Source organism: Ctenopharyngodon idella, chromosome 6 (assembly GCF_019924925.1).
Source record: "Ctenopharyngodon idella isolate HZGC_01 chromosome 6, HZGC01, whole genome shotgun sequence".
In the NCBI taxonomy this organism is placed as follows: Eukaryota; Metazoa; Chordata; class Actinopteri; order Cypriniformes; family Xenocyprididae; genus Ctenopharyngodon; species Ctenopharyngodon idella.
This window is the reverse complement of record NC_067225.1, coordinates 15,514,056-15,749,470: the sequence shown is the minus strand read 5'-3', so window position 1 is coordinate 15,749,470 and position 235,415 is coordinate 15,514,056. Positions and strand designations below refer to the sequence as shown.

At 38.0% G+C, this 235,415-nt stretch overlaps 9 protein-coding genes and 1 pseudogene across 15 annotated transcripts; 7 read left to right on the top strand and 3 right to left on the bottom strand.

Moving 5' to 3' along the window:
* The first annotated feature begins 5,966 nt into the window (after positions 1 to 5,966).
* Positions 5,967 to 10,569, top strand: si:ch73-389b16.1 (uncharacterized). Its single transcript, XM_051898290.1, has 2 exons — positions 5,967 to 6,517; positions 9,574 to 10,569. Exons 1-2 carry the CDS (start codon positions 6,337 to 6,339, stop codon positions 9,789 to 9,791), a joined length of 399 nt encoding a protein of 132 aa, XP_051754250.1. The 5' UTR covers positions 5,967 to 6,336; the 3' UTR covers positions 9,792 to 10,569.
* A 13,096-nt stretch (positions 10,570 to 23,665) lies between these two features.
* Positions 23,666 to 33,653, top strand: scinla (scinderin like a). The gene is made up of 17 exons (XM_051897718.1): positions 23,666 to 23,888; positions 25,510 to 25,695; positions 25,836 to 25,990; positions 26,767 to 26,928; positions 27,032 to 27,187; positions 27,834 to 27,923; positions 28,039 to 28,171; positions 28,293 to 28,381; positions 28,463 to 28,678; positions 29,662 to 29,795; positions 29,908 to 29,998; positions 31,222 to 31,392; positions 31,491 to 31,665; positions 31,801 to 31,916; positions 32,009 to 32,086; positions 32,638 to 32,698; positions 32,919 to 33,653. The coding sequence occupies exons 2-17, from the start codon at positions 25,515 to 25,517 to the stop codon at positions 33,077 to 33,079; spliced, it is 2,169 nt and encodes a 722-aa protein (XP_051753678.1). The 5' UTR covers positions 23,666 to 23,888; positions 25,510 to 25,514; the 3' UTR covers positions 33,080 to 33,653.
* A 4,729-nt stretch (positions 33,654 to 38,382) lies between these two features.
* On the top strand, positions 38,383 to 38,499 carry LOC127515027 (uncharacterized; annotated as a pseudogene).
* A 3,188-nt stretch (positions 38,500 to 41,687) lies between these two features.
* Positions 41,688 to 47,393, top strand: zgc:109982 (uncharacterized protein LOC553564 homolog). Its single transcript, XM_051898124.1, has 6 exons — positions 41,688 to 42,426; positions 43,439 to 43,594; positions 45,287 to 45,466; positions 45,672 to 45,765; positions 46,862 to 47,045; positions 47,169 to 47,393. Exons 1-6 carry the CDS (start codon positions 42,330 to 42,332, stop codon positions 47,391 to 47,393), a joined length of 936 nt encoding a protein of 311 aa, XP_051754084.1. The 5' UTR covers positions 41,688 to 42,329.
* Positions 47,394 to 58,304: 10,911 nt separating this feature from the next.
* On the top strand, positions 58,305 to 61,961 carry dr1 (down-regulator of transcription 1). Its single transcript, XM_051898327.1, has 4 exons — positions 58,305 to 58,571; positions 58,657 to 59,035; positions 60,469 to 60,632; positions 60,766 to 61,961. Exons 2-4 carry the CDS (start codon positions 58,816 to 58,818, stop codon positions 60,910 to 60,912), a joined length of 531 nt encoding a protein of 176 aa, XP_051754287.1. The 5' UTR covers positions 58,305 to 58,571; positions 58,657 to 58,815; the 3' UTR covers positions 60,913 to 61,961.
* Positions 61,962 to 62,093: 132 nt separating this feature from the next.
* gng12b (guanine nucleotide binding protein (G protein), gamma 12b) lies at positions 62,094 to 122,943 on the top strand. 2 transcript variants are annotated; one of them, XM_051898330.1, is made up of 3 exons: positions 62,094 to 63,401; positions 121,963 to 122,075; positions 122,735 to 122,943. In XM_051898330.1, exons 2-3 carry the CDS (start codon positions 121,983 to 121,985, stop codon positions 122,858 to 122,860), a joined length of 219 nt encoding a protein of 72 aa, XP_051754290.1. In that variant the 5' UTR covers positions 62,094 to 63,401; positions 121,963 to 121,982; the 3' UTR covers positions 122,861 to 122,943. The 2 variants fall into 2 exon arrangements, with proteins under 2 accessions (XP_051754290.1, XP_051754291.1); XM_051898331.1 differs by lacking the exon at positions 62,094 to 63,401 and adding an exon at positions 85,706 to 85,817.
* Positions 122,944 to 132,142: 9,199 nt separating this feature from the next.
* gadd45ab (growth arrest and DNA-damage-inducible, alpha, b) lies at positions 132,143 to 134,505 on the bottom strand. Of its 2 annotated transcripts, XM_051898328.1 has the most exons (4): positions 134,331 to 134,505; positions 133,869 to 133,970; positions 133,455 to 133,668; positions 132,143 to 132,914 (listed from the first exon to the last, which is right to left on the bottom strand). In XM_051898328.1, exons 1-4 carry the CDS (start codon positions 134,378 to 134,380, stop codon positions 132,801 to 132,803), a joined length of 480 nt encoding a protein of 159 aa, XP_051754288.1. In that variant the 5' UTR covers positions 134,381 to 134,505; the 3' UTR covers positions 132,143 to 132,800. The 2 variants fall into 2 exon arrangements, with proteins under 2 accessions (XP_051754288.1, XP_051754289.1); XM_051898329.1 differs by lacking the exon at positions 133,869 to 133,970 and having other exon boundaries at positions 134,331 to 134,476.
* Positions 134,506 to 135,387: 882 nt separating this feature from the next.
* Positions 135,388 to 173,276, top strand: sec16b (SEC16 homolog B, endoplasmic reticulum export factor). Of its 5 annotated transcripts, none has more exons than XM_051898321.1 (26): positions 135,438 to 135,529; positions 135,887 to 135,943; positions 136,650 to 136,939; positions 138,239 to 138,339; positions 138,422 to 138,515; positions 138,611 to 138,695; positions 140,131 to 140,251; positions 140,424 to 140,569; positions 140,653 to 140,714; positions 142,347 to 142,485; positions 142,633 to 142,869; positions 150,685 to 150,782; positions 154,925 to 155,006; positions 155,513 to 155,630; positions 155,746 to 155,857; positions 155,949 to 156,054; positions 160,698 to 160,835; positions 160,951 to 161,064; positions 163,105 to 163,186; positions 163,392 to 163,736; positions 164,921 to 164,949; positions 165,173 to 165,274; positions 165,358 to 165,450; positions 169,577 to 169,676; positions 172,447 to 172,496; positions 172,574 to 173,276. In XM_051898321.1, the coding sequence occupies exons 3-26, from the start codon at positions 136,674 to 136,676 to the stop codon at positions 172,580 to 172,582; spliced, it is 2,829 nt and encodes a 942-aa protein (XP_051754281.1). In that variant the 5' UTR covers positions 135,438 to 135,529; positions 135,887 to 135,943; positions 136,650 to 136,673; the 3' UTR covers positions 172,583 to 173,276. The 5 variants fall into 5 exon arrangements, with proteins under 5 accessions (XP_051754282.1, XP_051754281.1, XP_051754283.1 ...); XM_051898323.1 differs by having other exon boundaries at positions 135,472 to 135,529; positions 135,776 to 135,943; positions 165,176 to 165,274; XM_051898320.1 differs by having other exon boundaries at positions 135,472 to 135,529; positions 135,776 to 135,943.
* Positions 173,277 to 173,589: 313 nt separating this feature from the next.
* On the bottom strand, positions 173,590 to 176,732 carry znf648 (zinc finger protein 648). The gene is made up of 2 exons (XM_051898326.1): positions 176,576 to 176,732; positions 173,590 to 176,161 (listed from the first exon to the last, which is right to left on the bottom strand). The coding sequence occupies exon 2, from the start codon at positions 176,076 to 176,078 to the stop codon at positions 174,624 to 174,626; it is 1,455 nt and encodes a 484-aa protein (XP_051754286.1). The 5' UTR covers positions 176,079 to 176,161; positions 176,576 to 176,732; the 3' UTR covers positions 173,590 to 174,623.
* A 53,262-nt stretch (positions 176,733 to 229,994) lies between these two features.
* On the bottom strand, positions 229,995 to 233,331 carry glulb (glutamate-ammonia ligase (glutamine synthase) b). The gene is made up of 7 exons (XM_051897455.1): positions 233,102 to 233,331; positions 232,334 to 232,517; positions 232,050 to 232,211; positions 231,806 to 231,952; positions 231,310 to 231,437; positions 231,008 to 231,207; positions 229,995 to 230,908 (listed from the first exon to the last, which is right to left on the bottom strand). The coding sequence occupies exons 2-7, from the start codon at positions 232,497 to 232,499 to the stop codon at positions 230,593 to 230,595; spliced, it is 1,119 nt and encodes a 372-aa protein (XP_051753415.1). The 5' UTR covers positions 232,500 to 232,517; positions 233,102 to 233,331; the 3' UTR covers positions 229,995 to 230,592.
* Between the last annotated feature and the right edge of the window lie 2,084 nt (positions 233,332 to 235,415).

Below are 235,415 nucleotides of genomic sequence, written 5' to 3'. Positions count from 1 at the left end.
AGTGATATATATCTGTATTATATAATATATGTTGCCTTAATAAAAAAATGTTCATGAACTTAAGCATTGCGTGATACTATTTCAAAGTGATTTCCATCATTTTTACAAATAATAAATTGTATTTACCTGTGAAAACAAACCTGGAAAGAGACGTGAGGCTTTGAGGAGAAAAACGAGAGATTCTTCGTGCATTCCAGTGAACTATTAATGGGATATATCGTAAATTATATCGGGAGAACAGACCACAAATGTGCAGTATATGTTGTCCTTTTTCATACTATTACAGTGGTATGCAAAGGGACAAAAGAAAATAATCACGATAGAAGTCTTACGTTATTCTCATGATGTCTGAAAATAAAGCATGAGAGAAAAAATTGACAGCTCATTCAGTCAAACTGACGGATAAGCTTTATTTGTAGGGCAACCTTATGATTTGAAACGATTCGTTTCAGTCTTTTTAAAAGGAAGTTCCCCAAACCGGAAGTTCAACCCATAATTCGAAACGCAGGAGGCTAGTCAGGAATAAGGTGGATAGAGGGTATGCACATAACGTCACTGTCGACCGTTATGACTGCGGTTACGCCCACTGAGTGGCAGCATTGGTTTTCAGCGTGACTGCCGCGAAAAACACACAAAACACATCCAAAACGGGAAAGAGCTTTGTAACTGACTGTACAAATAGCTTTGACACAAAATCTGAGGTATATTTTTACAGACTGCTGAAAGCTACAGAAAAAAAGAAGCAAATAGGTCGCTACAATTCAGAGAAACAGCTGGACTCCAGGCGAAGAAACATGTTTTGCAGTTATCATTTCGTGTGAAAATGTTGGATTTTGGGGTAAAGTCATACCCTACCCTATATTGTATTGTTATATATTGTGTTGACAAGTCATCAATTAAATATTTACCATCTTATATTCTGCATAATTGGGTGTTTTTAAATAAACACTGACAAAAACTATACAAGTTTTAGGACTGGACGATATGACGAAATATATAACATTGATATAAGTGATCACTCCGATTTAGACCTACCTATATTGTATTTATATAAAGCGTTCACAGGCCGATTTGCTTTGTATTTCCCCGGCGTCGAAATCAGGCACATATAAATGTCAGGAAAAACGATTTCTGGCTGCATGTCAATATCCATGGATTAGGTTTCCTTGACATGTCATAAGGAAAACTTTCGAGCCCAACCTTTAGTGTAATCGTTTGTTTTACTCGCGTTTTCGCAGTTTCCCCTATTAAATCCAGTCATGCAGCAGGTTCTTTTGCCACTCAGTCCAGCTGAGGGAGAGCGTTCCGGCGGGAAAGTGACGTCTATGCATACGTTGCTAAGAATGGTTGCTAAGACACTCAGTGGCGCAGCGATACATGTAATCATGTAATGCGGTCAGCTGTATGTTTTCGGGAATTTTACAACGGCTTCGAACGCGGCTTAACCAATCAGAAACAAGGGCCGGAACTATCTGTTTTATAATGTATTAACCCATTTTATATATATATATATATAATTATTATTATTATTATTAGCCTACACAATTTATTAAATCAAAAATAAATTGTACCAACTTTATTTGAAATAGTTGGAAGTCTGCAGTTTCATTATTCTGTGACATCAAATAAAAGCAGGACTTAAAACAGCCTACCTAGATGATTTGGATTTGACTAACAAAAGTAGGCTAACTGACATTTCAGTTGTGCTACACTTACATTACCCTTACTACAGAGACCTTCATCCAACAATGTTTCAAAACCATACCTTATCACTTCAAGCATGAAAATAGCATTCAAGGCCTGTGTATTTCTGTCTCTCTTCAGGACACTGTGGACTTGGAGGACAAAAAAGTTACCCATGCTATAAATGTTCTCCACTGCTTAGATTAGCTGAGTGTGATAGATGAAGCGCTGAAGGGAAAATCATTGTGTTCTTGCAGAGGAAAAGGAAAAGTGTCTTTAGGAAAATACAATAAGCAAGCACTTAAGAGCAGAGCAGGCCATCCATAAAAATGCTGCTGCTCCAAGAGGTGTACAGTATTATAAGCTTTTCCCCCCTATCAACAGCTCCAAAGCTTTTTGAATAGATATCATTTTTACAGGCTAATCTTTAAGTTCACTGAAATGAGTGTGGGAAAGCGTGCAATTCTTATTCACTTCATTTGTAACAGAAAGGAGGACCACGTCAGCTAAAAATCTGGGCCAGGGTGACAATAAACGAAACATCAAACAGGTTCTGCGACTACACAAACTAATTACTCACAACATAATCAGGTCAGCGTGACAAGGAGAGTGAGAGTTTCTGGAATGTCTCCTAACGAATTTGTGTTAATGTGCTTTTGTCTGGATGTGCATACATTTGATTCAAAGCCAAACACTGCTGGAGAAACTGGACCAGGTTCAGGCAGATCCTGACTGTGCACCGCAAATAGACACAAACTAAGAAGGTCTATGCCTGCAGAAAACTATAATGTTAGCATTCTTATTTATTTCTTATTCACTGTTTCAACTGGCGGAGGATATTATATTTATTATATTATAGTATAGTATAGTATAATTTCAAACATTTAATGTTTTAAACGGGTTCATTTTATAATTAACATTAAAATTACCCTGTGATATGCTTGTGGTGGTCTTATCTATCTTTGTCTCCACCTAGTGGAGGTATACACTACTGACAGTTCAAGAGGAAGACCACAATAATGGCAGCCTGTGACAGATAGTTTGAGAAAAATGCTCTGATAATGGAAAAAATCCATGTGCTTAACCAAAATCTGTAATGACTCAAAACAAAGTTATTACATGGATCCATGGAGACCTTCCCATGTAATTTTGCAAGGTACTTTTTAGAAGAATATCCCATGTTAAAAATGCTTTTGATGGGAAAAGCATAGATTATTAACAGTGGACTGAGTGTAAAAACTGGGTGTTCATACCACTGATTGTATAACAATAGAATTAGAAGTGTCACTCAAACTTTTTATGTATTATTTTCCCCTGAAAGAACTTACACTTATGATGTAATGTAATGTAATGACACCTCCCTAATATGATAATGAGACACAGCTCATTAGCAACCGCAACCACAAGCAACTGAGGAGGCTGATAGTGCAAGTTACTTAATCTCCATCTCATCCGTTCTCTTATAAAGCACAGTAATCCTCTTTAGGACTGTGACACCCGCTGCCGTTCGGCTAAACTCATCTGTCTTTTTAATTGCAAGTGAAGTTTCTAAAGTCCGCATTGTTTCGCTGTCAGGAGGAATTTAGTCTGAAGCAGATGGAATGAAGATGTAGCGAAGGTCGGGCCTGCAGCAGCTGCAGTCTAGAGCTGAAGAAGAATAAAGTGGACATCCTTATTTATTCCTCATTTCCTGTGAGAGAAATAGTCACTTTCCTTTAGAAAGTTCAGAAAATGCCATAATAATAAACCAGCCCATAAAGCATTCAAGTTCTTTCAAAGAGTCATTTCACTTTTCAGCTGTGATGTTGGCAAGAATGAGAAATTACCAAGTGTGTTAGGTGCAATGGAGAGACTTTCATATTTCGGACAGTTTAGATTGGTCAGTGTAAATGTAAAACTCCAAGATGATATATTTGCCTTGAACTTTTTTTTTTCACCTTTTTTTTTTCTATGAGTTTACAACACCTTAAAATGTTTTGCCTTGTATGTCAAGCTACTTTTAACTAGAACTTGATATAACAATATCAAAGCAAATAAAGGCAGCTTTTTACACTAAAGCACACGCCTGAGGCCCTGAGTCTAAATTTGCCTATTTTTCTTTAATCAGTAGATCTTATTTGTGATAGCACAATACTCCCAGTGTTCAGATGTAAAGTCAAGTGTGGGATCAGTGGGTGTGACAAAGCACACATACACAATTGTAGTTCATATTAGAAACAGAAACCCAGAATAACCCACAGTTCTGGCAGGCCTGAAATAATTTGACTATTTTATATGCGCATATTTTAAATACACACACACACACACACACACACACACACACATATATATATATATATATATATATATATATATATACAGTCAAACCAAAATGTATTCAGACACCTTGAACATTTTATTCATTAATACAGTTTATTCACTATAGTTAAAAATAATAAAAAGGTAATAAAATATGACAAGATCTCAGAGTTAAACTGTCAGAAAAAAAATTAATGTTAATAATGTCAGATAACTCATAATCAAAACATGGTCAGGTCAAATTTTTGGTTCCAAATTTTTATCAATTTTACTGGTAGTCCACTGTATGAAGAATTTTTGGGTATAATATGTCACAGTTTATTTTGCTATCCTCACTTAAAAATATATCAAAAATATCTGGATAATTTTTGGTTTTACAGTATATACTGTATATTGTGTGTGTGTGTGTGTGTGTGTGTGTGTGTGTGTTTTAATAAGAGTATTAAATATCAAATGTTTAATAAAATTACTTTTTAATTATTTTTTTCATTCATTTATTTGTATATAAATAATTTATTTTAAATTATTTTGGATACAAATATAGTTTTTAAATGAATGAGGTCACAGGTAAAACCCAACATTGTTTACATTTTGTTGGATTTATATTTTCAGTTTTTATTTGAATTTTAGTGTAAGTTTTAGTAATTTTGATTTCTGCTTTTTGTCATTTATATTGTTTCTATATAGCTTTAATTAATTTTAGTTTCAGTATTAGTACTTCATCTTATTTATTTCAGTTAGTTGGCAACATGTCTAATTTTCATTCAAGTTTTCAACTAATATTTGTATTTTATTTTATTTTATTTCAGCTTTATTTCAATTACTGAAAATTGTTTAAGTTTCAGCTAACAATAACAACGCTGACTACTTGACACCTCAGTAAGTAAACACAACTTTTACATTCACATTACCAAAAGTATGGCAGAACTCCATAATCTAAAGATCCCTGAATCATATACTTATTAAACTGTAATATTCACCAGTTACTTAACATAATTAAGCCTGTAAAGTGCTCATGCTGTCCCAGATACTGAAACTCCTGTCCCAGCATGTGAGGAGGACACCCATCCTTTGTCTCCTGCTGACCATAGCAACAGTGTTCGTGATTCATCACAAGACTGTTTTATTACTAAGTGACTACACTGTCCTCAATAAGAACTAGAACATGGAAGGAAGCACTCTTGACAGAGCCAGGGCTTCTTTGATAAATAGCCCATGGTAACTTAAGACCATTTATTTTTTGTACTTATTGACATGAAAAGCTGCTGTGCTCTGTGCTGTGGTACTATCGGGTAGAAGAGAGTCTTAAAGTCCTTAAGTGTGTTCAGATTTTCATAAATTATGTGAGAGACACACCTGCACTGTAAACATTTTAAAATCCTCATATGATTATCTTTGGGAACCTATATGTGAGAGATTTAAAAACAGACAAAGGGCCTGATTTTGTTGATCCTGGAACAACATTCCTGTCTGAAAATTTATTCCCAACCTTTAAACCTATGTAACCCTACCCATAAGTTCTCCCTACAATCAGAAGCAAATGATGACACTGATGTAGAAGCACCTAACACTGGTTGTAAGCCTAAACTTGACATAAACTGTAAACTTGTCCCTTAAATCTAATTGGTTGATTGGAATTTTGTTCCAAGATCAACAAAGATGTTGATCCAGGAACATGTTGCACTTGGTGAAATCAGGTTCTGCATCTGACAGCACTTACCTAGAGTTTATGATCAATAAACTGTAGAAGAAGAAATGTGTTCGAAAGTAGATGGAGAAGTGCAGTGCAAGTGAGTCTCTCACATCACATGTCAATCATTGCCTCCTGGTATTGTATAAAAATGATATTTAACAGGAGCATTTATTGACCAAAAGTGTTTTTAAAGTTGAGTTCCCCAGAATACCTAGCTGTGTTGTCCATCGGTGCGTGAAGTGTAAAAGGCCGTGTTGCTGAAGGCTGTGAATCAGGCTGGTCTCATGACTGCCACGACTCTCTATTCACTCTTTGTTTGTTTGCCTGCAGGCTAAATTTGCTCTCGATAACAAGTATAAAAGAACACCATCTTCTCATTCTTATCAAAAAGAATACTTACAGTTACAGAACTGCTGCGGATGATACAGAAGACTTGGGAAAATAGGCAAGCATTAGAAAAAAATGCCATGGGAAACTATCACAGGAAACAAAATGACAGGGTGTTTGGTTGAACACCATTGTCTTTCTTGAATTATTTTGTGCAAAGTAGCAGGGAAATCAGGCTTAGTATAGGTAAAAAATTATTCCATCTGGAGTCTTTATACTAGCATTCTAGAGTTTGACTGTGTGCTGCTTTTGTACACTGGCCACTAACAGAGAGGATGAGTAAGTGTAAGAAAGAGCTGAGTGAGAGAGAGAAAGAACGGTTGCTCATCCGCAGGGCCAGCGGAGCCAACGCCTCTCAGCTGGCTCATATGGAGAAGATGCTACAAGAAACCAAAGGCCTGCTGGAGAAGAAGACAGAAACGGATTCAGAAAGCAAAGCCTGTGGTGACACTATGGGTATGTATATTTTAACTATCTGTAACATTTTACAATAAGGTTCATTAGTTAACTACATTAGTTAACATGAACTAATGCAAGTGAGTCTCTCACATCACATGTCAATCATTGCCTCCTGCACTTCTACAGCATTTATTAATCTTTGTTAAAGGGTTAGTTCACCCAAAAATGAAAATAATGTCATTTATTACTCACCCTCATAAGACCTTCGTTCATCTTCGGAACGCAAATTAAGATATTTTTGTTGAAATCCGATGGCTCAGTGAGGCCTGCATAGCCAGCAATGACATTTCCTTTCTCAAGATCCATTAATGTACTAAAAACATATTTAAATCAGTTCATGTGAGTACAGTGGTTCAAAATTAATATTATAAAGAAAAAAAAAACCCAAAATAACGACTTATATAGTGATGGCCGATTTCAAAACATGAAGCTTCGGAGCGTTATGGAATCAGCGTGTCGAATCAGCGGTTCGGAGCGCCAAAGTCACATGATTTCAGTAGTTTGGCGAATCATGATTCGACATGCTGATTCATAACGCTCCGAAGCTTCATTAAGCAGTGCCTTACGGGTGTGGAACAGCATGAGGGTGAGTAATAAATGACATTATTTTCATTTTTGGGTGAACTAACCCTTTAATGTTAATTTCAATTTTTCCTAATACAATTATTAAAATCAAAAGTTGTATTTGTTAACATTAGCTAATGGGCTGTGAACTAACATGAACAAAATAATGAACTGCTGTATTTTTATTAACGAACTTTAACAAAGATTAACAAATACAGTTACAAATCTATTGTGGTTAGTTCATGTTAGTTAATACATTAACTAATGTTAACAAATGAACCTTATTGTTAAGTGTTACTGAACTATCTTCAAATGTAATGCCTGTGAATGTGAGCCTTGCATTACTAAGTCAAAATAATGTAACTGCAAAAAGTACTTTGCACTTTGTTTTTTCTTGTTTTACAGTATAAATATCTAGACATCCTTAAAACAAGATACATTTTCTTGGTATATATGTATAAGCAATTAATTAAAAATATAGCCTATATATCAAAATAATACACTACATACAAAAATCATTTTCCACTAGAAATATCTAAACATTCTTAAAGGTGCAATGTGTAAATTTTAGGAGGATCTATTGACAGAAATGCATTATAATATACATAACTATGTTTTCAGTGGTGTATAAAGACGTTACATAATGAACTGTTATGTTTTTGTTACCTTAGAATGAGCCATTTCTGTCTACATACACCGCGGGTCCCCTTACATGTTAAATCGCCATTTTGCGGCAGCATGTTTCTACAGTAACCCTAAACGCGATTGCTTGACTAGCTTCTCTCTGCTGTCTCAGACAACAACATTTTTGTCCTGTGTTGGCCACCGTAGCTTCTCTACATTGCAATTCGCAACCTCACCGCTAGATGCCGCTAAAATTTACACACTGCACCTTTAAAACAAGATTTGCCCTGCTTTCCATTCGGAAGGGCTCATCCCTATGCCCTAATCCCTTCAAAGGGTTTACCCTCCGGAGTGAGAGCTTTGAAGGGATGAAAAGTGTAGGGGTCAAAAAAACTCTTTTTTTGGAATGCACTTCTGCGTCATCTTAACGAGACAGTAAGGGAGGCGCCTTCGTCTTTTTCCCCTGGTTTACTCTTTGTATTAGTATGCATTCATTTACTGTAGTAACATTATAAGCTACTGCCAGTCTTTTACGTTAAATATAATGTATATTATGTCTATGAATTTTAAACATTTGAATTGACTGTTAAAGGTACCTGTAAAGCATTTTTGTTGAAGTACAATGTCATTTTGACCATAATAATGTACCAAATCTAACTCGTATAAATATTAAAGTAGTATAGAAAAATACTATACATGCATTTCTAGGTAAAATCGAACTCCGAGCCTCCTGTACCTTTTCTGTGACGTCAAACAACTTCCCAAAGGATCATGGGGGCCCGAAGTGTCCATCAGTTGTTCCCTTCGAAATCCTTCATTCCGAAGGGCCCTTTGAAGTGGCCAGTTTTGAGCACTTCGGTTTGGAACGACCCTTCAATATGGCGGCCATGATTGTTTTCACTCCGAAGTGCTCTTCGGAGGGCGATATATCCCGTTTGGAACGCACCGAAAATTTCAACATTGTAAAATAATCAGACTTACTTTCAGAAAATATATCTTGAATTCATTGTTCTTACCCAAGTGAATTTTTTTCCTCTCTTTTTAAACATAAAACTTTTAAACACAATGTGTTTTAAACATTTTTTTTAAATACAATTTTTAATACCCAGCTAACAGGGAACATTCTCACAAGGTTCTCTCAAAGTTATAAACAAACATTCTTCCAGTAATGTAAATAGAATGTTTGTTAAAACTTATTTTTTTTTATTGTTCTTAAAACATTAGCACAAAAACATTGTTCATGAAACTTTTTCTCCTAAAACGTTGTATCTGGATGGACATTTAACATTTTTAAAATGGTACTACTTGTTTCAAAATGTTCTGAGATCGTGTAAACGATCCTCCTTAATGTTTGCAAAATGATAAAATGGAATGTTACATTAATTTCTGTATAACCAAGAAAAAACTTTTTAAATTTTAAAGTCATGAAACAGAAGTTGCAATAGTCTTTTCTTCTCTATTAATGACGTGTATATGAAATGTATGGAATTGTTTGGATTGTTGTTGCTTGCTATTGCTGCAATCTCATTTGAGTGACAGGTTGTCCCGCCCTTGCTCCAGTAAACACGTCATCAGAGAAGAGATGTTGTTGCAAGTGGGAGGGATAGTTATTACGAGGATTAAAAGGACACATGAACTAAAAAAAATAAATAAATAATGATGTGCACGAATAAATCATTTATAATAAATACTGTAATATTACATTAAAAAAGATTTGTCCATTTTGATTTCGTGGTGACTTTAATAAACTGGACATTTTGAATGTTTAGAGACCATAAAATGTTATAGGAAAACGCTCTCAGAACTCTTATAAAGGCTATATTTCATGATTTTCAGTCTGACTTGTGTTTTTGCTCTGGTCTTAGTGTCTGATCTGGAGCAGAAGGTCCAGCGCAGCAAGCGAGACCGTCGTAACTCCCTCCATCGCACACAGCTGCTGGAGAGTCAGATGAAGACGGTTCGCGGTGAGCTTGTGGGCACGCTGGACCACCTGGAGGAACTGCGCAACATATTGCGACGCTCACAGCAGAAATCAGAAGAGCGAGAAGCAGCCATGCAAAAACTTGCTGCAGGCCTGAGGTGAGGCAACAGCTGTCCACCTTCAGTTCATGGGTTACCACAACTCTCATCGTGAAGACTTGAGACACCACTGTTCATCTGAAATATTTGTTTGACTGCACATCCAGAATGTCATCATTTTTCACATTGGCTCACACATTCCTGTGCAACCAGATGCTGTTGTAATATCTCTGGTAAATAATTAAAGCATGCCACAGTTATTTAAAGGGCATGTGTTTACCCTCCAAAGATAGACAGTTTCTGAAGTGTGTGTCTGGTAGCATCCTGTTTTTATTTCCTGTTTTCACTGAAATGCAACCTTAAACCACAATTTACAATTTAAGTATATAGACATCCACTTAATGCCCTGTTAACTTGTGAAATAAAATTCACACCCTGTCATATTTGACATGTTGTGGTGCCAATTTACCATGTGTGTGATGGCTTCAGGCAAGTGTTTTTTTTTTTTTTTTTTTTTTTTTTTTACATCTTCACAGGATTTGTTTTGTAAAACAAAACAGATTGTGTACAATGTCTTAGCTTTGAGTTGCTTTATATGTGGTATAAGGAAAGTGTCAAATGAGTCCAGCATTTCTTGATATATATAGTCACCTATATTCATAGCTGCTTTTGCCTTTTTATTTTTTATAAGGTTTATTTCTGTGAACTTTTACATGATCTGCAATATTACAGTAGCCTACGTGCTTTTTCAACATTATTTTTAATCACCAATTCAGTAATGTAGGTACACTTTAAAGATTGTGTGTGTTTATGATTTTATTCATTAAAATATTGATATGTCCTCTAGGTTGTACTTTATGAAAAGAAAACAGAAACTTTATATCCATTTCAGTTGTGGATTTCCTCCCCTTATATCCTAAAGATCACTTTTTCATGTTGCTTTGAGGAGGTTTAGTATAAGATTCAATCCTAAATCTACTTTTCAGATCCTCTGCTTTGACTGAAGTTCTCTCATACTTCGTGACCTCATTCCCCTCTTGGTAGCGAGATATAACACCACCGACTGACCTGTCCTCACTTCACCTTGTGTTGAAAGGTTAATGGTACCTTTCCACATAGGGAAATGTACTTTTTGTAAAATATGTTTAAAATCTAGTACACTCATGTGTAATGAAGTTGCCAGTCATTGCTTTAGACATCAGTGGCTTAATACATTTTGCATAGAGCAGGCAACCTCATGGGGGTTGACATGTTGAGACCAGCAGAATACCAATTATGCCACGTTCCAGGCAACCCGTAACCCGTATTTTTCCAACCTTCTACCCATGAAAGTGCACTAGAATGGCAGTCAAACCCATGACTTCCCACCCATGAACTCGTACTAGAACGATGTACTCCCAGTTCCGCGCTCTGACGTCACATAGCCCGCGAAACAACAGTGGCAGCCCCTACAGATGTGTTGTTTATGCAAGTGCACAGTAAAATAACATAAAATAAAAGGTATAACAGCTTCTCTTGCCTTATGCGCCGTTTTTCCTCCTCCGTTTCCCTCAAATAAGCAAGGAGTAAGCACCTTTGGCGATAGAAATAATTGTGATTGAGCATAAGCCCCGTACGGTCCGTCATGCTGGTTTGTTTACACTCAGGCAGTTTGGCGTGACTTGCCTGGAATGCTACAAGTCGTGAATCGTGGTTTGAAGTTGTGACTTACGGGCTCAAAAACCTGCCTGGAACGCAATATTAATCTCAGAGGTTTCTTGTGACTAAACACCTTTGCTCGTGGACTGAATTACTCTTGGTTGACTTTGAAAAGTGCATTTCGACAATGGTGTTATTTGAAAACTGCTGCTTTTGCATGATACATCCACACCACTAGGTGTCAGTATACATACAAGTAGATTGCCATATCTCTCCGGGCAATGAAAACAAAAAAATTGCTGAGTGTACCATTAAGGCAAGATTACTTTATCACATATGGCCCGGTTTTACAGACAGGGCGTAGCCTAAACCAGGATTAGGGCATTTAAGTAGCTTTTAAAAACGTTTAAAAACATTATTGATGTGCATCTTGAGACAATGGCACTGATATATTTTAACATATGTCAGTGCAAGTTACATTCAGTTAAAACAGCTCAAACATGCATTTTAGTCTAGGACTAGCTTAAGCCTTGTCTGTGAAACCGGGCGATGGGACAGGATTTACAGACAGGGCTTAGACAAAGACTACAGATATAGAAAGACGGTTCGCTCCTATTAGCTATGAATAGCAGAAACTGCAATGCGCAATATGGGGAAATAAGTCCCGCCTTCTAAGTAAAAGAGCCAATCGCTGATTGATAAAGTCGTTGCGTCACTGCAGCTGCCGTTTGAAGCTCCGGTTCCCATAGAAACCTGAGAATCGCGATTATGACTGCACATGAATATTGGCTTGTCTAGCCTGAAAAATAAGCTTTTTTTAACGCTATCTGAGCAAAAGAAAAAAAAAAAATTATGGGACAGTTTTTTTTTGTACCTACAGAAAACATTTTCTTGTAGTGTATTAACTCTTTCCCACCAGCGAAATAATAAAAAAAAAAGTTGTCAGCCACCGCCAACATTTTTATAATTTTCAGAAAAATTTAATGGCCCCCAGAATATTTTGTTGTACGAATATCTTCACATGCAATATATCAAAAGAAAGAACAGATTTTTATTTCATAAAAAAAGCAACATTTTGAACAAAAAGCTGAGAAAATCGTGTTTTCCCAAAGCATAAACAATGCTTTTATCGCTTGTTTCTGCTCCTTTTTTGCCTGTTTTGATCGGGAGATTATTTACTCTTTTAGAAAATGCGTAATAGCATCCCCTACCGTATAACAGTGGAGGAACTGTTGTCTCATAAATGACGGAAAATTATGTCAAACAGATACCAAACAGATCTCGCCCCCCTTTTACTACCATACTAGGAAAAACAAATACTATGGTAGTCAATGGGGGGCGAGATCTGTTTGGTTACTAACATATCTTCCAAATATCTTCTTTTGTGTTGAGCAGAAGAAAGAAATTCATACAGGTTTGGAAGTACTTGAGGGTGAGTAAATGATGACAGAATTTTCATTTTTGGGTGAACTATCCCTTTAAGTATTGATGTCATTACAAGACATTTTCTTGTAGAGACATCAATAAAGCCCTATGAAATACTGAACACTCTCTTATGACACGAGAATTATTAATTAATGGAGTTTTTGAGCTGGAGCTGGCAAAACTGTACCCAGAAAGTGAGCTTTTAAATCAAATAAGAAAAATGGGTACAAAAATAAGAGCAATTCAAGGCATCAAGAGAGCAAGACTCAACAGTTCTAAGTTATGTTTATTTATTTAGTTTTTTAAATTGTTGAAAATTTGCATACAGTTAGACAGGGTCTAAGTAATCTATATCTAATCTAATCTAAGTAATACTATAATCTTCTGGGCTATATAAATTGAATCTTTAGTATTACATAAATTGCATTATGCCTATTTCAGGTTTCTTCCCTCTCTGGCAGGTCATTATGAATCTCAGAATATCAATTTATCTGTTAGCTGATAAGCATCAACAGTACAGAACTCTGGATGGCCTGTGAGTGAATATCATCAATAATATTCTTAATATATACTAAAATCTCAGGTGCTTTATCCAAACCAAACTCTCTAATTACATTATAAACCCTCTCAGGTCACTGCTCAGAGAATGGAATATTACAATACTGGAGACTGTAGAACTTGGGTCATTCTCAGGTAACGTGCCACTTGTGCCCATTTATTTTATTTTTATTATTTTGTAATTAAAATGGTGATGAAAGCAAATAGTCTGATACAACAAACATTTAAAAAAATATTTATTAGTGTGTGATCCATTCACACCTTTATTAAATGTGTGAATGGATCCTTACAGAAGAGTCTCAATTGCAAATCTGTCTACAGTATATGTTTTTAAACCAACTTCAAAGAAGAAAAAAAAAATGTATGGGTTTAATAATTTATTTTAATGTGCTACTCATACCACGGTCTCCCTAAAATGTTTTATGGTCATCATTGTCATAATAATGTTATGAGTACTTGTTTTTCATGTGGTATAATGTGTCTTATAGTGTGGATTAAGATCAAGAGTTGGATCTATTGCTAAAAACAGAGGATGAAAAAAATGTGTAAATCACCTTGTCTTGTAGATTTAAGAGTGAGATGAAACATTTGAAAGAGACCTGCAAACAATGAATGCAAAAAATGAGAGATAAAAAAAAAGACTATTTAGAAACACACTCATCCAAAACCACCACACTATCAACAGCATCAGACACCACTATTCATGCTGATACATGTTCAAAACTATGCAGGAAACTTTCAGGGATTTTTTACCTATATTGTAAAAGAATTTTCAGTGGAAGTGTAAATATATCTGATATGCAACACTGTAGTGCACGTATGAGATGTGTGTATTTTTATTTGCTGTATTTAATGTGAATGTGCTGAAGGACTCAGATTGAGTGTATATGGTCTAAGTGTCCATTTTTTATTGTGTTATAAGTTTGTTAAGAAACATAGTCCTATCTTTAAGCACAATTAAGTAGCATTTTATTTTATTGTTATATTATGTGCAAGTACACTTTTAAGATTTGAAGTACAAGTGTACATTCAAAACATATTTTAGTGCACTTGTTTTTCACAAGGGTGGCCCTAATCCAATCTACATACATAAAGGGTATCAGACTCATTAAAGGTAGGGTAGGCAATATTTTTTACTTTTTGTTATACTGGTTGAAACTGTCTTAACATCCTGATAGCAATCAATAATAGAAGTGGTCTTAATATAAAAAAAAGTGCATATATCTTCTGTGGAAGTCTCATGACCAAAAAATGTTCATCCAATCATTGCATTCAGTCCGAATACAACGATAGGATGTCCTACCTGCCTGTCAACCTGTATTTCCATACCTCCGCACACCCTGCTTGCGCGATCATCAGCAAACAGCACCATCTTTTACAGTTCCTCCTGAACCAAAACAACAAGCTTATGCTGCGTTCTTTGCGTGTCTTTGGAGAGTGCTCTGAAGGGAGCGGTTGGGATCTTATGTTTTCAAAGCTAGCTTGCTATTGCTAGCCTCTCCAAAGTTGCCTACTCTACCTTTAAAAGGATAGTTCACCCAAAAATGAAAATTGTCCCATGATTTACTCACCCTAAAGCCATCCTAGGTGTATATGACTATCTTCTTTCAGACGAACACAATCGGAGATATATTTAAAAATATCCTTAGTCTTTCAAGGTTTATAATGGTTGTGAATGGGAACCCAAATTTAAAAAAAAAAAAAAATCCATCCATCCATAAAAAAATTAATCCATACGACTCCAGAGGGTTACTAAAGGCCTTTTGAAGTGAAGGGATGCGTTCTTGTAAGAAAAATATCCATATTTAAAACTTTATAAATTCAAATAACTAGCTTCCAGCGGAAGACCATACGCAGAATGCGCAAGTTGACTTGCGGCAAATGAGTAATCACGATGTATGATGCATGGTGTAGGAGTATTGTAAGCTTAGACGCCTATTTGTTCAAACAAATAGGGCTGTGCAACAAACTCAAGCTCCTCTTCTCTTATATCGAAATCCTCCAATATTTCTCTTTAAAATTTCCCATTTTAGACTTCTAATTCGTGATCGGTGTTTTGTTTTGCTCTCTCCTCTGCGCCTGCGCGTGCGTCATTGTGTCATTGCGCAGGGTCATAGGGTGCTCTTCCACCCAAATCGACACGCGTACGGTGTCGAGTATGCGTACGGTCGTTCGCCGGAAGCTAGTTATTTGAATTTATAAAGTTTTAAATATGGATATTTTTTATATGGATTCATTTTTTATGGATGGATGCATTTTTTGTTTTTGTTTTAAAATTTGGGTTCCCATTCACAACCATTATAAACCTTGGAGGACTAAGGATATTTTTAAATATATCTCCGATTGTGTTCGTCTGAAAGAAGATAGTCATATACACCTAGGATGGTTTGAGGGTGAGTAAATCATGGCATCATTTTCATTTTTGGGTGAACTATCCTTTTAACTTCTCTGAAAAAGCAAAAATACACAGATGACTATTTTTTGGACATATGATTCTTTATAAATATAGGCATATAGTATATCCAAAACATATTAAGCCACACTTAAAAATGTATCTCCCAGTTTCACAGACAAGGCTTAAGCCTAGTCCCAGACTAAAATACATGTCTGAGCTGTTTTAACTGAAAGCAACTTGCACTGGCATATCTTAAAATATGTCAGTGCCATTGTTTTGTCTCAAGATGCACAGCAGTAACATTTTTTTTTCAAAGGCACTTTTATAAAAGATACTTAAATGCCCTAATTGAAAAAAGGCCTAATTCTGGCTTAATCTAAGCCCTGTCTGTGAAACCGGGCCTATGAATGCCATGCATTAGATAACAACCTTTCCAAGTATAATATTTTAAAAAAGATAGCACAAGCACACATTTCAAGCAAATAAAAATTATAGCTATATTATTCAAACATCTTTTAAGTTAACAACACTTCTGCTATAGGCCACATGTGTCCTACTTCATACATCCACTAAAATGACTTTAGGCCAGTTAGGTAAATGTTGCAAAAAATGGCTAAGAATGGTTAGATCTGATCATATCTTTGCAAATACCACTTGGTTATATATTTTGCATTCATATACAGTACGTAAGTGGGGGCTTAAGTGTCTAAATGTTTTTTGGAGCCAGTGTATGAGCATGTTTATTGTTTGACTTTGTAATTTCTACTTATAGTCAGGACACAGAATGACTGTGAAGAGGTTCTAAATGACCAAGACAACTTTAAATTTTAGATCTAAGACATTTTGGTTATGTGACTTCATATGATCACAATCAGGCCATTGTTGCATGTTTTCTTCAAATTAGACATACAATTGTTTTTTAGCAGTCCAAGAAAAGAGATGTAGTGCTCTCCTAGGAACACAGGACTATAAGTAGCCTTTTGCCAGCCCTGTTGATAACTGTTTACATTAAGTTAGGATGGTTTGCTTTGTCATAAACAGACTGCAATGCATTATAATAGTTAAATTCTTCACAGATGTTTTATGAAATATCTTGGTCAAAGAGTGAGTACATTCTTGTTTTGTTGACAGAAAACCTGATAAATAACCAATTAGGCTTCCTGTACTAGTGAACAAAAATATTATTTTACTGTCACAGAAGTTTTCCGTTTCTAGTCAGAGCTGACTGAAGTGTATTATCTGTTCACACATGTTCGAATGGTGGTCATGTGGGTAAGATGTGGCATAGCGCTACCCTCCTGCCATGAAGTCTGGTGGAATTAGTATGGCTGTTCCGTAAGATCCGAGAAGTCAGCAACAGGAAATGAAAGTGCTGGAGCATCTGTTGGCCATTCCACACACGTGTTGCTCCCAAATCTCTTTGATATCCACATTCACAAGGGCACAGAGCACTTGAATACTGTACAGGTTAACCGTTATTTATTTGGCCCGATATAGGGAGGGTCATTGCTGTCTCGTATTTGAGTTAAACTTTTCTTTTACATTACATCAAATCCCGCAGTGGCAGTTTGAAATATTTGTGGGGTTTTTTTTTTTTTCTTTTTTTTTGGAAGAAGGTTTGGGAAAGGGAGCCAGGGTAAATTTCCATTGGCCCAGGAACAAATCTAGAGCTGCAGAGAGAATAAACGTTCTCTTCGGGGATTCACATCCAATCCTTCAATGAAATTGGACATTTAGTCACAGGCCAGTTTGTGAAATATTGATCTGAAACTGGTACAACTACCAAGATTTTAGATTATTTTGAAATAGCATCCATTAGACTTTGTTTGGAATTGTTGGATAATCGTATAAAACCTGATTCATCCACATTCCTGATGGCACACTCTGCTCACACTCCTCTGGTCTGAAGACAATAGCATTACATCCCTGTCTTTTGTTGCATGTAGGCACTGAAGCACAGTTTTGTATTTGTGAATATGCGCGTGAAATCGGTTTGTGTATGTTTCGATAACTGGAGTGTGTTACTGATCACTTCAGGAGATGTGTGTGTGTGTCAGTGTCTGAGAGTGTATACATACACATGTGTGCAAGCATGTGTACAGGTATGTATTTCTGTGTGTGCGTGATGTAAGGGCGTGTGTGTTTAAAGGGCAGACAATAGCAGAAAATGCTGAGGTTGCAGTGAGGGGCTTAGGGATTCTGCAGCCCTCCCGCCAGTGGTTAGTCATGAGAGGGTCCATGCAGGTGCACTCATTCCTCTGCCAAACAGCCATGTGAAAAGTGCCGAAAAAACAGGACAGATGCAGATACACCAAATCAGTTATTGCCATAGAGTGGGATCCACAAGTCCAAAAGTCTGAAGCCACATTAAAAATCTGGGATTCAATATCAAATTTAGATCTGGAAATAAAAAGAATGGGTTTGATTCACTAATAACTGTGTAGATTATTCATATTTACTGTATACAAAAAGGAGAGCTTCTAATGAAAACTGCCTAATACATGATACGTTAACAACATTAGTGTTGTCACTATACTGGAGTTTCTAACTTTGATACAATACCTTGATAAACATATTTTTCAATACCACAGTGGAAAAGTACAGCAACATTAGGGACAATCGCGAAAATGTTCATACAGAGATATCACACACAAATTTGTTTGTATGTGTGGTTAGTGAATGTTTCTACTGTACAGTTATTATTAAGAGATATTAATAATAATATTCTGCATTGGTTATATATATATATATATATATATATATAATTAAAATATGAGGTAACACTTTACAGCAGGGTTCCTCAAATCCAGCCCTGGAGGGCCACTTTCCTACAGAGTTTAGTTCAAACCATGATCGAACTCACTTACCTGCAATTTTTTTGTAACTCTGAAGACCTTGACTTGCTTGTTCATGTGTGTTTGATTAGGGTTGGAACTAAAATCTGCAGGGCAGTGGCCCTCCAGGACCGGATTTGAGGAACCCTGCTTTACTGTGTCCTTTATGTACAATACTTAATGTATAATGACAGTAAATCATGCATAATGTGCAACTAACCTTAAACCAAACCATAACCCTAATTATATAGTAAGGATATGTTGTTAAAGTTAAAGGGTCAGTTCACCCAGAAATGAAAATTCTGTAATTAATTGCTCACCCTCATGTCGTTCCAAACCTGTAAGACCTTCGTTCATCTTCGGAACACAAATTAAGATATTTTTGATGAAATCCGAGAGGTATATGACTTGTCCATAGACAGCAATATAATCAACACTTTCAAAGTCCGGAAAAGTACTAAAGACATCGTTAAAACAGTCGACGTGACTGCAGTAGTTCAACCTTAATTTTATGAAGCGACGAGAATAATTTATGTGCGCAAAAACAAAACAAAAATAACAACTTTATTCAACAATCTCTTCTCTTTCCTGTCATTATCCTTACGCAGGTGATGCAGTGAAGGCTTCCGTGTTAACGTCCGAATGCCAGCTCTGTATTGGCCAAAGCTGATCACCTGTGCAGCACGACACATGTGTGTGATGCTGACGCAAGAGCTGTCCAATAATGAGTCGGCGTTCTGACATAGAACCTGGAAGCGCTGGACGTAAACAACATATGAGAATGACAGAAAAGAAGATATTGTTGAATAAAGTCGTTATTTTTTTGTTTTTGCGCACAAAAAGTATTCTCGTCACTTCATAAAATTAAGGTTCAACCACTGCAGTCACGTCAATGGTTTTAAAGATGTCTTTAGTACCTTTCTGGACCTTGAAAGTGGTGATTATATTGCTGTCTATGGACGAGTCATATACCCCTTGGATTTTATTAAAAATATCTTAATTTGTGTTCCGAAGATGAATGAAGGTCTTATGGGTGTGGAACGACATGAGGGTGAGTAATTAATGACAGAATTTTCATTTTTGGGTGAACTAACCCTTTAAGTAAGTATATGTAATTAAAATTCTCAGTACTTAAATGTATAGTTACACTGTAACTGTAACATGTATGTTCTGTTCTTTTTAGTTTCATTGGTTTTCCCTGTTCCTATTTCCTAGTGCTAGTTTGTTCCCTTAGTTACTGATTACATTCACCTATTGTTTATTTACTTTCCTCATTACCTCTCCTTGTGTATTTAAGCCCTTATAGTTCTCCTCAGTGTTTTGTCTTGTGTTAACGTTGCATGTTAAGTTAGTGTCTATCATTCCTGTTCCTGTATTCTCCTGAGTGTCAGTTAATTAATGTCTACATATTGAAATTTCTATCATCGTGTTTACTGTTTACTGACCAGAAAAATGTAACAGTAACAATGACATCCTGAATTAAAGTGTAGCCAAATATAATTACAAAACATAAAAGCCTGCTATTCATTGATGCAATGTGCTAAAAAGTGTATTAAACAATGAATTATAAAATGCAGTTATACCTGTAGGGTTACTTTTATTTATGCAGCAACAGCTCTGTTGACACCCACTATTGTAGTCATTGGAAACATTTGTTTGTGCCTGTGGTTAGAGGAAAGACTTTGTATCATTGCAGTACCAGCTTCAAGAGACACTTGTTACAGCTTCCTTAAACAGGAAGTTATAAGGATAAGTTATAAAAACTGGTCTTGATACACATTAAACACTTCAGAGTTGTGGTTTTGTTTTGTAGTTCTGCATACTCTAGCTGTATTTCAACATTTAAATATTAAGAAATAAGGAATACAAAGTGCAAAGTACAAAATTTCTGTAAAGTTGGCTGCACTTTATTTTAAGGTGATGTTGTTACAGTAATTACACAAATAGGTACTGAGTAATTTTAATTAACTACATGTACTTACTATAGGGCTAAGTTTATGGTCTGGTTTAGGGTTAGTTACTTGTGATTATGCAAAATGTACTGTTATTACTACAGTAAAACATGTAACTAGCTCACCTTACCTCTGTATTTAATAGTACTGTTTTAAAACTTTGATAATCTTAACAAAGACAAAGTATAAAGTAAATAGAAAACCATTTTAATATTAATTGTGTGAAAAAAAAACAAAAAACAAAAAAACATTCCATACATTAAACATAAATAATGACTCAGTTGTTGTCACAGTCTCACTTGGTTTGGACTTTGTTTCAGTTTGCACTGTTCCCCTGTTGAGTTTGTTGCCATGGTTGTTCATATGATTCATCAGTCAGTTTAGATGTGTGTCATTAATTATCCTTGTTTGCCTGTGTACTTAAGTTCCTCTGTTTCTGTTCATTGCTGTCAAGTGTCGTCTATGGTTAAGTTGCAGGGAGAATACAGTTCTCTGTTTGTGGATATACCTGTGGATTTATTAAAGACTTCCTGTTTATCTTCATCTTCGTGTTCATAATGCATTCACAACACAGCGGTGTGACAGTTGGGGTGTCATTTCCACCAGCAACATTTATGTCACTAATGCCTTTTTTAGTGTACTTTACTAAGGCTGTTTCAAGAGCATTCTTGATTAAATATTATATGATTAAATACTATATGTTTGAGGAAAATATGGAAAACTTGCAAAAACAGTGAAAATATAATTTACTTGTATATTTAGGACACTAATGCTAGCTAATAGGTTAGCCTTCACAAAACAAAGGAGCCGTTTTAATCAAATATTTTAATCAAATATATTTAAAAATGTGCATGTTTAAAGTAATTTCCTCCACCATCATTTCCACCACAGTATATGATCAAACCAAAAGCATAGTGGAAATGATATTGTATTTGTTCAGAATGACAACAATAGCAAAATGTCTATGATACATGTAATGTTAGATGTTGTTAGTGGACAAATTGCATGAGTATGAAAAGGTTACGGTAACACTTTATTTCAAAAGTCGGTAACACTTTAGAATACTGATCCTTCATTAATGAATAACTACACAGGAACAAATGAGTAATGCATTGTTAACACTCTAGTAACTACTATTAACTAAAGAGAAACTTTAGTTAAAAGTCCATTTTAGACATTCTGCTAACTAACTAACTACTATGTCAACTAACTCTCATTAGAGACAGTAGTAGACTGTAAAGTGTTAGGGTTAGTGTTAGTTGCAAAGTTACTTATAGTCAGCAGAATGTCTGTTGGGGGACCATCAAAATAAAGTTTTAGCAGATATTAGTCTACTATAGCCTACTCTAATGAGTTAGTTGACATGTAGTTGCAAAGTTACTGATGTCTATGTGCTACATTACTATATTTAGTAATGTCTATGTCTAACTATGTGCCCATAATTTTGGCCCTGTGGACAAAAATCTGTTTTATGCATAATTGTGAGCACTGTGTTTCTGCAATGGAAAACAGCCATAGACAGTTGAGGAAACACCACTACAAGACTAACTTTAGCACGGAGAGCCTGTGACTCTGACTCACTCTGACTCACTCACTCCACTCCAGGTCATGCCACTCCTCCTGTTATTCTCTCATTTTACAGTCCTCATGTCAGACTTTAATGTTTTAAATCCACAGGCCTACTTTTGAGCAAATCTTTAGGCAGATTTCACCTTGAGCTTTCCGAACCTCAAGAGATGCACCTATGATTTCTTTACCCTTCACTTTATGGAATGCCTGAGAAATCCTACTTGGTAGCTTCATAACCCAAAAGCATATTCAGACAAAGCACAGGGCATTACATGGTGGATCTGATGAGAATATTAAATAGAAAGCTTGGGCGCTCAATGGTGTCTTGATGGAATATTTCAGATTCTCTAGTATATTACATTAAACCTTACATGCTTTTTGTTGCCAAAGGTTTCTGCCAGCTGCTATGAGGTAGATTCACAGGTCTGCAGGTGTAGCAGAGCTCTGAGAAGGCCTTAAGATTGTAATGACATTGGAGAGCTATGAGGGTTGGGTGGAGAAGTGTAGAAAAATACAAGAGCAGGGTAGCCGCCCACATATTGTCAGAGAGCGTTATGGAGGGAATGACTGACATGGGGAAGAGTGAATTGTTAGCTGTACTGTGAATTTAAATGTGCATTAAGCACAAACAAATAGACCTGACTGGAGCTATAATTACATGAAAGGTGTGGTCATATTTTCACTGAGGACAGAATGCCACCTCACTGGAAATATGTGTTGTGTGCTTAACCTTAAATGTGGGAACAATTCAACTACCAACTGCAAAAATAATGTTGAATGATTACTGTACATTGAACGCATAATGCATATTATGTCAATAAATCAAGGGAAAATAGAAGAGTTGAACACCTTTCTTTGTCCTTTGCATGCACTAAAATGCGTTTATAATATGTTTTTACACAGTCTTTGAGATATTTACAATTCTGTTCCTCAAAATAGATGACATGAATCACACATTTAAATTACATTATTACATTTCTTTTGTATTGTGCATTATGAATAATGTATTTGACATTGACATGGAATGCACAAGAAAATAAACACTGAACTTTATCTATGCTTATATGTGATGAGCCTTTTAAAGTGTGCAACACCACATTTGAGCATTGTGTGCCTACATATACCTAAATTTGTAAATAGGCTATTGTGTAGCTGTGCATCATGCAAATGGGAATGATGAAATACACTGAATACGAAATCATTTTTGGGAAGTTGGCATGTCCTGCAGTCTTACAGTTTTTCAAGCAGCATTTTGCAATTTTTTAATAGGCTATTTACTAATATTATAAATAAAAAATGCACAATATACAAATATATATTCCCTTTCACATTCACATCAGTTTTAACCTAAAATCTAAAATAAAAAAAATGCTATGCATCAAGTGCGTATATTGTCGTTTTTAATTGCCTGCTGCAACCACCATATAGTTTTATAATGCATTTAATTGTATCATGTATGCAATGTATGTTCCACTGTTCTGTGTCTATGTAAGAAAAAAGAATAAGGCGTAATGCTGCTTTATGGTGTGATTTGGTTTGGGGGAGTGAGATGACTTCGTGCCATAAAGTTGCATAATGTGGATTTTAGAGATCAGCCTCAGGGGGAAGAGAAACAGAGAGTGTCATTGGCTGAGGACTCGCATCTGCCTCACCCCTGAAAATACGGCAGATCATTTAAAGTCGGCTTGCATCCATTGAAACTTGTGAAACTGAATCTGGACTAAACCAGGAGCAGCTTCTCAAACCAGATCTGTCTTCATCGCCTTCTGTGCATTTCTCTGACCAGTAAGGTAAGGAAACTAAACAACCATCACTTTTAGTTCCGTAGGCTACTTCATTGAGTCTCCGAAAGACAGCTGCGTTCAGAATAAACTATGTTAGCATTTCTCTGGGTCATCACTTTATATATATGTAACTTTCTGGAGTCTTTATATGGTCTTTCACGGTAGCGAATTTTATTTCTTTGTTTGCATTTTATAGGCTACGCAGATCCCCGCTTTATGACGTAAAGTGGAGCACAGGAAATAACAGTTTCTCTATAAACGTAGACGTGGAGTCCTGCAGTCCATTTTCATACTGCTTTGTCTATATTTAGCCTACAACAAATTTATAGTTGCCATTATTGTTTTGTACTTTGCAGACATCTGTATCATGCGCGGCACTTTTACAAACTTAAAGCTAATACATAACAAATAAAAATACATGCTAAATGTGCATGTAGACTTTTATAATTTTTTTTTATTATTATTATTATTAAAAAAGCCTAATAGTTCTTATTTAATTGATTTGTTTTAATTCAAAATCCCGGCTAGAACTTTAATATGTGGGCGTGTCCATTCAAACACGGACTTAAAGCCGTTACAATAATAGGTAACAATACTTTCCATTAAAAAGTTAGGCATGCAACTCTTGTAAACAAAATTATTTAAATAAACGCATAAACGTCACTAATTAATCAAATGATGTAACTAATTTAGTCTACTTTTTATGTGTTTTAAGGGTTTATCTAACTAAATTTAAAGTGGTTGAAAAAGTACAATGAATTTATGACTGCAGGGTTTACATTTGCACTATGTGGCTTTGTTCATGTCACCTCTTATAGTAAATCATACTGTCAGATATCTCTTTTGATACCATGAATCTTTAGCTGGCAGATCTCATGCAAAATGTATGCTTTGCATAAAACTTTTCCCTGGTAAACTCAAAGGAACGGGGCATGCATGTCTGCCCACAGCTGTAATCATGCAGCATGACTCATTTGTTGACTGCCTCACCCTGCACACAACTTCAACTGAGTACATCCAGCCTACAGCTGATCAAATCTTCATGATTTTTTGCATGTAATTGAAAATATAAGCACATTCTCATGTAGTCCTCTGAGAATAAATGTGCCCGATGCTCCATGTGATGTTTTACTATGTGCATGCACACATTTGCCTCATATTTAAATAAAAAAGGTCTTTTGAATGAAATGGATGTTTACTTTCTTATAGATTATGTTTTGTTATAGAGTAGTAGTAGATGAAACCTTAGAGCTTAGCCTGTCATTTTTAATATGAGTAGTAAATAATGACACTTGGTATTCCAGTTTTTTTTTTTTTTTTTTTTTTTTTTTTAATCAGCCTATCTGACCGCACACTCACTTGCAAATACTTTATTATCCAACATCCATAACACTGGATAATAAAGTATTTGCAAGTTAGTGTGCGGTCAAATCTCATTCATACAGATTTATTTTCTGACCTGCACCTCTGATGGTGTGCGTTTGTCTGAGTTTTTTGAATTAATTAATTTATTTATTTTTATCACCCTCCCAGTAGTTACCAACTTCAGACCATTAGGTCTTAGAATTGTTTGGATTTTCCAAAAAAAAGTTTCATAGTTCAGCCCCAGCATTCTTGTATGTTCCAGGAATCATGGTTTTCCACAAGGAGTTCCAGAATGCAGGTAAAGAGCCTGGTCTGCAGATTTGGAGAATAGAGAAGATGGACCTGAAACCGGTCCCCAAACAGCTCCATGGAAACTTCTTCACTGGAGATGCCTATGTTGTCCTTAACACCACTTCTGCTCCATCCTACAGTCTCCACATGTGGTTGGGTGAGTAGAAGTAACTACATTTAATAATTTAAACCTTTGCCAAATTTCTAATATGCCAACCCCCCCCCAGGGTGTGTACAGAAACACACCCTGACGCTGTTTTTATTTAGGATATTTGTCTGTGTCTGTTTGAACGACAGGTAATGAGTGCTCTCAGGATGAGGGTGGAGCTGCCGCCATCTTTGCTATGCAGCTGGACGATCATCTGGGTGGAGCACCAGTCCAATACCGTGAGGTTCAAAACAATGAATCTGTCACCTTCCTTGGCTACTTTAAAACTGGAATTAAGTACAAGGTAATAATAACCCTTACAGATATCTGACTGAAAAAACAAACCCAGATCTGTCATACTTGTTGCTAAATCTGACAAATGGGTCATTTTAGTAACATGCTTAATTTTACATTCAGTGCTCCATTATAACCCACACTTTTTCTCACTGGAGATGTATTATTGTGTTTTAGTCAAAAATATGCTGTCAGAAGAATATAATTTAATCTCTGCTGGTGCTACTGTATGTTACATTTCAGTCATTTCTATAAAATAAAGCTTCTTTGACTGAAAGTTAATTAAGGTCAATGGGTAACAGCAAGGACCAAAAATTTAAGAATTTGTCACTGAAATCCTATATTGATGGACCACTATTGCAAAAAAATAATGTGGATGCATCAACATCAATGTTTATGGTGGTTAATGTTTTTTTTTTTTTTTTTCTACAGATAACAAATTTGTTTATGTAAGAGGATCTCACAAACCACATTCAAATCAGTAGTGAAATCTGAATGTTTTTCCCTTGCAAATATCTGCCATATTGTGGCAGGTTTGATGTACTTTTTCTCTGAGATAGTTTTAATAATTTAGAAATAAGAATGGATCCAGCATAAAATTTCATAGTGTATTGCTTTGATAAATATTCCTTTGCTCCCTTTTACAAATGTGAAATTTTCCCTTTCAGATTAAGTGCATTTTACTTTTTGCTATAATGCCATTTACAATTAATTTTCTGTGTATCAGGAGAATTTTTTTTAATTGTAATGTGAGAGCCTTAAGACATTTCTTTTCCCACTTCACAGCAAGGTGGTGTGGCCTCTGGGTTCCAGCATGTGGTGACCAATGACATGAACGTGAAGCGTCTGCTTCACATTAAAGGACGACGTGCCATTCGCGCCACTGAGGTCAATATGTCTTGGGCCAGCTTCAATCATGGAGACTGCTTCATCATTGATCTTGGCAAGGTTAGAAATACATGGGGTGAAGTGATTAATCAGTCTCTTTAGTGCTGTCCTTTTGAGAAATCCAAAATTCCCAACCTCACAACTCATATTATGATTTTCCTAGGACATCTACCAATGGTGTGGGAGTGAATGCAACCGTTTTGAGCGGTTGAAAGCCTCTGAGGTGGCAATCAGCATTCGTGATAATGAGAGAAATGGGCGCGCCAGTCTGCAAATTGTTGAGGATGGTTTTGAGCCAAAGGATGTCCTGAGTACTTCGGTCAGTGCTGGCATGTTTCAGAGTCTTTATTTGATGGAACACAAATAAAACATGGGTTAGAGTGAGATCAGTAACAGCACTGACCTTCTTGATCAGTTTGTTCTGGCTTTTTGAATTGTAAACTAAGGATACTGGTGACCATGAACTGTTCTACTGCACACCTTGAAAGAGTTTATAATTTTCTCCAATTATCATAGACCATCTTTTTAGCTAATGAAACAGGTTTCAGTAATACAAAAAAAGACATCAACACAACAAAGAAACAGAGACACTAGATAAATTAAAACAGAAAGAATCGGTAAACATTCACAGGCACATTTATTCAAGGGAATTTACAGTGTATTCAAGTTCATGCATTCTCTGGGAATTGAACTCATGGCCTTAGCATTGTTAGCACCATGCTCTAGTGTTTAAGGTACAGAAACACTCAAAGAAAGCTGGAATAAGTTTGTCACGGTAAATATTAGTAAACGGTAAATATTTAAGGGAACTAGTGTTGCAGTCAGCATAGAATGCCAGTTCATCTGGTTTTAATTTTTACTTTTTGCTTGAGGTTCTGCATAATATTTTTTTTTTTTGTATCCTGAGTTGACCGCTGCCATGGAGAAAACTGGTGGAAACTCTTATTGTGTTTGTTTATTTTTAGGGTCTTGGGCCCAAGCCCAACATCCCAGCAGGAAGTCCTGATGATGAGACGACCGACAGAAGCAATCAGAAAAAGGGCTCACTCTACATGGTACATTTATGTATTATGCACATATCAAAGTTACCACGAGCACTGTATTATGCAAACTGTGTAGTATTCATGACATTTTATAAATGTATGCATTTGTGCGTTTTGAATGGGTTAGGTATCAGATGCTGCAGGCTCAATGAAGACATCTCTGGTGTCCCAGAGCAGCCCTTTCAAACAGGCGATGCTTTCTCCCTCCGAATGCTACATCCTGGACAATGGAGTGGACAGCAAGATCTTTCTTTGGAAAGGTATGGTCAAATTTTATTTTGAAGTCCTTATATTACATATATATTAATTAAAGCTGCAAAGTGAAATATATACCTTAAATGGCTGCTTACTGACAATTTCATTGCCATTTTAACATCTCAGGACCGAGTGCAAACACTGAAGAACGTAAGTCAGCCATGAAGGTCGCAGAGCAGTTTATCAAAGACAAGAACTACCCCAAAAACACACAGGTATGAGATTCTAGCCTGTTCATGGAAGTAGATTAAGTAGAAGACAAATTCTAACCAGTCTATCTAACTTTTTGTCATCAGATCCAGGTTATGCCAGCTGGAAGTGAGACCACACTGTTCAAACAGTTCTTTAGTAACTGGAAGGATAAGGATCAAACCACAGGTCCAGGCCAGGCCTACAGCATTGGCCGCATTGCCCGTGTTTCGCAGGTTCCCTTTGACGCCTCCAGTCTGCACTCCAACAAAACAATGGCTGCTCAGCACGGTATGGTGGATGATGGCTCTGGCAAGGTTCAGGTAAAAATACTGATGCTCATCACCCCAAGGTGATCATCATAAACCCAGAGAAGAATTAAGGCCTGTTCACACCACGAACGATAACTATATTGATAACGATAACTATATTAGCGTCTACACCAATGCACGATAACATTGTTTATTATAAGTATGCGCTGCAGTTATGTCATCTGCCGCTTTTAAATGCTTAAGCTCTTCAAAGTCAGGTGGATTCTGATTGGCTGTTTTTATTGTTCATCAGCTAGGAAAAAATCATTACGAAAGTGATTCCAACAATGTTTCTTTGTGACATTATTGTTATAATTGTGATCTGGATTCTGCTATTCTTTTATATTTAGTACAATTATTTGGTGTGAATGGGCCTTTAGTGTTTTTGAGCCAGGAATTGTCTCAGGAATTGCTTATGGGTTTTTAGAATTACGTTTTCAATTTAAAGGTGCAGTCACATTACAGAAATTTTGTTGAAATTTTGTGGGCAAAAATGTTTATTGTTCATTGTCAACAGTGTAGCAATGTATGAAGCACAGTTCACACAGAAGTCACTTTCAAAACAAGCAGCTTTCTGTTGGTGAACGCAATAAATTCACGTGGGGAAATCTTTCGCCCTCGGGCGTATTTCCAGATACCACAGATTTCTATTGAAATGACTCGATTTCCTTCATGAAAATCTTTGGTTAACATTGCTTGAAGAGACTTTAAAGTAATTTGTTCTACAACATGTCAAACCTGATTTTGAAGTTGCTAAATAAATATTGATGAATAAGACAGGTTCTAAAACTTATGTATCAAGCTGTTAGCATAAATTGCTAATGCTAGTATAACATTTATTTAAAGTTAACTACAAACTCATAAATGAAGCACTATTCTAAAGACCCATTCAAAATGGCTTAACTATAGTTGCTTAAAATTCAAGATTACTGTTGATTTTATTGTTAACTACAACACTGCACATGTATGAAGTCCATTGCTCTGGACCTCGGCAGATATGGCGCGTCGAGGGTGGGGATAAAGTTCCTGTGGACCCTTCTAGCTATGGGCAGTTTTATGGTGGAGACTGTTATCTGATTCTCTACACCTATCGCCAAGGAAGCAGAGAGCAACACATTATCTACACCTGGTAAGTCAAGACAGTCACAGGATGACATGCCGGTAACCACCTGATTAGCCAATATTTACACAATCAAGTCAATGTTTAATATTCTAATTAGATTTATTGATTTTCTTATCAGGCAAGGACTGAAGTGTACACAAGATGAGCTGGCTGCCTCAGCTTTTCTAACTGTCAAGCTGGATGATTCCATGGGCGGTTCCCCTGTCCAGGTACTACCAAACACAGGCCTAATTTCTTGAGTCTGGTCATTATTCCATGTTTAAATGTAGGGCTGCTCAAATATTATAAAAATCAAAATTGTCCATTATTATATTAATATAGATGTCAAGTAATTGTCATTTTTTTATTTACCTTATTGATTATAATGGGAGTTTTCTAGTTTGGTCATACTGCTCACTTGTAGTATATATTGGGTATTATGCTGTCTACTTTTCAATTGAGCGGAGCAAAATAGTCTGATGCTTTTCACTTTGATTCTAAAATGTCTTTGTTTCTAGGCATACACAATATATCTGTACCATGCTGCTATCATTTGCAGCACTTCCCTTCAAAAGTTTAGAGTTGTTAAGATTTTTTTATTTTTTTGAAATAAGTCTCTTATGCTGAACAATGCTATTTGATCTAACAAACAGTAAATCAGTAATATTTAAAATATTACATTTTCATAAATTGTAATTATAGAAGTGTTTTCTATTTTAATATATTTTAAAATGTAATTTGTAACTGTGATGGCAAAGAGGAATTTTTAGCATCATTACTCCGGTCTTCAGTGTCACATGATCCTTCAGTAATCATTTTAATGTGGTGATTTGATGCTCAAGAAACATTTCTTATTATCACTGTTGAAAACATTTATGCTGCTTAATATTTTTGAGAAAACCGTGATACATTTCAACTCATTCAGCTTTGATAAGTTAAAAGTTCAAAAGAACAGCATTTATTTGAAATATAAATATTTTGTATTATGAAAGTCTTTACCATCACTTTTGTTCAATTTAATATATCCTTGCTGAATAAAAGTATTAATTTTCTTAAAAACAAAAACAAAAAAACAAAACAAAAAAAAACAAACAAACCTTTAAACAGCAGTGCATATTGGTTGAAATTAAATATATATATATATATATATTTTTTTTTTTAATAATAATTCATTTTTAAATTAATTTGCCATCATCTAATGCTCACTTAAAGGTAATCTTTAAAAAGAATTAACTAATAATATAAAATAATTACTTACATTGGTCAAACTAAAAAAAAATGTAAATGAAATGCTGCAATCTTAAATATTTGTAAATAATTTTACAATCTTAAATATTTTTCAGAGAAATGATGCATCTCTAGTTTCCATTTTTATAAAGGATTTCTTGTTTTTTTATAAAATTAAATAACAAGGTCTACTTGATTTAGAATTCACTGTTATATCACCCTGCAGGTACGTGTCACTCAGGGCCAGGAACCGGCCCATTTGATGAGTCTGTTCAAGGGGAAACCCATGGTCATCCACATGGGTGGGACTTCACGTAAAGGTGGTCAGAGTCAGGCTGGCAGCACACGCCTCTTCCACATCCGCCAGAGCTCCACCCGTGCATCACGCGCTGTGGAGGTCGGTGATGGCGAAAAACACATATGTGGACACAGTCAGGAATGACCATCAGGCAATAATCTTCCTCTCTGACACTTTCTGTTTCTCTTCTCACCCAGGTGGAACCTTCTGCATCTAAACTGAACACTAATGATGTGTTTGTGCTGAAGTTTCCTGACGGCCTGTTTCTGTGGAAAGGAGTGGCCGCTTCAGAGGAAGAAATGGCTGCTGCAAAATACGTCTGCAGCTTCCTTGGAGGCAGTGTTACGGAAATTTCAGAGGGCAAAGAGCCGGGTGGGTGTCTGCCTTTTATAAATGTTCAGACACTGTAATGTATACAGTTAAAAGGCATTCCTAACCTAATCACGTTTCCTGTTACTTTGAACTGATTGGTCAGTTTTATCTCTTTTGTCTCTTTGCTCCTTTTAGCTGCGTTTTGGTCTGCTTTGGGTGGAAAGAAGGACTATCAGACCTCTAAAAGTCTGCAGAAGAGTGTTAAACCTCCTCGTCTGTTTGGCTGCTCCAACAAGACTGGACGTCTAATTGTGAGTTAACATAGATGGAATTTGCAACTAGTTCAATTTTCTTTGTTAAATGGCTGCATTCACTTTACTATACCTCTCCTATTCAATTTCAGGCTGAGGAAGTTCCTGGAGAGTTCACCCAGTCTGATTTGGCCACTGATGATGTCATGCTTCTGGATACCTGGGATCAGGTTAGCATTTGAAGTACTGATGACTTAAGTTTAAGTCAACATGAAATTGCAGTATGTTTAGAACACACATTAATTCTGTAATCTGATAAACTTCTGAGTGAAACAGTAAAAAGCAGGATGAGATGTTATCCATAATTATATGATTGGTTCTTGAAAAGTGGGTGTTACAAACCAGAATGGAGCACAGAATAAAGTTCAGTTATAGACCTTAATCAGGGTAGTGCCATATTTTAAAAACAGGAATGAAAACAAGGCTACAGTGCTTTCAGTGACTTGTACTGTTGTATACTAACATACATAGATTGTTAAAAAACTGTCAACAGACAAAAACTCCATAAAGCAGTTTTGAAAGTTGAATTGTGAAAATTACGTATACAGTGGAAAGTAATTATACAGTGGGTGCCATTGTAAAGACTGTATCTATCTATAGACAGTCTATCTCTCACAGCCTTGTTTTCATCTGTGTTAAATTTAATATGGCGTCTAATGTGACTAAGGTCTATTGCTGAACTATAAATGTAAGCTTCAATTTTTGAATCTTCTTCCCTTAGATCTTTCTTTGGATTGGTAATGACGCCAACGAGGTAGAGAAGACTGGATCAGCTAACATAGGTATGTTAAGATGCTGAAGCACTTAAACAACATAATATTCCCTCATACCTATAAAAATTACAATTATATTTTTAGGAAAACTCAGTTAAGGCACCAAAAACCAAAATCTCAATTGGAACCGTACATATGTACCAATAATGGAGGATTAAGTTTGATTTAGCATTGGCACTGAATGTAATTCCTGATTGTTAAATGTCATAAAATGTTTCTTTGCCATCAGCTAAAGAATATGTGGACTCTGACCCCTCTGGTCGCCGTGGCACCCCAGTCATCACTATAAAGCAAGGCTTTGAGCCCCCAACCTTCACTGGCTGGTTCCAGGCTTGGGACTCAAAGATGTGGGACACAGACCCAATGGATCGCATCCGTGCTCGTTTCTAAAACACACAAACTACTATATACTTTTGCATAGCTTCCAGAATACTCACCTTGTGTGTTTCATGCATTGGTGGTCTGAAAGGGATGCGGAAGGAACACAAGATGCAAAAATACTGCATGATAAGCCACTATGTACCGTATTTTGCTACTATTAACGACTTTTTGCCTTGTTGTTTCTGTGCCTTTGCCTTGTTATACCTTTAAACTCTTTTATATATCTTTTTTTTGTATAATTCTGTATTCCAGTGATGTTTTCAACCACATGGTCATTATGATTTTTTTTTAAAAATGGCTATTAAAAGGAATGGAAAAGGAAAATGTAGATTTTTATATGCAAGACAACTTTTATTTGCAATTGACAATTCAACAGACTTAGTGCATTTGGATTATTAAAAACTGTACAAGTGAAACTGTACAAACTGTACAAGTGTATGGATAATGCATAAACATCACAAATATGCTAAATGAAATGTTATCTGAGAATATATTGTAGTTGCTAAAAGATTTTAATGTACCTCTACAATTATTCTGATTCACAGTATATAATAAAAAAACCTTCAAAAAACTATTGAGTTATGTGTTTGCTGATGTTGGAATTGTTTGAAGGGTCAATTATACACTACCGTTCAAAAGTTTGGGGCTAGTAAGATTGTTGGTTGCAGCAAGGAAAAGTAGTTGATGTAGGCTCTATACGCAGCAGTCACTTTTTTTTAACAATTTACATTTTTTAAATTTTAACAAACTAAAACAATAAACACGCAAAGAGAAAAACGAACTCAGGAGAATAACAACCAACTAAAAATAAATGAGAATGGACAAAGAATGACTCAAACTAAAGAAACTAAAGGGTTCAAAGGAACAGGTTTTGAGTCAATGTGTCATTATGGCAACAAATGAGAACATTCTAGAAACTATTATAAAAGTGTTACAAACTAAAAGTTCATTAAAAAAAAACACAAACCAAACTGAAAGTTACATAAATCCGCCTCCCAAAAGGCGCATACTCGCAGCATAAATATCCAAAACAGAGGAGGGAGTGGGTTTTGGAGGAGGATGAGGAACTGGAGACAGACCAGACCCTGGTGGAACTGATGGAGGAAGGAGCTAGAGAATAGATGATGGGAGGAGCCAGGGCGGAGATGATGGAGGGAGAACATGACTGAGGCAGGAGCCAGGAAACAACCTACAGCAGAGCCATCAGGACAAAGGTCCATGTCAGAACAAGTTGCCAGGGTGGAGTCATGAGCCCAACCGAGTGAGGTGAAGCCGAGAGAGATGAGACCCAGGCGAAATCCGATGGATGGAGGGACCGGGCGACACCGCAGGAATAGGAGGCTGTGGTGAAGTCAGTCAACGACTTACCAAGGCAGAGCAGGAGGGACGAGGGACCCCGGAGCAGGAAGGACGATGGTCCCAGGTGGAGACAAGGTGGAGCAGTCTGGTTGACGGGCAGAGCCGGAGGATCAACACTCCAAGGTGTAGCTGGGGATCTGGAAGCCCAAGGTGGATCCGAACAGCTGGGCGGAGCCACTGAAGAAAGAGCCGAGTGGCTGAAGGGAGCCAGTGGAGACAGACCAAGGAACTGGAAGGAGTTGATAGAATAGGAGGGAGTGGGAGGCTGGGCAGAACCATCAGTGACAAAGGAGACTTGGAGATGGGCAGAACCATCAGCAATGGGCTTGTTTGAATTAGTGCAGCGCTGCCCAGACCGATCGGCGGCTTACTTGAAGCAGTGCTTCCTGGTTAGAAATTATAGTCGAGTCCCAAAATAGATAAATAGCCCTGGATAAGATGCAGTAGGCATTTTTGAGGAAAAGTACTTCAAGTGTTGTTTCTATATGATTTTTAGGTGCTGAATCCATTTCTGCCGTATAACAAGTTGTAAACATCACTGTTTTGGCATAAACAATAAAAACAAAATGGCTGCCAAAAAAAATATTTTAATGCATTTATTGCAGTTTAAACATTAAACATTAGAATTAAACTGTGCATTCTCAGAATATTTAAACATGTAAACAATGAAAAAACAACATTAACATGAAAGGGACAGTTTTTAATGTTTAAATGGCTGCTGTAACTTTGAAATTTCAACAAAATCAAGCAACAATACTGTGATCACAAATATTCCAAAAGTTATTTGTTCATACAAGTATCATTGGACTTTCTGCATTTGCAAGATGCAGTGCATGGTTTAGGCTTGCAGCCGCATCGGGCTGTCTTGCACCCAGTGGTGCAGGCACAGGTGATTAACTCCTCACAGGCATCTGGAACTGGGGGTAGTGACATGAGTTGAGGAATAAGGGAATTCCCCTCTGTCTTCCATCCCATGGTTTCAGGGGGTGGCAGAACTGGCTGCTGCAAGTGGGCCTGCCGCCAGACCAAAGCCTGGAAGTGAGAGCGCTGAATGTGGAAGTAGAGAGCGTCTCTGGTTGGGGGCAGTCTTTCTATTGTCATGCCCTTGACAAACATGCTTGCTCGAACTTCATTGATATTATCAGCATCCTTTACACCATAGAGTTTGCAGAAAAACTGTTCTGCATTCTGAATGGTGTGGTCACTCAGTTCAGGACCTTCGCCAAGCCCTGTTAGTAGATGTGAATACTCTATGAAAACTTCCCAGCATGTCTTTTTGAATGTCCTGCAATGTATGAAGTTGAGTCACTCCCAGTGAGAGCATGGAAACCAGGAAGTAGCTCGAGGACCTGTGGCTCCATCTGCAGTTGTTCCACTACAGCATGAACTGGGACGTACTTTCTCTCCTTTGCTGTACCTGTCTTCATCCAGATCTTTTGGCATTGCATCATGTGGAAGTGGGCAATCAGCAGTACCAAGATGTCAGTGTCTCTTGCAGAGACAACAATTTTTGATGCTTTGCTTCTGATGCAGTGAAGAATAATTCTTGTGTCTGCTTCTTCATGTTTAGCTTCCAAGCTGTCAGTGTTAAGGGTTGTATTAGATGCTTCAACCCTCTCTTCACCACTGAAGCCACCTGCAGCAACTATAATCTTGGTGTCTGGTGCTCTCACAATCAGCTGTTGTGATAGAAAGCGAGCAAGGTCTGCCTTGTTGTCCTCGTGAGCGATAAAGTTCTCCCATTTTGTGGGAAGAGGTAAGTCTCTGCCCTCAACTGGTCTTCTGATTGCCACCAAGCCTCTTCCACGCCTTTTACGTGTTCCACTCTTGATTGAGTGTGTGTGGTAATGATCAAACAGAACATCAATTCGCTGGAACTGTGCTCCACTTCGGAGAACAGTTTCCACAAAGATGTCTGCCAGGTCTTCAAAAGTCTTTGCTTCTTGTGGCTTCCCAATAGCAATGACCAAAGCTTGACCATTAACGATAAGCATTGATTCGTCTTGTAGGTCTGTGGCACCAAGGTGGTTGGGACATGGAATGTCAGCAGTCAAGACCTTAGCAAATATCGCCTTTGAACCTGAACGAAGCTGCCCATTAACTTCTGCCAAGGACAGAGGTACAACGAATAGTTCATGCATCATAATACTTTTGAGGTTGACTGGGCATCCTGCCTCATATGCAGCAATGAGGTGCTGTAGAATGTTTGTCTACCTTGACAGTTTTTGCCTTCCCAGTGATTGGGTCTGACTGTTGAACTTCAAACAGGGAAGCAAAAGTCAAATACTTGTTCTTTTTCAGTTTGTCCCTGAAAGTGACTCTTCTCCCCTCAGATGGCAACAGCCTCTCCTCTACAAATGTATCCAGTTGACTTTGCCCTTTCTGTGTAGCTGTCAACAGCTCATCTTCAATATCCTGGGTGGCAAAGTCTTTGTTTGCAATGTTTTGCAGTGTCTGGGGCAGGTTAGCCGAAAAGAGATCAAATCTCTGCAATACTGCAAGCAAAGCATCTTCATCTATTGAGTCCTGCCTTTTGTGGTTTCATTGTGGATGTAGTCATCATCTGTATCCAGACCAAAGGCAACTTTTGTGTCATGGGCAAGATGGGATCAGAAGTTGAAAGACAGAGCCCATCTGCCAAGAGCTAAAGATGTCTTTGTGATACCAACAATTCCTCCTCCCTTTTTTCCAATACAGCCTAGCCACTCCTGACTATGATCGGGATCCACTTGGTTGAAGCGATGTAAAGAGCGCTTGACTACAAAGTTTCCAGCCTCAAACTCCTTCTTCACAGGCTGTGGAAGTTGGTGCATCTCGTTCAGGTAGATGGTCCCCCACTGAGCATAGTTGATGTGGTTATACCGCATGAAATAGGGCAACATTTGCTGAAATGCACAAAGGTGCAGGTCCCAGATTCCGTCCCTCTGTGCGCAAATGAAAAATAGAAGAATGTGAACCATCTTCATGTAGCCCCACCAAAACATGAAGTTTGGGTTGTTGTTGGCTTTAATGTAGGCCTCTGTGACTGCTTTTCCTTTCTTGACAGATGAGACATTCTTCTAAATTTGGGGACTGGTGAATCCGCTTGAGACTGCAAACAGCTTCCATGATCAGGCGAATCAGAAATGCAAACTGGAAGAAATTATATGTCTTATTTATAATGCTAAAGAGACTTCACTGACATATCCAAACGCTGTTGTCCCTGTTTTGGTGGCACTGCATCAAATTTGTTACAAAAAGGGCTAGACATTTGATCCCTGCATAATGCTCATGGCACTATTTAACTTGAAGTACAACCAAAAACACTGTTGGTTTTTTTTTTATGCAGTGGTCAATTGTGATTTTGTGTTATTTTGCTTCCTTAACTTGTATTCCTTCAGATCAGTGCAAAGAAAATACACAACAATACAAAGCACAACTGTTAATTTCACTACACTTTGTCTATTCGAGTCTGTGGATTTCAATTCCGATATAAAAATTTAGATGATGCAAATTAGCACATATTTAAATAGATAATGCCTCATTTGCATATGTAAACATGACATTTCAGAAAACTTGTAATACAAAAAATTTTGTCTCTATGTAAGTGAAAAACTGGAAAAGTTTTATGGTGATATCTATAACTTAAAAATTTTACCCTATCCACATGTAGTGTTTTGGCTGTGAATAATGCACCTATTGTTTCGATAACAATTACAAGAAAATGGGACCCTTATTTCAATGTTATACGGTGGATCCTTATTCAGGAGACATTCAACTTTCTAAAAATGTGGTATAACAACTTTTCCTCAAAAAGGGTTACACAATCTTGAAGATTCTGACCTGACTATTACATTTAACAGATAAAAAACATAGACCTCACTTTATTGGTGTTTAAATAGTATATGTTAAACTTTATTCTTGTACAAACAGACGCTGTATTAAGCAGTACATTAAGTATTTAATGAAAACTGTCCAGCAGCCATATCACCCTGTAGCCCAAGACTGGTTGCCCACTGAAGCTAAGCAGGGTTGAGCCTGGTTAGTACCTGGATGGGAGACCTCCTGGGAAAACTAGGTTGCTGCTAGAAGAGGTGTTAGTGAGGCCAGAAGGGGGTGCTCACCCTGTGATCTGTGTGGGTCTTAACACCCCAATATAGTGACAGGGACACTATACTGTAACAAGCACTGTCCTTCGGATGAGACATTAAACCAAGGTCCTGACTCTCTGTGGTCATTAAAAATCCCATGGCACTTCTCGTAAAGAGAAGGGGTGTAACCCTGGTGTCCTGGACAAATTTTTCCTCCTTTGGCCCTTACCAATCATGGCCTCCTAATAATTCCTATCCATTAAATTGGCTCTATCACTCTCTCTCCTCTCCACATACAGTGGGTACGGAAAGATTCTCATCAGACCAGAGAATCTTATTTCTCACCATCTTGGAGTCCTTCAGGTGTTTTTTTTAACAAACTCCATGCTGTTTTTATGTGTCTTGCACTGAGGAGAGGCTTCCGTCGGGCCACTCTGCCGTAAAGCCCCGACTGGTGGAGGGCTGCAGTGATGGTTGACTTTCTACAACTTTCTCCCATCTCCCGACTGCATCTCTGGAGCTCAGCCACAGTGATCTTTGGGTTCTTCTTTACCTCTCTCACCAAGGCTCTTCTCCCCCGATAGCTCAGTTTGGCCGGACGGCCAGCTCTAGGAAGGGTTCTGGTCGTCCCAAACGTCTTCCATTTAAGGATTATGGAGGCCACTGTGCTCTTAGGAACCTTAAGTGCAGCAGAATTTTTTTTGTAACCTTGGCCGGATCTGTGCCTTGCCACAATTCTGTCTCTGAGCTCTCCAGGCAGTTCCTTTGACCTCATGATTCACATTTGCTCTGACATGCACTGTGAGCTGTAAGGTCTTATATAGACAGGTGTGTGGCTTTCCTAATCAAGTCCAATCAGTATAATCAAATACAGCTGGACTCAAATGAAGGTGTAGAACCATCTCAAGGATGATCAGAAGAAATGGACAGCACCTGAGTTAAATATATGAGTGTCACAGCAAAGGGTCTGAATACTTAGGACCATGTGATATTTCAGTTTTTCTTTTTTAATAAATCTGCAAAAATGTCAACAATTCTGTGTTTTTCTGTCAATATGGGGTGCTGTGTGTACATTAATGAGGAAAAAAAAATGAACTTAAATGATTTTAGCAAATGGCTGCAATATAACAAAGAGTGAAAAATTTAAGGGGGTCTGAATACTTTCCGTACCCACTGTATAGCTGGTATGTAGTGAGCGCACTGGCGCCGTTGTACTGTGGCTGCTGTCGCATCATCCAAGTGGACGCTGCACACTGGTGGTGGTGGAGGAGAGACCCCTGATAAAATTGTAAAGCGCTTTGGGCGTACAGTAGTATATATATTAAAAAAGTGCTATATAAATGCCTCATTCATTCATTTATTCAAACTCTAAAACTCCTGTGTATTTGACAAATGTTGCATTTTAATTCACTTCATCTGTGATAAAGTTTGCAAACACAGTGGCAGCGTAACAACGGGAAGTAGAAAGTCTCCGTTTTCAGCTCCTCCATGACTGCAAGCGGCAGCTCTCGCTGACTGGTTACATCCAGCCCCAGCCGAAGTCGAACAAGCCTTACAAAGAAGACTTGAAAATGGGCGGAACCATTGGCGATGAAGGAGACTTGGATTTGGATGGAGCCATCAGCGACAAAGGAGGCTTGGAGATGGGCGGAACCATCAGCAATGAAGAAGACTTGGATATGGGCAGAACCAGCAGCGACGAAGGAGAATTGGAGATGAGCAGAATCATCAGCAATGAAGACGACTTGTAAATAGGTGGAACCAGTGGCGACGAAGGAGACTTGGATTTGGATGGAGCCATCAGCGACGAAGGAGACATGGAGATGGGCGGAACCAGTGGCGACGAAGGAGACTTGGGGCTCGGCGAAGCCAGCAGCAACTGGAGACTTTTAGAATATGCCATAATCCAGATCATCACACCAGCTAGTGTAGACTGGGCTCAGCTCACCCTCAGTTGTAAGAGTATAGGCTGGACTGCAGTCCATGCCCTAAAAGTTCACTAACACACCCTCTGGGATGGACATTGGTGCCAGCTCTCACACCTGGTCAGAATCTGCAATCGTTTTGGGCTTAGGCTGCTGCGGTGGGCTCAGGCTTATAGTCCATGACAGGCTTGGTAAATGGCTGCATGGGCTATGGGCTTATTTTCCCTCCTCAACTACTGTCCAGGAGGAACCACAATGAAACACCCCCCACTCGACGTATTCACAAAAAAACCCCAGAGGACCATGACAGTGCAGGCGTGCTTTGGTTTGAGCATTTAGTTCAGGTCTAAAAATACACAGAGGGAGGAATCAGGACAATATACCAAGGGCACTAGTTTTAAAAAGTCTCTCATGTGGTCCTCAAAGTTGTGGTCTTTTTGGCTGAGGAGGAGAATCTGGACTGCTGGTAGATCCATCTTTGTTGGTTTAGGTCCATTCTTCTGTCACAGTTGGTTGCAGCAAGGAAGATGAGGCAGGATCTATATGCAGCAATCATTTTATTTAACAAAAACCCAAATAAATAAAAACAAGAGCACAGGAGAAAAACTGGAATACAAGACAATAACAACCAAATAAAAATAAATGAGATTGGACAAAGAATGACTCAAACTAAGGGCTGTAAATACACAGACAGTGTGTCTCATTTCATTGTTTGACTGATTTGATTCACCTGTCCCTTGTTTAGCCCTTTATTTTCTCTGACTGTGTCTTATTTCGAGGGCTGCATCCTCCAGAGGTCGCATTTGTCGGCCACATACGTCATTAAGGCTGCTTCATTTTAATAAACTGACCACTACATTCCAAAGTCATAAATACAAGAATTTACACGTCACTAGGAATAACGGTCAATTTTATAATGGTTACTTTTCTAAAATAGTACATCTTTTATGATGTATGCAGCTGACAAATGCGACCTCCGAAGGGAGCCTTGGAAATGAGACAGTCAGAGAAACTAATGGGCTAAACAAGGAACAGGTACATCAAATCAATCAAGCAATGAGTCACTATGAAAGCAAATGAGAACATTATAGAAACCATGGAAACAAAAAGGAAGCCCAAGAAAAATAAAATATTTACAAACTAAAAGTTCATGAAAATGAAACTGAACCAAACTGAACGTAACAGAATGAAAGAAAAAATAAATGAATACATTTATTTAGCAAGGATGCATCAAATTGATCAAAACTTTTACATTACAATGCTATTTTATTTTAACTTTCTATTCATTAAAGAATCCTAGAAAAAAAAAAAATGTAGCACGGTTTCCACAAAAATATTAAGCAGCACAACCATTATGTGATAATAATAATAAATGTTACTTGAGAATCACAGGAATAAATTACATTTAAAAATATATTAAAACAGAAAACAGTTACTTTAAATTGTAACCGTATTTTACAATATTAGTTTTTACTGTATTTTCGATCAAATTAAAACAGCCTTGGTAAGCATAAAGAATTCTTTCAAAACCGTTTAAAAAAATCTTAGCGCCCCCCAAACATTTAAACAGTAGTGTATGCATATATGATTTTATGTTTTACAAAATCACAGTGATATTGTGTTTTATCAGATATTTCTTTTAGACCACACTGGTGCATAGAACTTTTGTCCCATGCAGCAGTCGTATTGTTATGTATTGTCCACCACATGTCTAGGCTGGAGTTACACGTGGGTCATTCTGCTGAGTCTTTATGCACTGGATTAGCAAGAGTAAGTTTTAGCTCATCTCTCAAGCTCCCACTCATTCTGTCTCTTTATCTCGTTTCCAGTTCTTCTTAGCCGTCTTTTACTTTCTAGTCTCTGTCTCACTGTATAGTCAGAGAAAGCAAGATTTTTGTTGCAGCCATGAATCAAAAGGTTGTACTGATCACTGGTTGTTCTTCTGGCATTGGATTGGCACTTGCTGTTCGTATTGCCAGAGATGAGAAGAAGAGGTTTATGGGTAAGACCAGTAAATAAAATACATACAAATATTGTGAATATAGGTTATAGTAGTATAATAGTGGTGTAGACCAATTACAGTTGTAAAATTTTGCTTTTGTATTGCACAAATACTGTTCAGAGTAAACAGAAATCTTATGGGGGAAAAATGTGTAAAAAATTTATACTCAGTATAAGATGTGTAAAAATGTTTAAATCAGTGTAATGTGTGCATATGTATCAGTATGTTCAGTATTTTTGTGAATTTTATGCTCTTAATAATTTTCAGTGTTGAAAAAACTGTTAAAACTCTTCTCACTGATCACCTTGGAAGTTTGCCTGATTTTCAAAGCAACTTTGCACGCTAACATGTACCAAAAATGCTACCCTGTTACAACTGTAATCGGTCTACCCAATATTCTGAATAATTGCAGTAAAAAATAAAATAAAAAAATGATTCTCATAATGTTTCTTTATGTGTAACTTTTTTAAAATTTCTTCTAAATAAATTGACTTTGCATGTTGAATTCTTCCAAGTAAGCAGCTGAGTAGCATTAATTAACTAGTCATTAAATTATGACTGTTCACCATGTTACATGCAAATGTTAACATTTTAGTTCAAATGAACATTAGACTATATGTTTTAGCCTTGGAATTGTATGCCACCATGAGGAAACTTTTTAAAGGAGAAGCTTTGGAAGAGTCATTATATCATTCTAATGTGAAAGTGCACATGGATTAGCCTATCAGTTTGAAGAAGGGAAATATTCACATAGTTACAACAACTGTGCTCTGTTCGCTTGATATGCTGAGAAACTTTCTCATAATATTTCTTAATGTGTAACATGTGGATTGTTCTCAATAAATTGACTTTGCTTGAAGATTGTCTCAACGTAAGTAGCTGAGAAGCTTTAATCTATTAGTCATTAAACGATGACTGTGTTCCCCATCTGTTACCTGAATCACTGGTCACTGCAAATGTCAGCAGACTTTAGTTTAAGTGGAATTTAAGCTAAATATTTTGACCTTGGCAGTGTATGCCACCATGAGGAACCTGGCTAAAAAAGATGCTTTGGTGGAGGCAGCAGGTTGTGCTTTGGGACACACACTGGAGATCAAGCAGCTCGACGTGTGTGATGAGAACTCTATCAAAGCCTGTGTGAAGAGCCTGCCCAGAGTCGACATTCTCAGTAAGATTATTAGTTGTACTTCTTACAAACGCAAATGCTTCATTGCCATTTTCCATTGTCAAACAATATTATCTCAATAAATAAAATGCTACAGTATGTTTATAGTATATTAATATAAACACTATATACAGTTAGTGGCCATTGCATTTGGTAGCTCTATTACTACTACTGATATTAGTAGTAGTAAGTAGTAACAATACTAATATTTATAATACTAGGTAGGATCAGAGATATAATATGGAGCCCTGCAAATGACATTTAGTTTGTGGCCACAAATTAAGAATTAGTTCCCACAGATTATTAATCTGTTTTCTCGTTTTACGGTCTATTTACACGACACCGTTTTCAACTAAAAACTGAAAACTTTTTATGCATTTTTGCCATTCATTTACAAGGCAATGGCGTTTTGGGGGCCTTAAAATGCAAGCTTTTGAAAACGGGTTTCAAAGTGCACATTTTTAGAATAATGTTAGCATTGATAACGTTATCGTCTCTGTGTAAACTGTGTAAACGTGAATTTGTGAAAACCATGATGTCATGCATATGTGTATTGAGTGTTCAGTCTATAGACATGCAGTGTTTTTTTTACAAAGTGACATCACCAACTACTGGCCTGGCATGCATAACACAGCGTTCTTAGTCATTTTCGCGGATCCATGTGAACAGGTTTTGACAACATTTTCATCTGTACGCGAAAAACACTTACGTTTTTAGTACATCGTTGTAATCTAAACGTACCCTTAGATAAATCGTGGCCATGTTGTACTAATTTGTTCCCACATTTTAATTAAATCAAGTTAAGTCACAATTTAACTAGATTAAAATGAGTGAACATATTAGTTCAACATGGTCATGAAAAAAAGGAACGAATTAAACAGCTGTGACCATGATTTAACTAAACTGAGGGAATTAATTAATAAAACATGGCCACTAATTAATAAGTTGTGGGAATATATCGCATATATACAGCATATAGCGTAAAATAGCTTGGATTCTTTGTGGCATGGATATAAGAATCTGAGGACATTCCTTAGAGATTCTGGTTCATGTTGACTTTATAACACCATACATTTGCTGTAAATTTGGCCATTAGAGTGCAGTGAATTTAGTGTCATGTTTATTCCAACAAGAGTAGAAGACAATTTGGGCTTCACCCAGTTTAAGGTTCAACAATTTGCATTCAACATTGCTCTTCTACATTGCACTGTTGTAACACTCAGTTACTGTAACCTTCCTGTCACCTTTAATCTTTCTTGCCATTCAGCTCTGACATTTCTCACAAGGTATTTTCACTCACTCAATTGCTGCTTAGGATTACTTTTGAACTGTGCATGAAAATCCCAGCAGTTTATGAGATCAGATTTACATCACTTAGATCAGATTTCTTTGCCATTCTGATGTTTGAACAACAAAACCGCTTAACCCTATTCGCATGACTTTATGCATTGAGTTGCTGCCACATGATTAACTGATTACACATTTGCATCCGGGGTTAGTGATTTACCAAATAAAGTGTGTTTTAAGAGCACTGATCATACAGTAATGAACTTGCACAATCAGGTTATTTATAAATTGCTTTTGAAATTGTAGATATTTGTTAAAAAAAAAAAGAAAAAAAAAAAAAGCCAATATTCAAGGCTTATGAATACTTAATGATTTGTTGTTCCTACCCTTCTGTTCTCTGTGTTTCAGTTAGTAATGCTGGAATGGGAATGGTTGGCCCCATTGAGTGTCGGACCATTGATGAGATGAAAACTGTCATGGACACCAACTTCTTTGGGCTTGTGCGACTCATAAAGGAGGTTTTGCCTGATATGAAGAAAAGAAAAAGTGGCCACATAGTGGTCATTAGCAGTGTCATGGGGATTCAGGGTGAGCCATACACAAAAAAAGTAAAAAAAAAAGAAAAAAAAAAGAAACAACAACCACTTGATATTTGCGTTTGAGCTCTTTACCCCAGTATGTGCGAGATCAAACTTTGGATACTTAAAGGATTAACAACAATGACTTAAAGAAGATCTGAGAGGATTCAACAGGATATTACCATCTCTAATCACTGTTGTGTTCATGTACACAGGTATTTTGTTTAATGATATTTACGCTGCTTCCAAGTTTGCTGTTGAAGGGTTCTGTGAGAGTCTGGCAGTTCAAGCCCTGAGATTCAATCTAAAGTAAGTGATCCTAAGCCCTGGGTATACTTCAGCACAGTCGAACGCACAGCCTCACAAAGTATACTTCACTTGACTCGTACGCTTTCGACACGTGCAGTTTTGAGCAATCTCTTGCCATGAGTTACAACCAATGTAAATATATTTGTATTCTTTCATGCGAGAGTTGTACAAATTAGGGTTCTTTTTAACCTCTTTGCTCAATCTTTCATCTATATAGGCCTCCATTGTCGCTGTAGCTTGCATGTGTTCCGGTGTGTTCTGTTTATGCAGGTTTTCTTCGACTGCGCACTGTACGCCGCCCCTCGCATACGCATAAAAAGTGAAGTATACTTTGTGCTATAGTCATATGTAGAGGTCCCCCCCTCCCCCCACTGAGTACATTTATTCATTTAGAAGATGCTTTTATCCAAAACAAGCAATGTTCATAGTATACAATACCAGGTTTAATATAAGACTAGTAAACACTAAAACAGAGGTGCAGTGAGTAGCCTACATTTACACATCCATCCAAAACTATGTAATGAATTTACATTTATAATAATAACTCTGAAATGTGTGAGCTAGAATCAACTTAATAATTCATTCAGATCTCCAAAATCTCATCAAATTTGGAACTGGCAAAGGATGTCTACTGTAATTTTGTGAAAACTGGCCTGTATTACAAATTTGGGCTGTAATAAAATAATTGATATATAATTGTCATATGAGCATCAGGGAACAGTGTACCTGTAGGGCACCTGTACTGAATGGAACTCTCACTGTGGGCAAAAACTCTGACACTTCTGTTCTACAAATGCTCAGTATAAAAGTCAAACCCTGAAAACACAAGCTGGCTGATGGTGAAAACTAAAACACTTTGAGCACAAATCTAGACAGAATGACCATGAAACACATTACCTCAGTTTTTTTATGCCAGTATTGTGTGACAGGAACTACTCAAATTTTCTAAATTTAAAGAAGCTCAGTTCTAGTGCATGATAATATATTGATGCAGTAATTTAGAAACTTCTGTTCTGATGTGTTTTGAAAGCATTGAATGCCTTGGCCCTCACATTTAAGATGTCATTTTAGGTCTATTTTATTTGCATCTGTGCAGTATCAGCCTCATTGAACCAGGACCTGTCATCACAGAGTTTGAGCGTAAGTCGTATGAAGAAAGCTTGAAGATAGACCTCTCCAAAGCTGATAAAGTGACTGCAGATATGTTCCACAACATCTACTTGAAGAATTACAAGCAGATATTTGAGAGTCTTGGACAAACACCAGAAGAAGTTGCAGAGGTACTTGCACAGCCCATTAAAACACTTCCAAAATGTTTCATGCAGCAATCTACCATTCCAGTGGATGTTTTGTTTAGTCTCTGAATTACTAATAGTATGTCATATGTCATTTCTTATAATCAGCACACATTCGAAATGATTACCATGAAGAACCCACCATTTCGCCATCAGACTAACACTCTGTACACACCCATGACCACCCTGAAATATGCAGATCCAAATGGTGACCTTCCCATTGGAACCTTCTACAAGATGGTGTTTGAACATGACAAGGTGTTCACTGCAAGTCTCAATTTCCTCAAGCTCTTGCGCTGGAGAAGCCGTAAGAGTGTCACTTTGGGAAAGTAAAGACTACCTCTTAAAGAATATTCTGCTGGAGAGGGGGGTGGAGGCAGGTTAAGCTATTTACCTGGGTATGTTTACTTAGAGTAAATGGATAACTTTCGGTTCCAAAAGCTAAGGTAACTTTCAGGGTATGTAGCCACATAGAAACTTACTGTCTGAACATAACTTTCTCCAGAGCAGTTTAGATTCCAGGCAGTATCACCAAAGTGTAAGTAAAAGGGCTAAATCAAAAAGATCTATACATATACAGCAGGGTTGTCTAATCTTGCTCCTGGAGGGCCACTTTCCTGTAGAGCAGAGGTCTTCAGCCCTGCTCCCGGGGACCCTGTACTGTAGAGTTTAGCTTCAACCCTAATCAAGCACACCTGAACCAGCTAATTAAGCTCTTCATAATCGCTGGAAAATCACAGGCAGGCGTGCTGAAGCAGTTTGGAAATAAACTTTGCCAGACAGTTGGTCACTTGGAGCAGATTTGAAGACCTCTGCTGTAGAGTTTAGCTTCAACACACCTGCCAAGAAGTTTCCAGTGATCCTAATGACTTTGATTAGAATGATTAGCTGGTTCAGGTGTGTTTAATTGGAGCTGGAGATAAACCAGAGCAGCTTTAAGATGAGCCTCTAAGGTTCAGAGTTCAAGGCTATAATAGGATTGTAATTGCCAATAGTAGAGCAGTGTTAGTATTTCCCCATAATGAGAATATCTCTGGATAAACCCTGCTGGATTGTGTCCTTCCAGGAACTGGATGGGACACCCCTGTTATACAACCATATTATCTTTGCAAGCAAAGACTGTTTTCATACTGTCATTATAAACTTATCAACCTCATAAATGGTTACAGAGATAAACTGGGCATCATACACTTGGCAAGAGTATCACACACTACAAGACTTTCAAGTAGTTTTGAACACAATAAACTCTCACAGAAATGTGTGCCTCGTTACTAGGAAACAAATAACAAAACAATATGTGTTGTACAATGTAATATATGAAACATGTTTGATATCCTCCAACTGGATGGAATCGAAGTCTGAGGCTAAAAAAAACTGTGCCCATCATACACTATGTGATTTTCTGGAAAATCTGTCAACTCTGACTGCTGAAAATCTGGATTTCACTTCATTTTAAGGTGTCTTTGTTACATTTAAGTACTGAGTAATATTAGGGTTTGGTTTAGGGTTAGCTGTATGTAATTAAGCATAATTTAGAGTTATTACTATAGAAACTACATGTACTGTACACTAACAATGACACTGTAAAATAAAGTGTTACCAAAATCTGTTTAGCCTACTAGCTCTGACTTTCAGCATCTAGCATCCATCCTAGTCAACAATTTGATCTCACAATGATCTCACCATGAGCTCCCAGGATACTGTTTTAAACTCTCATTCTGTTAGTCTAGTGTGAGTTCACTGCAATCTAAAATTTCTCTAATATTGGTCAGTTATATCACAAACCTCATGTAGAAGTTCATATTTTATTTCCATAATGTATTTCAAAAATTCAGTTTCCTTGTTTATTTTGTATTCTTTTCAGCCTGGTGTTGGCATTTGACACAAATATTTCTATTTGACAGATGCATTCAGATTCTGGTGTTGTTTTGGTGACTCCTTTTCACTTCTAAACCTCTATTTCTTTTTCCCCTTGACACATCCTGAAACACAGAGAGCAATATGTCAATGGAATCAGTTTGATAACCGATGTGATTACTGAAGCCAGGTGATTCTACACCTGAGCTAGCAAGATGGCTGGTTCACATGTACCTGGCCATGTGCCAGTACTCTGCTAGCCAAGGCAAGTTTATTTATTAAGCACATTTCATACACAATGGTAATTCAAAGTGCTTTACATGAAAAGGAAACAAATACATAAGAAAAAAAACTGAATGCATAAGAAATAAAAATAACAATAAAAGCAGAGAATACCCCTAGTCTGGATGGAAGAGTCATAGAGTTTCAGTCAGAATATTTGTCAGGTAGCTGTGCATTTAAACAGTACCCTTGCAGACTGGAATCACCAGGGCTAACTAAACTGTCCGTCAGAGCAGATCTAAATGGATCTATCCATCAGAGCGGATCTAAACAGATCTTCCTCAAGCCGGAGGGATAACTGTAAAAATATTTATATTTGTCAAGTAGCTGTGCATTTAAACAGTACCCTTACAGACAAATCTTGGACTAACTCCGTCCAGAGCTCCATCCAGGGATAACTATGCCTATTATGAGCTAACTCAACTTTGTTTTCCATCAGAGCGGATCTAAAGAGATCTTCCTGGAACACCAGGGCCCGTGTGTATAAAGCCGCTCAGAGTAAAATTTTAGTCTTAAGTGTGTCAATATTCTAAGAATGACGTAATTTTACTCTTATTCTTAGACTTAAGAATAAGTGTGATTCATAAAGGTTCCTAAGTGTCAAGACTAGGTCTTAGCTCTTAAATTATTTAAGAGAGCTGGAGAGGTGTCTTAACCTAGTTAAGAGTAACAAGATGGCAGCAAAGAAGAGGAGACACACGCTTTCCAATGAAGATATGCTGTATTGGAGTTATATGATGACATGGAGTTGATAAAATGATATAAACTTGATTGTCAATTCTTTTTGTAACTGACCTAATAAGAAATGTAATAACTTTAAATAAATGTAACAAATATTACTTAAACAATAATTAATATGTTTAATGCATTTTAATACATTTAAAGGTGCTGTATGCGATTTCTCAAATTCGTTGTTGAACACTGTTGATATTTGAAATCAACCCAAACAAACACACTCCTCTCTTCATTGCGGCGCCACAAAAACTCACACTCCAATCCTAACCTCTGAGTCGCCACCCTGCTCTGAGTCGGTCTAGAATCCCGGCCCGATCGCTGCTGGCATGTGAGGCGAATGCACTACCAATGATGTTAAACACCTCATTCTCTAGCGGGCGTCAGTGTGCAGTAGTTTACCTGCAAAACTCTCAGAGTCTGGCCACTGTTACACACGTAATGAGAGTGCATGTCTGTTTATCACAGCTGACACGAAACAAAATGCTTCACGAAAAATAAAGTGCAGATGATGAACGAATGACAAGGAAGCACAAAAGATGAACATACAGTACACAAGAATAAATACAAACAAGATTTCTTGTTAATCGCAAACAATTTTGCTTAAACCATCAAAATATGAGAAAAAATATTTTTATTTTTATATTATTTAAATGTTTTAAAATATGACATTGAATACAACATAATCAGTTTTTAATATTTAATCGGTTCTCTCTTGTTTTTGCATGTGTTCATAATTTCTTTGTATGACAGTGTAATGATGGGTCGAATGCGTGAGGATCCATTTGCAGCTTGTTTATTAAAAGTACTTACAGAGTAGACAGGGCAAAGGCAGAGACACAAACAGGGACAGGCAATGGTCGAGGCAGGCGGCAGACAAGCAGAGTAAAGTCACAGGCAATGGTCAGGGCAGGCGGCAAACAAACACAGTCCAATAAACAGTCCAATGGCAACAGAAATACAATCCACAAGAAAACGCTCAGAAGTGATCACCGGGCAAATCAAGACTTCGCAAAGGGTGTGTGTGTGTGTGTGTCTTTTATAGTCCAGGTAATGATTTGCAGGTGTGTGTGGCACTTGGTGATTGGTGTGGAGTGTGCAGGTGATTGGAAGGGAGGATTATGGGAAATGGAGTCCAGGAACAGACAGTGATCGTGACATAACGCCCCCTTCCGGAAGGCGCGTCCTCGCGGCGTAAATGGCCCAGATAGGGAGGGGGGGTGGGTGCATTGGAGACCTGTTGGCAGACGGGAACGGGGTCTCCAATGCAGGTCCAGGAACTCGGGCAGCCACGGGGGGTCAGGTGCCACGGGCAGCCACGGCGGGTCAGGTGCCACGGGCAGCCACGGCGGGTCAGGTGGCTTGGGCGACCACGGCAGGTCAGGGTCCGTAGCTGGCCACAGCAGTTCACAGGCGGTTGAAGGCCGTGGGCGTGTAAGGTCCCCACCCGCAAGCTCAAGCAATTCGGAGGCCGCTGATGATCGCGGCCGTGCAGGGTCCCCACCCACAAGCTCCCCACCCTCAGGTATATGGCCCCCCCCCAAAAAGTTCTTGGGGAATTCAACGGAGGCCGTGGCGGTTTCGTGGGTAAGGATCTCGGGTGGCGCCGGCAGGGCGAGGAGCTCGGGTGGCGCCGGCAGGGCGAGGAGCTCGGGTGGCGCCGGCAGGGCGAGGAGCTCGGGTGGCGCCGGCAGGGCGAGGAGCTCGGGTGGCGCCGGCAGGGCGAGGAGCTCGGGTGGCGCCGGCAGGGCGAGGAGCTCGGGTGGCGCCGGCAGGGCGAGGAGCTCGGGTGGCGCCGGCAGGGCGAGGAGCTCGGTGCCGGCCTCCGTGGCTGTATCTGGGACGGCAGCGGGCTGCTCTGGGACGGCAGCGGGCTGCTCTGGGACGGCAGAGGGCTGCTCTGGGACGGCCTCCGGGCCTACAGCGGGCTCTGGGAAGGCCTCCGGGCCTTGAGGGCTGGAGGAAGCCTTCTTCCTCCTCCTCCTCCGTTTGCATAGTTGAGGCGGTGGCTCTGTGCCTACCTCCTCGGTGGGCGCTGCAGCGGGCTCACGGGTTGGAGCGGACTCGCGGACTGGAGCTGGTTCTGGAGTGGACTCACTGGCTGGAACGACCCCTATGTTCCCAGACACTGGCGGGGCGGCCATCTTGCCCGTGGGCACTGGCAAAGCGGCCATCTTGTCCATAGCATCCAGAGAATTTGAGTGCGTCGCAACCGGCGAGCTTGAGTGCGTCGCAACCGGCGAGCTTGAGTGCGTCGCAACCGGCGAGCTTGAGTGCGTCGCAACCGGCGAGCTTGAGTGCGTCGCAACCGGCGAGCTTGAGTGCGTCGCAACCGGCGAGCTTGAGTGCGTCGCAACCGGCGAGCTTGAGTGCGTCGCAACCGGCGAGCTTGAGTGCGTAGCAACCGGCGGAGGCTTAGGAATGCCAGCCGCTCGTACTGAAGTCAGCGCTGGATCAGCCACACTGGAACGCAACCCACTCCGCTCCCAAACAGATCCAGAGACGTGATGTAATTCTAGAGGATCAACGGAGACTTGACTTGGCTCTGGAAGATCAGCGGAGACATGATGTGATGATGTTGTGGCCGCCATTTTGTGCAGGCTCTCTTTAGAGGCAGCCATTACATGGGGGGACGAGGTGTCGCGTTCCTCCGCGACACCCACAGTAAAAAGTGAACCAACAGTAAGCAGGGCAAAGTCCAGAAATTCCACGAACGACCCTCGGGGACCATTAATAAGTAAGTAGTCCTTCAATGGTTCGTTTAATCCATAGCCAAAGAAGTCAATGAGGGCACAGTCAGGCAGGTCAGAGAAATAGGCAATGTCTAAAAACTTCTGAATGTGGTCCTCGAGTGTACAATTACCTTGCCGAAGGCGGACGAGGCGTATTGCTGGGTCCATGCTAAGGCTGGAAGCGCTTGTAGAAGCTGCTGGATCGTTTGATGGCGAAGTCTTCTGTAATGATGGGTCGAATGCGTGAGGATCCATTTGCAGCTTGTTTATTAAAAGTACTTACAGAGTAGACAGGGCAAAGGCAGAGACACAAACAGGGACAGGCAATGGTCGAGGCAGGCGGCAGACAAGCAGAGTAAAGTCACAGGCAATGGTCAGGGCAGGCGGCAAACAAACACAGTCCAATAAACAGTCCAATGGCAACAGAAATACAATCCACAAGAAAACGCTCAGAAGTGATCACCGGGCAAATCAAGACTTCGCAAAGGGGGTGTGTGTGTGTGTCTTTTATAGTCCAGGTAATGATTTGCAGGTGTGTGTGGCACTTGGTGATTGGTGTGGAGTGTGCAGGTGATTGGAAGGGAGGATTATGGGAAATGGAGTCCAGGAACAGACAGTGATCGTGACAGACAGACTGGCCAAACATAATTTGAAATAATTTGAAATTTGAAATGAAAACAATTGACTCCAAGCACAGCTACACGATATGCTTACATCTTTTAACACATTTTTTAAAATATTTGAATTAAAGTTGAAGATGTCAGTTTTCATATGGCTGGACATCACATTTGGCCACTACTCTATGGCAGTTCAAAGTAGCAAAAAAAAAGCTACTTTTATGTTGATAGTGGACTTCCCTGCAGTTGTTGGAGCCATTGATGAACTCATAACATAAATCATAAATCATAAATCATTGCTCTAACTGTAAATGAGGAGACATATATCAATAGAAAAAGATTCCACACCATCAGTGCTAATTTGTGATAATTTTGCACAATGGAAAGCTATTGCTTTTAAATCCATTTTTTAATATTAAAACGTTTGTGTTTTTTTAATTATTGTTATTATTGTTTTTTATAATAAATGACTGGTATTGTGCTGCTGTGACTTCACCCTTCCAGGCTCGCTATTGGCTGATTCAGAGGTTGAGGGCAGCCATTTTGAGTTGACATCATTGTAGTCCTTACTTCACAACACTTAAGTCAGCACTTAAGAATCCGTCTTACACTTTATTAAAAGTTGCTTTTAGCTTCTTTATAAAAGTCTCCTACTCTTAGAAAACTCTTACTCTTTACTAAGAATTTTTTGACACTTAAGTCAAAACTTAAGACTATTCTTAAGAGCATTTCTGAGAAGTTTATACACATACAGGCCCAGGGCTAGCAGCACAAAGGCTTACTTTTTAATTCTCCCAGCTCTTCCAAACAGACAGCAAGATTTAAAATGCATTAAAACAGTCAGAAATAAAAAGAGGATGCATAAGAAATTGATTTAAAATGCATTAAAACAAAATAAAAGCAAGAAAAAGAATTAAAAGAATAAAAAGATGATACATATAAAAATAAAGTGCAATCAGTTCGGACGTAGCACAGTGCTCAATCAGTAAATGCACAGCTAAACAGATATGTTTTGAGTCTGGATTTGAATTGTGACTACTGTTGGAGCACATCTGGGGCCGTATGTATAAAGCCACTCAGAGTAATATTTTAGTCTTAAGTGTGTCAATATTCTAAGAATTATGTAATTTTACTCTTATTCCTAGACTTAAGAATAAGTATGATTCATAAAGGTTCCTAAGTGTCAAGACTAGGTCTTAGCTCCTAAATTATGTAGGACGAAGAGCTGGAGAGGTCTCCTAACCTAGTTAGGAGTAACAAGATGGCAGCAAGACACATGCTTTCCGATGACGATATGATGTATTGGAGTTATATGATAAAATGATATAAACTTGATTGACAATTCTTTTTGTAACTGACCTACTAAGAAATGTAATAACTTTAAATAAATATAATAAATTTATTATATATTACTTAAACAATAATTAATATGTTTAATGCATTTTAATACATTTAATGACTTTGAATAAACTTTTTATAATTTTAAATGTAACAACTTCTCCCACTCTACAAATCAATGCTCTGACTGTAGAAATGAAATAGTAATTATCTTTTTTGGTAACTGTAAAAATGCAGCAGTGCACCGGTGATGACTTGAGCCCATCAGTCCACAGTAAGCAGGCTCTTAAATAGTACTATTGCTAAACTTACCACACCAAACATAGTGGCCAAAATTGATGTGCAAAGGTTTTTTTTTTTAATGACCCTACAATTTTGCTTAAAGGGATAGTTCACCCAAAAATGAAAATTCTGTCATCATTTACTCCCCCTCAGTTTGTTCTAAACCTGTACAAATTTATTTGTTCTGTTGAACAAAAAGGAAGATATTTTGAAGAATGTGAGAAACTGAACAGTTCTGGGGCACCATTGACTTCCATAGTATTTTTTTTTTCCCTACTATGGAAGTCAATGGTGCCCCAAAGCAGCCTGGTTACAAACTTTCTTCAAAATTGCCAAATTAGGTGTTATTAACAGGGATTTTAAGGTATGGTTGTTATGTGATTTTGTTTTGGAACCCTCAGAAAACTCGATTTTTCTCAAAATTGACTTTGCTAACTCTATCGACTGAGTCATTTTTTTTGTCGGATTCCAACAAATCATACATCATTTTGAAGTTAAAGGGTTAGTTCACCCAAAAATGAAAATTCTGTCATTAATTACTCACCCTCATGTCGTTCCACACCCGTAAGATCTTCGTTCATCTTCAGAACACAAATTAAGATATTTTTGATAAAATCCGATGGCTCAGTGATGCCTGCATTGCCAGCAAGACAATAAACACTTTCAATGCCCAGAAAGCTACTAAAGACATATTTAAAACAGTTCATGTGACTACAGTGGTTCAACCTTAATTCTATGAAGCGACGAGAATACTTTTTGTGTGCCAAAAAAAAAAAACGAGCAAAATAACTTTATTCAACAATATTCAGTGATGGCTGATTTCAAAACACCGCTTCATGAAGCTTCGAAGCTTTACGAATCTTTTGTTTCGAATCAGTGGTTTGAAGCACATATCAAACTGCCAAAGTGATTTCAGTACATGAGGCTTCATTACGTCATAAGTGTTTCAAAATTAAAATGGTTCACCACTGGGGGGCGTGACTTTGACAGTTTGATAGTGCATGACAGTGAGTGCTTTCCAGGATGTAATAATCACTGGATTCGTCAAAGTGTGCCAGATTAGTGGCATCAAATTTGTTTCAAAGCTAAGTTTGAAACAAAGAGTTTTGTGAGCACTTAAAAGCAATTAAACTAGGTGAGCACAACTGTATGTTCTGCTCTGTTTACTGAATATATGTACAAAAGTCTGTATACTAAGAGTTTCTACACATTTTGAATGTTCTCTGCACAACTGTTTGGGAAGACTGCCATGCCATCACCTTTTCCATGCTAGTCTATGCACCTTATTTATAACGTGAGAGTTTTACAGTTTGCACTGTGTTATTCTTCTAGTTTTTTACCTATAGCGACTAATGAATCGAAAGTCTCACACATTCATAGAAAATAGTTTACTTCTGTGTTGCAAAATAAGGTGGATACCTCGAAAGTTAACACACTGTGATTGTGCAATTTACATGTCAGTCATACTTCCTGTCTAAGTAGCCAGTTCTTATAGAATAAGCTGCAATATGGAGAGGGCCATATGGGTGAAGTCAGCAAAATTGGGACACTTTTTGGTAAACTGTGTATTAAATACAAATAAATCTATTCTACCTACACTATTAATGTTTTAAACAAATGCTCAAGGCCTCTTGTATCTCCATCTATGGTTTTTGAAGGAATATGAGTGGTATATAAAAAATATACAGAGATTCAAAGATTATGAGAACCCATTTTTATTCAGAAGCTGTTTTCAGGTAAATTGGGACACACATTTTCATGTTGTTTGTGCTTGGATAATACAGTTGCATACAACAGGATATTGTACAATTATATATATATATATATATATATATATAATGTAAATGTTAAAAAAAATAATTTTATAAAAACAGACACACTAGTGTGTTGATGATGATGCTTAGCTCTAGGTTCATTTTTAAAAAAAAAAAAAAAGTTTATAGTAATAGTCTGCTGTGTTTTTGGTTTCAGAAAATTCTTTAATTCCATTAGATTTTGCATTTTTTTTTTTTTTTTTTTTTTTGCTGCACATCTCTGCGAAAGAAGCTTTAACATTTTTGCCAGTTCCTTCTCAGATGATTCTGACAAAAATGGATTTCTCCCAGAGGCATGACTATCCTCACAGCACCTTTCACTCGTTTCACTCACACAACAGACCATGCCCTGGCCAAAAAACAAAGTCTAGGTTCCTGGCCTGCCTGGCCTTACCCTGTACTCATTGATTGCTCCATTCATTCATTCTTCACTCCACAGAATTATACCTTTCTCAGCTTTCTCAGACATTTCAGCACTTGTAACCATGCCCACGATTTATATTTGACACATTAATTGTTCATATTCAAATGAAGTACTGTTATTACAATATTTCAAGACCACACACAATTATCTATAAAAATGTTTTTAAAGTGCACTACACCAAAAAGCTCATTTGTCCCATTTTATTAGATGTCCCATTTTGTTGACTTTCACCCCTACCTTTTGATGTGAATTCAGAGGTCTGGCTATACGAGGTTAAAACCTGACTATCCAGCTCTAGTGTGTATGGGCCACTCCCAAAAATTCAATTTTGCATTTTTCTGCATAATGGCTTGACATGAGGGCCCCCTGAATACTACAATTTGAATTTAATGCAAATCGCCTGACTGCTGTGGTCAATTATTTTTTTTCCCAATTGAAAAGAGTTCGAAAATGATGCAAAGCTTTATAGGCTGAAATGAAATACCATGTTGATATTAGCAAGCACTCAAGGATTCAGAAGGGGAAAAGGATGGTACAGAGCTTCTAAAATATAATCAAAAATCTCAAATTACTTGTTACAGTACCACCTTGTGGCCAGGTCTCTCAAAAAGTGCCAAATATTATGACGATCATCAAAGAGCATTTGAAACGATAATCTGGATTAGAATTTGACTGGTTGTTCACTAACTTTTCTAAATTGTTCTGTTTATATTTTAAGGCATAAAATTCTACAAAAGAAAAACATCAACATTTACGAGGAGCATTATGTTTTAGTGCCCTTCGTGACCTAAACTTTATGAAATTTTGGGTTCCTTTTTGTCTATGTGTGCCAATAGGCTACACTGTTATAGGCCTAAAATAATGTAAAATTATAAATGTATAGTATTATATACACAATATATGCATATAGCCTAAACAAAGACCATAACAAACACAACAGAGCTCCTACAACTACGCTGATTGGACCCAAATATGCAACCACATGACTTTCCTAAATCCTGAGCTCGCCATTTAAGTTTTAATTCAATACAAACATACCAGTAGGGTACACAATAAAATATTTTAATGGTTTTAGAGATTTCTAAGGTCGAGATGAAACTCCTTTATTTCCGTTTCTTGCAGTAGGCGGCAGTGTCGAGCAATCTCACGAAACAATAACAAGCAGAAGAATCACCGGATATCCGGAAGTGTTGCATTGTGGGGCTCATTTCGTTGATCGCTAACCGAATGGTTGAAGTAATGAATTAAGAGCTTTGGGTGCTAAAAAATTTCCGCTCCGTGCTTTTAGCCGAACAAGCGCGGCGTCTATTGGTTTATCCAGGCAGCTTGAGAATGAGTGATCGGAGTTGAATCATGAATATAAAGGCGCACAGGAACAGCAGCAGCACTGATGTGTGGATGTGGAGAGTCAGCGTAAACTGATCATCCAAAAGGTACTGACTCCTCTCATCCTCCAAACACTTACACTCTCTCCCTGAATTTGAATTCAAAACTATATTCAAAATTGCACTCTCTCAGACAGTATTTTAGCCATCTGCTATAAGAAAGCCGACTACATCGCCTGAATCTCCACACAAAGCCCTCGCTGTGGGTGTATCATCATTAACAACCTACTGAACCCCCTCGCCTGGTTTCGATTCCCTTTAAACTCTGAAGCGTCACGGCAGCTCATCCCTCATGGCCTCTTCATCGGGGAACGACGATGACCTGACGATCCCGAGGGCGGCGATCAATAAAATGATTAAAGAAACGCTTCCCAATGTGCGAGTAGCGAACGATGCCAGAGAGCTGGTGGTGAACTGCTGCACAGAGTTCATTCACCTCGTCTCATCAGAAGCCAACGAGATCTGCAATAAATCAGAGAAGAAGACTATATCCCCTGAACATGTTATAAACGGTGAGGATGGCGCTTCTTGATGATTGTGAGATCACGAACAGCTAATTTTTCATTTTGGAAGAGGGTTTTATTAACTTGTTGTGCAGTAAACTGGAGTTAAAGAGGTAGTTCACTCAAAAATGAACATTCTGTCATGTACTCGCTCTCATACGCCTTCACTTGTATTTCTAGCTTGCTTCTGTTGAACACAAAATGAGATGATATGAGATAATGAGATTTGAATGATAGTGACTGGCAGTCTCGGTCACCATTCACTTTCAGTGCCTCATTTACCATACAATTATTGTTGAAAACAGCCTAAACTGGTCTAAGATGCTCTCCTAATGTTGTCAGGCTGGTCAGATGACTGGTTTTTAAGGGGTTTCGGACACTTCAGCTGTTCAGTTTGGGAGACTTCTTTCTGAAGGACCATCTTAAACCATATTAGATTGGATTAAATGGAAGTATACCTAAACATGAAAATTGTTCGACAAACTCCAAACCTGTATGTGTTTCATTCTTCTGTGGAACACAAAAGAAGATATTTTGAAAAATGTTGGCCGTTTTGTTTATAAAATGAAAGTCAATTAGTTCTAATGTTGTTTTGGACCCTAGTGACTTAAATTGTATGAACAAAAACAGTTCTTCAGTTTATTTTTATTTTTTTTTTAAACATTTCTTCAAAACCTGTTGTTCTAAATAATAGTAGTAGCAAGTAAGTCATACCCTCATGTTGTTCCAAACCTGTAAATAAAGCGATCTCTCTTTAAATGTTTTAAACAAAAGCACAATGGTGGGTCTGAAACTACTACCTTTTACTCAGATCTTGAACCAGGCTGCTTTAAAGGGATAGTTCACACAAAAATGAAATTTCTGTCATTAATTACTCACCCTCATGTCGTTTCACATCCATAAGACCTTCGTTCATCTTTGGAACACAAATTAAGATATTTTTGATAAAATCCGAGGTATATGACTCGTCCGTAGATGACAATATAAAGTATTCTCGTCGCTTCATAAAATTAAGGTTGAACCACTGCAGTCACGTCAACTGTTTTAACAATGTCTTTAGTACCTTTCTGGACCTTTAAAGTATTGATTTTATATTACTGTCTATGGATGAGTTATATACCTCTCGGATATCATCAAAAATATCTTAATTTGTGTTCCGAAGATGAACGAAGGTCTTACGGGTGTGGAACGACATGAGGGTGAGTAATTAATGACAGAAATTTTATTTTTGGGTGAACTAACCCATTAATATACACAAGATTCAGTATTAAATTCACATTTACACAACACATGGATGGGTATGATTGTATTACAGTCATGTAAAAGATTTACAGTGTTAAGATTATAGTTTCTTGTTCACTGGCAGTTGTGCATTTTACTTTAAACTTGTACATCTCTCCGAAAACTAATGTAACAGTGAATGATTTTTTGTTTTTCTTCAGCACTTGAAAGTCTAGGTTTTGGGTCATACATTGCAGAAGTAAAAGACGTTCTGCAGGAGTGTAAAACTGTAGCACTTAAACGGAGAAAGGCCAGCTCCCGACTAGAGAACCTTGGCATTCCTGAGGAAGAGCTACTTCGTCAACAGCAGGAATTATTTGCCAAGGTAAAGATCCTGGAAGCGTGTTAAATAATTCATGAAACAGATATGAACTTTTTACTCTGTAGGTTTCCAGTTTGTTTCCAGCCTTGTAACAAGATTTCAAGTGGCTGTTCTGATGAGTTGTGCTGTCTTGCAGGCACGACAGCAGCAGGCTGAATTAGCACAGCAGGAGTGGTTACAGATGCAGCAGGCCGCCCAGCAGGCACAGTTAGCGGCGGCTTCAGCCAGTTCCGCTCAGCAGGCCGGATCTTCCCAGGATGAAGATGAAGAGGACGACATGTGAATCCCGGCAGGCTTTCTCCGAAGCACACAGATAGATTGACAAATATATATATATTTACAGACATGTATGGTCTCCCACACACAAGCTGTCCTCTGTAAACCTTAGCAGAGAAGGACCTCTGCAGTGTTGTCTTCTATATAAACTTTTAAATCCCAGATCACCAGTATAAATTCATACTGACGGTTCAGGGGCAGTCATGGCTCCTCTCCTGTGATTTGTTGCTATGTTTGCCTCGATTCACTTGTTAACTAGAATTATTAGCTCTTGAAAATCCCTCTTTTCTTTCTTGTTTGTTCCTGATTTAATTGAAGGCAGTTGTCATAAGTTTCACCGTATGTGTGTGGGAAGGATGTTAAAATTCATGTAATGTGGTTGTGGCGTAAGACGCACCATGTTAATTGTCATTGGTTAAATTCAGGAGCTGCTGTTTGAATCGCTGCATCCTGTTTTAGGCGATTTGCGTATTTCTCTTATATTTGTCTTTGTAATATAGTTTGAAGAGACACAATTGGGGAACATTTTTGGAAAGTGATTTTTACAGCCGTTCATCCCTGCTTCCGTATTTCTCTTTGTTCTGCTGAGTGAGATCAGAGAACGTGATTTGTAATGTAGGATGTTGCTTTTTGGTTCATTTTAGTTCAAGTCAGGATAAAGATTGTGTAGATAGGCTTTTACCTGCCCTGTGTTCACATCAGTATTCCAAGGAAAAGATTTACATGTGCAGAATAATATCTGTCTTATAGTACCAAAGATAGAAGAAAATATGAAAAATTCAGTCACCAGATAGGCTTTGGAAATCTGCTCATGGTATTTGCTCTCTGTATGACACGAGTGCTTTGGTGCAGAATGCGCTAAACGCTCTAACTCACACTTTGTACAATGTTTTGATAGCAGATTTTTTTACAGGTGCAATGTGTAAAAGTGGAGTTGTGAATGTGCGGTTAATTCATATCTTGTGATGACTGGTAAGATGTAGTTGAGAAGCGTATTCACATGCCTTTGCAAAAGCTGTATTCTCTAAGCAATAAAGTCAACCCGTTTTATAGACAGCCTGTGTTCTTTCTTTTTCTTTCTTTTTTTTTTTTTCTTTTTTTTTTTTTGGTTAATGAAAAGTTTTAAAGTTGGCATGAAATGGGAGTTACGTTTGTCTTTTCTTGTGACGCATATCATAGTGAAGGTGGGACTTGATTTTGTCCATCGGGAATTGATTGGATAGTTGTTATTGCTGCGATCTTGTGAGTGACAGGTTGGAAAATTTGAGGTTTAAAGGGTTAGTTCACCCAAAAATGAAAATTCTGTCATTAATTACTCACCCTCATGTCGTTCCACACCCGCAAGACCTTCATTCATCTTCGGAACACAAATTACGATTTTTTTGACAAAATCTCAGTGAGGCCTCCGTTGACGGCAAGATGATTAACACTTTCAGATGCCCAGAAAGCGATTAAAGACATATTTAAAACTGTTCATGTGACTACAGTGGTTCAACCTTAATGTTATGAAGCAACGAGAATACTTGTTGTGACTGTATTCAACAATATCTAGTGATGGGCGGTTACAAAACACTGCTTCGTGAAGCTTCGAAGCTTTACGAATCTTTTGTTTTGAATCAGTGATTCGGAGCGTGTATAAACTGCCAAAGTCATAGTGGTGAACCATTGAAATTTCGAAACTCTTATGACATAACGAAGACTCGTTTCCTGAAATCACGTGACTTTGGCATTTTTGATTAAAGTATTAATTTAATTTTCATTAAATAAAAGTGAAAAAAAAAAAAAAAAAAAAAAAAAATCTTCCGGCCAACATCCAATGCAAAATAAATGATCGTGACTACGTATAACTCCCCCAAAAAGTCTAGAAAATTGTGAACGTTTCTATGTAGTCTTCTGACTGAACGTGGAAATACTGCCCTGTAGTCTTTGAACTGTGTGGTGGTGGTTGTATTATGGTGCATCTGACAGATGGCGCTCCTGTAGCCGTAATAAAGACGAGAGTCTTACTATGGCGAAGGCTCGAAACATTAATATTAATTACGTTAGGTGACGTTCTCTCAGTAGCCAAGAGTGATTTGCTAAATCACTCCTGAATTACGTGATTGGACGCTACCGGAAGGTTACCAGGCAACGTCGTTATGACCTAATTAATATTTATAAGCTCTGCCTCTGTCATAGTAGAATTCGTAAATTCCCGCTGTGGACGTGTAGAGAAACTGTTGCGCTCCAGTCCTCCACCGTTCCCACCATTCCGCTTTATGTTCGCGTACAGAAGTGAAAGGTCGATCGGTGTCTGAGTTTAGCTGTATTACATAATCAGAGGCAGTTTTGCAGAGCGTTCAAATAGAATAAAAGAGTTTATTAGGTGACAGTTGTTAGAAGGAGAACTTTATATACTTGTGAAGAATTGCTATCGACAGATCGTTCTGGGTCGGCAGAAATACAACAAGGCTGTTTTTCTATTCCCGTTTTTTTCTCCCACTGAGCCGAGATACGGTAAGTGTCAAACATGTATACTGTATGTATATGTGTTTATACTGCATCACTCTCATAAAGTGTTATTCTGTCCAGAGGTAAATAATCATGTAAATGTTTATAAACACCGTTGCACGGTTTGGTTTGTGTACAATAGTACATTTTGATCTGGCTTTAGTCAATATTTATCTGTTTCGTGTTTGATAGTTGCTCTAATTTTCTATTGCTTAATATTATAGTGCTACAGTATGTAAATGATCTTATTGCTTCATGTTCAACAATAAGAATATTATTGCTAAGATATGTGGTGCATTTATTTGACATGGATGTGTTGCTAAATTGAATGTTATACATTATGAACGATACGATTTTTGTCAGTTTAATATCAGCTAAAATGTGTCTTCAATGGCATATAGCTGACATCTTTAGACAGAGCTAGTAATATTCTGTTCTTTATGCTATGGCATGAATGAGTGATTGATAATATCACAGGAAATTCAACAACATGCTGTTAATGTTATCCAGAGGAAATGTTATCATTCTGACTGACATGAACCAGATCTGTGAACTTGCTGTAAAGGACTTTGTACATTGATCTATTAAATGCAGGCAGTACATTTCAGGTTAGACATGAATCTGTGTTCTGGGTATTCTCATAACAAGAAAAAAAAAGAAAAAAAAAAAAAGAAAGGAATTAATGTGGACATCTTAACCTGTTCTCTGAGTTATTTTTTTGGAAACTTTGATATAAGATATTTTTATATTATTGTATTTACATACCATTTGTAACAGTGACGGATGTTTATAGTAGTCTGTTGTTCCTGTGAAGTTTTTTTTTTCTTTTTTTTTCCTTCTGTTTTTGGGGGCAGTGGCTCTTAAATCTTTACCAGTATTGCCTGCTTAATTCATTTATTGCACTTTCAGGTTGAATTTATTTAATGAAAATAAAATGTACAGTTATAGTTCATCCAATTTTTTTTGTCATTATTTATTAACTCTTATGTCTTTTTAAACCTGAATGACTTTCTGTCTAATGTGGAACACAAAAGAAGATATTTTAAAAAACTATTTAGGGCTTTTCACATTTGGGAAAGTTAACCTTGGGTCATATTAAACCCTGGGTAAACAAAATCCTGGGTTATCTTGTTTCATGTTTCACACTGCTCATAATTTACCCGGGGATAACAATTAATCCTGAGTATTCTGACATTTCACTGTACTGTTCCTGTATTTGCAGTGCACTCTTAGAAGAAAAGGGTTCTTTCAGGCGCTTCATATATATATATATATATATATCCTTTTAGGGGTTCTCATCATTGGATCATTTGCCCCCGGTTTCACAGACAAGGCTTAAGCTAGTCCTAGACTAAAATGCATGTTTGAGTTGTTTTAACTGAAAGCAACTTGCACTGGCATATCTTAAAATATATCAGTGGCATTGTTTTGTCTCAAGATGCACACTGGTAATGTTTTTTTCTAGGGTACGTTGTTAAAAGCTACTTAAATGCCCTAATTGAACTAAGGCCTAATCCTGGCTTAATCTAAGCCCTGTCTGTGAAACCGGACCTTGATGGATTTAGTTTTAATTAATTTGTTTTAAAACCATTTTTAATTTTAATTACATTTTATAAACTGAACAGCTTGTAAACATACTTTATCACTGGAAAAAAAAAAAAATGAAATAACCTCAAACATGAAAGAATTATGCAATCATTTAAGACATTTCTTCTTATATATTATATAGAATCTTTTTGGCATAAATCATTCTTTAAAACTCAAGTCATGAACCCTGTAGGATGTCTATAGAAGAATTGACTGATCTATGAATGCAGCACACAACATGTTTACATAAAGACTCTAGCATTGCGCATCCTCATATTGCCGGCGACTGCTACCAAGTTTTTCCTGAATGGACTTTTCAGAATATAAAGGTAAGAATGAAAAAGTCTCTCCTTCACAGAAATTGACACTCAAATGTTTTTTTATTGATTACACAATTACTTAATATTCACAAAATGGCAGTAAATTATTCAGAATTCAATGATTCTCCCTAATTCTTTTTCATCTTTTAAATTTTCCTTTCCCAAAAGTTTTGTGGAATTGCACACACAGATCGGCCACTAGTCAGGCGACTATAATTACAAATTGAGAGGCTGCAGAGCATAAACAAATAAAATATTTGATCTTTTATTAGTTAGTGTTTTATTTATTTATTTTTTAATAATTGAACTTGATTTAATTAATTAAACTTTTTATAAATTTATGAACCCCCTGCAGTTCCTTCCCAAACCCAGGGATTCATAACCCTGGGTAAAAAGCGCAGCTAAGAACTTATATATTTTATATGAAAGATTCCTCTAACTGGGGTTAAATGTGGGGTTTAGAACGACTATAACCCGAGGTTAAGTGCGGTGTGAAAAGCCCTTTTTGTCCATACAATGAGTCAGTGGTTTTCAAAACAACATTGGACCCCATAGACTTTCATTGTATGTACAAAAAAAAAAAATAAAACCTTTCAGAATAGTTCTTTTGTGTTCCACATAAGACAGAAAGTCATAAAGGTTTGGAACACCATGAGGTTGAGTAAATGATGACCAAATCTATTGCTTTGAAGGAGGGTGCCACAAGCAGTTCCAATATAGATTTTCAAAAATATTCACCTCAAACAGGTTTCATGAGCACTCCCCTCTATCTGTCATTGATTGGACAAACATATAGTTCCACCCCAAATTCATGCCATTGCTTGAGTCTGTGTTGCTTAGTTGTGCCCTAGGGGTCAAGGTTTGGCTGGTCACAGATATGCAATTTGAAAAGCTATTTTAACGGATACCTTTCTCCAGGTAGAACTCCTTGATTGGGAAACTCAAATAGCACCACAGAGACAGTCGATAAACACTTTTCTGAGAAATCAGCCTAAATGGCTTACTCATAGTTATCACACCACCTTTAATTGCCCTACTTTGCAGCATGTTTGTAATATATTCTTTTTATCTATCATGTAGAATCGCATGGCATAACATTCGGTTGGATTATTTCTTGTAAATATTTAGTGTTCATTTCATAAAGTCATACTGAACATTAAGTCAGATAATTACAGTTCGATCACTAGATGTTATCAGGCCAGTTAATCAATGAATGTGGATTTACCAGTTTGGTCCAGCTTTAGCTCAACACAAGTCGCAAGGTTAGCCATTGGCTTTCCCTTTGAACGTAATCTGATTGCTCTGCAATGGGTATTAATTTTAGGATTTGCTAAAGCTTTAACAATGTTATTAAATTGTGTTTTTAAAAATTAATTGATTTTAAGTGATTTTAGAACAGGTTTGAGAAGCACTTCACTAGACACTGCTGTTATGTTGGCTTGACAAACTGATGCACGTTTTAACAGCAAAATATTAAACATGCTACCAACATATAAAATATGCTATATATGATGGACCGTCTCTGTTCTACCCTTTGCGTCTGTCTTCATTATGTGTGCGGTCTCTGGCCTGTGTTAACGTCCTATTTACAGACTTTGTAATTTCCACACAAATGACATTTTGGGAAATTATTGCAATGCAGTTTGTGTGCAAGTCCGGAACAGAGATTGGCCAAAATAAAACTAAAAACCAGTCCGGACCAAAAAAGAAAATTATACATTTAGTCCTGGTTCACTTAACGTTCACACATTTTTAAGACTGAACCTAAAGATACAAAACAACAACAAAAAAATGACTTTAATGACGTTAATTTTGTGACGGAACTTACTGAACATCCAATACAATTGTGAAGAGCTTATAAAATGTGTAGGCGAGTCAAAACAGTACCAGGAATTCTTCCATTGCACACAAACAAAGATATGCTGCAAGGAGACTGCGTTTCTGATGCCTGTTCCAAACTGTAATGGGCAACGTAGCACCTATGATGAGAAGAATCAGGTGCTTGACCATTCAGTTCTTTTAGGGTCCCATCTTGTGACATCATTTCCTGTTTTTGGTTTTTTAGATGTCTTTGGTCCGTGTTGCGTTCATATTTTAGTTGAACCGCAACAGAGAACATTTGGAAATGGACAGTGACCCACCTTCTCAGGGGTCTTGGTCCGCTAGTTTGATGTGCACCAAGGTTTAGATGGCAGTATTTACACTTATTCAAATGAACCGCACTAACAGAGCAATTGCACCAGAGCTTGTTTTAATCAGACCAAACCTGCCAAGTGTTTGGTTGAAATTGCGATGGCACAGAGAATCGTCACCACCTTTTTCCCCTCTAGCAATGGCCCTGTTCTCAAGGACAACTGTCAGTCAAAGTTTAGTGCTTATTTTATCCTGTTGCCATTGAATCTCAGGCCCTGTTTACACCTGGTATTAAGATCAGTTTTGCTCGATCGGATTACAAGTAGACAAGGGAGACATTTCCCCGTTTACACCTGCTGTCTCTTTTGTCCACTTTCAACCACTTGCGTCCTGATTTCTTCGAGGGGAGGGTCTATGGGCAGGTAAATTTATAGGTTTTTTTCAGATCTTTCGATGTAATGGACGAAATAAGCTTGCTCAATTTACATATGAACGCGATCATTACAACAGAAAAACATGCAGAAAGCAGCAGCTTTCGTTTCTGCTCTGACAGCCGCAAAGGCATGCCAAACACTGTGAGTATGTGTTAGAAATCAGAAATGGTGATATAACATCGTGCTTGGAAAGTTTTTTTGTCTTTAAACCAAACTTGTGTTTTTAATCGACAAAGTTTAAATCCCGTCTGGCTAGCGCGCTTTTCATAATGTTTACGCATAGTAGGCGGAGAGTAGGCGGTCTTTTGTTGCTGTTCAAATGCATTCGACCACATGAGCATCTACACTACAAAAGCAATTCAATCGAATGTGTTTTTGACTCCCTCTGGAAGTGATCAAAAGTGGACAAGCTTAAAATGTTTTAGACCCCATTTACACCTGTATTTAGCGTCATTGACTTGTGATCCGAATCGTCCAAACGCATCTTAATACCAGATGTAAACAGGGCCTCAGTTTCAGCATATATTTATGGTAAGTTTTCTTTTAATTTATGATTAACCCACACAAGGCAATAAATGTGTTATAACAGACATGAAGAAACACTTTCTTTCTCTATTACAAACACACCCTGTACACACACACACACACACACACACACACACACACACACAAGGATGACACATTCTACCACTGGCCTGTGGAGACTTGGTTTGATCTGTAAGAGTTTGAAACAGGACTGTTTATCCAAAGAATGAGTATCAGACGAATGGCCATACATTACACACATCAACTTTAAAGTTTTTAGTCCGTATGTGTTTGCTTTGAGGTCATTTGCTTATCTCCCCCTAAACAGAGGTGTACAGTATTAACACAAATTATATTTTGATATCTTCTGGAATTTTGTTGATAACGATAATTAGATGACTTGCTGAGTGTGTTGCTGGTACCTTGGCTGGTTTGAGACCATGACACACCAAGCCGACGGTCTGCTGTTGGCCAGTATCGGGCCATTGTTGAGCGTCTGTCGGCTCAGTTTTTGGGGTGTGATGTGCATTTAAAATATGTCATCAACAACTAATTGTTCAGTTTAGTTCTGTACACACTGCGTAGAATTTGTGTAAATGCGGTTGTCACTAGCTGCATTTTTAGGGAGTTAATTTTTTTGTAGAATGAGGTTGTCACTCCCGTAAATGACTGAACTCTCTGAACTCCTACATAACAGGATTAAAGGATTAGTTCACTTTCATATTAAAATTTCCTGATAATTTACTCACCTCCATGTCATCCAAGATGTCCATGTCCTTCTTTCTTCAGTCAAAAAGAAATTAAGGTTTTTGATGAAAACATTCCAGGATTATTCTCCTTATAGTGGACTTCAATTGACCCCAAATGGTTGAAGGTTAAAATTACAGTTTCAGTGCAGCTTCAAAGGGCTTTAAACGATACCAGATGAGGAATAAGGGTCTTATCTAGTGAAACGATCGGTCATTTTCTAAAAATAAAATAAAAATGTATATGCTTTATAAACCAGCCAGACCGCCTTCCGTATTTTTCCGAAAGCTTACGCTGTATGTCCTACACCTTTCCTATTCAACTTACGGAAAAAACGCGTTCGTTCTGTAATTTGAATAGGGAAGGTGTAGGACATACAGCGAAAGCTTTCTGAAGAATACGGAAGGCGGTCTGGCGGAAGCACTTGCGATTCGATCATTTGTGTTTATAAAGCATATACATTTTTATTTTTTTTTTAGAAAATGACTGATCGTTTTGCTTGATAAGACCCTTATTCCTCGTCTGTTATCGTTTAAAGCCCTTTGAAGCTGCACTGAAACTGTAATTTTGACCTTCAACCGTTTGGGGTCAATTAAAGTCCACTATAAGGAGAATAATCCTGGAATTTTTCATCAAAAACATGGACATGGACATCTTGGATGACATGGGGGTGAGTAAATTATTAGGACATTTTAATACAAAAGTAAACTAATCCTTTAAGCACTGAAAGGTGAATTGACAACCAAATTTTGCTTCAGCATGTATGTGGCTATATATGAGTAAGCAATGAGGTTTTGGTTGCCACAAGTTCTGTGTGAAGTTAACTCATGTTTACTGGAAGTCTGTTTGTTACTAACAGTAAGTTATGTGTGACTCATGATTAGTTCACAGTGTTTAGGAAAGATGGAAACAAAGTTACGCTTGGCTCATGCAAATAGTTAATTTACCTTATCTTTATTGTAATGTCTGCAGATAAATACACATAAGGCTACATCTTAGTTAATAACATAATATGTAGGTTTATTCTTAGATGGTGTGATGCTATCACTTCCTTAGACTAACCTGTCCTTAGACATTTTTCCCTCGTCTTGTGAGTATAAGAATGCTAACCTGCTAATCGTTAGCAGACTCTTTTAATAGCATCTGATTTCATACTTTGGTAGCAGAAACATGATTAGACATTGTAAGTTTAGTTCAGTTACGCAAATAACAGTTAACAGTAGGTAAAACCCAGAAGATGTTGCTCATTTTTAATCCCCCAGAATGGTATAGGGGTTATTCCTCAGTGAGCAGATTGGAAGCAGGTCTGGAGGGGGTGGGGGTTCGGAGTTCGGACTCTTATTATTTATCTTATTCTTACTTATTTTTGGAAGCAGGCATAAGCAGTGTTAGTTGTCTCTAGTGATGCTTGTGATTGCTGTATGGAGACATTTTTTTTTTGCTGTTTGAACTTAATTCATTGAATTATTTTAATCCTAGAGGCATAGCAGAAGAAAATTGGAATTACATTGGAATTAGGCTACATTAAGAACAATGTATCAGTATACAGGGACAAGACACAGTAATGGATATATTCTAAACTGTCTGTTTACATAGGCAGCTAACTTCTAATTTACAATCTCAGTTAAAGGTATAGTTCACTCAGATATGAAAATTATGTCCTCATTTACTCACCCTCATGTTGTTCCAAACCCATAAGACTTGCGTTTATGTGAATGAAAGCCAAAATGAAATCTGTTCAGCATGTAAAGCGATCATGTGTCTTAAGGAAATTTGGACTAAACCACTCAATTCATATGGATTAGTTTTACGATCTTTTATAAACTTTTTTGAAGTGTCAAAGTGTTGAAATCACTCTGATTTCATTAGAAATATCTTTATTTGTGTTCAGAAGATTAATGAAAGTCTTATGGGTTTGGAACGACATGAGGTGAGTAATTAATGATAGAATTTTCATTTTTGGATGAACTAACCCTTTAATAGTTACTCAGAGACTTGATTCTTCAATAATAAGGATGTGTAGCACATATAGGAATATTGAGTGAAAGTTTAGGGGATTTTTTTATTTAAATTAATTTAGTTTTATCGATACAGTTTATTTAGACATGCACTGGTATTCTGTAATATGGTTCATTGTGATAATTAATATCCACAATATTGTTACCATGGACATTTCAAAATATGGTAATAGTTAATTATTATGCTTTTAAATATTAATAGTTATCTATTATGCTAAAGATGTTTATTATTCCCCTATTCATTTATACTTTAATTAGTTAATTTTCTGTCACATGAAATGCAATTATTTGTATATTCAGCTGTCTATTAATCATCATTTATTTGATGCTAATTTCTTCCCCCTTTTATTTCATTTTTAATTTTTTAAAGTCAAAATATGTTAAAAAACTGCATTCTTTCAAGGACATGCATTTAGTGCATGAACTGAGTAACGTAAGTGAAACTTAGCCTACGTGTACAGTTCAGTTGACTGATAAAATTTACCCTTGTTAAAATAAATGAACGAAGCATACTGTTAGCTCAGATATCCACAAAATTAAAAACTGAAATAAGAGTGGACGGTTTATCTGTCACAGTCAGATGCATGTGAAAGTTGTGTTCACTTCTACAGCAACAGTGGACTCCCGGACACACTTCCTTTCAGAATCATCACTGGTTCTTGAAAATAAAGTGATGTACAGCATAATGAAGAGCCCCGTGGTTCTGCTTTTATGTCCCCACCAATGTCAAAATGAAACCTACACCCCTGTTTGAAAACATGAAATAGTTCAATTTTACACCATAGCCGCTGTTAGCATTGAGAGATCATTTGTAAAGGTACAAAAATATTAAACTAGGTAAGCTGAATAGTTCAGAGCAGCAGCAAAATCCATTATTCTGTAATTACGAACTGTAAAAGGTGGCTGCTGTTTGTCTGACATTCTTGCTCTGTGACTCTAGCAATGGATTGAAAACAATGATTGGACAAAAGTTGTATGGTCCTGAGACTTCCACAGACGATATATATATATATATATATATAGTCTTTACAATTTTTGACCATGCTGATTGTTGCTTGCTATCAGTATTAAATGTTTATGAAAAAATGTGGAATGTGGAAAAAAATAATCCAATTAATGTGGATTAATCATACGCCTGACATGTTTTCAAATGGCCTTGGGTGTGGTTCTTCATCCCACCAACTAAACTAACCAATTCTGATATAAAATGATTCATGTCCTTGCTGCAAACTCTAGTAAGAAAGCCCTTTTGAGATTTTATAAAGCTCAGTCAAAGCCTGCAATTGTCAGGGAATGAACACAGACAGAGGATCCAAGTGCAAGAATAACAATATTTATTGACAGGAAAAATGCTGTACAATAACTTCACTCCAAGGGTCAGTCGAGGCAGAGGCTGTGGCGTGCAGAGTGGCGAGGCACTGGGTGGCGCAGGGCTACAGCGGGTATCAGAGAACAAGGATAATCCAACCCAGAAAACAGGGCACACGACGAAAGTCCAGAATCCAAAAACCAGGAAGAAACACACAGAGAACACGACACCGGGAACAGCCTGCAACGAACTGACAAAGACACATAAAGACATGCACAATATATAACAACCACTAACAAGACACGGCTGGCAACAGATCGCAATCAGACCATAATGGGAAACGCCCACACAATCATTCACTCACACCCAACACACACACACACACACACACACACACACACACACACACACAACAACACACGAGGGTGAGTAAGTGAATCCATGAACCGTGACAGTACCCCCTCTCCTATGAGCGCCTCCTGGCGCTCCCAGGAGAGCCTACCTGTTGATAGTAATCATCAATAAGAGAGTGATCCAGGATGTCCCTGGCAGGAACCCAACTCCTCTCCTCCGGACCGTAACCCTCCCAGTCCACCAAGTACTGGAATCCGCGTCCCCTTCGCCTAGCGTCCAAAATACGACGAACCGAATAAACGGGTTCCCCATCTACGAGACGCGGCGGGGGGGGAACCGGAACCGGCGGATTAATGTTAGCATGAAAAACAGGTTTGATTTTAGATACGTGGAATACGGGGTGAATTCTACGGTACGCTGGGGGGAATTTGAGGCGGACTGTCACCGGACTAAGAATCTTGGTGACAGTAAACGGGCCAATGAATTTAGGTGCCAACTTATTACATACGGAGCGGAGCGGAATGTTCCTGGAAGAAAGCCACACTTTTTGTCCGACGACGTATACGGGAGGCTTCAGCCGGTGGCGATCGGCCTGGGCCTTGGTGCGCGCTCCCACCTGAATAAGAGTCTCTCGGGCTCTTCTCCACGTGTGACGACACCTCTGGACGAAGGCGTGAGCGGAGGGGACCGCGACTTCGGATTCCAGACTAGGAAAGATAGGTGGCTGGTAACCTAGACTACACTGGAAAGGCGACAGGCCCGTAGCCGACACTGGTAACGAGTTGTGCGCGTACTCCACCCAAGGAAGCTGCTGACTCCAGGATGAAGGATTCTGAGCTACCCGACATCGCAACGTTCTCCCCAAATCCTGGTTGGCTCTCTCAGCTTGCCCGTTACTCTGGGGATGGAACCCAGATGACAAACTAACAGTCGCTCCCAGTAATCTGCAAAACTCCTTCCAGAATCTGGAGGTAAACTGGGATCCCCTGTCAGAAACCACGTCTACCGGGAGGCCATGAATACGAAAGACGTGATTAATGACAGTAACCGCTGTCTCCTTGGCAGAGGGTAATTTGGGCAAGGGGATGAAATGTGCCGCCTTCGAGAACCGGTCCACTACGGTCAAAATCACCGTATTGCCCTGTGAAGGAGGGAGGCCTGTTACGAAATCTAGCGCTATGTGGGACCAGGGTCTTGAAGGGACAGACAGCGGTTGAAGAAGCCCATCTGGGGAACGATTAGAAATCTTACCACGAGCGCAGACAGAGCAAGCCAAAACAAAATTGCGAACATCGCGAGCCATGCAGGGCCACCAGAATCGTTGCTTAACCAAAAACATGGTACGACTAACCCCTGGATGACAAGCCAGATTGGAATCATGGCCCCATCGGATAACGTCTGGACGTAACCTCTTAGGTACAAATAATCGACTCGGTGGGCACCCGGGCGGAGGCGTTACCCCTTCTAAGGCCGTGTGGACCTTCGACTCGACCTCCCATGTGAGTGAAGAGACAATGAGTCTCTCAGGTAAAATACACTCGGGAGTGGACGGGCGCTCGGAACGATCAAAAATACGAGATAAAGCATCGGGCTTGATGTTCTTAGACCCGGGACGATAAGATAGAGAAAAATCGAAACGACCGAAAAACAGAGCCCACCGAGCCTGCCTAGAGTTTAGTCTTTTAGCGGATCTGATGTATTCTAAATTCTTATGATCGGTCCAGACGATGAAAGGTACCCCCGACCCCTCCAACCAGTGACGCCATTCTTCCAAAGCTAATTTGACCGCCAGCAGCTCCCTGTTACCAATGTCGTAATTCCGTTCGGCGGCGGATAAGCGATGAGAAAAAAACGCGCAAGGATGCATCTTATCGTCCGTGGCGGCGCGCTGGGAAAGAACTGCCCCTACCCCCACCTCTGAAGCATCAACCTCCACCACAAACTGACGTGAAGGATCAGGGGCGACAAGAATGGGAGCCGAAACAAAGCGGCTCTTCAGATTGGAAAATGCAGCCTCAGCTGTATTAGACCACCTGAACGCCGTTGCGGTGGAGGTTAAGGCGGTCAGAGGAGCGGCTAGTTGGCTGAAGTTGCGAATAAAACGCCGGTAAAAATTGGCGAATCCCAAAAACCTCTGCAGGGCCTTACGGGAATCTGGGATTGGCCAATCCACCACAGCCTTAACCTTGTCAGGATCCATGCGCACCCCCTCAGACGACACGATATACCCTAAAAATGGAACTGACTGTGCATGAAAAACGCACTTCTCCGCCTTGACAAAAAGCCCATTCTCTAGCAGCCTCTGGAGCACTCGTCTGACGTGTTGCACATGTTCCTGGAGAGAAGAAGAAAATATCAATATGTCGTCCAGGTAGACATAAATGAACTGATCGATCATGTCTCTCAACACGTCATTAACGAGTGCTTGAAACACGGCGGGCGAGTTGGAAAGGCCGAAAGGCATAACCAAGTATTCAAAGTGCCCTCTAGGGGTGTTAAATGCCGTCTTCCACTCATCCCCCTCCCTAATGCGAACCAAATGATAAGCGTTGCGCAGGTCCAATTTCGTGAAAAGAGACGCGCCCTGCAGCCGTTCAAAGGCAGAAGACATCAACGGCAAAGGATAAGTATTCTTTACCGTGATGTTGTTCAGTCCTCTGTAATCAATGCACGGCCGCAGCGACCCGTCCTTCTTACCCACGAAAAAAAAACCCGCCCCCGCGGGAGACGAGGAAGGGCGGATGATCCCAGCTGCCAGAGAATCAGAAATGTATTTCTCCATGACCTCCCTTTCAGGATTAGAAAGTGAATATAACTTGCCTTTAGGCGGAGAAGACCCTGGTACTAAGTCTATGGCACAGTCGTAGGGACGATGCGGAGGAAGAGAAGCAGCCCGGGACTTACTGAACACTTCCTTCAGGTCAAGGTACTCCTCTGGCACGTTTGACAGATTCACCGACGACTCCTGTAACACAGAACGAGACACAGAAGAACAGGCAGACAACAAACAAGACGCATGACACTGGTTGCTCCATTCTGCCACGGACCCCTGACCCCACTCGATCCTGGGCTTGTGTTTGAGCAACCACGGATGACCCAAGACGACCGGATGAGTAGTAGATCTAGAAATAAAAAATGGCAACTGTTCAGTGTGATTACCGGAAGTGATGACGGTTAAGGGCTCCGTGGCGTGTGTGATGGTGGGTAGCTTCTGTCCATTAAGGGCGATGACAGTTATGGCATGTTCCAAAGGGTGAATGGGTATGTGCAAACGCGTGACCAGATCATAGTCCATGATGCTGCCCTCCGCCCCCGAGTCGACCAGAGCCTGGCAGGTGTGATGCCCCGATACCCACTGTAGTCTCACCGGGAGGAGTGTCGCAGATGAGGATTTATCCAAGGAAAGACCACCCGACAATAACCTCGGTACTACTGTCGGGCTCTGCCTTTTACGGGACACTCCCTAAGAAAATGCCCCGCCCCTCCACAGTACAAACACAGTCCCATCTCTCTCCGGTGTAATCTCTCCTCCCGGGAGAGCCGAGCTCTACCCACCTGCATGGGTTCAGGATCGAACGGGGGACCGACCGTGTTAACTCCGCTGGCACCGCTCTCCTCCATTTCCTCGAAGCGCGCTACGGGCCTCTTACGCGCCGCGCGTTCTTGCAAGCGAGCGTCCACCCGCAGCGCGAGCTCAATGAGACCGTCGAGACTGGTGGGTAGATCCAGCTGGTAAATCTCCTGCTGAACACGGTCGGCCAACCCATGCAGGAACATATCCCACTGCGCCTCCTCGTTCCACTTGCATTCCGCTGCCAGGGTGCGGAATTTGATGGCGTAATCAGACACTGGTTGGATTCCCTGCCGCAGATCCGCGAGTTTGCGCGCGGCCTCCCGTCCCGCCACCGAACGGTCGAAGACCCGTCTCATCTCCTGCGACAGGGTGTGGAATGAGGAGCAGCACTGATGCTTGTTCTCCCACACCGCTGTTCCCCACAACGCTGCGCGTCCCGTCAGAAGCGTCATGACCAACGCGACTTTAGATTCCTCAGAAGAAAACGTGTTAGGTTGCAAAGAGAAATAAATAGAGCACTTCGTTAGAAAGGCTCTACAAACATCTGGTTCTCCAGCATACCTCTCTGGTGCAGGAATACGCGGCTCTTGTTGACTGCTGACGTTGGCGGATGGGTGGGGAACAGACGGTGGAGCTGGCGCAGTGGGAGATGAAAGATGTTGAACCTGGGTAGATAACTCAGCCACCTGCGCCACCAACGCCTGAACGGCACGAGCAGTGGCCACCACTTGCTCGTCCTGATGATCCATCCGTTGAGCACTCCTGCTCAAATACTCCTGAAGATCCGACGACCTTGCTGGATCCATAAGTGGTCAGTTCGTTCTGTCAGGGAATGAACACAGACAGAGGATCCAAGTGCAAGAATAACAATATTTATTGACAGGAAAAATGCTGTACAATAACTTCACTCCAAGGGTCAGTCGAGGCAGAGGCTGTGGCGTGCAGAGTGGCGAGGCACTGGGTGGCGCAGGGCTACAGCGGGTATCAGAGAACAAGGATAATCCAACCCAGAAAACAGGGCACACGACGAAAGTCCAGAATCCAAAAACCAGGAAGAAACACACAGAGAACACGACACCGGGAACAGCCTGCAACGAACTGACAAAGACACATAAAGACATGCACAATATATAACAACCACTAACAAGACACGGCTGGCAACAGATCGCAATCAGACCATAATGGGAAACGCCCACACAATCATTCACTCACACCCAACACACACACACACACACACACACACACACACACACACAACAACACACGAGGGTGAGTAAGTGAATCCATGAACCGTGACAGCAATTTCCTGTACTGTCTGTCATGTACATGAATGAATAAATGAATGAATGAAGATGCTACATATTACAGTCAATGCAATTAAAAGCTTATTTTTCTTAGTGGAATTGTAAATCTTAACTCAACTCCTGGCTTTCTGCAGCCGGTCAGATACCAGTGCGCATTGGCTTAGGGGATTGAAGGTAAAACTCATTAGTCTAACCATCAGAGAGTACTTTACCTCACTCATTGACTCACTTCATTTCATTAATCTCCCAGAAGACTTTGCTGTACTCAGTCTGAGGCACTGGTAATTGCACCCTGTAAGGCACTTAAAGGATCACACCTATTTAAAAGCTCCAACTCCCTATACCAATTTGCAACTAGATTTCAAAACATTTTCTAAAAGCTGCTTTCCCGTCCTGCCTCCATATTTGTCACAGTGGACTTTATTTTATTGGTCATTGTATTGACCTCATAACAACGATTACATAACCACACCCCCTATGTGGGTACTCTGTCTATGTCCATTAAACAAAATTATGTCATGAGTCGGTTCGCTCTCTGATGTACCTATGATTTTGGAATAAATTACTTCAAATGCAGTTCGTAATAACACACACACACACAAAATCACAAGCTTTAGTATCAGCCTGTAGAAACACTACATAGAAACATGGTAGAACACAAAAAAAACAAACAAAAAAAAAACACGTTCTGTAGATGGGTAAATTATGTTTTTTTTTCTTTTTTTTTTGAGATTACCGGCTTTGGGAACTCTCTGGATACCAAGTATCAGAATTACATGTACAATAACAACACCACTTTATCATAATATTGGAAATTTGGCAAAAAAGGAGGTTTGTATGTTACAGACAGTTCAGAAAGTTTGACGGATAATGATAACAACAACGCTTATCAGAGTAGCAATTTGGTTGGCTTGTAAGTCTTTTATCTATCGAAGGTCAATTGTGTTTACAAATGCTGATTACCAAATTAATCCTAAATGTCTAAACCCCATAAAATCCCTTACAAGACATGGAGCCTCAGAAGATGGTAAATGCAGTATGTATTGAGGTCACAAACTGATGTACCAGATGCTCTTGTCATCTGAGATGTCAAGTTGAGGACCTCCGAGCTGCTTGCGGGGAAGCTTATTGACAAGGATGTAAATGGACTGCAGGGATCACTCGTATAATGATGCACAGGGTCACTTGCCAAGAGCTGGTTAATTAGGTGTCGGCAGATGAATGCCGTCGTCATGTTATTGCCTTCATGGAAAGGCAGAAAAAGGAGAACCCTGTACAAACTCACCGACAAGGGCAGTAACTGGTTGCCTAGAAACTGTAAAACACAGTAGGTAATAAAGAAACAGAATAGGTTCAGCACCTAAACCAAAACAGCACACACCATGATGTTTGGGCGTAGATGAGCGTCTTTTGTTTTTGAGACAAATATGATCAAGTAGATGATTGAAGTGTTGAAGTATGAGAGACTGTGGATGTGATTTGAAAACAGAGATAGGACACACTAACTCCTTCATGTCTATTAATAGATTTTATACTTCTGTTTATACTCACGCCTTGATTTCCCTCAAAACGAATACAGAGATCTGAGCTTGTGTTTTGTGTAAGCGTGACTGTGAATGACCTCAGCACTCAGTTCTCACCATCTACAATGCCTTATCTCCTGTCACAGTGTTGTGTTGTGACAACTAGATTACTCAAATTGCAGACACATAGAGGGAAAATGAGTCCTGAATAAATTTGAATGGATTTTAAGCTGACAAAAAAAGCATGATAGTGATTTATACTCACATTAAATCAGCAGTGAGACATAGTATTTGGACTTTGCCTCTACTTTATGACTTCTTGTTTTATTAAGCCTTTTCATGTGGAGTGCTTTCTGTCCCTCATCTCCTGTCTCCATGACGAGTTTCCTGCTTTGTTGCCTAGCGATCTATAAACCTAGAATTGGCCGCAGCCCCTGTCTAAAGTTTCTCTGTAGAGCCGCACTCTCAGTTTTATGTTGCTGTTGTAGTACTTACAATTAGTGCATTTACTGCCAGCTTTCACAAGCTTGCACATCTTGGCAGTGAAATGATAACAGATTTACTGCAAAGATATCATATTTAATTGAGCCAGTAAGATTGTTTTTTTCTTTGATGAACATTTTTTGAATTTATGAATTAAAATTCATTTTGATATTTTTGAGAGTATAAGCCAAAGTTAATATTAATTATTAGAAATATATAAGCAGCAAAGCAGTTCTGTAAAAAAATTAAATAAATAAATAAAACTTTTGTATGCCAAATCCAAGGCATCTGGGTGCAATGTGCTGGAACATGCATGGTAAAAATAAAATAAAACAAAATTTATATAATAGAGAGAACCACTGAGGAAATGACATTTCTTAAAAATAGCAGATAATTTGACCTTTTTATGGCAAGGCAAGGTTAAGGTTGCGAAATGTAGATTAAGCCAAGATTAGGCCTTAGTTTAATTAGGACATTTAAGTAGCTTTTATAAACGTGCCTCAAAAACATTACTGTTGTGCATCTTGAGACAAAACATTGGCACTGAAATATTTTAAGATATGCCAGTGCAAGTTGCTTTCACTTAAAACAGCTCAAACATGAGTTTTCATATGGGACTAGGCTTAAGCCTTGTCTATGAAACTGGGGGTAATGTAATACAATGCCCCAAAAAACTTTATATTTGTATTTTAAAATAATATTTATAAATTAATAATTCATGATATTTGTTAAAAAAAAAAAAAAAAAAAAAACAAACTTAAAAATATATACAAAGTTCTGTGATGAAACTCTAGATGGCACAGGCTAATAGGTCCTTAACTCAATCTGCTTGCAATCACATAATTCTCTATAGGGCATAGCTGATTGGTTCTTGCTGTATCAGTAGCCAATGAGCTCGCTGCTCAACCTTCAAATACTGGTCAGCATTTGCTGTAGAATTTGCAGCACATTTACTTGCTCACAGCAGTGTGTCTGTATATTGGCGTTAGCAAGTCCCGTACTTTGCAGCAGCAGCAATAACAGCAGTAGAAACAGCAGCGATCTTCCAAAGTCGATTATCGATTAGACCAAACATATCAACATTGTCATATCCATTACCATGCCAAACACTCAAGAGAGTTGTCATGGCAGAAATATATTTTAAAACAGTTTTGAAAATAATGATTTAGATGTACACTCACACTCATTTAAAGGTGCTCTATGTAAGAATGACAGCTAATGGTTGAAATGTACAGAGCCCTGCACATGACATGCAAGAAAAAAAAATAAATTGTGCGCACAATTTACTAATTTGTTAGCTCGATTTACTAATTTGTTAGCTCGATTTACTAAATTGTGCGCACAATTTACTAAAACGTGCGCACGATTTACTATTTCGTTCCCTCGATTTATAAATCGAGGGAACGAAATAGTAAATCGTGCGCACGTTTTAGTAAATCGAGGGAACGAATTAGTAAATCGTGCGCACGATTTAGCCTACTACTTATTTCCTGCATGTCATGTCTGGGGCTCCGTAGAAACTGCTGTCCAAATTCAAAATATTGTTTGTCCCGCCCCCTCCTCCTCAGACTCTACTCTCTCACGGGTTGCCAGTTTGAAGACACGCAACAGGAGCGAACTCAATTGACATTGGAAGGCGAGGAGACTTGCACACTGTAAGATAATTAGTTGATTTATTGATTTATGATGAGTTGATATCGCGTTTTAATATGCTCCCGTTCATAGAGATTTTTAGATAGATGCTGAGGCTTTTTAGGTCGGGTAGAATCTGCGATCTCTGACCAAGTCTGTTCGCTGGCTTCCATGGATACAATTCGCTGCATGTGTTTCCCACCAACTGGCAACCCGGGGTGGCGAAATACTATTGGGTAAATTGGCAACGTGCCGTCTTGCACAGACCGAGACAAAAACAGAAATTCCGACACGGAACACAAATTTCAAAGTAAAATAACTGGCTGTAGCAATGGTTTTCAGAGAAACGAATATGTGAACTGAGCATGTTTAATAAATATCTGCAAACATATGGTATTTTTATGCTTTAGTACAGTCAAAAACTTACATAGAGCACCTTTAAAGTGTGAGAAAAATATGCTATTAGTTTTTTCTTGATAGTAATATCACATTTGATCAAATAAAATTTGATTTTTTTTTCATTAAAATGGTAAAATGTTTTTCAAAACCATGTAAATAATGTCTGTATTTGTATCAGAGATTAACTTGTCTACTGTAAAGCAGCCCTTATATAGGGATAAAACTGCACCTTTGGCCATCGCTGATTTCCAATGAAATCATGCCAAATATAAACAAGTAAGACAGCCTGTACAGAAACATTAGAGGAAATAAAGGACAGGGATTTCACAAAAAAAAAAAAAAAAAATTCTCAGGTTTTGTCACGCTTCTGTATTTATGGCAACCATTTATGGCAACCAGCATCTGTTGGCCTTAGAGGTTAAACTGGTTTCACTAGAATGTGGTCAGATCATCTTTCTGATAATATCCAATCTGATGACCAATCAGAGCCAAATAATCAGGGTTTCCATCTCTTTCCGAGTGTTATATCCCCCTGGAATATTTTTGTTGTTAGAAGTAGAACTACCATTCACATTGTCTCTCTGTTCGTTATGGACATTCAGAGACATCCGTTTTAAATCCTTCAATGAGCACACATTTCATAGTAATAATCATGATAATATATTTACACTACTGTTCAACAGTTTGGGGTCGGTAAGATTTTTAATGTTTTTGAAAGAAGTTTCTTATGCTCACCAAGGCTGCATTTATTTGACTGAAAATAGAGTAACACTAATTTAAAATAACTATTTGATATTTTAATATATTTAAAAAAAAGTAAGGTAAATGTAAAATGTCCTTTATTCTTTTAATGGGAAAACTGAATTACTCCAATCTTCAGTGTCGCATGATCCTTCAGAAATGTCTTTCCTGTCACTTTTGTCCAATATGCATCCTTGATGCTAAATAAAAGTATTAATTTCTTATAAAAAAAATTGTTTTCTTTTTTTAAACGGTAGTGTATATACAGACAAGGGGTCATCTTTATATTGTATTTAACATTTACTATTAAAATGTATTACTCACATTCTGTTAGAACACTTTTCCCCCTGCAGTGTGTATAGAAATCTCCCACTGGGGAACACTGACCCCTAATGGGATAAAGACAGCACTGCAATTACACAGTGATAGAGGATATTAATTTCGTCAAGCTCTTTCTAAGCAACAGTTTTTTTGTTGTTTTTTTTTTTGCCAGGCTGTCACTAAAAAAAGAGCCTGGGACAAAATTTTATTGAGTGGGCCCCTTTTATGCAGGCCCCAAGGCTGCTTTTTCTGTGGAAATTATACAGAAAACAGTCTAAATAAAGTTAATATTTTAAAAATGTCCTTTCTGAAGATTGGTAAAAAAAAATCATGAAATTAATATTTTTAACTAGTTTATTTTTTACTGAACAACAACAACAAAAAATTACTGAACAACAACAACATTTATTTCCAGGTGTTTATCTCTTGTATCCAGCCCTGTTTACTTTAGCTTATACTCACTGCAAGTTGTAGAGTAATATTCTCTGTAAAGCTGCTTTAAATAGGGGCAGTTGTGGCCTAATGGTTAGAGAGTCAGACAGGTAACCTGAAAGTTGTGGGTTTGATTCTCAATATGGACAGGAAATGACTGAGGTGCCCTTGAGCAAGGCACCCAACCCCCAATTGCTCCCCTGGTGCCACAGCAAAAATGGCTGCCCACTGCTCCAGGTGTGTGTGTGTGTCCACAATTTGCAGCGTGTGTGTTCACTACTCACTACTCTTAATGTGTGTGCAATAACTGGATAGGTTAAATGCAATTTCTGAGGAATTCAGAGTAGGGGAGCGCAGGGCACAAACTAACGCGGGGTTAGTTGTAACACGCATGGTTTAAATATGGTTTAACCACACACGCTAGCATGAAGAAACTTATCATATTTACTAGTTTCCATATCGACAATATATAGAGAAAAAATTGTGCCAAAATTCAGAAATATTTGGAAGATATCACTGAACATTTATTTAACAATAGCAAAAGTAAATTTCTTACTTAAGATAATTTTTCATCTATATTTTTTGTGTTTATTTAAAATTAGACAAATCTGATATTATTTTAATCTCCAATCTCTTGTTTAGCAGTTTGGGTAGTTCTTTAATGATTCACTAACTATCAGTAGACACTAACCAGGTTTAAATTCCAGTTGCGCAGATAGGGTTCGTTGTAACACTGCGTTACAATGTGCTCCGCTATTAGAACTATAATATTCTATACAGTTACGATACAACTAGCATAATCAACTTTTATGAATTTCTGTTAAGAAACCATGGGAAAAAAGGTGAATAAAGACTGAGAGGAAGAACCTGAACATTCAGAAAATATTATTTCAAGAAATTTACAGCATTTGTACTTGCTCGTCTATTTATCTTGTGTTCTGTGAGAGTGTTCACTATCAAACTACAAATTTGAATTTCTAAAAAAAATGCCATTATTTTATATGAAAAAAAAAAAAAATTGTCTTTTATTGACAAAATATTTTAGTTTGTCATGTATATTTTTTTAATTAAATCAGATAACATTTTTAGCTGCCATATGGTCATGTTACAACGTGCCCCATCACATGTTACAATGTGCCCCACCTATGGGGCATGTTGTCACACTTCCCTTCCCTTCTTTCGGGGTAAATAAAGAAAAAAAGTATACACTGTATTAATGAAACAAAGCCACATATTTGTACCAGACATGTGTGAAATTAATGTGGAACAAAAGAAATTCTCTGAACCCTAAGTACATTTACACAAACTGAGAAAGTCAAAAAGCGTTAGGTTGTGCCCCGCTCTTCCCTACACTGTAAAAACACTCTTCACTTTCACTATGAAAATCACTATATAATGAATTTAGAATTGAAATAAAGTGTTTCTTTTCAAGTTGATGCATCAAACATTTATCAAACATCAAATATATATTTATAAACTTACTAGAAAAATATTTTCCAAGTAATGTTTTAATCACTTTTTTGGCCTTTAGTACAATGTTAATATAAAACAATTAGCATATTTAATTAAGCTACCTTTATATTTAAGGAAAGGAAATTTAATGTCCTCTTGCAAAGGGATCGTGAGGATCCGTGCTGTGGCATCAAAAAAAATTTAGTCAATTCGTCAGGGACACAGTTTCTAGTGTGTTTCCAGTTCCTGTGACAGATTGCTTTAGCTATAGTTGTTGGTTAAAGGAATTTTATTTCACTGATTAAATAAATTAAGATTTCGTTAAGCTATGGACTTGTCTCGCCCCTTTCTCCACTAGGGGGAGCCACTGAACTATAGAAGAGTTTTATGCTCCTTCAACAACACTGTTTCCATCAACAAATTAGACTGGACTTTATTAATACTGTGCACCAGGTCCATATATTTACAATAGGTATAAATAGTACTGATTATCACAATTGTATTGATTCTACAATTAATAGGCTACCATTATAGGCAGCATTATACTGGACTATGTGCATGTTGATTACGGCACAGGTGCGAACACATATTCTCTCCTCCAGCTGTCCTCCACTTCTCACAGTGGAATAGTGTTTTTCAGACTAAAGGCCCTGTTTGTGGGCACCTTAATAAAGGTTTTTGTGAAAATCTGAAGTTTCACTGTTAAAACTAGCCTAGTGTTGTAATAACATACTCAGCATAAAGGCAGGTCAGGTGCTTATAGTTACTCAGAACACAGCCATAGTTGATGTGTATAAAAGTGTATTTGTTAAATGCTTATACAGAGAGCAGCCTGGAATGCATAAAGTGTAATACAATCTGTGATGGAGTGTCATATTGAGCTACTTTGGAAGAGGGTGGCTCTTGGCCGAGAAAGGTTGTTTTCACCCCTGCTGGAAGAAGTGTGGGAAAAATTCCTTCCTCTTGCAGGAAAACAAGAGCAGCAGGTTTTAGTTTCAGTCTTTCTTTTGTGCGGATCAATGGCTCACTCTCTCAGAACTCATAACCATGCGCTCTTGGCTGGTGGGCTTGCATTAATGATACGCTATATCTAACAGGCATGGTGGATGTCAGTATCCGTCGGTGGGAAATAATGTAAGTGTAAGAGAACTGGCATGAACGCTGGGTGTCCTGCGGCTGTTTTTAAGCAGAATGAGAGTGCATTTGTGCGCCTGCAGAAGACACATATGCACATCATGCATTTGCACAAGTTCATATGTGTTTTTTTGTCTTCTAGGATCATACAAGTTGCCTTCTAGCAAGATGTGAACAGTGCTGTTACTGTTGTCTAAAACTATTAAGTAATGTGATAAAAATATGATAAATAATAATAAAAATGTGATTAAAATTAAGTTGAAAAAAAAACTACAAAGCTAAATTACAGAAGCATAAACTAAAATTAAAATTAAAATGAAAACTGAAAATATAAAAATAAAAACTAATACTATGAAATGACGCTGGATGTCAAAGTGTAAAATGACACATCACCTCGTGATTGCTTCATTATAGGCCATTCCCATTCAAGGCATCTCTGCCTTCCTGTTTCGCAAACACCTGCACATATATGGGCATGGCATTAAATGGATGTGGTTGAGTTCCGTCTGCCATTCTTTAAGCTCCTCCCTCACAAGCACATAGACTCGCACTCTCCCACATCCTCCACACAGACACACTCACTCAACATCCGCACAAACCGGCCCAAAGTACAGACAGGCGTAGCCTGGCAGGAAGTGATGTTACTTGGCTTTGTAGGACTGGTGTTTTTGATCATGTGTGTTGTAGTGCGCCCCACAGGAAAATGAGGAAGTGCTTCATTTAGGATTTGTTGTTCTCTCTGTCTGTTAGTGCGGGTGCTGACCACAGATAACTTTGTAGTTGCTTGTTAACAGAATATGTATGAAGTTCCTTGTTTCTGTGTGTGTGTGTGTGTGTGGGGGGGGGGGGGGGGGGGGGGGGGTCATGTTTTGCCTACATTAGGGAGACAAAATGTACCACAGAAGTAGTAAAACCTGTTAATGTTTTTTCTATTTTTTTTTTATATATATTGTATTTTTACAATTAGTTTAATACAAGATAATTTTCAGTATTTTTTTTTTTACACATTTAATTAATATCTTCAGTCAAAACATTGACTTTAACATTTCATAATTACATTATACTTATTTTTTTTCTCTCTCTCAAATTTGCATTGATCCCTTTGCTGCCCCATGTGGTTCTCTGAAAACCTCTGGCTTAAGTGACATCAGCAAAAAAGAACATTGTTTAGTTAGAAAAAGTGCAAGACAAACAATTTTTCACTGATGAGTAATTCACTATAAGACCAAAAAGGTGCATTAAGTTTTGTTTTTACTTAACTGAAAATCTAAAAATGCAGAACAGTTCAGGATTAGGTTTAGGGGATAGAAAATATCACAAGCTCATTAAAAAACAAAAGCAATAGACAGTCTTCTTCATGATAGTGAATCATATGTGTTGGTTTATGCTTCCGTAACATGCCAACTGGTGACTTGTAGAGCAGGTTCCTGCTTATGACTTCATTTGCGGGGAAATAGGGAGAAACCTTCCTAGAAGAGTCAGTGAAAAGCAAAGGAACTGAGTGTTACAGCGGAGATACCTGTGTGTCTGCCGGATGAATTAGTCATATGTTGTGCACACCGTAGCTATATTCCGAAACCTGGTGAGCTACCTAGGCAGCATTTTAAAGCATTTTAGACATGCTCCTGATGTAATTGTTGTTTCAAAAGAAAAATAATTGTGCCGACTTTAAAGATACATTGTAAGTCAGCAGAGCATTTCCTGAATGCATTGTGCTTACAAGCTCAGTGGAAAATTTCAAGATGTTGTGAGAAGAGCTGTTTATAAATATATTTCTATGGCCACGTTCACACAGCAGCAGAATACGGTTGTCAGTCCTGTATTTGAGTCCTTAATACGGTTATGTTCACACACAGTACGGTTATTTACGGGTGTGACAACCGCATTTTATAACCGAACTCACACCCGTAAATTTTCGGGACTCAAAACCGCATTCTCGGAATATTCGCGCTGTGTGAACGGAACAGGACTGGACAACTAGTTGTCTGTCACGTCATACAGTGTGAGAGAGACGCTCTGCTAAGGTGTTTTGTGTGTGGTTTCGCTTTCGGTAACTTAAAGCGACAGAGATATGAGCTGTGCGTCATCTTAAGGTGTTAGGTCCAATCAGTTTTCCACCGGAGAGGCTCCCATCAGTTTTGTGTTTCTTTTCCAAATTCAAATGCCGTGTCATGCGCGAGACGTCGCAAAGGACATGACACGCGTGTGCAACAGACTTTTCAGTTTTATGAATGTCGCCATCTTTAATCTTACTTTGGTCACTGTCGTTATGGTTACTAGTAAGAGAATACAGGCTTGACTCTTGTTGCACGTTCATACAGACAGTGTTCGAGACGCTACTGTAAGTTGCTGTGTGAACGAGACATTTCGAGACTCACACCTGTAAGTAAATCCAGTTGTAAATCCCAAAAACTGACAGTGTGAACATGGCCTATCATGGCAACTCTCTGAAGATTGTTAGCATGGTCATGGATATGACAATGTTAATGTATTTGATCTTGGCGGAATAGATCTGCTACGCTGCTGCTGAATTGCTGCTGCTGTAGATTATTGTTGTTGTAGATTATTGCTGCTGCTGATTTTTGCTGCTGCTGCAGAGCAAGTACAGGAACTTGCTACTGCCAATACATATGCTGATACAGTGCTGCAAGTAAGACATAGTGCTGCTGCACAAATAGCATATATCAATAACCCATAGCAGATCTATACAGGTGGAACTGGGGAAGGTGGAGGGTTTTAGAGGAACTCTGAAGCGTGCTGCAAACTGCTATAGTGAATGTAACCAGCCATTTAAATGTGTGAGCAGCAAGCTCATTGGCTGCAGATGTGACATGGACCAATCAGCTTGTGCCAGTAGTTAACGCTGTAATTATCATCAGCTAGCATTAAGACCCATCAGTCTGCGCCATCTAGAGTTTCATGACAGAGCTATGTATTTCATGCAACACCAAAAAATGAAATGAGCTTGAAAGCTTGTTAGAGTTTTTTGTTGTAATTACCATAATTACGAGATGACAACCCGTGATGTTCTTCTCTGAGCTGTTCACATCCTCAGATCAAAAATTAATCTGTAGTGGTCAGGTGGTACAGAGGTCAAGTCGGAAGTTGTTTTGAGTTCTATGAGGATGTCATCTCTTTTTTATAAGTTTTATAAGTCTTCTTTAGAAGTGATTAGCTTAGCAACATGCTAAGGTCATAGTAAATAGTTTTTGTTGATAATGTTTTGAAGATTGTATGTGATTGTGTTTTGTTATTTGTTCTAGAGGTCGACCGATTCATCAGTTTTGCTGATTAATCGGCACCGATGGTTGATTGGTGGAACAATCGGTTATCTGCAAAAATCCATACCGATAGTTTTTCCGGGTTGCGTCCGTTGCTGGAGCGGTTGAGAAGGGTGCGCTGTCATTATTACACAGTATGAGAGTGCTGAGGAAGGGTCTGCTGGCATTATACAGAATGAGAGCGGCCTCTAGAGGTGAAATAAAAATTATCACTGGCGCCTCGTGTTGTTTATAATGACACGCGATGTTGCGCGCTGCACGAGAGAACACGAAATCCACTATCGGTCGACCTCTAATTTCAGGGCTCCAGACAAAAAAATGAATTAAGCAGCCACTGGCTCCTATAGGGGGAAAAAACAGGCGGCAAATAATTTTTTTAAGAGCCACACAACAATGAACTTAAAATTTTAAATCACTTACTTTTAATCATCCTGTTGTGTTTATATCTCCCCTTTTACAGTTTTAGCATTTTCATCTTGTGATTTTTCTGGGAAATGAATGTCACTATTTTCACTTAATACTATTATAGTTTTTGTTAATATTTTGAATCCATTATTTTTTGATATTTTGATTTTTATATTTTCTGCTTTCATTTTTCGTTGTTTTAATATTTTTTCTTTGTTTTTATTTTTATTTTTTGTTGTTTTTAAACATGTCTGTTTAGTTTGTAAAAAATTATTACAGTATTAACATTTATTTCAAGCAAATGTTTTTTAATGGTTTTAGTTAACTATAATAACCCTGATGCTAGTAAAATCTTTATATTGAATAATATGTGTCAAATAATGTTCTTAGTCTTTCCTTCCTGAAGCTACAACAGTTTACTTTGAATCAAATGAAAATAAATATAAATATATGGAAATAAATATATAAATATATTAAATTTGGTTTGTGTAACAAATAACAAACAGGGGAAATTGATATACATACTACTTGACTTTGATTAATGAACAGGCTGAAAATACAATGGGACTCTTATTTTGAAATGTCTGTGCTTTACTTTTGCTGCTCATTCAAGCTCAGATGAGGAAGATAAAAAAATTACGTTGTTACAACTGTTTACAATACATTATAATATAATATAATATGATATAAAGTAAACTTTGTCATAATTGATCAGCATTAGTTCATAAGGAATTGGTTGACAAATGTGCGCTAATCGTTGATTGTGAGCTGCTCTGAAGCTCTGTTGCGAGAGCCTGAAGAACGTGAACAGAACATTATATATATACTTTTCATATATATATATATATATATATATATATACTTTTTTATTCTACTGGAACAAAGCTTTGCTGTGATAATACAGACAAATATTATGAACACACACAGTAACACTGAGACACTTGGAACATAAGGCGTTCACAGATCTCCCTCGTGGCTGAATCTGTCGGATGTCTTGTGCAGTTATGGTCTCCTGACAGCAGTCAGATTTGTTTAACAGTAATAGGGTTGATAAGAGTGTCTGAATCCTGTGTTGTTGTGTACCCTCTGCAGCTCTCTCCTCTGGGAAAAGGGCCAATTCAAATCTTACAGTCACTAATTGACTAGCAGGAGACAGGAAGTGCTCTTCATGAGTGTAATGTCCACCCTTGGAATCAAAATCAGGGCTTGGACATCTGACTATGGATGGGCTTTTTTTTTTTTTTTTTTCCTTTGTAGAAGCATGTGGTAAGATTATCTGGGGAGTATCAGAGCACTGTGTGTGGGTTACCTGGCCCCTGTCACACTGGCCTATTTCACCTCTTTTAAGTGGGTCATCTCAGATCACATTCCTGGCTTTCTTTCTCACACTGACAATGTATGTCAATTGTGGGATCCAGTGCATCATTTTTGTTCTGTTTATGTGTGTTTTTTAAGAGTATGCATGTGTTTATTTGAAGAAGGATTGTCATAAATATTCTTTTATACTTTAACTTTATTTATTTATGTTGTCTATTTGTAAAATGCCAAACAGCGGTGTCACGATATAGGCCTACCGGTATTGATGATAATCGTGATATTTAAAATGAACAGTACATAGGGGTGGGCGGTATATCGAGTTTGTAAAAGCACGTCGTCGGATATGACAGATGAGACATTCTACCCACATTCCAAGAAAGTTAGCTTGCCCGTGTGGAAGTTTTTTGGATTCCGTGAAACAGTCTGCAGGATACCACCAACCTGTTCACCCACAAGTGAGACTCACAAGAGTGATAAAACTTATAACATTCCAAGAAATCCATAATTTGGACAAAGACGTCGCTGTAGCTGAGTGAAATGCATTTTATAAAAGACATTTTGACAGAAATGAACACACCATACTGTCGCCCTATACCCTATACTGTCGCAATGAACACACCATTGCGACAGTATAGGGTTAATATGTGTTCTTCAAGCTTTCTCAGGTATTTTCATAAGAATAATTTTTATTTATAAGGCAATAACAATGGACATAGCCTTTATCACTGAATAGAATTCTATAAAATACTATAATTTCTGCCTCATTCTGTGATAAGAAGCCACATCAGTTCACAGAAAGAAGTTATTTCAAACTGGTTGCCATTAAGTGTAATTGCTCCTTTTGGATGCAATGGTGTGATTCTTAAATAAATAAATAAAAGGAAGGAAAATTCTACCATATTCTATAAATAAATAAAAATAAACAAAGTAAAAATGAATTTGATTGCATTATTATTATTTTTTTCAAGATTTCCATAGATATCGCGAAATGTCGTTATCGTGAATTATTTTAGCCACGATAATCGTGTAGTGAAAAATGTAATATTGTGACAGCCCTGATGCAGAATGTTACACTAGCTGTATCTACGTGTCAGAAAACTGGTACGGGGCTGTAGAGACATTTTTATTATATTTTATATACTGTGCTAATGGGAACTGTTTGTCTTTTCATAAAGCTTAAGTATGTACATTTTCCACTAAAATACTTTCTTATATTCCAGATTTATGTGCAGAGACAGTTATAAGTAATCTATTTTTAGGTAAAACAAAACTCAGGAGTAAAACAAAACATTGTTTTTGGCAGTTTAGTGGTATATTTAGGAGTTTACTTATCTTTTTAAGAGTTTTTTTTATATAGATTTTTTTGATGGCTGATGCCGATATCAGAAAGTAAAGGTGGCCGATAGTCGATATAAAGTTGATATGATATCACAGTATTTAATCTGAAGGTACTGAATAACACATAATGCAATGAAATTTATATTTATTTTACATAATATTTACTAAATTAAGAATAGTTTGAAAAAAAAATAAAACTTGATAAAAAATTTACAAAAAACCCCCCTGCAAAATAAATAGAAAAAATAAAAAATAAAATTATCACTTGTGTGTGTCCACTGAGAGGTGAACTCTCCTGTCCATATTCGATTCACACAGAGGAGTACATGCGTTTTTATGCAGGCTTCAATTGCACTCCAGAGGATCTAACAGCTGGGTTTGTTAAAGTTTACAAGGTTTGTGGAATTTACTGACGGTATAATAGCGAATAATAGTGCCTTTTTGTTATTAATAATTAGAAAGAGCTGTTAAACAAGACAGTAAACTAATACACATGGAGAATTGGACTTTCTGTGCGTTTGCACTCAGGTGCTGGTTTTCTAAGTGATGTCAAATTAAAAGTCCTACTTCGACACTTATTGGCCGAATAGAAAAAGCTAGTTGATAGTGGCAATTAAAAACTGTAAAAAAAAAAAAAAAAAAAAAACCTGTTATATTGTCTTTGCCGATATATTGATTGACCAATACATATCAAAATGTGAAAAAGAATATCATAGAGATTTGATCCAGACTAGTTAGCAACGACTTTGCAACACTCTTGTGACCACCCTTAAGACCAATGCAATCAAATAGAATCATATTAAAAACTGACTAGTTCCTTCACACACACACACACACACACACACACACACACACACAAAAGGAATGATTTCCAGCAACCTCAGCTTCAGTCTGCAGGATGTGAGGTGATATGTTCAGTGATGATCACAGGACAGTGGCATGTGACCAATCCCTCTGTGGCCTCACAGGAAAAATCTCTACATGCCTGAAATACTGTTCGCAGTCTGCCTTTCATGCCGTTTTTGTCCCCTCTTTTTTGTTTTGTTCTTGAGGTTCATTTGAAGCCATGTCTCTTGGCAGACAGAGGAAAAGGAAATATTTGCCTGGCCATAAATAAGTAGAGTTTAATTGCAGCGGTAGTGGCTGTCGGTGGGCAAAGATTATTGATGTGTTGGAAAGTAGAGGGAGGCAGTTTTACCGGCCCTCTCACCCCCACAGTCTAATGACTGTTAAATATTCTGGTTTCATACAAGTTAAGCTCTCTCTCCTTTCTGCTTTCATCATTTCTTACATCTGCACTCTTAAAGAATATTACATCATTATTATTTGTAAGCTTGTATTGCACACGCTGCCTAAGTCAATCAGGTCCATCTACATAAGGGTTTACCAAACAGGGGTTTGTGAGGGAACTGCAGGGTGTTTGTGAGTTGATGAAAAGCTAATATTTAATTAAAGCAAATGTAACATTAAAATAAAAGAAAAGGCTGTACAATAAATGTAAATCAAATTGCGAGTATCAAATCAAAGGCTTTTTAATTGAAGAAGTAGTCTGTTGTGCTGCATGTTTCAGAGTGAAGAGTGGCATTGTGTTCATTAACACAACAAATTGTATAAATATTGCACTTTAATTTAAAAAAAGAAAATTCTTAATTTTTGCAAGTTCTCAGCAATTTTGGTATTATAGCACTATTTGTATGTTGTCTCTTGCTTTAGTTTGTATTATTCTTATATTAAGTTACTTTTGTTAAATGCATAAATAAATGAATAAATGTAATGCAAATGGTTGGCTTAACTGTATACTTGAGCCACTTTAAATTATGAGTACTTTGAAGCTTAACAATCTGCAATTTCAAAGGAGCTTCCCATCAGTGCTGAGAATGGTCATGTGTCTGTAGATGTGGGAGTAATGTGCTGTTGCATGTGCAGTTGTGTATATTTAGTCTGTGTGAATCACAGGCAGTTTAGAAACTGCTTTTCCTGTCAGATAAACCTCGTCTCCCAACATGCACATCAAGATCATTAAGACACAGACCTCTGGGTGTTTCTCTTCATTAAAAAAGCAACAAAGCTTATGAACAACTTACAGTCGACTTGGTTCAAATGTTCGTGCTATTTGTTTGCTTCCAACGCATTGTCTGCCCGTGTGTGTTTCTCTGTGTTGGATGAGTACATTCTCTTGACAAAACTTTTCTTAGAATTCCCTCAGTGTTTATGTGAATCATATCTGCCATTGATAGGAATCGTTATCTTATCAGACCCATTAATATTTATGAGTGCACATGATGTACTCATTCTCAGGGTCTGTCAGAGCAGGTGAGTGACATATCATTTTACCTCATTCAAAATGCAGTTAAAGGAATATTCTGGATTCAAGTTAAGCTCAAGTGTAAGCATTTCTGGCAAACTGAATTTCCACTTCAGCAAAAATCTGGGTCACTATGGAGCCTGTAATGTGGAAGGGAAAAAATAGATATCATGGCCACATATTAAGGATTCTCTCTCATGATTTGTTAATTTATGGTCATGTTTTAGTAATTTGTTCTCTCATTTTAGTTAAATCATAGTAACAATGTACAAATTTGTTTCCTCATTTTAATTAGTTTAATCATGGTAATGAAACAGAAAATGCCTTTGTGGTAGTTTTTGTGCAGTTTTTGTGGTACATTATCCTACAAATGCATGTTTGAGCTTAAAGGGTTAGTTCACCCAAAAATGAAATTTCTGTCATTAATTACTCACCCTCATGTCGTCTCAAACCCGTAAAACCTTCGTTCATCTTTGGAACACAAATGAAGATATTTTTGATGAAATCCAGAAACGTCATTGCACCTATTGAGGTCCAGAAAGGTAGTAAAGACTTTGTTAAAATAGTCAACATGACTACAGTGGTTCAACCTTAATATTATGAAGCGACGAGAATACTTTTTGTGCGCAAAAACAAAACAAAAATAACTTTATTTAACAATTTGAACTGTTGTCATACGCAGTTGACGTAGTGAACGCAGGGCAGGCTTCCGTGTTTACGTCAGAACGGCGACTCAAAGTATTTTTGTCGCTTCATAACATTAAGGTTGAACCACTGTAGTCACATGGACTATTTTAACAAAGACTTTAATACCTTTCTGGACCTCAAAAGGTGCAATGACGTTAATTTATGTTCCGAAGATGAACGAAGGTCTTACAGGTTTGAGACGACATGAGGGTGAAATTTCATTTTTTTGTGAACTAAGCCTTTAATATTCCTTGATATTCCTCTAACCAGGTTTAGTGTTCTGACATGATGCCAAATGCACATTTGTGTCTTGTAGCTTTTGTTATTGGCAAAAACCTTTAAGCCTCGTTCAGACTGTCAGTCCAAATCCAATTATTTGTGTATCCAATTGGAATCTGATCTAAAAATTTTTATGTCCACACTGTGTATCGCAAGTGTTCAGATCCGATTTGTGTGTCCATGGAGCTTTTTCGTTTTCCAGAATATCTGCATTGGTTTCTATGGCAATGACGTTGCGTTCATAGGTATATGCCAAAAACAGCAACAACAACCGCAACATGGCGGGGTTTGCAATACAGATGTTGTCTTATTTACATCATGACAATGTGTAGCTGCCAGCGCTGGACTACTGCGCTATGATGAGGCAACAGCAGAAACATAGGAGGCAGGTATGAACGGCTTTATTCCGTGCTGTCGTCTCCCCAGGTCTCAAAACATGTCTCAGTTATAGCCTATTGCTAATTTCTGCTCGTCCGGCACTTTGCAACAACACAGCCTTGTTTCTGCAGCAACTTTCAGCATGTTTCCTATAACAACGTCTGACGTTTACATTTACGTTGTGTGAGAAAGTCACATAAACCACGTGAAATCCGATCAGAGCGGTCATTCTGAAACGGATTTCCAGAAATGCGATTTGAATAGGATTCCAAACCACATATGAATGTAGCTCGAAACGGATTTGTAAAAATCGCATTTCATGTGGTCTTTGGCCGTTCAGACTTGCTAAATCTGATTGGATTTCAATCGGATATGCACAAAAATCGGATTTGGACTGACAGTCTGAACGAGGCATGAGATTCTAGAGCTGTAAAAATAAAAGTTGAAACCAACTGTGCTGGTTTGCTCTTTCTAAACCAGCACAGACTGATTGATAAGGCGCCTCACCTTGTTTTTCCCAAGGTTTTCAATTCATCCTCCTTGTACAGAGGAGGGAGGGAGGAACGTTAAAAATGACAAGAAAGAGAGAGGAGGGACCTTCCCATGAGCCGTCTGACTCCGTGCTGTCTCTCTAGGGGTCATATTAGCACTAACCCCCCACTGAGATTGCACCCAGTACACATTCCACCTGCAGGTCAAGAGAACGGCCTCCAGACCACTGCAGGACCCGTGGTCCGTCACACACATTTACAAACAGACACTCACTCCTACCTTGTCCTGTCCTCCCACCAGAGCAAGGCGGATGACCCCATGTGCATGGCTCTAATGAAAAAAAGATTGAGTAGTGAGTAAAGGACGTGTGTGAGTACAGAATAAGATTTTATATTGTTTGTATTTGATTTTCATGCACATGGCCATGGATTTAAACATTTGAACCTGCTGCGCTGGCCCTATCTTAACAGAGTCATCTGTTTCAGGGTTTTCAGTTCAGTTATATTTTCTTTTGCTAAGCCTGAATGCAAGACAATCACATCCTCTTTATAGACAACCGTTTCTCTGAAATGTGCCCTTTGCCTTTCCTCCCTTTAACGGACATGTTATTGCTCAACAACACCACAAGCAGCTCCTCTCTTGTCCTTGGCCCTGCAGGCCCTGCAGGCGCTGTTTTTTTTTCAGGTAGGCTAATCCTTTTCCACCTGTTCAGAGAAATCTTTCAATTTCAGTTCGCTAGAAATGGTGCTATCACTTCCAAGAATCAAGGGAGGAACTGAACTGAACTGAACTGAACTGAACTGAACTGAACTGACGCCCAGCGCATGGATTCCAGTTAAGCATTAACTCTGACTTTTCTGCACCCCTCTCAAGATTGCAGCTGTGCAGAGAGGCCAGAGATTCACAGTGTGTAGAGCATTAGTGTGTGAGAAACAAACAATATTGCAAAACAATATGTAAGAAACAACATGAAAGAAGTCTATATAATTAGGGTTGCACAATATACATCTATATCGGGGTGTATATATTATCAGCATATATTGGATATTTTTTAATGCAATTGCTAGCAGATTTTCATTTTTCATACTGTAATGTTGTGATGCCTTTTCACTTTTAGAATTTGCAACAGTTGGCTGTATTGTTGTTTTTATTGTTGTTTTTAAAATGTAGTAATTTATTTGGAAAAATTGCATAGAAATCAATATGAGCCATTTATCCGTTATCAGCCATAACATATATAAAAAATGATTAGCGGACATAATTTTAATAAATGTGTTATTAACTGGGTTGTGTTATTCCCAGCTGCAACTAACTAATTTGATAATTGATTATTTCTTTAACAAATCAGATATTCTGAAACTCTCCTTCAAATAGTTTGCCATTTTAAATCTATATTATGTTTTAAATGATTTTGCATTTTTAAACCAAATCTATATATGTTATTTTGTGTGCAAAATTGTTTAAAACATATATATATATATATATATATATGTATGTATATACACAAATTTGCATAATGACATGGGTATTACACTGGTATTGCAACGTAAACATGAAATATGAGGGCATTTCATGAGTCCTCATATTTAAAATAGCTTTAAAAACATACTAAACAATGTTTTATTAAAAATGTAAAAATGCAGAATGTTTTCTGTGATGGGTAGGTTTAGGGGTAGGGTAGGGGGATAGAATGTACAATTTGTACAGTATAAAAACCATTATGCCTATGGAATGTCCTCACTTTGAAAGCAAAACAAACCTGTGTGTGTGGGGGGTGTGTGTGTGTGTGTGTGTGTGTGTATTAAATATTTTTGTTTTAAATGATTTTGCATGCTTTAAACCATCACTTTAAAAATACACTTATATAAATGACACTTAGAGAAAGCAATAACATGAAATTTATTGTTCATGTGAAATATGTTTTGCACATATAGGACTTCAAATGTTAATTAAGGTTCATTTAAAACCTAGTTTGATGACCACAATTACTAATAACTCGCTTGCTGTTAAGATGCATATTAGTGCAAATTGCTGGCTTTATATAAATATAATAGTCAATTGTAAAAGCAAATGCACTCTGCAAGTTCATGTGCATTAGGTTTTCTCATACATAACCTTACGTATGCAAGTGTTTGTGTAAGTGTGTGTTCTTTGTACTGTACTGAGGAGGTGACTAACTGTGCAGGAATGTGTTCTCTGGTCAGGTGTCTTCTCATCAACCATTGAAATGCTTGAGAATACAGCTTGATTTCCCCGTGCTACCTCTTCCTACCCACTGAGGTCAGCCTGACCCTGGCACACACACACACACACATGCATTGAAATTTCTTCTTTGTACACACTCTGTGTCCTCTCTCTTTCTCTATTTCTGGCCAGCAGGGACAGTGTGCATTCATTTGGGCAAGAGCTTAATGTCTGTGAACACACAGCATAATTGAAGGACAATCTTGATTATGCCATGATGAGGTCATCCTTATCTTTTTCTCTCTGTTTTCCTCTAGAAAAACAAAGAGGCAGTTTTCACCTGCATCAGGGACTTTTTCTTATTGAGTCATGTTGAAATATCTTAAAAATGCAGTACAGGGTGATTCAATTTGTTGTGCAAGTTTCCCACAGATATTTGTTATTACTTAAATGGAATTGAATGGAGGTAATAAACTTGCTCACTCGATCTTTTTCTCACAATACTCTTCTACATAATACAGTAAGCTTCAATGAACAATATCAATTGAGAACATACAGTTTACGTTGCTAAGAGTGGTTGCTAAGGGTGTTGTGTAGTGATACACAGAACCGTTGTGTGAAGCGGTCATAGCCATGTTTTATCGTGAATAAAACACAGCTATTGATCAATCAGAATCAAGGACAGGAACTAACCGTTTTATAAAATACATAAATCACAAAAATTATCATTTTCAGTTAAAAACTGTGAAGTTTGTTGTAGCATTAGGCTTGCAGGCAGCTCTCTGACGTGTTGCAGCTGTGACCCGAGTTCGAGTCCCTGCTCGAGATCCTTTGCCTCTCCCACTCCCTTTTCTCTCCTATCTGTTGCTTCCTGCCTCATTTACGCTGTCCTATCTAATAAAGGCATAAAAGGCCAAAAATAATACTTAAAAAAAAAAAAAAAAAAACGTAATTGGATCACTGGATATTAATGTTGGTTGTTTACCATTTCTATTGCTAAATGTTTGTCAAATATTAAATGTTTACTTCTTCCCTAACATACCGTTAAAAACTTAAGTGTACTCCTGTAATTTGCCCATATTCTTTAATTTGATTGGCCACCTCAATCATTTTAACATTGATGGGTGCTTTCAGACTGCTAGGGCAGACCCTAAAAATGTAACTTTTTAAACTTTTTGTCATCCTAACAACACAAGAGAGTGGTATGTAATGGAGTGCATCAATAAGCAACTTTTCCACTGTCGGGTCAAGCAGTTCTAAGAATGGAAGGGAACTGTCCAGTTGTATTGCCACTTGAGCCTCGATAGAATGTCGTAGAATGTGTGTAGTGACATCGCAACTCAGGATTGGTCACTTGTCTGTTGCCTGGCCTCCAGTTTATCTTAATGAAATTAAAAGAAATATCCAACCATTCTTCATAACACGGTCACTATTTACATCTCATATCATATGTAAACTCTTGCGTTACCAAGGTAATGACTGACACATTTGTATTACATTCCAAAAAGCTCCGTTATCAGTCCCACAGTGGAAAATGAAACCATATCCATGCTGGCTGGCATGTATGGGCACATAATGGAACAGTTAAGCAAAGAGAATGGTTTGGCTAAATAATATCAGATATTGAGGGCCAGTTTTGGTCAGTTTGGCCAATTTGGATATTTGGAGGGGACTTGTCCCCTCACCTCCCTAGAAGAGACATGTTACTGTACTTACTCTTATTTCCTTGTGTGCACATACAGTAATATGTAGACAGTGCAGATAATAACTGCTTGTTAGTGCGTAACATATGAAATAGATTGATTGTTACTGCGGTGATTTCTGCACGGAAAGTTTGCTTGTGTCAAAAGCCATGCCCAAAAGAAAATATATTACTCCGAAGTCAGGAGATATAATGCAGCGCTCAATGATAAGGATGGTCAGGGGCTAGCGTGAGAGAGTTTTGGGCTAATCACCTGAACTGTCACTTGCTCTTTCGGGCCAGTGCTGCATTGTCACTGTCTTGCATTCATTGGTGATATGCCTTGAACTTAAATGTTTAATTTTATGTTATTGAATATTGTTGTTGTGAATTCTGCTTATTTAAATGTCACAAACTTGACATTATCTAGCTGACTCAGGCCCCGTTTACACTAGTGCGTTTTTGTTTTAAAATGGCATTTTAAAATGAAAATGATCCTCGTCTACACTGGCCTTTTCACAGCGTTTCAGAAACAATCTCTGTCTACACTACACAGCCTAAAACGCATGTCACATGACTGTTCATGCACACTGGGCATGCGCGTACAAGTGTAAACAGTTGCCTCTTGCATATGTATACAGCTGCAGTATTAAAAAAATGCTGCACAATGGCTGCTAAAAATTACAACAAAGCCAGCAAAGATTGCAGTTTAGTCTCCATGTTATTGTTTACACGGTCGTCAAGGATACGCAGAGAGAACGTGGGCAGCCACACTATCATTTCCAAAAGTCTCCGTTTTGGTCCGTTTATACTGAAATGCAACCCCGGTGTTTTCAAACTAAAACGGGGTCTGCAGCGTTTTCAAAAGTCTCTGTTTTCGAGGTTCGAAAACGCCGGCGTAGTGTTAACCATTGCAAAACTTAGGCATTTTAAAATGAAAACGCACTAGTGTAAACAGGCCTTCACATAGTTGACTTCTTTTTGAAATTACAAGATTGACTTATAATAGTACTGAAAGCATCATTTAAAACATATTGAACGAATCATCATATGCCATTGCTTTCCAAAAGTATAGGCCTATTGTAGTTTGAATTTATAGTTTAATGGATTCAATTTCCAGCTGTTTTGCCAGTTACACATTTTTTGCTATTTGTTATATGTCTTGTTTTTGTCAAGAAATATGAGAAAATTACTGACGTACATGACAGTTACAGAGTTATAAAATAAAAAATGAATGCTACATAGCAGGGATGGGTCCTGGAAGGCCACTGTTCTGCAGAGTTTAGCTCCAACCCTTTTCAAGGACACCTGAACAAGCTAATCAATGTCTTCAGGAGGCTTGGCCCCCATATAACATCATTGCTGTCTAGGATACCTGATTGAGATATAAACATTAAATATTTGTGATTTTTCTTTCTTTACGGGTGTGTAAGAGACTGTCGCCATCTAAAAGATAACAAGAGCATATAACCTCACACAGTGCACATGTGACACCATGTTTCAGAGATAAGAATGTACTCTTTTACTGTAAAAATCAGTGTGTGTGTGGAGCTGCACCTCACATTCCTGGCTCATGCCATCACTTTTCTTTTTCTGCAGTCTGTCTCATGCCTGCTGTCCATCAAAGTCTCATCTGAAATTTCTCTCGTAATTTCTGCACTGTTTGGTTGTCATGATAATGTTTTCCTGAGAAACAGCAGGTTGACTGAAATAGATCAAAGAAGTAAATCAGGGTTATTTTAGGAGATTTAAATATTACTTTGCTTTATTGCATCAGTAATGTCTTTGATGTTCTTGGCACGTAGCCGGAGAATAAACATAGATTTGCATGGAAATGTGATGTCATAGCATACAAGTCACTGACGCACAGATTGGAATACTAAGCAGACTGATGCATGATTCCTTTTTTTAACGCAGTTTGGCTTAGAAGGTCATGCTTGCAGCATGCACAAATCAGTATATGTTGTTAGCAGAAACTTCTAAATCTAAATCTCAGAGACTGGAATGACTGTGCACATCTGTTATTGTGGTGTTTTTTTTTTTTCTCATGAATGTAAGCTGACTATTCGAAACACAACAGAAAAGATTTTTAAATAGAAAGAAGGTAAAAGGTCACTGAACAAACTTGCCATGCATCCTTGATGGGGCAGTTTCAGGAACACACCCAAAGCTTTACTGTACAATTTCTTGATTCCGGGCTGCTTTCGCTTACGTTATAAGGCATTGTGCTTTCGTATATACGCACACATTGCCTGCGCACTTACAAATCTTTACTTTGCTCTTTTACTGTGAATGTTTGCTGAGGGATTTATGTGTTTGCATAGCGATACTGAGAGTAAATAAAGTTTACATGCAAAGATGGATGGCAACATATGCACTTTTGTTTCTAACTGGCCTGGGAGCATTTGATATTTTTTTCTTTTAGGAAATAAAAGCATTGTAAGGCATGTGATTGAAAGGCAGGGCTTAGAGACTGGTCATGTACAATGACTCCAAAAAGTATTTGAACACTTAAGACACATTCATAGAAGAAAAAGTATCAGTAACATTGAATTACATTACAGCAAGTGTTACAAGTGGCATGTATTTTAAAGTGGCATTTATGTTTTTAGAAAAGCAGTGTAGCAGGTTTGTTTAAATGGTGTTAATATTTGAAAAACTTTTGTGTACAAAAATAAAATAAAATTAATGTGATGTAACCAACATGCAGTAAAAAAAAAAAAAAGAAACAAAACAGGAAAAACATATTGTAGAAATTTCTGAATTAATAATGCATTATAATTGTTAAATATACATATTACCTTGTGGAAATGTGGAAAATAATGATTGATGAAGATGTTTACACTTCTATGTATATACAAGTTTCAAGGAAAATGTATTAATTACTTACACTTAAATACATCACATGACATTTTTAAATTTTTTTTTTTTTCCTAAAAAATGGCATAAAGGTTTACCATTACATTTCTTGGAGTGTGCATTTTAAACTAAGTTTTTTTTTTCTTTTCTTTAACTTGGGCACTCATAATTGTCTTTGACCCAATTGCAAAAAATGCATTTATACATTTCAAGTGTGCCTTATGTGTCTAAATACTTACTGTTGTCACAGTATGCGTTAATGTAAGGAACCGTGAGTTTGAACCCTGATTCTTTTGAAATGAGCTCATTCTGGCCTGGACCCAATATACATGGAATGGATTCGTTGGCAGGGCCTAAATGTATTTGCTCAAGCAGCACAAAAATAGCCTAACTCAGTGCTCAGGGCTCCAGGAAGTGGTGTGTGAAGTAAAAAAAAATGGGATTGAGCTTTTGTCAGCACCAGCCCCTCCTCTGTTGACCCTAGGGAGGGTACTGTGGCCAAACCGCTCCTCTCGAGCGTAAGATACACGCTCTTCCTGTTGCAGCTTTCCTGTGTGGAGGCTTGCCGGGGAGCCTCTGTTATTCTATCCCTCATTTTTACTCTGCTGAGAAATGATGACATCCCCTCCTGCTCTCTTGGAGCGTTGCACGACTGATGGACGTCATAGTTGTGCGTCTGCACTGTTGCGCAGCAGGAAACTCAGGGTTGAGCAGCTTAACATGAAATACTCCAGATACTCAGTGTCTTTTCCACAGTCTTTACGCAACTATCTAGTAGCATGTTCCAGTAAATGACAGCAGTGATGAGGTTTTGTTTTAAAGCTTGAATTAAAGGGATAGTTCACCCTAAAATAAAGTTTTCATCATGTACTAATGTCATGTCATTCCAGATCTTTCTTTCATGCAACACAAAAACAGATATCAAGGGTGCTCTTTTCCATGAAAGTGAATAAGGGACAGGAACAGTTGAGATCCAAAAATGACATTTGCATAAACATTATGATAAAAATAGTCCATACAACACATGCACTGTATTCCAAGTCTTCTGAAGTCACAAATTATGCAATGAGTTCAAGTTGTTCACATGGATTTGCCAAGAAAGCTGCTTGGTTTGAAAGCTTCGTACATCACTACACTATTCACAATAGACGGTAGACCTTTTTACCTGCAAAATTTGGCAGAAATTTTGCTAGTGTCATGCCCTTAATTCAGCCTTCACGCCGTGTCATCATAATTACTGTAATTACTAGATGACAACCCAGAACACTCTGCTTAGAGCTGTTCACTTCCACGAATCAATATACAAAACAAAATACAACAAGTACCAGTCGTTATGCGAATGCCTTTTTAATAAATGTGTAGTTTGTTGCAGGACATTAGATGAAGCTAGCTACATTAAACTGTATTTTAAGATGTTTATTTTTAGATTATTCTTGCATTAATAAAAGTTAGTTCACCCAAAAATGAAAATTCTGTCATTAATTACTCGTTCCACACCCGTAAGACCTTCGCTCATCTTCAGAACAGAAATTAAGATATTTTTTGATGAAATCCGACAGGTATATGACTCGTCCATAGACAGAAATATAATCACCACTTTCAAGGTTCAGAAAGGTACTAAAGACATCGTTAAAACCATCAAAGTGACTGCAGTGGTTCAACCTTAATTTTATGAAGCGTCGAGAATACTTTTTGTGCGCAAAAACAAAACAAAAATAACGACTTTATTCAACAATCTCTTCTCTTCCCTGTCATTATCCTTACGCAGTTGTCGCAGTAAGCACAATGAAGGCTTCTGTGTTTATGTCCGAATGCCGGCTCAGTATTGGCCAAAGCTGATCACGTGAGCAGCACGATGCATGCGTGTGATGCTGACGCAGGAGCCGGCCAATAATGAGTCAGCATTCTGACGTAGAACCTGGAAGGGCTGGATGTAAACAACGTATGAGAATGACACAGAAGAGAAGATATTGTTGAATAAAGTTGTTATTTTTGTTTTGTTTTTGAGCACAAAAAGTATTCTCGACTCTTCATAAAATGAAAGTTGAACCACTGCAGTCACGTCAATAGTTTTAACGATGTCTTTAGTACCTTTCTGGACCTTGAAAGTGGTGGTTGTATTGCTGTCTATGGACGAGTCATATACCTCTCGGATATCATCAAAAATATCTTAATTTGTTTTCTGAAGATGAACGAAGGTCTTACGGGTGTGGAACAACATGAGGGTGAGTAATTAATGACAGAATTTTCATTTTTGGGTGAACTAACCCTTTAACAATAGTCAATTATAGGAATTTTTAAACAGAAACATTACAAAATAAAAGCTTACCTATATTTTACCGCTAAAACTGCTGTCATTTTGTTACAGGGGACAGGTGGTACATGTTAGAGCTGTCCGAAAATTGAGATTACAAGTTAAACCATGTCATGTGACCAATCTTAAATTGGTGCATTTGAATGTTTTGAAATGAATGCAAGTGCAAACGAGGGTAACGTAAACGTAAACTTTTTTCTTTCATTTTCATGTTCTATATAGTTTTTCTTTTTTTCCCTAGGTTTGCATTTTTTCCATACTTGTTTAACATGCAGCATGCTTGAGTGTTATTTCTCAGCAGTGTCTGTGATTCCGAGATTCTTCTGCTTGAACTAAATGTAGACCTCACAAGCAGAGTTCATCATTGCAACATTTTCTGAGCAGGTCAATGAGTCTTTGAGATTTTGAGGAACTGGAATACTTATATTTGCTGCAATCATTTCTGGTAATCTTAACACAATTTTTCTCGTATTTTCAATACAGAAGCACACATGCAACCACAACTTCCTTATTGTCTATATGCAGAGATCACAGAAAATAAGGATTCGCTTTGATAGCATGAACCATGAAATGACTTTGAAAATTGAAAGTGTCTGTTGCGCATCATTGAAGAACAAACAGAGCCCAGACAGACTTCTCGTCTTCATGTCTGGTATGTTATCAGGTTTATAAAGGTGAGTCAATGCTGCACAGTGCACATTCTGTTTGTACAGAGACAGAAGGAAGCCTTTCTACTTTCTCGCCACACACAGAGCCCCTATCACACGCCACGATAAAACACCTTGAGAGAGACCAAAACAAAAGCTGTTCTCCATCGTGATCTGCTCATACAGGCTTTAAGCGAAGATGAGCATGCATACGGTCATAAAAGATGACCTCCACATGACTCACTCTTCTTCTTTCATCTCCTCAAAGATGTACTTATACAATACATGACAGTAGGGTGAAGAAAAGGTGATAGGCCACCAGCAGCTCTGAGAATACTAAGTGATTCAAAGTGTTTATCTCTTTGTCAGTGCACTTAACAGAGCAACAGTGAGGATAAAAGCTGCTGATCCCACGAAAGAACACAAAGAAACTCAGAGTCCATTTTGTGTTCCTGGATTTGTTTTCCTGTTCCCTTTGTGGTACATACCAAAATGATTCATGTGGAGATAAGCTTTAATAAAGTTATGGGGTAAATATTCTACAGGACTTGCAAAACAGCTAATCATTTCCACTGTGTTTACTCTTTAGAATAGAGCCATCCAATCTAGTTCTTGTAGACTTTAGATCCAACCTTAATTAAACACAGCTGAACCTAATAATTGTCTTCAGGATACTTAAGGTGAGCTAGTAATGAAATTCGGACGTACTACATCTGCCATGTTGTCACTGTCATGTGACCTACCAGCGTCAGTTGTGTTGATTCACTGCCATTCACAACTTCTCTCCTGTGACCTCATGGTATGGTAAATGGTGTTCATCAGATGTCAAGTCAAGTCAACTTTATTTATATAGCGCTTTATACATTACAGATTGTTTCAAAGCTAGCTTTACAGTGATAACAGGTAAAATGAAGCATTACGGCTAGAGTTCAGCTGAAGTCATTTCAGTGTTGATTCAGTTCTGTTGTAAAGATCATCAATTATTAAATTAGGTCATTTCATCTGTGAAGCAGTTTCTGTCAACGAACAAACAAAAAAAAACCTGTCATCATCCAGCTCAGATCAGTTCTCATACAACAGCGTCAGTACTGTCAGATCAATAATATTGTTGTATATTACGTGTCCTCAACGAAGCAAGCCACTTAGGCGACAGTGGCAAACCTAAACTCCATCAGTGACAGAATGGGGGAAAAAAACCTTGGGAGAAACCATGCTCAATCTGGGGGCCAGTTCTTCTCTGGCCAACAAACGAAAACTGTATGATTCAGGGGGCATCACAAGTCAGAATTCAGATCGGGATCAGTAGCATTCAAATATTCTCCTGTTACTTTTACTTAAAGATGGGATTCATCAGGCCCATATGGAGCCAAAGCTGGCCATAGGGGTCTGTGCGGAGGATCTGTCTGGTTCTTGTGGTCTTAGATGTGCACTATAGAGATGTACACTACAGAAACTCGCTGGAAGTATTAGGTTGTCTGAGTACTTTTTCCCTACCGTTTTATGAATACTATAAAATACATGCTACTCATTTCACATACTGTTTTTTGGCCACTATATAGTAGGGAAGTACTCACATTTAGATGCAGGGCTAGACAGTTGTATCGGAGCAGGTTGGAACTAAACTCTGTAGGAAGTGGCCCATCAGGAGTGTATTACCTTAAAACGTTTCTGGAAAGGTTGATTTTCCCAGCTAAAGGAGCCAACTAAAAAGTTTGTTGTATAGAATCACCAAAGTCTGTTTATATCTGTTTTTTTTAACGCTGTTTGAGCATAAGAAACAACACTTATGGGACAGTTAATGTCAGGTTTTGTTGCTGATTTAAAATTTTATTTAAATGTGATTTAAACCCATTCAAGCAGGTTTTGAGATTTCAGTATTTCCTCAAGTAGATAGGACTTGGTCTTGCATGCCAGAAAAATAGCAGCCGGGAGGCATTGCAAATATGGCCGCCAAGTAAACTGCTTAAAAAGAGACTTTGGGCGTACTCTCACACCATGTCTTAAAGGAGTAGTTCACCCGAAAAATGAAAATTGTCCCATAATTTACTCACCCTCAAGCCATCCTATAGGTGTATATGACTTTCTTCTTTCAGCCGACCACAATTGGAGTTATATTAAATAATATCCTGGCTCTTCCCAGCTTTGTAATGTCATTGAATAGTGTCTTAGTTTAGTTATAGTTTAGTTTAGTAATAGTTTTTGAAGCTCCAACAAGCGCAAATGCAACGCCAGTGGGTTGAAGGCTGAAGAAACTCAGTTCTCATTTTTCCTTTCAGTTCAATAAAACAAACTAACACTTGGCCTCTTGATAGCCAGCACACTTCGGTATGAAGGAGGAGCATCTGGTGCACCTCATCTTCACACAGCTCTGTTAACATTCATTTATTCACCAGAAGGGCTTTAATAAAGTTGACGTGTTTTACAACCGTCTTGTGCATTTCATTCAGCTCATCAGACAGGTGTTTGCTGGCCAGGGCTTGACGGTGTGTCATACAGTGAAACACAAGACAGGTGGGAGTCTTTTTCTTCAAACATGTATTGAAGCCCTTATTTTTTACCATCATTAAAGCAGCTCCATCTGTGTAGCATGCAACTAAATTATTAAAGAAAATGTTTTGCTTGGTGAAGTATGTGTCAATCGCGTGGAAAATATCTTCTCTTCATGTCGTTGTGGACAAATTAGTAGACAAAAGTAGGTCTTGATTGATTTTGCCGTCTTCAATGTACTGCACATATGCAGTGAGTGCTTTATCAGTGGAAGATTCTTCAAGTTGGATAAAAAATGGGTGCATCTTTAACTTTTCAACCAACGTGTTCTCAACATCATTTGCCATTCTGTCGATTCTGTCTTTTACTGTATTATTGGATAGAGGTACAGTTTTAAGTTTGAAAGCCACCTGTGTCCCGCACGTTATTTCTGCCATTTTTACACATGCAGGTTTAAATGTTTCCCCGATGGCGTGTGGCTTTTTTGTTAATAAAAAAAAAAAAAAAAAAAAAAGCAACATGCATGGATTAATCGTTCATACATTTAGAAAATAAATATGGTGAATTTTCATTTCATGCTGACTTTACGGATCATGGAAAGGGTGGAGTGTCTGTTTTTGGTGCAAACTTACTAACAGTACAAGTGGAAAAAGGCTACAAAAGGGTATTTGAGGCCACTTCAACATGCACGAACTCTCTCAACCCATTTTACCAGCATTTCATGCCAGATTGTCTCGCTCAATAGTCAAGGTCTAAAAGCAAACAGACTTCTGGAGCAGGTCTGCGTCCTCTCCCCCACCCATCTCTCTTTATGCCATGCTGGTGTATTAATAGAAGCAGATGGTGGGTTCATTCATTGATGTTGCATCTGGTTGTTCCTGACTGAACTCTCCCTACTGTGCTGCCCCATTTCCTGTCCCACCATACCTCAGAAAGGGCCGCCTATCCCAAATGCAAACATCTTTCCTTGCCGCTCAGTTAATGGCGATTCTCTTTTTTGGCCCTCGTTCTGCTGTGCAGATGTGGCGAGATGCTCATACACTTGAAAGTGAAGCCGGTGTTTCTGAAGTCTCTCACCTGGCCCGTCTGCATTGCATTGGGCAGAGTTGTGTGCGGACCAGCTCAAGGAATGTGTAAGGAGGGAGAGATCTAATGTCTTTGTGTTTGGTGACTGAGAGTCAACAAATGCATTGTAGTGCTGCATTTTTACTTGCTCCAGCACTGCCTGGCCTGCTCACATTGGATCCTGAGAATGACTCTGCCAGTTCTGTTCACACATAGTTCAGTTAATAAAGGAACATTCTAGCTTCAGTACAAGATAAACTCGATGTTACAGGGTGTTAAAATAGTCAATGTTTCAATTGTATTGTCTCAAGACAATATGCATAAAATATGCATATTACCATGAATTTAGTCTGAAAATAAACACTTATTAACCTTTTGTGTTAAGGCCAATGTTACAGCTTCTTTAAAATGACAACACAAAAACATAAACATTAAAACCCTAAAAATGACGTGTTAAAAAGAATTATTGAAGCATTATTTAAGGTCAAATGATAACACAAGTTTTAACAGAAGAATTAATGTGCTTTGGTAAAAAAAAGCTTCACATTTCTGCTTTCTTCCAAAAAATTGGCCCCATTTATTTTCATTGTAAGTGCCTCATCGTAACCTCCATTTTTTTGCTTCTTTTCTTTTTAAAGAAAAGAATGGATGAGTTGTTTTTTTGTGGCCACACATATTTTTATGCCACAAATGTCATTCAGTTGTGCTTCAGCAACGCTCTTCTTCACAGATGAATTTGATGGTTTGAATTAGTATAGCCTTGATTGCCTGTGGACCATATAAAATCATATCATATGTGATTTTTGCTATATATTTTAATCACAGTTACTCTATGTAGTGGCGTTATTCACAGCTATATCGTGAGCAATAAGAAGCGCCTTGACTTGACAAGTTATCTGTTAATATGTATAGTATTCAAGCCACTCCTGTAAGTTGTTTTATGAACAGGACAATTTGAGAGTCAAACCAGTTAGTAAATGTGGTAGTCAATCCAAAACACTGACTGTGTAAACATATGCCACGTTCACACTGCAGCAGAATGCGGTTGTCATTTCTGTATTGGAGTGCTTAAAGGGTTAGTTCACCCAAAAATGAAAATAATGTCATTTATTACTCACCCTCATGTCGTTCCACACCCGTAAGACCTTCGTTAATCTTCAGAACGCAAATTAGGATATTTTTGTTGAAATCGATGGCTCAGTGAGGCCTGCATAGCCAGCAATGACATTTCCTCTCTCAAGATCCATTAATGTACTAAAAGCATATTTAAATCAGTTCATGTGAGTTCAGTGGTTCAATATTAATATTATAAAGCGACAAGAATATTTTTGGTGCACCAAAAAAAACAAAATAATGAATTATATAGTGATGGCCGATTTCAAAACACTGCTTCATGCAGCTTCGGAGCGTTATGAATCTTTTGTGTCGAATCAGCGGTTCGGAGCGCAAAAGTCACGTGATTTCAGCACTTTGGTGGTTTGACACGCAACCCGAATCATGATTCATAATGCTCCGAAGCTTCAAATGACATTTATAAATTACATTATTTTCATTTTTGGGTGAACTAACCCTTTAATAAGGTTGTGTTTGCACACATAGTTCGGTTATTTACATTTTCAGGACTCACAACCGTTTTTTAAGCGAACTCCTGCTGTGTGAACAGAACCATAGTTATCTGTCACATCATAAAGTGCGAGTGAGCCACTCTGTGCTGCACTTACGTGTGTCTAGCATGTTGCAGGTAACCACTGGAGATGCTCCCATCAGTTTTGTAGACTCTGGTAAAACTCTCATGTGCATGTGCAAAACACGTGCAGCAGACACACAAGAAAAAATGAAGCGAGTGCATTAATGTATTATTAGTGTATTAATGTAACTAATGTATTATCAATGTCTTCAAGCCATGCAATGGATTAGGTAGGCTAGCCATTTATTTCGAAGCATAATAAACCAAGCGTCCAAAATGCCCTCCAAACAAGTGAATTTATCAAACATAAGAACTACTTTTGTAACATTTGTTACACTTGTGTAAACGACACAATAAAACAAGTAATAAGAGCCTGGTTGACGAGTGATGATCTTCCAGCGCTCCTAACCAACCCAAGCACGTTTCAGCTGTGAAACAGCTCACCATACTCAAGATCTAGTTTCCATTAGTTGAACTATCAAATCACGTTGGAAAACACTGTGTCATGATTACGATGTGATCGGATCCTGGAAGTCCTATAGCTTTAGCCAAGCAGCATGTCATGTCACTCCGTGATCTACACATTGTCTTATGTTTTGTTTGGGCTTGTTCGAGACCACCTCCTTTAAATAAAGATATGCGATCTACTGTAGCTTACTAATGTTTTGCGAAGTTAAACCAAACCAAATCGTGGCGCAAAAGCATCATGTGTATTACATGTGCATCGGCTGCATTTTTATACATTTGGTATAGTTTGGTCTCTGAGACCTTTTCAATGATATATGACACAAGTCTATGTACTATGAGATCACATTCTCATGTAAAGCAGTTATTTTTTCACACTATGAAAATAGAGCACTTCTAATATGTAATAATTTAAAAGCCCTTGTTGAGTAATGGTCATATTCCCTATATTCACTGTAAAGCCAAGCTTCTAAGCTTTAAAAGACACATATTTTGTGTTGCTTAAAGATACAGTAAGCGATTTCTGAGAAACTCTGTTGAAAATGGATTGGACCAGCACCAAAACACTTGTTGCCAATCAGCAGTAAGAGGCGTGTACACTCATTAGGGGGGAGGTGCCTGTGTCGCATAGCGTGTTCATGAATTTTGGGGTGGCGCTATCAAGAGAGGGGGTGCGATCCTTTTGGGTAGGGGCACGTTTGTATTGGTGATTTCAAATTTCAACAGCATTTTTCCAGCCCAGGCTCATTAGAAAAACATACCTGTGGGAACATTTTTGCAAAATGAAAATACGTAGCGCCATGTACATTTTGTGACAGTTTCAATGTGAAATGTCTACTGAGTGGTGCTAAAAGCGTGTTCATTTTTTTTCCGAAACAGATGAACGTGAATATGGTACATTTTTATTACATTGGTTTTATACGTATCACCGCAGTTCTGATTTGAAATGTACAGTGATTAGCGCTAAGCTTAAAGCTCCATTACGTTTTAAAATATCAAACCACTAACACTACACCTAAACCTACTCGATAGTGGTTTGGCTTTGGTTTAACAGCTGATTCACAAAGTTTTTTATATTCTTCATATTCTGTGCAATAGTTATTTCAGTAGTGACAGCAATTAACTTTCCTATTAAGGGGTGATATTTGCCCTCTTAAATGAATTTCCACAGGATGTATACCTTTATAATGGCAATTGTTTATAACCTTATTGGATGTATGCATCATCTTTTGTCCAATTCTTAAATGTAATCTACAAATTAAACTAGAATATTAAGACACTATAAAGCTGTTACCAATCAACTGAAATCAGTATCAACAAAATCCATCTTTGCACTGCAGAAGTGGCACAGAAGCTTCATCTGAAATGACATTTAGATACAAAGACTGTTTAATGCAGCTCAGAGGTGACTAAATGGTTCTAGATAGATTGCATTTACAATTTATTTATTTATTTTTTCTGTGTGAACAGGACATTTCGAGACTCATACCTGTACGTAAATTCAGTTCCCAAACACTGAGAATGTAAACACAGCCATAGCCAAAAAAAAAAAAAAAACAGCCAAATATTGTCTGAATTAGACATGATGACATTGCTATACTGTATATGAGCCGTTAGAGCCTTACTGTCCCGGATGTGTCAGGGATGTAGGTGTGCTCTTGCATTTCACCTCTTTTCTTCATTCCCTCAGTCCGAGACACTCTGGAGACATGGGAGAAACTATCAGCCTGTGACTCACAGGCTAAATGTCCCGAGTACACACTGTAAATAAAACAACCTCTGTTGAGCACCTATACCTGACACCTCTAAGGCATTCACTCAGCAATCTGTCATCTTTTGTCTGTCATAATCAAGTATCTTAATGTGCTCTTATCTATAGAATTACCTTCATAGTCAGCGCTAAAGTGTTTGCCGCAGTTTGCCAATTTTATGTGGGTGGGGATTTTTTTTTGTGACTCCCAGCTCTCCATTTAAACAAACACATGCACGTACACCTCTGTCAACACTCCTCACCCCCTTCTTTTTCTTTCCAAAGCCCTGCCTCACTGTGAGAGAGACTATCTCCCTTCTTCCCCATGCTTCATGGCTGCAGCCTGTCTGTCTGATAACATCAGGCTCTCTGAGATTAGCTCCCATGAGGGTGCTGTTAAACTGGTTACCTCGGCCTACCATGTTTAGCTGTAGCCGTAAGCTATCACCTACTTTACAAGCTGGAGTGCAGTGGTTCTCTGATAGCACAGTCTTCATTGTCCTTTCTGTGCACTGTGCGTCCAGGACTCAACGGCCTTATTGTATTACGGCAGCACAAGGCACAATTTTAGGCACAACCGTCGCTTAGCAATCAGGCTGTGTGAAGGAGAGATAATAGACCTGCCAAAAGAACATAGTGGGACAGGGGATAAAAAATAGCTTGTTCTTCTTAGAACTTTGTAGCTCATGCCTCCACCCAGTCATTAAGGAGCACAGTGCTCAATTCATGTACATCTTAAGACGTTATGTTCAGAATGCTGAAGACTTAATGTGCATACTTGCTGGATTCTGTCCCAGCGATGGTGGTCCAGTCAGACTTGGGCTGTCACTGTGGTCAAGGGCTCTCGTGAGGTACGACCAGCCGACAAATTCCTGTCTGAGCATTGGAAACGCAGCTGTATACATATTTCTCCTCAAGTCGTGTAAAAAAAAAAAAAACTTCTAGTACTGCATGTGAATTTGAATAACGTTAATGTGAAAGGCGTACTGTAGTGTACTTACCAACAAATATTCTTGCGGCAGAGAGCACATAGTAGTACTGAGAAATGCATTTTTAACATTTTTTTTTCATGCTTAAAATAAGGAGGTTATTTGAGGCAAGCAACATTAAATCATTTATGTTGCTCATAACAGTTTTTCTAAAGAATTTATATACCCTTCTCGTACTCTATATGTATATATATATATATATCTGTGTAATAAAATTTGCATGTAAAGATTTTTGGGTGAACTATACCTTTAATATTGGTTCAGTAAGCAACTTCATTCAGTGCTGACCTATTCAGGCCAATATTTCCTGAGTTTCTAAGTCTTACAATTAATTAATCAACGAAGTCTAGCAATTAATTAACAGAACTGGCTCAAACGAGTCTTTTGCTTGTGAATCAGACTATATTAGATCCATTGTATGTGTTTTTGCATGCTGTCCTAAAGGTTTTTTCTTAGAAATGTGTTTTCTTGCCTTTGCTTGCCATAAAATCTTTTTATTTAATTACATTCGGTTCCTTAAATCATGCAGCTTGTTGAGAAGATTTGAACAAACCGTTAAATTGACGGAGGGACCCAAGCCATTTTTGAAACTTTGGTTTTTTTGTTTTTTTTTCTTCCCCGACAGAAGCCAGTTAGCAACCACCCAGAGCACCCTAGCAACCACCTTGCAAAGCCCTAGCAACCACCCATAATACCTTAGTAACCACATCAACCCTTATTAAACATCCACCCTAGCATTGCAGCGACTTGTATTCTTCAGAAAATGTACAAATTTAATTTACAATTTGTAAAACAGATTTGAAAGGCATTTCCCACTCTCTGTGCTGCCACTGTGGTGGTCTCAGTGTGCCAGCGCACTGTTATTCCTGGAGTGCTACATCAGAGGCTGGGCCGATGGCTGGAGCCGTCTGGTTCTGGCTGAGATCCAGCAGGCAACAGCAGTGCCAGAGTGGGAGGGAGGAGTGGGCCTGTCTGCAGAGGTGTGGGTGGCCCAGTGGGCAGCTCAGTCAGCAGCAGTATTGCTCTGGGACCCAAGGTGGTCTGTACCCTGCCTTTTGGTGGTCTTACTTAGTTTCCTCCTCTTGTTGTTTGTTAGTGATTTCAGCTTGAGTCACACACTTCAAAGCCGGTTACAGTCCCCTCTCTTTTTCTCCTCTCACTCGCTGTCTCTCACACTCTTTCTACACGTTTGCAAGACAAACCCCTCCTGACCTCCACATCTGTCCATAGATGAACACCAGCAATAAAATATCTGCTTTTCATTCAGTCTTTATTGCGTCTTTTCATCCAACCTCATTATGAATGTTCAGTGTGAAAATTCAGTGCAACAAACATTTTAATATGAATTGAAAGCTGTTAAAGGATTAGTTCATTTCTGAATGAAAATTTCCTGATAATTTACTCACCCCCATGTCATCCAAGATGTTCATGTCTTTCTTTCTTCAGTCAAAAAGAAATGAAGGTTTTTGAGGAAAACATTCCAGGATTATTCTCCATATAGTGGACTTCAATGGGGTTCACCAGGTGGAAGGTCCAATTTGCAGCTTCAATGCAGCTTTAAAGTGCTCTATGCAATCCCAGACAAGGAATAAGGGTCTTATCTAGCGAAACGATCGGCCATTTTCTAAAAAAAATACAAATATATATACTTTTTAACCACAAATGCTCATCTTGCACTAGCTCTGCGATCCGCATGCATGACGTAATCATGTTACAAAGGTCATGCGTGACGTAGGCGAAAGCACCGGTCCAGTGTCTACAAAGTGAACGTGCAAAGATTAAGCCAAACGCCCTTTACAAAAAAAAAAAAAAAAAGGTAAAACAACGATGTCGGACGATTTTTTTCACCCTACCGTGGTACTTCCGCTTACGTCACGCGTGACCTTTCAATGTAATGCGTGGCGCATCGCAGAGCAATGCAAGACGAGCATTTGTGGTTAAAAAGTATATACATTTTTATTTTTTTAGAAAATGGCCGATCGTTTCACTAGATAAGACCCTTATTCCTCGTCTGGGATCGCGTAGAGAGCTTTGAAGCTGCACTGAAACTGTAATTTGGACCTTCCACCCGGTGAACCCCACTAAAGTCCACTATATATGGAGAAGAATCCTGTAATGTTTTCCTCAAAAACCTTAATTTGTTTTCGACTGAAGAAAGAAAGACATGAACATCTTGGAAGGCCTTGGGGGTGAGTAAATTCAGGAAATTTTCATTCAGAAGTGAACTAATCCTTTAATGCACCTGTTCAGACAGAAGGATTTTTTACGGAGAGTTGTTCTAATAGGGCTGCATGATTCAGGAAAAAAATCTGAAAAAGAAAAAAACAGGTTTACATTGCTTGCTTAGGGCTGCGCAATTTGGCCCAAATTTTGTGATTATATATCAATATGGCTATATAATAAGAGAGTGAATTTGTACTTTCATTCAACCCATCTTGCGTTTTTTTTTTTTTTTTTTTTTTTTCCGTATTGGTCTGAACAAACAGAATTGCCAAAACATGCCAAACATTTGTGTTGGTGAGAACAGGCCTTTACTCTTGAAATGTCACAGTTGTTTTTGGGGGCAGGGTCACAGTGAGGGCAGAGGGGAGAGATTTAACAAAAGACTGAAGGGTGCGGCGTCAGCCCGAGCTTTTGGAGTGTGCTTGACTCTTGGGTCTCTCTCTCTAAAGCTGTAATTACAGTCGAGACATCCAGATGAGCCGTGCGGCACAGCTCAGTGCACTTCGAGTGTCCTCTCTCCTCAGCGGCCAGCTATACTGGCCAGTATCCTGTGTCCACTCCACATTTAAGCCAGCGGTTTGCCTGCTGGATGATTCAAAGTCACCGTTGCGTAGACAGCAGAGGACATACGCTAACAGCACTATAGAGGTGGAAATGTCACACACTGACTTCCCAGCACAGAAAGGACAACTTCTAGAGCAACGTGAGAGGGATAAATGAAATCCCGTGGGTCAGGATATGCAGTTATTAGCGAGCCTTTTCTCTGCTGAGTCCAGGCATACAGACGCCCCCTCTTCCTGTTCCTTTGCTATTTATACATTCATACACATCTTTAATCATTTATACTGCAGGGAGAGGAGTGAGTGGGTTAATGAAACGGATGTGGGCTCTTGAAGGCTCGCTTGGCGCTAGTTTTGGTGGTTAATCATATTGTAATCTTGATTCTGTCTCTATACGTGAACCTCTGCTTAGCTGGTGTGAGTGGATAACAACAATCGACCTGAAAGGTCAGAGGTCACCAGTGTGTGAATGGTGAATGGAGTTTGATTGGCACAGCTCTTGAGCCATGTCTGTCTGCATAACAGTTCTACTCTCTATGCTGCGTACGCAGAAAATTGACTCGTTGTCCCTAAGAAGCCACTCTGAGCAAATGAACCGTTACCTCACAGGAACACTGTGTCCTTTTGCAGAGCTGCATTACTCAACCTTGACTGAGATCAACTGAACAAAATCTGTCCTTGGACAAATCAAATTGTCTAGGTTTGTTATACTTTGCAAAACTCAGACTAGTATGATTTCAGACTAATGCTGGGTACACACTAAAAGATTTTTGAAAACTTATTTTCAAAATGTGAGAGACCACAAAAATGAGGACAAAAAAATCCTAGATTTAACCGTTTTGCTCCTATAGTGTGTGGTGTGCCGTGATGTGACAAACACAGCACAGCACAGCACACCACACACAAACAGAATTTCAACCAGAGTCCCGACTGTGAACACAGGAAATCTCGCAAAATCTCTCAAAACTTCATAATAAACATGACGGACAATAGGCAGGAAGAAATTGCGTTGATAGTGTTTGGAATGATTTTGGTATGTTTTACAGGACACGTTGTATAAACACTCGTGCTGTTGCCACAAATCAACAAGCTGATCCTCCATCTCTGCTGTCCAAATCTATTTAACTTTGTGCTGCGCCATATGACTGTGTTTGTTATGCTTCTGTCTTCTGTCAGCTCACTTTCTGATTGGATATTGTTTCGTTTCACGTGATAATCTCCAGAGCGTGCGCACGTTTGTCCTCGGGGTTCCCCCCACACATCAGGATTTCCGATCATAAATATTCAACATGTTGAATATTTACGATTCGCGATCGGGGCGCCTCCGACGTTCTTCCGAGCAGATTCAGTCACTCTTAACACACCTCACACCACAGGAAAATCTGATAAGATAATCTGTAGAACCATCAAGATAATTGGGACATAATCTAGGATTGTCGGAAGGGGAGAAATCGGCCCAAAATCAGCCCGATTATCTTGTGGTGTGTACCCAGCATTAATCAGACATTAAAAAGAAGAATTATTGTTTTAGTCCAACTGAAATATTTTAAAGCGCATACAAACATATTAAATACTTATTACAGTTCATCCCAACCACAATTATCAGCATTGTGTATTTAATTTTTTAGTGTTGTTTCTTTCGATTACAAATTGTATACGTTGACAGAGACATGAAGACAGAGACATACACAAAATGTACTTGTAGCTCAATTGTAAATGTGCATATAAACACATGCATTGTTAATCAATTTTGTCATTTTGTGCCTTTAAACAAAAGATGCCAAGAGTTTAACCTGTTTGATTTGAACAAATCTTCATTAAACTAAAATTAGCAACCTGGGATGCTTTATTGTCCGGAAAATGTAATTGTTAGTAAACTGCTGTCGTCAGAGGCGTCATGTTTTGTCTGTGCTTGTTAAGCTGCAGCTAAGCAGTGTGTTCTCTGGACCGTAATGTATGGATGGCCCCTTGACCTCAGGGCTTGTGGGAGCAACTATGGCCTCTGTCTCACACTAATTATGTCACTACATTAACAACTAGTTGTTATCCAAACCTCTTAACCCCTTCTAAGTATGTCTGGTGTGCGACTAGATAAGGTCACCCCCCAATACAGACCTCCGTGTAGAGATACCAGACCTGTGCCTGTGGGATGGGAGACAACTATACACTCTTCCTCTGAATTCTTGATAAAGCTGTGTCTGGGCTTCTCAGGAAGTAGGATATAAGGGTTTGTTGTGCTAGAGATTATGCAGCTGACCATGTAGCAATATGGAAGTCACTCTAACAAACATTTCCCCTGTTGTCAAAACTGACATTTACACCAGACATGAACAATGAAAACAAAACCACTTCCAAAATTATCAATGGCACTGTTTACAGCGGAAGCTAAAAGACCTGCTGCTGTCTGTTATTTCATTCACGTTAATGAAACAATGATATTGACAAATAGACAACAATGCAATGCTCTTTTTATTTCTCTGATCTTTTTTTTTTTTTGACTGTTTTCTTGAATATTTACGATAAAGTTTACTTAAAGGGATAGTTCACCCAAAAATGAAAATTTGATGTTTATCTGCTTACCCCCAGGGCATCCAAGATGTAGGTGACTTTGTTTCTTTAGTAGAACACAAATGATGATTTTTAACTCCAACCGTTGCAGTCTGTCAGTCGTATAATGCATGTCAATGGTAACAAAATCTATGAGAGTAAAAAAAAACATGCACAGACAAATACAAATTAAACCCTGCGGCTCGTGACGACACATTGATGTCCTAAGACACGAAACAATCGGTTTGTGCGAGAAACCGAACAGTATTTATATAATTTTTTACCTCTAATACACCACTATGTCCAACTGCCTTGAGCGTTCGCATGGCATCCGGTGCGTGAGGTGTGTATGCGCCCTGGCGTAGTTTAAACATGGTGCCTGTAGTACAACAGTTGTTATACAAATGGAAGTAAACCACTAAAAAACATGGTTTTATTACATCAAAACTTCATTTTATTTTGTTACTTTTTGTAAGCGCAGCTTTACAAATAAAAAGGACAAATACAAAGATCTTGTTCACATACCTCAGTTGGATGAAGAAAAACCATAGGCACAGCTGATGGATTAAGTCGTACGTGATCCTCTCCTGGGTATGTAAAATCATCAGGGGAAAAATGATCGCTGCAGACCCTCAACCATCAACCATAACTTCAGGCGAGCAGGCTCAGAAGTTGGGAATACGTGGAAAGCCAACACTCCCGAATGATTTTGCACGAGAGAACGTAATCTTTTAGTTTTAAGTCGGTTTGAACAATCTGGATAGGCGCAAGTAAGTGCCATTTTGATTAGCTGTCGTACCTACAAGGTTTGTGCTCTGTGTAAACAATGAGTGTACGCTACGCCAGAGCGCGTACACACCTCACGCACCGGGTGCCGTGCGCGCGCTCAAGGCAGTTGGACATAGTGGTGTATTAATTTGAAGTAAAAAATGATATAAAAGATATAAATAAATAATATAAATGATATAAATAAATAAATAAATAAATAAATAAATATATAAATAAATACGACTCCAGAGGGTTAATAAAGACCTTCTGAAGTGAATCGATGTGTTTGTGTAAGACAAGTATCCTTATTTAAAACTTTATATGCGTATGGCTGTCACCAAACTGACACTTACACCTGCTGCAGCTTAACAACCTTTATAAACCTTGGAGGACTAAGGATATTTTTAAATATACTCCAACTGTGTTTGTCTGAAAGAAGATAGTCATATACAACTGGGATGGCTTGAGCGTGAATAAATCATGGAATAATTTTCATTTTTGGGTGAACTATCCCTTTATGTGTGTAATTATACTGTAACAATGACAACTTGTGACAAAAAGTGTAACCTTTATATAATATTTATATTATTTGTATATTTTTTATTTTATATTTATATTATGAATTATTAATATAAATAAAAATTTTCTTTATATTATTAAATTAATTATTAAGTTATTTGATTTATATGTAAATTCCTTTTTATTATTTTATTTCCATATTATTAATTTATTTATTTATTGCTGTGCAATTGTGAAGTTTTACTAATATTGGTATCTACTACCAATTTTTTTTGTATTGATTTATGAAAACCTTGCTTTATTTCTCACTAATGTTAGGAAGTGAGAAATCTTACCATCCTCTCTTTATCTCCTGATCAATAAGAGACCACCTGCCTCACTCAAACCATTTCCTCTTCTACCATTTGTATTGCACAACTCCTTCTGTTTGAGCAACTGCACCACTGACTCTGTCTCTCTGTGCCTGTGCACATGTGTGTATTGTGCATGATGAGTTGGCAGAGTAACTGGTGACGATGGTTAAACGGAAAGAGTGCTCTGCAGGAACAGTCAGTAGCTGCAGAGACTGATCTTCTGTTAAAACACACACAGCTTGCTTTGGTTCTCCCTCCTGCAGTCGTAAAGCAATACAGAGGCTGCAGACCCAGTGAAAAAGCCCCTCACTGGGGATTTGACACACTAAACACCCCCACCCACTGTAAGAGTCAAAGAGGCCCTCAGTACCTCATCAGAGAGCTTTTGCTGTCTCACTATGTACATACAGACAAATATCCTGTCTTGCACATGTTTTGCATGAGAATTCTGCTGTATGTAGTTCATGAATCATGGGATAGAGTGAAATGTAACTCTGCTGTTGGCTGCTCATAAGAAACAAAGCAGAGTGCATGTCAACTTTTTTTTTATTTGTTTTCAATCCAGGTCTGTGAAGATAATCAAAGATGTCATCTAAGATGCAAAGCTCTAATAATATAGCCCAGGCCAGAAGGACTGTTCAACAGCTACGGATAGAAGCTAACATAGAGAGAATAAAGGTAAATGAATTGTTCATTATCATTGCAAAAATGTACTGTGACATACCATGGTATTGGTAGAAATAATTTAGTATAAAAAATATATTTTTTAATATATATTTATGTTTTTTGTTGTTGTTGTTTTAGCTAGGACATTGGAGAACCCCTTGTTCCCTACCCATAATTTGACTAAATGTAATAATTTGATGAAAATTTTGAAATAATTGGCAGTGCTAGTTATTTAATACTTTTGATGACTTTTATTTTGAAATGTGGTACTGTAGTGGTTAGAGACCTGAGCTGGTTAACCAAAGGCTCACACTTTTTTTTGGGGTGTTTTGCGCAGATTTATTATTATTTTTTTTAAATAAACTACCCCTTTAATGACTAATTAATTGTTAATTTATACACTTGTTTGTTCTGTGGAATGGGGAAAAAAATGTATTTTGTAAAAAGGTCTTAGTGTTTTTTGTCATACAATAAAAGTCGATGGGATTCAGTATTGTTTTGGACACCACTAATGTTTATTTTTATCTTCTTTCGCATTTTGCATAAGAACAAAAGTCATAGAATTGACAGAATTTTCATGTTTGAATGAACTATCACTTTAATGACTAAGTAATAGTTCATTTACTTGTACACAAAACTCGCAAAATTCACATTGTGTCTCTTCTCTGCAGGTGTCTAAAGCTTCTGCAGACCTCATGCATTACTGCAGCGAACATGCCAAGTATGATCCTCTGCTTATGGGCATCCCAGCTTCAGAAAACCCTTTTAAAGATAAAAAGCCCTGCACTATATTGTAGTGGGATACTTGAACTCTTGATGTGTGTTTTGATGTTCCTTTTATTGTTATTTTTTTTTAATAGAGAGAATATGATTCCCTATTCGACTTAAAGTGAACTAAACCCCAAGCCATTATTTGATTGTATCCACAAATCTCCTGACTAGAAATGTTCATGTTTTCCATGAAAAGGAGCGTCAAAGCACCTAGTAAACAAACCATTTGTGGTGCAAAGACAAAACCAACACATGAATGAAGTTTAGTTTTAGGGCACAGCACAGATGAGTTGTTTGCTTTGTGATGGTGTCCATTGATGTGGTTGTGTCTCCTGCACATAAAGGGTGAGGTCAGAGTGGGCGGTTCTCAGCCGCGCTAGTATCAGAAGCACAGGAAATGATCATTTAATGACTGCACTCTGTAATAATTATCTGCAGATAAGCAGAGCCTCATCGGTGGTGCTTTTGACCCCATCTGATGCTTTTAAAGGCATTCAGTTGCAGAGAGTGTGGGGGATTGCTGTGAGGGGTGAAATGTCAGCATCACGAATGTGTGAAGGGTGCTTGTGCTCACTGGAGGAGGAAACAGGTGTCTTTGGAGGCGTCACATTGACGCAATGCTGCTCCGTCCCTCCCTCATTAACTCACTCTTTGAACAATGGACTGATACAAAGCTAACTGCTCCTGTCAAATCACTACACGCAACACCGTGCCCTTTTCTTTTTCTCTCAGTAAACCAAGAGAGCTGTGTTTCAAAAGTTCAACAACTGCCAAAACTTGAAGATTAGCATTTTAAGAGTAATACAAGTAATACAAGATTTTTTCCTTGTTTATTCCTCCCTTTTTTTCCTAACTAACCAGACAAAATGTGGATGACACTTTACAATAAGGTTCAATTCGTTGATATTAGTGCATTAGGAATCATGAACTAGTAGTAATAATTGTTTATTACTACTAGTTCATGATTCCTACATTTATTTATTTTATTTTTATTTTTTTTTTACAGCATTTAATAATTTAATGTTAATTTATAAATGTACTTCACTATTGCTAGTTGTTAATTCATTCTCACTGATACTATATGAACTAATGTTAATTACGTCAATTTGAAATGTTAAAAATATAGAAGTATACACTACAGTTCGAAGGATCAGTAAGATTAAAAAAAAAAAATACAAAAAAATCTATTTCTAATAAACTTTCTATTCATAAAAAGTCCTGAAAAATGGTTTCCACTGTCTTCAACTGTGATAATAAGAAATCTTACTTAGGGATAGTTCACCCAAAAATGAAAATTCTGTCATCATTTACTTACCCTCAAGTTGTTCCAAACCTGTATAAATTTCTTTGTTTTGTTGAACACAAAGGAAGATATTTTGAAGAATGTGGGAAACTGAACAGTTTTGGGGCACCATTGACTTCCATTGTAATTTTTTTTCCTACTATGGAAGTCAATGGTGCCCCAAAGCGGCCTGATTACAAACATTCTTCAAAATATCTTCCTTTGTGTTTAACAGAACAGAGAAATTTATACAGATTTGGAACAACTTGAGGGTGAGTAAATGATGATAGAATTTTCATTTTTGGGTGAACTATCCCTTTAAAGGGTTAGTTCACCAAAAAAATGAAAATTCTGTCATTAATTACTCACCCTCATGATGTTCCTCACCGGTAAGACTTTCGTTCATCTTCGGAACACAAATTAAGATATTTTTGATAAAATCCGACAGCTCAGTGAGGCCTCCATTGCCAGCAAGACAATTAACACTTTCAGATGCCCAGAAAGCTATAAGACATATTTAAAACAGTTCATGTGACTACAGTGGTTCAACCTTAATGTAATGAAGCAACGAGAATACATTTTGTGCGGCAAAAAAAAACAAATTAACGACTTTATTCAACAATATCTAGTGATGGACGATTTCAAAACACTGCTTCGAAGCGTTACAGATTTTTTTTCTCGTCGCTTCATAACATTAAGTTTGAACCACTGTAGTCACATGAACTGTTTTAAATACGTCTTTAGTAGCTTTCTGGGCATCTGAAAGTGTTAATTATCTTGCTGGCAATAGAGGTCTCACTGAGCCATCATATTTTATTAAACATATCTTAATTTGTGTTCCGAAGATGAACAAAGGTCTTACAGGCTTGGAACGACATGAGGGTGAGTAATTAATGACAGAATTTTCATTTTTTTTTGGTGAACTAACCCTTTAAGCACCAAATCAGAACTGATTTTTGACATAACAACTGCTATATATATATATATATATATATGTGTGAAAGACGAAAAAGGGTTTTCAAGGGATCAGGAAATTAATATCATTGTTAGTTCATGATACTCGCATTAACTAATGTTAACACATTCAACCTTATTGTAAAGTGTTACCAAAATATAATGCATTAACTAATTTTAACACATTAAGCCTTATTGTAAAGAGTACACCCATTTCACAGAACCTCCATTCTTTAAATGCCCACTTTCAGTAAATGGGATCATATTTTACATTAAAAAACCTCAAAATTTGCATTAGATACACTGAATTGTGTTATTGCCCGGTGTATGATAGATACAATACTTTATTGCAGATCATGGTACATAATATATTGTAACCCTTTAATGATTATTTACAAGATGCCTTATACGTTAATGTACGCATTTCTTCTGATTGTTTTGTTATCATTGTCTCTTTTTTATAACAAACATTAATGTCATTGTGCCATCTCATTCTGGGATCTAACCAGCAATAGAAACTCACGAAGGGTCACATATGATTTTTCTGTAGCTGCACACTGAGCACATAATGATTTCTCTGATTGTAGTGATTTTTGTGACTGTTATAATCATGCATTTTAATGTCATTCCATGTTTACAACTCCTGTTCTTTTTTTGTGCGTGTGTGTGTGTGTGTGTGTGTGTGTGTGTGTGTGTGTAATACTCTTGTGAATTGCCATGCATTTAATGAAAGTGAGTGTGGAATGCCTTTATGACACAGCTGGCAGAAAACAACTTCACCAGACCAGCTGAACCAGCCTTAATGAAATATTCCTGACACGTCCACTGCCACGCTCCTGTCTCGAGACGTCAGCCAGAGTTAAACTACTGTGAACTAGTGGTGCTGCTGTCCCACAGACAACTTCACTGTGTCTTCTTCACTACACATCTGTGTCATCAGTCTGGATATATACCCAGCCAGACATCTGATCCTCGCCTGTGCATCAATAATGATTTCTCATGCAACTGAACTTCAACTGTGCTATACCACAATCTTATCTGAACAACAGTATGCTTTGAATGGCAGTTTCAGCCATGCTTTCTTGTTGAGTGATGCTTTTAAAGTGACATTTTTGTAATGTTTCCCAAAAGTAGTATTAAGTTGTCACAGTGGCCTGTTGTTATTTGGACAAATGTGTTTTTCTTGATGCAGTGGTCATTTCTGAAGGTGCTTTTGTATTGTGAATATGACATGCACAAGCTCTTCGTTCTGCCTTATCTCTTTTTGCATTTAATTTAATTTCTTTTTTTTTTTTTCTTTATTATGAAGAGCATTCAGTGTCACCATTTTTGAGTGAATTTTCCATCTTGCTTTCCTTGTGCAGAAGAGCTGGGTCCCAATATATTGGGTTGTAGATGTTTTCTTTTTCCAACAAAATATAGTTTTATTCTCAGTCTTGTTGTCTTGTTTATGTATGTTTAAGTCCAAGTTTATTTGTATAGCACTTTTCAAAATACGTATTGTTTCAAAACAGCTTCACATAAAATGCATGTTTCAATGTTACAATCATATTTAGCATATGCTAATACAAGCAGAAGCAATTAGCAATTATGAGTCTGGGGTCAATAAGATACTTTTACTAACTGATACTATGATAACTGATACTTTTTATCCGGCAAGTATATATACATACTACATATTACACATTTATATATTTTTACATACATACAGTATTACACATTTACAAGTACATATTTATCTGGCAAGTATATATATATATATATATACATATATATATACACAGTGCCCTCCACAAATATTGGCACCCTTAGTAAATATGAGCAAAGGTGGCTGTGAAAATAAATCTGCATTGTTTATCCTTTTGATCTTTCATTCAAAAAATTCACAAAATTCTAACCTTTCATTTAAGTGAAATGTTGGTGCAGTTTGTGCTCAGTGACACATTTTTGTGTTGGTTTTGATGTTTGTTTTGGATCATTGTCCTGATGGAAGATCCAACCACGGCCCATTATTGGATTTCTAGCAGAAGCGGTCAGGTTTTGTTTTTTATCTGTTGGTACTTGATAGAATCCATGATACCATGTATCTGAACAAGATGTCCAGGACCTCCAGCAGAAAAATAGGCCCACAACATTAAAGACCCAGCAGTATATTTAACCGTGGGCATGGGGTACTTTTTATCCATGTGTGCACCAAACCCATCTGGTGGGTTTGCTGCCAAAAAGCTCTTTTTAGTTTCATCTGACCATAGAAGCCAGTCTCGTTTGAAGTTCCAGTTGTGTCTGACAACTGAATATGCTGGAGTTTGTTTTTGGATGAGAGCAGAGGATTTGTCTTGAAACCCTCCCAAACAACTTTTGGTGATGTAGGTGCTGACTGATTTTTTTTATTTTTAGGCTTTCTGACCCCAAGACTCAACTAATCTCTGCAATTCTCCAGCTGTGATCCTTGGAGAGTCTTTGGCCACTTAAATGTTCCTCCTCACCGTGCATTAGGACGATTTAGACACACGTCCTCTTCCAGGCAGATTTGTAACATCTTTACTTGATTGGAACTTCTTAATTATTGCCCTGATGGTGGAAATGGGGATTTTCAATGCTTTAGCTATTTTCTTACAGCCAGTTTCTATTTTGTGAAGCTCAACAATCTTTTGCTGCACATCAGAACTGTATTCTTTGGTTTTACTCATTGTGATGAATGATTATGGGAATTTTGGCCTTTGTGTTTCCTCATATTTATACTCCTGTGGAGTATAAACATGAGGAAACCCACTTTTAATTCTTTTCCTTCAATGAAAGGTTAGATTTTTGTGATTTTTTTGAATGAAAGATCAATATATAGATGTATATAGATATAAGATATATATATATATATTACAGTTTTACAGTAACAGTCACACTCAAAAAATATTTATACTAAATTGTTTTGCCATATTATCAAGGTTTTTTATTTATGTCACTATCAGGAAGTGTGTATGTTCTATCATATAATGTGTATGTAATAACTGCCTTATGCTTTCCAACATAGCCAGGTGTTCATGGTCTCACTTTTCCCACTTGTTCTAATTTCTCTGATATTGTTTTATTTGGAGCTCCAGGTCAAAGCCTTGTTGTTATGATCTCAGTAGATCTTCCCTCGCTACACTCAGAAACAGGTCAGGCTGTATTTACTGCCCTATATTGATGTAATCAGTGGAGCTTCTTGCGGTTGATTGATGAACTACTTTGTGCTCGTGTCAGTTTTAGTGATAGAGTTACATGTCATCTCGGTGGAAAAGCTTCAGGATAAACCCTGTAATCCTGTATAAGGAAAACAAGGAGCCATTTATTTGTTATTATTCAGCTATACCCGAGCTTTCCAAGACGACAGGTGTCCATTAAATGAGTAGGATGTTAATATTTGGATTGGTATTTTTTAGGATTTATGCCTGTGTAGTACTGTAGTATTGCTCTCCTGAGGTTAAAAGAGTTAATCTCACCACTGCAGAACCTAGTATTTTTAATATTTGGCACTATGAGGCAATAGAGGATCTGTTAGCTGCAGTCTTTCTTTATTAAACTAAATAAAACAAAACACTCTAGCACAGGAGGGCACTGGAGAACTACACAAGAGAAACAAAAAACAACCTTTAACATAGAGTACTATATAACACCAGATGAAGAACTGAACAAACCAAGGGCACTAAATAACGAGGCACTCAACAAGAAACAGGTGAACAACATAATCAGCAACTATGGAAACAAACTAGAACAAAAGGAAACAGGAATGTAACACTACTGTTCAAAAGTTTAGGGTCAGTAAGATTTTTTAAGTCTCTTATGCTCACCAAAGCCGCTTTTCCACCGAATTTACCTGGAACAATTTGTCCCAGGAACTTTTTTCCCCCCAGACCTGTTGGTGTCTCTGTTTCCATCGCGGTCTAAAGTACCGTGAAGAAGAGTCCGGTGATGTTGTACTGCGCACGACTTTCCAGTTCCAGCTGGATTTCGTCCTCCGCATATAAGTTTAATAAAGCCTGAACGTCGTCTGCGGTCCATTGGCCATATTTTTAAACTCTGCTGTTGATTCGAATAGCAAACAACTCTTACTGCATGCACCGAATCAGGTGGTGGTTGAAATAAAATGCTGCGTGAAGTCAACCAATCAAAATGCTGTGTGAGCTCAACCAATCAGCATGTTCAGTCTCACCCCCGAAACTTCCTGAACTTTGAAAAAGTACTACCTCTTGCGCAGGGACGTGTTGAGGGGAGAATTTTTACCCTGGTTCCTGTGGTGGAAACACACCGAGTACCACCACAAAGTCCCTATAGTTCCTGGGAAAACGTTCCTACGGTGGAAATGCGGCTCAAGCCTGCATTTATTTGATCAAAAATACAGAAAAACAGAGTAAAAATATTGCTACATTTTAATATAACTTTTCTATATATTTAAAAATGTAATTTATTCCTGTGATGGAAAAGATTACTTTTTTTCTTCTTCAGTATCACATGGTTCTTCAGAAATCAAATATAATGCTGATTTGGTCCTCAAGAAACATTTCTTATTAATGTCAATGTTGAAAACACTTGTGGTGCTTAATTTTTTTTCAAGATGCTTTGATTAATAGAAAGATTCATTTATTTGAAATAGATTATTTTTAATAACAATGTAAAAGTATTTACTGTCACTTTTGATCAGTTTAATGCATCCTTATTGAGTAAAATAATTTCTTATATATATATATATATAGTGCAAGTATAGTGTAATCATACACGATTTTGCAAGTAAAGGATTAATTACAATAGCTTTTTACTCCTCTGAGAAGATGAACATTAAATTGTTTGATCTGTGGCACTGCAGTCAGTCCCTTCAGAAACATTTGTATTCCTCATGCGTGGGAACAGCCGACATCTCACTTCCACCTATAAAATCATGGCCCCAAACGCATAAAGCTGGAGTTTCCCAGCTCTAGGCACTTTTAGAGAGAAAGTACCACTGTGTCACTCCATTTACCTGCATACCTGTATTTAGCAGGATGAGGTTAATGGCAGGCCGGGTGGTAGAAACTCCAAAGGTCACTGCAGCAGGGGCATAATGTCGGCCCTATTTACTTCAGTCTAGTACAGAAATATCCCTCCCTAAATGGCCAAGCCTGGCTCTCAGATAGGGCTTTTGCACCACAGTTGTGTGTGTAGTCAAATATAGTAAAGATCCAAGTGTATAGGTACAAATTTATTTCTTAACTAAAACACTTAATCCCGTCCTTCTTTTTTAATGCCAAAGACTCTCCTTGCCAGGAACCCTAAGGTATAAAGACTAAGGTATAATGGGGAAATGAACACGCACAATTAAATATCCAGTAAATTACAAAATTTTTTTAATATCAATGTATGACTGATATGTTCCCATGTCATGCATGGACACATATCGAACACTGAGGATTAGTTTCCCTTTTGAAAATATGGCCTAATGACCCAGTTCCTTTGTGGAAAAAAAAAAAAAAAAAAGTCTGAATTCTGCTTGCCATCATCAGCTGCTTGAGCAATGCAGCAAAGCTTTAACTGGAAATGAAACAACAGTTACAGTGGTATTCAGTGTATAGTAGGGTCTTTCCAGTCTTCTCTCTCTTTGTCCTGTCTCACTCTTGCAGTGAACTCAGCAAAGGGAACAGGGGGCTATTTTTAGTTGCTGCAGCCTTGAATAGCCTTGCCTCATTCTATCTTTTTTTGTTTTCTTTGTGCACATTTTGAACTCAGCCATCGTTTTGCATGTTCCCCACCCCGCCTGTATGCTGATGCTTTCAGGTATGATTCACTCTCACAGCGCTGTTTCTATTTCTGGCATGGTCAGGGCCCGGATTATCTTCTGTTTTGTGTAAAGACACAAGGCCACGATGACCCGACGTCATGCGTCTCCCAGCTGCCGTAGTGAACGTAATGGAATTCTCTGTCCCGTCTACTTGTGGAAAAAGCTTTTTTTAGGAAAACAAGAGAGGAAAGCTGTTAGACGGTTTTCAAAATGCTGTTGACAAAACAAAGCCCAATGACACTTCAAAACTGCCCTCTACAACATCAAAATGTACCTGCTTTGTGAAACATTTACCACATGGTGCATTTATATTATCAGATTATATAAAGTTTAGTGCAAATAAATATCCTTTTTTACATGTTCATTGACCCTGTTTAAAGTACTGTAGGAATGCATTTTTATTAAAATTCAGCCTGATTCCGAAGCCAAATTTTATTTTTATGACCAATGATGATAAAAAAAAAAAAATGGCCTTAAATATATTCAAATTCTACAGTTTCTTCCTGAAGTAACGAAGTAACTTATTTTTAAACTTCAATAAAGACAGTTTTATATTCTATATTAAATGTTTATATATTTTTAATTAAAAAATCCAAAACCACTATTTCGTGCACTAGTTTATGGAAAGATCTTGTGACCCATTTGTACTGAAATTCTGACTGATTCTGATAAGCCAATAATATTATTTTAGTTTTATGGCCAATATATAATTATTATATATATATATATATATATATATATATATAATAAACTATTCAAATTGCAAATTCTACCTTTTTTTCCTGAAAGAAATAAAACATTAACAACTTAAAACCAGTCCTTTCAAATGCTATAAAAGCGGTTTATGCATCTGAACATTTTAATATACAGTATGGAAAAGGAATTTTCATTTTAAGATTTGCTAAAGATTACTTTACGGTTTTGTTAAATGATTAAAGATTGGTGTCGAGTGTGTGTTATGTGATCTCAAAACTAATCTACCTGTAAAATAGTGGAATTGAGCATGCACAATTAAATATCCAGATTAATTTGATGCAGATAAATATCTAATATCGGCCGATAACTGATAAGGTACTAATATTTTGTGCATAACTACAATAGTCAACATTTGAAGTGGATCAAAAAAGTTCAAAGTTGTCCTAAGAAGAAGGTTTTAGGACAACTTTGATGAAAGGTTTTGATCCACTTTAAATGTTGACTACTATAGTTTAATGCACTATATTTTCAGACACTAAAACATATGCATGAACTCACAGACCATAGAAACACTGCCAAATACATATATGTGGGTCAGAAATTTTATTTTTTTAACAATTTCTGAGGATGAAAGCAACAATATAAATACAATGAATAAATTAACAGTTTAAAATACAGAGAACATATTCCAGAATAGTTAAAATTAAAACAAGTAACTCATTTCCATCTAAAATCAATAAAGACAGTTGTATATTCCCTTTTAAATAATTATAATACAGGACAGCATTAATATCATAAATTATGTCTTTAAATTGCAGTGTGTCTGCAAAAGGGTCATGCCCAACATTTAACAGTCCATCAGATCACATTTCATTGAGTAGATTCCAGTTGGACTCACTCCAGTCTCTCAGCTCACTCTTAGTACTCTAATCCAGCATGTGTGATTCAGTTTCCTGTACAGTCTCGTTTCCCGGCAAACGGCGGGACTTGTCGTTCCCTGGCAGCACTGCGAACATAGTGCTGAGTCATTCTTCCTGCTCTGGGGTGAAACCATGAATCGACTGTCCAGCAGGACAAATAAAATCCACACTTCTGATCACTGGGTTTGCTGGAATACATTTAATCCATTGCATTTCGTTAATCCCCCTCATGTCTCCTTCTCACTGGCATTAAGCTTCATCCAGAGTAGAACACAAATCTAGTGCAGTAGCCCGTGAAAGCCGTTACATAGTTTGTCCACTTTTGTTCATCGTTCGGGCAGATTGATCACCGGCACCCACTGGTCCAAACCCCGGCTGTCTCTGCAGAATCTATTTAGTTTGCTGAGGGCTGGATCCTTCCACGTGGATGACTCTGGATTCTGTGAGAGAAAAGAGTAATGTTGTAAATGTGAAGTGCACTTGTATATTGCATGTATTCTAGATCAATTCAGAAGGTCCAAAGCAAGAGTCTGGCAGTAAGTGGTTTTAACAGCTGCTGTTAACGGACAAGCACTTGTTTTCAAAGGGCCTCTCTCTAATTTGTTAAAGATGGTCACTTCACAGAGCTTTTCTTCCAGGAAACGGTGTTTGCAGAAATGCACCACTGTTGCACAGGAAGTTCTGTGAATACTAAAGGCAGCCACAGAAGTTCAGCACTGCTATTAGATCGCTCTGAAGAGCTGCCAGTTTACTGCAGCTCCAGACTGGCTGGAATTCCACATCACAGACACTCTGATGGATCACTGAACTTTAAACTACTTCAGGCGTGCCGCCCTCAAAGCGTTTAACTAAACCTTCCTGGCAGTTAATATGAATATGAATGAACAATTCTGCAGCTGTGATCGAATTGTGCGTTAAAGCTCGAGGCTACCTCGCGTGTGAGCAATAAACTGATACAAGGAGAATGAAAGGACACTTACGGTGACTAATACACAATGTAGGTCCATGGACTCTCCTCCCGGTTTCACGCCCTCCAGGATCTCTGCCAGACGTCTCATGTTGTTCACTCGCAAGATATTGATGTCATTCTCACAACAGAATGCTTGAATCAAGGTGAAATGAATCTGGAGCGCGACATCTTTCACATCCTCCTCATCGGTGGCCAACAGACATAAGACCACGTTGTCTGGGTCCCTGCGAAAATGTCAATAAAAGTACATTTAAAAATGTGCAAAAGCAGAAAAGTATCCAATGAAACTATAAGGTGCCATCACATTAGCAAAATTTCGTGGACAAAAAAGGGCCATTGTCTATTGTCAGTAGTGAAGCACAGATTTTGAAAATGTGAAATGACCCAGGTATGGTTTGGAAAAGATCTTCCAATGACCACTTACACATTAAGTGACTTGGCTGCCTCATAAACTCCCACAGTGATGCATCCCTGAGGTAATGCTGCAGTCAGAACCTCTTCCAGTGCCTTTTCAACCGTGTCCATTCTAAAAGACGATTAAAAAACACATTAGCTTTAACTTAAAGGCAATCCCTCATACAAAACGAGCAATACAAATTACATAAATGGCTAAATGTAGGGAATAGAGGAAATCTGATCATGTCACACAATTGTTGTTTGATCAAACTTCTGCAGGAGTTGCAAAGAAAGTAACAAGACACAAATGTGCAATGAAAGAAACGTTCGTTAAAAAACGAGCACAAGCAGATCACCAAGAGGAAAACTGCATTAAACATTTCGCGAAATGATTTGAGACCCTCGTGATTTTTCAACGGCACAAACGGACAACATGCGCGTGATGTTCGGACAAATATGCAACAATTTTGAGTTTTATATGAAAACATACCTTTCCGTTGCGTTGTCTCCACACGGTTCTTCAAAAGTCATATTGCACATTAGAACCGGGTATCTTTAAAGTATGTGCTCTCTTTTAGCATGTAATCCTGTGCGATCCAGACAGGAATATGCAGCTCGTGCAAAGTGGAGTGATAAAATGACGCTCGTATCATGAGACAGTGGAGTACTCGCTCCGGTCTCATTTACATATCTTCCCTGATTGGTCAGCTCACATGGACGCGCACACATGAACACGGAGAGCGACAACTCATTTTACAAATAGTCAAATTAAGTAGTTAAATACAGTTACATTTAAAATAGATGAATATATTTTCTAAATATTTTATATGCATGCACCATGATTTGTAGTCAGTCACTCAAGAATATACTAACAAAACAAAACAAATAATGTTGCTTCAGGCCAACATAATATTTCTAAAACGACGGAATTTGAGGGATCAATGTGATTAAAGTGACATCTGGTGGTGAAGTAGTGAAGTCTTCGAATTTATTGTTTAACTTCAATTAGTGAAACGTTCTTGCTTATTGAAATTATATTATATAAATGAGACGAATAAGGGTTAAATAAGCTAAAATAATAATATGGACATTTTTGGACATCATTTTGCTAGTTTAGTAGTCTGCATAAAACTTCCCTGCTAAGAAAGAAACATGCTATGTAGCCATGCCCATACATTTCTGGCTTTAATTAGTTAAGGCATTGTATTATTTTACTATTTAACACATATCTACATTTTTTTTTTTTTTTTTTTTTGCGGTGAAGAAAATCTGTGGTACTTCACTTAGTACTTGAATTCTTCACGAGAACCATAACAAATGCAGTTAAATTTGTTAAAATGATTAATGACCAAAGCTTGATCAGTAGGCTACATTACTTAATTTCAGTACAAACATAACTTATTTATTTAAATCAAGTTTCTAAATCACTTGTAAGAACCGCTTGAAAAATTTCACAATCACTTTTCTTTATTGATCTGAATGCATAACTGTTGTGAAATTTTGCGCAATTCCCTTCACAACATGGCAGCGATCTCCTCCCTTGAGTAATACTGTGTTTCTCCGAAATGTGTCCGAACAGCTCCAGCGTCTGTGCGCGATGGTTCCGCACGACGTGGCAACTTCAAATATTCCAATTATGGGAGTGAGTACAGAAATCTCAGGCGCCTGTCAAACCTATGCAAACACACTGTAAGTCCAGCTTTGATTTATTTCAAATTTACTGTTATTTTATCTGTATTTATATAAAAACATTTTTTTTTTTTGTTTAAGCGCATATTAGTGCTTTTTACACAAATGTCTTAAGTGACGTTTTTAGGGTAATAAAATAATAAAAAGCCGATATCCAGCTGTTGGCTGACAACAGCTGTTCAGAATAGCCACAAAGACATGCATCAGATATAAGGTGTATTTTGACTCCCTTGATTTCCCTTTTAGGGGTTAAAGGGCAGAGAAGATATACTTTGAGATAGGGTAAGGCAGGTCCATGAGTCAGCTTTGTGTTATGCTTTGAAATGATGTGGCATGTGCACTTTGAAACTGTGACAGGACACAGTACACAGTGAACTGCGAATGTCTATTTGGAAACATCTCAAATAGAAATCTGTGAGTTATTTAAAATTTGATTTTTAAGAGAAATGCTTATGTAATACTATTGTGAATTATGTTACATTATTATATATTAAAGATAAAACATTAAACAAACAGTACGTTCCTTTATATATGCATAGTTACAGTTTTTGGACCCACTTTATATTGTCTTTAATTGCTATTTACTAACATTTAAATTACTCATTTGATACAATGCACTTGTTGTGCACATACATGTTTTTATATAGTACTTATATTTCAAAAATACCTGCATGTAATTACACCCATAATTAATTTCTGTACTTACATCTATAATTACACTGTTGTGTTGACCTTTCCCTTACACCTTAACCCTGACTTAAAACTAACCACTAAACCTGTTCTTAACTCTACCCGTATTCCATCTTAATAGCAGCAAAAGTGTTTTGCAATACAACATGAACTCAATAAGTACATTGTACCAAACAAACAAATTTTTTGCCGTTGCATAGTAGTTAAAGACACCTTATTAGTGGGACCAGTTTTTCATATGCCCTTGTAAAATACAAAATGTAATATACATAATGTTTTTGATTTGCTGCTCCCTTCCTGATAAACAGCCTCTGTATCTATGCTCATTGATAGCATTTGCAATGTGCATACAGCAGACAAAATCCTCCTCAGTTCTCACTAATAACTGACTTTTGTCTTTGTACTGTGACTTTTTGTCTTTTTTTTTTAGGTTTATCCTACACTGTTTCTTGTGATGGAGTCCAGAGGGCAAGGCTGGCATATGCCAGGCCATCAGTACCAGTCTAGTGACAGAGACGACCAATACAGATCCTCCCACCAATCGCCGTATTACTACCCACATACAGACCCAAGAGGGAGAGAAAGACAGTGGCCCCATGTGGATCCTCGGTATGGAAGCTACATGGCCAGTCCTCCTCCTAAACCAGAGTATACAGAGTATACTGGATATAGCAGCAGTTATGCATCAAACCAACCATTGCACTTCAGACCTCACTCCAGGTAATAGAAAGATTATCAATCATGCAACAAATTGTTTTTCTAAATATATATATATTTTTCCCCCCAGTAAACATATCTGAATGTCTATAAAACAAAATTAAATGTACTTGAGAAGCAAGACTTGTTTTTAGAGAATATATCTGAATTATTTTATTTACCCAGTTAGGCTAATCATTTTATTGGCATAAACCTTAATGCACTTTGTTAGATTTTAAGCTCATTTTACGGATTCGAAAAATAAGACTAAGTTAACTGTGAGATTGTGAGTATATGAGAAAAGCAACATTGTGTGATATGAAGTTGCACTTATTGGCATATGAAATAAACACTAAATAATTAATAATAATTTATGTAATTTTGCTTCTCAGTTACATTTCTTCAGTACATTTAACTTATTTTAAAAAAGTTAACTTAGAGATATTTTTTTTACCTGAAATCAAGACAAAAATACTGAATAAGAAATCTTTTCAGTACCTCTTATTTTGAATATACATTACCATTCAAAGGTTTGTGGTCAAGGAGAAAAATGGCGTGTAAAAGTGGGAGTGGGGGGGAGGGGGAGAACAACCAATAAAACACAGACCTACAACACACTCATTATACAGAATAATGAATATTAATATATAAGCACAGAGAAAAATGACAACTCCCAAGCACAAGTGAGAAATGCGGAAGAACATTTAACGCAGCAGTAGTGAGTAAGACTCGCAAACATGGCTTTCAATGCGATCGACACGGGTTTGAATTCGCCTTTTGCCAAGTTCGCATTTATTTTCAATAAAAATGAAAATAATGTTCTAAAAGTGGAAACAAACTGTGAACAAGTGTTTAATAATATTAAAAGTGTTTATTGGGTAGAGTTGGGGCAAGGTGTAGGGAGGGTTTTTATTGCATCCTGTTAATGTACAAAAATCCTGAGGTGCAAATAGTATCTGCCAATATAAAGTATAGATAGCATCTAATTACTATTTACTCTTATTGCAAAAAAACCTGATATTTTTACATGGTGTAAATAGCATATCACTAAGAAAATGCTGCTATTTGCACTTAGTGTAAATAGCATGTATCACTAAGAAAATGTGCTATTTTCACTTAGTGTAAATAGCATCTATTGTAATAATATTTCACAATACTATTTTATTTTTACTGTATTTGTGAATGTTATAAAAAATATTACTGACTGGAATCTTTTGAATGGTATTTAACAGTAATATATTGAAAAACCCAGCACCTTGTTATTATTTGTCCGTGAATGAGCACAGTCTAAAATCCCAGGTGTAACTGCTAATATCTGTTCAGGCAGGAATATGACTACACCACTCCCAGCTACTGGCCCTACAGAGAAGACTACGGGTATTATGATTATCATGGTTATCACAGACCACAGTACAGCTCCCCAGGTACATAATATTCAATCAGAGGCCCTCAGTTTTTAATTCTCAGCAAAATTCAATCTCATGTTTACACATTGCTGTTTTTTAGATGGTGGTGGCTGGAGCCAAACAGATGATTGGAGAACAGAGGGCAGAGGACTGCAGCAACAGTCTGCAAGAGCTTCATACATAGATCACCAGGGGTCTGTTGATGGCTTATAGTCATGTACTACTTCTTTGTCATGCCTAAGACATGTTTTCAGAACAATTAAGTGATTTTGTACATTTTATTTAACAGCTATAGCCTTAGAACAGACACTCAATATGGTGTCTCAGAGAGACAGCACAGAGAAAGTATGGAAAATGGAGATGGAACTGGAGAGGTTTGTTTCCAGAAATTACTTTTCATAAGACTTCAGTATAAAATCTTTATACACATAAGACAGCTTTAATATATACATTACCGTTCAAAAGTCTGGGGTCAGTACAATTTTTTTAAAAGAAACAAATATTTTTTATTCTGCAAGGACATAAAATTAATAAAAGAGATTTATATATATATATATTTATTTATTTTCTATTCATCAAAAAATACATAAATAAATAAAATCATGTTAAAATCATGAAAAATGTATCATGGTTGCCACAAAAATATTAAGCAGAACAACTGTTTTCAACACTGATAATAAGAAATGTTTCCTAAGCACCAAATTATCATATTAGAATGATTTCAGAAGGATCATGTGACACTGAAGTCTGAAGTAATGACTGCTGAAAATATAGCATTAAAAAAAAAAAAAAAACATTTGAATATATTTTTAAATAGATATAGTTTTTTTTTTTTTATAAACATTCTTTCACAATCGTTAAAGGTAAACTTTTTTTTTTTTTTTTCAAAATTTACAAAATTTATATAATGAGCGAGCACATCATGAATCCATCTTCCAAACTGTGTTTTGTCTTATCCTGAATCACTATGGTGATTAGGAATAAGTGTTTATATTGTAGACCGGGGGGACGACAATTGCTGCGGAGTAGCCCAGTACCTGCGTGACTTGTCATGTACATAAATGGAGAGAAGTAGCTCCGGCTATGATGTTCTTCAACAAGATGCATGCAGTTTTGTTTAGTAACCACTAGAGCGCCAGTTCTGTACTTTTAAAAGAACTGAGATTTTTTTTTTTTTTTTTTTTTACCTTTTTAGGGGTACAACAGGTTGTCACTGGGGCAGTACCCTTAAAGAGACAACTTAAGCCTCATTCAGACTGTCAGTCCAAATCCTATCTTTGTGCATACCCGACTGAAATCTGATCAGATTTAGCAAGTGTGAACGGCAAAAAAAATCACATGATATGCATTTTTTACCAATCTGTTTCGAGCTACATTCATATGTGGTTTGAAATCCTTTTCAAATCGCATTTCTGGAACTCCGTTTCAGTCTGACCACTCTGATCAGATTTTGTGTGTTTTATGTAACTTTCTCACCCATGTAAAACGTAAACGTCAGACGTTGTTATTGGAAACATGCTGTAAGTCACTGCAGAAACAGGGTTGTGTTGTTGCAAAGTGCCACACAAGCAGAAAATGACAATAAAACAGACAAATATTTTGAAACCGGCGGAGACGACAACACAGAATAAAGCCATGCATACAGTCAGTCTCCTACGTTTCTGCTGCTGCCTCAAGATGCAGTAGTCCAGCGCTGCGGCTACACATTGTCATGTTGTAAATAAGACAACATTTAAGGTTACTGCCCCTTAAACTTTTAAACGGTAATGTATGATGGCTCTCAGGCTGTTTTGTTTTTTTCTTCTTTAGGCGTATGATAGTGGAGCTCTTGCCAATTCTAAAGCATCAGGCCTGTCCTCAAGCAGCTATGAGCTCAGCCAGTACATTAATGGAGCGGAACAAAGTGAACCAGAGCTCATATCTCACACAGGTTTGTCAGAACCATAGTTTAGACACAAGATCTGTCCAGTCTTTCTTTAATGCTTTGTGTTGCACTGCAAATGTGTGGTTAAGTTTCCTTTATACAGCAGTTAGTTTCTAATCCTTGAATCTGATTGGTCACTGACTGAACTCAGAATAATTTATTTGGTCATTTGATTTAGATGCTGTACCCATAGAGGTAGTCCCACTAAAGTTCTGCATCCCTCATGTGGCAGTGAGTTTTGGCCCTGCAGGTCAGCTGGTAAGGGTCAGTCCAGTCCTTGCCTCTGAGGGTGAGCCTGCTCAAGTGGAACTCCACAGCTTGGAGGTTAGAAAGACACAGTAGAAACATCTTTTAAGTTATTATTTGAAAAATTATTGTGGATTAAATATGTTTTTTAATGATTTCAGGTAATTCTCTGTGACACACAAGAACAGCAGAATATGAGAGACTTTCCTGGACCATTGGCTAGGTAATTTTCAAAATATCCCTCTCACAGTAATACTTAAAGACCTCCTGTGGTGAAAATCAAGTTTTTAATGTTGTTTATATGTCTGTGTTTTTTTTTAATATGCTTTAAGATAAACCACGTGCAAATTCAAATGTCAACACCATTGCTGAGTATTTTTTCCTTAAAACTGCAGTGAAAAAAGACTTAAAACCCCCGGTTTGAAATCGCTGGTGTCTGTGACGTCACAAACTACCTTGTAACCAATCACGTCAACATGCTGGCGGGCTTCAGCATATCATTAACATCGAACTTGCAGGGGAGTCTCGAGAGAAGCCAGGTTATCCTGGTATATTTTTCTGTTGATATAAAAAATCGGGTAGATTTAGCAAAATGGCTGGAGTATGATGTATATTACGATGTTATGATGAACTATATGCCTTTCTCCACTGACGGTCTGGATACTAATTGTTAGAAGGCAGCTGTCTGACTCTGACATGGTGAATGGGAACATGGTTTGTGTAACATTAGCAACACATTATTAGTTGTTTGATAACGTAGTTAAGCAAAAGGCTAATCAAGGTAATTACTGTTATGTGTCCGATGTTGTAAAGAGTGATACTATTGTGCAGCGTTTACCTCAGTAAGTTGACTGAGTAGATCTCTGAGCTGGCGTGAGTGAGTGGAGGCGGGGCTAATTTGCGTATTCACTGATTCATGTATATTAAATGAGGCAAGAGTGTAGAGTTACATTTAAGCTATTTTAAGGCATGAAGAAATATTTTTCTCAGGAAAAAATGTTTAAATATGTGATTTTGGTGATCAAAGATAAGTTTTAAGGGATAAAATTATTCTCTACAGTGGGACTTTAAAGTTGCAAGATGTTAATCCAGTCTGAAAACATTGTATAAATGCCAAAACTTTGTATAAGTGCAAAATCTGAAAACTTATAACTTGTAAGTATAAATCTTTTTTCCTCAAAAGATTCTGCCAGGAACCATCATTAAACAGCATAATTTACTAAAGGGTTAGTTCACACAAAAATGAAAATTTTGTCATTAATTACTCACCCTCATGTCGTTCCACACCCGTAAGACCTTCGTTCATCTTCAGGACACAAATTAAGATATTTTTGATAAAATCCGATGTCTCAGTGAGGCCTCCATTGTCAGCAAGATAATTAACACTTTCAGATGCCCAGAAAGCTACTAAAGACATATTTAAAACAGTTCATGTGACTAAAGTGCTTAATGTTATGAAGCGACGAGAATACACTTTGTGTGCCAAAAAAACAAAATAACGACTTTATTCAACAATTTCTAGTGATTGCCGATTTTAAAACACTGCTTCACGAAGCTTCGAAGCTTTACGAATCTTTTGTTTCGAATCAGTGGATCGGAGCGTGTATCAAACTGCCGAAGTCATGCCCCCCAGTGGTGAACCATTGATATTTCGAAACACTTATGACGTAACAAAGCCTCATTTACTGAAATCACGTGACTTTCACGCTCCGAACCACTGATTCGAAACAAAAGATTTGTAAAGCTTCCAAGCTTCATGAAGCACTGTTTTGAAATCGCCAACATCCTGAGTGTACATCCCAAATGAATAGCTAATAAGGGTTAAACAGATTGCTGCTTTTCTTCTTTTGTGAAGGGAGGATTTGCATAAGGTTGATGCCATTAACTTTGCCCTGCAAATGTCAGAAGAATGTCTGAAGGATGAGAAATTAGAAGATGCCACTTCTGCTGCCCTCTTGTGGCATCTCCTAATACTGCTGTGCAGACAGAATGGAGTAAGTCCCATTACTCATTACAGTATATTAATGTTACTATTACTAAGACACTAGAATAATTCTGAAGCCCATTCTTTTCAGCTTTGTTTGTGAGGTCTGACTCCCCATTTTACACTGTTAATATGAGTATGTATTGGTGTTATGTAGAGAATTATGGGTTCAGATGTTGCAGAACTGGTGATGAGGGACTCCATGGGTACATGTGGGGTCTCTGGTGAGCTTGGAGATGGAGAAAGCCTCATTGATCTTAATGAAACACCCACATCAGGAAATGAGACCCTCAATATTGCTGACCTTCTGACTGGATACCCCCCAACTGACAAAGAGGCCACAGAGCAAAACCTTCAGAAATACACAAAACTATTGCTATCTGGCAGGAAGAAGGTTCGTTTTATTGAACAATGTTTTTCTTATTCTATTTTTCTGTTAATGACCCTGTGAAATGGTATTTTGACCAATGCATTTTTTTTCTTTGTTGACATTTTCTACTGAAATGGACATTAGGGTGGGACATAATGAATGACCTCTTCATATTTTTTTAAAGCCAATATCCACATTATAAATGTTATTGGACAAAATATTTCCATGCCACTGTTAAGATAAATAATCAATATATATTTTAATCCATTTTCCTATAAGAAAAAGTCTATACATTGTAAATGTGTACACAACCATTCAAAAGTTTTGCGGTCAGTAAGTATGTTTTTGATAGAATTCTCTTATGCTTGCCAAGGCTGTATTTATTTGATTTTTCAGCAGATGTTGCTCAAGCACTCTAAAAAATAGATGTAAAAAAATGAAATGTAAAAAGACACAGTAAAATACTCTTCCCTTTCAAGGGAACTCGCGCTGCGTCGAGAATGACGCTGTGAGAACATCATGCATCATGCATCAGTAGCGCTCTATGTGACTCGTTTGTCTTATTTGGTATTGTATTGTCTTGTTGCACAAGCATTATATACATATGGCAGACAAACAGCAGTTTAGATTGTGTGTTCCTCCCTGCCCACGTTACATCACGGGTGGGGATACACACAGTCTATGTGTAGTTTGTTTTGGAGTGAAGCATGCATGGTCAGCAATCGAGGGTGCTGGCTGTGAGCAATGTGAGTTGCTTCCTTTACGGACACTCCGCTCCCGCCTGGCGCTCTTTGAAGAGGGCACTCAGGCTCGCGTTCCCCTTGGTACGGGTCCTGCTGCTGCTGAGGCCCAGCCTTACCTCTGCCCTCACCTGCTAGGCGCCGGTGCTCCACGTATCCAGCTCTGAGGAGTTGGATGTCGAGAGCATCGATATGGGAGAAAGTGAGGACTTGCCATCCCACTCTCCCACATATGAGGAGCTGGTGGAGGTTGTCACTTGCGCTGTTGCCAGATTAAATCTTGAATGGCCAGAAGAGAGGCAGGATGTTCATCCCAAAAGCAAGTTAGACGAACGCTTCCTGCCCTTGCGAACACAACCTCCACGTCGGGGCCTTCCGGGGCACACCTTGGTGTGGAGATCGTGGAAGAAACCACCCTCCTATCGTGTGCATAGTGCTCAAACCACGCATTATTCCTCGATAGTGGGGCTTAAAGAGCACAATCGAAGAGGCAATGCCGAAGGTAGAAGAGACGCTAGCCAGCTATCTCTCTCCTCAGTTGGCATTAACCCTAAATGCCCCGACACTGCCGATCAAGCCAGTAAGAACGACATCGGCTTTAGTGGAAAAGGCTTACCAAGCATCTGGTCAGGCTGCAGCATGTCTACAGACTATGCTGCAAGCCTACCAGGCGGAATTGTTAGGAGTCCTGGATGAGGGTGGGGGCATTGGCCCAGACGCAGTGAACGAGTTGCGTCGGGCCACAGACCTGTCTCTCCGTGCCACCAAGGAGACGGACAGATCTATTGGCCATGCTATGGCCCTGAAGCCACTTTGTGTGCTTCAGGGCGCAGCAGTCCCCAGCGAGCAAATATACCAGTGTCTGCCCGGAAACGTAGTGACGCTAGGATGCTTGCTTCCTCTGAGGAGGGTCTCAGAGCGATCAGTTCGGTTGTTCCCTGCCGGTTCGCCGCTTCAGAGCACCGAATTGATTGTTCGAAAAACACCAGAGGCCAGTCTCTAGAGACTGGTTCCCTTAGTAGAATATCTGACAGCGTGGAAGCTACTGCCAAATATTTCTCATTGGGTCCTGCGTACAATCGAAAAGGGTTATGCCATTTTGTTCGGGTCTCGCCCGCCCAGGTTTATGGGGGTCCTACCCACAGTGGTGGGCCCTGAGCAGGCTCTGGTCATGGAACAGGAGGTAAAAACTTTGTTGGAGAAGGAAGCCATAGAACATGGTCTTCCTCCCGACAGAGAAACCGGTTTCTACAGCCGTTATTTTATCGTTCCAAAGATGGATGGGGGGTTGCGTCCCATTTTGGATTTGCGTCTTAATTGTGTTTGCAGTACAATTTTAGATGATGTCGCTCCATCGAGGACTAAACATCAATAGTCAACTCCCGAGCCATGGGTGAATAATACCACTCGGACACTGAGACAGGCCTGTAGGAGGGCTGAGAGGAAATGGAAAAAGGACAAACTACAGATCTCTTATGAGATGCTTAAGGATTCCCTTTTTAAGTATCAGAATGTGGTGAGAGTGGCCAAATCAGATTATTTTTCTACTCTTATAGACAAGAATCACAATAATCCAAGAATTCTTTTCAATATTATTAATGCTGTACTAAACCCTGTGTGTATCTACTCGAGTCAGTGGCTATGTGTGAGCGGTTCTGCCAGTTTTTTATAGATAATATATCTGGAATTAGACATAACATCAAATCGGCTGTTGGTGATCCTGCAGGTCAGTTAAAATACAGGGGTGTGCTTAGTCAGTTTACAACTATCTCGATGCCTTTTCTAAATGACATTGTGAAGCAGCTCAAACCAACAGGTTCACCTTTAGACATAATCCCTGCATGGTTATTTAAAAAAGTGTTTAATGCAATGGGTCCGACGATCTTAAACTTTATAAACAAATGCCTTGAGTTAGGAGTCGTTCCTGAGTATCTGAAACATGCCTCTGTTCAACCCAGACTTAAGAGGCCTAACTTAGATTCCTCTGATCTATCAAATTTCAGACCCATTTCTAATCTTCCATTCTTAACAAAAATCTTAGATAAAGTAGTTTTGTGTCAGCTCCAAAGTTTCTTGGCCGATTACAAAATTTTGGAAATATTTCAATCAGACTTCAGAAAATATCACTCCACTGAAACATCTTTTAGCCACTGACTCTGGAGATTCGGTAGCATTGGTACTCTTAGATTTAAGTGCTGCATTTGACATGGTAGACCATAATGTTCTGCTGTCCCGTTTAGAACAGATAGTGGGCATCAGAGGTTCAGCCTTACATTGGTTTCAGTCTTATCTGACAAACAGGAGTTTTTCTGTTAATATTGGTAACTTTCGATCTTCTTCTGTACCGTTGACCTGTGGGATTCCTCAAGGCTACACACTAGCTCCTATGTTATTTTCTTTATACATTCTCCCTATTGGTACTATCTTTGAAAAGTATGGCTTAAATTATCATTGTTATGCAGACGACACACATATATTTTCCTCTTAAACATAAGAATGGTCTAGAACAGGTGGCCGCTTGCCTTTTGGATGTTAAAGCATGGATGTCTCTGAATTTTCTAAGTTTGAATAAGGGTAAAATTGAGGTTATGGTGTTTACCCCTTCTGACGTATATGGTACAGCAAATGTAAATCTTGGTGTTCTGGCACCTTATATTAAGCCACAACCTGGGCGTGGTGTTGGATAGTGCCCTAAAGCTTGATAGACAGGTTAACCAAGTTGTGAAGTCAAGCTTTTACCAGTTGCGAACCCTGGTAAAAATGAAGTCATTCCTTTCATTCACAAATTTTGAAAGAGTAATACATGGTTTTATCACCACAAGGCTTGATTATTGCAATTCTCTTTATTTGGGGATTAGTCAATCCCCAATGCTGCTACCAGAGCTCTGACAGGAGTTCATAAACGGAAACATATAATTCCTGTCCTTCAGTCACTTCATTGGCTACATGTGCATTATAGGATACATTTTAAAGTTTTTTTTATTAGTTTTTAAGTCGTTAAATGGGTTAGCACTGTCTTACCTTTCTGATCTGCTGACAGTCCATCAACCTGCAAGAGCTCTTAGGTCTGCTAATTTGAAGCTCTTAGTGGCTCCTAGATCTAGGCTCAAGACTAGGGGAGATCGAGCATTTTCTATAGCTGCTTGCAGACTCTGGAACAGTCTGCCTACGGAAATTAGAACTGCTCCTACTCTGTCCATTTTTAAATCTAGGTTAAAAACTTTATTATTTGATCTGTCTTATAACATATGACTGTTGATGCAGTTGTCCTGGTTTGATGTCTTGTAGTTTTTATTTGTGACTTTGTTGTTGTTTTCATTTTGTTATGGTTTTTACTTTGTACAGCACATTGGTCAACGGTAGTTGTGTTTAATTGTGCTTTATAAATAAATTGAAATTGAAATTGAAAATTGAAATTGCGTCATCTGAACCAGTCAGTTATGAAGCTCAAATTCAAAATGTTATCCTTGAGACAAATCGTGTCACAGATCAGGTCAGAGGACTGGTTTGTCGCGATAGATCTCAAGGACGCATACTTCCATATACCCATCCTTCCACAACACAGGAAGTTCCTGAGGTTTGCTTTTGGGGGCGAAGCATACCAATATCGGGTCCTTCCATTCGGCCTAGCATTATCACCCCGCACTTTCACCAAATGCGTGGATGCAGCATTGGCACCGCTGTGTCAAGTCAAGTCACCTTTATTTATATAGCGCTTTTTACAATGTAGATTGTGTCAAAGCAGCTTTACATTGATAACTGGTATATTATTTGGCTGCACAGCAGCTCTTAAAAGAATAGTGTCAATGCAGGCAGATCAAAGCACTGTTGAATATCAAATGTCAAGTCAAATGTCAAGTGTCCCCAACTAAGCAAGCCAAAGGCGACAGCGGCAAGGAACCCAAACTCCATCTGGTGACATCAGGTGGCATCAGTGTGTCTACAGGGCATCTGCATTCTGAACTACATCAACGATTGGTTGATTTTAGCTCAGTTGTGTCAGTTAGTGGTTCGGCATCGAGATGTCATTCTCGCCCACATGAGAAAGTTGGGGTTAAGATTAAACGCCAAGAAGAGTGTGCTTTCTCCAGCTCAGAGGACCACTTTTCTGGGCATGGTATGTGACTGTTGCGATGCAGGCGCGTCTCACTTTCTACCGTAAACCGAATAAAACTGGGCCAGTCACTCACTGTGAAACAGTTTCCCAAGGGCCCGTGCTGGGAGCTCCTTGTCGTCGCAAGATGCTAATGGCGGATGCTTCCCTCACGGGTTGGGGGGGAATCTTAGATGGTCTCTCAACTCAGGGTCTGTGGAGGGGACACCACCTTTCCTGGCATATCAATCGCCTGGAAATGCTGGCTGTCTTTCTTGCTCTCAAAAATTTCCTCTAAGACCTCAGGGGCCATCATGTTCTTGTCCGGTCAGACAACACATCGGTGGTCGTCTACATAAATCACCAGGGGGGTTGCGCTCACATCCACTCTGCAAACTGCCGCACCAAATCCTCCTGTGGTCCCAGGGGAAGCTGCTTTCACTCAGGGCAGCTTATATCCTCTGGGCCCAGAACCTATGAGCAGACGTCCTGTCGAGGCAGGGACTGAGGCCCAGGGAATGGAGGCTCCACCCTTAGGTGGAGGAGCAGATATGGAGGGTGTTCGGCTGGGCACAAGTGGATCTGTTTGCATCTCTAGAGACGTCTCACTGTCCACTCTGGTTTTCCCTCACGCATCCAGCTCCTCTCGGACTGGATGCTATGGTGCAGACGTGGCCGAGGCTTTGTCTGTACGCATTTCCCCCGATTGCTCTGCTCCCGGGAGTTCTGGAGAGAGTTCGCCAGGACCAGGTCCGGCTCACCTTGGTTGCCCCGCGATGGCCGGGCAGAGTGTGGTTTGCGGATCTAGTATCTCTCCTAGACGACTCTCCTTGGAAGATTCTGATCAGGAGGGATCTTCTGTCCCAGGCAGGGGGCTCGATATTTCACCCCCGCCCAGAGCTATGGAACCTGTGGGCTTGGCCTCTGAGGGGGCACAGCTTATAGACTCTGGTCTCTCAACTGAGGTTGTTGGGACCATCCTTCACTCCAGAGCTCCCTCCACGAGGAAATTATATGCCCTGAAGTGGAGAGTCTTCACTTCTTGGTGCAGTGGTCGTCAGCTGGACGCAGTTAACTGCCCTGTTGGTACAGTGCTGGAGTTTCTGCAGGAGCGATTCACTGCAGGGCTATCCACATCCACCCTGAAGGTTTATGTGGCGGCCATAGCTGCTTACCACATTCCTTTAGGTGGTATGTCTTAAGGGAAGAGACCCTTTGGTAACACGTTTCCTCTGTGGCACCTTGAGGCTGAGGCCTGCAGTACGCACTAGGGTACCGGCATGGGATTTGGTCGTGGTACTCCAAGGCCTTTCCCTAGCTCCATTTGAGCCTATTGAGGAGGATGCAGTCAAGTTTCTGACTCTGAAGATGTTGTTCCTCCTGGCTATCACTTCTCTTAAAAGGATAGGAGATCTGCAAGCTTTGTCGGTTGCCCCTTCATGCTTGGAATTTGCGCCTGGTATGGTGAAAGCCTTTCTTTATCCCAGACCAGGATACATCCTTAAGGTCCCCACTAATGTGGCTAGATCTATTGTACTGCAAGCCTTTTGTCCTCCTCCCTTCGGGAATTCAGACCAGAAATGAAATAATCTGCTGTGTCCAGTTCGGGCGTTGGATGCTTATGTCCACAGAGCTGTCCTGTGGCGTAAGACAAAACAGTTGTTCATTTGTTTTGGATCTCCTACCAAGGGGTCCCCAGCATCTAAGCAAAGGATGAGTAAGTGGATAGTTGAGGCTATATCACTTGCTTAAATCGGACGGACATCCTTCCCCTATGTCATTTTGAGCCCACTCTACTAGAAGTATGGCTGCCTCTAAAGCTCTTCTCTCCGGAGTATCTTTACAAGGTGTTTGTGATGCGGCAGGCTGGTCCTCACTGCACACATTCATGAGGTTCTATGACCTGGACCTGAGCTCCACTCCTGGGGCCCGGGTACTTTCGTCCTAGTGCTGTACGAGTCACACTAGACAGACATTGGTCACTATGGCTGCGTGGGTATTAACGTTCCCACAGCGTCATTCTCGACGCAGCGTGAGTTCCCTTGAAAGGGAATGTCTCGGTTACAACCGTAACCTTAGTTTTCTGAAGAGGGAACGAGACGCTGCGTCGCCCTGCCATACTTCCGGCATGCCTGTCAGTGACTACTTCAGACTTTTTGAAGCTAGCGTTTCACTGTTTGAGCGTGATTTATAGTTTCCTGGTTGTGACGTCACCCGCTTCTGATGTCTCGTCACACCATTGGACTGATTTCACATGTGCGTTCCCAGCGTCATTCTCGACGCAGCATCTCATCCTTCTTCAGGGAACTAATGTTACAGTCGTAACTGAGACATTTTTCATTGAAACAGTAATATACAGTAAAACAATGCATTCTGGATAATATTTGTCATTTTCAAGAGAGTAGCCTATAGGTTACTTTGTCAAACAACAAATAAAATTACCCAAAATGCATTGTTTTTACATTATATTACTGTATCAATAGAAAACTGTATTTTACTGTTTAATTTGTTTAGCTTTTTACAGCTATTTTTTTAGAGTAAGTCTTCAGTGTCACATGATCCTTCAGAAATCATTTTAATATACTGATTTGGTATTCAAGAAACATCTTTATTATTATTATTATTATTTAAGGTCGAAAACAGTTGTTATGCATACTATTTTTGTGGGAACCATGATGCATTTTTTTCAGGATTCATTGTTAATAAAAAGTTAAAAAGTACAGCATTAATTTTAAATAGAAATGTTTTGTAACATTATAAGTGCCTTTATTGTGACTGTGTTATTGTGATTGTTTGATCAATTTAATACATCCTTGATAAATATAAGTATTAATTTCTTTCAGAAAAAAAAAAAAATCTTATTGACCCTAAACTCCCTTTGTGTGTGTGTGTGTGTGTGTGTGTGTGTGTGTGTGTGTGTGTGTGTGCACGCGCCTTGACATTTGTAAATATGTTTTCAGATCTCAAATATCTGATCTTTTCTCCCCAATGCTCGCCTCACTGCAGGAGGCACTGGAGTCAGCCATGCAGAGTGGACTTTGGGGTCATGCCTTATTTCTGGCCAGCAAAATGGACAGCAGATCCTACAACACGGTGCTGAGCAGGTTTGTAAAAGATGACTGACACATCTATCCTTGCATTTTAGCAGCAAACACTACCCATAAATAACTGGCATGGACAGTTTTCAAATAGAATGAATTCCAGAATAATCATGATCCCTTAATCACAGTTGAATGTCTCTATAAAATCCAGTTTAATTGTAATTATACATTTTACAGTCTATAAACATCATGGTATGAGGTCTGATCAAATACACATCACGTGAAGACAGTTGCAGAGCTAAGCCACATAAAGGTCAAGTTTATATATATACAATCTGGAGGTTGCCAGTTCTGAGAAGCCTGATATCTGTTTCATTTATTAGCATGGGTTTATCTTGATATAAGCCTCATGAAGAAGACCCCTTAACTTGAACAGATAGCAATCCCAGTGTTGTTCCATAGTGAAATATGCAAAATATGATTTACAGGTACTCACCCTGCACCATCTGAGAAACAGGGACATGGCTATTCCCTCTTCCTTTCTCAAGACACCTTTCTCCATCTTGGTTGAGTTTAGAGCGTCTCTGGGTAATCAAATTGGCACCCTCCCTTCCTTGATGTTTCATCAGTTTAAGCCCCTGACACTTTGGGCCCCTCTCTCCACCTTCAAACTCAAAATGTTCTTAGCCCTTCACCATGTTAGGTCTGCCACTGCTCGTTCCATTTTATCCATATCCACTAGGGTGCAAACTCTGTCTGTTTGGTGATGTTTGCTACCAGCCGCTTCCTAGCCTGGCCTTCCATCCTAGGTAGGTCCTCTAAAGTGACTGCCCTGCAAAACCCATGCAGCCAACCCCTCCATCCTTTCCGTTGGCACTCAATCAAAGCCTGATATTTCACAGGTTTACACTCATGTGCCTCTTCCATCCTCTCTTCCCAGGGTACTGTTAGCTTAGTAAGTACCATCTGCTCTATACCATTCGACCAGAGCAGAATATCAGGTCTGAGATGGTACTTGAACTAGGGTCTCTGGTGTGAGAGTCAGACTCTCAATCCTTGAGCCACTGGAGGGTGGTGAACCCAATAGAAAGATGCACTTAAGAGAAGTTGAGATGCAGAATTATTTCAATAAAAGTTCAAGCAACAAAAAATCCACAGCTGGAGCAAAAACATCAAAAAGTAATTATCAAGTAACAAAACCAGTCCAAAAAGGGCATTCCACAAAATATTCAAAAATTCAAAAAAACTTCAAGCAAAAACCTCCAGAGGAGAAAGTCCACAAAAAATAAAGCAAAGAAAGGTATAATCCAAAGGCAAGAGAAATAAAAATGTCTCAGAGTTAGAGAACACTTACTTAGGCAACTGGCTTCAGAACAACTAAACACCAAGCAAAGAAACTAGGAGAGAGACCCTACTTCTCAATCAGCTCCCTAGCTTCCTAGGTCGTGAATCAGTATATCGTGTAAATGAATGTGGCCGACTCCCTGATCAGTGCCCTGACTACTGAACTAGGGAGCTGATTGAGACGACCACATAGTCACTTAATACACACAGCTGAACAAGACGCATGTGAACATAATAACACTAATTACGTAAGTAAGCTAGGCATGAGAACACCATGAGGACCTCTTGAGGCCAAAACACAACACAAGCAAAATACTAACAGATTATTTCCTCTGAGAATTTGAGTTGCTTCTTAAGGTCTGCCCGCATCTCCCAGTTGTTTGCCGTGGCCAGGACTCCTTTATTCATCATCTCTGTTGCCATGCTCTCCCCAGACCTAAGGAAATCTGAATGAAACAAGGCCTCTTAAAACATTGTTTTGGCTTCTTTCTTGCCTGCTTCACCCCAGCAGCCAGCTGAGTTAAAATTTGGTCATGTCGCCACCGAAATTTCACATTCACCAAACTTGACCTGCATGAGGAGAGGACGTGCTCATGATTAGCTGGCCTTTCGCAGAGCATGCAGCTGTGACTCTCTGATAAACCCCATGTATGGAGGTTTGATGGAGTAGATAGGACACTGAATATGGAAAACAACAGAAACTTAATCTAATGCTCTTCCATGTTCCAGATGTCCTGCCAGGTCAGAACCCTCTCCCACACACTCTCCCACCTCATCCAGCTGCCCTGCTTATTCATGCCGACTTAACATGCAGACTTAAAATGTTGACTTTCCTCTTCTGCCTTGCAAACCTCCCTCTGCACCATGCCAAGCCGGTCCCTCGGATTTCCCCATTTCCAGCTTGCCCTGGTCGTGCAACCTAGCCCTTGCCTTCCCTGGGCCGCTGTCCCGACTATGTCAGCATGATGCAGGAGCTCCTCCGCCTACACCTCCTGGCCAGCCAACCACTTGCGACCCGTTCTCAGACCGTTGGAATGGTGTCCTCTTTGATCTCAAAGTGAAACTGTTCCTGGACGACACCCTCCTCAACACCAAACTTCTGGACTTTGTAGGTGTGAACTCTATCCTTGTCAGTTGGCAAGTTCAACCAAGTCCTCCAAATGTCCATTTCCCTTTGGGTACTGATCTTACCGTAATGGTCAAGTCCATGAAAACCTGTTGGGTGCCATCTGCCAGTACTGCACCCCAATGTAACTTCTCGGCTGCCATAACATGGAGGTTCATTGCTGCTGAGAACAGAATGACCGAGATTGTACACCCGGTAACAATGCTCACCTCTAGCCTCTGCCAGTCAGTGGTAAATTTCCCGCAGGTGAAACACGTTAACCTTACTGATTTGGCTCTGCAGGAGCTTCTGGAAGTGCTCTGGGGCTTCAGTGTTAGTTCCACTAACTTGTGAAGTTTTGTTTTATAGACGCTGGTCAGATCAAGCCACAGAACTATCGGGTTGCTATGGTTTCTTATTGCATCTTTAATAATTTTTATGTTCTATGCTCAAGACAACCAGGAACCCCAGGACCCCCCTTTTTGAAAGGATGTGTTCATATACTCATTGTCTAACAGGAAAGCCCTCCACATTGAGGAGTGATATGGTACGAAATTGATTGATATCTGTGGAATTCTCCTCCTTAGGGATGAAACACCCCTTAGCAAGCAATCGTCAGCTAGGAACTTCTTCTTCCATGCCCCATTCAGTAACCTCCAGAGTCATCTCCTGAGCCTTTCATAATGATTGTACACCTTGTATGGTCTTTCCGTGCTTCATGGAAAGCTTTATTAGCCTCCGCAGATCTCCTTAAGTTGTTTGGTTTAACCTTCAGATCCTTCTTTCCAAAGCGATCAGCCTCTATTTTCCAGATGATTGATGTTACGGCACTAAGTTTCCTTCCCACATCTCCTGCAATCACTGCTTCCAGCACCTAGTCCACATTGTAATCAGACATCTCACACTTCTTCTTTGCTGCTGCAGTGGGTCAGTTCACTGGCTCTTTCTGGGCATCTACTATGCTAGTGTTCTGTTTTGCTTGTGCATCCAAAGTGTTTTAACTTTCCTATCCCCTTAGATACTTTGACAATGCCATCGGTGCCCCCTACTTCATCACGTGCCTGGAGATTAAGGGGACTGGGGTTTGCCTCCTGCACCAGGGTCTCTCCCTTCTAACCAGGTTGCCCTGTGCATTGCACAATACTGGAAGGTTGCGAGCACTTCATCTTTGCCTGGTGTATCATCATATCTCTCTTGTTTTTGCATATCTTCCCACATCTAAAGACCCAAAATACATCGGCTCTTCCATCATCGATTGTCTATCCTGGCATCCTCCCCAGCTCTCACCCAACCCCGGTGGATATCTTATAATATAACTTTCCATAGCGATCATTGATGGTTCATTCTCACGGACAATGCGCTTCAGCCTGCCAAGCCTCCGCACCTCTGCTCTGGTCTTTCCTAAGGTCCGTGGTCTTTCCCAGCTGTCACTGGGTCTGCCAGAAAGAAGTATGCAAAATATCATAGAGTTTATCACAACCAGCTCTCCTTTACAGGTGAGCCAGTGAAATCACTATCCCCTCTTCCTCTCTCAAGAAACCTTCCTCCAACTTGAATTTAGGGCTTCTGCGGGTTATCAAATGAAAGGAAATAGTAACTACAGAAAACAGTACAGTACATGCCTTATAGTTATACATGCTCATGAGGATACCAGCGAAAGGGTCTGGTTTCAGTTCTGAGTGGATTGCCTTGAAGATTGCATGCTTTGTACATAGATGTCACAGTGTTACAGACTGAATATTTATGTGTTTGACAGATTTACAGGCAGTCTGGCTCCTAGTGACCCTCTGCAAACTATCTTCCAGCTGCTCTCTGGGAGGATTCCAGCTGTTTCCATGGTAACATTCTGTGCTGACTTAGTTTATAGTTTTTAAATGTTTTTTACATTTTATTATTATTTTTTTATTTCATTTTTAGTTTTAGTTATGCAAGTACATCAAGTTAAACTAAATGCAAATAAGTTTTACCATAAAAAACACTAAATCAGCATATTAAAAGGATTTCTGAAGGATCATGTGACAGCTTTGCCATCACAGGAATAAATTACATTTGAAATATTTCACAATATTGTGTTTTTACTGTATTTTGCATTAAATAATTGTAGCCTTGCTGAGCATAAGAGTCTTCTTTCAGAAACATTAAATAATCTTACTGACCTAAAACTGTACTTATTACTTATATATATAATTTTGACAAATGTACTGAATTAATTATTCCTTTATGCAGAAGTGTAAAACAGAAACCTCCAGTCACACCTCATGTAAAACATTTTCTTTTCCTCTAAATCCTCCTCTTGACCTTCTCTTCTAAATGTTTTCTTTATGTTCTCCTCTCCTTTTTGCAGTCCTGGAGTTGTGAAAAGTGGGGAGACTGGCGACCACACTTGGCTGTTATGCTGTCCAATGAGACAGGAGACCCAATTATACATCACAGGTCCATCATCGCCATGGGCGATACCCTAGGTAATGTCCTGTACAGTTTCTAGAAATAACCATTCTTGTATGTTCTTTCATATTTTGGTTTAATATAAAATGATTCTTAAAGTAGATCTTGACTTTAAACATGTGTTCTTCTCAGCCTCCAGGGATATGCTGTATGCCTCCCAAATCTGCTACCTTACAGCTCAATGTCCCTTTGGCTGGTACAAAAACAGATCAGAGCGCCTGGTGCTTCTGGGAAGCAAGCAAAGGTGAAGATTCAATGTGAATGCTAACGTATCTGAATGACTCTGTTCCTGACTTAAATTCAAATGACTCTTATATTTAATTTTTTGATTGCAGTGTACAGTTTTCCAAGTTCTGTCACAACTCTGCCATTCGCTGTACTGAACTGTTTGAGTACTGTCAAAGGCTTGGGAATGCTGAATTTATCATTCCTGCTTTTCAGGTACAATTCACACATTATCTACAGCAGTGGTTCCCAAACTTTTTAGAGTGGTGGACCCCCTGAGCCATTTAACATCCTTCTGTGTTCCCCCTCTCTTCCACTTAGATTACAGTCACAATTTTTTTATGCAGGGACAATATTTTCCCCCTTAAGTTGATTTTTAGGTGCAAACCTTTATAAAGGCAAAGTTATTCTAACCCTATTAAATGTGTCATTTTTTTCTATGTCAAATTCTTAAAATACCATTAATTTAATTATTAATAAAGCAATAAATTAAATTAAATCAGTAATTTCAATCAAATGAAATCCATATCAACAAAAGCTATCTTTGCACTGCAGTGGCACAAGTCTAGATGTATTTACACACTGTTTAATCCTGCTCAGAGGTGGTATGAATTCAATTACAATGGCACAGATAGACTAATATTATGAGATGTTTTAAATAAATAAAAAAGTTCAATAGAGAAATATGAAATGGTGTTAAAAATTAAGTGATACTTTTAAATATTAAACTAAACCCGCCAGTAGGTGGCGGTCTTAACGAGTGAGTCACCAAGTCATTCATTCAGTAAGGAAGCAAGTGGCTGTATTTATGAATGGGCCATTGAATCATTGACTCTCTAGACCTAATCATTAAAAGTACATATTACAACATTATATTTATATTTTTGGATATACTTTAATATAAGGTGACGTAGTTACATTGTACTTACTCAAAAAAATACTGAGTAATATTAATTAACTACATATGTACTTACTATAGAGATGTTAGGGTTTGGTTTAGGGTTAGTTACTTGTAATTTTGCATAATTTACTGTTATTAATATAGTACATGTAGTCTGTCGTGTATTGTTTGTAGAATTTACTTATAGTTCTTCCTATAATTTTAGTCGTGTCTTGATCTGCCTTGTTTCTGAGTATCCTATTATTTAGTATTTATCCCTTTTGTGTTTTCAGTTTTTACTTTTGTTCTTAGTTTACTTTAGTAGTTGTTTTTTCTTTATCTTACTTAACTAGTCTCTGTTTATTTTTTTACTAGTTATTTTTGCCTAGTTTTAGTTTTCTGTTTTCTCTGTATTTAGCCTATTACTTTTGTAGTAGTTTCTCTAGTTAAAGCTTAACTTTTGTTTTCGCCATCTGCCGTGTCTTGTCTTGTTTGCTGTGTCTCTGGTCTCTCTTAGTCTTGCCCTTCAAGCTGAGCTTCTTTGGCCACTTACTCTATCTGCCAAGCAGCAAGACCGGTGCAGTGCCTGTTTGTGCCCAGAGAGTCAATCCTCTTGTGCCGTGTGATCCTGCCTGGTTCTCTCTATTCTCCTCCAGTCTTGCGCTGCTGTTCTTTTACTGCTCCCTACTTTCATCCTGGGTTGGACTCAGCGGTGACTGTCTCAGCCTGCCTGTCATTGTGCCTCATCCTTGCCTACTGTTTGGACTGTGCTTACCTCCTCACAACATCTTATCTGCTGCTTTGTTAATAAACCCCTGAACACTCATTCTGCATTTGAGCCCTTCCTCATAGATCTGTGACAGAATGGACTGGCCAAAATTGGACTCAGCAGAATGAGTTTCAGAATCCTGCCACCTGCTAATGCCCAGGAGAGACAGGCCCGCCATCGAGGTCTGACTGACCTTCACCAACAGGGCTGCATTTACCCAGTTTTTCTGGACAACGTCAAGGGAGTTAGATTATGATGACGCCACCCTCAAGGACATCTTCTATGCCTGCTTAGATGACCCATTGCTCCATTTTCAAGCTCCAAGTCCATTGGTCCAAGAATACCCAAGTCTGAGTGCCCAGAACCCTGAGGTCCTGGAGGACCCGATTCTGATGGTCCCAAGTCAAGTGGTTGCTGAAGTATCAAGTCCAGTGAAATCATTTTCAAAGCCACTTGCTAGTCATGTCATACCCTCAAAGACAGGTTCTGCCAGACCTGTCATGTCCACAAAGGCCTTTTCTTGTTGGTCAGTGCCTGTTGTTATGGCCAAGGAGGCCATTGCCAAGCTGCTTGTTGTCAGTTCTGTGGAGGCCTTTTCTGAATGTCTTGTCATGTCCACAGTAAAGTTTACTGTCAGTCCTGATGTGTTGACAGAGTATAAAATTCCTGGAAGTAGAATTTCACAGCCCGCTCCAGAGAGAGCAGTCCCAGAGCCCGCTCCAGAGAAAGCAGTTCCCGAGCCTGCTTCAGAGGAAGTTATTCCTAAGCCCGCTCCAGAGAGAGCAGTCCCAGACCCTGTTTCAGGTGAAGTTGTTCCTGAGCCTGCTGCAGAGAGAGTTGTTCCCAAGCCCGTTGCAGAGAAGGCTGTTCCTGAGTCCGCTTCAGTGGGAGATGCAGTCCCAGAGCTCGCTACAGAGAGCAGTCCCAGAGCCTACTCCAGTGAGAGCAGTTCCCGAGTCTGCTTCAGAGGAAGTTGTTTCTGAGCCTGCTGCAGAGAGAGTTGTTCCGAAGCCCGTTGCTGAGAAGGCTGTTCCTGAGCCCGCTTCAGTGGGAGATGGAGTCCAAGAGCTCGCTCCAGAAAGAGCAGTCCCAGAGCCCGCTCCAGTGAGAGCAGTTCCCGAGTCTGCTTCAGAGGAAGTTGTTCCTGAGCTTGCTGCAGAGAGAGCTGTTTCCAAGCCAGCGCTAGGGGAGGTTGCTCCTGAGCCTACTCCAGAGGAAGATATAGTGCTCAAGCCCACTGTAGAGAGAGCAGTCACAGAGCCCACTCAAGCTCCAGAGAGATGAGTCACAAAGCCCGATCCAGAGAGAGCAGTCACAGAGCTCACTCTAGCTCTAGAAAGAGCAGTCCCAGTGTCAGCTCCAGCCCCTGAGTACAGCCCAGTGTCGGCTCCAGCCCCTGAGTACAGCCCAGTGTCGGCTCAAGCTCCTGAGTGCAGCCCAGTGTCGGCTCCAGCCCCTGAGGACAATTTTGAGTTTGTTCCGAAGTCTGATCCTGCTACCCTAAAGGGTGCCCCAAAGTCTGTCTCTGAACCTGTTTCCAAGACATTGTCCTTTCCTGCCAGTTCAGTCATCACACCTGAATCTGCCCCATCACTAAGTTCGTTAAACATTGTGCCACTGTGTTCCTCTGTGCTACCTAGCACTTTTCTTGTTGCTTAAGTCTGTAGTGTATTACATGTAGAAGTTACTTATAGTTCTTCCTGTAATTCTAGTCGTGTCTTGATCTGCCTTGTTTCTGAGTATCTTGCTATTATTTAGTAGTTTTCCCTTTTGTGTTTTCAGTTTTTACTTTAGTTCTTAGTTTACTTTAGTTGTTTTTTTCTTTATCTTACTTAACTAGTCTCTGTTTATTCTTTTACTAGTTCTTTTTGCCTAACTATAGTTTTCTGTTTTCTCTTTATTTAGCTTATTACTTTTGTAGTAGTTTCTCTAGTTAAAGCTTAACTTTTGTTTTTCCATCTGCCTTGTCTTGTCGTGTCTTGTTTGCTGTGTCTCTGGTCTCTCCTAGTCTTGTCATGCAAGCTGAGCTTCCCTGGCTGCTTACTCTATCTGCCAAGCAGCAAGACCGGTGCAGTGCCTGTTTGTGCCCAGAGAGTCGATCCCCTTGTGATGGTGATCGTGCCTGGTCCTCTCTGTTCTCCTAAAATCTTGCTCTGCTGTTCTTTTACTGCTCTCCAATCTACTGTCAACCTGGGTTGGACTCAGCGGCCGCTGTCTCAGCCTGCCTGTCACTGTGTCTCATCCTTGCCTACTATTTGGATCCTCACAATATCTTGTCTTGTCTGCTGTTTCGTTAAAAAAAAACCTGAACACTAATTCTGCATTTGAGTCCTCCCTCATAGATCCGTGACATTAACTACATCATCTTAAAATAAAGTTTTACCATATTTTCTCCATTTGCGCAAGCTCACTGAGTTCTACACTTTCGCAATCCTGTCATTTTAGCAAATAAACTGTAGATGCAAATAAGAGATTTGCTGCAATGTTTTTGATATTCTTGATGCTTCTCTGTTGCACTTCACAGGATGACTAGAAGTTCAGCGGTCTAACACAGCACTTGTTAATGTCAAAATTATTGTGATGGCCAATCAGATAAAAGAAGGCGGGGCTTACAGTTCACAGAAAGCTCAGAATATCCACTGACCCTAGAAACACCCCTAAAACTATTATTTCGTTTCAATAGAGCAAACTATACTGACAATACTGTGTTGTATGTGCTTATGTACATCACTTAATATTACCTTTTTGTTTTTTGAACTTTTGTATAAAGTGTCACATTTGAAATGTGGATATTCAGGAAAAACTGCATTCTTGCTCATATAATAGCACTGTGTTTTAGCACTTATTATCATGACAAACAAATAAAGACACAGACTGTGCACAGAGATCGATTTAAGACTCAAACTCTCTTTGATACAAAAGCAGCCTGTGAGAGTTTGTTTTTAATGTTGATTCATAGAGGGTATGCACTGACGTAGAGGCAAAACATCCTGACAGAATTTTCACTTTTGGGTAAACTAACCCTTTAAGCTGTCAAATGCACACAAGGTTCACATAAACAGAGTCGTCATTTTATATGTCATAAATGCTCCTTAATTTTCAAACATTCAGATTATATGACTGTTTCACATTTATATATTGTTGTACTATGGCTCAGTTGGTGATTATGTGATTTATCTATTGCATAATATTGTGTTGTGTTCTATGTAGGTGTATAAATTCCTGTATGCATGCCGGCTGCTGGACTGTGGTCTGTTTTCTCAAGCCTTCCACTACTGTGAGGTGGTGGCAAAAGCTCTGCTCAGGATAGAGGAACCCCATGTAGTGCTGCTTGGAGAGCTTATTAAAGTAATGCACACCTGTACATACAGTACTAAAAAAAAGAATCCTGTAGTTTTGTTCATTTTGTGTATGCATCAAAATGTGTATGCCTTTTTTGTGATCTGTCTGTTTGCTAACATAGTTGGTGGACAGACTGAAGTTCTCTGAGGCACAGCTCAATGACACAGGTGTCAGTCAGCCTTTCCTGGACCCTGACTGGCTGGTGCAGATTCGCTGCAGACACCAGACCTTGCTGGTAAACCCAATGTTTATACACTATGTATGATAGTCATTAGTCCACTTAGTAACACTTTATTTTAGGGTCTTTTAGCTAGTTGCTTATTAGCATGCATATTACTAGAGTATTGGCTATTTATTAGTACTTATTAAGCACAAAGTAATGCCTTATTCTGCATGACCTTATTCTACATTCTTAATCCTACCCAATACCTAAACTTAACAACTACCTTACTAACTATTAATAAACAGTAAATTAGGAGTTTATTGAGGAAAAGTCGTAGTTAATAGTTTATATGTGTTCCCTATACTAAAGTGTTACCATCCACTTTAAAGGGGGCCTATTGTGCCCCTTTTCACAAGATGAAATATAAGTGTCCGGTGTCCCCAGAATGTGTCTGTGAAGTTTCAGCTTAGAATACCCCACAGATCATTATAGCTTGTCAAATTTGCCCCTATTTGGGTGTGAGCAAAAACACACCATTTTTGTGTGTGTCCTTTTAAATGCAAATGAGCTGCTGCTCCCAGCCCCCTATCCAGAAGAGGACAGAGCTTTAACAGCTCGTGCTTCCGTTGCTCAACAACAAAAAACCTGGAGAATCTCACACAGCCAAAATGATGATTGTCAGTAACGGTGTTCAGCCTTACATTGTTCAAACCAGAATCAGACACTGATGGAGAAGAAATTACAACTTTAAGAACGCAACTGGACATTTCTAAATGGTTAGTGGATAAATGTATGTAATTGCTGTGGAGTTCAATTTATCGACTAGCTTGTGTCGTCATGTTAATCTTTTGTGCAAATCCAGCATTGAATTGACCCTCGTTTGTGAAGCATGGCAACAACACTCTACTACAACATCTCTTCCTCTTCTCTAAAGCAGCCCGACATGGCCTCACCCCCCTTTGTTTCATGTTCCCAGGGGCAGTGTTTATGTAAATTTTGGGGTTTGTGATGTCACCAACCCGGGACGAAGTTCTTTGTAGTCTCTACCCGCTGTTTGTTGTAGTCCTTAAAAAGTGATTTCTGTAGAGGAAAATATCTCCCTTTCCATTGAACTTTCAAATGTGTCCTAATGTGCCCTGGACAACTGTGAAAGACAGCCAACTGTATGTGAAGTTCAGTTAATATGGTTATATTTTACAAAAAATTGTATTAATCTATGTATATCATATATAATTATTAATATATACATTAAAATTGTATTATTTTTTGTGATATACATTTTTTGTCTTTCACAGTTGTTGTTTATACTCAAACAGCAACATTACACACTAACTAAAGTTAAAAAAGTGAAATTATAATCAAGGACCCCTTTAAGATTTTCAGGATTGTCTATAAGACCATATGGAACTTAATGCACAGACCACAATAACAATTTACCTTGCATAACCTATGGTGCTCACTGACCGCTAATGACCTGGTATTGACATTTGTCTCGGGTAATACGGTCAACAAGTTGTCAGCAAAGACAGATACCTATTTTTAATGTGTGCCCTGTGACCTCTTTTTATTGAATTTAAAGGAGACCATGATTTTGTGTCCTTATACATTAGTAAGTATTACTGCATGTTGATAACATGCAAAGAAGCTCCCAAATGTACTTTCCCTAAATGTATGCATTAATGTCATTATATATATATATATATATAAAATGTATATCACAAGAATATTAATATATTAATGTATATATTAATAATTATATATTATATACATATATTAATACAATTTTATGTAAAATATAACCATATTAACTGAACCTCACATACAGTTGGCTGTCTTTCACAGTTGTCTAGGGCACATTAGGACACATTTGAATTTATACTGCAAATGCTATGTGGTGTCATCTGTTTATGCTTAACTCTGAACTTGGACTGAGTGATGTTTTGGACCCTGATCACAGCTGTGTTTAGAGCTAACTCCTGATCATTTGATATTGATGTAATACCTGGTATAAATAGGGCTTTAGACATTCTGTAGAACTGCCCACTTTCCTTAATGATTCATATGATGACCTTTCCACTGGTTCCACTATCAGTGACCTGTTTATTTGCTTAGGTGGGGAACTACTGTAGTGAGACATACCAGTCACCAGATGGGGAAACTACTTGGACGCATGAGGACAGCAACAATTGTTCAGGTTAAAAACATATTCCAGAGTTGTTGTTTTTTTGTTTGTTTGTTTGTTTTTAAGTATGTGCCCATGATTTTGCCCTTTGAGCCACTAGGTCACAATAAAACTAAAAAAAATCCATTAGTGTTTCCTGTAATTTCAGTTTTTTACAATGCTGCAAAAATACTTTCAGTTTTTTACTATGCTGTTTTGTCTTTTGTTTTCTCTGTAGATTTTACAGAAGGTTCCCAGACAGAGGCAGCTAACCATGCTAGCACTGAAAATGAACCACCAAACCCATCTCAATCAATGATACCGAACACTGATGCCCAGTTTCAGGAGTCACCAGCGAGCCTCTCTTCCGAAGAACAGGCTCCTATGACTGTTGCCCCAGTGCCACTGTACCCGACTCAGCAACCAATGACACTGCCCCCAGTCTTCCCTATGGAAACGTTTGGGCCTCCACCAGTTTCAATAGACCAAAGCCACGCTAATCTTGATAGCAGCAGTAAACATGATAACTTTCATAGTCACACTGCTGCTTCCACTTTGCCTCCAAAAAGCTACAGTAATACAGGTTAAGATGACTATGGAATCAGTATATGTTTTAGGGTCTGTTTACACAACACCATTTTCAACTAAAAACAGAAAAACTTTTTATGCATTTGAAAACTTTTGCCTCAAAACAGCCTGAAAATGCAAACTTTTGAAAACGGGTTTCAAAGTGCACGTTTCTTAAAACAATACCTTTATCATCTTTGTGTAAACTTCAAAAATGTGAATTTGTGAAAACTTTGACATTATATGCATCCGTATTACATGTTCAGTCTATTGGTGTGTAGCATTTCTTTACATAGTGGCATCACCAGGTAATGGCCTGACATGCATAATACAGCTTTATTAGTCATTTTCGTGGTTCCATGTGAATGGGGATCGTTTTGATTATGTTGTCGTCTGTATGCGTAAAAATGCAAAGGAAAAACTTTTCTGTTTTTAGTACATTGTTGTCGTGTAAATGTACCCTAAAGGCCAATTCACACCTCACAGACAAATGGCAACAAACACCAACAAACAAATTAGCCATTGGATTTAGAATTTTATGAAAAATAACTGTCATGTTCACACTGCCCCAACAGATACCAACAAACGTTGACTGAACATGTTCACTCGTGTCAAAACAAACCACGACCAACGGCAACAGATGCTGACAGGGGTGACACACTGATCCAACAAAACCCAACAAACGTGTTTGTTGGCGTTTGTCTGTGCAGTGTGAATTGGCCTTAATATACCATTATTTAATGATCTCTTGAAACTAATGTATATGTACTGTACGCTACCGTTTAAAAGTTTGGGGTCAGATTTTTAATTAATAATTAATTAATTAATTAATTTAATTAATAATTAATAATTAATTAATAATTTTATTCTGCAAGAATGTATTACATTGATCAAAATTGACAGTAAAGAATGTACAAAATTTTTCTGACTCAAATAAATGCTGTTCTTTTGAATTTTCTATTAATCATAGAATCCAGAAAAAATATATCACAGTTTTCACAAAAATATTAAAGAGCACAACTGTTTTCAACATTGATGATAATAAGGAATGTTTCTTGAGTACCAAATAATCATATTAAAAATTATTTGAATTTTTAAAATTCTTACCGACCCCAAACTTTTGAACAGTAGTGTACATATTTGCAACACCAATTTATAATATTTATTTTATTAAAATAATTAAAAAAATTCTTTTCTAAGGTGGTGACTTTTCTGCTGATGCAATAATGGTGAGAAAAACAAATAGATCCATTTCAGTTCCTTTTTATTTTTTATTTGAAAGTCTGATAAACCTTGGGGAAGATGTCTCTGCGTGTTAAACAGAGATAATAGAAATATTTTAACACAAAAATTTAGACACATTACCTCTATGCAGTTTAATTGTATATGTGTGTGTGTGTGTGTTTCATACGTTGGTCTGTGATTGTCAATATATTTTATTTTAAATTCAAGCAGGGTGCTGCTGAAATTGATGCTGTAGTTGGGAGTGTTAATCAGTCCAGGACAATTCAAAGTGAGGATAACAACAGAGAGGCCAACACACAATCAGCTAAGGTATATATTACATCAAATTCTCACATGATTCCCTCTTTACTTTTTGTTTATTATTGCTGTTGTATTGTTTCATCTCTGAACAGAGCTCTAGGCCTGGATGGTTCAGTGGCTGGTTCAAGTCCAAGCCTAAAGAAGACCCAAAAGAACAAATCCCAGAACCCAATCCTACCACGCAGGTAGACACCCTTACATTTCCCATAAAGTGATTTTATCTTGCATGAAATAAGTATCCTTTTTACATTCATTATGTTGGCTTGACAAAGCCAACTACCGATCTACTATTTAATTTTCTGAGACTAAATGTAAACAGTATATCCTCTTAAGGCTTTCAAATACAACAACTAAAGTTGGGTCAGACCTTCAGACTGTTCTGACTCAGGTTGCTATATCTTTTCTAATTGATCTGACTTAAAGATTTTCATTAAACAGACAATTAAAACTATAAAGTCCCACAGACTTTCATTGAGGGCTTAAAGACTTTTGTACAATAAGACGTATAGGGTATTTAAGCTGTCTATCATTACATGTAAATTTACATTTACATTTATTTGTTTAGCAGACGCTTTTCTTCAAAGCGACTTACAAATGAGAACAATAGAAGCAATCAAATCGACATGAGTGTAACAGTATGCAAGTGCTGTGTCAAGTCCCAGTTATTCCAGCAAAGTGCTTGTAGCAAGGATTTTTTTTTTTATTAAATAGATGGAGAGAGAGAATAGAAATAGAAAAAAGAAAAAGTAAGTGCTAATATTACTGGGTCAAGTGTTGACGAAAAAGATATGTCTTTAGCAGTTTTTTGAAAATGGCTAAAGACTTAGCTGCTTTGATAGAGCTAGGCAAGTCATTCCACCAGCAGGGAACAGACAAGGAGAAGGTCCGTGAGAGTGATTTCGTGCCTCTTTTGGGTGGCACCACAAGGCGCCGTTCACTTGCAGAACACAAGCTTCTGGAGAGCGCCTAAGTCTGAAGTAGTGAGTTTAGGTATAGTGGTGCAGAGCCAGTGGTTGTCTTGTAGACCTTGAACTCTGCATTTGTTTAGTGTGTGGATTCCCCTTTTCTACTTATCTTGCTTATTGACTGAATCGACACACCCAAGTATATATTTTTGTATTTATAATTTGGCAGAGAGAGATATCTTTTTGCTCTGTCTTGTAGGCAAACATTAGAGCCTTGAATTTGATGTGAGTAGCTATTGGCAGCCAGTGCAAACTGATGAAGAGAGGTGTGATGTGCACTCTCTTCAGCATGTTAAAGACCACTCTTGCTGTGGCATTCTGGATCAGTTGCAGAGGCTTGACAGTGCATGCTGGAAGGCATGCCAAGAGAGCATTACAATAGTCCAGTCTGGATAGAACAAGAGCTTGTGTGGAATGCTCCGATAGGAAGGGTCTAATCTTCCTAATGTTGTACAAGGCAAATCTGCAGGACCGGGCCGTTGTAGCAATATGATCTGTGAAGCTTAAATGATCATCCATCACCACTCCAAGGTTCCTGGCTGTCCTGGAAGGAGTTATGGTTGACAAACCAAGTTGAATGGAGAGGTTATGATGAAGTGTTTGGTTTCATACCGATCACAAGCAGTTCCATCTTTGCGAGGTCGAGTTGAAGGTGGTGGTCCTTTATCCAGGCAGAAATGGGATGCGATGCGAGCAGCTACCGTCGGATCATCTGGTTGGAATGAGAGGTAGAGTTGTGTGTCATAAGTATAGCAGTGATAGGAAAAACCATGTTCCTGAATGAGAGATCCTAGTGATGACATGTAGATGGAGAAGAGAAGTGGTCCAAGCACTGAGCCCTGAGGTACCCCAGTAGCAAGGTGATGCGACTTAGACACCTCACCCCTCCAAGATACCCTGAAGGACCTACCTGAGAGGTACTGTAAGACTTGAACCACTGGAGTGCGGTTCCTGAGATGCCCTTTGTCTTGAGGGTTGTCAGGAGGATCTGGTGGTTAACTGTGTCAAAAGCAGCAGACAGATCCAGCAAGCTGAGCACTGATGATTTGAAAGTTGCTCGTGCCAGGGCTTCAGTAACTGAGAGCAGGGCAGTCTCAGTTGAGTGGCCACTCTTGAAGCCAGACTGGTTGTTTTCCAGGAGGTTGTTCTGTGTTAGATAAGTAGACAGAGGGTTGACACAACTCTCTCAAGTGTCTTTACAATGAATAGAAGAAGGCATACCAGTCTGTAGTTTTCTAAAAGTGCTGGATTTAGAGTGGGTTTCTTAAGCAGTGGGGTTATCTTAGCCTGCTTAAATGCTGTGGGATATGTACCAATGTGAAGAGAAGTGTTAATAATCTGAGTGAGTGCAGGTACAATTAAAGAGGGGATGGCCTGAAGAAGATGAGTGGGGATAGGGTCAAGTGGACAGGTAGTAGGGTGACTAGAAAGGATGAGTTCGAAGTGTGAGCATAGGTTATGCCGAAAAGTAACCTGTGGGGGAGTGTGTGTTGAGGTAGGAGTCAGGTTAAGGTTAAGAGTGATGAGAAAGTGGTCTGAGGTGTGTAGTAAAACGTAATGCCTATCCTACCTAGGACATGTTAAAACACGGTAGTAACATGTTAATTCATGCTAGCAATGTGTTAACCATGTTAGCAATATGCTAAATATGCTAGCAGTGTGCTAATTATGTCAGAAACATGCTACAATATGCTTGCAATATATTAAATCATGTTAGCAAACATGTTAAGTCATGCTAGCAACATGCTAAAAAAAATGCTATTAATGTGTTAATTCATGCTAATAACATGTTAACAACATGCTCATCATGTCAACAACTTATAGCGATATGGCAAAAAAAATAAAATCTAGATTTTTTTCAGAACGATAGACCGATTCACGATTTCGTTTTTTTTTTTTTTTTTTTTTTTTTTTACTGTTTAACTAGTCAACTTAAAAAGTACAATATGATTCAAGTAAAATTTTCTTTATTAACAATCTGGTTTAAAAAAAAAAAAAAAAAAGTTCCATTCAAGTGCACCACAATTGAAGTGATCAACATGGTGTAAATGTAAAACTATTTGTTAAATATCTTTGCAGAAAATCTGCCTGAAATATGAAGGCAAATGTTGTAAGACACATTACAAACTTATCTTAAACACATCCTATATAATCAGAAATAATATAAAATAAGAAAAATCCTATATATTTCTTAACCAAAAAGTAATAGCAATAAATAACAACAGTAAAAGGCTATTATTAACAGCAAATGCTTTGTAAAAACAGAAAACAACAGCAGCTTTTAGCCTGTCGCCATCATGTAAACATGAAATATCAAACATACAGTAGTAGTCCTTTACAGGTTTTTGCATTCCATTGTGCTTTTTGTCCTATTGTTTTTATGTTTGGCGGACATGTTTGGGTGTTGCACTCGTGTCTCGCATCTTTTGGATGGTCTCACCCATGAAACGGCATTCTAAAAACACGGCAGTCAAGTTAAAAAAAGTTCAACTCGCGTTTTCTCATTCCACTGCCTGCGTCTCATTTTTATAACGCAATAACGCATTTCTGAATGAACAGCCACTTAAGAATAGTGATGTGTTGTGCGTTCATAGAGCGTCACATGAGAGCGGTTAATCAGGCGCGCCGGCGCCATCATGAGGTCAGATCATTTTCTTCTCCTAACGAGGCAAAACATTTAATTCAAATTAATCGAAAAAATCTGAAAAATCGCCTAGCCCTAGCTAGCAACATGCTAATTCATGCTAACATGTTAATTAATGCTAACATTGAGTAAAAACGTAACCATCATGCCAATTCATGTTAACAATGTGCTAAAACATGCTAACAACATGCTAAAACATGCTAACAACATGCTAATTCATGTTAGCAGTGTGTTAAAACATGCTAATGACATGTTAATTCATGATAAAAGTTAAAACATGTTAACATCATGCTAATTTATGCTAACAATGTGCTGAAACATGTTAGTAACATGCTAATAATGTTATCAATGTGCTAAAACATGTTAGCAACATGTTATAATCTGCTACAAATATCTAACAAAATGTAAAATAAAGATGCACCTAAGACAGGCTAACAACATAATAAAACATGCTAGGAAGCTTATAAATTTTCAAACTTTCAGACAAACCAACATAAGTTTTTACCAAATGAACTTTACTTTCTGGTTACAATTATTAAAGTTACTTAAACCTGACAAAACTGAATCCTTTCTAAGTTGTAAATATCCTTCTGCTGTTCATCTTTACAATGGCCCCAAAAAGCATTTGCACAGTAACAGTATTAATGATCACAGAGCCTTGTTTGCAGTCAAGTAACAAAATTTTGGTCTGTTTCCTGCAAGGAGTCAACAGCCAACTTTTCTTTCCCTTCTCCTCCTCCACCGATCCCAAAGGCTTCACAGACTCAATTCAGTGGGATTAATCCCTATTCTAGGAGTGCTGGTGAGTGAAGATCATCTGTACATCTGCCTGGTACAGAGCTTTGAGACTGTTGTACATTGTGTGAGCATGAGCTAACAGAATCAAAATTTCCTAAATCACCGCACTTGTTCTGTTTGACAGCTGTTTTAGCTCTTCCTTTCTTTCACCCTTTCTGGTAACACTTTATAGTATTGTTCAGTTATAAGTCATTTGTAATTTATTAGTTAATAAAGAAATAATCACTTACAAAACATGACTATATGTTCATTAATAATTAATGAGTGATATGCTAACATTTTTCTAATTATGTCATTTATAAGTTATTAGGTAATTATGATCAAATCATTTACAAAAAAATCTAAAGTGTAAACTACTTATCACACATAAACATGTTACATATTTGTAGATCTTCCTTATGAATATGTACAAACTGCAGTTTTTAAATGTATCATTTATTTGCCCTATGCAAAGCTTCTGGTATACCTTTCAGTTATGGGATATAAAAATCTATACAAATCCCTTATTTGATATTTAAATTATAAATATACCTAAATGTATTTTACTATATGCAGTAGATATCTTTGAGCCCCTAACTCACCCCATACCTAAACATAACCACTTTTCAGCCACTTCACAAAAACAAAAACGTAATATAGATTTATTTACAGTGGCAATTATCTTAGTTACAATATACTATTGTATGGATCATTTTAATCACCCTACCCCACCCTATAACCCTAAACATAACCATTTTGACAAAATATACAAAACCTAACAGGCAGATAAATGTACAGTCACAATCATTTATTTAAAACTTGACAAAAAGCAGTATAAAGAATAGACAAGCTACATTACCAGTGCTCTGACAGCAAAACTTAATTTTGTGTGTTTTACAGAATGAAATTAAAGTTGTTAATCACTGCAAACGTTCCCCTGATCTGCATGTCCATCCTCCAAAGTTTCAAGCTGCATCTCACTCAAACTGTTACCACTTTGTAGTTTGTACTGCAATGTAAGTGCTGACTGGTGAGGGTATAGACAGCTGTCTTCTCTGACACACATGGAGTCTTTAAACACTGTGCACCTGCATGTGAGCTTCAGTGGAAGGTAAAACTGGTTCTGAGGTTCACTTTATCGCTAGATCCACACACTTCACACAGAACCCAAGTCTGTGCTGATGAGTGAAAGGATTTAACATAACCCACTGGAATCCCCAGACTGTGAGTTATTTAAAAGTGTTTATCCACTTGAAAACAAAGAAATTACTTTGGTAACACTTTACAATAAGGTTCATTAGTTAACATGAACTAATAATTGACTGCACTTATACCACATTTATTAATATTTGTTAATGTTAATTAAAATTAAAAATCTTGTTAACATTAGTTAAGCACTGTGAACTAACATGAACAAACAATGAACAACTATTTTCATTAACTAATGTTAATGAAGATTAGTAAATACAGTAACAAATGTATTGCTCATGGTTAGTTCATGTTAGTTAATACATTAACTAATGTTTAACTAATTAACCTTATTGTGAAGTGTTACCATTACTTTTCTTAAAAATACTGCTGTAGCATACCTGCATGCTTGTGCTTTTGAACAAAGACCAGCTTATACATCAATAAATAAAATACTGATCATTTACTAAAGGTTTGGTCATCATTAGTTCATCATTAACCATTATTTATTGAGATACTAAATGATACTAAACAATTTGACAAATATTTAAGCGATTTATAAGTGATTAATAGTGTATCAACTAAAAACTTATTAACCATGTACTAATGATCTGATTATTTCATGATTTACTATTTTTTAAGATTATTATTTTTTAATTTACAACACATTTGTAAATCGTTAGCATAGCATAGTTCATTTATGAATGTAGTCCTGTTTTGTAAATGATTAGTTCATTATTAACTAACAGCTTATAAATGACATAACTGAATTAACAAAACCTTCATATCATTTGTTAATCATTTATGAATGTATAGTCATCTTTTGTAAATGATTAGTTCATCATGTACTAATAACTTACAAATGACTTATAACTGAAAAATATTTTTTATTATTAACATTAATATTAAGTTTTTCTTTCTTTCTTTCTTTCTTTCTTTCTTTCTTTCTAACATTTTTGCAGATTCTGCAACGGGTATTTAAAGTTATGACGGTAACACTTTAATATAGGGAACACATATAAACTATTAACTATGACTTTTCCCTCAATAAACTCTTAATTTACTGCTTATTTATAGTTAGTAAGGTAGTTGTTAAGTTTAGGTATTGGGTAGGATTATGAATGTAGAATTAGGCCATGCAGAATAAGGCATTAATATGTGCTAATAATGTACTAATAAATAGCCAATATTCTAGTAATATGCATGCTAATAAGCAACTAGTTTAAAAGACCCTAAAATAAAGTGTTACCGTCATGACCTCTCCTGCTTATGAATATGGGGGCTTTTACTTGCCGAGAATTATCTCATTATCTCAAGGGTAGCATACTATTTTACAGTCCTGTTCCCCATATACATTATATGCATTTATTATAGTAATTACAATAACTGGTAATAACTAATTAATAAACTTGAACCTACCCCTAAACCTAACCTTAACCCATGTAGTTACCTTATATTACTAAGTACTTTCTTAGGTAAGTACACTGTAAGTATACTTAAGTGCACATACTGTAAAATAAAGTGCAACCAATTAAAGGTTTCAAAGTTTTCAAAGCTCAAACAAGAGCTTTAACAAGTCTAATAAAAATTTTGTCTTTTTGTTACAGGACAAAAATTGTCTGGGACAATGAGTCATAATCAAGGGAATATGTCACAGGTAAAAATCCTGATAAATGTAAATATACGCACCATAGTTGTCATGAAAGTATTCAGGTTTTATTGTTTTGTTCATAGGGTCCCTAATGAAGGTCTGCACTGAAGAATAATCATCATCTGTGGAACTCAAGGATAGGCTTTTGGGTTGCAGCCCGGTGTTTACATGACTAAGGGATTTCTCAGGCAAACCCCTGCAGTTCCGCTAGAGAAGGTCAGATGAGCGTCTGTATCTTCATATACAGTAGCATCTGTGGTTACAAAAATACATTGAGGACATAGAGTTCTTGAAATAATCTGTAAAGGGTTTGGTGTCCACTCGTCTTTGAATGAAGACATTGAACAGCTGAAGCACAGCTCCCCATGCTGACTCTAGGGATTTGTGTTATGCCCTGTGGGGCTGGGAACATGATGGAATGAGTGCTGAGCAAAGGTGCTGTGACCCATGGAAACACGAACTTAAAATGTGACACAGCTGGCAGTGTCAGTAAACTGTACAACATGTAACACCTCCACCACTATCCCACCTCCGTACACGCAAAATTACTTTAATAATTTAAATGGCTTTTCACATACTATATCTTTGGGATAGGGAGTTGGACAGTAGTGAAGATGTGGGAAATGTTGTAATTTGGAAAATGAACAGGTGGTCCCTTTGGGCCACAGCCTTGATTTATCCCAGAGGGAGAGATATTGATGTTTTAAGCTGTTTTACTCAATATCTCTTCCAAACATGTATACAAAGGTGTTGTATAAATTCTAATAAAAATCATTTGTATTTGTATATGTCAGTGTATTTTATTAATGACTAAAATATACTTAGTCTTATAATTTACAACTAAAAATATGGAAATATGAGCCAACTTCTCTTGTTACAAAGCAGGACAGTGGAATTTGACAAGTTGAATGCCATCTTCTTTTACCATGAGTGAGCAGGTCTGGCAGCAAAGGGACAAATGTTACAGAAGTGGCACTCTGGGAATTAGGTCTCATGTCCTCAAGAGAGACATACACAGCCAACAACAGTAATCAATCAATATTCCAACACCCTCCCATGTCTTCAAAACCACATTTCACACATAAAAAATGACATGAACCCTAAATAATACTGGATTTTATTTGTCTGTCTATGTGATATTTTTTTGATGAAGAAAAAAAAAAAACATTTTTATTTGTAATGGTAATGACATGATCATATTCAGTATTATGCAATATATAATCTCTTGTAAGTCAGTGATTTTAGCTGCATAAAAGAAGAGGTAACAGTTTTTAATTAATTTGATTCATCATATAATATGCACCACTAGCCCCATCCCTTCAACCTCAAAATACACATTTTTTCCTGCTGAATACATTTCATACCAAAAAAATAGTAATAGTAATATCATATAGCTTTTAACAACATATCTTGAAACTTGAAATAGCACCACGCATGTGAAACCACTAAAAGAATTCACAATATTCCTCCTCACTTTCTCTGTTTCACTCACACACACACAGTCTGCCTTGGTCGGCAAGAGGCCATCAAGTGGCATTAACATGTTACAAATGGGTCACCAGTGTGTTTACAGTGTGTTTTTTGCTAGGAATATACACAGTGATTTATTTGAAATTCAAACCTTTTAACAGTGGTCCCCACCATTCCCTGCATTTAACACTAGTAAAAATAGATACATCTTCAATGGTTTTTAAACTCTAGCTAAATATAACTATGTTGTTATGGCTGAATTGTGATAGCTAGTTATTAGCTAGTTAATTGTGATAGATAGATAGATAGATAGATAGATAGATAGATAGATAGATAGATAGATAGATGATAGATAGATAGATAGATAGATAGATAGATAGATAGATAGATAGATAGATAGATAGATAGACAACACAAAAAGACAGACAGATGCTGTCCGATTATTAGATAGATAGACAGATAGACAAATAGATGCTGTCAGATTATTAGATAAATAGACAGATGCTGTCCGATTATTAGATAGAGAGACAGAAAGAAAGAAAGAAAGAAAGAAAGAAAGAAAGAAAGAAAGAAAGAAAGAAAGAAAGAAAGAAAGAAAGAAAGAAAGAAAGAACCCATGCTTACTTACAATCTTCCAGTTACTTCAATGCATAATGGGCAGGTTTAGGGAACGCGAGTTTTAGCATTAACATGGCTGTGCATGTGTTCTGTGAGCAGGGAATCCTGAGGGAAAGATTTACTGCACTGCCCACATACAAAGATCATGCCCTCACCATGCTGCTTCTCATGTCTCTTGAGTGCTGCAAGGTGGCCAAATGACATATCGCACCCCTGGCAGCGGTAAGACCGCACAGCTACATGAATACGCTGGTGCCGCACCAGTCGGGACGCCATGGCGAATGCCACCCCACATTCTGAGCACTTGTGTGGCCGCACTCCACTGTGAACTGTGAGATGTTCAGCGAGATTTGAGGACTTAGTGAAAGCTTTGGAGCAAATAGAGCAGGTGTAGGGACGCACACCGCTGTGAATTTTTCTGTGTTCTGTCATGCGACTGGCCAGGGCAAACGCCTTTCCGCATTCTGGACAAATAAAAGGCCTCTCGCCCAAATGTGTACGCTCGTGGCGGAGAAGAGACAGGGGTTTGTTGAAGGTTTTGCCACATTGCTTGCAGAGGAACGGCTTGTTGTTGGTGTGCATGTTGCGTTCATGTTTCCGCAGGTCAGAGGAGCGCACAAAATTCTTTCCACATTCCTCACAGATGTACGGCTTCTCTCCGGTGTGCGTTCGGATGTGTTTGCGGAAGTCAGAGGACCAAATGTAGCTTTTCTCACAAAAAGGGCATTGGTAAGGTCTTTCGCCTGTGTGCAGCCGCTTGTGCTGCTGAAGAGTCCCCTGGTGCGAGTAGGCCTTCCCGCACATGTCACAAACGTGTGGTTTAAGACCGCGGTGAGTATCGATGTGGCTCAACAGGTTGCTGGACTTTTTGAAAGCCCAGTTGCAGTAAGTGCACTTGTACGGACGGTTTTCAGTGTCTCCCTCTATTCCTCGCTTCCTAATGGTTGCAAACATCTGATTTTTTAAAACCTGCTTCTGTGAAGATTTCGGGCTGTCCGCTACATTTCCTTCCACCTCACATTCGGCCGCCATAGCCTCTGGCTGAGCTCTTGGAATCGCTGCCAGTTCACATGAAGTAGTGATATCCACCTCCTGTTTCACCTTGATGCTGGTCACGTCCAAGCGCTCATAATTGAGTTGGGAATCAGGATTAGATCCAGACACAGCCTCCATGTCAGCTTCATCCACTCTTCTTTCCTTTCCAGAGAATTGTTCAGAACTTCTCTCATGAAGGTGGCATGTAGATTCATTCATTGAATTCTTAGAAATCATCTCTTGGATTCTTGTTTTATTGTTTTTTCTTTCATCGCAACTGGTAGAAGCACTAATATCCTCTTCACTATGTATATTAAGACTCATTTTCATGGTGTCAGTAATGTTACTCTCCTCAGGCAGATAATGCCTTTTGTTGATGAGAATCTTTCTAATACTTCGTTTTGATATGTAGGCATTATCTGTGAAAAAAGCTGCTGAATTCCATAGGTCATTCATTTTAGCCATTGTAGATGATTCCCAGTTTAGAGTTTAGAGTATTGACCTTTATTAGCAATTTGCAATGTCTGTGTAATCTATGTTTGAAATGCCTGAAAAAATAGTTCATAAGTTTAGTTGTCAGATTTATATATAATATCATTAAAAATACAGTTGATCTCAATTTTATAAAATGGATGACATGTAGAGGCTAATACTTTAAACATCAAATAACAAAAATAATTGAAATATAATATAAACTGCATTGTACAGCAGATAAATTCAATTCTAGGAGGCTCTTGTTTGCCTTATTTTAGCCTAAGAATTAACTCTGGATTTGAGAGTAATGATGGTGTAAATGAAGCTTCTAAGATATCCAGTATAAATTATACTAACTGGGAGACCATCCAGCAGATTACACAATCCTGAGCCAGCAAAGAACAACACTTTATTCACAGCTGTCATAGTGCATAGTATGCACTCCAAAGAAACATTCAACTCTACTACACATGCAAAGAGTCTCTTACCTTGGCAGCACCAAGTCCACCAATGATGATTTCAAAGAGAGCAATTAATGCACTTCCTCTTTATGGTGGATTTTAGGCAGACGTTAAAGATACCATAGGAGGAGCCAGAGCAGAGTTACACTTACTTCACATGGGGGAGTGCAACACTTTCTGGCAGTGGTCAGCACTTTAGCAAAACCATTTGCTGCCTGGAAAGATCAGTTCATTGACCCTTTTACCCATGACAGGCGAGAGGTACACAAGATATTTCCCAGCAAACAGCACATAACATGCATACAAAGATGTAGTTACAATCCTCCAGGATTATGTTTACCCATTATAATATAAGTATATAGCTTTTTGTTTGTTTGTTCTTTTTTACAAGCCATTTCATCCAGCCTATATCTAAGTAATAGCAGTTTCTATGTTTGATGTTCACAGGACAATTTTGACTTCAGCATTATTTTATTTTATTTATTTATTTATTTATTTATTTATTTATTTATTTATTTATTTTATTTTTATATTTTCTCAGTATACATGAATGGCTGTTTTTATCTGACTGAGGAAATGTGTCAATCTTCTACATTCTTTAGTTAATTTAATTAGCATCTAAATATTTCTACTTATTCACTTGGAGATTTGGAGAATTAGGAACAGGAATAACCTGCTGATGCCAGACATAACTAACAACCTGATACCTGTCCAGCAGGAATGCATACAGATCAAAAAATTAAGAGTCAGAGGAAATATGAGAGGAAGAGAACATACTTTAGATCAGCTAGTACAAGACACCTGTTTGCTGCTTAAGGTTCAATCCTCCCCACAGTGCAAATGCTGATGACAGGGGTATCCTGACATTGAGGCTTAGTCTCTAGCAGTGTTTCCCAACCCCCACTAGAGGTCACTAAAGATTTACAAGAGGTCGCCTAACTCACCTCGGTCCTGGAGGGCCACTGTCCTGCAGAGTTTAGCTCCAGCCCCAATAAAACACACCTGAACCAGTTAATCAAGGTCTAACTAGGCATAGTAGAAACTTACAGGCAGGTATTTTGGAGCTGGTTGGAGCGAAACTCTGCAGGACAGCGGCCCTTCAGGACTGAGTCTGGACACCCCTGCCCTACATGAGGACACAGGAAGTGTCCTCATAAATCATGTTTACGTTGTAATACCCATGTCATTATACACATTTGTGTCCTCATAAACCATGTATACAAGAACACGCGCACACACACACATCACTGATTCTTGAGATAAGGGACAAAACGTCCTACACAAAAGCCCTCTTTATGTTAAAAATAAATAGTTTAATAAAAATAAAAATACTTAAAATGATACATCTAAAGGAAATCTGGATACTTATGACATTCATTGCTTCTATTTTTTAATAATTTTGTTAGTATTATTTTAAATAGATGCTCTATACTTGGAAAATACAGGTAATTTAACCTGTCCTCAGCATGAGGTCACAATGTAATTATTTTTTTTTATTATTATTATTTTTTTTATCATTTTTGATATGTTTATTAAGGCAGCTGCAGTTGAGAAAGACATCAAAATTGCTCCACTGTACAACATGTGGTTAAGGTGGAAAACTATTCAGTTTTGTCAACTCCATCAGATGTAAACTCCATCAGGTTTTATGTCTGGCGGAGTTGACTTATAAGCTGATGGAGTTGACAAATGCTCACAAAAAATCTTTATATAGTGATATAGTGATTTTATTTACATTTGGCCTGATTTACATGCCTTATGTATGGCATCTACTGTCACCATGAAATCAAAATGGATGATTCTTATTTATGGAATATTACAGTTATTATAAATAAATAATTTGTACAGATTTTTTTTTTTTTTCTACAACCTGTCACTCACATTAGAACACAGCAATAGCAAACCCTGATGTAATTGACTTCACAGAGAGCGAACATGCCAGTATCCCACTGCTTAAGTCATGCAGGTCTGGCACAATTAAAATGTACGTAATTGATATGGTTTAAAAAAAAAGGCACAGATCCTTTGGAATCACATTGAGAACATTTCTGTTGCTGCTACAGGGCAGCACATAATAATGCTTACCATTACACTCAACCTAACATACGCTTCTTGTATTCTGTGAGCTACTGGAGACCCAGAATGAGAAGTAATGTACTGCTAAAAGGAGAAAAACAAACCACTAGAAAGGATTGTTGTAATAAATTAAATATTAGTTTAAAAATTAGTTAGTTGTCTTAATTTGTTGTCTTGTCAATCAGTTGTTGTAACCTCAGTTGGACCTTTGTCAACTCCAGTTTTTGTCAACTCTCTCAGTATTTAACACCATTGTCGCAGTCATGTTCAGTTCGTCTTAGTTATCATGGACTTTCAGTTTGTTTTCATTGATCACATGTGCTCCTTTGTTCTTTGTTCTTTGTCACCATGGACACTAATCCTGTCATCACAGCTGTTTGTCATTTGAATTAATTGTCTTGTGTATTTAAGTTCCTGTTTTTCCTCTGTTCAGTGTCGGGACTTGTTAATGTCTGCGTGTTGTGCTGTGTTCCTGCCTTCATGTGTGTTTTTCCTTGTGGATTATCTAAGGACTTGATTTGTGATTCATCTTTATCATTTTGTGAGTTACTACACACAGCCTGCCCGTTACAACTGTCAGATGAAGGTTTCTGTTAATTTTGAAATAAATATTTTATTCTTTTTTTCTATTTATTGTGTTAAAATATTAAAACATCAACTGAACTACATGATATCATGTCTGATTTACCTAGAACAAGAACATTGGTTATGCTTAATATTAAAAAGGAGGGTAGAGAATTAAGGAATTTAGGAACTGGATTATTCATCATAACCCTTTATTTGTGATATTGTGCAGGTATAATTTTTGACCAGGCTATTATACAAAGAAAATATGAACACATGCAAAAACAAGAGAGAACCAATCAAATATTAATAACTGATTATATTGTAATCAATGTATGCTTTTTCTTGTCAGCTTTTTTTTTTTTTTTTTTGTTTATGATTTTTTTTTTTTTTTCTTATAAAAATAAGAGTTATAAAGTTAGAATTGCAGGATATAAATTTGCAATTGCATGTTGTAAAGTCAGGATTGCGAGATATAAACTCACAATTTTAAGAATAAAAGCCAGCTTATATCTCAATTCTGACTTTATAACATGCAATTGCAAGTTATAAAGTCAGAATTGTGAGATATAAACTCACAATTTGTATGAAAATGTCAGAATTGTGAGCTGACTTTTTTCCCCTAAGAATTAAACTTATAACTTGCAATTGCGAGTTTATATCGCACAATTCTGAGAAAAAATGTTGGAATTGTGAGATGGAAACTCGCAATTGGACCCAGTGTGTCATTTGGTGCTCTGGGTGAGGAACAGATGCAGGATGTTGATAGGTGCATCGGAGAGTGGGCTATCGTCCTCTGGAGAGGAAGATGAAGCTGAGCTCACTTTGAATCGGATTCAGAGTTGATGACCATGCTTGCCCGCGTTGCTGCGGGCACCAGATTCGAGTGGAACCCTCCACCTTGTCCCAAGCACTCGCAGTTGGACAATTGGTTCCTGGGTGTTCGCTGCCATGTCCCGCCCCAGTGCCTTTCTACCCGGAAGTGCACAAGGAGGCTCAGAACTTGTGGAGGGCACCTTTCACTGCCCAAAGCTTCGCAGCCTCCTTCACTCTCACTTCTCTTGATGGTGGGGCCACCAGGGGATATATGTAGATCCCTATAGGTGGAGCATGCAATTGTGGTGCACTTGTGCCCGTAAAGTGCCTCCACCTGGAGGAAGGTCCAAGGCCTGTCAGAAAGACATCGCTGACTGCTAAGGCTTACAGTGCCGCTGTACAGGCCACCTCTGCCTTGCATGCAATGACCATCCTACAAGTCTATCAGGCCAAAGCACTAATAGAGCTGCAAGAGGGTAGTTCTAGGCAGGGGTTGATGCAGGAACTGCACACGGCAACTGACTCTGCCTACAGTTCGGTCTGGGTTCGGTACAGCAGGGGGAGAAAACTAAACATTTTTTTTTCTTTTTTATTAAACAGCGGTTTACATGTATTTACATGTATTTTGCAGACACTTTTATCCAAAGCGACAAGTGAGGAATACAACAGGCATCATGAAGAGGCAAATAGACAAAAGAAGTGCTCACAATAGAAATTTCAGACATTGCTTAGAGTAGTATACGTGAGCATAGGGAGTGAATAAAGGAAGTGAAAGCATAGATTTTTTATTTTTTTTATGATGAGGTTAAGTGCTCACGAAAAAGAAAAGAGTTTTCAGCTGTCTTTTGAATATTGCCAAGGATTCTGCATTCCGGATGAAGGCGGGGAGATCATTCCACCAGCAAGGAACAGTGAATGAAAATGTTCTGGAGAGTGATTTTGTGCCTCTCGTTTACCACTCATTTACTGATTGCAGGCTCCTGGTAGGGATGTAGACTTGTAAGAGTGAGTGGAAGTAGGAGGGTGCTGAGCCTGTGGAAGATCTGTAAGCAAGTGTCAGTGCTTTGAAAGCACATCAAAGTGCACCCCCTTCTGGTTTACTGAACAAATTGTGTCTCTTTCTTTAAATTCATTCAATCATAATTATTGTTAGTAAATGCTGGTTAAAATTGGTTAGGCTACAATGCATTACCGCACACGCCCCCTTCTAGATTGGAGTGTAGATCACCTGACTGACTTCGACTGAGTATTCGTTGACTGACTGCATGCACCGAACTGTGACGTCCATACCATACGGTTTGGGACGAATACATGTACAAGAGACAGGGCAGAGCAGAATCCTAGACTCTGTGCAAGGTCAGGGAGAACTAGAAGCAGGTCTTCATGGTTGTGCTTTACTGGCCCACCCGGACCTGGTTCGCAGACCTGATGGATCTGTCAGGGAGACAGCCCCTCCCTGACAGATTCCCCTGAGAAAGGACCTTCTTTCTCAGGGACAGGAGCACTATATAGCACCCACATCCAGACCTCTGGAACCTCTACGTGTGGCTTCTGGATGGGACGCAGAGGACTTAAGTGGCCTAACACCAGCGGTGGTAGATACTATCACTCAAACAGACCTCCCTCTACTAGGCAAGCTTATGCTTTAAAGTGGAGTCTTTTCGCTGGGATCTCTCTGTGGTCCTCTCTGGACTGCTCACTTCCATTAACAGGGTGAGGAACCTGCAGGAATTTTCGGTCAGTGAATCATGCCTTAAGTTCGGGCTGGCCTTTTCTCACATGCTTCTGAGACCCTGGCCCGGAGACATGGCCAAAGTTCCCACCACTCCTTTTCGGGACCAGATGGATAACTTGCAAGCACTGTATTTACTAAAATGTTGGGCTTACGTAGAGCGCTGGGTAGGTTACTACTCAACGAGAGCAGTTGCCAAAAGGGCACGTTCATCTTGCCAGCATCTGCATCTCCAACACTCGTAACACAATTCAATGGTTGTGGTGCTTTCCTTAGGGACAATATTTGTCAGTTGACATACCGTAGTGATTGGCAAATATGGAACGTCTTGGTTACTGTCGTAACCCTCATTCCCTGATGGAGGGAACAGAGATGTTATGTCCCTCCTGCCACAATCCTGAACCACCCTGCTGAATGGCCGGGACCGCCATCTAATATATCTGTATGTATGGGGGAGTGGCATGCAAATTCCACTCACCAATTCCATTGTCCATTTTTCTAAAACTCAGAGCTCCCAAGTGTACGGTGTACATTTTAGGACATTCTCAGGCCTCAGTCGTACAACAAAACGGCATCGCGCCTCAGACTGAAAGGCTTCAGGTCTCAGGAAAAACAATGTCAGGTGTCAGGTCTCGTACGGAACAGCCTCAGACCAAAAGGCTTCAGACGAAAAGGCATCGGATGAAACGGACTTAGACAAAAAGGCATCAGGTTTTTTTTTTTTTTGTATAGCCTAACTTTCTATTGGCTTTTATCCCATTATAATGCCGTCCTTCAGTTGTCTTTTTCTTTAGGCTACTGTTACTACTCCCAAGTTGATGTAAGGTGTGTGTGCGTGCATGTTAATTATGTAGAATCTATCTGTTGATGGTATTCATGTAGGCTATTTATGTAATCCCTTGGCAAATAAGAAAAGGAAAAAAAAAGCCGATTTTCACATTGGTCTGCAGAAAAACAGCAACGGGCTGAATGAAAATGTAAAATGTGACTCTTCCATCCAGATAGTGGTATTCTGTTTTTATTGTTATTTTTATTTTTTATGCATTCCATTTTTATTCTTATGTATTTGTTTCATTTTTATGTAAAGCACTAAATAAATAAAATTGCCTTGCCTTGCCTAATCGACTCTCTGACAGTAGGTGGCGCTGGAACAGCAGAAATAAAGCCGTTTCCTTGGTAACCTCTATACACAAAGCAGCTATGCTTATAACAATGCATTCAAATAGCTTGAAAGATTTTTTTACCTCTCTTATAAAAATGAACCATGGTTTTACTACAAATAAAACAAAATGGTTTTTGTAGTTAACCATGGTAACCACAAATTAACCATGGTTTTGCTACACTATAGTTTATGGTATTTGTAGTAAAATTATTGTCATACAAATAGTAGTCTATCAATCCGACAAAAAAAAAAAAATCATAGTTAACACACTTTTAACCATGGTTATTTTTTGTATGTGTTCACGATAGTTTGCAATGTAAGCTAGTTGCAATGTGTTATTTTGCTAACTTTTTATACATGCAAATAAAACTAGTGAATACAGATTTACAAAATAATCTCAGTAGGATATGTTTTATACAACTTAGTGTAACATTTAACATCCGTTTTGTCTGATGCCTTTTAGTCTGAGGCTTTTCTGTCTGATGCCTTTTTATCTGAGTCTGTTTCGTCTGAAGCCTTTTAGTCTGAGGGTGTTTCGTCCAATCACTAATTGTACGAGACCTGACACCTGACGTTGTTTTTCCTGAGACCTGAAGCCTTTCAGTCTGAGGCGCGATGCCGTTTTGTCCGATGACTGAAGCCTTTTTGTTGTATGACTGGAGGTGTGAGGAAGTCCTAAAATGTACACCGTAAAGTGAGACCCCATTTGACAGTTGACATAACGTCTTCGTTCCCTCCATCAGGGAAGGGTTACAAAAGTAACCAAAACATTCTGACTTTATAACATGCAATTGCGAGTTTACAGATGGTACTCAACCAGAATGCGTTTTTTGTTGCAGTGGGTACTGTCGTGGTTGCGGTGGAAAATTAATTTCTGCTCTTGACTGCTAAGTGGTGCCATAATCACGAGTAGCAGTCAAATGCAGCATGTGGAGATTAAAAAAAAATACTATCAATAAGATTTTTAAAAAATAATTTCACATAATCACATGTAGTAAATGTAAACAATTGTGTAAACATTTGCTGTTTAGAATGAATTCAAACAATACAATGTCAAAATAGTGTTTACTTTTTCATGGACTGCCCTTTAATGCAGTACTAATACCTCGTATTTCATTTAAAAATTAAAAAATAGAAATGTGAATTATATAGGCTAAACATTTGCATTGGAGTATTAAGAATGATAGTTTTCCCTAATAGGCTACGAATGAGTAGTCTTGGCATGGGAGTAACAGTGCCGAGACAATAGCATAGTGGACAGTGCTACAACATATAGCACATGTAACGAAGGGAACTGGATGACTGAGGAAAGACTCTAGAAGGTCAAGATGTGGTTCTGGAAGATCTGGCAAGACGAGATGTGGCTCTGGAAGATCTGACGAGACGTGACGTGGCTCTGGAAGATCTGACGAGGCAAGACGTGGCTCTGGAAGATCTGACGAGGCAGGGCTCTGGAAGATCTAGTGAGAACAGGCTCTGGAAGATCTGCTGAGACAGGGGCTTAGGAAAGCCCTCCAGGACGCTGACTGGAACGTCCTTTTTGGTCATGTTAAGGCTGACAAGAAAACTCTGGGATGACCTCCGTGGTTGTGTCAAGACAGACAGGAAACTCAGGGACGACCACAAGGCTGGATTCTAGGAGTGGGCTCAGGCGCGGCGGCCATCTCGGCTGAGGGCTCAGGCGCGGCGGCCATCTCGGCTGAGGGCTCAGGCGCGGCGGCCATCTCGGCTGAGGGCTCAGGCGCGGCGGCCATCTCGGCTGAGGGCTCAGGCGAGGCTCTGGGAGGCCTGCTGAGACGTGGCGAGGCTCTGGGAGGCCTGCTGAGACGTGGCGAGGCTCTGGGAGGCCTGCTGAGACGTGGCGAGGCTCTGGGAGATCAACTGTGACTTGACTTGGCTCAGGGAGATCAACTGTGACTTGACTTGGCTCAGGGAGATCAACTGTGACTTGACTTGGTGTTGTTGTGGCCGCCATTTTGAGAGTGTTTTCTAGCGCGACAGCCATTATATGAGTAGACGAGGTGTCACATTCCTCCGCGACACCCACAGTGAATAGAGAGCCAACAGTCAATAAGGCAAAATCCAAAAAACAACTCAAAGATGAACGTGGACCCTCTTGTCTAAGCTTGGTCTGTAGAGGTTGGTTAATGCCATCACAAAAAAAGTCTATCAAGAGACAGTCCGGCAGATCAGCAAAGTTCGCGATGGCCAAAAACCCGCGAACATAGCTCTCCAGTGATCGTGGGCCCTGTTTAAGGGCTAACAAAATTCTTGCTGTGTCCATACCTGGCCAGTGTTCCTCAGAAAAGCTGCTGGATCCTTTGTGTGGCTGAGTATTCTGTAACAAAGGGAACTGGACGACGGAGTTGGGAATCCACGTGCAGGCTTTATTAAAATGAGCGTAGTCGTACAGGCAGAGGTCAAACATCAGCAAACAGATACAGGAGGGCAAGGCAAAAGAGTAATCCAAGACACAGGCAATGGTCAAGACAGGCAGCAAACGATCATAAAACAAGGAAAACTGTCCAGGGTCAAAAACAAAGGCAAGGCTAGGCAAGGACAAAGAAACACGGAGACAAGGTCGGATAAAGGCTAAACAATACAACAATAGTGTGTGTGTGTGTGAGTGCAGCTTATAAAGGGTCATTGATGGGAAACAGGTGTGATGCATGATTGGTTCCTAGGTGAGGTATTGTGGGAAATGTAGTCTAGAGTGAAGTGACTGCGTGTGTGCACTGAAAAAGTCTTAATGTAGAAACAGAGACCTCTGGTGGGGAGTGAAAGGAGACAGCAGTGGGCGGAAACGTGACAGCACAACTGTGTTTTAAGAGATCCGAGTTCGAGTCCTGTCTCTGGGTTTAGCCTTCTCAAGCCAGCATAGTTCGTTTGAAATGTACATTTATTGATACTAAATGATAACAACATTGTAAATATTTACTCTTAACTGATGTTGGCTGAAAGTCTTTGTTTTACAGTTCTTGATGCTTAAGAAACAGATTGGTCAAGCATTTTGTTTTGTGAATCACTAATGAAATTAAGATGACTGACAGTGATAACCAATGGATAAATGATAAAGCAACAGAAGAAAAACAGCAAATTTCAAAACAGATCCATATTTTAACAAATCAGATTTGGCTGAATATGTTTTTATTACAGCTTTTAAAAGACTTGAAACATTTTTGTTGACTAATGAAATAAAATAATAATATTTAGTAGACTAAAGAGTATTGCTGTATTTAGTATGTAAGGTTTACATACAGTCTCGGAACAGTATTTATTTATTAAAGGTGTTTATTACCTGTGCAATTTTATGTAAAATGAGGAATACAGAATCTTATTCTTGCGACATTTTACATTTGTACTGCCAAATAATTTGCAGCGTTGCTGTGTACAGTTAAAACAGTGCAAAATGAAAATAGAACAGAAGTTTTTCTTTTCCTCTCTCGTCGATGTGCTGGATCTCTTTCAGCAAGTTTCTTTGTCTCCCTTGCTGACGCACGCTGTATGAAAGAGTGGCGAGTTACACCTTTAGCTAGTCCTGCACCCCCACCGTGAAGCTACTGAACTGTCCCTCCCAACCCCTATATCTGCTAGGATAGGAACATCTGAGGCTGACTAAAAACAAGAGAAGTCGCAAAAGAACAATTCAGACTCAAATCGCTATTCTAGACATTAGCCTAATATTTTTTAAAGTGTATTCTGACGCTGCATCATCTTAATTTTACATCCCAGACACATGGAATACAAACACTGATCTCTCTATTCAAACCTGCATTAATTAGTAAGTTTAACTGTATAAGGACCGGTGTTGGGGGTAACACATGAGTTATGAACTTGAGTTATGTAATCAGATTACTTTTTTCAAGTAACTAGTAAAGTAATGCATTACTTTTAAATTTAAAACAAAATATGTTACTTTTTCAAAAAAGTAATGCAAATTACTTTATTTTCCCATTTATTGACTGAAAGTTAGCCTGTCCCCATGTTGAGAGAAATCAGGAGTTAGTGCAAAGTAGAGATTGACCAATATATCGATTTACCGATATTTTCCCCGATATTTAAGCAATTTACCATAATCAGATATCGGTTTTGTAATATCGGATTTACCGATAAATGCTGCCATCTTGTGGGTGTTTTGAGAATTTCGCACAGGATCGCCATTACAGCGCATCCGAGGGGAGACGAGACAACGCGTCCATAGGCAAAGTATACTTACCTGCTTTGCTGTAATTAGTAAACTTTATTTAAGAAACAGAGACAAGCTCACGGAGTCACGTAAGATAATCCATCAAATTATTTATTACCTCCACGAGCGATCGCAGTTTGAGTATAGCTCTGTGTAAATGCATAGATAAACAGCGCTTTGTCAGCAGATATTTCATAATCTAGAACGACAAAAACATTATTAATAATTTTTATTAATAAAAATAACATACCAGTTGAGAAATGCAATAAAATGTGATGTTTTGTTTGTTATATTTCAGTATTCCAGAGAATATTATTCAGTTATTTAACATTATCCAGTGAATTATTCTTCACTCTTTAGCCTATTAAACAGCTTATAAATCTACTAAAACTGTAGTTTAAAATGAAGTATTACATTTCTGCAAAGTTGATATGACTCCTGTCTTTAATTTATTTTTTCCATTTGAAAACATTAGACATTCTACATTTATTTTGCTTATTGTTAACATTAGTGTTGCTGCTGATGCTTTTTATAAATAAAATTATTTTTGTAATATGAACATTAAAATTAACAAAATTTATTGGTGTATAAATACGATTTGTTTTGTTTTCTATGCAAGGAGGGAGTGATTGTTATAAATAAAATGGTTTGTTCAGTTCAGTGGTGTTGTAATCATGTCAAAAACAGAAGTATAGCAGTAAATAAATATTGGTTCTGCATAACGGTTATCGGGCACATAAACAAATTATCGGTATCGGTATCGGTTCTAAAAAATCGATATCGGTCAATCACTAGTGCAAAGGCATTGTGTTTACTGTGTAAACATGATGGTTATTCTAGACTAGACTAAATGTGAGCATATATTTTTTCATTTACTTCTTCTTCTGCATCCTATTCTTCTGTATTCCAGAATGGCAGCACAGCTAAAGGCTTGTCTGTTTGAACTGTGCCCTCTACTGTACAGGTGTGAATTTGCATTTACTTCAGCCTGAGGCTTATTTATTTAACTTTTGGTGTGAAAGGGCCTTTACATTTGCCAAAAAAATAGTACATTTTTGTTGTTATAAAAACAAACAAACAAACAAAAAAAGCCCAGCCCAGTTGAGAAAAAGTAATGCAAAAGTAACGTAACGCATTACTTTCCATAAAGAGTAACTAAGTAATGCAATTAGTTTTTTTAGGGAGTAACACAATATTGTAATGCATTACTTTTAAAAGTAACTATCCCCAACACTGCCCAGGACTTTATAGGCCCGTGTTGATAATGTTTAGGCCAATTTATGGAACCCCGCGCTGACATGCTGGGAGAAAAAATAAGCTCACAAGCACATTTTATTAATCATTCACTTTAGTTGAAACATGAGGACGTTTTATTGGGGTATTTCATCCCTGCGTTTTAATTCCAGTTGTAGTTAAATTGTGGCTACCTTTTAGCCTATTTATTTGTTTCTTTGTTTTTCAAATCATAAGAACGATTTAATACAATGTTTTCACATTTTAAGTAGTAGGCTACAATGAAACATTTTAATAAAAAGTGACCAACAATTTCTAAATTCATTTACAAAGAAACGATTTAATGAAAAGTGATCAACAATTTCTTAATTCATGGTCACTTTATTTTTCTGCATGTTATGCGCGGAGCGTATGGGAATAAATGTTTCAATGTGCATGCCTGAACTGTTGAAATACATCAGTGAATGAATTATTAAATGTACTGTAGTTTCAAATGTTTTGTCTGCTATCACTGTAATATTTCACTGTAACAGTAGTCAAATAGCTGTAACATTAAGCAGCTTAAATGATAAATAATTAGCCAAGATTAAATGTTATATTATTATTATTATTATTACCAGTAATTTATTTCGTTATTTTATCTTCATTTAAAAGTACAAATGTCACAGCAGCCTCACAGCAAACCGTCCCTTTGTGCCACCTGGTGGTGATTTCGTGAACAAGTGTCACATATCACTGTGTTGTATTTAACGCTGCGGCCTCTCAGCAGCGTTACACGTGATGATAATAGGCATTTTGGTTGACTACCTACTGTATATCTTGCAATTCTGAGGGGAAAAAAAATTAATTCTCGCAATTGCGAGAAAAAAAGTCACAATTGTGAGATAAAAAGTCGCAATTGTAAGAAAATGTCCAACTTGTGAACAACTTTTTTTCCTCAGAATTGAACTCTATAGCTCGCAATTGCGAGTTTATATCTCACAATTCTGAGAAAAATGTCAGAATTCTTATAAGTTTACAGTAGATCTTGTAATTCAGACTTTTTTCTCACAATTGTGAGTTTATATCTTGCAATTGTGGGTTTACATCTTGCAATTCTGACTTTTTTTCTCGCAATTACAAGTTTATAACCCCCAATTCTGACTTATTTTCTCAGAATTGTAAGATATAAACTCACAATTAATACGCAATTCATATATTCTTCGCAACTATCAAGCCCATGGGTGCATACTTTTTTTTTCAATCATGGGTCTCAAAGAGAGCGGCTATGGGATGATGCCCAGGGCTGAAGAGACATTGGCAGCTTATCTCTCCCATGTTGCTGTGTTATCCTTTAAAGCCTCGACATTGCCCACCAAGCCATGCTGTACCACATCTTCGCTGGTGGGCAAGGCGTATATGGCGGCAGGTCATGCGGGTGTTTGCTACATACACTGGGCATCTTGCAAGCGTACCATTCCAACCTGCTTAGGGACTTGGACAAGGGTGAAGGTGTGGGGCTCAACGGCATTAAAGACCTGCATAGAGTCACTGATTTATGTCTCCATGCCACCAAGGAGATGGCCCACACCATCGGCCACTCCATGGCGGCTATGGTGGCTACGGAGAGGTGCCTCCGGCTGAACCTCTCTGGCATCAGGGAGAAAGACAAAGCCTTCCTTCTTGATGCTCTGCTGTCTCCTCTTGGTCTCTTTGGCGATGCTGTAAGCTCAGTCGTTGAGAGATTTCAGAGACAAAGAAACAATCTGCAGCATTTCAGAGGTTCATCCCTCATCACCACAAGTCCCCGAGGCTTCTGCCAGGGTGCAGCCCCAGCCATCTACTTCCGGCTCCTCATATCAGCAAGAACAAAAGGAGAGTGTTGTTGCTTGAGCCCACCCTCAATGATCTTAGAGGTTGAAGCAACACTCTTGCCCGAATCCAGCGTAGGAGAAAACGGATCTGAGGACCGTTATTCTCTCTAAGCGGGCTTAGGGAAAGAAGTCCTGATGGTCAGTTCAGGCCTCTGAGGGTGCCCCCTCCCAGGGAGGAGCCCTCAGGAAATCGATATGTTAAACCCGCTGCCCATGGCACTTCGAGGCACATTGGTTTCTATTGAACCAAAGCCTCAATGTCCGCCCGACAACACCGCAGCCATGAGGGGTTTGCTCTCCCTAGAAAGGTCTGTAGAAACATCGATTTGATCAAACCCTGCCATAAACTCACTTCAGGGCACCGAATTTTTTTATTCCAAACATACCCATACCCAATATACCACAAATATATCACAGTTTGGGTCTTGTCTACCAAAGTTCAACGGTGTTTTACCTACAGTAGTGGGCCCCGAACAATGTTTCTGGAACAAATTGCCTACCCTGCCTTTAATATTTATTATTTTTTAATTACTTATTTGTACACTAAGTACACTAAAATAATTTTAATAATTTAAATATTTTGAGCACGCATAACGACTACGAAGAGGGCACTCGCGAGCACCCTTCTGAAACCTTAAAATGATAAATGGGATACCCTATATGGTCTCATGGACTAAACAGATACACGCACACGACAGCCATTGTAAGTCCACAACACCGAAATTGCATATGAAGTGTGCCATTTGGGACAGAGTTACTCTAAACTCTCAACATAACTGTGTTGTCATAAAGTGTTTTGATGACAAACTAATTTAATGTTGCATGGCAGAGTATTAAGGATAACATATAGGGGAGACTGGGGTTAGTTGGCACTGGGTTAATTTCTGGCTCATGATTAAATGTCACACAAGTTAACATATATCCTGGAACAAAATATGTTACAGCAGTGTATGTAAAATTAACTAGCACACTAATAGTGGCCAACAGCCACCCTAGCTCCTACATCGACACAAAACCCTTTAAAATGCACTTGTTGCACATGCATGTCATCGTGTTAATATAATACTTGAACTACTTGCGTACTTGCCTTTTCAGCAGCCCATTAAAAGCACCAGATGCTTCAACAACAGCTGCAATTTGTTGTCGCTCATGCTGAGCTGAGAGGATATGCACAGTTAAAATAGGTGTTATCAATTATAGAACCTGGCCAACCAAAAGCATGTCACTGCTTTCATATTTTCCAGAAAATAAACAATTAGTCTAAGAGCAATTTCGGCTAATTGCTTTTAACTCTCCAAGCCACTTTAAAATGTCATTCTGCTTTAAATAGAAGAAAGCAACATGCCAGTCTTGCACATTCCCATTACATTAATGATTATGTAAAACATGATCTAGTTAAGAATACTAATTGAAAATATAATTATATTAATTATTAAAATAAATAATTTGTAAGCATTAAAACATTTGTGTATTAATTAAATCAACATATTTCAGATTTTTATAGATTTAGCATAGGTTTAAAATTCTGAAGAACGCAAAGGGCAGTGGAATGTCACTGGTGGAAAAAAAAAAAAAAAAAAGATGAACTGAGCTTCCAACACCTCAACATAGAAAGAAAACTTGTTTGGATAGAATGATATTGATAAAGACATATGGACTGGTTGTGAGAGTGGAGAGAAAGGAGTCAGTTAGGTGAACTGCAGTTCAGAGCGTGAGAGTGAAGCTGAAATAGGCCCTTGGTGTTGCATTTCCCAGTGTTTCTGCAAGCTTCTTATTGAATCCATGATGTCTGGGGGTGTTTCAATTAGCTCACTAGCTCATGAATCAGTATATTGTGTACATGAATTTGGGCACTAGTAAGGGCCCTGCCTCACTACACATTGAAACACTGATGACTCTATTTCAAGCAACATGACAGCTGTCATTTGTTCCCTGTGTTGGATTCTTAGTTTATATTTTTGCCCTACTTTGCTCTTGTTTCTGGTTCCTTTTGCCATGTTTATAGTCCTTCGTTGTTTTCTTGTTAATCATTCCTGATGTTCCCTTGTTCCCTGGTTTGTCTTATTTGCCTATTACCCCCTGTGTATGTATAGCCCTTGTGTATGTGTGTAGATGGTTCCTGTTCCGTTTAATTTAATAAACTTCCCTTTGCATTTAGAAACATGTCTATGCCTCTATCTTATCTGCTCCTGCAGATTACAACGACTTCGGTGTACAACATCACTACTGTTATTTATGAACAACTGTCAGAACTAATGTTTTTATGAAATTAAACTAAATTACACTGAACACAGGAATCTGGTCGGAGGTACTCTTTTTTTTTTTTTTTTAAAGAATATATATATATATATGTGTGTGTGTGTGTGTGTGTGTATATATATGTGTGTATGTGTATATATATGTGTGTATGTGTATATATATATATATATATATATATGAGCAATATCACACTCGTAGCCGTGCGATATGGCTGTATATCAGCACGGCTGTGATTCGTCCGTAGGCAATCTGGGTTTTACAAATATTTAACGAATGAAAAGGATTTTAAAGAGCTTGTGACAAAACCTAGTAACTCCATTGGGTCCTCAAACTGTCAGTCAAACCTCATAAATCCGCCTCACCTCTGTCATGAATGAAGTGCCACACGCGGTTTGGAGATCTCTGCTTCTTTGCAATGCAAAGGTATATAAAGAGCTGATGTTTGAAAAAAAAAAAAATTAAAGCGTTTTCTTTGCTCAAGAATCACTATATCTATAAAGGCTAATGTTTTATGTATTTGAAGAGCGGAGAAGAGTCTTCGCCTGATATTTCCCGTCTAGTTGTAGCCAATATGCTATGCTATATAGCGGAAGTATATAGCCTTAATACTGGAACAAGTAATAGATTAATAAGACCAAAGATTGCCCGTTTTATGTACCAAAAATGAATTGGTGTCTCATGTTTAGCCACTATAAGAGCCAGCGGCAAATCCCCAAAGCACTGGCCGAGATGAAGCTGTTCTCGGCGGTTATACGAACCCTGAACGGCCGTTGACGGCCTGGAACTCGCATCTCCGAAAACGTTGTAAAATAGGCGCTATGATTAAATATAAGACACATAATTCATGTCTAAACAACTACATTCTCGCCTAAAAAACTCTTAAAACTACAGTTCGTGGTACAACAAGCGTAGTATTCCAGAGATCGTATTATTATAGGGAGATAAGAGGGTCTGTATCTCTTACCATTGGAGAAAGCGTAACGGCTAACTTAATCACGTGCGGCACCTCTCAGCCTATTGTGTCGCCGTTCAAAACTCCTCCCTGGGTACCACCAGTTAGCATTAGCCGTTACGCTTTTTTGGCTAAAGGTTGCAGGCTTGCCTTCCAGTGGCTTTGGACTCCCTGCTGTAACTTCACCTGTGGGTGTCGCTGTTTGACAGTGTTTCTTTAGAAAAACCAGTGACTTTTACACTTTTTAATGTCAAATTTTGTAACATTTCCGTTGTTTTATTTTTGTAATATCGATTATTTTCTCATCCAGTTTTTTTGAGGAGGCACTGCCTCCCTTGCCTCCTCGGCATAAAATGTGTATATATATATGTGTGTGTGTGTGTGTGTGTATATATATATATTATATATAGATTCCCAGACAGAAGCCCAAATACACTTACTCGCAGTGAGGACAGAGATAAAATACACAGGAAAATTACACTTGTACAAATTACCATGAAGCAACACAAGATACATTGGTCATTGTAGCTACAGGGTGTCTAAAATAAGGTCAACTGAAGGTACAAATCACCTATGGACTGCGGAACGTACCAAAAGAAGGGGGTGGGTGGTGTATGGTGTCCTATCGGGGGCTATAGCCTATGTATTTTTGTATGTCATATTTGTACTAGACCCCAAAAATAACTCAGGCGACATCCCCCACCCCATTGCTTCTGCAATCCATGAAACAAATAAAACAATAAGATAACACAAATTAAGACATATATGCATATGTGTATATTTGTCATTTATTTTTTAGCATTTCTGCTTTTTTAATTTTTTTTTTTTTCTTCAATAAGCATTGTTTAGAATTGTATCGATCTGCTATATAATTTTTTAAGTTTGTATGTTTTTGAATGCCAGCATAAACATTTTGGTCATAAGGCGGAGGTCCTTTTCTTTATAAAGAGGACATTCTGTTCTCTTTCCTCACACTCTACTTCTGGCTTTTGTTTGACATGGACATTCAAACCAAATGGAGTAAACAACCTGGTATACCAATAGTGGCCAGCAGAGGTCGATATTATCTAATTAATAGTACAGTAGGCTATGTTTACCAAGACTTTTCAGAGGACTTGAAGAAACCATATAAGCATCTTATAAAACATAAAGAAAGTATATATGCATATATTCATTCCTTTAACATGAAATTCCGGTTACATAACAAAATGATAATTTGTAAAATTGTTAATTCATTAAATTGGCGGTGTTTTCCCTATTATTGGCTAAAATTATTGCACTGAAGTAATATTATTTGTTCCAAACCTGTGATACTATATTTTAGTGAAAGTTTGACATAACTTACTCACCTTTATGCTGTTCCAAACATGACACACTTCCAAACATGACGTAACATTGATGTAAAGTCAGTGGGGTCCAATGTTTTTTGTCAGGTTTTTTTTTTTTTTTTTTTTGATCAGAAATTTTATTCAAAAAGTCATACAGGTTTAAAATGAAATGAGGGTGAGTAAATAGGGACAAAATTTAAATTTTTGAGATAACAATCCTGCTTAGCCTTTTGTTTTCTGCATGTACAGTATTGTTCTGTGACTTTGCTAAAAAGGCCAGCATCTTTGATCTTTGATTTGTGTTTTGGGATGCTGACTTGTCCTTATCATCAAACTGCATAACTACAGACATCTGATCTCACCCAAACTCCCTAATCAGTAATGTTGCATTAGGCCTACTTGACCACATAACCAACAAGTTGGTTAAGTGCTGCTTCACTAGCTAAACCAGCAAGACTGTCTTTGTCAACCAGCTTCACCAGAAAAAAACTCTAGTTTTAAAGGTCAAATTAAATTACTTTTCCAGATGTTATTTTACTTTAATCCAGAGTAAGAATATATTTGTATTAACAGGTAAAGTGCCCTTTCAGTTGTATTGCGGTGCCCCCGGAAAACCCAACCCATCCCACTCCCCAGTATGCGATCTCAAACAAGGGGAACCCAACACTCTGTGCACGTCACTGTGGGGATGTCTTGAACCTGATGATCTTGAACCTATTGTCAGGTCTTATGCAAAACCAGAATCAGTGCCAAAATGAAACTGTTGTTTACCTCATGATACTTGTGTTCTGGGAATTGCCAGCCGTTTCCTGGATATCATGTTCAACCATATAGGCTTCCACTCTGCCTAGTCTCATGATACTGAGACAGATTTTGCTTGAGAGTTTTGCTGATGCCAAAACTTTTGTAAGATACCAGGTGGAGACTGTGTGCAGACTTTGTTCTGTGTGGTTTTAGACTCTCTCTTTCTCTCTCTCTGTGTGTGTGTATTTGTGTGTTCTGGCATATGTGGATTATGAGGACACAAATGTGTATAATGACATGGGTATTACAACGTAAACATGGTTAATGAGGACACTTCCTGTGTCCTTGTCAAGTCAAGTCATCTTCATTTATATAGCGCTTTTTACAATACAGATTGTTTCAAAGCAGCTTCACAGTGATAATAGGAAAATTAATGGACAGAGATTATTTTGGCTTTACAGCAGCTCTAGGAAAAAGTTATTATCGAGCTAAAGTAAGTTTGTGATTGAATCACTTCCATTGTAAAAATCGTTAATTATTAACTTAGGGGCCACTTAAATGACACCTTTTTAACTGAAAACGGAAGACTTTAAATGCATTCTTGCCGTTCATTTACGTGTTTAGTCTATAGGTATGCACATTTGAATGTGTATGTGCGCAGTTGCTTAGTCTTTTTTACAAAGTGGCATCGCCAAATTACTTGTCTGGCCCGCATAATACAGAATTATTAGTCGTTTCCGCGGATCCATGCAAACTGGAATCATTTTGATAACGTTTTATCTATACATAGGGAAAGGAAAGGGAAGGAGGCTTTCGCAGGGGATAGTTTAGTTGACACTTCAGGGCTGCGTTGTCGTCGTGTCTAGGCTTCATCTCATCTGGATACTGGTATTATCAACTGGCCAGAATTTTAAGATCGCAATAGACATGAAGGACTATAATGTGTTAAGAGCTCGCAGAAGTACTGGGGAGCTAAACCATTTAGTGCTTTCTAAGTAATTAGCAAGATTTTAAAATTCATACGATGTTTAATAGGGAGCCAATGCAGTGTTGACCGAACCGGGCTAATATCATCATACTTCCTGGTTCTAGTAAGAACTGTAGCTGCTGCGTTTTGGACCAGCTGGAGTTTGTTTATTAGGCATGCAGGGCAACCACCCAGTAAAGCATTGCAGCAGTGGTCGGCAATAGGCGGCCCGTGGGCCAAAACTGGCCCGCCAGCAATAATATCTGGCCCGTGCCTGCAGCCAGGTTATTTTAATAGTGGCTGGTTCTGAAATAGATCTTCGTCTCGTGGTGCCGTCTGATATTATCAACGTGTCTACACCAGACGCGCCGCAACAGCTAAAAGCTATCTACACTGAACGCGATAAACCGACCGTTGCAAAGCACTTGGACTACGTCAGAAATAGAAGGGGGAATCTGTTTACTGTCGGGAATGTGTTGTGTCGCGCCGCATCCAGAGTAGACAATATCATTATAATGGGTTCTATTATCTTTTGTAGCGTCCTGTCGTGCCGCTCGCGGCCAGTGTTATATTCTTTGAAAACAGCGACAACTTCGTTGCAGATAAGACACACCGGCTTTGCATTCACAAAACTAGGTAGGACTAAGATGAACGCATAGTTGTCTTTCCATTCTTCTTTGTATGCCCTATTTTCACTGACAACTTTCCTCTTTTAGACTGTTTGATAGTGCCATTTTCTCTCACCAGCTATCTTAAATGTTAACATCACTCTGCACACGACGTAATAGTGTACCTCCAGCGTGCAAACAACTAAAAAAAATGCACTTTAGTGCGTGAGGATGCCAAGGAATAATTTTGAGTCTAAAAGTAGGCTACGTCAAATAATTATTACAATAAGTTAGGATCCATTGTGTAACAAGCAAATTAAAATGTTACACATTTATTATTCACAATATGGAAAGAGGAAATAAAACATTGTTCGTTAATAGCATGACTCAAACATGCCATTAATGGGCTTATTCAAGTTATTTTTATCCTTTCCGCATCTCCCACATGTGTGTGTTTTAGCAAGGCGGTCTGTGTTGCAAGTTGGTGAATGAAGATACTTGCCAGGTTACATTAGTTTATCCAGTGTAAAACCCGGACACTGCCACACAAATGTGGCTTTTTGTTAATGACTGTCCTACTACAGGATTTAACACAGAGTAACAGCTTACCAGTTACAAAAGGCAATTCTAGTTGCATTTTTCAATTAATTTCTTAAATTATTCTTTGACTATGTTCTGGCCCGCCATCTAATGGCGAAAATTTTTTTTGTAATTAATTGCCGACCCCTGCATTACAGTAATCTAGCCTTGAGGTCATGAATGTATGGACTAACTGTTCCACATTTGTCATTGAGAGCATATGTTGCAATTTAGATATATTTTTAAGATGGAAGAATGCGGTTTTACAGATGCTAGAAACGTGGCTTTCAAATGAAAGATTGGTATCAAAGAGCACACCCAGGTTCCTAACTGACGACAAAGACTTGACAGAGCAGCCATCAAGTGTTAGACAGTATTCTAGGTTATTACGTGCAGAGGTTTTTGGTCCAATAATTAGAATCTCTGTTTTTTCAGAATTAAGTAGTAGGAAATTGCTAGTCATCCGATTTTTTATATCAGCTATGCATTCCGTTAATTTTGTGAATTGGTAAGATTCATCAGTGCACAAAGAACTATAGAGCTGAGTATCGTCAGCATAACAGTGAAAACTAATGCCATGCTTCCTAATGATATCTCCCAAGGGTAGCAAGTACAAGGTGAACATCAACGGTCCTAGTACTGAGCCTTGCGGTACTCCATACTGAACTTGTGATTGATATGACATCTCTTTGTTTACTACTACAAACTGATAACAGTCAGATAAGTATGATTTGAACCATGCCAATGCAATTATTTTTATTTTAGGTCAGCTCATGGGGCAAACACGCCGATATCAAATTACTTCAGTAACTCTCCAATTTTGGACACTTTTGCTGGTAGAATAACTTATTGCTCGATAGCCTTTAGCACATTTCTACAATAGCAATGATAACTAAAAACAGAGATGGCTAATTCTCTGACAACCTTTGTCTGTTGTGTGTTTAAACATGTCAAATCATGCAGTCTGAGTATTCTCATGTAGGCACATAGCTGTCTAATTGATCTCTCCTTAGGGCTCAGTTTACCTGTGTTCTCAAAGCCACAAAAAAAAAAAAAAAAAAAAAAAAACTCACTCTCAAATCCTCACACTATTTCTTTGTCACCTTTTGTTTACATCTTTGTAATTATTACTGTTCGCACAGACATGTTGTATTAATGTATGACAAACATTTGAGGACTGAACCCATTGCACTTGGGTTCAGATTTCAGTCTCAGTTTCGAGGTCTGCTTAAATATATTACTGCTAGTTATTCCAAAAGGTGTAAATATTTTTAACTGAGTTAATCAAAAATTGAGACTGCGTATTTGATTAACCTAGACAGACAGACAGACAGACAGACTAATAGATAGATACACACATATAGATACACACATAGATAGATACATACATAGATATATACATACATACATAAACACTTTGTTTTAGCATTTATATTTTGTAATATCAGTTTTGCTTTGAGAGGAGTATTTGATCTTTAAATATGAGGCATGAGACAGAAAGTAGGCCAGAAATGACTTATGACATACTGTTAGCACATTGATTTATGTGGGAAAAGGCTGAACTCACACGTCCTTTGAATGAAAGCAAACACAGCTTCTGTCAGGGGCCACAAAGTGTCCTTTCTCCATTTAGGACAATTAATTAAATGCATATGCTTGGTGAAACCACTGTAATTCATTAACTACAGAGGACTCATGTAGCACGCCATCTCTTTGAACTCTCTTACTTACAAGTCCGAAGACATTCTCCCATTGAGGATTACAAAAAGCAACCTTGTTTTTGCAGCGTGACAAAGACCAATGCACAGAGGGAGAACTTTTTTTTTCTTATATTATTTCTGATTTAAATAGCACTGCAGGGTGAAACATTATGAAAAACATGCACTGTATGTTTGAAGACCCTTCAGCAACTTAAATTAAATTAAAATTGAATGAAACCCTAGTAAATGTTTGAGATTTTATTTGGTGCATACTTAACTGATGCAAAGATATTGGTTGCGCAAGAGATTTAAATCAAAGCATACCCACATTACACCAAACAGCGACTGAGGTTTTTCTCAATGGTGCCTCATGCAAGATTCTTTCATGGAATTTTCCACAGCATCAGAGTCTAGGTCTAATTTCGAGAGAGAGAGAGAGAGAGAGAGAGAGAGAGAGAGAGAGAAACAGCTAAAAACAAGCTTTTAATTTATAGGACAGCACTGTTTTTCATGGAAGAACAGATCAAAGAAGATACTCTTGTGAAAATGAAGTGCACTTCATAGTTTTGAATGTGCACTTATAGTGTACTTCAAATCTTAAAAAAGCATAGGAACTGTACTTGCAGATAATATATGAAATAAAAGAACACTTAATTGTACTTAAAGAGAGTACACTTTCATGACTGTTTCATAACACGTGCACTTTTAAAAAGTGCACTGAAAAAATGTCAAATTAAAAGTTTTAAGTACATTCTAAATCATTACATTTAGTCTTTTCTTGTTCTTTAAAGAAGTCAACTTATTTCGATATTTATCATATTAAAGCACATGTTAAGTACTCAGTTATAATTTTAACTCTAGTGTGTTATTCAGTATTACATTTAAAGTTAATATTATTTTAAATGTATTGAATTATAACTTCAATTGTTTTTTTTTTTTTTTTTTTTTTTTAGCGCTTTTCACGATACATATCGTTTCAAAGCAGCTTTACAGAGAATGCATGTCAACATTACAATTTGGAGAATGCAGTTAGCTAATAATGTAATAATTTAGGCGATTAATATACAATCACTGTTTGCAATTTAATTGAAGGTAGAAGCAAAGAGCTCCTGGAAAAATGAATTACATATTAACAATAATTAGGATATATAGAAATTTGCGAATGTGCGTGTTGATCCAGATGTTGCATCTTCTGAAGTCATCGCAGGAGTTGGCGCCGTCTCTTCCAAAGTTTTAGTCATCTGAGGTCTTCTTAAGAGGCTGGATCCAAACTGAAACTGATGTACTCTCTAGTCCCGAGGTAAAAAAGAAAAGCAAATGGAGAATAATTAGCATAGCTGCTGTTCATAACATTAAGCAAAGATAGTCATGTGCAATTGATCTGATATGAGATGGATTATGTGAATGCTTGGCTAAAGAGATGTGTCTTTAATCTAGATTTAAACTGGGTGAGCGAGTCTGAGCCCCGAACATTATCAGGAAGGCTATTCCAGAGTTTAGGAGCCAAATGTGAAAACGCTCTCCCTCCTTTAGAGGACTTAGCTATCCTAGGTACAACCAGAAGTCCAGAGTTTTGTGATCTTAAAGAGCGTGAAGGATTGTAGGGCGATAAAAGATTGGTTAAGTACACAGGAGCTAAACCATTTAGAGCCTTATAGGTCATTAGCAGTACTTTATAATCGATACGGAACTTAATAGGTAACCAGTGAAGAAATGATAAAATTGGTGTTATATGATCATATTTTCCTGACCTGGTAAGAACTCTAGCAGCTGCATTTTGTACCAATTGTAGCTTGTTTATTGAGGAAGCAGGGCAACCAGCTAGTAATGCATTACAGTAATCTAGTCTAGACGTCATGAAAGCATGAACTAACTTTTCTGCATCAGAAACAGATAACATATTCCGTATCTTAGCAATGTTTCTGAGGTGGAAGAAGGCTGTTTTTGTAACATATGAAATACGATTTTCAAAGGACAAGTTGCTGTCTAATATAACACCCAGGTCTTTAACTGTCGAGGATGGAGTAACAGTACATCCTTCTAAATGCAAATTGTAGTCTGAGAGATTCTGTGTACAGGTTTTTGGCCCAATAAGTAATACTTCAGTCTTATCTGAATTTAATAGAAGAAAATTACTAGTCATCTAATGTTTTACTTCTTTAACACACTCTGTCAGATTGGATAATTTAGAGTTTTCATCTGGTTGTGTTGAAATATATAATTGAGTATCATCGGCATAGCAGTGGAAACTAATTCCATGTCTTCTTATAATATTACCAAGTGGCAGCATGTATATTGAAAATAGCAGAGGGCCTAACACAGATCCTTGAGGCACTCCATAATTTACTATCGTTATCTTAGATTTTTCCCCGTTTAAATAAACAAAATTGTGACGGTCTGATAGATACGACCTAAACCACCGTAATGCCTGTCCCTGGATACCAGTGTAATTCTGTAGTCGATCTAGGAGTATTTTATGATCTATAGTGTCGAACGCAGCACTGAGATCAAGTAACACTAGTATTGAGATACAGCCTTGGTCAGAAGCTAGAAGTAAGTCATTTGTAATTTTAACGAGCGCAGTTTCTGTGCTATGATGAGGCCTGAATCCTGACTGAAATTTTTCATAGATAGCATTTTTTTGCAAGAAGGAGCACAATTGGACCGACACCACTTTTTCTAGTATTTTAGATATAAATGGAAGATTTGAAATGGGTCTGTAATTTGCCAATACATTTGGATCTAATTGTGGTTTCTTAATGAGAGGCTTAATAACTGCTAACTTGAACGGTCTTGGAACATGACCTAGAGATAAAGACGAGTTAATAATATTAAGAAGAGGTTCTTCTGCTACAGGTAACAATTCTTTCAGTAGTTTAGTGGGTATTGGATCTAATAAACATGTTGTTGGTTTAGACGCTGTGATAAGTTTATTTAGCTCTTCCTGTCCTATAGTTGTAAAGCACTGCAACTGTTCTTGAGGGACGATAATTGAGGCTGAATCATAAAACTCTGTCAAGGGTTGTACATTTACAACTGTATTTCTGATGCTTTCGATTTTTTCAGTAAAGAAATTCATAAAGTCATCGCTACTAAACTGTAATGAAATGTTTTGTTCTGGTGATGTCTGTTTATTTGTTAATCTAGCCACTGTACTAAATAAGAACCTTGGATTGTTTTGGTTATTTTCTATGAGTTTGCGGAGATGCTCGGCCCTGGCTGCTTTTAGAGTCTTTCTATAATGGGACGAGCTGTCTTTCCACGCGATTCTAAAGACCTCTAAACGAGTTTGTCTCCATTTGCGTTCTAGATTACGAGTTTCTCTTTTGATAGCGTGAGTAATATTGTTGTACCATGGTACAGTATTTTTCTCTCTGACCTTTTTTAATCTCATCGGTGCAACAGTATCTAATGTACTAGTGAAAGTGGTGCACATACTGCTAGTAATTTTCTCAAGATCATTTGTGTGTTTGGGTACAATGAGCAGGTGAGACAGATCAGGCAGTTTATTTGTGAATTTATCTTTAGTTGTCGGAAGAATTGTTCTACCTAGTCGATATCGTGGCGCAATTTGACAAATATCAGCAGTATGCAGTACGCATGTTACAAGGTAATGATCAGTGATATCATCACTTTGCGGTAGAATTTCTATATCAGTAGGATTGATTCCATGTGATATAATTAAATCTAGTGTATGATTAAGACGGTGAGTGGGTCCAGTGACGTTTTGTTTGACCCCAAACGAGTTTAGTAAATCTGTAAACGCAGCCCCTAACGCATCATTTGTATTATCTACATGAATATTAAAATCTCCAACAATCAGCGCTTTATCAACGTTGACCAATAGGTCTGAGAGAAAGTCTGCAAACTCTTTTAGGAAATCAACATAAGGCCCTGGAGGTCTATAAACAGTAGCCAAAGCAAGAGATAGTAGCGACTTTTTACTTATATCTGAGAGTGTAACGGTTAGCACGAGAATTTCAAATGAATTAAACCTGTAGTTTGTTTTCTGGGTAACGTTAAGAATCTCTCTATAGATTGTTGCAACACCACCGCCACGGCCAACCGGACGGCATTTATTTTTATAACAGTAGCCAGGTGGACAAGACTCATTAAGACCGAAATAATCATTTGGTTTAAGCCATGTTTCAGTAAGGCAAATTACATCAAGACTATTATATGTGTAATTACAAATGTTTTTAAATACATGCCACACATTTTTTAATATAAATGACATTAAAGTGTATTTTAGTTTACCATAAATGTTTATTAGTACATTCGTTGGTACATGTTCAAAAACAATATAAGTAATTATAAAATGACATATAAAAAGTCATTTAATTTATAATACGTTTTCATTTAATTTCAATTATCATTCAATTAAGTGTCTGAAAACATTACATTCACTTAAATTATATTATTTTAAAGTATATTATTTCCATAATAAATATTCTTTTTAAAAGTATGCACTTCTTTTCACATAGCCATTATAAAAGAAAATCAAAGGTTTGATTTATTGTGAATTGCTGTAATGATTTATTTAGAAGCCTTTGTCATAGTTTAGACCTGCTTTATCCATTCACTTCCCCCATCCCAAAGCCACCTTTGACCTTTTAGATACTGGGAACTCAAATGGAGCTGTGGATATAGGGGGGTTAGTATATTCTGTCAGCTCCAAGTCAGAACAGATGAGGCTGACGTGTTCAGAGCTGGGAAAGAACTAAATAAAGCCAAGAGATCGTCAGGATCACACCTCTAAACTCAGCGGCACAGGTCAAACTGTCCAAGCTGAGCCAACAGAAAGTCTGAGCTCTCTGAGGCTGTGTGCAGGAAAAGTGTGTGATGTGGTGACTAGTGCTGAGAGTGTTCCTGATGTTTATCATCATTGGCAGATCTCCAGTGGCTGTTGAAGAGCCACCTGCTTTAGGACTGGATTTAGTTTGTACTTTTGTCCTTTGTACCTTTGTCCTCTCTGTTCAGCAGGGGTTTGACAACAGACAGCATTGTTACAACATTATGTTCTTTTCTTAGGAGTTAGCTCTTCAGCTATAAGTAATAACAAGATATCTTTTGATAGCGTGAGTAATATTGTTGGCTCTGAAAATAATTTGGACACAATTTCGGACATTCACACTTAAAATTGTATGATTTTTATTGCATTATATTGTTTAATTTCAAACAGTATGAAATCTTTCAGTTTCAAACAGAATGATCACATAGGTGTCCTAGCAGAATAACGTCTTGGTTAGTGTTGTAACTTCCATTCCCTGATGGAGGGAACAAGACGTGGGGCCCTATTTTAACGATCTAAGTGCATGGTCTAAAGCGCACGGCGCAAATGCGGCGTGTCCGAATCCACTTTTGCTAGTTTAACGATGGGAAAAAGGGTCTAAAAGGGTTGTCCCTATTCTCTTAATGAGTAATGGGTGTGTTTTGGGCATAACGTGCAATAAACCGATCAGTCTCATCTCCCATTCTCTTTAAAAGCCAGTTGTGCTCACGCCATGGCAGATTTGCTATTTACATGGCAGAATTTGCAAGCGGAAAAACTGAATGCTTCTCTAAGCAAGGAAACGGATCTGCTTGTGCGCAAGGTTAAAGCGCGTAAGCAGTCCATCTACAGGACAAGCTGGATTCCACCAAAGCATTTTTATCTTTATAAACACAATAATAATCTTTTACATTGTAATCCTTTTATTTTTAATATTTGGCACGTTTGTGTGCTGCTGCACGTCCCTGTGCATGTAATAAGCAGAGTGTACACGCGTTGTGCACCTGCCTATAGGCGCATATTACTAACGCGCTTTTTAAATAAACAAAAAAAAAAATATTGCACCATTGACTTTAGACCAGGTTACAGTTGGTCAATGGCGCAGTCTATTTCAGTTGCCTCAAAATAGCAACACGCCAACAATGCACCTGAACACATCTCGTTTTCAGACCAGCACACCCATAGGTGCGCAAATGGGCGTAAATGCATTTGGTATTTAAACAACGTGATGCAGGATGTGAAAATGATAACTACGTCGAGCTGAAACTAGCAAAAAACACTTGTGTTGCGCCTGGTGCATCATTGCGCGGGGTGTATGATAGGGCCTGTGGTGTAGATGACTGACACTAGGGGTCATACTTGGGAGCTCCAGTCACCTCTGGTACTTTGAGAAAAGGCCAATGAAAATTGGCAAGTGGAATTTGCATGCGCCATATATACAGGTATATTCATTCAAATTTGTGCTGAGGAGTCGAGACAGTATTCCGGCCATTTCTGCAGGCAGTTCGGCATTGTGGCAGGAGGGACACCCTATCTGTGGTGATGATGACTGACACTAGGGGTCCCCCAGGGAAAATCACTACAGCTGAACAGTGTTACAAGGTTTTGGCAGTGCAGTTGTCGACAAGCCCCCATGGGCTGGGTAATAAGTGCACCCACAACATTATAACCTATCCAACGCCCCACGTAAGCTGTGTAGTCTTTTGTACTCTGCAGGGACAGAGAGGACAATACTTACCATGGGAATAGGTTGCTTCTACCCAGATGAAGACACAAGTTTTCCATCAGGGAAACCACATCGTGGAGAACACCTTATATGGGATTACCATCAAGGAATCACTAAATATGGAGCACTTTGCTCCAGTACGCTGGATCAACGGTCGAAACCTCTGCAGGGCCAGCAATATCGCCAGCAATGTGCCACTGTGGATTTATGTGTAGTTGATGTGCCACTGCAGTCAAGGTCCTGTCCAGGAGCTTGAAGCTCCAGCACTGTTATTGTGACTGAATCTAACTCTGCTCCTCGAAAAGACTCGATTGCATCCTTCGCCAATAGGACTGCAATTTCCACACACAGAACAGGGGAGTCTTTGCCTGCAAATGAGGTAAAAGAGAATGCTGCTGAACCTGAATTGCGTAGCCGAGTCTGACTGTCCTGGTGAGCCTGGGCATTGTTGGGAAGTGCTAACCAGGCCTCCAAACTCCATCTAAGTGGCACTAGAGGAACAATCATTTTTGATGTACCTGGCGAAGCGGAGCTTTGGCCACCATGTCGGGAAGCCATGTGTCCCGATCCTATGGCTATCAGGGTACTGAAAAACTTACCTTGCTCCGTAAGCCCCAACTGGAACTGGTCTATGACGGGTGAGGAAGCTGCGCTTCCTTTAAACACACCACTCTGACCTGTGCGGGGCTTTGTGTGAGTCGCATCTGGACATGAGACATCCTTAAATTAATAATTTTGTCCCTCTTTATGCAGTCATGATAAAATAAATAAATAAATAAAAAAAGTAAAAAAAAAAATTCTTTTCATCCTGTGACCAAGAAATATGAAAATGAAATTAATGAGGGTGGGAGATGGGGTCTGTTTTTAAGGAATTCATGGAACATCAAATAAATAAATGATTTGTTATTAATAAAATATTTCAAAAACATAATGTATAGACAAATGTATAAACAATGTATAGACAAATGTGCATTATTATATTATATTATATTATATTATATTATATTATATTATATTATATTATATTATATTATATTATACATATGTAATTGCAGCTTAAGTGTCCGTATACTTTTTGGGGGTCACTGTATATACACAACTGCCAAATTTTCTATATATTTCAATCATTATCATCACTTGTAATAATTAATTTAATGAGCTCATTGTTTTTGCCTAAATGAATACATGATGTTAGCTAACTAAAGGATTTGTATTATCTTAGAACGTTACTGACATATGGACATTACTTGGACACAGTCACCTCTGATAACAAAGTACTCTAAATTGCAATGTAGAAACATGCATTTTCTGTAATTTTCTGTGCTTTAAAAAAACTGTATGGTGAAAAGCGCTGTACAAATAAGTGTGAATTGAATATATACAATATTAAAGGGGGTTTGCAAAGGGGGTTTAGAAACAATAGCATAAATCCTTATCACTTCTAAATGTATTAAAGTAACTTGCAGCTATCATTGAAGCAATAACCTACTAGCAATAATAATTTTATTTTTGATTACTTGATTAGAGTTGGCCCAAGATTGCCTCCCCCCAAGATTACAGCTCTGGTCTGGTTTCATATTTTTATGTAAAACATCCTGCTTGAAGCAGCCTTATCTGGTTTAAGCTGGTCTGCCAGCCTGGTAAAGCTAGTCTTTAGCATAGCCAAACCCACATTTTTCCTATGAAGTTTCTAATCATATGGCCAATACTGTATATATATATATATATATATATATATATATATACATAAACTTGCTTTTATATATAAAAGTCGTTATTTTGTTTTTTTGGCGCACAAAAATATTCTCGTCGCTTTATAATATTAAGGTAGAACTACTGAACTCACATGAACTGTTTTAAATATGTTTAAAACAGTTGTATGGATCTTGAGAGAGGAAATGTCATTTCTGTGAATGCAGGCCTCACTGAGCCATCGGATTTAATCAAAAATATCTTAATCTGTGTTCCGAAGATGAATGAAGGCCTTACGGGTGTGGAACGACATGAGGGTGAGTAATAAATGACATTATTTTCATTTTTGGGTGAACTAACCCTTTAATGAAGAAAATGACTATTTAGCACGCAGCTCTGGAGTTTTATTCAGCAAGTTCATTACAAGTGAGTTTGTGAGGCAGCAAGCAAACTGAAGCTTGACCTTCGATGTATAAACATTTTATAGACAGTTTTTAATGATAAACAAGAAATTGGTCATTATACCACACTGTCTTAGGTCATCATTAAAAGTGGATGTATTCCTTTTTGAAAATTAAGTACACTGGGAAAACTTTTAAAATACTTATTATTAAAGTACTTATTACAAATAGTTGAATAAATGAAATTACCTGAACTTTCGAGTTTTTTTTTTTTTTTTTTTTTTGACCACTTAGGACTTAAGTACATCTTAAGATTTCATAATTACTGTCTTTGAAATATGCTTAAAGTGTTAAATGCTGACAAGCATTTATGGTAATTTAATATATTATATAATTTCTATTGAAACTTGTATATCATTTAAATATATGTATAATTACACATTTGTAATGATGAAGTTGAAATTTAGTAGATTTAAAATAAATTAAATGTAATATCAAATAGTTAAAATCAAGTCCTTTTCAAGTATTTTATATGGTAGTCAGCACATCAACATAAGTGTACTTCATTAAAGACAAAATAGAAATAAAACATTGATTTAAGCATTTTAAGTAAAACTTTTAAAAACTTTTAAAGGCTTTTTAGAAAGTGCACTTAAGTTTGTTGTCATGAAATTGTACCCTCTTTAAGTAGGCCTACATATCATATCTGTGGCCTTTTATTTAATTAATATTATATTATTTGCAAGTACAGTTAAAAATATACTTTTAAGATTTGAAATGCTCTCCAAGTGCACATTCTATACAATTAAGCACACTTCTTTTTCACAAAAGTTGGTGTGACCAAACTCCTGCTTGAATGGCTTTTTTATATTGCGTGTTTGAATAAAAGGGTTTGAAGAATCATTGCATAACTGGGATCAGTGCACAATAAGATTTATGTGGCAGAAATAAACAAAGCAAGTCTGACGATACACAGTACACAAAATATATAATCCATGCATAATCAAAATGACGTCACAGGAGGGCCTGAGTGGGGAGTGCCCTGATGCTACGAAGGTTAAAAGTGTCAAATATTCCAAAGTTTCTCACACAAAGACTGTGGCTTATCAGAAGAGGTGGTTTTGTGCAGGCACACTCCTGGTGTGTGCACTAACCTTATGATGGAATGTATGATATGGAATGTATGATATGAAACAACATTTTGATTGGTCATTAGTGTCATGCCTGTAAAGTGGCGTGCAGTTGAATTGTTCTTTGGCTCTTGCACTGGATTCCACTGACGTGTCTTTGAGTTAAGAAGGAAAACCTGTAATGTACAAATATTTGAACTGGTTATTACGCCAATTAAAAATGATGCGTTTCCTGTTTTATATTTCAATACCTAATTTTATAAAATTAATATATATATTTTTCTTAACTTAAACTAATAATGTATAGCATTTATTGGAATGCTATACAGTATACAGAAGGGTTTTTTCTGTGCTAAGGTTTACTGTCTGATTGTGTATCAATTCATCTGATATAATTTCTTAAGCATCTCATAGAGCATATAAGGTGAGACAGAGGGCGTTTCTTTACCCGGAACTTTAGTGTTTGTTAAGTAATCACATCACTTTTGTTTGCTGTGAAACCAGTAAACTGTATTATGAGTCATGGTTATTATCAAACTCATAAGATGATTAACAAAGTCTTCTTTAAACATTAGGATGTATGCTTTTATGGTGCAAGATTGGCATGTGGTATGAAATATATATTTGCATACACCATGGAAAATCAGTGATAGTATTCAGAGGAAACTTTTATTGCCCGAGGGTTCCTGTTTTATATCTTAATAGATTCAACATAGTTCTCAGTTATGTGTCATTTCAGTATCAGCTTTGTCTGAGATGTTTCTACTGAAGTTCCTTTGGCTCTTTTACCCTTTACCATGGGTGTGAATTGTTTTGAAAGTAAATGGTTATATTTGGCCCACGTTTGACGTGCACAGCTCAGCTGTTTGTTTGTGTGACGTGAGCTGCCCATGGCAGACAGACTGGTTTCACTACTACAATATGCCGGCACACCTGTTACTCAGCTTAACTCTATTTGAGGTGTCACATTGTCTTGTTGTCTGAAGTAAGACAGAAAGAGAGTGAGTGAGAAAAACACTTAAGATAGATTTTATATTTTTATTTAATATACATATATATTACTGTTAAAAAAGATTGGGGTCAATCAATTTTTTAAGAAATGAATACTTTATTTAGCAAGAATGCATTAAATTGATCAAAGAGTGACAGTAAACTTTTACATTGTTACAAAAGATCTGTTTCAAATAAAGTATTTTCTGTTGAACTTTTTATTCAATAAAGCATCCTAATATATATATATATATATATATATATATATATATACCCACATTGTGAAAATGCTTCACAGGCTGAAGAGCAGAACTGTAAATAATAGATTCTGCCTTCAAGACAAACCTCAGGAAGTTATATATATATATATATATATATATATATTAAGCAGCACAACTTTCAACATTGATAATAAGAAGAAATGTCTCTTGAGTACTAAATCAGCATATTACAATGATTTCTGAAAGATCATCTGTGACACTGAAGACTAGATAATGTCTGCTGAACATTTCACAACAATTTGATCAAATAAATGCAGTCTTGGTGAGCATAAAATAATTATTTTAAAAACATTAAAAAATATTACTGACCCCCTAACTTTTGAATGGTAGTGTATATAAAATAATGAACAGGACATCTTCAAGATGCAGCAGTTATTTCCTGAGATGAGGTAACAAGACATTACGTCAAAAGCTGACGCTATGGGGAATCATCTTTCACCTCGAAATACTGAAGCCTGCTTGGAATAACACTGTTGTTCAACGACGGCCAGTGGCATTCAAGCACGTAAACTAGAGGTGGGAACGGCCCCTATATAATGCTGAACGACATTTCGTCAGAATCTTTCGACTGAATAGAGCAAACGCGAAAAACCATGAGTTAAATTCAAACGGCATTAACGTAATGTCTTGCTCTCTCGTCTCAGGAAACTGAGGTTATGTTCAGTAACCGAAGACGTTCTTTTTAGATTTCAGCCACTTTATCATTACGTCAGAAGCTGACGCTATGCCATTGTTGTTTGTTCTGTATTTGAACTGGTTAAAATAGGTTAACCATGAAAAACCTGACGACTGACGTAGAATAACGCTGTATAAGCATTGCATCCAGCCACCACAGCGACAGTGAGAAGGAAGTGGTGAATCCAGGTTCCCTAACACAATATAAATCATAGATAAACAATGTTAATGGCAGGGTGTGCAATTTCGAAGAGGCTAGCAATAACAAGCTAGCATTGAAATCATATCCACCCCTCCCTTCAGAGCGTCATCCCTCCTCCAAAACACCTGAACAGCCAGAGCAGAGTCTGCAAAGCATCACTAGAGACGGCATTAAATTACCTCATGTCTCAAAGCACATAACATTACAGTTCGCAGCTGCATAACACACTCCTTGAATGAGTTATGAACAGCCAAACATCCAGTTTAGAATATGTCTTCCGCTCGATCTCAGAGAGGAAGAGCTGCATTACCCACCTTGTGAAAATGCTTCACAGGCTGAAGAGCAGAACTGTAAATAATAGATTCTGCCTTCAAGACAAACCTCAGGAAGCGCCTCTGATGAGGGGCTTTCTGATTATGCATAGTTTTCTCTAGGTTAAGCACACACAGTTGCTACAAGCAGAGGTGGTGTCACATAATGCAAGGACGGAGGCGGCGCCGGTGTCCTCGTCATGGTATTGATAGGTACCAGACCTAGTAGAACACGTGTGCAGGAGCAACTTGGAGGAGCAAATCCTAGAGATCCTAACTCAATTGCGCATTTCGCTCTTCTCATTTTTGAGTGGGTAAAAGGGCACCAGGCCTTTCATATTAAAGACAGTACCACACTCTATTGCTGAAAACAGGGGCTTAGACTGTGTTTATACAGTAATACGTCACAATCTGAGGAGGCTGAGACTGATCTCAGCCATCTATCATACTCATAAACTCACCAGCCATCTCTGGTCTTACTGGAACGCTCAAAGGGGATTGGCGAAGCACAATCCGCTTTATAGACTTCTAACTTGCAGGTGTAAAGGAGAAAGATCCTGAGGAAATGCCTTTCAGTGCCGCATTATATAGGGGGCGTTGCCACCTCTAGTTTGTGTGCTTGAACACCATTGGCTGTCGTAGAACAATGGCATTATTCCAATCAGGCTTCAGTATTTCTAGGAGAAAGGTGTTTCCACACAGCGTCAGCTTCTGACGTAATGTCGAACTGACCAAAATCGAAAGGGAACTGCTTTTATGTCATACTGGAGATCAATTGTTTGTGCAGTTCATTTAAAGAGGTGTGGAAAAAACTGAATGCTTTATAAAGGATTCATGTGATTGCAAATTGTGTTGTATGTCAAGCAGCATTACTATATTTTTGGAACACAGCAGTGACCTCTTGTCCCTATGCAAACCAGACTATAATGAAAACAAGCAGCTTTATTTTTAGCCTCTGACTGGCCCCATTGCTGTGGATATGAGAGATAATTTTACTGAGAATGGAACTGTAAATGGCTGCATCTGAAAAATGAACAAGTGAAATAGTTTGTTGTGGTCATATTCTGCATCCAGTTGGGCTTGAGCAAACTTGTCAGACATGTGTCTAAGAGTTTCATTTATAGCCTTAGCAGTTTCTTATCAAGCTATTCATTTTTGGTAATGTCTTCTCGAGGTCTTTCATTAGCAAACAAGTAGTCTCCAGTTTGAGTGGATATGAGAAAAGACAAAGATGTGTTTGTCTCTTGGATAGCTCTTTGGCTAGCTACAGAGCCACTGAGAAAATCAATGACCTTTCCTGGCTGTCTGCATAGTGTCAGTTTAAGAGCAAGAACACAGAAGATCACCTGTCTTAGTCTCAACATGTTTGTCTCGACCATTCTCAATAGAATCCTGCAAATTTCAATGGGCACTAGAGTTAACCTGTTAACACTAGACTTTGTGCTCTATTAATTTCTATTAATTTACAGTTGCAAGAAAAAGTATGTGAACCACTTGCAGAATCTGTGAAAATGTGAATGATTTTAACAAAATAAAGGAGATAATACAAAATGCATGTAATTTTTTTTTTAGTACTCTCCTGAGTAAGATTTTTTTACATAAAAGATGTTTACATATAATCCACAAGACAAAAAAAAAAAAAAAAATAGCTGAATTTATTAAAATAACCCCATTCATAAGTATGTGAACCACTGATTCTTAATACTGTGTGTGGTTACCTGGATGATCTATGACTGTTTGTTTGTTTTGTGATGGTTCTTCATAAGTCTCTTGTTTGTCCTGAGCAGTTAAACTGAGCTCTGTTCTTCAGAAAAATTCTCCAGGTCCTGCAGATTCTTCAGTTTTCCACCATCTTTTGCATATTTGAACCCTTTACAGCAGTGACTGAATGATTTTGAGATCCGTCTTTTCACACTGAGGACAATTGAGGGACTCAAACACAACTATTAAAAAAGGTTCAAACATTCACTGATACAAATGAAAGAAAATGCAAAGTACTTGTTTTCCGCTGAAAAGCAGTTTGGTGAAATCTGCAAATTCTTATAGGAAATAGACACTTGAACAGCATATATATATATATGAAGAGTTCAGATGCAAAAGCCTCTAAGTGCCATCTGAAATTTTCTTCTAAAATGAACATTTTTATCAAGCTTGTATGTTTAGGTTCAGTAATTTCACTTTAATGGCAATTAATAGGTCCCTTTCATTGCCATTAAAGTTAAATAACTTAACTTAAGAGGGAGTTGGCCCCATTCATTTACACAATATATTGATTTGCGACCTAGGGAGCTAGGGAGCTTATTGAGACACAAGGAGGGTCACTAATCGAACTGACCACATGGTGCACCATCAAGCTGGATTGAGGAGTTGACTTACCTTTCCAGTCAAGCACATCACTTTTAATTGGGTTATCACTTTTGGGGACTTTGTATGTACACCGGTGGACACATTCACATTGGGACTTTCAGCATGACTCTTAAAGACTGTTTTATGGTATGGAACCAATGGACTCTTTTAACAGCTTAAGTTTTCTAGTTGTAGGGCCGAAAGTTACAATTTTAAGTACATAAATATGTAAATGTATTTGTAATATACTTGGCATGAAATAAATGTATTTCAAATACATTGCAAAACAGCTCTGAAGCATTGAGGTATGGACTCCACAAGACCGTGTCCTGTAGTATCTGACACCAAGAGTTTAGCAGCAGATCCTTTAAGTCCTGCAAGTTGTGAGGTGGGGCCTCCATGGATTAGATTTGTTGGTCTAACACATCCTATAGATGCTCAATCTGGAGGCCAAGGCAACCCCTTGAACTCTTTGTCATGTTCCTCAAACCATTCCTGAACATTTTTTTTTGCAGTGTGGCAGGGTGCATTATCTTGCTAAAAGAGGCCAGTGTCATCAAGGAACATCATTGCATGTAGGAGTGTACGTGGTCTGCAACAATCTTTAGGTAGGTGGTATGTGTCAAAGTAACATCCACATGAATGCCGAGGACCCAAAGTTTCCCAGCAGAACATTGCCCTGAGCATAGCACTGCCTCTGCAGGTCTGCCTTCTTCCCATAGTGCATCTTGCTGCAACTATATAATCAATTTTCACTTGTCAGTGGTTTTATTAATTATTTTAGTATTGTTAGTGTTGTCATAGATATAGGCAGTCTTGAGAACTGAACACAATGTTTTTGTCTAGTGAATTGGTGCTCATTGTGCTCAAGAGGTTCTCTGTGTTCAGTAATCTCGATTGTTTATCTACTCAGTTTTCTGCTGGGACTTCTATAGAGCCTTTGTACATGTTACTCACTCTTGTTCTGTGGTCAGAAAAACGGAGGAAGGAGGCTGAGGTGAAGGGCATGTTTAGGCTGGGAATGGGATACAGGAGGTCTTTAGTACATCAAAATAATAAGGACAAATTATGAAAATAAAATGCACAAATTAAAGTCCATTGTGATAACAGAATCATTGAATAATCACTGATTAACACTTAGGTTGTGTTCACAATTGGCAGGTTTGGTTTGATTAAAATAAACTCTGGTGCGATTGCTCTGTTAGTGCAGTTCATTTGAATAAGTGTGATCGCTGCCATCCAAATCCTGGCGTGCATTAAAAAACCTTTTCAGGGGATCTCGGTCTCCTTCCAAACAAACTGAAATATAAACACCACACAGATCAAAGACATACTGTAAAAAGGACATAATGCTCAAGGATACATACCTGGTTCTTCTCATCATATTGGATGTTCCGTAAATTCCATCGCAAAATACTTCATAAGAGCTGTCTAATCAGGTTATGACCTTATCTTTATGCCTTTTGTTTTGTATCTATAGGTTTGCTATTAAAAACGACAGTGTGAACGCTAAGTGAACCAGGACTAAGGGTACGTTTACACAACACCGATGTACTAAAAACGGAGCCTTTTTTTCTCTGTACAGATGACGTTATCGAAACTATCCCTGTTCATGCAGATCCGCAAAAATGACTAAAAACGCTGTATTACGCATGACAGACAAGTAGTTGGTGATGTCACTACTGACATAAGCATTCTTATGCAGGCACTCGCGCCAAACGCACATGCCTATCCACCTTATTTTTATAGTTTACTGCACTTTGAAATTCTTCTCATTATTTCCCTATAGCGGCTAATCAAACGGAAGTCTCACACATTCACAGAAATACCTTAATTCCACCTTGACAAATAAGGTGGATAGACTAAACACATAATACGCATGTGTATGCCGTCACCGTTTTCTGATTAGCGTTTTTGCAGTTTACACGGAGATGACAACGGTATCATTTTCAAAAACTTGCACTTTGAAACCCGTTTTCAAAAGTTTGCGTTTTCAGGCCACCAAAATGCCGTTGTTGTGTAAATGAATGGCCAAAACGCATAAAAAGTTTTCCGTTTTTAGTTGAAAACATTGTCGTGTAAACAGCCCCTAAATCATTTTCTTTGTTAGTCAGGACCAAAAGAACCAAGAAAACCAAACTACAAGTATGAACACACCCTTACAGACTACTTTAGCAATGAAACTGTGTTGATAGTAACCCCCCCCCCAAAAAAAACATCTCACCAAAACACATTGATCATTTTGACTGAGTCAATAAGTTGGTTTAAGTGTTAATGGTTTTATAGATTATATAATTCATATACTCACACTCAGTGTAATGAAGCAGATTCTGTGTGTTTTTCCTTGACAAATTCAAATACAATTCTCACACAAAATATTGTGTCTTAATTAATTACCTGTCTAATATATGCCTCCTTGACAAGGAGAGACAAGGATCTGCAAAAACATATGCTGAAATGTGTACTCACAGCAAGACATGAATTACCATTTAATAAATTGCTTTACTCTGTCATTTTACTCTGTTGAGAGTGTCTTCACACATCTGTGCACAAGCAAGAAATGGCGACAGCCACTGAGCCCTTAACACTGGACATAGTAAACTTAACTAAGTCTTCTAAGACACATTCATTTCACGCAGAATCACAATCTGAGCTCCTGCCAGTTAAAACGTGCCAAGCTAATGCTGTGTCATAGGGTCACACAAGTGTAGCCAAGATTTCCTCCCATTGGGCTGAGCATATAGGGGTGGTGTTTGTGAGGAACATTTTGTTCAGCTTTTGTGCTACTTGACACCGGTGTGGAGAAGATTTTAAATACAGGAAACAAGTATGGTGGGTGGGTGTTGGGACTGTGCTGGGGAAAACAGGTGAGACTCCCCATCCCCCGTGTTTACAACCTCTAGACCAGCAGCTTTTACACACTGCAGACCTGACACCAATGTGATCTGTTCTGCAGTTAAACAAGTTAGTTTTGTTGCACAGTATACTGTTAGAGATCTTTCACAACTGCTTACAGTTTTTAACCAAATGCAATCAGTAATTATACTTGCACCATCGTTCAGTTTTGATGAGTGCACACATAGTTGAGCCATAACATACTGGTGATTAGTAACACGATGGCAACGTGTGTACAAGTTTAACTGGAATTTCCAAAGAATTTATAATTAAGAAAAATATTTGTCTATTCATAGCAGCCCATACCATTAAAACAGATCAACTAATGAATGTGGCTTCAGGCACAGGTGTGCTTTTTCCATGAAACAGAAGTTGCGATAGTCTTTTCTTCCCTATTGTGACGTACAGTATATCTGAGTAAAGCTGCATCTGGAATGAAAAAAAAAAATGTAGGATGGGACTTGATTTTATCCTTGCTAGTTGACTGGATCATAGGAAATTGCCAGTTTGCAGTCAGTTGTGGAGGACATTTAGTCCCACCCTCCATCGAGACATGCGTCATGAAAAGAATAGACCTCGTTTTCGAGGGGGAGGGGAGGTTAACGTTTTTGATTAAATATTACGAGGGCATATGAAAAAAAAAAAAGATGATGTGCACGGATAAATCATAAATAATAAACACTGCAACATTCTGTAAAAAAAAAAAATAAGAATTGTCTATTTGACTTTAAATGAATAGTTCACAGAAAAATGAGAAATCTGTCATTATTTAGTAACTCTCGCAGTTTTTTTTTTTTTTTTTTTGTTTTGTTTTTCACTGAATTTGAATTGTTTAAGTGGTTCTTTCAAGCAGCTTTGTCAGAACACCATAAAGCAGTCTTCTGCACTAATATTCCAAATCTTCTGAAGTCACTGTGTGACAAACAGACAAAAATTGTTTTGTACTGCACTGTCCGGTACTGAATCTCCCATTGTCTCAGATGGCAAAGCATGATAATAAATGTGTTCCATTGTGTAATTTTTGATCTTCACATCACAAAACAACACTACACTACTAGTTTATTACCGCAGGTCAAATAATTTCAACATGGAAAAATATTTTGAGGGGGGGTGACCTACACCATACATAAGTAAAACAGTTTTTATAGAAAACTATTATGAGTACAGTGTTTATCTCACTTATGAGTGTACAGCGAAAGCATTTTTATTTCTTATTGTGTAAAACCTTTTAAATTAGCACCAAACTACTAAAATCACCTTTATATCCGGCATGATTGGAAGTTGCCATAGTCTTTTCTTCCCTATTGTGCTGTATATCCGACTGAAACAGCTTCTCAAACAAGACAAAATGCAAACTACGCCAGAGCGCGTACACACCTCACGCACCGGATGCCGTGCGCAAGGCAGTTGGACATAATGGTGTATTAGAGGTACAAAATGATATAAATACTGTTCAGTTTCTCGCACAAACCGATCGTTACCGATCGTGAACTATCCCTTTAAAAAGTTAATGATGAGCACGGCTAAATCACTTATAATAAATAATGCAATATTCCATAAACAAAATAAGATTAGTCAATTTTGATTTCATGGTGACTTTAAAACAAGAGTGACAGTAAAAACTCTGCTATTTTGATGCTTCCTTGATCCCACATGCCCTTTTTATTGGACCTTGACCTCGGATGTCAGCAGTTTCTTTGTTCTCATGTGGCAAGATGGAATGCTGGAGAATCTCATGAAGAGTTCAAAGTACAAGGGCTGAACACCTTTAAACAGCCTGTCTTGCCTATTTTTACTTTCTAATGCATCAAATTTAAGACTACATTAACAAGATAAAATAGGCATTGATTCATAGATATCTTTTTCTTTACTACTTATACAACAATTTTATTAGAGTCCATGAGTTTGTTTCTTAATGTTTATTTCTCGCTAATCCCCCGTGTTAAGCAAGACTGTGTACTGTACTTCCATTTGTAACTTGTTGTATCTACTTGTTCTGATCATTACAACAGCAAAATCAAGCCTTGTTTTATTTAACATTCCTGTTTCACTCAAACTTCACCTTTCACTCCACTGTTTCTTGCTTGTGTTTCTGACCTTGCATAGACATCAAGAAGCAGTACAGCTGTAAAAACAATGCATCACCCTGCTGAACCAACAAACACTGCTGCACATAAATGCACATTTGCATATTTATTCAAAAGCATGTTTTATTATTCAATCGATTAACCATTCATAGTATATTAATTAGTAACATAATATTCATTTGTTACTGTAACCATTTTTTCCTTACCGCTGATGGACTGTCATGACCCTGTCATAAGACAAGACACTCTTTCCTCCAAAGCGCATGCTGATAATTGGCACACAGCTGCAGTAGACTGACGATAAAGGGTCTGATGGACATTTTGTCCTGGTTTATTCTCACGGTAAACTGCTTTTTTAGCTGCAAACAGCCTTGTCCTTGGCGTCATATCAGCCTTTTTACCCAAATAAACACTGTTGACGATACCGAAAGGTCAAACAACATATTATTTTAATATATTTTATTAGAATTAGTTTTAGCTTTCATTAGATTCTCTTCACATCATGAACAGTCATTTCATAAACATCCTGCTGTTCATGTGGTGTCTTAACTAGGCTAACAGGTCTCAACAGGTTAAGCATGGTGATTCATTTGTCTGTAAAAGGGCATTCCTAGGATCCAATACAGATCACATTATCAGCATTTTGGGGCTTAATGGATTCTGCCCTTGTATAACCTGACAATTATGGACAATTAGCACTGATGTGATCATTGGGATCTCTTGCAATGCGAACCTGATATACGATGGGCAGCTTTCCGTAAATGATAATTATTTCTGAATAATTTTGCTCATTTTTATTTAGGTTGTTCAACCAAGCAGATGACCAGATCTTTGTTAGTGGGGGAATGTATGTTTGACCCAGATTTGTTACATAACTACCAACGCCCCACCCCCGTCCTCCACCTTAGCTGCACAAAACACACATTGTCTTGGCTCTATGGCTGCCATAGCAACTGAGCACATTCTGCCCTGCTCACGTTTTGTGAGTTTTAACCAAATCAACTCACAAAATCTTTATTTTTCATTTTTTTGCAGAGTTTTACTTCTTTCTCAGTGTTTACAATCTTTTGAAACTCCAGTTCCAGCCCTGCCCTGCAAGAATTGGCGTGTGCTCAAGGAAATGGCATTCATGGTTGAAGGGTGACGAGTGTAATTGCATTTCCGCCACATGGCTCTCACTGATGCTGCATGTGATTTGCACATGATGCCAATCAGCCATGCAAGCCAGTGTCTCTTTTTGTTCAAGTTTGTCTGCGTTTATGCATGTGAACAAGAGAGGTTGTGGAAAGGGAACACAATATTTAATTATCATTGCACAGCAGCTTACAACCACCAACTACCTATTAGTGAAGTCACTTTAAGGACACAGAAGATGCAATAATATTTCAGATCCTGCAGGGTAGAAGATGCATTCTAATGGGTCGGCACTCCTGTCACTCGCTGGGAACAGAATTCTAATAAGCCCAATCAGTCCTGATACTCATTCTGAGCATGAAGCACACTGAACACTGATTGGTGAGACTGTTAAAATCCAGGCCTGAGGCCCATGTTTGCTCTGCTGCTCATGTTGAACATTCATACTCACAGAGCCATGATATAATATCAACAATAGACCAATATTAACAACACTCTGACCTGCTACAGTTACACTGATTATACTTTATTGTCGATAGATATATTTACACAGTGTCTTCTGATTATTAGTTTTGAAAGTTCATTTCTGTATACAACCTTAAAGTCTTGGCTACATAAACTACTGAAGGTGTAAGTTGTTATAATGGAACCTATGCTGCGTTCACGCCACCTCGTATATACCGGAATCTTCAGATGACAACACGTGACGTTATTTTCGGAGCTGTTCAACGCTTTTTACAAGCTAGAATCTTGTAACTACAGGAATTACGAGGCGACGTGAACGCACCTTTAGTCTCAGCCTCAGACGTCACGCCTACGGACCGTTGGCTGAACGTCTTCTTCTTCCTCTTCTTTTTTAACGGTGGTTGGCATCCAGCTTAACTCTGTTCCGGAGTGTGGATCAGTCAGTAAATTCACAATATAAATATACCATTATTCAGGGATTGAGGGGGGAAGGACAAAAACACACACACACACACACACACAAACAAAAAAAAACAAAAAAACAAAAACAAAAAAAAAACACCTTCCTTACCATTATACCCTATAATAGAGCCCAGTATCCCTTAAAAAACCTAACAACTCTCTCACCTGTGCTCTATCATTCATACGTTTTTAACGTGAGTTTCTGCACCCCTAGTTCCTTCAGTTTATTATCCATTATCACTCTCTCCCTCTGATATTTCCTACAATGTACATGCTCCACCGATTCCTCTTCCCGACACTCCTCACACATACCCATCTGATGTTTACCGATCATTTTTAACGTTTTATTTAGAGCACAATGTCCCAACCTTAGTCTTGTTAGTACAGTTTCCTCTTTTCTGTCTCCACTTCCTACCTTATTTACTTTAATACTCTTTTGGATATGGTATAGATGTCTCCCTTTCCCCTCACTATCCCACATTTCTTGCCATTTTTGGTTAATTTTTTCCCAGATTATGCATTTCACTTCCACTTTACTGATTCTTATTTGCATTTCTACCTTTTCCTTCTTTAATGCCTTCTTTGCGACCTTTTCCTTCTTTAATGCCTTCTTTTCATTCCCCTTAACTCCTATGTGCGCTGGAACCCATAAAAATGTAACTAGTCCTCCCTGGTATGTTATTCTTGTAACTGAGTAGAGAATTTCATATTGTATATCCTGTCTACTTTTTGAATGGAAAGATATTAAACTAACTAGAGCTGAAGCTGAGTCTGTGCATATTACGATTTTGTCTATTTTTGCTTTTTCTACTCACCGTAGTGCAACTAAAATTGCAACCATCTCCACTGTATATACTGCTAAATTATTAGATGTTCTTCTATTGATTTCAATTCCTCTTGCTGGAACCACCACACCCATTCCTGTTACTCCTGTTTCAGGGTTCTTAGTCCCATCTGTATAGATTTGAGTATAGTTTTTATATACTTCTGTAATATAATCATTAAACACCCCAACCAGATCAGCACTTTCTTCATTCCTTTTAATCTCTAATAGATACCAATCTACCTTCGGACATATAATCTTCCATGGGGCTATGACTGAATGTACTATTGAAGAACTGATTTTCATATCAAATACCCCAAGCTCTTTTGCTGTTTCATTCCCTATATAATTTGCTATTATATGCCACCTCCTTAATTCCAGTGGCATTTCTCCTACCTCTACCTAAATAGCTGAGACAGGCAATGTTTTAAAAGCTCCACTACACACTCTCAACACCTGAGCCTGAATCACATCCAATTGTTTTAAATGGGATCTAGCTTCTGAAGTATACACTATACTGCCATAGTCCACCGTAGATCTTATCAGATCACATAAATTCCACATAAATTCTTTTCAATGCTTGGCAACTTGCCCCCCATTCTCTACCAGTCAAGCATCTCATTACATTTATTACTTTTTTACTTTTTTCCACTATTCTTCTAATATGATCTGCCCATGTTAAACGGGAATCAAAAAGCACCCCCAGAAATTTGAATGTTCCAGCTCTTTCTATTTCTTTCCCGTACATCTTTATTTTCAATCTTTTATCTATCCTTTTATTAGTAAAGAAAACGCTTTGGGTTTTTTCCACTGAGAATCTACATCCCCATCCTTTCCCCCACTCCACCACCTTATCTACAGCTCCTTGCACTTTCCCAACTACATAATCCAAATTTTTCCCCCTCTTCCACAGGGCCCCATCGTCTGCGAAAAGTGACCTACCTATATCAGCTGGAATCTTTAAAAAGATATCATTAATCATTATTATGAATAGTAGTGGGCTTAATACACTACCTTGAGGTGTACCATTTTCTACAGTATACTGATTTGACATTTCTGATCCTGTTCTTACTTAGATATTCCTTTCACACAAGAAATCTTTTATCCAATTGAAAACTCTCCCTCCAGTCCCCAACTTGTGTAACTTAATTAGAACTCCTTCCTTCCACATCATATCGTAAGCTTTTTCGGTAACGCTTTAGATTACAGCCCGGAAAGTACTGCGTAATTACAACGAATTTACAGTGTAACTTTCGATAATTATAGTGTACCTATAAAGTAAGTACGTGTAAGTATAGGGGAACAATATGTAAAGTCATTCGAATAAAGGGGTAACAACCAGGAAAATAACAAATTATTTATACTGTAAGTATTTTAGAACTAAGGGGTACTTATACTATTATGATAGACAACAATCTTACGTTTGGGAGCAATTTAGCGAGAAAGTGCACTGATTAAGTTGTTTCAAGGCAAGTAGAAAGAACTATTGCAATCTTTTTTAATACATGGGGAAATATACTTGTTTCATGTAGTTACAGGGTAAGTATGACATTATGGGCTGTAATTTAAAGTGGTGCTTGTTACATTCTTGTTTCATGTAGTTACAGGGTAAGTAATAAAAAAAAGCAAACAATCTGATATCACTTGGAAACCTTTATTTGAAAAACAACTTATTTCAAAACAGATTTAATGTTACAACACTTCTTTTTCGTTTCTCTTGCTTGGCTTCCTCCTCCTCTTGTTCCTCTTCTTCTTTTTCTTTCTTTCCACTGATGAATCTTAAGAGGGAATCCCATGTAATTTGCTATTCTGTATTAAAAGAAAATACAGTACACCCGGAAATGTGCTCACCGTTTACTCATCTTTTACCCTCATGCCATCTGAGATGTATACGACTTTCTTTCTTAAGATGAACACAAACAAAGGTTTTTAGGAAAATAAATAATCTCTGGGAATGCTTTATGCAAGCTCATGTGTTCCTAAAAGTGGAAGCATCAAACAGCTAATACAACAATAACTTCAGTAATCCATACGACCCCAATGGATGAATCAATGTCTTCTGAAGTGAAACGATACGTATTTGTAAGAAAAATACCAAATATTTTAACATTTTAAACTTTCGACCAACTGTCACCTGCACATGCACGAGAGGGTTGAGAGTAGGGATGGGCAGATCGATATGAAGTATCAATATATTGATACTGACGTTGAGTATTGAAAGTACATAAAAGAATAAAGAATTGAGTATAAAGAAATTAAAATATCGATACTAAGGTGTGTTTTTTTTTTTTTTTTTTTTTACCAGTTATTTTGTTTATTTAACAATAAATGTAATGCATACAATATGCATTGAATTGGACAAATAACCTATGTTAGCGAATAATTTGTAGTAGAAGTACTTTCCTGCTCATCTGAACACGCAAATGCTGCAAGTCAGAACCAATCAATCACAGAGGGTGTTCGCTCACTGCCGACACTATAGTGTATACATTCAAACAGGGCCGCGTTTAGTATCGTAAGAAACCATTGATGCTTTTGGGAAACGCAGCCCAGAACAATGCTTAACAGAAGACAGAAAAATATAATAATATTATTATTAGTTATTTCACAATAAACAAAATGAAATTGTTGCCTACATAGTTTGTGCAATTACATTTGTTTAAATTGAACGTTAAAAGTTCATATTGATGTTCTGTCAGAATACAAATGTTTCATTTTATGGGTGCAACAGCCTGTCACTGGCAGTCCCTTATGAAAATGAATCATATACAGTGACCACAGTTCAGCTAGGCATATTGTAGGCTTATTTGTAGATTTTCCATGGTTTACGAAGTAAACATTTTAACCATGTGTAAACAAAAATATAATGTAATAAACTGCAATTATGGCATATTGAATGTAAAAATGCCTTTCAAATATAATGTTAAGTGGGTATCATAACCTCATTTCATCATTTCCCTTCTCTTCTCCTTTCTTCCTCTGGTAGGTTTTCTGCAAATGCTTTGACCATGCTCTCTGCTTTTTCCCTATTTGACACTGCTGTACCTTCCTCTGTTAATATAACTGGGTATTACCATTCCCTTCTATCTCCTCCCATCCTCTTTATCATTCCCCATACTTCGCCCACTGGTGTTGTTCTTCCTATACCATCACAAAAAGTCCTCCAACTAGCCCTCTTAGCCTGCCGTACTGTTCTTCTCACTGTAGCCTGTGCCTTCTTGTACTGGATTAAATGCTGCATATTGTGGGTTCTTTTGACTAATCTGAATGCTTTATTCCTATTCCTCACTGCCTGCTGACATTCCTCTGTCCACCATGGTACCAATTTTCTCTTCTTCCTATTTTTATTTTTTGGAATAGAACCCTCTGCTGCTATTATAATTGCTGATGTAAACTGATTATTCAATTCATCTACATCTTCAGATAACTCGATCCTCATTATTGCCTCCTCATTCAATATCTGGAACTATTCTCCTCTTTCTCCAATTGAACAAACGACTGGGTAATGATCATTGCCTATTGTATCACTTGTCCAAATTTCCCAGTTACTAAAACCAGCTAGCAAGTTAGATACTAAGGTAAGATCTATTGCCGATTCCTTCCCCGTATTTACATTTATTCTTGTACCTCTAGTACTAGTCTGTTATTGTTGGTACATCGACTTTCATTTTCACGCCCCTAAGCCTGACGCGGAACAAAACGAACTGTGATTGGTTGCGTTACATGTCAGTCAAACATCTTCTTGGGCGGTCCTTGGCCAATGAAAGCTGCGATAGAGTTCAGACCTTCTGCCATCAGTCTGAAGGTCTGGCTACACGAGACTAAATGGAACCTGACATTAAACAATCAAGCTTTACATCAAAATTCAGGAATAAAATGCAAAATGATAACACAGGAATGGGTACAAGTACAAAGTAAAAAACGACAAATCATTGTTTTGATCAACATATTATTACATATGCAATTACATATATAATTACATATACAATAGTTGCAAAAAAATGGACATCTTCAGCCTCTATTAAAATATTATTAAACATTTGTTAACATATGCATATTGTGTAGTAGTGCTTGGAGTCAATTGTTTTATCTGTGATAACGCAATAAAACATGGCAAATTACATGCACATGCAAAAACGAGAGAATCAACAAGATATGGTGTTGTAGTTAGTGTAAGCTTTTTCTTGTGAGGTTTTTGTTTTACTGTCCTTTTTTTTTTTTGCATAGTAAAATAAAACCTGTAGCTGTAGTTTTGTCAGATAAATAAATACCTTGTCCAAGTTTAGTATTTTGTTCTTCCCTCATATTAAAACATTTTGTTTATATTTTTATGGTTTAATTGAACTTGTTACAAAACAAATCAAATATCCCAAATATCACTTTTGGCCACTACTGTATATTACATATTGTACAGTACACAAACATGAAGGTTCGGTACATACCTCGGTTTTGAAGTCGCGGTTCGGTATGGGTTTGGTACAGCAGGGGGGAGAAAACTAAACATAAAATTGCTTTTTTTTTTTTTTTTAATTAAATTGTTTGTTTTTTGTAACAAATGTGTCTCTGTGTTTAAATACATTGATTTATAATTAAAATTTTCTGAAGGATAAAAAAAATAAAATCTTAGCTAATGCTGTAAAGTGCAAACTATATAGGGAGCCCTTTCTTACACATTACTACAGTAAAGGTTACAATTAACAACAGAGCCCAAATTATTAAATTCAGTTGCTATTTATTAATAATGGTAGCAAACAGTGTTGCATTACCACGCACGCCCACTTATTGTAGTGTAGATCGCCTGTTATTGACTGGATTCATGGTGTGACTGCATGCACCGAACCGTGATGTCCTTACCGTGATGAATACGTGTCCTGTTACACCCCTATTACATATTTTACAACATATAAAACAAATGACAACTTAATTAAAATTAAACCCCAATTAAAAGGTTACATTTATGGAAAATATTTCACTTGGCGGCCATCTTGGGAATTCACTTTGACCTGTCCTACAAGTCCAGCCCCTATCTAATTGAATTGGGACACACTGAAATTTCAAAACAACAGCAACTGCAGTGATGCTGTCATCAAACAGCAAGAACCACTGTAAAGAACAAGGCAGCGACTTTGCCGAATACCAGTTGTCTGTTTTATTTGAAAGCGGGACTTCCTTTACTGGAGCTGCCATATTGGGCACTCCAATTTCTCCAAATCATTGTAATACAAGTGACCTGTCTGAACTATATAGTCTCTGGTTTTCGTTAAAATCTACAATTATAGTTGACCCTTGCTTGATATTATCTGACTAATGCAAAGCGACCAATCACAGATTTTTGTGTTTTTACATACTTTTACAGTTCTGCTCATGAATCTCTAGTTAACAGACTGCTAATCAACACAACTCTGAATGTATTTTAAAGATTTGAAGCAACTAACCTGACATTTAGGGTAAATTCAGTGATTGGTTCTTCACACAAACGGGCATTATGTAAAATCTGTACATTTTAATTTTGTTTCTCTGCAGACTCTAGTCCCATTCCATTGCTGTCAGGCAATCTGATACAACTGCTTTGTGGTTTTATGTGCATCTGATGTTCAATGGAATGGATTGTGGGCGGTCTATGGCATGTGTTAATGTTTACGAAAAATAAAATTGTGCCATTAAAATTGTGCAACTATAATTCAAGGCAAAAGAAATTGATTATATATTTATAATGTGTATCAATTTCCATCTTTGAGAAAATTTAGAGAGTGAAATCCATTACTGATTTTTGATGTGGCTGTAATAGTTCTCTTTGTTTTACTGTGAGAATTCTGTTGCAACATTGTCTTCCCAGAATGTTGCCATGTTTGTGTGAAGGAACTTTATTTGGTTAGAACTTGAGTGGTGTGCAGCTGTGTACATTCACAAATGTTGCCCTTGTTTTTGGAACATTTGGTTTAGGTCAGTAGTCGCCTTTATTTTTAACTTTTGTATTTTGTTTGTTTAATGGAACAACAGTATTACAGTTTTTTCTTGCAAATTTGAAGAGTTGTACAATTCTAGTGAACTCAGTTGGAAGGGTTATGGCTAGCTTATTAAAACGTGACCTAAAAACACATGCGGTTTGGGATGCAAAACAGGCCCATGTGTTTTTGATTGCAGAGTGGTAATCCAACACACTATAGAACCAGCGTATTCCTGTTTTATCTGCAAATCACAGTCATCTGTGCTGTAACCCTCTGTGCTGCTCACGTGGTCAAAAATACATTTTTTTTTTTTTAATTTCAGTGAAATGAATGTACTATATTTTAGTTCAGTAATGTTTTTATTTAATATTTTGAATTTTTAGGGGATTTTATGGTACTAAATTATATTTATGGAAGTTATGATCCGTTTATTACTGTTAATCAATTTGTGAGCATAGACCTGAAAACGAATTTTCCAACATAAACTGTCATAAATCTTAAATGCTTTGTAGCACACTTAAGTTTGATCTTTTTAAAGAAGAATTGTTGAATAAAAAAGTTAAAAACAAAGGTGAAACTAAAAAAAAAAGTTATAGAAGTTGAATTTATTATTATGAAAAATGCATAAAAATACTATTTTTTAATTTTATATGAAATATATATTTTCCAAAACATGTTTTATAAACATGTTTTATGTTTGATAAAATCAAAGCCATAACTCTAATCAAGTTGTTTTCCAAATTTGATGATTATATCTCAAAAATGAGCTTTCAGTAAGATACAGCACCAAATGTTTCCATCAGATGAAATTCGCTTCCCATTCATTTCCAGTGCGGTCATTCGTTTCCATGAACAGTACAAGTGTGAGATTGTTCACATCGAGTGCCAAATCCAAGTTCTGCACCATTCCGATGAAGTAAAAAAAAAAAAAAAAAAAAAACAACAAACAAAATGGATTTCTTTTTTTGGTCAAAAATGACCGAACAGCACCAGATATAGCTACAGCATATCCTCACATGGTAAAAGATTAGGGAGTTCTGATTTCTGTTCAAGCATATTGTAGATACAGACAACGATGAATGGCAACGCTTTTGCATACCAAACAACATGCTTTCAGTTTCTCAAAACTGCAATTTTGAGGAATTAGGTGAAAGGTATGAAAACATACAAAAACAGTTGCAGGTTCATAAAAACAAACGACTCCCCTTAATATTTCCAAGCCTATATGTCCTTGTTACCGTCTGAGAATTGTTGACATTGCTGGTCAAGTGTCAGAATAAAATATGGAATCTTTTAACCCTATGATTGCATTTCTGGGAATCAAAACACAAGAAGAGTCTTGGCAGGGTTCACAAAGATAAAAGAATTTGCCTTTCTTGACTGAACATGCACTTAAGTAAAACTGGGATTATTATGAGGTGGAACAATTCAAAATGGTGTTCCAGCAAGGTCAAATAAAAATATTCATCAGTTTGTTTGTCAGTGCAATCCAGTCCAATTTTTGTTAGTACTCACAGCCTGGCTCTCAGTTACACATTACATACGCTAATACCGTTTGGTCCAAATCCACACCAATGTTTCCACTAATATAACTATAACGTACACCATCCACTTTTTTAAAGACTTTTAACGATTTACCATAATTTATGTTTAAAGCTCCTAAAAAGCATGACTATAAAGTACTGCAGGAATGGCAATTTTTTTGTTGGCCAAAAGCAGGCAACAAGTTAGCATTTTAGCACTTCTGGTTCTGCCATCCTTAACTCAATGGGTTTTGGGTTAAATACCTGAAAAAAAAAAAAAAAATGTCTGTGGTTAAAATAAGCTCAAGATATTTTCACATTTAATTTTTTCTACATAAAATATGTAACATAAGTATTTAAGCTTTTACTTTTCTTGAGAAAGTCAATAGCTAACAACAGTTTGTTGGGGACATTAAACGCAATCATGCTAAATAGGTAAACATCTACTCACTAGACCACTTTCACACCCTTATTGTGTTTAGAGTCATGCTCTCGCAAACTATTTTAACTCAAACTTAAAGGGAAAACATTTTTAGTCAAAGACTGAACGAGTTGTCAAAAGCTTAATGATGACATTGCGACCGTGGTGTAGTTGCCTACATTTAGCATATTACTTCATGCGATTGTATTCAGACTTCAAAATTCAAAAAAGTTAATTTGTGAAGACTTTCATGGTGTACAAAACATGGAAGAATCAAACTTTTGTTGGTCACAGAGCTTATTTTCTTCAATAATCCAAAAGCCAATGGGAAAAAAGAAATCTGTCAAGAAGGACCGATAAGGGGGTGAAAAAAAAAAAAAAAAAAAAACTAGAGAAGTCACATCTTAGTAAAATTCTTGTTTTAATATAAAGAGACAAGTTAAAGTTTTCTGAACCATGGTATGGAAAATAAAAAAAAAATAAAAATGCACAACCCTTTGAACGACAGGCAACAGAGCCATATCAGTACAAACAATGCATTTTGGTCCCTGTGAGAAAGAGTGCCATAATTCATGAACTGGTGAAAAATAAAAAAAAAATTCTAAAATTGACCACAATAAGCATTAAAATATCTACAGTTAGTTTATAAAAACCATGTTAAATTGTATAAACATACTTAAAATGTGTCAATAAACAAGAACAGTTTTAGTCAAAGGCCAAGTACTAGTTGTTGTGATCTTAGGGTGCAAACTTTTATCTCTATCAAACTAGGATTCCTGCCAGAATCTGGTATCATTACACCCACAAATCTATTATAAAAGAAACTGGCAGTGAGAAAGCTAAAATTGTAGGATAAACTGACCCAATGTGAGTTTCTACAACCAATAAATGGGAAAGCCATTCATCTAGTGTCATCCCTCATTTCAGATGGACTAAATAACAAAAAAAAAAAAAAGCCATCAGTAAGAGATTATTACTTAAATGACATTATAGTCCACTATTTCACTTGTATGTCATTGGCTCTTCACCCTCTTCGCTGAGCAGACATGTGCGTATAAGAGCTTCGGTGACTGCATATGGATCGCAGTTGGCTGAGGGACGGCGGTCTTCAAAGTATCCTTTCATTTCTTGGCCCACAGCTCGTGGAATTCGGATGCTAGCACCACGGTTAGCCACTCCAGCAGAGAACTCGTTGATGTTGGAGGTCTCGTGATGGCCAGTCAGTCGTCTGGCATTGTCCAGCCCTCCTTTAGGATCATAGGCACGGATATGGTACTGGTGTCTCTTGGCCAGCCTCTCAATTGCCTCCTCAATATGTCTAAAATGAAAATAAATTTTTTAAGCATAACCAAAAACATTTAAATGTTAGCTCTCAAGTGTGGGGAGGAAGATGCAAGGCTTCCTTTCACACACTTACTTCAAACCCCCTTCCTCACGCATCTCCTTGGTACTGAAGTTGGTGTGGCAGCCAGCTCCATTCCAGTTCCCTGGAATGGGCTTTGGGTCAAAAGAGGCCACAACGCCGAAGTCTTCACAAACCCTGTGCAGGAGGAAGCGGGCTATCCACAAATGGTCTCCCATCTCAATGCCCTCACAAGGGCCAACTTGGAATTCCCACTGAAGAACAACAAGACAACTTTAGCAACTCATTTCTATATTTGATTGAAATTGAAAACTTGTTTCCTAAAAGTATAAAAATGCTGCTCATTGTCTATTTACCTGTGCAGGCATGACTTCAGCATTAGTTCCACAGATTTTTACTCCAGCATACAAACAGGCTCTATAATGCGCTTCTACAACATCTCGTCCGTAGGCCTTATCAGCTCCCACACCACAGTAGTATGGACCTAATCAAACAAAATAAATGCAATTAATTTCCTTAAACCAACAGGAGACTTCTTGCCATTAAAAAAAAAAAATATATATATATATATATATATATATATATATATATATATATATATATATATATATATATATATAATATAATAATAATAATAAAGATGGATAGATCAGATAAAAAATAAAATAAAATAGTAATAATAAGAATAATAATAAGAAGAAGAAGAAGAAGAAGAAGAAGAAGAGCACACACACACACACTATATTATATTATATTATATTATATTATATTATATTATATTATATATATATATATATATATATATATATATATATATATATATATATAAAACCATCCATAGGTGACATCTACCTTGAGGTCCAGGGAAGCCATTGGAGGGCCAACCAAATGGATGACCATCCGTGCCTAGAATAGTGTACTCCTGTTCCATTCCAAACCAAGGATGCTGGATCTGCACCATATCCATGATCTTTTTACACATCCGACGAAGGTTGGTTTCTTAAGGAGCAACACAAGAAACAGTAATGCAACCTTCAAATGTGATGTCAGCCTGTATAATTATCTGATATCAGTTATGGTATTAAAATCTACTCACCTGCAGGTTTGCGGTTGTATTTGAGAACGTCACACAGAACCAGTTTGTTGGGGTCCTTTCTGAAAGGGTCTCTGAACATGGCTTGGGGTATCAAGTACATATCACTGTTGGACCCCTCAGACTGATATGTGCTAGAGCCATCAAAGTTCCATTCAGGAAGCTCTACAGAGGCGCAGAAAAATACAAATACTCATACTTTTTTTTCCAAACGCTAATAGTGTTTCAGTAAACAATTTTGTTTGATTTAAAAAGACAAATATGATAATCAGAATTACAATAACTACCTTCTATAGTCTTAGGTTCCGAATCTAGAGTCCTGGTTTTACACCTCAATCCCTCCCCGGTTCCATCAATCCAGATGTACATAGCCTGAACATTCTCTCCCTGAGGGAGGTCCATGTACTGCTGTTTCACAGCTTTGCTCAGCTTGGAACTGGCTGAAGTGGCCATGGTGGTGCTATATCAAACCTATCAGGAGACAACGCTGTAAATACACAACTCATATCGTTCAAAAGAAAGGGAGAAAATTATATATTGACAGAGCTCGCATGGAAATCCCTATTACCAGAAACAACGTGGCCGGTTGAGCCACCCAGGTCATTATGCAATAACTGAGTCAGACAATGGAGTACCGAGAGCGAGCGTCTTATTATGACTTTACTTATGTTAATATGACCATAATGCTTATGAATTCAACAAAAAAAAAAAAAACATCATTACCACTAACCACAGTTACCACCGTAACCACAGAACAACCATAATAAGGTTCATAGGAAGAAATGAGTAGCACAAACAATATTCAACTAGGCCATTTAAATGCTTGGCAAAATAAAACTGATGCAACATATTGCGATGATGGTATTAAAGCAATTCAAACATTCAAAGCGGTTCTGGATAACATAATTAAATCTTAAGAATCCTCGATTTTAACTTTAACACACGAAATCACCCATTTACACTCTTATATTAAAACATGCCATTTAAACATCGTTTAACAAGAATATTCACTGCTACTATAAAAACGTTTTGGTTATATTCATGAAGATACATACCTATCAACGAGTATATATAGTCACTATAGGAGTGCCTGTATTTCCGGAGGGTTTTAGAAAATATTCCTGTCTGTTTGTCTCTCATCCTCTTAACAAACAGCTTTTGGTTTGGCCGAACTTTTAAAGTACGGTTCAGGTCCTCCCGCTGTTGATTGGATGGAGTAAAACGTGATTTGACCGTGGCTAGTTGTCGTCATATTAAAGGAACATTTCATTGGACGCCATTGAAAATGGGCTGGTCATCCCTAAGATTTTCAGGATGAGTCTTTGTTAGACAAAAGAACATCAAATGTTTCGTTGATGTAAATAATTTTACATCATCTTTTATTAATTAGTTGAACATATACGTCCGTCTACTGACCAAGACACTGTTGCTCTATAAGTTAGCTGCTGCCAGTAAAACGACTGTCGATTGCAAGAAAAACAGGCTAAAACAAGCACGGGTTCTTTACGCACTCTAGTGGTGATGTGGAAACTACAAAACGTACACAGCTGAAAGTTTTGTACGAAAAATATAGTAGACTTACCTACTAAAAACACTAACCATTAAAAAAAAATTCAGATAGGTCCTCCATTTGGTCCATTGAATAACGGGACATCACATTGGACATCACATGGAAAATTGGGTTCAAGTGGTAGGCCTACTCAGAGCCTACTGTAGTAATCCTTTAGTCTTGCATCTGAATGCAATTGGAAGAAGACAGTATTATCAGATATAGTAGACTATAATAGTGTAAATGATGTGAAGCTCTTCTAAATTGTATGACTCTTTGTTAAAGTGTGTAAAATAGAGTATATTATGAAACTTAAAGACATGGAAGGGTCAGTTGAAAAAAAAAAAAAGAAGAAGAGTTGTTTGTTCTTAAGGATTGAAAGCATCAGTATTGTTGGTCATCAAAATACTGATCAAAGAGTTTTGATTGAGCATACTCAGGACACTCGAGCTTTCATTTGTTTGTTGTAATGTTTTATTTTATAGTAATCATTTATTTTGGGGTAGAATACACTTCAAATTGAGTGAAGATTCAGTTACAGGGGTAATAACCCTGGACCTACCAGGAGTTCAGTGGAGTTGTCAAGTTTGGTAGGATAGAGAAGCTCTCCAGTTAATATATGCTTGTAGTTCTCCCAGCGATTTGAGTAAAGTGGTCTGATCTTTTAGCTTACTTAAAGTAAGATGCACAAATTTTTGTTTATTAAAAAGTTTTACACATAATTATTAAAATATGAGCACGACACAGAGGCTAAGTGGGTACCCCTGTTGCCTTGGAGCAAAAAGCTCCCTGGTTTATGTCCAGGCTGAGCCAGGAGGCCTTCCTCTGTAGAGTTTGCCATGTGTTGGCATGAGTTTCCTCCAGGTGCACTGGTTTCCCCTATAATCCAAAAACATGCAGCATATATGTGAATTAGAGACAATAAATTGTCCATATAGGTGTAAATGAGAGAGTGAATCTGTGTGTGATTCCTGTGATGGACTGGCCATCTGTCCTCCATCATCCCTGTGACCATGGACAATAGGTTTGGAGATGGATGGATAAATGAACAAACATTAAAATATATTTAACATCATATACACTTACATGAGCTGAATACTCTAGTCATGTTAGTAGCCAAATAAATAGTGTATTTGGAGTGGGTCTCACTACTATAACAACAAAAAAATGTTATATAGCTTTTGCCATTTTTCAGCTTTGATAAAAGTAGTCACGAGGCATAGTCTGTAAGACTATTTAGCCATCAATGATTATGAAAACACATTTCCCAAGTTCACGTGTAATCCTTTTTAAAAAAGTTGCGCAAATTAAACATATTTGCTTTGCTGTCTCTAAAAGAGGGGCTCAAGCGTGACTCAACTTTTAACACTCTGGACTACTACTAGTACTACTACTAATTATTATTATTATTATTATTATTATTAATACTAAGCAATTAATAAGTTATTTAGTTAGTTGATATTAAATATAAAGGTGGGGTTGCCGTGGTGGAGTGATGTCTTGTTTTGACATAATGTGTTTTACAGGACCATATGAACGGGAAGTCAAACAATTGAGTGATATGTCCACAAGGTGTCGCTCTACGCTTTATTTATGTCATGCTTTCTAGCGAAACCAAGGCAACACATCCAGCTTTTACAGTGAAGCCTGTACAGAGTGAAATATATCGGAACTATTTGTCTTAGAAACATTTACATAAGTTTTTATCGTTATAATGGACGTCTGTTTTTATTCAGCTAAAGAGTTTGACTAACTTATTGCATTGAGTGACTTATTAAATATAATACAAACATATTTACAAGGCTCCCTCCCCCTGCTCT

Coding starts and splice junctions, on each gene's coding strand:
- scinla (XM_051897718.1), top strand. CDS start 25,515: ATGGTTTTCCACAAGGAGTTCCAGAATGCAGGTAAAGAGCCTGGTCTG. Junction 28,679..29,661: donor ATGGCTCTGGCAAGGTTCAG/GTAAAAATACTG, acceptor GGACCTCGGCAG/ATATGGCGCGTCGAGGGTGG. Junction 29,999..31,221: donor TGGGCGGTTCCCCTGTCCAG/GTACTACCAAAC, acceptor ATCACCCTGCAG/GTACGTGTCACTCAGGGCCA.
- glulb (XM_051897455.1), bottom strand. CDS start 232,499: ATGGCCACTTCAGCCAGTTCCAAGCTGAGCAAAGCTGTGAAACAGCAG. Junction 231,208..231,309: donor CTGAAGTCATGCCTGCACAG/GTAAATAGACAA, acceptor GTTGTTCTTCAG/TGGGAATTCCAAGTTGGCCC. Junction 230,909..231,007: donor CGTGAGGAAGGGGGTTTGAA/GTAAGTGTGTGA, acceptor TTTTCATTTTAG/ACATATTGAGGAGGCAATTG.
- gadd45ab (XM_051898328.1), bottom strand. CDS start 134,380: ATGTGCAATATGACTTTTGAAGAACCGTGTGGAGACAACGCAACGGAA. Junction 133,971..134,330: donor GGAGACAACGCAACGGAAAG/GTATGTTTTCAT, acceptor ATCGTCTTTTAG/AATGGACACGGTTGAAAAGG. Junction 133,669..133,868: donor GCAGCCAAGTCACTTAATGT/GTAAGTGGTCAT, acceptor ACATTTTCGCAG/GGACCCAGACAACGTGGTCT.
- gng12b (XM_051898330.1), top strand. CDS start 121,983: ATGTCATCTAAGATGCAAAGCTCTAATAATATAGCCCAGGCCAGAAGG. Junction 122,076..122,734: donor CTAACATAGAGAGAATAAAG/GTAAATGAATTG, acceptor TCTTCTCTGCAG/GTGTCTAAAGCTTCTGCAGA.
- si:ch73-389b16.1 (XM_051898290.1), top strand. CDS start 6,337: ATGAGTAAGTGTAAGAAAGAGCTGAGTGAGAGAGAGAAAGAACGGTTG. Junction 6,518..9,573: donor AGCCTGTGGTGACACTATGG/GTATGTATATTT, acceptor CTCTGGTCTTAG/TGTCTGATCTGGAGCAGAAG.
- dr1 (XM_051898327.1), top strand. CDS start 58,816: ATGGCCTCTTCATCGGGGAACGACGATGACCTGACGATCCCGAGGGCG. Junction 59,036..60,468: donor CCCTGAACATGTTATAAACG/GTGAGGATGGCG, acceptor GTTTTTCTTCAG/CACTTGAAAGTCTAGGTTTT. Junction 60,633..60,765: donor AGCAGGAATTATTTGCCAAG/GTAAAGATCCTG, acceptor GCTGTCTTGCAG/GCACGACAGCAGCAGGCTGA.
- znf648 (XM_051898326.1), bottom strand. CDS start 176,078: ATGGCTAAAATGAATGACCTATGGAATTCAGCAGCTTTTTTCACAGAT.
- zgc:109982 (XM_051898124.1), top strand. CDS start 42,330: ATGAATCAAAAGGTTGTACTGATCACTGGTTGTTCTTCTGGCATTGGA. Junction 42,427..43,438: donor TGAGAAGAAGAGGTTTATGG/GTAAGACCAGTA, acceptor TGACCTTGGCAG/TGTATGCCACCATGAGGAAC. Junction 45,467..45,671: donor CAGTGTCATGGGGATTCAGG/GTGAGCCATACA, acceptor TCATGTACACAG/GTATTTTGTTTAATGATATT.
- sec16b (XM_051898322.1), top strand. CDS start 136,674: ATGGAGTCCAGAGGGCAAGGCTGGCATATGCCAGGCCATCAGTACCAG. Junction 155,858..155,948: donor CTTCTGGGAAGCAAGCAAAG/GTGAAGATTCAA, acceptor TTTTGATTGCAG/TGTACAGTTTTCCAAGTTCT. Junction 160,836..160,950: donor TGCTTGGAGAGCTTATTAAA/GTAATGCACACC, acceptor TTGCTAACATAG/TTGGTGGACAGACTGAAGTT.